Here is a 257,434-nt window from a genome sequence, read left to right as displayed (position 1 = left end):
TTCGAACCACGATCTACCCAAAATGAAAGGCTACCAGATAAAGCCAAGAGGAAGTAACAGAACGTGACTCAAAAGACCCTTTTCGAACCACGACCTGCTACCGAAAGGTCACCAACGCTTGAAGAGATAATTGCCACAGAAAGAAGCGGCAGTTGCAGCGAAACAATCTCTTGTGCCAGACATGGAGTGGGCAAGCCTATCCCAGTACCAGAGGCACTGGAAATAAAGACGGCTAAAGTGGGAAGGATAAAAGAGTGAAAGGTTACGAGTTTTGAAACGAATAGTTGAAGAGGAACAGATGTTTACAAGCGAAATCCGCGACAAGGCACTCGAACAATTGAAAGGTCACCGAACAGAAAAGAACCAGAGGTCATTGAAATATCCTCTGAGGATAAGCGTGACTCCAATCGAATGTGAGGAAGATACCACAGTACAGGAACAGGTTAAGCCTGAAGCGGAGTCAAGGACATTAACTCAGAAGAACGAGCCGGAGTTGTCACCACGGTTACTTTGAGGATCCGTGCAGAGTGCAACCACAATGGGAATGCGCGGAATGTTGTGAAAATGCCTCTCAAGATGACCCTTCAGAATGAAGATGCCGCATTAGCAGACCTTAAAGGTCATGCCCAAAAGAAAGCGAAAAGCATCATGCGGACAAACGAAATGTGGAAACCACACATCGAACGGTATCATTGGAATAGATATCGAACGTGGTTGTCATGTGTAAGTTTTATAATTGGAAGAGGCAGATGGCTAAACCATTGGTTGCAACGTGTCGAGAAAGGAATCCAGATCCTCTCGATCCGGTAGCAACGAAAGAGATTTGAACGAGAGATAGAAGAATGACCGAGGAAGGAGAAATGTGGGAAGAAGCGAGTTGACCTTTTCTGGGACTTCCGTGAACCACATGTATAAAGGTGAAGGAGAACGATCATCTTCCCAGCAGGACTCGGTACCTGTCTACGAATCACTTGAAGTGTACTACAACGCGTTAAAGAGGAAACGAAAAAGCATTCGAGAAATACTGGAAGAAATTCGAGAGAAATCCCAAATTTGACGTAAAGAAATGCGAGAACTACAGGTAACCCGAAGAAGGTTACCGGGATGTGCAAAAGAAAAGGTGACCTTTGCACCAGATCCAGATGGAGTGGACTACCCAGAACGAGGTGGCGATACATGGTGCATGTATGAAACGATTCGAATGATGAATGGGTCACCGAAGAACTGATGGCAAACTGCATTTTCGTTGGTCCTAAACGACCTAAAGGTTACGAAACAGTTCAGCAGGGTGAAACCAGTAAAGGGAGGTCAAAGCGAGAAAGAGAACCAGTTAAAGAGATAGCCGAAGGACAATCGAATGAAACAGAAGAAAGTTCAAAGTCGGCTTTCGATATTGCAAATGTTAACGGACAGAGGTGAAATGTGGAAAAGGTTCAAAGAGAGTTGAAAGGATATCGAACGAACAACAAAACCCAGTAACTGAGGCAAAAACGGGGAAAGGTCACTCGATAACGGTGAGGAATGTCCGCCGGTCGAGTTGACCGAAAGCAAATAAGACCGCGAAGAAATAAATGAACTGGAAAAGTCAAAATCGGACGAAGAAAGGTCAAACTCCGACCAATCAGAAAGGTCACCAACGAGAATTCAGGTAGCAAGGGAGTCACCCAAGTCGCCGCACGAAACGGGCGAAAGGCAAAAGAAGGGGACAAACCTCTGCTCAAAAATTCGAAAGCGAAAAACTTAGCGATTCGCGGGAAAATGAAAGTGACCTTTCATCGGAAGACGAAGGAGTTGATGAGCGCCCTTGAAAAGGCTGACAAAGGTCAAGCCACTGCACAGAATATGAGCAGTAATTCGGATTCAGAGTGGACGAGTTCAAGTGATAACTCAACAACTTCGGAAGATTCAGGTGTCAAGCGACCTTTCGAACCAAGAGGATTTAATGGACTTGGATGAGGATGACGAAGTGGATGAAGAAAAAGAAAAGGATATTAAAGTCAGAAGATTGAAAGTGGAAAAAGCCAGAATGTCCAAAGACGTGATCAAAGTCTACAGTGACCAACGAATCAAGTTGAAACCGTCAAATTGCACACGCGTAAAGGTCAAGATGGGAAAATATGCACCGGCTCAAAACAAGCTGATGTTTACACCGGTCCCACAAGTGGAAACTGAAGTGCAACCGCTGGCAGGAGTGACGGACCACAGGGGAAAATACTTCGAAATCGTCATCGCAAATCATAGTAGCAAATACCGAATCGTGAAGAAAAATCAGCTTCTCGGCTACGTTGAGCCGTATGAACATATGGAGAATGTAAAGGTCAACGCAGGGACAGTAAAGAACGTACTCGAAGACCCTGAGGTGGATGGACACAGCTGAACTTAAAGATAATCGAAAACCTGAAATTGGGACCTGACCTTACCCAGAGCAGAAAAACGACGTGTACAACGCGTTTGGGAATTCTGGAAAGTCTTACCCACATCAAAGAAACCGTATGGAGATGTGAAAGGGGTCACCACGTAATTGATACGGGAGATGCGAAACCAGTAAAATGTAACCCGGCCAGAACGAGTTGGACAGGCCGCGAGTTTATAACAAAGCATATCGAAGAGATGTTGGCACAAGATGTAATTGAACCGTCAGACGCCGAGTGGAGTTTCCCAGTCGTATTGGCAGTAAAGAAAAACGGCGACGGAACAATGGGAACAAGATTTTGCGTCAATTACATCATGCTTAACAAGTTAACGAGAAAGAATAATTACCCGTTACCAAATCCGGATGAGTTGCTCGACGCATGCGCAGGCAACAAATATTACGGAAAAATGGATTTACAAAGTGGATTCTGGCAGATACCAATGGACCCAGCGTCAATCAATAAGACGACCTTTGTAACACAAGATGGAATGTATCGGTTTAAAAGAATGCCATTTGGAGTTTGCAACGGACCAGCAACATTTCAATTGTGTATGGATAAAGTTCTCTCGAAAGCGAAAAGAAAGGGTTGCGTTTTCGGGTATATCGACGACGTGATCTTCGCCGGAAAAACTTGGGAAATTTTCATGCAGAATCTGCGAAATGTTTTAATGAGTCTGGTGGAAGCGGGATTCACGATTAAGCCAACGAAATGCGAATTTGGAATGAGACAAATGGGATTTCTGGGTCATATACTCAGCGAGGACGGAATTCGTATGGACCCGGAAAAGGTCACCGCGGTCTCAGAGTTCAAACGGCCTCAAACAGAAAGGCAGTTAAGGTCATTCCTTGGACTGGCGAATTATTATCGCAAGTTCATAATGGGATACGCACAGAAGACTTGCCACTTGTATGAGTTGCTGAGACAAGATAAACACGTGAAAAGGACTGGACTGCAGTACATGAAGAAGAGTTCAATAGTTTGAAGAAGTTGTTGTGTGAAGGTCCAGTACTGGCAAAGTTTGACCCCGCGAAACCGACCGTTATTGAATGCGACGCGAGCAAGAGGAATCGGAGCCGTACTGTCACAAGATGGACATCCGATCGCGTACGCCAGTCGTGTCTACATGGAGCGGAGAAAATTACGGTGTAACAGAATGGGAATGTCTGGCAGTCGTGTTTGCTGTCAGAAAATTCAAGCCGTACATTGATTATGCTGAATTCACCGTAAGGACGGATCATCAGGCGCTCACCAATTTGTAAGGTCAGAGACGAATAAAGTCGGAATGAACCCGCGCCTGACAAGATGGGCAATGGCATTACAAGGTCACCAATTTAAAATCGAATACAAACCGGGAAAATATTGTGACAACGCGGACGCGTTATCAAAACATAATTGAAGGTCCGACGTGTCACGAAGAAGAATTTGACGAGATTCCGAATTTCGAGGATTACAAGAAGGAGTTTGATGCGAAGGAGCCGGCAATTGAAGTTGGACAGCTGTTCCTGCAGATGGTGGAACAGAGGAGAAACGATTAAAGGTCACTTCAGCTACGGCGAACGAGTCGGCTGAAAACGAAGCAAAGTGAACCGAGTGAGAAGCTGGTTGCCGCCGTTAGTGACTTAAAGGTCACCGGACTTGCGAGGAATCTCAAATGCAGAATGGAAAGGTCACGGGACTTGATGATAGAGCGGAGAATAGAGATGACCTTTGGGAAACGGACAAAGTGGCACAAGCGTTGAACGAATGCCCAATCAAACTGTTGAGATTCCCAAAACAGGCGAAAAGCGGTATAAACCGTTACCACGATGCAAGGTCATCAAGTTGGAATGAACTCAGTACAGCGACAGTTCGCATTGTCAACCTGCAAGGTGACGAAGAAGAGGTTGATGACTCAAACTTGCAATTGCGGAATAAACAGTTGAAAGATCCCCATCTGGCAATGATCATAGACGAATTGGAACACCTACCAGACGCGGAAACAAGATCGAAATTTGAAGTGCATTACCAGTTATGGAATGGTATATTATACCGAGTAAAGGATAAAAATGGAAAACTTGAAAGGTCATATGTTGTACCGTTGTCAATGCGAAGAGCAATAATCCACGCATTGCACGACGAGAAAGCAGGACATCTGGGATTTGAGAAAACATTGTCAGCAATAAGACTCCGATATTACTGGGACAGGATGAGTACAGACGTGAAGAATTACATACTCGCCTGTCAAGGATGTCAGTTCCGTAAAACACCGAGGAAATGTCCACCTGGAAAATTGCAAGAGATTAAAGTGGGACATCCGTTCTTCCGAGTATATGCTGACTTGAAAGGACCTTTGTTACCGACGAAGAAACGTGGATACAAGTACATAGCGGTATTTATCGACCAACTGACGAAATACGTGATCGCGGTACCGATGAAAACAGCAACGGCTAAAGAATTCGCTAAAGTGTTCGTGAAGCACGTGATATTGGTACACGGAGCACCGCACATCCTGCATACGGATCGCGGACGACACTTTACAGCTGAAGTATTGGCAAAGGTCACCAATGTGTTTAAAATTAAACACACATTTGGAACGGCGTATCACCCAGAAGGTCAAGGCCAAGTGGAGAGACAGATGCAGACGATTGCTGATGGCTTGGCGCAATACCTAAAAGCGGGAAATGAGCGAAAGTTTAACAAGTATCTCCCATATGTTATTTCGGCGATGAACAGAGTCGTGCACGCCACAACGGGATATTCAGCATACTATATGCTACACGGCAGAGAAATGACAATGCCGGAAGATGTGGTTACAAAAACGAATATACCCGATGATTACGGAACTCCAGACGAATGGGTGGAGACCATGAAAAGAACTTGACCTTTGCCGAAGAAGTGGCGAGATGTAACATCAAAGACGCATATGAGAAAAATGCGGAAATTTATAATAAGAAGAAATCGGAGCCGAATTTCAAGGTGGGCGATTTGGTACTTATACGACTTCCAAAAGATACTAAACAAGGAAAAAAAGAAAATCAGTCGGATTTCAAGTCGAAGTACGATAAAGTGTGGAAAATTCTTAGCTTCCCGCGAACAAACGAAGCGGAGGTCATCGAGCAGAATCCGAAGAAGGAAGCGGATCTAAAAGTGGTTTCCATTGATCGGTTAAAGCCGTGGCATCCGCCATTACCCGACGAGAAAGATTCGCAACGAACGTTGAACGAAAAAGAAACGGAAGAAGCCGAGCTTGCTTCGAAAAATGGTACCAATCAATTTTCAGACCACCTCTGCTACCTGAAAGGGAAAAAAGTGGATAAGGGCGCAGAGCATACTCCTCAAAAGAACCTTTTTTCGAACCACCTCCGCTACCTGAAATGGAAAAGAAAACAAATCTACAAAGAAAAGAGGAAGAAAGAAGAAAGAGGATAAGGATTTCGAAACAGCAGTCACAATCAAGTTGAACGCGGAGGCTGGTAATTTGGCAGAAAGGTCACTGGAACAAGACAACGAACCGACCTCTAAAGTACCAGAGCGTACCTCAAAAGGACCTGCAACAATCCTTTTTCGAACCACGCACTGCTACCGAAGATAAGGATGACCTTTCGAAACAGCGTACGGACGCTGAGATGTCAGAGCGTGACCCGAATTTTTCGAACCACGCACTGTTACCGGTAATGAGAATGACCTCATAAAAGAGAAGAGAGATAGAAGCGGTCAAATCAAAAGCTGAACAATTGGGCCGTGATATAGCGAAAGCAATTAACGAGCGGAAAGCCAAACAGAAGAAAAAGAAACCGACCCTACGGACTTATTGACCCAAAAGGCGAACCTGAGGATGCAGCCGAGAAAGAACTTCTTGATCGGATAACTAAAGGACGAGAGAACAAATAACCACATAGACATAAATAAGGGTCACACTTAATTAAAATAGGAGTTGGAAGGCAAAGAAAAGGTCACCACTGTGCAAAAATCTAACCTTTATTGTTTCGTTTTATAGAAGGTAAGCACAGTTAATGGACAGATTGGAACGACAAAACTCGGATAATTCAGACTCTGAAAGTATCGGGAACCCACTAAAAGCATCAACACCTATAAGAATGGAAGGTGAATACGGTTATGACACCTCATATGGTGAAGGATCGACGTCGTCAGTGGGAACGGCTCAGAATGAACCTGGAACAAGTCAAGGAGATTACTATGGCGGCCAGGGATATTACGTGTATCACGATCCAGGACAGCAGACGAGTTATCAGGACACGGTTAACTGGGTGCACCACGGCTCACCTGCCGGAACCCAGTATTCGGGACAAGCAACGGGCGCCCCTTATCAACCGTATCCAGGATCGTATACCCCACCGGCGGGACCATCGCAGGTGATAATGACACCGGCAAGAATGCTGATGCCGCCACCACAACAGACTCCACCGAATCGATTTACGGGACATGGGGGATTCGGCGGAATGATGGTAACTCCAGCGCGTTCACAAAGGTCATCTCCGATATTACCGCCTTTTCCGGAGACGGGAGGCTTGTCACTGTCGGATATCGGAGCGCCTCGCATGAGAACACCGCAGCAACTGGGAGCGCAGCGTCCCCATCGTAATTCGCCACACAGAGGAGGAAGGCGACCGAGAGGCATTCTACCGTCACTGGGTCCAAACTTGGACGAGACTGGACCAGATGGTTCACGGCTTACGCCTCCAGGTGAACCTTCAATACACGCATACGCACCGAAGCTTCCTTTGGATTTGAGAGAAGACGACGCAAGCTTAAATATGATTCCGAATAAGGAGGACAAACTGACGGAAAACGGTTGGAAGCTATCCGAGAATTTAATCGAAAATGCCGCGAACTTTATAGAATTCACATGCGAGTTGAAGACGAGCACGCATGGTACGGAAAGTTGATCAGCCTGGAAGCCGTTATTAAACCATGTCATATCGCCCTGAAGGAAAAGACAAAACTGATTGAAAAGAGCGCAGGAATACGCGATAAAAGTTGCGTCGATGTGGCAATACCACCGTCGTTAAATGGTAGGCCATGGCCTTCGATCGTCGAAAAGATCCTTGGTATCTTAAAGTGTTCCCGGAAACAAGACAGATGCATCCTACCAGCGTCGCGGGACCATCTAAATCCAGAGCTGAAAAGATGCCCCGGTTGATGAAATGACGGACGAGGACCTTTTGGCCACAAAGCAGAAGATTGATGCCGTATTAACGGAACGAGCAGAAAGGTCACGGGCCAGCTCGGTTGCAGGATCAGGACGTGGACGTACTAGTTCGGTCACAGAACCATCCAGTGGCACCACGAAGAGTGGAAAAGAGTGAGATCACCGACGACAAGCCCAAAAGAAACTGATAAGAAAGGGCAGCGAACAAAGCCCACAGAAAGCAAAGCAACACCAGCTGAGCCGGCAAAGCCACAGGCCCCGATTCAGTGGGTAGAAAGAGTGTACCACCCACGCCGAAAGGAACAGAAGGTCAGATTCGATTCCCGAAGTGTAGAAGTTTCACGGCCAAGTACACGGGGAAGATCATAAAGAACGAAAGGTCACTGCACGAATAGTCGATAAGAAAACGAACAAAGAGATTGACTCGTATAATCCCTCATGAAGGTCAGTCAAGGATGCCATTGGGAAAGAGTCAAAAACGATAGTCAATGAGGCGCTACAGTTTATTCCTCCAGAAGAACGTCATAACCCAAGAGTTATCGTTCAGATGATGAAGCATGGTATCTAAAGTTGCAACCGAAGAAGATGCATGGATCCGTATCAAAGTGGGCACAGATGATGACCACTTGGCATACACATACACAACGGACGGCAAACTGTTGATCAAAGAGAACTCGCTCAAAACCGACGGCGGATCCAGATCCGAAGAAACGATCGTCAGATGATTATGAGTCGGTCCCGAGGTATACAGAGGCGACAAGCAGAAAGGTCACCCTCAGACTTTTCGCTGACAATGGAGAAGCTACGGAAACCATAACTGCGGTGATAGTTGACCCAATAACAGGAGACCCGGTCCCATATGCCCCATGGGATGTATCAGAAGAGAGCGCCCGAAACGCGAATCAGGCAGCTATTGACCAGCTATGGGATCTGATACCTGAAAGCGACCGAAAAGATGCCGTGGTTCAAGCGAGCACACTCATCAGCATGATGCGGCATCGAGCGGAGATCGATGGAGCACATTTCCGACTGACAAGACGAATGGAAGACGGGTCGTACAAAACGGTATTTTACGACGCTAAGAAGAACCCTTTGTGGGAGGTCGCCTCACAGGGATCTCCGAAAGAGACAAGACACTTGGAAATTCATCCCCCGGCACAAGAAGGCGGAGCCGGAGAGACGGAAGAGGTGCAGGGCACGTCGGCAAACGTAACTGAAACAGGAGGGCCAGACGTCGCTACAAGAGTACTCAGATTGCCCAGGAAGTCACGAGCACCTTCAGTGTGATGAACCAAACTGTGCTTATTGTAATCCACCTGGTGACGACGAACCAGAGACGGAAGACGATAACCCACCTGAGGAAGAAGGATCAGACAGAAGAAAATAAAAAAAGCCCTCAAAGCGAAGCCCTCAAAGTCAAATCGAGAAAGCGCCTAGATTGGAAGAGGCCATGAACCGTGACAAGGTTAAGAAAGGCGATTTTCTCAAGAAACGACGGAGGAAGAAGATAAGAAGAAACGACAGGAGGAAGAAGATAAGAAGAAGAAGAGCGGTGACGAAAGCGATAGCACAAGCACCGGGAAGAAGAAAAGAGATGAACCAGCGTCGATGTTGAGATATTGGACGAGTCAGTCGGCGAAGTTGAGAAAGGTCATCGACACCTACGACTTCAAAGAAAGTTATTAATTCGGCTACGTCAGAACCGTTAAAGCCCAAAGGAAAGGTCATAGCGGTGAAACAAGTTGTCCCCATTGTCATTTCCGCATCCACGCCAAAGAGCGCAAGGACAAACAGATTCGAAACGGGAGACGTCGCGTGAATCGGAGGCATCGGAAGTGAGCCTTCCAAGCACTTCGACGGTTAGTGCGAGGTCACACACGGACTCGAAAACGACACGATCAAGAACCACTGAACCAAGAAGCTTAGCGGAAGCTCTGGATAAAGGGAAAAAGCAAAGAGCGAACCCGTTAAAACCAAAGGAAAGGGCAAGACAGTCACGAAAATCGACGCATTAGCGACGGTTAATTACACTGAACCAGATGGGAGAGTGAACTGGACTTCACCTCAGACGAAGAATTTGATGGTCGATGATGATAATTTGAACACGGTCGATGAAGTAATCAGAGCGTATAACGGAGCTGAAAAGAATTTCACACGAATAAGAACGGCATCGGTGACATCCAAATTTAAAGCAGGCCTGAAGACGTATTTGAAGAAACAACATCGTAGCTTCACTAAACAAAAGTTCGACGTCGTATTGGAATTCGCGCGGAACGCAGGAAAACTTATACAGAAGCACCCGAGTTTCTCGTATGAGGCCTAGTTGTTCAGACCAGCCAGTTCGGATAAAGCGCTGACAACTCCGAATGAAGCGGTCCCAATGCGAGTAGAAAGGGCAATCGCGGGAATGACAAGCCCATTAGGGTCAACGAGTCACCGGATTAGCCAATACATCAACGCAGTTTGGAACGACGGAAATGGAATGCTAAAGGAGATCGACACGGCAACCGAGCGCGTATTGCCAAAGTTGATTAAACAGAACGTCCTTGCCACGACAAACGCACATAAAGGACACCCGATCCGATACACGAGAGTTGGTCTAATACCACCGGAAAGACAGATCCACTGTAATATGTCAAACAGTCAGGATATGGAAAAGGTCACAGTTTCATCGAAGACAAAAGGCCCAATGGATTCTGAATCGGAAAGCGACGACGACGCTACTATAACGGCTCCTTCTGGACTTACGACAGAAAAAGATGAACAGTCGAAAGGTCCGAAGACATCTGAAACTACCGCAGAAGTTCAACCGAAAGGTCATGAGGCTTCAGACAAACGGGAGAAAGAAAAGGTCATGCTCCCGATGGATAAGGCAGCGGCAGAAGCTGAAGCGGATTCGGCGCGACAGGTGTTTCACAAATCACTGTTCATACCATTAAAGGAGGTCTTTGAGAAGGAACGATCGAAATCGGTCGGCGATCTAAAGGTCAAGAGACTTTGCCGCAAGAGGAGAAGAAGACAGCCGAACCAAAATCGGCGGGGTCATCATCAGGATCATTGGCAAAGCTGAGGATCGACGAAACAGTGACAGCCGACCCAACGGACTCGACATCCTCCCAGAAAGTAGCGGCACACCGGCAAGGAGGCTACAGATTACGTTAGGGCCGGCATTGGACGTGAATAATCGCACATGGAACGAAGTCCAAGCTGCACTCCAGATTATTCGGGAAAAGAAATGCTTGGGACAGACCTGAAAGACAAGTGGCAATAAATACGAACGGAAGGTCGTCACTTAACATGACTGAACGAGCTCTCAAACGAGCATATAAGGAAGGAAAGTTGGGATGTAAATACAACAAGACAACAAAGTCGTCTACTACCTTCCGAAACAGGGCACGGAACGAACGCCCAGACTGAAAATGGAACTGGAGGCCTGGAAGATAGCCATCACAGATGTGGCTCTGGACGCCATTGGTGGTACCAATGGCGTGTCATGGAATGACCTTTCGAACTTCATGGCCGTCAATTATGAATTGGGAGAATTGAATATTGAAAGCGATAAGGAGTGGATTAAGAATGCCGTTGAAGCCTTGATCTCGGACGAAGTGCTTCATATTAAGCCAGATGGCCGAATCGATTTTAAGCCGTATAAACCATCGACGAAAGAATCCGAGTGAACTAATATAGTGTGATATGCAGCGAGTAATGAACCCTGCATATTACAGAAAAAGCATAAAACAGTTTAAAACGAAAGCGAAAAGTGTTACGAAAGGTCAACTGAAAGCAGTACCAGGACTAATAGAAAAGGTCACAGTAGTCAGAAAGTGCTGATAACGTAAGAAAGGTCACCACGTTACAGTGATAGAAAAGGCAGCAGGAGCTAGGAAAGTCTCAGCTCAGTAACGGAATAGGCGTAAAAATGATAGAAAGCCTTAACATGGAAAGGATTAACGTCGAAAAGGTTACTATGATGGATTGTTTTATAATTGCAGATTGAAGAAAGATGGCACAAAAGGTCAAGCCCCTTCTAAACGTTCGGGAATGGCGGCAGACATCGATCAGTTTACGGGCTATAATCCAAAGTGTCCGGACTGCTTAAGGAACAACAAAAGGTTGACAAGAAATTCCCTGCTACACTTGTATTCACAAGCTGGAAGACCCACATACCGTCACGCTTGTTGGGATCATGGAAGCCAAACGTGGGAACTTGGACGTTTTTCGAAATCTCATAAGCGCAAGAAATTACGGCAGCATCCCAGTAGAAGAGCGAATGCTATTCGAAGATCGTTACCGAGAAGCGATCCGAAACAACGAACCTGGCTGGGATGACACCTTGGAGCCGTTGAAGTGTCCACAGACAGACGCGTATCGGAAGAAATTTGAAGAAGACCAAGCGAAGATGCGAGTTCAGCGGATGGAAGACGAAATCCGCGCGAAAATTAATGCGGAAAATAAGAGAGCAAGTGAACAGGCTGCACGAGAGGGGCTGCCCAGCACATCGAGTTTAGTTGCACCTACGGGCATGGCCAGCCTTAACGAAGACGAAATGCAACTTGTACGACAATCACTTATCATACAAATTGAAACGATAACGAAAGATCCAGCTGCCATGTCAGACGAGGTATTCAAAATGCTGTTGCGGGAGAAGAAACGACTTCAAGACGGGTTCGCGCCGGCACCCTACATAAAGAAGGAAGTCGAAAGACGTATGGATGACTTACGTAAATCTCGCCGAACCGAAAGTGATGTGCTGCAAGCATTCAGGAATTTTAAACGGGACGAAGGCTTTATACGACCACGTTCGCCCCCGCATAGAGAAAGGTCACGCGGACATTCACGAGAATATGAGCGAACTTCTGAACGACAGAGAGAAAGGTCACGCGAACACTCTCGTGAAAGGACACGTGACTACCGCAACGAAAGGTCACGCGAACGTTCTCATGATAGAGATTACCGTGGCGGAAGAGGATGGGTGCGCCATGGAGACGAAGTTACGGAAATGAGTATTCAAAAACGGCGTGCGGAGACATTCCGTACAGAGCCTGAAAAGCAAGGGCATCAGGTGCCGATGGGAGTCGCATTCCGGAATCGTAACGTCAGGATGTCAACACCCGAAAGGTCATGGGATAAAAGACGTGAACATACGCGAAATCGAACGCCTGACCCACAGGATAAAAGATGGCAACAGAGAGCCGCATTTTACGCGACCTTTGACTCGGGCGCAAGCAAAAGGTCATCAAGCACTGAACGGGAAGATTCACCTCCAAAGTATCAGCGGGTAGAGTCAATGGTTCACGTCGTGGATCCAATTGCGAGTGTCGTACAAGAAGACGATGCGATGGAAGGAACCAGCTCGATTGCGGAAACGTCTCAAGAGAACGTGACCCATCGACGAAATGTAATTCTGGATAGTGACCTCCAACCGGAACAACCGGCGAGTAACGAACCGTTGCAGCCTGAGTCAGGAGAACAACGTGAACTGGAAGGTCAACGAGAACCGGATAATCATCGCCAGGCTGATCAGCGACAGAACTCCAGATTTGACAACCGACGTCCTGAAAGTATCGACATGGAATACAAGACGACTGATATTGATGAGCAAACGGTCGAAATTTGTCGATACTTTGGACTTGAGCCGGATTCGGTTGAAGCTAACAAGATCCTCACAATTTTGAGACAGTTGAGCCAATTCCTACTTGACTCAGGTTACGCGAGAGAGATTAAACAGGGAGTGGAACAAGGAACTTTTCGTCGATTATTCATCCACCGCGATTCAGTACGGGACTGTTATCTCCCTATCCGACGGAATGGGCTACACAGTTTGGTGGATTTAAGTTTATTGGATGTACCGCTGGATACAACTGACCCAATCGGGATGACACAGTTCTATTACAGAGACTATCCCGAACGACAAGAATACGTGGCTCAGTTTGTTTTACGACATGTGAATCCAGCTTTTAAGTTGCTTGCAGCAAGGGCATCGATAGGATTACAGGTGGATCCTAAGGACTATGCCGCAAAAAGGATGGGGCAAAAGGTCTTTGCTGCGAGACTGGCACATTACAAGACACAAAATCAACTGGTGTCTAATACCATGAAGGACGACATTCCACCGTTCTTCCGAGCTCATGTCGCTAAATTGGGACAACCAATGGAACATATCAGCATAGCGCATACAGCTCGCAAGGCGCTGAAAAAGTGTAAGACACGAATGGAAAAGGGCAACTTGACACAGCGCCACGCATCCCAAGTTGAAGAAAGGATTAATAAGATCAAAGATTCTCTGGGAAGCGACTACGTCGAACCGGTGGACGGAATCGAAACTTACATTGATGAATTCTTAGTGAAGAAAAGTGACCGTCGTCCAGACCGTGCGCCTAACCAGATGGGACGACGCGGCATCCGAAACCAACAGCTGCGGGATAATCTCGCCGACGTGCAGCGTCGATTGGCGGAAGACCCTGATAACCGCAGACTGCGACTCGAAGAGAATGACGCACGCCATCGACTTGAGGCGGTTAAGCGAAGTCGCCAAGGTAAAGGTCGTGGCCAGCGCGAAGTTGACCCGACAAAGGTCATGGAAGTTGACTCGACGGAACCAGTTGACCGAACTTCCGATCGAAACCAACCGGAAAGCGCTAAGAAACGCCCGCCGAGAGATGGCGAGGGCGATTCAAATGAAATGGAATAGTGCTGATCGTTAGGATCACACTATTAAAAGGACGTCTACGGCATTTGTCGGTACGTCACAAAGATTAAAATGGTGTTGTATAAAGGGCGCGACACGTGACATGTTAACATTAACTGTATTTGTGTATTTGCTGTTTGCAGCGTTTATAGCACAGAATTGCCTAAAAGAAATCATGTGGAATATCTATTGGGGTTGAAATTGATTCGGTCTATAAAGCCGGCCCCAAGGGAGTTGCTACGGCAGTTAGCCGGCCCTCCTCTAAAAGCGACTCAGTGTTATAAATGCACAAGAGAAAACTACGGTAATCAAGCCGGATCTCTTGAATACGAAACGGGGCCACAAGCGGCGAAAAAGAGAAAGACAACAGGTGGAATATTGATGAGGTTAACTTAATGCGGCAATTAGCCGGCCTCATTAGAGTTGTTACGGTAAACTATGCCGGCACTCTTTTCAAGCGATTCAGTGTTAAAATTAAAACGAGAAAAACTACGGTAATCAAGCCGGATTTCTCGTACTAACGTAAGCCACAAGCGGCGAACAAGAGTCAAAGATTTAAGGTGGAAATTTCATGGGGTAAACTCAATCCGGTAATTAGCCGGCCCCATCAGAGATGCTACGGTAAACTTGCCGGCACTCTGGCCGCTCGAGGCATATTGAAGTTGGATGTGCGACGGAAAGGTCAAACTGTAAATTTTACCAGGGAGGCAAGCAAGGAAGTGCTTGAAGCCGCAGAAAATCGGCTAAGTTCCTCCATGACCTTTAACAGAAGTTTTGACGAGTGGGATGACCTTTGGGATCATCAATTGCCCAACAGAGTCACCGTATCGGAATTCAAGTCGCATGACCTTTGGGACTATTAACCCAAAACGAGTCGCACATCTCAACGGATCATCTCAACAAAGGATGACCTTTATTAGGGAGGAAGCGAACTACGCTTGTCTTCATTGACGTCCCTCCATGACCTTTATTGGATCTCATTTTGAAGTCGTACGAATGATACGCACCATATTCCAAAGAGTGAAGCAGTATTCCTAAGTCGTACTTGATACGCACCTGATTCTCAAGCGGATTGTGATGAAAGTCGCATTACGGATGCGCGAAATTGCTCAACGGGCGGAATGGGCCAATGTGCGGAAAACGGTGGACAGGACCTGTGACCTTTACGAGTCAGAAATGGAGGATCCTAGTCTACATTTGGTTCATACTTTTGTTGATCTGTTTAACTGTTGATCTGTTTTATGATAGTATTTTTATAATTGGATCTCTTTATTCACATCGTATTAAATGAAATTGTGCCTTTATGTAATTGATGTGATAAAATGGATTATGAGAATTTGATGTTTTTGAGCACACACAGACACCGGCGACCGTCGTCTTCTCGTGGATTCGGGAGTGTGTCCAGCCTCACAGGAGCTCGGCATCCCCCCAGAGGCATGTGAGACCGGGATCACTAGCGTTCTCGTGAGTGGCGCTACGCCTGTGGCGCTACGCCTTAGGATTACGTGTCTGTGTTGTGTCTCTTCTGATTGGCTTGAGTTGTGTTAGTGGGCGCGGCATAGCGCGTGCTGCACAGTGTTACACACTGTTGAATGGGCTCCACGCTTTACGATCGAGCTGCGCCGATCATTATTGATTTTCTGTTGTCGGAATTTTCAATATTATTAAAAGTCAGCTATTAGCGGTGCGACGTTTCGCGATTCCGCGTAGTTCGCTATACTTATCGCATAGCTCACTCCACGGGATCTATTCCGTTTAGGTCTCCGTATCTGGATCACTGCTGGATCTAGCATTAGAGGACGTTGAATCCAGGCAAACTACCTGAGGCAAACTACAATTTTTTGTACCTGAGTAGATTGGCGAACGCGTCGGGAATGAAATCGGGAATCTCGATGGGAGCATGGCGAATTTCGGGCAGACTGCCATAGAACATGGTGCGGAACACGGAGTTGCGGATACTCAGGAAATGGCTACAAATGCACCAATAACAGAATTAAAATCTTGAAAACTCTTCCGACAATGGACGGCCGGGTGGAGCGTTACTTGTGGGCTCTGAAGATCTTCACAGGGCCAAAGTTGCCCCCAACGGCAAACTGCACATCACTGAAATCGCCGCTTGTTAATGCCTGCTGCATGCAGCTGACGACGGTGGACTTCATTCCGTCCGGTTGGGGAATGGCCGATGAAGTAGTATTTGTGGAGGCCATTCCGATGCCAACGGTGAATGCAACAGTTTGAGCCTCGAGACTTGAGAGTCCCCGATTAGCCGACGGCGCTGGAGTCGGAATATGGACAACACAAAAGATACACAGTTTTAAAAGATAAGTGTAAATGGAAATTGAGGAATAGTTTAAAACGCACAAACAGGAAAGCAAATTAAACATGTAGAATGTGACTTGTGCAAGTCTTATTAATTTTTATACAAAGCAAAAAAAGCGGTTCTGAACGCCACAGCAGCGTTAGTAGTTATTACTGTGTCTGCCTATCTGGCTGACTCTGGCACCATCGCTGATTGGCCTGAGTTGATATTCATTCATTCATGTATCAGGAGCAGACAACCCGTTTAACAGGACTTCAATATCTGGTCGGTAAAAAATGCAGCAAAAAATTACAGAAGAGGTTATTTAGACAGATCAACAGTTTTCAGAGCAAACTTGAGAAAGTATTACAGCGTGTACATACTCCCAGGCTTTCAGAAATTATTCCTGCTTTCGAATACAATTGTGATGGTTCTATTATGCCTAATTAGTAATTAACTATAAATTTTCATTTCTTTTCCTGTCTTTCCTGCTACTATCCGAGTGAGAAGCTACCGATGAAACGGTCCAGCCATGTCCACCTGTGACGGTGACGCCCGACTGCGGGTCCACCAATACAGCTCCTTCGAACGGTCCAAAGAAGCAAGAGCTGGGCAGCTGCCGCAGCGCCGTGGATTCTCGTGGCGCTAACCGGCTTCAAATTCTGGACGCCTCGTTATACGTCATACAGTTTCCGCTCCAATTACACTTAGCTAGGTATTCATCGAGCTGTATGAAAAAGGGCTTCGCGGACCGCGGTGGACAGTTATCAACACATCTCAGAAACAAAACAGTGCATTATACAGCGCCCCGTACGCTCACGGTCGTTTTAGCAAGTGGTAGTCGACAACTTTGGTCATTTGGCGATACCAAATAAATGGAGCAGTCGAAAAAGCAGCAGTAACCAGCAGAAACCGAAGTTATCGAACCGCACGGGAAGAGTGTAAAGTGCATTCTGTAATGCGCATGTTGCAGCTCAAACTGCCCAATCAGGCAAGCGTTTTGACAGTAGCGTGCAGTCGTGCAATGGAACAGAGTCATTCAGTCGACTCCACCGTCCTGATTCAGTCGACTCAATGACTACTCGTAGGACACGTACGTGCTCTCAACTCGAGTTAAGTGACCCCATTTAGGGTCGACCTACTCTACCTTTGGCCTGCCGCGGTACCGCCCTTTCGCTTTGCCTTTATGATTCGCGGCATTCGCCCTTTTCAGAGTTACGTACAGGACACAGCACGGTCATTCGACAATATTCATTTTTCGTGTATAAAATTTAAGCATTACGGTGTATCGTTATAAAATGATGTAATTTTGCTTGCTCTGAATCCTCTCGAATCCTTCTTGCAAACTGATGAAGATAATTTGTCTTCAGGATAACCCACCATGTCCACGAATTCAACTTCACCGAAAACTGCTCCTGGGAAGCAGCTGGGCAGCGGCCGAATCACTGACTACATGGAACGAACACTGGCGCAGGGAGAATTCACTGATGTGTGTTTCACAGTGGGACGTGATTTTGGCGAAGTGCAGAACTTTTCCGCGCACAAGTAAGTTTCGAGGGCTTATCCGAGTTCTTCTGGGAACAGCTGTTCTCATTTCACTTTGTATGTAAATACATAAATGGTCGGCTGTACCGAGATGATGTTCACTGTGTACAGACTCGTCTTGAGCCGCAGTGCAGTGTTTCGAGCGATGTTCTATGGAAGCTTGCCTGAAAAGTGTGATGCAGCTATCGGCATTCCCGATGTCCATCCGGAAGCATTTGCCAATATGCTCAGGTACCCTGAACGATTCTAATTTTCTTTTTGAAAATTTTTTCAAAGCTGCATGAAAACCTACTATGCCTCGTTTTTTTGGTATTACAGTTTCTTGTACACGGATTCATTTGATCAGCTCAGTGCTGACAATGTCTTCGCGACGATGAGCTGCGCCGACAAGTACATGCCGCAGCTGGTGCAAATTTGCTCTAACTTCATCGAACGCCGGTTGAATGCTGACAATTTTTTATCCACGTGGAAAGAGGCACGGATTTCTTCTTTAATCACTACGTACGAATCCTAGTCTATTACAAAATTAATATTCAAAAACGACTTGCCTGTCTGCAGGCTGTTTCTTCGCAAGCCGACAGCATCGTGGAGAAATGCATGGCTTTCCTGGATGCTAACACTGCGAAGATTGTGGAATCGGGAGAGTTCCCTGATATCTCATTGGATACACTGCACAGTACCTGCAGCGCGACACGCTGTCGGCAGAAGAGCACGATGTATACTTGACTGTTGAACGGTAAGCGAAGCACAGACCGAATGTTAAACTTGGAAGTAAGCACATCTCCAACAGCATCCGTCTGTCATGTCATTAGTGGCTCAACGAAAGAACCCATGCTTCAATAGTAACAAATAAATAAATATGACCTGATTAATGGCAAAAATCTGCACATTCCATGACAGCTGTCATGGTAGGTGGGCAACGGCTGCCTGCGCTCGTCACGCTATGGACGCTTCCGGCGCTAACCGGCGTCAGATGTTGGGCACGGCGCTATTTCTCGTCCGATTTCCGCTGCTGACCAACACCGAACTCGCTGATGGTCCCGGAAAGGTAACTGGAACGCCATGTTGCTGAATTTATTGGATTGTTGTTTCATGTTGTATTGTTTTAGAGCGGTCTGCTGATGGAGTCGGAGTTATACTCCTTGTTCATGTACCAGAATTCTAACACGAAGCTAGAGGGACGGTTTCCCACGCAGCCACGCACGGGACAGCGGAGAATCGTGTTTCCGGGTGCGGACATATTCGTGCTTCGGTCCTATTACCTTCAGCCAGCTAGAATAACCGGAGTGCATCAGCAACACGTTGTCTTCACTTGGTACAGCAACGACGCATTTCGCAAGGAGGGCACTACTCCGACGAAACTCGTGTTTCGTCCTCAGCAAGTCTTGAAAAGAGGTCGGAGCGTGCGCATCCTTTCATCGGGAGAAAATGCCGAATACGAAAGGGCCCTAATGGGTGGACTGCACCGGATAAAGGTGCGCGGGGAATACAAGACTGTCGGATTCACTGATTTGAAGGTGCTTTACAGAGAGGGTAGAACAAGGAATACCTTGGATTGAGTCGATGGCCAAACTTTTCTTGAACGGATAATATGTGCATCTGGTTGATAAACTGCCCGATGTTTTGGTTATTGCAACGGGGACGTCATTTGTATTCTTTTTATGGACATTCGTAATTTCTCAGCTTCGTTTCCATTTTTCATGTTACGTTACGAGGTTTCAGTAACATGATTCCAGCTCGAATGCAACATCAGGTCAAGAGCCAGCAAGATTTACGCAACCGTTGCATCCATATTGTTTTTCTTTAGAACTTGTTTTTACTTTTGTCCTCCGCCATCTGATGTCCGTCCTGCACTGTATTTGTAACCCTGTCACAATAAGAAACCGAGGCAAAAGCGTTTTTTTTATGTTTATTAAAAACTTTTGTCAAGGGGATGAAACTCGAAAGCAAACCTTCTCTGATAGAAAGAATTACGTAGGTCGCGTAATTACGTAAATCCTAGAAGGTGCTTGCAGGGTTGGAGATATGTCAGATGCGATCGCGGTTGAAACGTTTACTTCATGCAAACGCCGCCGTCAATCGAAGTTGCCTGCCGTTAGAGCTAGTCCACTCCGCCACTACATCAATGCGCACCTTTCCGCGATTGCTTGATACTATCGCCTCTTGGTGGCTGCATATCACGAACTCCATGCATGCATTACAATACCTTCAGAAGTTTTTGAGTTATTACGGTTTCCAGTGGCTACGATTTCTACTTACTTATCAGCTGCAGTCCAACTATGCACAAAAACTTCCTTTTTCAATATTCAGTAATAAAGGGACTTTATGAACAAACTTCAGAAATACCGTATGTAAATACAAGTTGTACCAAACATACAATCTACAAAAAAAGCAGCAGTAAACATCTAATCTGATCCTTTTTAAATTAGGCCTCCTCAAGGCTGAGTCAGATATCAAGCCCAAACAACGATGTTTTGACTAATAATCGTCATTATAATGCTGCCGGACAAGCACTGCATTGCCAGGTTTATATTTTTTGTAATCTTTTATTGAGTCAGTACTGATCGAAACATCCTCGACGCGGATGACATCCTGTGACGCTGCGCTGCCTTCCTGGCCATCCTTCCGCCGAATAAATACCAATTCTGACTGGCGCATGCCGGTAATCAGGGCTGGTTGCCACATACACACCGTGGGTGTCTTTTTGCCGGAAGCAGTACGCCGGAAAGCTGCGGACTTGACGAACACTTCATCTCCCACTTGGAACCCGGTTGGCATGAGCCCATTTTGCCGACATTCCGGTGGAAATAGCAAAGGTGGTTTCACTGCGGCATTGCGGTAGAGGAAGATGTTCACCAGCTCGGATTCCGTCAGCAAACCACTCTGCACCGAGAAAAACACAACGAGTGTGTACACGCTTTACGCTGTGATCCAGTACAGAGACAAGGTATCCGAAGAAATCAAAAATATCTCACAAACATTGGTAATCAGACAGATGAAAAACACCAAATCTCACCTTGGCGGGGCCCTCAGCAAGCTGCGCGTAACTCAGCAACGAAAAGCGGACCAGGTACAAGGCGTCTCCCAGCATTTGACGACGATGGACAGCGGACGGCTCCAGGTCGTGGCGACAGCAGGCTTCAGTAGCCCATCTGCAATCGACAATGCTAAAATAATGATAAAGCTGCGACTTGCGCACTTGATACTGTAAACTTTCAAGCATCGCCACAACAAAAACCACAACATCGTATGCGATCAAACTTCGAAAACCAAAACTTTCTGCAGCCAAATGAGTTAGTAGTTATATTGTAATCGAAAGGCGTAGTCCATACACTTACCGTTCCACAGCCAAGTAAATGTCATGTTCCACAACAGCCAGCGCATTACGCTGCAGAATAATCAGCAGGGTACTCTGGCTGATCGCCAAGAACTCCTCCGACTTCAGAACGGCGCTGCTCTGCTCATCCACCAAACGGAAGCACTTCTCCGCGATACCATCAGCATGCCAATACAGGGCCTGTAATTCGTTCGTTGTCCTTTTGATCAGTCGATCCATCGGTTCATCATTTTGAAGTTCGCATTAAATTTTTAGGCACAGTACGCACCTGCTCCAAAGCGGACAGACAATTCCCGGGGGTCAGATTACTGTGAATCATCTCCAAGCAGACGCGGACTAGCGGCGCAAAATCATACTTGTCAGCGCAGTTCATCGTGTGGAAGACGTTGTCCGCATTTAGATTCTCCACTTTGTCAGTGTACATGAAACTGGACAACGCGAACGTGCAACAGTAATGCAATATTAAATATTTCTCTGCTTGAATATCTGTAGCAGAACGATGAAGCCATGTATCTTTTTAAGGAAAGATATGTCACCTGAGCAGGTTGGCAAACGCGTCGGAAAAAAATCCGGAATCTCAATGGGAGCTTGACAGGTTTCGGGCAGGTTTCCATAGAACATGGTGCGGAACACGGAGCTGCGCATACTCAGAAAATGCCTACAATGGCTACAAACGCATCAGAAACAGGATGAAAATCTCGAACGCTTCATCAATCGATGCCATTGAGGGGACTGTTACTTGTGAGCTTTAAAGATCTTCACTGGGCCAAAGTTACCCCCAACGGCAAACTGGACATCGCTGAAATCGCCGCTTGCCAATGCCTGTTGCAGGCAGCTGGCGACGCTGGGTTCAGGCTCGCCTTGGGATACTGTCGACGAAGAAGGATTTGTGGATGCCATCCCGATGCCGACGGTGAACAACAATTGAGGACCCGGTAGTCTCCGTTAGACGCCCTCGCAGCAGTCGGAAAATGGCTATCCTACACAGTTCGCAACTGAAAACGCGCACCCCGTAGTAGTCCGTACTGTGTCGGCAGACACCAAGTTTTAACGGAATTTAGGAAAAGTTCAAAAACCAAAAACGTGCCGGCGCATTAATCGAGAAATGGTAAAAAAATAATAGTAAAATATGACTTGTAAAATCTGGAAATAACAGAAAATTAAGTGGCAAAACGTCACATGCGCTGGAAATGACTACTGTATGCTGCATATTACCGTCGTTGCCAGATAAACTTCTACAAGTGATACCGTGGTGTCATGGGGCTACCGTGGTGCGGCTTGTACGTACAGTTCTCATACATGTACTTAAACGCCCGGGCTTTCGGACGTGCTGATTCCTGCTTTCGACTTTCGAGAATCATATTGAATTAGTTGGTTTATTCTGCTTAACGGGCTTTTGACTGTAACTGCAAATTTTGTTTCCACGTGTTTTTCCTGCCGCAGTTGGAGTGAGCATTGAGCAGCCAAGGACGAAATAGCCAACCATGTCCACGAGTTCAGTTTCTTCAAAGGGTCTTAAGAGGCAGAAACTGGACAATGGCGGAATTGCTGGCATGATGAAACGGACCCTTGCAAGTGGAAATCTCAGCGATGTACGCTTCGCAGTAGGACGTGACTTTGGCAACCCGAGGAACTTTCCCGCGCACAAGTAAGATGACCGCTTTGCTTCGAAAGATCTTCGGAGTTCTCTAACTGTTTATCCCGTTGTTGTTTTGATTACGATACAACCTGATTACGATACGATAACCGAATGCCATGCGACTAAAATGTGAATGCCTTGTTTGTAGACTCGTTTTAAGCGGTCGCAGCGACGTCTTCCAGACAATGTTCTACGGAAGCCTGCCTGAAAAGTGCGATGATGCCATCGACATTCCCGATATTCATCCAGATGCATTTGCCAACATGCTCAGGTGCGTTGTGGAGGGCATTGTTTACCGCATTGTAATTTGTTCTGAAGTACACTGCGTGACTGCAGTAATATTTCCGGCGAAGTACGGCTGAGCTAATTTATACGCAACAACACTTTAAAATTATTAGTTGAGTTGTTTTGTTTCTGCACTGGTTGACTCAATCCTTTTCGATTTGCAGTTATATGTACACGGACGCGGTTGACGATCTGAATGCTGACAACGCATTCGCGACCATCAACTGCGCGGACAAATACGATTTGCCGCAGCTGGTGCAGATTTGCTGTAACTTCTTCGGGAGCCATTTGAATGCCGAGAATTGTCTGGCCACTTGGAAACAGGCACGGTTGTCTTCTTTCGCAGTGACTATGTAATATGTAATGCCTCAGTTACAGATGTGAAAGATGGGTTTCTTTGCCAGCAGGCTGTGGGTTGGCATGCCGACAGCGTCGTGGAGTTGTGCGTGACTTTTCTGGATGCGAACACTGCTGCAGTTCTTCTGTCCGCTGGATTTACTGACATTTCCCAGGAAACGCTGCAAGCCATTCTGCAGCGCGATACGCTGTCAGCGGAGGAACACGTAATCTACATGGCTGTTGAACGGTGCGTCATGCGTACTCCAGTCTCTAGGGTGCAGATAGAACTCTAAACCAGGCTTTTGGTATAACATAGTAGATATCCTATACTATTATAAAGAATCAATTGCTGAGTCTACTTAGCGCTTGAACAAAGAGGACAACAGTGTCGCCAGTTCGAGTTTGTCACTACTACCTAAGGTATCTGTTATAGGTGGGCAGCGGCGGCCTGCACACGGAACGCCCTGGATGCTACGGGCGCCAACAAGCGGAAGATGTTGGGCGGCGTGTTATTGCTCGTACGGTTTCCTCTCCTGGCTAGTACCCAATTGGCTGACGGCCCCGGCAAGGCAAGTGAACCTCGGGCACAGTGAAATCGCAGTGTTCGCGTTTTTGGCTAACTGTGTTTTTTGTCTCCTAATGACAGAGCGGCCTGCTGACGGAATGTGAGTTATGTCGCTTGTTCTTGTACCAGAACGCCACAACAAAGCCGGAGGGAACCCAATTCGGCACGGAGCCTCGAACGGGACAATGAGGAGAACTGATTACGGGAGCTGACGTGTTTGTGCTAGAAGGCAGTTGGTGGGAGCCAGCCAGATTGACTGCGGCGCACCAGCGGCACGTGGTGTTCACTTGGTACAGGAGCGGCCTGGAAGCTGTTGCTGCTGCTTCGGAAAACAAAGTAGTTGGTGCGCAGCACGTCCTGAAAAAGGGACAGGAAGTGTATGTCAACTCTTGGGGCCCCTATTGGCAGTACGAGGGCGCCGAGAAGGGCGGCCGGCATCGGGTGAGTATTAACGGAAGCAATCGGACTGTTAAGTTCGCTGATTTGAGTATCGAAGACGAGTGTATGCCATCCTTAAAATGAAAAGATGGAAAATGAACTGATTAACAGATCAAATATTTCTTCGCTTGTATGAGACACGTTCTAGGGAACGGACTGGACTGTTAGTTTTTCGGTTTGCACTATAAGCATCCTTATCACGCTGATGAACTTAAATGTGATCTTTTTACGACTTTTTATCGAATGGTTAATCTGGATTCTTTGTATGCTTCGGTTAGTGCGTTGTTTGACATCACATGTCCTCATTCGTTTATCCTGTCGTTATAGGATCGACGAAAGAACGCATGCTTCAACAGTAGTCTACAGTCTACAGCCAAAGTATGCGAATGCGTAGTCTACAGTCAAAGAACGCATGCTTCAACAGTAGTCTACAGTCTACAGCCAAAGTATGCGAATGCGTAGTATGTTAAAAAAATGCTCTTCTTACACTATTACGTTGAAAAACGTTCCAAAATCGAAACCATTGGGAGCCTCGCGTTAAATATGACCTGATTAACGGCAGAAATCTACAGGCTGTCGAATTATTTGCACATTCCAAGAAAGTTGTCATAGTAGACGGACAGCGGCTGCCTGCGCTCGTCACGCTATGGACACTTCCGGCGCTAACCGGCTTCAAATATTGAGCAATGCGCTATTTCTCGTGCAATTTCCGCTGCTGGTCAACGCCGAACTTGCTGATGGTCGCGGCAAGGTAATTGGGACGCCATATTGCTGTATTTAATGGATTGTTGCTTTGTAATGCTTTTTCATAAAGCGGTCTGCAGACGGAGTCGGAGTAATACACCTTGTTTATGTACCAGAATTCCACTGCGAAGCCAGAGTGTCTGTTTCCCACGCAGCCACGAACGGGACAGCGGAGGGTCTTGTTTCCGGGAGCGGACGTATTCGTGCTTCGGTCCGATTACTTTCGACCAGCCAGAACAACCGGGTTGCATCAGTAACACGTGGTCTTCACTTGGTACAACAACGAGGCATTCCGCTAGGAGGACACTACTCCGAAAGAGTACGTGTGCGGTTCTCAGGAAGTCCTGACAAAGGATCGAAGCGTGCGTATTATATCCCCGGGCGAGTATGCGGAATACGATAGAGCTGAAATGGGCGGACTGGATCGGATAATTGTGAACGGGAATATAAGACTGCCGGATTCGCTGATCTGAAAGTGCATACATCACGATATATAGGGTAATGGAAGGGAAACCTTGGAACCGAGTCGATGGCCAAGCTTTTCTCTTGTTGATGAAGTCTGATGCCTTTGTTTGATGCACTACGCTTTGTTTGATGATGCACCGATGCCTTTGTTTGATGCACTGCCCGAATTGTTTTCGTTTTACATGTCGAGGTTTCAATAAATAATTCCAGCGAGTATGCGAAATCAAGTCAAGAGCCTGCTATGATAACACAACCGTTGCATCCGTATTGACTTTCTTTTGACCTTTTTTTAACTGTCATCCTCCGCCATCCGATGTGCGTGCTGCACTGTATGTGCTAGCTTGTCATATTAACAAATCGTGCAAAATACGTTCTTTTCTGTTTATTAGAAGCTTGTGTCACGGAAATGGAACTCGGAACAAAGTTTCGGGGGAAAAATCTCCTTTGACTAGTAAAGAATTACGTAAAGTAAAGTCGCGAATCACAGGAAGCCAGAAAGCGCTTCCTGTGCCGAAGATACATCAGCTGCGATCGCGGTCGAAACGTTTTCTTCAGGCAAACGCCGCGAGAGCTGCTCCACTTCGCGACACTACCAATGCGCCACGCTCGGCCTTTATATACCAAACACCGTCGTGTGCGAACATCACAATACCATCCGGAAATTTCTGTGTTATGGCGATTTTCAGCGGCTATGGTTGGCATTGGTTGCTGCTCACTTAACAGTTGCAATCCACATATCAACAAACTCTCTTTCAATAATAAAGGCACTTCAAACTTTATAAGAAAATTTCAGGAATACCGTATTAGTACAATAATTGTCGTTTCAAAAAAAACAGTAAACATCACACCTGCTTCTGCAAATTACGCCCGATAAGTCAGACATCAAGCCCAGAAAATACAGTGTTGACTAATCATTATCTTCATTATAGACGTAGAAATACATCCCTTTGCCAGGTTTGTATCCTTTGAACCGTTTGTTTTCTTGCAAAGACTCATCGCTGATCGTAACATCCTCGACGCGGATGACATCTTTTGGCGCTGCGATGCCTTCCCGGCCACTTTTGCGCCACGTAAATGCCAATTTCGATTGACGCATGCCAGTAATGACGGCTGACTTCCAGCCGTACGCCGTGGACAGAATTTCACCGTTACCATAACAGGTTCGGGAAATTACGCGCTTAACGAACACTTCATCGCCCACTTGAAAATCGGTTGATACCAGGCCATTTTGATTTTCACGACATTCCGTGGGAAATGGCAGTGAGGGTTTCACCGCGGCATTCTGGTACAGGAAGATGTTCAGAAGCTCGGACTCGGTCAGCAGGCCGCTCTGCCAGGAGAAGAACACAAGTATGCACAAGCTTTGCGCTGCACGTAGATTACTGTACAAGACGTCGGGAGAAATTAAATATAATTGAACCTAACCTTGGCCGGACCGTCAGCCAGCTCCGCACCACTCAGCAACGGAAACCGAACCAGGTACAAGGCATCTCCCAGCATTTGGCGACGATGGACAGCGGACGGCTCCAAGTCGTTGCGACGGCAGGCTTCGGTAGCCCATCTGCAACCATGCTTAATGATAAAAACTCAGACCAAGCACACCTCCCACTAAACTCCTTCAGGTATCGGCACAAGTTCCCCAGCCGCACAACAAAACCAGCAAATTGGCACGCTATCAAAGTTGGAAGTTTCAAGGGCAAGAGATATCCATGTACATACTTAGTACAGTATGTATATACTTACCGTTCAACAGCCAAGTAAATGGCATGTTCCACAACAGACAGCGTATTACGCTGCAGAATAACCTGCAGCGTACCCTGACTGATCGCCGTGAACTCTTTCGACTTCAGGACCGCGCTGCTTTCCTTATCCAACAAACTAAAGCACTTCTCCGCGACAGCGCCCGCATGCCAATGGAGTGCCTGCAACTTCCTGGTTGTCATGCAAGACGCTCATCTTTTCTCTATCTACTGTTGTGTTACAGGAACTTACAAGTACGCACCTGTTCCAGGACGGGCAAACAGTTGGCGGCGCTCAGCTGGCTGTGGATCATCTCCAGACAAACCCGGACCAACGGCGCAAAATCATACTTGTCAGCGCAGTTCATCGTGAGGATGACGTTGTCGGTGTTCAGGTTCTCCACTTTATCCGTGTACATAAAGCTGAAAAGCGCGCACGTACAATACAACAGCAATACAACACCGAATAGTCCGAAATAAATGCTAGCTACTAAGTACCTGAGCAAGTTAGCGAACGCTTCGGGAATAAAATCCGGAATCTCGATGGGAGCTTGGCGAGTTTCGGGCATGCTTCCATAGAACATGGTGCGAAACACAGGGCTGCGCATACTAAAAAAATTCCTACAAATACAACAGAAACAGAATCAACAGAAACAGAATCAAAATCTTGAAAAATACTCAAGCAAGCGATGGATGAGTGGAGCATTACTTGTGAGCATTGAAGATCTTCGCTGGGCCAAAGTTGCCCCCCACGGCAAACTGCACATCGCTGAAATCGCCGCTGGTCAATGCTTGCTGCATGCAGGTGGCGACGCTGCCGCCCGTCCGTCCGTCTTGTTGGGAAGCGGTCGATGATGTTACATTTGTGGAGGCCATTGCGGTGCAGGCGGGAAAGACAACAGTGGGTGGGCTTGATAGTCTCCGTCCGACGGTCCGAGTAGGCGACGGCGTTGCAGTCTGGATAAGGTTAGCCTTCGGAAATCGCAGCTGAAAAAACACACCGAGTGCTGTTTCAGGACTCGGAAGACAACAACTTTAAACGGAAATTTTGGAAAAGTTCGAAAATCAAAAAGGGGACGGTGTATTAATAGTAAAATTTACCATGTGTAAAATCTGGAACTTTTAGATACTGCTCGCAAAACTCCAAACTTTGGCGCTCAAAGCGTCACAGCTGCTTTGGAAATCACTACTGTATAGCACCGTCTCTGATTGGCTGATAGCGTGTAAGTCGATACCGCTTGTACAGTTGTACGTACAGTATTTGAACGTCCCGGCTTTCAGACATGCAGATTCTGTTATTCTCTGCACCACATTTTTTGCAGATTCTTTCTTTCAAAATCTTTCAAGAATCCAGTGGGCTTTTTTTCCGGTAGCTTCCATTGCGGGAAGGCCAGCTCTTCCCACAAACAAATACAACCGGCCGTGATACGCAACGGTTGCACTGCCATGCAGTTGAGTCGGCATCTTGGCTTTCGCGATTAAATGGCGATGTTCTTCGCCGAAAGCATACACCTCCCGGTCGGCTTCCAGTACGAAGATACGATCGTCAATTCCGGCCATTCTGGCTTCTCGGGCAGGAAATTTACCCACATTCGTCCACTGATCCACGCCGGCATTTTACCTGTACAGACGGCAGGGGTCCTCTTGAGTCTTGACCAACCGCATCCGCCAACACCTAGACTCGCAGTTGACCGTCTTTCACCATATACAGGATAGGACCACCCCAAATGTGGCGGAACGGCGCCCGGCACGCTATAAATGCTGGATGTCAGCGGATCGAAACAGTACAAGTCGGCCACATTCATGTTCTCCGCTGTTTTTGTCGGCGTGTTGTAGCCCCACATAAAAATGATCACAGATTCTGCAGTTCACAGCAAAATAATACATTTAACTCTTCATGCAACACTGTAACAAGGGATTTCAAGCTTTCCCAATTAATAATAGTTAAGAGACGTTTAACAGCACATCGTTTTCTTATCGGACCAACTGAAAACGCCAATGGAATCGCTGTAAAAATGCAGTGTTTGCATTGCTCTTGACCGGAACAGGCGGTCGCTTACGTCTGCATAGGACCGTTCAAGGAAACGTAAGAAAAATGTAATACCTGTGAAACCGACCTTCAAATTTATTTCTGCAGGTCTGACGTTTTGACTTCTACCGCGTACCAACGGCTTTTGTCCAGACTACCCGAGACTCCGCAGTCGGCAGAGTCCTGAATGTATCCCAGCCACTGAATCTACACGTAGTTATGGCATGCACCCAGCACCGTTACTAACGGTAAGAGTTGCGGAGTTGTCGTGTGGAATCGGCTACAGAAAAGACCGCTCGCTGAAGGGGTTGACCAGCGGGAGTGTCGGGCGGGGAGGCAAGGGAGCCGACCGTCAACAAGGGCAACCAATCGATACAAGGGCAACCAATTTTTAGTTGGTGACACCAACTAAAAATGTCAATGGAGTCTTAAATTTTTAGAAAACGAGTGTAGTAACCAGCTAACAGCGAAACAATTTTAAATCTTCAAATCTGTTCCTACATATGTGGCCTCCGGATGGGTGGCTCATCAGCCGTACCTTCCACCCACGGGTGGTGCTTCTTGAACAATTGGATCTACGTCGTTCAACGAGAATACAAGTTACACGAACTATTCAAACGTTTCTCACTTCGACCGTCACTCGATGGTCTTTTGGTTTTCCTATAATTTGCTTTGTAGAACCGTAGCTTTGTATTTTACTCTGTATTCTCCACAATTTCCCACGTTTGAGTGATCCGTAACCTGCTGATTATAATACGCAGCCATGTCCCTGAAAGCAACATCATCGACGGTTCCTGGAAACGGAGTGCCAGATCCGAACACTGGCCAAATTGCGGATTTCGTGAAGCAGGCATTTCTCACTGGAAAACTCAGTGATGTTAGCTTCGCAGTGGGACGTGACTTTGGCACAGTGAAGATCTTTCCCGCACACAAGTAAGTGGAAAGCAGATTCGAATCACTTGGGCAATGTTTTGAACCTTCGAACGATTTTTGCTTATTTGCCATCTTCCTGCATTTCACCATTTCGTCAGGACTTTTTGAGCGTGAAGGCTGATTGTAGGTTCGTCTTGTGCATTCGCAGCGCTGTGTTCCATACGATGTTCTATGGGAGTCTGCCAGAAAAATGTGAAGGTGCCATCAACATTGCGGACATTCATCCAGATGCATTTGCCAATATGCTCAGGTACTTATATGGTAGAAATCCTTTAGTTTTCAGTGGGGCCAGGTTGTTTGATGAGAATGCAAATTGAAAGAAACGGGAAAACTAAACATTTTGCCATGTTTGTAGAAGAGTTCTTCCTCTTATCGCAGAGATGGTGCACGAAAATAGTTTATCATTACTGATTGCTTTCTATATATTTAGTGTCTGAAGTTTTCCATTTAATGCCGTTCCGTTGATCAAATTTTGAAAAAAACTTTTTCATAACTGATTTGATTAACTAAATAATCATTCTATTCGTAGAAGGTTTCGTATAATTGCAAACCTATCTCAGGAACTGTCATGGAGGCTTTCCATTGGGGCCTTTTCGAGTTACCTTTGTTTGCTGTGTAACTGCTCGGTTAAGCCAAATTTAAATCTGTGCCTTGCAGTTTCCTGTATACCGATGCCGTGGACAGTCTCAGTACCGACAACGTCATCGAAACCATGGTGTGCGCTGACAAATACGACGTTCCGCAGCTGGTGCAGATCTGTTCGGATTTCCTTGATCGCCAGCTGAATTCCGGGAATTGTTTGACTTGTGAGCGGGGGTTCACTAGCGTTCACGTCCGCAACGCTACGCCACTGGATTACGTGTCTGTGTTGTGTCTCTTCTGATTGGCTTGAGTTGTGTTAGTGGGCGCGGCATAGCACGTGCTGCACAGTGTTACACACTGTTGAATGGGCTCCACGCTTTACGATCGAGCTGCGCCGATCATTATTGATTTTCTGTTGTCGGAATTTTCAATTAATTAAAAGTCAGCTATTAGCGGTGCGACGTTTCGTGATTACGCGTAGTTCGCTATACTAATCGCATAGCTCACTCCACGGGATCTATTCCGTTTAGGTCTCCGTATCTGGATCACAGTTGGATCTAGCATTAGATGGTAGCAGAGCCGACAGCGGTTCTCTGATTTGATTTGATTTGTGTCAGGCAAAGTTGGCCTGTTATTTGATGCGATTTCCGACCAGTAAAGCACAGGTCCTTCGAAAAGCAAAGCGCACACCACAAGCGGTGAACGGCCTCATCTGACGTGGATTTTCCAGCTTTGGTTTTCGGTACAGTGTCTTCAGCGAAGACCTGTGCTGTTCCACTGCTGTGCAAGAGTGCAAGAGTTCAGTCGTCAGTGTTCCTCGGTGTAGAGTCTTCAGCGAAGACCTACACTGGTGTCATGATACTCGGCAAGGATTCAGCGAATCCTAAGCCGTGGGCCACAAGCGGCGAAGCGCTAAAAGGGGCGCACGGGAAAAGACAGATCAGACTCCTCCAAACTGGAGTAGAGCACCACTACTGTTGCTACGGCAGTCAGCCGGCACAGTAGCATTTGAAAAGCGGGCGGCACAACCGCTACGGAAAAACCGGCGGCAGCGCGGGAACGGACAGTGGAAAAAGAATCTGGATCATCTGGATCACTTTCTCGTGGAAACGGACGGTTTAACGAGTAGAAAACCGTTATTAATTACGGGATTGGTTAGATGGTAAAATTGTCAATTTCATTGGTCCGTACTGAGCTGAGCGTAGATGTAGGCGGAGTTTTGCACGCGGCGCGCATGTCTGGCCGTTGACCGTGACGTCAGGCTCAGATAAAATTTTTAAATGGTGAAACGGGATTGGTCAGTTATCTGAGCTGTGATTGGCCGAAATTTGAACTGAATATTTTGAGCTAGCGGACCAATCAGAACGAAGTAAACAACCCGAATGGGGATTTTCCGCTGAACTCTGAGTCGTAATGGGAAATTTGATCTGAGATAAGATAACTGAGCGGAAAGTGACCTTTAGACTTGAATTGAGTTGAGAAGTGACCTTTTGAGTTGAGACAAAGGAAAAGTGACCTTTGATCGAATTGAGCTTAAAAGTGACCTTTAACTTGAATTGAGCGAGAAAGCGACCTTTTAACAGAAATTGAGTCAGAAAGCAACCTTTTGAGTTGAACTGAGTCGGAAAGTGACCTTTGAGACCAGAACAGGACTTTTGACCTGAAAAGTGACCTTTACTAAAAAGTTGGAATTGTCCTAATTGACTTATTTAAGTGACCTTTGTGATCTGAAACTGACGAAAGGTGACCTTTATCGAAGTGAAATTGAAGTGAATAGTGATACAGCGATATCAGCAGCTGTAGGATTTCATTCGCTAACGTATTTCGAACTGTAAAAGCGGTTTCGAAGTTTTGTCCGAAAGTGACCTTTTAGGGCAAACCTCTCGAACTTTTTACCGAAAAAGTGACCTTTAAACGGGACTTGGTCGAAATTTTTCAGTCGAAAAGTGACCTTTAATAAGGACTTAGAAAAATTTCGGAGGTACAAAGTGACCTTTAGGACAATTGAATAAACCATACAATAACGTGTGTGTGAGAACAATTGACAGGAGCGTCCAAGTTATCCGATCAACATGGACAAAGAACAAGAGGAACCGACATCTAACAGCAGTCAGGGAAGCAAAAGCTCCCGCAGCTCACAGCAAAGCGCACCAAATCCATACAAAAGGATCTGTACCCGTACTCACGTCCAGTTGGACATGAGCGGAACACTCGAGCGCCCAAGGCATTCGAGAAGAAGGATTCACGAGGCTCTGATAGCACTTATCAGAAGGCGCTCGAGGCGGTCGCCAATCAGGAAAGTTCAAGCGACGACCAGAAGCACACTCCCGCGTCTACGGCGGGAAGCGATCCGATGAACCAGACAAAGGTCACCGGGGAGGATAAACCCACAGCAAGAGGAGCGGAATCAGTTGGAGCATCACAGTCGGATGCTACCACCAGTGGAACGAATGAGCAGGATAAAAATGTGAACCTGGCTCAAGTGGATGAGAGAAACACAAAGGTCACCGAAGAGGAACTGACTGAACTGGGATTGGATGACCTTTCACTGAATGATAAGACCGCAGGCGATGACCTTTGGTCAACTCCAATGGTCTCAGATGAATCGAACGAGTCCTACTTCACGGATGATGAAGCGACGATGAACATGTCCTTCCAGACTGCGATGAAAGAAGCTGACCGTGCTGAAGGTATGACACCGATTCAAGGACATACCCGAGCACCTCATTGAACGGACACAAACTGGAAAGGTCATCAATGTACAGACCGCCGTCACCGAACAGCCCCACGTCAACTCTTGAGGAGACGCGTCAGCGAATTGGAAAACGAACTGGAAGTTAACGAACGACAGGCGGACAAGCGGAAACAGGAATACCGAGAAAGACTGACCACACTTGAAACCCGCCTGTTTGATCTGGAACAACAACAGGGTGACCTTCAAAGTGCCGCAGACGGTTGGAAAGTGAAATACGAAAGACAAAAGGAATTGGCCGACGAATATTTGAAAATGGCAGATGACAGAGAAATGGAAGGTCATCTTGCAGTCAGTGACCTTAACGAGAGTATGTCCGAAGAAACAGCGGAAAGGTCACGACACTTAGCCGAATTGAAGGATGAATGTGACTTACTTAAACTAAAGGTCACCGAAGCGGAAACGAAACGAGATGAATACGCAACCAAACTCGTCGACGCGACCCAACGATTGTTGACAAACACCAACGAAGTGTTTAAGCTGAGAAATGAATTGAAGTTACGGGACGAGAACATTGGAACCCTTCAGAAAGAATCACAAGATCATCAGAAGAGAGCCGATGACGCTGTCAAAGTGGCTAAGGACCTGAGGGAGCTCACAGCCACTGAAGGTGTGCGGTTGAAGAACGAAATTAAGCAGGTGATGGAAGAGAACAAGTCGTTGAAAGAAGATGTTCGAAAGGTCACCGAAGAGAATACCGAGTTGAGAAATACCGCTAAGACAATTGCCGAGCAAGGCATGAGGTGGGAACACGAGGCACACCTCCTGGATGAAAAGGTCACGGTACTTGAATTGAAAGATAAAGAGTGGCAACAAACGGTCCATCAGAAGACACAGGAGATTATCAGACTGAATACGGAGCTGATTGATATGACACAAACGGCGATGACAAGAGAAGATGAGGTCACCGTGACGAAAAATCAGCTGAAAGCAGCAGCCGAAGAATACATGACGCTGGAAAGGGATGTGACCCAGTTGGCGGAACACATCAGGAAAGTGGAAAATGATACTGAAAAGGTCATTCAAGACAAAACGCTTCAACTGCATCAGCAGATGTCGAAGGTCAACCAAGAGAATCAGAACCTGAAGAATGAGAAAGAACAATTCGATTTAAGGATTAAGCGCCTTGAAGATGAGAATAAAGCTCTTCAAATGTCCAACAAACACAAAGATGAACAGCTCCTACAACACGGAGTTAGAACATCAACGGTGGAATCGCCCCCGCCCAGTTACAGCAAGGCGCATGAAACGGGCACGGGTAAAAGCTTCCACTTCGATATGCCGCTACGAACTGGTACCGGTAAGGGAAGTGTCAAAAACGAAAGGACGGGGAAAAGGCAAAGATGACAAAGAGCCACCATCGGAAAGTTACCCGCATATGAGTCGAGGTGACCCTTCACAATTTCCCCGCACACTTTGGAAACAAATGTGTTCATCGATGAAGGGCGACGGGACAGACCCTCCAGCCGGCAGGAGCGTCCTAAGGAAATCCCGGTATGGAAAGGCGAAACGAAATCAAAGTGATGATGGAAGTAGCGAAGAAGACGATGACCAGAGGGCAGAAAATACAGCGGTGCAATTGACAAAAGCACTCAACTCGATGGCCAGGAAAACACCACTCATGACCTTTGACGGCAGTCGTGACACAGTGAGTGGGTGGACACGACTAGTAAAAGAAACCCAAAGAACCTACCAGCTAACGGACGACCAAATTATGATTGAGATAGCAAGTGCGGTGAAAGGTCCTGCAAAACTTGGTTCGAAGGGGAGAAAAGGACATCGCAGCCGAAGATGGAATTGAATACTCAATAACAGAGTGGATGGACAAATTCAAAGATGAATATGGTGATCGAGATGAAGAAGTCTTAGGCTTACGTGAAGCCTATGCAAGAAAATTCGAACTCGGAAAGGAATCGCTGGACCAGTATTATCAGGCGATGATGCGATTCAAAGCAAAAAGAATCATCACGGAGAAACAAGCAGTCGGATTCTTAATTGAAGGATGTAGAGGAGACAATGAACTCTACAAGGCATTGCGGATACAAAAGTGCAAGACGCCAACGGATGTGAAGGACTTCTTCCGACATTGGGCAACGGGCGAAGAAAAATACAAGGCACCAAAAGGTCAACGTAATCAGGAATACGTGACCATCCGCCAAGGCCAAGTCGAAAATGTGCCGCAACAGAGAATGGCAGCTGCACCAGCAGCCGGTTGAGTACCGTGTGGAGACTCCGGTCAGAGAGGTCACCGAAAAGGTGACCTTTATCGACAGTCAGACGGGACAACCGATAACATATGCAATGGTGGCGGCGATACAGGCAGCAGCTCAAGTGAGACCAGTAGCCCAGAATGTGGCTCCCCAAAATGTGGCCCCACCTGCACCACAGAATATGGTCCCTATGAATGTCGGGTTACCACAACAAGGAGGGGGTAACGGTAACTTTGGCGGAAATGGATACGGAAATGGAAATTGGAATGGAGGTCAGGGGAACTTCCAGAACCAGGGACAAGGTCAAGGTCAAGGGAACTTCAGAGGGAATCAACAGCAAAACCAAGGGTCACGAACTGAGTTTAAGTTCCAGATGATTGACGGATGGGTGGCGAACAATGTGCAGATGTGCCAGTACTGTATGTATGGCAACCACCAGACCCAGGGATGCAAATTCGCCAACACACCACCGGAACAGAACCCAAACCTGTTTGCCTTCAACGAGTGGCAACGACTGCGCGGGCTCGGTGGTTGGCGCCAAGCGGTCGCAAATGGATATGACCTGATCACGCAATGGTACCAGGCGAAAGCGAACTTTCAGAATCAGCAAGGTAACGGGAACTATGGAAATGGAAATGGGGGCGGCCAAGGCGGCGGCTATCGCGGCGGTGGCTTCGGCCGCGGCGGCTTCAGAGGAAGAAACAGAGGCTTCGGCCGCGGAAACTTCAGAGGAGGCCAAAACAATGGCGGCGGCCAAGGGAACTACCAACAGGGTGGCGGCCAATATAATAACGGTGGCGGACAGAATCCTAACCCGGCAAATGATATCGGACAACAACAAGCAAATGTGCAAGGCGTACAACAAGGTGGAGCGCCGGTTCAGGGAAACGGGCAAGATCAGTAGGCACCGGTGAGCCTACTGATCGACCCGACCCTAAACCACCGGATAAAAGGGAAAGGTCACCACTGCAGAATGGTACTGCAGTGAATATGACCACTGCAACGGCTATATGGATGCCGTTAGCGAAAAAGCAAAATGGACCGGCTATATGGATGCCGCAACCACAAGAAACGGCTAGATGGATGCCGCCACAGCAAAGAGAGACGGCTATATGGATGCCGTCATCACAAAAAGGAAATGGAACGGTTATGGGGATACCGTCACAGAATCAAAAGTCACCGCAGAATGGTACTGCGAGTGGAAACGTGCAACGGGACCAAAGGTCACCGCAGAATGGTACTGCGAGTGGGAATTGTCGTGACGGTAGCGCGACACTGCAAAAAGTGCAGCAAAATGAAAGGTCACCGTATTGCAGCGAGAAAGTGTTAGCTGAACGTCGTGCATTACGTAATGCCAAGATTCGACAAGCGCTGTTAAACCAAAAGAAACCGCAAACTGATACCGCAGAAGAAGTGGAAATGCACCACGAATGGTTCCGGAAACAGATAAATGGCAAGTCGAACGACCAAAAATCACCACCGCAGAACGATACTGCGCAAGAGGAAAATGAGCAACACGCGAAATTCCGGAAATTTTTGGCAGAAAACGACAAGGCGAATGAGCCAAGGTGCGATTGTTACGGGGAACCAAAGCCAAAGTTTTGGAATTGTTCAGAAGACGAAGAAGAGAAGCGAATAAGGCAAGAATGGATTAAGCAGAATATCACCGTCATTAGTAAAGATGAAAGGTCACCTTCTGTTGGAAAAGTCCAAGTTAAAGGTCAAGGAGCGAGTGCGAATGCAAAAGGTCACGGCGACAGCGTCGTGTTAAAAGGTCAAGAAACAGACTTGACACTGCGAACAGCGCAGCAAAAGAATGGCGAATTGGCACAACAGAACTCCGATGACTCACTTGTAGATGCAATAACGCTGCAACAGAAGGAAAAGTGGCAAAAAGTGGCCTACAGACCGAATGGCAATCACGGGATGTGGATACCCGTAACGCCGAAGGCAAAGCAGAAAGCGAAAATGTCACAAGAGGACTACTGGGACATGCAACAGTTGCGAACGCAATGTGAAAGAAAGCGACTAGAAGAGTTGGTTACCGGGAAACCAGCGCAAGGGTCACCGAACCCAATCCCAGTATTCAATCCAGAGGAATATAAGAAGACATTCGCTGACTGGAATCATTCACGCAATGCTCCACCACAGGATAAACCGCCGAATTATGGAGAAAAAGTCCCCATACAAAAGCTGACAGGTGGCGGATTTGTCATGAAGCGCAACGAAAGGTCACAGGACTTAGCCCAAAGGTCACAGGACAAATGAGATAGCGCAAACGCAACAGAGTAGCGCAGTTGAAAGGTCACGGGACTTATCACAAGCACTGCAAAAGGATGCCAATGACAAGTCACCAGCCCGAACAGACGGGATGTCTTCGCAAATTGACCCAACGAAAACGAACAATGAAGTATCTGCAAAAGTGATGCAATGGATGACCGAAAAGGGATATGACATGGTTACATATGAAAGGTCACCAGATGAGAAGAAAGATAGCGAAGAAGACGAACTGAAGCGAGCGGACCAAATAACAAGTGAAGTCATTGAGAAGTTGAGAGATAAACGAAATGAAAATCGCAAAGAGGAACTGATCCATCAAACGATAAATGAAGTGACTAAAGGTCACATGGATAGCACAAAAGCAAATGAGCAAGTGCAGAACGTGGAAAAGGTCACCGGTGATAAAATGGCTACAGAGAAGCGAACAAATAAAGAAAAGCCGCGAAAATATTACGATGTTCGGACTAACGTTCCACATAGGATTGATAAGCTGAGCGAGATACTGAAAGGTCACAGCACTCCAGCAAAAGGACAAGTGCTTCCCGATATGGATCCGGGACCAGTATCGCTTATCCCTGTGAAATGTAAGATTCACACCTTGAAGATTCAAAACGGAAAATTGCCCAAGAGAATTGAAGCATACACACATGAAGTGAAAGTGGGAGATATAAAGGTCAACGCAATGCTGGACACCGGCGCTGAGACGTCGCTGATCAGCAAACCGTTTTGCGAGAAGAATGGACTTCATATGCTCCCATTGCCACCAGATAGACTGGTGAAAATAAACGGAATTAGCGGAACGTCAGGATTCCTGGTGACGCATTACTGCGTAGCACCAGTGACCTTACGAAAGAAGACAAGCGAACATTCCTTCTACGTCCGACCGAAGTGCGACGACGTACAAGTGCTACTGGGATTCGACTTCTTAGAGAAGAAGTTCGTACTGATGGATAATGAAGGCGAAGAAGAGAAAGAAGATGACCCCAAACCAGTCGCCAAAGTTCAAGTCGGAAAGGTCACCGAACTTGTAAAACAGACGGGAAATTCTCAAACGGTTAATAAAACGCTAATCCCAGTACCAGAGGCACCGGGAAACGAAAAGAAAAAGATGACGCGAAAAGATTTGTCACCATTTGAGCAGTTGCAAATGATTCAGCAGGAGATCGAAAACACATTAAATCGGACAATGCCGACACAAAAGGGAAGAGAAAAGGTCATCCCAGTACCAGAGGCACCGGGAATGACGAGAGTGCAGCCGAACGAGATTAGCCAACGGATAATCCCGGTACCAGAGGCACCGGAGAAGAAAAGTGAAAGTGGAAAGGTCAAAGAAGTTAACGAAAAGAAAAAGGAACCGCTTGCGCCAGATACCGATGAGGCGATCATATTTCTCCCGGACGGGAGAAGTATGATCGCAGATGAATGTAAGCAAGGAGACACAGAAAAAGGTGTTGAAAAAGCTATCCCAGTACCAGAGGCACTGGAAATAAAGACGGCTAAAGTGGGGAAGGATAAAAAGAGCGAAAGGTTACGAGTTTTGAAACGAATAGTTGAAGAGGAACAGATGTTTACAAGCGAAATCCGCGACAAGGCACTCGAACAATTGAAAGGTCACCGAACAGAAAAAGAACCAGAGGTCATTGAAATATCCTCTGAGGATAAAAGCGTGACTCCAATCGAATGTGAGGAAGATACCACAGTACAGGAACAGGTTAAACCTGAAGCGAGTCAAAGGACATTAACTCCAGAAGAACGAGCCGGGAGCTGTCACCACGGTTACTTTGAGGATCCGTGCAGAGTGCAACCACAATGGGAATGCGCGGAATGTTGTGAAAATGCCTCTCAAGATGACCCTTCAGAATGGCTAAGATGTAATGCCGCATTAGCAGACCTTAAAGGTCATGCCCAAAAGAAAGCGAAAAGCATCATGCGGACAAACGAAATGTGGAAACCACACATCGAACGGTATCACTGGAATAGATATCGAACGTGGTTGTCATGTGTAGAAAGTTTTATAATTGGAAGAGGCAGATGGCTAAACCATTGGTTGCAACGTGTCGAGAAAGGAATCCAAGATCCTCTCGATCCGGTAGCAACGGAAAAGAGATTTGAACGAGAGATAGAAGAAATGACCGAGGAAGGAGAAATGTGGGAAGAAGCGAGAGTTGATCTTTTCTGGGACTTCCGTGTGAACCACATGTATAAAGGTGAAGGGAGAACGATCATCTTCCCGGCAGGACTTGGTACACCTGTCTACGAATCACTTGAAGTGTACTACAACGCGTTAAAAGAGGGAAACGAAAAAGCATTCGAGAAATACTGGAAGAAATTCGAGGAAGAGATCCCCAAATTTGACGTAAAAGAAATGCGAGAACTACAGGTAACTCGGAAAAGAAGGTTACCGGGTTTGATGCAAAAGAAAAAGGTGACCTTTGCACCAGATCCAGATGGAGTGGACTACCCAGAACGAGGTGGTGATACGTGGTGCATGTACGAAACGATTCCGAATGATGAATGGGTCACTGAAGAGCTGATGGCAAACTGCATCTTTGTTGGTCCTAAACGACCTAAAGGTTACGAAACAGTTCAACAGGATGAAGCCGATAAAGGGACTCCCAAAGAAGCAGAGAAAGAGGAACCAATTAAAGAGATAGCCGAAGGACAATCGAATGAAACAGAAGAAAGTTCAAAGTCAGCTTTCGATATTGCGCAGATGTTAACGGATAGAGGTGAAATGTGGAAAAGGTTCAAAGAGGAAGTTGAAAGGATATCGAACGAGCAGCAAAACCCAGCAACTGAGGCAAAAAACGCAGAAAGGTCACTCGATAACGGTGAGGAATGCCCGCCGGTCGAGTTGACCGAAAAGCCATTAACGAGTCGCGAAGAAATAAATGAACTGGAAAAGTCAAAATCGGACGAAGAAAGGTCAAACTCCGACCAATTAGAAAGGTCACCAACTAGAATTCGAGTAGCAAGGAGTCACCCGAGAGTCGCTGCACGAACTGGGCGAAAGGCAAAAGAAGGGGACAAACCCCTGCTCAAAAATTCGAAAGCGAAAAAACTTAGCGAGTCGCGAGAAAACGAAAGTGACCTTTCATCAGAAGATGAAGGAGTTGATGAGCGTCCACTCGAAAAGGCAAACAAAGGTCAAGCCACTGCACAAGAATATGAGAGCAGTAACTCCGACTCCGAGTGGACGAGTTCAAGCGATAACTCAACAACTTCGGAAGATTCAGGTGTAAGTGACCTTTCGGAGCAAGAGGATTTAATGGACTTGGATGAAGATGACGAAGTAGATGAGGAAAAAGAAAAGGATATTAAAGTCAGAAGATTGAAAGTGGAAAAAGCTAGAATGTCGAAGGACGTGATCAAAGTTTACAGCGATCAGCGAATCAAATTGAAACCGTCAAACTGCACACGTGTAAAGGTCAAGATGGGAAAATATGCACCGGCTCAAAACAAGCTGATGTTTACACCGGTCCCACAAGTGGAAACTGAAGTGCAACCGTTGGCAGGAGTGACGGACCACAGGGAAAATACTTCGAAATCGTTATCGCAAATCACAGTAGCAAATACCGAATCGTGAAGAAAAATCAGCTTCTCGGCTACGTTGAGCCGTATGAACATATGGAGAATGTAAAGGTCAACGCAGGGACAGTAAAGAACGTACTCGAAGACCCTGAGGTGGATGAGACAACGAAAGCTGAACTTAAAAAGATAATCGAAAACCTGAAATTGGGACCTGACCTTACCCAAGAGCAGAAAAACGACGTGTACAACGCGTTTTGGGAATTCTGGAAAGTCTTACCCACATCAAGGAAACCGTATGGAGATGTGAAAGGGGTCACCCACGTAATTGATACGGGAGATGCGAAACCAGTAAAATGTAACCCGGCCAGAACGAGTTGGACAGGCCGCGAGTTTATAACAAAGCATATCGAAGAGATGTTGGCACAAGATGTAATTGAACCGTCAGACGCCGAGTGGAGTTTCCCAGTCGTATTGGCAGTAAAGAAAAATGGCGACGGAACAATGGGAACAAGATTTTGCGTCAATTACATCATGCTTAACAAGCTAACGAGAAAGAATAATTACCCGTTACCAAATCCGGATGAGTTGCTCGACGCGTGCGCAGGCAACAAATATTACGGAAAAATGGACTTACAAAGTGGATTCTGGCAGATCCCAATGGATCCAGCGTCAATCAACAAGACGACCTTTGTAACACAAGATGGAATGTACCGATTTAAAAGAATGCCATTTGGCGTATGCAACGGACCAGCAACGTTTCAATTGTGTATGGATAAAGTACTTTCGAAAGCGAAAAGAAAGGGTTGCGTTTTCGGGTATATCGACGACGTGATCTTCGCCGGAAAAACTTGGGAAATTTTCATGCAGAATCTGCGAAATGTTTTAATGAGTCTGGTGGAAGCGGGATTCACGATTAAGCCAACGAAATGCGAATTTGGAATGAGACAAATGGGATTTCTGGGTCATATACTCAGCGAGGACGGAATTCGTATGGACCCGGAAAAGGTCACCGCGGTCTCAGAGTTCAAACGGCCTCAAACAGAAAGGCAGTTAAGGTCATTCCTTGGACTGGCGAATTATTACCGCAAGTTCATAATGGGATACGCACAGAAGACTTCCCACTTATATGAACTGCTGCGACAAGATAAACATGTCAAAAAAGACTGGACAGCAGTACATGAAGAAGAGTTCAATAGTTTGAAACAGTTGTTGTGTGAAGGTCCAGTATTGGCAAAGTTTGACCCCGCAAAACCGACCGTTATTGAATGCGACGCGAGCAAAGAAGGAATCGGAGCCGTGCTGTCACAAGATGGACACCCGATCGCGTACGCCAGTCGTGTCCTACATGGAGCGGAGAAAAATTACGGCGTAACAGAATGGGAATGCCTGGCAGTCGTGTTTGCTGTCAGAAAATTTAAGCCGTACATCGATTATGCATGAATTCACCGTAAGGACGGATCATCAGGCGCTCACCAACTCTGTTAAGGTCAGAGACGAATAAAGTCGGAATGAACCCGCCTGACAAGATGGGCAATGGCATTACAAGGTCACCAATTTAAAATCGAATACAAACCGGGAAAATATTGTGACAACGCGGACGCGTTATCAAGAGCGCCAATTGAAGGTCCGACGTGTCACGAAGAGGAATTTGACGAGATTCCGAACTTCGAGGATTACAAGAAGGAGTTTGATACGAAGGAACCGGCAATTGAAGTTGGACAGCTGTTCCTGCAGATGGTGGAACAGAGGGAGAAACGATTAAAGGTCACTTCAGCTACGGCGAACGAGTCGGCTGAAACGAAGCAAATGAATCGGGTAAAAGTTGGTTGCCCGCCGTTAGTGACTTAAAGGTCACCGGACTTGAAGTGGAGGCCGAAGTTCATAATGGAAAGGTCACGGGACTTGATAAAGCAGCGGAGAATAGGAGATGACCTTTGGGAAACGGACAAAGTTAAGCACAAGCGTTGAACGAGTGTCCAATCAAGTTGCTGAGATTCCCAAAACAGGCGAAAAAGATACAAACCGTTACCACGATGCAAGGTCATCAGGATTGGAATGAACTCAGTACAGCGACAGTTCGCATCGTTAACCTGCAAGGTGACGAAGAAGAGGAGGATGACTCAAACTTGCAATTGCGGAATAAACAGTTGAAAGATCCCCATCTGGCAATGATCATAGACGAACTGGAACACCTACCAGACGCGGAAACAAGATCGAAATTTGAAGTGCATTACCAGTTATGGAATGGTATATTATACCGAGTAAAGGATAAAAATGGAAAACTTGAAAGGTCATATGTTGTACCGTTGTCAATGCGAAGAGCAATAATCCACGCATTGCACGACGAGAAAGCAGCGGGACATTTGGGATTCGAGAAAACATTGTCAGCAATAAGACTCCGATATTACTGGGACAGGATGAGTACAGACGTGAAGAATTACATACTCGCCTGTCAAGGATGTCAGTTCCGTAAAACACCGAGGAAATGTCCACCTGGAAAATTGCAAGAGATTAAAGTGGGACATCCGTTCTTCCGAGTATATGCTGACTTGAAAGGACCTTTGTTACCGACCAAGAAACGGGGATATAAGTACATAGCGGTGTTTATTGATCAACTGACGAAATATGTGATTGCGGTACCAATGAAAACGGCAACGGCCAAAGAATTCGCTAAAGTGTTCGTGAAGCACGTGATATTGGTACACGGAGCACCGCACATCCTGCATACGGATCGCGGACGACACTTTACAGCTGAAGTATTGGCAAAGGTCACCAATGTGTTTAAAATTAAACACACATTTGGAACGGCGTATCACCCAGAAGGTCAAGGCCAAGTGGAGAGACAGATGCAGACGATTGCTGATGGCTTGGCGCAATACCTAAAAGCGGGAAATGAGCGAAAGTTTAACAAGTATCTCCCATATGTTATTTCGGCGATGAACAGAGTCGTACACGCCACAACGGGATATTCAGCATACTATATGCTACACGGCAGAGAAATGACAATGCCGGAAGATGTGGTTACAAAAACGAATATACCCGATGATTACGGAACTCCAGACGAATGGGTGGAGACCATGAAAAAGAACTTGACCTTTGCCGAAGAAGTGGCGAGATGTAACATCAAAGACGCATATGAGAAAAATGCGGAAATTTATAATAAGAAGAAATCGGAGCCGAATTTCAAAGTGGGAGATTTCGTATTGATACGATTACCAAAGATACGAAACAAGGGAAAAAGAAAACCAATCGGACTTTAAGTCGAAATACGATAAAGTGTGGAAAATTCTCAGCTTCCCGCGAACAAACGAAGCCGGAGGTCATCGAGCAGAACCCGAAGAAGGAAGCAGACTTGAAGGTGGTTTCGATCGACCGGTTGAAACCATGGCACCCTCCATTACCAGATGAGGAAAAGGCATCAGAGCGTACTCAAAAAGATTCGGAAAAACCTTTTTTCGAACCACCTCTGCTACCCGAAACGGATAGAGCTAACGGAAAAGAAGACGAATCGGAGCGGAGTCCGAAAAATGACTCAGTCACACAACAGAAGCCATTTTTCGAACCACCTCTGCTACCCGAAATGGGAGAAGGTCAAACGAATGGGTTAAACGGAGATAAACCGAAACAGAAGCGAGGAAGGAAAAGGAAAGAGGACAGAGACTTTGAAACTGCAGTCACAATTAAGTTGAACGCGGAGGCTGGTAATTTGGCAGAAAGGTCACTGGAACAAGACAACGAACCGACCTCCAAAGTACCAGAGCGTACCTCCAAAAAGGACTTGCAACAATCCTTTTTCGAACCACGCACTGCTACCGAAGATAAGGATGACCTTTCGAAACAGCGTACGGACGCTGAGATGTCAGAGCGTGACCCGAATTTTTCGAACCACGCACTGTTACCGGTTATGAGAATGACCTCATAAAAAAGAGAGAAGAGGAGATAGAAGCGGTCAAATCAAAAGCCGAACAACTGGGCCGTGATATAGCGAAAGCAATTAACGATCGGAAAGTCAAACAGAAGAAAAAGAAACCAACCCCTACGGACTTATTGACCCGAAAAGGCGAACCTGAGGATGCAGCCGAGAAAGAACTCCTTGATCGGATAACTAAAGGACGAGAGAACAAATAACCACATAGACATAAATAAGGGGTCACATTAAATTAAAGATAGGAGTTGGGAAGGCAAAAGAAAGGTCACCACTGTGCAAAAGTTAACCTTTCTTGTTTCGTTTCTATAGAAGGTAAGCACAGTTAATGGACAGATTGGAACGACAAAACTCGGATAATTCAGACTCGGAAAGTATTGGAAACCCACTAAAAGCATCAACACCTATAAGAATGGAAGGTGAATACGGCTATGACACGTCATATGGTGAAGGATCGACGTCGTCAGTGGGAACGGCTCAGAACGAACCTGGAACAACCCAAGGAGGTTACTACGGAGGACAGGGATATTACGTGTACCACGATCCAGGACAGCAGACGAATTATCAGGACACGGTTAACTGGGTGCACCACGGCTCACCTGCCGGAACCCAGTATTCGGGACAAGCAACGAGCGCCCCTTATCAACCGTATCCAGGATCGTATACCCCACCGGCGGGACCATCGCAGATGATAATGGGACCGGCAAGAATGTTGATGCCGCCACCACAACAGACTCCACCGAATCGATTTACGGGACATGGAGGATTCAGCGGAATGTTAGTGACCCCAGTACAGTCACAAAGGTCATCTCCGATATTACCGCCTTTTCCGGAGACGGGAGGCTTGTCACTGTCGGACATCGGAGCGCCTCGCATGAGAACACCGCAGCAACTTGGAGCGCAGCGCCCTCATCGTAATTCGCCACACAGAGGAGGAAGGCGACCGAGAGGCATTCTACCGTCATTGGGTCCAAACTTGGACGAGACTGGACCAGATGGTTTACGGCTTACGCCTCCAGGTGAACCTTCAATACACGCATACGCACCGAAGCTTCCTTTGGATTTGAGAGAAGACGACGCAAGCTTAAATATGATTCCGAATAAGGAGGACAAACTGACGGAAAACGATTTGGAAGCTATCCGAGAATTTAATCGAAAATGCCGCGAACTTTATAGAATTCACATGCGAGTTGAAGACGAGCACGCATGGTACGGAAAGTTGATCAGCCTGGAAGCCGTTATTAAACCATGTCATATCGCCCTGAAGGAAAAGACAAAACTGATTGAAAAAGAGCGCAGGGAATACGCGATAAAAGTTGCGTCGATGTGGCAATACCACCCGTCGCTAAATGGTAGGCCATGGCCTTCGATCGTCGAAAAGATCCTTAGGTATCTTAAAGTGTTCCCGGAAACAAGACAGATGCATCCTACCAGCGTCGCGGGACCATCTAAACCCAGAGCTGAAAAAGATGCCCCGGTTGATGAAATGACGGACGAGGACCTTTTGGCCACAAAGCAGAAGATTGATGCCGTATTAACGGAACGAGCAGAAAGGTCACGGGCCAGCTCGGTTGCAGGATCAGGACGTGGACGTACTAGTTCGGTCACAGAACCATCCAGTGGCACCACGAAGAGTGGAAAAGAGTGAGATCACCGACGACAAGCCCAAAAGAAACTGATAAGAAAGGGCAGCGAACAAAGAAGCCCACAGAAAGCAAAGCAACACCAGCTGAGCCGGCAAAGCCACAGGCCCCGATTCCAGTGGGTAGAAAGAGTGTACCACCCACGCCGAAAGGAACAGAAGGTCAGATTCGATTCCCGAAGTGTAGAAGTTTCACGGCCAAATACACTGGGGAAGATCATAAAGAACGAAAGGTCACTGCACGAATAGTCGATAAGAAAACGAACAAAGAGATCGACTCGTATAATCCCCTCGCGGATAGGTCAGTCAAGGATGCCATTGGGAAAGAGTCAAAAACGATAGTCAATGAGGCGCTACAGTTTATTCCTCCAGAAGAACGTCATAACCCAAGAGTTATCGTTCAGATGATGAAGCACGTGGTATCTAAAGTTGCAACCGAAGAAGATGCATGGATCCGTATCAAAGTGGGCACAGATGATGACCACTTGGCATATACATACACAACGGACGGCAAACTGTTGATCAAAGAGAGAACTCGCTCAAAACCGACGGCGGATCCAGATCCGAAGAAACGATCGTCAGATGATTATGAGTCGGTCCCGAGGTATACAGAGGCGACAAGCAGAAAGGTCACCCTCAGACTTTTCGCTGACAATGGAGAAGCTACGGAAACCATAACTGCGGTGATAGTTGACCCAATAACAGGAGACCCGGTCCCATATGCCCCATGGGATGTATCAGAAGAGAGCGCCCGAAATGCGAATCAGGCAGCTATTGACCAGCTATGGGATCTGATACCTGAAAGCGACCGAAAAGATGCCGTGGTTCAAGCGAGCACACTCATCAGCATGATGCGGCATCGAGCGGAGATCGATGGAGCACATTTCCGACTCACAAGACGAATGGAAGATGGAACGTACAAAACGGTATTTTACGACGCTAAGAAGAACCCTTTGTGGGAGGTCGCCTCACAGGGATCTCCGAAAGAGACAAGACACTTGGAAATTCATCCCCCGGCACAAGAAGGCGGAGCCGGAGAGACGGAAGAGGCGCAGGGCACGTCGGCAAATGTAACTGAAACAGGAGGGGCCAGACGCTCGCTACAAAGAGTACTTGAGATTGCCCAAGGAAGTCATGAGCACCTTCAGTGTGATGAACCAAACTGTGCCCATTGTAATCCACCTGGTGACGACGAACCAGAGTCGGAAGACGAGGACCCACCTGAGGAAGAAGGCTCAGACGAAGAAACGGCCGACAAGCATAAAAAGCCCTTAAAGGTCAAGCCCTCAAAAGTCAAACCGAGAAAAGCGCCCAGATTGGAAGAGGCCATGAACCGTGACAAGGTTAAGAAAGGCGATTTTCTCAAGAAACGACGGGAGGAAGAAGATAAGAAGAAACGACAGGAGGAAGAAGATAAGAAGAAGAAGAGCGGTGACGAAAGCGATAGCACAAGCACCGGGAAGAAGAAAAGAGATGAACCAGCGTCGCATGACGTCGAGATATTGGACGAGTCAGTCGGCGAAGTTGAGGAAAGGTCATCAACACCTACGACTTCAAAGAAAGTTATTAATTCGGCTACGTCAGAACCGTTAAAGCCCAAAGGAAAGGTCATAGCGGTGAAACAAGCTGTCCCCATTGTCATTTCCGCATCCACGCCAAAGGAGCGCAAGGACAAACAGATTCGCGAAAAAGCGAAACGGGAGACGTCGCGTGAATCGGAGGCATCGGAAGTGAGCCTTCCAAGCACTTCGACGGTTAGTGCGAGGTCACACACGGACTCGAAAACGACACGATCAAGAACCACTGAACCAAGAAGCTTAGCGGAAGCTCTGGATAAAGGGAAAAAAGCAAAGAGCGAACCCGTTAAAACCAAAGGAAAGGGCAAGACAGTCACGAAAATCGACGCATTAGCGACGGTTAATTACACTGAACCAGATGGGGAGAGTGAACTGGACTTCACCTCAGACGAAGAATTTGATGGTCCCGATGATGATAATTTGAACACGGTCGATGAAGTAATCAGAGCGTATAACGGAGCTGAAAAGAATTTCACACGAATAAGAACGGCATCGGTGACATCCAAATTTAAAGCAGGCCTGAAGACGTATTTGAAGAAACAACATCGTAGCTTCACTAAACAAAAGTTCGACGTCGTATTGGAATTCGCGCGGAACGCAGGAAAACTTATACAGAAGCACCCGAGTTTCTCGTATGAGGCCAAGTTGTTCAGACCAGCCAGTTCGGATAAAGCGCTGACAACTCCGAATGAAGCGGTCCCAATGCGAGTAGAAAGGGCAATCGCGGGAATGACAAGCCCATTAGGGTCAACGAGTCACCGGATTAGCCAATACATCAACGCAGTTTGGAACGACGGAAATGGAATGATAAAGGAGATCGACACGGCAACCGAGCGCGTATTGCCAAAGTTGATTAAACAGAACGTCCTTGCCACGACAAACGCACATAAAGGACACCCGATCCGATACACGAGAGTTGGTCTAATACCACCGGAAAGACAGATCCACTGTAATATGTCCGACAGTCAGGATATGGAAAAGGTCACAGTTTCATCGAAGACAAAAGGCCCAATGGATTCTGAATCGGAAAGCGACGACGACGCTACTATAACGGCTCCTTCTGGACTTACGACAGAAAAAGATGAACAGTCGAAAGGTCCGAAGACATCTGAAACTACCGCAGAAGTTCAACCGAAAGGTCATGAGGCTTCAGACAAACGGGAGAAAGAAAAGGTCATGCTCCCGATGGATAAGGCAGCGGCAGAAGCTGAAGCGGATTCGGCGCGACAGGTGTTTCACAAATCACTGTTCATACCATTAAAGGAGGTCTTTGAGAAGGAACGATCGAAATCGGTCGGCGATCTAAAAGGTCAAGAGACTTTGCCGCAAGAGGAGAAGAAGACAGCCGAACCAAAATCGGCGGGGTCATCATCAGGATCATTGGCAAAGCTGAGGATCGACGAAACAGTGACAGCCGACCCAACGGACTCGACATCCTCCCAGAAAAGTAGCGGCACACCGGCAAAGGAGGCTACAGATTACACGTTAGGGCCGGCATTGGACGTGAATAATCGCACATGGAACGAAGTCCAAGCTGCACTCCAGATTATTCGGGAAAAAGAAATGCTTGGGACAGACCTGAAAAGACAAGTGGCAATAAATACGAACGGAAGGTCGTCACTTAACATGACTGAACGAGCTCTCAAACGAGCATATAAGGAAGGAAAGTTGGGATGTAAATACAACAAAGACAACAAAGTCGTCTACTACCTTCCGAAACAGGGCACGGAACGAACGCCCAGACTGAAAATGGAACTGGAGGCCTGGAAGATAGCCATCACAGATGTGGCTCTGGACGCCATTGGTGGTACCAATGGCGTGTCATGGAATGACCTTTCGAACTTCATGGCCGTCAATTATGAATTGGGAGAATTGAATATTGAAAGCGATAAGGAGTGGATTAAGAATGCCGTTGAAGCCTTGATCTCGGACGAAGTGCTTCATATTAAGCCAGATGGCCGAATCGATTTTAAGCCGTATAAACCATCGACGAAAGAATCCGAGTGAACTAATATAGTGTGATATGCAGCGAGTAATGAACCCTGCATATTACAGAAAAAGCATAAAACAGTTTAAAACGAAAGCGAAAAGTGTTACGAAAGGTCAACTGAAAGCAGTACTAGGACTAATAGAAAAGGTCACAGTAGTCAGAAAGTGCTGATAACGTGAGAAAGGTCACCACGTTACAGTGATAGAAAAGGCAGCAGGAGCTAGGAAAGTCTCAGCTCAGTAACGGAATAGGCGTAAAAATGATAGAAAGCCTTAACATGGAAAGGATTAACGTCGAAAAGGTTACTATGATGGATTGTTTTATAATTGCAGATTGAAGAGAAAGATGGCACAAAAAGGTCAAGCCCCTTCTAAACGTTCGGGAATGGCGGCAGACATCGATCAGTTTACGGGCTATAATCCAAAGTGTCCGGACTGCTTAAGGAACAACAAAAAGGTTGACAAGAAATTCCCTTGCTACACTTGTATTCACAAGCTGGAAGACCCACATACCGTCACGCTTGTTGGGATCATGGAAGCCAAACGTGGGAACTTGGACGTTTTTCGAAATCTCATAAGCGCAAGAAATTACGGCAGCATCCCAGTAGAAGAGCGAATGCTATTCGAAGATCGTTACCGAGAAGCGATCCGAAACAACGAACCTGGCTGGGATGACACCTTGGAGCCGTTGAAGTGTCCACAGACAGACGCGTATCGGAAGAAATTTGAAGAAGACCAAGCGAAGATGCGAGCTCAGCAGATGGAAGACGAAATCCGCGCGAAAATTAATGCGGAAAATAAGAGAGCAAGTGAACAGGCTGCACGAGAGGGGCTGCCCAGCACATCGAGTTTAGTTGCACCTACGGGCATGGCCAGCCTTAACGAAGACGAAATGCAACTTGTACGACAATCACTTATCATACAAATTGAAACGATAACGAAAGATCCAGCTGCCATGTCAGACGAGGTATTCAAATGCTGTTGCGGGAGAAGAAACGACTTCAAGACGGGTTCGCGCCGGCACCCTACATAAAGAAGGAAGTCGAAAGACGTATGGATGACCTACGTAAATCTCGCCGAACCGAAAGCGATGTGCTGCAGGCATTAAGAAATGTTAAACGGGACGAAGGCTTTATACGACCACGTTCGCCCCCGCATAGAGAAAGGTCACGCGGACATTCACGAGAATATGAGCGAACTTCTGAACGACAGAGAGAAAGGTCACGCGAACACTCTCGTGAAAGGACACGTGACTACCGCAACGAAAGGTCACGCGAACGTTCTCATGATAGAGATTACCGTGGCGGAAGAGGATGGGTGCGCCATGGAGACGAAGTTACGGAAATGAGTATTCAAAAACGGCGTGCGGAGACGTTCCGTGCAGAGCCTGAAAAACAAGGGCATCAGGTGCCGATGGGAGTTGCATTCCGGAACCGCAATGTCAGGATGTCAACACCCGAAAGGTCATGGGATAAAAGACGTGAACATACGCGAAATCGAACGCCTGACCCACAGGATAAGAGATGGCAACAGAGAGCCGCATTTTATGCGACCTTTGACTCGGGCGCAAGTAAAAGGTCATCAAGCACTGAACGAGAAGATTCACCCCCAAAGTATCAGCGGGTGGAGTCAGTGGTTCACGTTGTGGAAATGGAAGGGACCAGCTCGATTGCGGAAACGTCTCAAGAGAACGTGACCCATCGACGAAATGTAATTCTGGATAGTGACCTCCAACCGGAACAACCGGCGAGTAACGAACCGTCGCAGCCTGAGTCGGGAGAGCGACGGGAACCAGAAGGTCAACGAGAACCGGATAATCATCGCCGGGCTGATCAGCGACAGAACTCCAGATTTGACAACCGACGTCCTGAAAGTATCGACATGGAATACAAGACGACTGATATTGATGAGCAAACGGTCGAAATTTGTCGATACTTTGGACTTGAGCCGGATTCGGTTGAAGCCAACAAAATTGGCACAATTCTGAGACAGTTGAGCCAATTCTTACTTGATTCGGGATACGCGAGAGAGATTAAACAAGGAGTCGAACAAGGACTTTTCCGTCGTTTATTCATCCACCGCGATTCAGTACGGGACTGTTATCTCCCTATCAGACGGAATGGGCTACACAGTTTGGTGGATTTAAGTTTATTGGATGTACCGCTGGACACAACTGACCCAATCGGGATGACACAGTTCTACTACAGAGACTATCCCGAACGCCAAGAATACGTGGCTCAGTTTGTTCTACGACATGTGAATCCAGCTTTCAAGTTGCTTGCAGCAAGGGCATCGATAGGACTACAGGTGGATCCTAAGGACTATGCCGCAAAAAGGATGGGGCAAAAGGTCTTTGCTGCGAGACTGGCACATTACAAGACACAAAATCAATTGGTGTCTAATACCATGAAAGATGACATTCCACCGTTCTTCCGAGCTCATGTCGCTAAATTGGGACAACCGATGGAACATATCAGCATAGCGCATACGGCTCGCAAGGCGCTGAAAAAGTGCAAGACACGAATGGAAAAGGGCAACTTGACACAGCGCCACGCATCCCAAGTTGAAGAAAGGATTAATAAGATCAAAGATTCTCTGGGAAGTGAATACGTCGAACCGGTGGACGGAATCGAAACTTACATTGATGAATTCTTGGTGAAGAAAAGTGACCGTCGCCCAGACCGTGCGCCTAACCAGATGGGACGACGCGGCATACGAAACCAACAGCTGCGGGATAATCTCGCCGACGTGCAGCGTCGATTGGCAGATGACCCTGATAATCGAAGGCTGCGACTGGAAGAAAATGATGCGCGCCATCGACTAGAGGCGGTTAAGCGCAGTCGCCAAGGGAAGGGTCGTGGCCAGCGCGAAGTTGATCCGACAAAGGTCATGGAAGTTGACTCGACGGAACCAGTTGACCGAACTTCCGATCGAAACCAACCGGAAAGCGCTAAGAAACGCCCGCCGAGAGATGGCGAGGGCGATTCAAATGAAATGGAATAGTGTTGACCTTTAGGATCACACTATTGAAAGGACGTCTACGGCATTTGTCGGTACGTCACAAAGATGAAAATGGTGTTGTATAAAGGCCGTGACATATGACATATTAACATTAATTGCATTCGTGTATTTGTTGTTTGCAGCGTTTATAGCACAGAATTGCCTAAAAGAAATCATGTGGAATATCTATTGGGGTTGAAATTGATTCGGTCTATAAAGCCGGCCCCAAGGGAGTTGCTACGGCAGTTAGCCGGCCCTCCTCTCTAAGCGACTCAGTGTTATAAATGCACAAGAGAAACTACGGTAATCAAGCCGGATCTCTTGAATACGAAACGGGGCCACAAGCGGCGAAAAAGAGAAAGACAACAGGTGGAATATTGATGAGGTTAACTTAATGCGGCAATTAGCCGGCCTCATTAGAGTTGTTACGGTAAACTATGCCGGCACTCTTTTCAAGCGATTCAGTGTTATAATTAAAACGAGAAAAACTACGGTAATCAAGCCGGATTTCTCGTACTAACGTAAGCCACAAGCGGCGAACAAGAGTAAAAGATTTAAGATGGAAATTTCATGGGGTAAACTTAATGCGGTAACTAGCCGGCCCCATCAGAGATGCTACGGTAAACTTGCCGGCACTCTGGCCGCTCGAGGCATATTGAAGTTGGATGTGCGACGGAAAGGTCAAACTGCAAATTTTACCAGGAAGGCAAGCAAAGAAGTGCTTGAAGCCGCAGAAAATCGGCTAAGTCCCTCCATGACCTTTAACAGAAGTTTTGACGAGTGGGATGACCTTTGGGATCATCAATTGCCCAATAGAGTCACCGTATCGGAATTCAAGTCGCATGACCTTTGGGACCATTAACCCAAAACGAGTCGCACATCTCAACGGATCATCTCAACAAAGGATGACCTTTACCAGGGAGGAAGCGAACTACGCTTGTCTTCATTGACGTCCCTCCATGACCTTTATTGGATCTCATTTTGAAGTCGTACGAATGATACGCACCATATTCCAAAGATTGAAGCAGTACTCCTAAGTCGTACTTGATACGCACCTGATTCTCAAGCGGATTGTGATGAAAAGTCGCACTACGGATGCGCGGACTTGCTCAACAGAGCGGAATGGGCCAAAGTGCAGAAAACGGTGGACAGGACCTGTGACCTTTGCGAGTCAGAAATGGAGGATCCTAGTCTACAATTTGATTAATACTTTTGTTGATCTGTTATTGTTGATCTGTTCCTAATGATTTGATAGTATTTTTATAATTGGATCTCTTTATTTCACATTGTATTAAACAGAATTGTGCCTTTACGGAATTGATGTGATAACATGGACTAAGAGAATTTGATGTTCTTGAGCACGCACAGACACCGGCGACCGTCGTTTTCGTGGATTTGGGAGTGTGTCCAGCCTCACAGGAGCTCGGCATCCCCCCAGAGGCATGTGAGCGGGGTTCACTAGCGTTCACGTCCGCAACGCTACGCCACTGGATTACGTGTCTGTGTTGTGTCTCTTCTGATTGGCTTGAGTTGTGTTAGTGGGCGCGGCATAGCACGTGCTGCACAGTGTTACACACTGTTGAATGGGCTCCACGCTTTACGATCGAGCTGCGCCGATCATTATTGATTTTCTGTTGTCGGAATTTTCAATTAATTAAAAGTCAGCTATTAGCGGTGCGACGTTTCGTGATTACGCGTAGTTCGCTATACTAATCGCATAGCTCACTCCACGGGATCTATTCCGTTTAGGTCTCCGTATCTGGATCACAGTTGGATCTAGCATTAGAGACTGTTTTGAAAGAGGTGCGTGCTTCTCTAGCAGGGACTGCGTAATACAATTAATGACCACAATTTCACAAATAGCTTCTTCACAGGCAAAATACTGGCATGTTGACAGCATTGTGGAGAAGTGCCTGGTTCTGGTGGACCTGAATAGTGCTGCGATTCTGCAGTCGACAGAATTCACCGACATCTCACAGGATACACTGCAGAAAATTCTGAAGCGTGATACGCTATCGGCCGAGGAAAACGAGATCTATTTGGCTGCGGAAAGGTATCGGGCGGTTTAGACACATAAATTGCGTCCGTAAACTGCCGTGAATCTCGTGACCGGTATTATATAAAGTATTCCAGCCATGACAAGAAACAGACGCCTACAAAATACGGTAAATCTGTTATTCGGCAGCATGAAGGTTGTTGTTGCAGGTGGGCAGAGGCGGCCTGCGCTCGCAACGCCTTGGATGCATCTGGCGCTAATCGGCGCCAGATGTTGGGTGACGCTTTGTGCCTTGTGCGCTTTCCGCTCTTGACTGGCACGCAACTGGCTGATGGTCCCGGCAAGGTACGGACGAACCTGAATCTGCGATTTCTTGGCCTGTTTGACAGTTTTTCGTGCATCCTGAATCCTGGTTATAGAGCGGTCTGCTGAGCGAAGGGGAGCTGCTTAGCGTGCTTTTGTACCAGAACGCTACAGTGAAGCCACAAAATCTGGCTTTTCCCACAGCGTGCCGGACGGGAGTGTGCATAGGGTTCACCAAGGGAGATGAAGTATTTGTGGAATCTTCAGGCTATGCAGGATCTTGGTGGGAGCCAGCGACCATATGCGCGGTCGAGCGGGAACGTGTTTCGTTTACGTGGTGTCGAACCGGAATGAAAGGAGCTGCCACGCCAGACAAGATGATCCCCATAAAAGACATCCTGAAAAAAGACCAAGCGGTTTATGCGTTTTCGAACGGGTACGTACAGTACCAGCACGCATCGCTGGATGGGCAGCATCACATTTCTGGACAGAATGGATGGCGAATTGTCAAACTAGCGGATTTAATGCTGCCCGGAGCTGATGTGGCGTTATGGAAGGCGCGCAATGGAAAATAAACTGAGAAGTTGCGAGTAAGCTTCCTTGGTATTGTCCTATCTTCAAGGCACGTTTTTTTATTTCTCTCGTTTATTTATTTCGCTTGGGACAGCTTCTAGTTCTTTTATTTGGCGCGAGCATGTCTGTTTTTTCAGCCTTGCTTGGAATGTTATTGTTTTCCGTATTGAAATAATGGCTTTGTGGTTCAACTGTCCATTAGTTTCGTACTTGATAATGGAATAAAGTTCAGTGCAATCACGGTGTAATGTTATCACTAAAAGTAACCATGGTAGTCGCGTAAGTTCGCAGCAGTAGTTCATATTGTATGCGCCATTCAAATTGTGCTATTATTATTACTTTATGCATATGGGTAGCTTTTGGTCAGTTTTGAGCAAAATGGGATATTATTCGGCAAGGCTCGCGAGTTGCCTCGCGGCGTTATCGTTATATTTATCGACCAGTGTGCAACGGAGGTGTTCCAACTTATTCTAGCCTAAACGCAAACCACGGACTATAGGATCGTCAAAAAGAATGATAAGAGCAAAAGAATCACGATACGGCGATCTGGTAGACGATGATTATCCTCGGGCGCCGGCAATGGACAGTTTCATGTTCTTCCAGGCGATGTGCCGCTGCACCACAGCACAGCACCGAAACTGCGGCGAAAACGGTTCCTACCGTGACCAGCGACTCGATTCCTTGTTCTGAGCACTGGCGCAAGATGACTGCTCAAACAGCCACAGCGTACACTGATTTTTATCTTCCAGCTGTACTCGCTGTCACAGTGTCACTGGCAGGTCTGTTCGTTATAAGCACATCCTAGATGTCCAATTACTACGTAATTCCAGTAATGAATTATCAAGGAACAGCTGCCTAATTGGAGTGTTAACGAATGGCGTTAGGTTTTAAGTGTTGTTAGTTCACCTAATGTTAAGAGTTTCAGCACTCAAAAGCAATCGACTAGTTCTTGATATAAGTTCGTCTGTGCTTATGAGAACTGGCTTGTGTTGTAAATAGTTTATGTACCAATAGACAGTTCTGTTGTGGTTCCCGTAGGGTCCGTTGTTAAGTCGACAATGTGAGCAGTCTTGAAAGTTGTAAAGTTGTGTAATAGATAGATTGACCGGAAGCGGTCAGTCTATCTGTTACGATTACAAGATTTTTCCTTTTAGTCTTAGGCGACCATAAAGGCATAAACCATCAACAACTTTACGCTTGCTGACATCGCCGATGTACGATATCTGCAAAGCGTCTGATGCAAATCACGTTTTCAAAAACAAATGGGCTTACAGTTAAAACAACACAGATAAATTGCCACCGTCGCTCCGAATGCCATTTTTATGTCCGGATTTTCTATACCTCAGCATGGCCTGAAAGAGAAACAGTTGAAAAGTAAACAGAGCAGTCCAGCTTATGCTACCGTCGCTCGCTCGATAATTCCGCCGCCTATGGGTGCTGCCTAAACATAGGAAGTCGCCTCCATTGTGATGACACACGTTACCAGTCTGGCAGCCGCTGTCTACTGCGGATTATGCACAAAAAACAAATGGCGTTTAAACGATACGACTGTGCGTATAGTTGACAGCCGGATCGTGACCTAACAATGTCAGTATTCCGGACACAGGTCACATAGAAGCAGGTTCTGGGTCAAATAGGTGTATTGTAGGTTTTAGGTCAGACTGCCCAGCGTCCGCTTGAGTTCTGTCCGTTGTGTATGGTGAGTAGCACCACTGCCCATGGGATGAATGAACTATTTCCCCACGATTTGATCGGTTTGTAGTTTGGTTACGTTAGGAGCAGGAAACACATTGGCAATAATTGCGAGTATGCATTGAACGTTTCAGTAAGGATCTCATTTTTCTTAATCCTTGTGTGAATTCCAACACAGTAAATGACTTTTTTCTCATATCTGTATGTAAGACGTACGTCCATCTAATTTTTGATTTTCGAATCTTTTTCTTCACTTTTCATTAATAAGCCGGTCGTTGAAATACCCAGCCATGTCTACGAAACCAGCTACACCAGAGAGCCAACAGTGTGTCCCTGATCGAACATGTGGCTTCATGAAACTGTGGAAGCAAACTTTCGCCAGTGGAGAACTGAGCGATGTGCGCTTCGCAGTGGGACATGACTTTGGGAATACGGAAAGTTTCCCCGCCCACAAGTAAGACACCCCACTAGCAGATAAGCTCAGACGTAGTCGGTCGTTCGCAGTTGCTAATTATGGGTCGTCATGATTACTGATGTTGTACAATTTTTAGACTAGTCTTGAGCCTGCGCAGCACCGTGTTCCGCGCGATGTTCTACGGAAGGCTGCCAAAAAAATGTAGAGATGCCATCATCGAAATTCCCGATATTCATCCAGACGCCTTTGCCAATATGCTCAGGTGCGTTGGTCTCCATCGTTTTTTTTACCTACTCGTATTATACCGGGCGCTACCTTTTGACCTACTTCTTGGCGTTCTATACGTAACTTTTGTTCCTGAATCCGAAAAACTTTAACATTATATCATCTGTTTTACTGTGACCTATTTTCACCATCTTGCAGGTTCATATACACGGACGCGGTTGATCAACTCACCACTGACAACGCTTTTGCGACCATGGGGTGTGCCATCAAATACGATCTGTCGCAGATGGCAGTTATTTGCTCTACCTTCATCACGAGCCATTTAAACGCTGACAACTGTGTGGCCACTTTAAAACAGGCACGACTGTCGTTTTATAAAGCATCCCTGTGGGCACTGTGCAGAATAGCGAAAATGGGTTCTGTTGGTAGGCTTGTGGTTGGCATGCTGCCAGCATCGTGGAGCAATGTATGGCTATCGTGGATGCGAAAACTACTTTCATCCTGCAGTCGAATGAATTCCCGGAGATCTCTCTGGATGCGCTGACAAAGATTTTGCAGCGCGATACGCTGTCGGCGGAGGAGCACGTTATTTATTTGGCTGTTGAAAGGTAACCTAAGCGTTGACAGAATGTGAGACCTTCTAGGCGCCTAGGCGGCTGAATCTTCGCCTTTTTGTATAATTAGTTCTTGTTGTCAAGCGTTTATTATTGTAATATTGCGTCTACGAAATGGTATCGGTTACATAAAACAGCCTGGCTGAATTCTAAATTTCGGAAAGCGTCAGAGATTTCGGAAACTAAACCTCGGAAATACAGGTTCGTAACATGCAAAATATTAAAGCGATGCTCTTAAAGCATCTCAACTGGAATTGCTTATACAGCGCTTCCAAAGAGCAAACGACTGTTCAGGTTGGAAAAGGATGCGAGGTCACGACGCAGCTATGATTACGATCAGCAGAATCGAGAAACACCAGTTAACTCTGCGGCTAGATCGCAGGCCGCACGGGCAGGGGATAAAAGGTGGCAGTGGCACCTGCCACTGGCAAATGCCACCGGCAGTGGCATTTGCCACTATGCGTTCTGGCAAGCGATAGAACATGGCAACTGCCAATAATTCAGAATCAGCTAGAGACGATTCTGCCATCCAAGGATAAGGTCTATAGGGAGAATCTTTGCATTTTCCTAGATCGACGCTATAGAACTTATCCATGAACACTTCACCCGGAGTCGTGTGTCCCTTGTACGCCAATGCGGCCACCGTCACAAGTGCCCCATTCACCAGTTAACAAAGGCGCTTCGGTTTGCAACGCGTCCACTGCGGCAGTGGCTCTGATTGTGCCTTCGAATGATTTTCAGAATTTATTCACTACGAAGTATTTATAGAGATTTGCACACTCGACTACAGCGTTCGTGTTGAACGGATATTAGGTATTTTTATATAATTGTATGTACCAGCAGCTTTAAGCGCTCGTATCAGTTTAAGTACAGCAGCGAACCAAAATTTTGAACGATACACAACGACTTTGTTAACTTTTCGTTTGGTTTTTTATGACACATCACCGTCGTAAAACATGCTTGTTTTAAACCGCGTTTATCTACAGGCGATAGAACAGTCAGTTTATTCAATAGACGTTCAGGATGTGTCATGTGTTATCCAAGGTTTGCCGGAACTGGCTGATCTTATGTGAAAGGACGCTTTTAGAATACCGTCGCAGTGTCGCACCGACCGTGTTTCGGTCTTGAGCGGAACTGATTCTGGGTGTTATGACTGTATTCTGTGATAGCTGCGCTTGCTGCATTGGAAGGCGCGGGCACACGACTCCGGTTGAGGGGTCCATGGATAAATTCTATAGAGTCGATCTGGGAGAATACAAGATTCTCCCTATACATGGAACTTATCGTTGTTTGACAGAATCGTCTTTCGCTGATTTTGAATTTTCAATTTTTGGCAGTTGCCACGTTTTATCGCTTGCCAGAATGCGTAGTGGCAAATGCCACTGCCGGTGGCAGTTGCCAGTGGCAGCTGTCACTGCCACCTTTTATCCCCTGCCGGCCGCACGACGTCCCGTAAGAACGGAAGAAAAAACAAAACTAAAATGAGGTTTAGAAATAGAATGAGCAGCTTCCGATAATGTGTCTAGTCAAGCTACGCGCATGGTCAGCTGGTCAGAACTGGTAGCCACACATGGTGAACCGCTTAGACAACATTCATCGCTTTAGTATTGTTGTAGGTGGGCAACGGCCGCTTGCATTCGTAACGGCCTGAATGACTCCGGCGCTAACCGTCGCCAGATGTTGGGCGCCGCGTTATTCCTTGTACGATTTCCGCTGCTGACAAATACCGAACTGGCTGAAGGTCCCAGTAAGGTACATGGGCGTTAACGCGGTAGAAGTGTAATTTTGTCTGTCATGTGATGGCTCATTTTGTAGAGCGGCCTGCTGACTGTACCGGAGTTGTTGAACTTGTTCGTTTACCACAGTGCCAAAGTAAAGCCGGTGCTTCCGTTCCCCGCGCAGCGTCGAAAAGGACAGCATGGGTTACGTGCGGGAGCCCAGGTGTTTGTGCTGGTGCCTGGCTCCGGGTTTTGGAAGCCAGCCCGAATAACCAAGGCCCACGAACAGGAAGCGGTTTTTAGTTGGTGTAAAGGCGGCTCGGAAGCTGTCGCTCCGATAGACACAGTGATTCTGGCGGAGCATATCTTGCAGAAGGACCAGCTGGTGTTAATCACCTCGTTGGGAAACTTTGGATATTACGACACTGCTTTGGAGGGTGGACTGCATCGGATTAGCTTGAACGGAGGTCGGAATGTTGAATTTGCTGATCTCAAACTTCATGATTTACATCTGGAGGCATGGAAAACAAAGCATGCAAAGTGTAAAGGCTTAGAATGATCTCGCGTGTATTTCTAAAGGTCACATAGTTGTTGTTTACGTTTTGGTTATGGCGGTTATGCCTATGATTGTGGCTTACCTGGGAACTGGTCACTGCATTGACCATGGCAAAGTATCAGTCGCGTGTTTGGCGAGCTTCAGAATCTTATTAAATTCTATTAATACGACTACTGCGTGATGTAACAATAGTGCACAAGCACTACCGCTACTCAGGTGAACTGAGTCGCTGGCCAAATCTTGCTTGTTGTGCCATGATACATACGGCCTTCATGCAACTGACTATCAAATAGTTTTGTTTATTAAATAAAATTAAATAAATTACATAAATTCATACACCGAAGGTATGTCAACAATACGACTTCACACATTGCCATTTTAGGGCTATAAAAGACAATCAAAATCTTTCGTCGGTAACAAGTTTGCTCTTTCCTGACAAAGTGCCCAAAACGGTTGCGGCATTTCACTTCATACTAGATTATCAGATTGCATTGATTTGTAATCAGTGTACATAATGCAATCGTTCACCGGGAAACACGAAGAGAGGCTAAACCACTTATGGCACAAACTTAGAATCGAACCAAAGAGTTAGGATCCGAAGCGCATTCTGGAATTTGAGTTATTCACGTAGCTGCCACTGGCGGAACCATGGTGGCAGTTTCGGCTGGTAAATAACAACCGCTCAAGGGCCGTTTCATGAAATAAAAACTTGCAGACCCACTGTGCCCAGTTTGACTCTGATTTTTATTCAGGTATTTCATAGTGATGTTTGTCATCTGAAAAACTGGAATTTGCGCTGAGCAAGTTGGTTATTATCTGGGAAGGTGGGAACTGCGCTCATTTTTTTATAGAGCTCTGTGCTGGGAATTTTGTTGGACATATTGACTGGCTGGATTAATTACATAGGTAAGTCACACATCAGATATGGCATCATATTTGCGGTAGACATGACAGCTCGTTGCAGGTCGTTCAACCAAATTAATCAGTTTTTTCTAAACAAACAACCTTAAAAACCGAGTGCTCCATAAGGCTGCATCGGGAATATGGCGGGAATCGCGCCATGTACTTCAGGATCTACCCGCAAACGGCTGCGATTGTCCGACAATTCGACTCTGCCGAAACTCGACGGAACCGAGTTTTTGCTGGGACTGCAAGATGCGCGTCACGATTTTTGTGATGTAGCGGTTCGAGGTGCGGTGGATCCAGAGAAGCCGGCAGAGGCGATTCCTTGTCACCGCAACGTGCTGATGGCACGCAGCGGCTGGTTCCGACGCATGCTGCGCTCCCAGTCGAAGGAGTCCCAACAGAACACTATCCAGCTGCATAATGTTCCCCACGACATCCTGCAACAGTGAGTGGAGATGCTGGCATTTCAATAGCCATATACCGCACTGAATGGTGCGTTGCAGGTTGATTGACTATATGTATTCCTGCGAGGTCTCCGTTAGCAGCAGCAGTAACGCGCTCCTGCTTCTGCAGGCAGCGGATCTGCTGGAGATGCGGCAGATCGCGGACATCTGCCAGCTCTTTCTCCGGAAGAATTTAAACCTAGCCAACTGGTTAAGCCTCTACCGTGAAGCGCAGCAGATGTCAAGTACGACCTTGAAGGAAGCGTGTCAGGCCTTCGCCCTAGAGCATTTCGTCAGCATCGCCCAGTCGCAGGATTTTCTGGAGCTGGATGTCGCTGAGGTGTGTTCTGTGGTTTTACCGTACATGGGATCAAGCTGCAAGTATTGCTTCCTGTTCGTTAACATTACAGTTGAAGCAGCTGATTGCTTCTGAGGAGCTCAATGCGGAGAAGGAGCAGCAAGTGGCAGACGCTGTTGTCCGCTGGCTGGGCCATTCCCTGCCACAACGGGCGCGCTGTGCCGTGGATTTGGTCCGGCGTATCCGTACGCCCTTGTTGGCTGCTGAATACCTGGCTTCGCTGTCCGACACTCCTGCCGGTCAACATGTTCAACAAGCGGTCTTTTCTGTGGCTGACGCCCCAAGCCGAGTGCGCAGCTCTTATCGTAAGTAACAGTGCGTGGAGTAACAACGTTTCATGTACTGGGATACATTCAGTATATAGCGAATGCAGAGAGTTAAGATAATTCGAACTAAAAACGCTCGGTTTCTGAATTTTTAAAACTGCTAACAGGTGGGGATGGGGGGTACTTTACAGGAGAGGAGGCTTGTACAATATAATTGCCCTATCGTATAGCTTCCTCGTTACTAGAATCTTCTGGGCTTCTAATAGGTACGAGTAATAGTGGCCCTACTTTAATAGCCCTAAATCAGCGGACAGCAAGCATGGACAGTTTTATACATCATTCATTCAGCAACGCTTCATTAATTTAAAATGGTCGCTGTGCAGCATAAAGTGCCATAAGCGTCTCCATCTACCGCTGCGGAAGATGCCCTCAAAACGCAGTTTACTTGATTCATGTACCCTACTCGATGTACGAGTACTATTCTGCGACTAACAGAAAATTCTTTGGTCTCACGCTCGTTACGTCAATGACCACGTTTGGTTTTAACTGATTCCCAAGTTGTTCCATAAAAGAAGAGAGGTCATGTATGTTTACAGGTTTTTTACTGTGTTGCGAAGAAGAACGAAACTTAATCTGTACTTCGCTTTTTTCATATTCCGGTCACTTTAACTATACAGTTCCGTATTCCGGTCACCAGGTAGCAAAATATCCTAACAAAACAAAATTCACAGAAATGGTTAGCTTTCATAAAAACGACCTCTCTCATTAAATCTGAAGCGTAAATATGGCAAAATAAAAAACAAGTTGTGGGATCAGCAGCTATTCATGTAGTGCGAAACATGTGCGGTCGTACCAGTGACCGGTGATTGGAAGATGAAACCATTCACTCAAAGTGACCGGAATATAAAAAATAGCGAAGTACGCGTTGTGAATTGCAGAGCCTGTGATCGTTTTTCTGAGGGGCTACGACACGCAAAAAAAATTCGCGGAGCACAAGAACGCTGCCGAGTTGTACTGTCTTGATCCGCTGACGCCCAGCATTTGGAGCGTGCCATGCGCAGTTCCACCAGGCAGTTGGGGCGGTCCTATGCTGTATATGGTGAAAGACGGTCGGTTGCGAATCTACGTGTTGGTCGATGCGATTGGTCAAGAGGACCCTTGCCGTCTGTACATGTACGATGCCAGCGTGGATCAGTGGACGAACGTGGGTAAATTTTCTGTCCGAGATGCCTGTCTAGCCGCAATCCACGATCGTATCTACGTAATGGGAGGCGACCGGGCGATGTATGCTTTCGACGAAGAACACCGCCAGTTGATCGCGAAAGCCAAGATGCCGACATTGCTGCATGGCAGTGCCACGGTAGCATATGACGGCCGGTTGTATGTGGTTGGAGGGATGTACTGGCCTTCGCGCAACGCAAGTCACCGTGCAGCCACGGCGGCGTATTGCTACGACCCAGCTCGCAACGTCTGGGAGGAGCTGGCGCCGATGCCGACGGGGCGCTTTGGTTGTCGGGCATGTGTTGGCCCGGACGGGCTCATCTATGTTGTTGGTGAGTTGACCTTGGAATCTTGCATCATAGCAGAAGGGAGGTACCGTAATTATGGTTATTGTTTCTTAGGGGGTTGTAACATTAGCCATGACAATGTCAGCTGTGTGGAGGCATACAACGTCCAGACAAATCAATGGCATTCCAAGCGTAAGTGAATGTGCTGTGTTCACTATTACTTCTTCGAAAACGCACTTTTAAATCAGGGTCCATGCGCGCTGTGATTTGTTGAAGCTAAATTTGCTGTAATTATTAATTTACTAGTACTTCTTCCCTAGAGATAAGCCTTTGAATACTATTACTTATTCAGAAACGCAATTTTCATCAGGGTCTATGCATGTTCGAAGATGGAGCACTGGGCTTGTGCGACTGGAAGACAAGTTGTACGCTGTGGCTGGGTGGAGTGGAATTTCGGATGGCCCTAAGAGAACCGAGTGCTACGACACCGAAACGGATAGCTGGTCGCGATGTGAGCCGTCATTTCCTTGGCAGTGTAGCATGGATTGTGCTGTGATACAGCGGCACATCGCCTGGAAGAACATGCAACGACCCAGTGCCGACGTCAATGGCTTGTGACCTCTCATCGTTTCTTAACCCATTGCATATAGGCATTCCACTTTTGTTTCGCCATCATATTATGAAGTTTCTGGTTTTCTATGGTGCACGAGATGAGACTTGCTGCTATAGAGTTCATTTACAGTTCATTTGGTTATATTGATTGCCACATGGTGTACTAAAGTGGTTGATGCAGTACGCATTAGTATCGTTACTCGTGTTGAAGTATGATTCGCTTGTTCATGTAACTGGCCGCGCGAAAGAGATGAGGCATTTTTTGATAAACTATAAGGACAACTCCATTGTCGGTCCTGCAGTTCCTTTAAAATACCCCAAGTATTACCGATGCTGTGTTACCTATACCGGCTATACGTATATGGATTCAGTGCTGCCATGTACGTACGTCATTGAACTTATTCGAGTAGGCACACTACAAATACAAAGCCGTTAAACTTTTTACCTGCTCTAGGTAGATGACAGTCCAAATATTATATTTGGGAATGCGAATATACTCGGGCCCTTCAAACGGACTATGAACTTTCCAGTAAACTTTCCGCGGAAACAATACGGTTTATAACTTGTTTGTGATTGTGAAGTGCACCAGTATTCTTGATTCAAGAACTAAGCCACTCAATGACTGACTAAATAAGCAATAAACGATTCAGTCAATAAACGACTCAAGCGTAGCAATAAAGGAGAGATGCAATAAACGACCCAAGCGTGCCCAAACGCTCGTAACAAGGTTTACTGTTGCGACACAAAAACCGAATATAGATATAGCGATGCGAGTATCCACATTGCGATTAAGCCATTCAACCAGTGCGCTAATGCTGCATTACAACCTTAAAAATAATATAACTTTTTGTTCCAACGCAGATTCCAATAAGTCAATTGGCAGCAAAATATGCTTGTGGTTGCTTGTCGACGGCCAACGCCTTGGCACTGAACGTGACCTTCATGTTTTTCGGTTAAACTTAAACGCAACCCCATTCATGAATTTATGAGAATGCTTCAGTTCACTGGCGCCTGTTGTATAATCTATCTACACTGTGGTTTTACTGTCAGCAGCAATGATGAATTCTGGGTGCCCGATAAAACTACTATTCAGATCAGGAAAGCCGTGTCGGCAACAAGCTCTACTAAACTATCAGCTGAGGACATGAACCCGCTCGACAAAACAGACACGGACCCAATTGGATTTAGAAAAGCAACCGGATCGCGTCACAAACGGTTTGCAGTCAACGTTGGTGGCGCCAGACAACTGAGCTTTAACACGTCCGAATTCTATCCTAGAGATTGGACGGAATCCATCGTGGATTATAATACTCACGGCAATACTGGGCGACATTCGGGAAGGGAGAGATCTGAAAAAGTTGAAGCACTCATTGATCCCACTGTCAAGTTAGACTACATCTGGTCTACCTTGTTCAATGGAACGTGGGAATTTTACATTGAGAAGCTACCCAAACTACCAGAATTTCCTGCTGCCTTACTGAATGCTGCCAACAATTCTTCCTGGGTCTCTGTAGACATCTTATGTCACGCGGTTATGGGATTGTCGTTCATCGGATCCGATCCGCGAATTCCTCTTGAACATTTGGTGCAAATGGAGAAAGACAATGGCACCTGCACGGAGTTTCTGCGATTGCCTGCAATGATCACGAAGAAGATATCAGTGAGTGATATTGCGATGCATTCCTCCAGTTCTTTTGAATCAGTGGTGCCGAATGGGGAGGCGACTTGGCTATGCCGACCAAATTTTATTTTTCTGTCTGCGAACTTGTCCTCGTCTTATACGAATATTTCGAGAAGGATAAAGTTTAGCGACAGCAACATAGTACTACCAGTGGAATTAGGATCACTGCCGGCAATAAAAAACTATAACTTCAAAATGGATTCGGTTACATTTTATGAGTTAACGAAATCAATCATCTTTCTGCGATCGATCGTCTTCGCCGATCTTACCGCCCAGATAGGTGTGTACTTCTGTGTTTAAATTCAAAATTCGAATGCAAATTAAGTGAATGTTTTCAGTTAAATTTTGCGTAGACAAAGCGCAGTGCGAACATTGCAATGAAACCGCCTACCCCGTAGCAGATGCCTATTTCCGGATAACTGCTGAACGCCCCACCGCCTTGTACAAGGCCGTGGCTGAGAACATTGTCCTAAAAGGAAGTTTTGATCAGCTCGAGATCGTGTCGCCAGTTATCACCGTAGACCTCGTCAGGGTTAAGCTAACCATAAACAACAGCGCAATTCCATACCGCTTTACAGAACCGGGAATTGAGATGGCCGTGTACCGAATACCAGTTGACCCAGCAGGGGTCAACTTAACCAACACGACCTCTCAGTACATGTGCGGTCACTACGGTGAAACCGATGACAGCGGGGGTTCGAAGTGGACCTTTGAAAAGGGCTGTCAGCGATCTCCGTCCAACCCGCTTACATTTATCAACTGGGATATGGAGAGGGTAAGTGTGTTTGCGTGTCAGTGCTACTATTTCGGCCAGTTTGCCGTGTTTCGGGGAATTCCAAACCGGTCCGCAACGAACGTATCCGATAATGATCACACTTCGTCGACTTCGAAGCCCACAGCACACAGCAGTAATAACAGTATCCCAGCCGAAGAAACCGTTATGGTAGCGCTTTTGAACTCCACGCTCGCCCATCTGGAGCATCTGTATAAATCGGATGCATCATCCAATTCACTTCGAAGCTGACTACGCTGGAAACGGCTTTCGTCCAACTGGAGAACATAACAATCGCTAGTCATTCATCTGCGCTGCAACTGATACTTGAACTATTCCAGTTGATCAACATTGTTCCGCAAACTGATATCGCAGAAGAACAAACAAAAAGCGGCATCGTTAACCGCCTAATGCGCGTGCGTGACCGAATTGCACGGTATAGCAGATTTATTACCAACCACAGCGACGCAGTAATTTCCGCTTCGACAGACGACTATTCCATCATAGTGTCGCGCGTGTCAAATGCAACGTGGATAATTGGTACTGAGTCCACAGAAACTGCACAGATCAATCTAATCACGACTACACGCAGCTCTTACAGAAACATTTCATTCGCAACTAATATAAGGCTACCGGAAGTGCTGGTCAATCAGATGAAAAATCTTTCCGGTGAATTGCCAACTTTACTACTACAGTATGTGTATAGCTAAAAAGTTGTATAGTGAGTGTTATATTACAGAAACCGAGGATGTACGAGTTTGGTACGAAATATCCCCAAGCATCTACGAAGCGTCAACCATCTCCGTCGACGATTCTTTCGGTGCAGTCAACGGCACACGAAGAAGGTTGGCGTTATCATCCTGGGTCACAGGTGCCAGTTTATCCATCCACAGCTCGCAGTTAAGATGGACCGAGCCGGTTATAGTGCGATTTAGAATAATTAACTTTGTAAGTTCCCGACTGTTCTGCTAGTACGAGTATAGTATGGGTTTTTGGGCGCAGGTCGAACCCTTCTATATTTTTAGCAACCATCCCTAAAATACTTCTGTGCATTTTGGAATGCTGACATCAATAATGGTTTTGGAGCGTGGAGCACCAAAGGCTGCATAACTAGGATCGAACACAACGGTTTCGCAGCATGTTATTGCGACCACTTGACCAGCTTCGGCATTTTAGTTGACGTCAGCGGACTCCTGAATGTTGCTGAATCTACGCATAAAATTTTAACACTATTCTCCCATTTTGCGTTAGGACTCTCCATAACTGCTCTGGCTATCGTTATCATCGTTACAACAATTATAAGGTGAGATTTTCACTTGTTGTTTTTCCGTGAAACGGATACTTCTTTAGCATTACGGTAGAATAATTGGTAAATTGCAGAATGTTTAAACGCGAGCGAAGGCTTCCCTTCAAAAATGAGTCGACGGACAAAGACTTTGTGCTGGTCAATCTTTCATTAGCACTCATACTAACCTACTTAACTTTCTTATGTGGAATTGATCGCATGGAAATGCGACAGCTCTGCCTGGTCACCGGTGTTTTCCTGCACTGGTTCTTCTTGGTCTCCTTTGCCTGGTTAGCTGCAGAGGGGTATCTTCTAGCCAGAGCCTTCGTAGCTAACCGACCACCGGTGCCTGTAAAACATTTCCAACTTTTCTCCGGAATCATGTGCTGGATTGTACCGTTCACCATTGTTGGCATAAACTTAATAATCGACCGCTTTGGTTACGGTTATGGCTTGGTGAAATCGTAAGTGTAGAAGTGTAAAGATATACGAACAAACAGTTATGTACTACCAAAACGATTGCTGTCGCAGGTGTTGGTTGGATTCGGTTTATTCTCCACAACGGTTTTACCTAACCGTTGTGGTGCCGATTTGTGCTGTTTTGGCTGGGAATTTTATTGTGTTCGCCCTTGTTGCAATGCGTAAGACAGCGGCACTTAATTGTGGTAGAGCAGTGTGAATTATTGCACCTACGTTTCAGGAATTGCTTGGACGAAGTCGCCAGTCGTCTCTGGTAAGCCTGACGGCGCTTTTCTTACGACATCGCTGCGCCGTTGCGCCGTACTGTGTGCTTTACTGGGACTTCCTTGGCTGCTTTTACTGATCAACATCTCGGACCATAACTCATCCACGTCCATTACCATGAATGCCCTGATCGCAGCGTTTTGTGGCACACAAGGGTTGGGAATTTTTCTGACCCAAATGTGTGGAATGAAGGCGACACTGCAGCGGATATACCGGTCTTTATAGCCACCGAATAGTCCGGTCGTAGGCAAGCGAACCGTTACGCATTCCAGTTAACGGTGCCCGTTTGCACCAACAACGTCCATGCCTCAGGATCCACTAATGCAGTTTATCCGACATAATTCTTCTACTCCGTCACACGCTGCTCCCGCATTAACCACATTTACACCGAATCAAAACAATTCGGTTTCGTTTAGCGGGTCCGCCGTTACCGATCGCTTTACATGGCATGTGGAAGTCTGTAATCTCGTGTTCACTGATTTCGCTCACTTATTACACAATTAATAGAAGGTTGTATTACATAACTAAAAAGCTGGCAGGTGGCTTTTGTAGAACCGCCCAACGTACGGTGGCGACCGTGACGGACCGTCATAAGTTAGACAACAAACCTAGGTTTTTGATCTCGCAGTATGAATGTCCCTTGAAGAAAAGAGCGTTTTCAATCCGCCAGAGCAAGTGCCGTACAAAAATTCGGACTCAACTTGTGGACTGCTATGCGCTTGTCCAGCCGTTGCTACGGCTTTCAAGAGGACATTTTTCTTAATAAAATACCGAAATATGTAAGTCTCTAGACTTAACGTGTGTGCTGTGTTGGGGCTTAAAGGACACCGTTATCCGACAGCTGTAAGTTGTAGCGTTACATTGGCAAAATGCCTTCGTCACTGGAGAATAGCCTGCCGTGGGAACAGTCCCACCCTGCCATAGTACTAAAGCCCCGTGTTAAGCACTAACTCGGCGGCACCGCCTTTTGATGGCGGCAATCCACCTAACGGCTTACGGACAAAACACTAACGACTGCAGTGCGCAAGCTACGTGCACATTTTCATCTGTTGCATACGTACTCGTAAAGAACGATAGACATTTTCTTATGGCAGTTGACTAACACAAACCAGTCAAAATAGGAAAAGAAGTGTGGTGAAAAGAAAACGCTTTAGGATTTACTGTAGGAATTACACTGAGATTGAGGGTACTTAGTATACGAAACTGAAAAAGCGCCTGAACTCTGAATACGCGGCGAATGTGAACGCTAAGTGAGCGCGCTAAGATAACGCACGCATGCACGTCACGTGACGTTATATGAGAGAATGTGCCGTTTCCCGCGATTCGCGGCCAGAAAAGCTACTCCGGAGTAGCTTTTTTGTAAAATGATGCATTTTGTAACAGAACGAAGTATTGCTATTCATTTTAAAAGCATAACCACGTAACACGTTCCACACTGCCACAGAGAAACCTACGAAATGACGCCAACCCTTGGAGGATGGCTTACTACCGGAAATTACAATCGTGGCGCGGCGTCTACATGAACTCTTGGAAGAGCAAATTTATCGATGCTTCTGATCTTCACGTTTCCGGTGGGAGTCAGCCATCATAACCGCGGTCGAGCCGGAACGGGTTGCGTTCACTTGGTGTCGAAAAGGCACGGAAGGGTTCGAAACGCCAGACAAGGTGATTCTCGCGAAGGCTATCCTGAAAAAAGGCCAGTCGGTGTATGTGCAATCAGAGAACGGATATGCAGAGTACGAGAACTGGGAGAAAAATGGGCATCGAGTCTCTGTAAACGGAAGGAAGGTTGTTAGCCTCGCGGATTTGGTGCTAAATGTACATGATGTGACGTCTTGGAAGGAGAAGAATGGGAACTGAACTAAGAAATTGAGCGTAGAATTTTTCCTATGGTGCTTATCATAGTAGAGTGACTGTTTGATTTTTTTAGTTTTCGTGTTCTAGAGCTCATTTCTTTTTAACTTTAAACAAACAAGTCTCTGTTTTTTCTTAAATCGTTCGGTCTGGGTCCCTATATAAACTACTGCTCTATGATCAAACTGCTCGCGCATATTTATTTACCTATACCTTTTGACAGTGTGGGTGTTTTTCCTGATACTGTAACTGGCGGTTTCTGGCCCACCATGCCACATCCCTCAAAGTGTGTGTGTTTCGGCGGCTGTTGTTGTATAGCAAGGTCGCCACTGACCGTCTCACGTAATGATATCGTGGTTTGGTTTAGTTAGTTAGATACAGTATGTACATTTTGTAACTTTGAAAGTACAGGTACAGCATTATTAGCAGTACTGCCGTGTCGTGTAATAGATAAAAAGTAGACGTTGCACAATGCTTGTCTTTATCCTCACTGCCGACCACGACACAATCGGATAGAGCAACTCTTATTTCAAACTGTTGGGAAGAATGTAGTGGGATGGTAGAAGTACTGTATCCGCTCGCACATCTTGAACCACAGAGTCCGTGTACGGGAAAAACACGCATTCAATATACACACTCTAACCGGGCAAAATGCACGACTACGAAATATTCCTCATTTGGTTTCAAGATGAACAGTTCTTCTTGTGAATTTTTGTTTATTAAATCAAGTCTTTTCATTTAAATGGCAATTCACTCTGGAAAAAAAAGGTTCTGTAGCTGAAAGCTCGCATTGTTCGGTGGTTCATCGCCATCAAGAATGTTGACGCGGAACGTACCCCCTCCTCCAGGGGCACCCCAAAAACCACAACAAAATCCGTTTGTAACTCGTGCTTACGCCAAAGCTGTATGTTAATGGCTGCTTTCGAGCCTAAACATGATAAAAATTGTTAGAGCTCTAATTTTTTTCATTATTCAAGAAGTTCTCCAGTCCAGATGTTGTAAGACATCAGAAATTTATCAAATCGCGAATCGCGCGTTTGGCCCGGTTAGAGTGTGTATATTGAATGCGCGTTTTTCCCGTACACACACTCTGTGGTCCAAGATGTGCGAGCGAATACAGTAGAAGTCGAAGATCAGGAACAAGTCAGGAACTGCTGGAACTCAGGAATCCCTGCTGCAAACACAATACACAAAAGATACGAGTATACTTACCTGACCTCACGCTAGATGGTAGCCGAAGCGTATGAGAAACTATCCATCAACTCGGTATTACGAGGCATAAAGATCGAAGAACAAGAAGAGACCAAAGGTCACGGGATGCAAGTGGGAGCTAGTGGGTAACCTATTACGCCACGAGACTATCTGAAAATGATAATGCACGTCGACGAAGTAAAGGAAAAACCCCTGACATAAGTGAAAGGTCACTAAGAGGTGAGTTAGCAAGAATCCTCACTTGGAAAAGAGATCCCAGGGCAAGAAGTCTGAAGTTAATCAGGTCGTGAACAAGCACTACTGCTTGTTGAAAGAAACTCTTGACATTTGTGTGGGCGACGAGCGCCTTATATAGTCTTGGGCACGCGCAGGTGCGACTCTTCGTACGCGCAGGTACGGTTCTGAGAACAATAGGGATTTAGAAACTAGCCAATACTCTACGATCACATACACGTGGACTAATCAAAGACAGCATTAACTAATCAGAGAAAAGGGTCAGCTCGTACACTAGAACAATAGGTAAAGCTACGTCACTGACACGCGGTCACGTCGAAATGGCAAGTCGCGGTCAAAGTTCTCTGCTGGACATTTCTCAGAAGGCTCGACTCGAACTCCTGGTCATGACTCAAGTAGACGTTGTAGTAAGGACTAAGCCTAAGCCTTGGGTAGAAGTAGTAAAGATGTGTACTAAGGGACGCCAGTACACGTCAGCCGCATCATATCAGAGGCTTGAAGTGATGTACTGTGTAAGTATTATACGTAACCGTCAACCCGGTATACCAAACAGGATTGCACGAGTTGTACGGTTGACAAAGAAATTCAGCGCACGAAGTGCGAAGATTGCCCACCTTATCACCGCATTAAATGCCAGGGAGGGCCATTTCAACATTTTGTCTGGATTCCTCATAAAGAAACCAGTAATCGAAGACGTGTTTCACTGCCTGCAGGCTGTGGAATGACATGTAAACATTGTGGAAAGTGTTTTCTTGTGCTGGATGCCACTCATGCCACCATTATTTTGGTTATGCAGTCAGGCCAGAAGTCACCGACATCTCGCAGAAAACTTTGAATGCCATTTACGCAGCGCGACACACTGACTGCGGAAGAGCACGCTTTTTACTTGGCTGATGAACAGTGCCTCATTAGAATGATTAACAGATGTATGAGTACAGTGCAGATACCGTTGCAATTTTATGGTAGTCAGAAAATCAGTGCCCATCACATGAATTACATTCCAAGTCCTGGTATTCCGTAGCGTTTCAAAATATCTAAAATTCATAGAACGCGCGCGACTGCGGGATAAAATATGCGATGACTACTGCAGGAGCGATTTCTGGCGGCTGTCCGCCAGATCGAACAGGCTTTGGGCACTGTAATAACCGGTAACATTCGGCGTATAAATATACTTTTCAAAACTTCGCTTCCGGGGATCAATCCGGTATGGTCCACAGGTCAAACGGTCCCTGTAGCCGTAGCAGCAAGTAACCACACGTCCCGGAGGTACGTAGCGGCGCGGCTGTTTCTTCAGCCATTTCCACAATGGACGCAGCGATGGGCAGTCACAGTCTGCATCACTTTGGCAGAACGGATTGTATTCAATCTCCAGGAAGGGTCGCGCGTTTTCGCTGGACACGCTGGCCAGGAGACGCTCGTCAAGCCAAATCAGCTTGTTTGCGGCCAGGCGCACCGCCCCCACCTTCTGCATGGCGAAATCATGGCTCAAGTACACCTCCTCAATCTCGTTCTGCTCCAGAAAAATGGCCTGTCAAAACAGTAAGAATAAATAATAAAATGCTCTACTTGTTTTCAGCCTGAAGTTCAAAACCTTTTTTCACGGTTTTTGTCCATAAAAGGTGCGGATGCGCGAACCAAAGGGCAAGCTTAAAACAATTTCGGTGCACCCGGTAGGTGATAAGAAACTCCTTAAAAATTTTTTGTAAAAGGCACGTTGGTGCAAAGCCGGTTCGGAACCACAACCAAGCTTACATCATTTTCCTTTCAAGCCTCAACAGTTTTCAAAAATCTTAAATTCACTTTGGATTTTGGAAAGGAGTTGTGCCCCTGGCTTGTAGTATGAAACTCTGAATCATCTTCACCTCAAGAGGATGGGATAATAACCTGACTTTCGGTGCATAAAATCGCGCCAGCCCTTTGCTGTGGCTTGTTGACCGACAGTCAGAATATGCATGGATAAATAAATTGCAGTCTTTATTTCAATAGCGCGATAGCAATATCAGGTTTATTTACGGTTAAATAAATTACTGTACCGTCTGTACGCAATATACTTTTGCCACGCCGCGACACTGATTGTACTGGCTTTAAGATATTATCCAACGCATACCTCTAAGCTCTGCGCTAGCGGCTCCCAGACGGACCAATCCAGTCGCGTTATGGTGTTCTCGCTGATCCACACCGTCTTCAGAGTCGGCGGGGCACGGGCCGGTGTCAGCTGGAAAACGCGTCAACGGCAACAGCCGACATGCGATTCCGAGAGAGTTCCAATCTGTCCAATGCCGCGAAGCCGGCAAAGGTACTCCCTGTAATGGTGGGTAGATATATGAATTTTAAACTCAGTTCTGTTAGTGTCAACTGCACACTGCGGAGAAAACGACCAACGGGAAACGGCCGATCAGCGGGCGCCACCCAAATGTTACTTAACACGATGGTGCGGAGATTGGGCAGGCGCGGCAGCGGGATGAATTCGGTGTGCAGACAGCTGGGAGGGCACATCCGGTTAGAAGAGTATGAATTCGGATAGTGTACCTCGCCGATCCGGAGAAAATCGAGAGAGCGGGAAATGAGGCTGACATTGTAGGCGGTGGTGTGGTTACAGGCGCACACCGGCCACGCGGCACTGCAAGTCGGCAAAACGTAGCTGACACAGGTGTCGTCAAACGCGTGGTACGAGTCAATGGGGTGAGGCAGGCGACGGTCGCGAAAGCCCTTGTTATACTCGGAAGAACTGGCAGGAAGAGCCGGTGCTGTCAGTGTGCCAGCAGCAACCGATTCTACGAGGAGTAATGCCGTTAAATCACAGAAGAATCGCAATTTCCACGTGGACATTTTGATATCGGTAAGCATACTCCGCATGATGACGTGCAATGCAACTTGACTTTTACTCTGTAGACGGTCCCGTGCGCGACATCTCTTTATACGGGGATCGACAGTAAAAAACACCAAGAGTGTACTAAGGATGTATATATGCACGCTGCAAAGCAGCCAAAACAAGATTTCGCGAAGATTGATGCTTCACTCCGCCGGAACGAATGCGAACGTGTCGCCACCAAGTGCCGCGTGGAAACGTGTCATCATTATACTCATTCTCCTCACGTGCTAACCTGTTGATTATTCACGATTCCGTTTAATACTGTAGGAGAAGATCGTCATATCAATACAACGTTCAGTGATTAGGACTGTCAACACGTTTTGTTTCACCGCCTGCAACCGAGCGTTCACCTTGCATGATTTCTGAAATGGCAAGATACGCATAATTATCGAACGTTTTATGAGTACTGTGGCATGAGTCATTTCTGGCAAGCGTTTGCAAGCGCTAACATAACAAATGACGTTGCACGGAAATAGTTAACTATTGCAACAGTATGCGATGGTGACGTACCTTGTGCATAATTACTGCGATTCGCACGTACATCATTACGGCATGTGGACTCGGCTGGTTAATTCGCTTTCGTGACTATATAATCCCTGAACTGGCGCAGTGTCTTCAGGCAACGGCAGCAATCCCGTCATGGTGAATGACAATGATTAAGCAGAATATCGGTCGATATGTTTCATAAGTCAGTTAAAGATGTCACAGAAAAATCAGCGGTAGCCATACAGCAAGGTCAGCCACCAAAGAGACACGAAACGTTTTCCAGAAAATACGACGATTCACGAATCATCGCTGGATCCAGCTACCCAACTGCGGGTGGAAAACTTCGTTACTGGACAACCAGGTCTAAATGTCGAATATCGGAAATCTGGAACCGATCGTTACTGAGAGTTGACAGCGTGTCGTTTTCGATTGATATTGTGCAAAGGTCATGCGCTGTTGCACTGGACGATAGTGCGATGAAAACTCGAGTGCGATTGCAGCAAATTTGATGAAATTAACACAGCCCAAATTAGATGAACATCGCGCAGCCGTGTAAGTATCAAAAACAGCGACAGGCGAGTAGCGGAATCTGATAACTTACGCTGATGAGTATATTTATCGACTGGGATACGTTCAGGACATTCAATGGAAAAGCGGTTTATCGAAAGTTAGCCATTCGGGTAAACAAGGCCACGTTTAACAAGACAAGTTACAGATATAGCGAGGTGTTGTTGCTCTCCGTTGACCGCGCTGTGGATTCGAAAGTGTTCCAGCCCCGCAATACTCCGTGCAAACACCGGCATAACTGGATCGACCTCCTGTTCGCCGGCGGCAAAGAGTAGATTGCTGCTCTACAGTTGTGGCTAGCTGACCGCCCCATCGGGAGGTGGCTACGTTATGCATCGCAGTATGCACGACCTAGCAACTCGATCATTTTTTGATTTTCGGAATTCAGTCCTTGCCAGAATATTGTTGAAAAAATTGCAGTGCGTTGTCATACATCACCCGTGAAGTTTTCAAGTTTACAGAGAATTTTTCGCACCTCGTAATAATTTTTACTATTCACCAGGTTCACGGTGCATCAATATGGACGGAACCACCAACTGCAGCCCTGAAGACTTTATATCTGTAGATGCCTATTCAGGTTCCATTCACCGCCGGAGACCGAATCGAGAGCTCGTCAACTGCATCAGCCGTTCGCTGACTAGCGGAGATTTAAGCGACGTGCAGTTCACAGTTGGAGGGCAGTATGGACCAGGGAAAACTTTCAGTGCTCACAAGTAAGGATTGAGGAGCACGAACCGCTGGGTTGAAACTAGGGCTTTACAATATTTTGCAGATATGTTTTGTGCCTGCGTAGCTCAGTGTTTGCTGGCATCTTCCACAAAAATTTGTCAGAGAAAATCGAACAGCCTATTGACATACCGGATGTTATGCCCGCAGCGTTTGCCAACATGCTCAGGTTAGGTCGTTGTCTCCTTGATGGTTCTTGCGGTACGCGGAGGTCGCCAAGTTTTCCAGATCATTGCAGATTCCTATACACCGATACAGTGTATGAGTTGTACGTGGACAACGTCTGCCAGACACTGGCGTGCGCGGAGAAGTACAATGTGCAGCCTCTGGTGAAAACATGCGTCACATTCATCAGGGCCCGGCTGCGGGCGGACAACTGCCTGACCATTTTGGAGAATATTGTGCGTTAAACTTTAGTGTTCGCCATTCGACCGTGAATTTATCTTAAATGTTCGTTACAGGGTGCCTACAGCCACGCCGAGAAGATTGTTAAGCGTTGCTGGGAACTGATCGACCGATGCGCTACCCGCGTACTCGAATCGCAGCACTTCACGAGCATTAAACAGGAGACACTGGTCACGATCCTGCAGCGTGATACGCTTTGCGTAGGCGAGAATGATGTTTACTTGGCGGTTGAGAGGTAAATACTGTTCATAATGTTCCTGTGCGACGATCACTAGGATGGCGGTTCTTTTGGCAGATGGGCGTTGACGGCTTGCGGTACCCATAATCTTGGTCCATCGACGGCCAACCGGCGACAGATGCTGGGTGACGCGTTGTTTAATGTTCGGTTTCCCTTATTGACCAATGCGCAGTTAGCCAAAGGGCCCGTAAAGGTAGGCACTCCACTACATAATTTAGACGGCCGTACTTTGCGCTTGATTTATTCGGTTAGTTGCTTCAAAAATGGCTCGATGCACTTACGTATCCCGCACAATATATAAATATTATATGTTTTCCTTATCGTTAGCCGGCACGGTACATACTTTAACTGTCCCTGATAGTGCTTGGCTAAACATATTGCATAGGCCACTCTTAACAATTTTTTTCCTGGAATAATATATGGATGTTTCTTATCTTGGTTTTTCCGTTTTTATGTATTTCTATCACCCTGTGCGTGAATCTCCTTTTGCGAAGCCATCGGATTATTTCGAGACACTCTTTGTCTTCGTTTTATTGTGGATTTAGACAGTAAAAGACCAAGTAGAACTATCAGTTACTATCTACAGATATGTTGGAATAACATTTAACGGATTACAGAGTAGATTACTGCTACCAGCCGAAGCAGAGGCCCTGTACAAGTATAAATCTGCCAAAAAGAAACCACCGCTGCCCTTCCTCGCGCAACCCCGCATCTCCTCTTTCCACCGCATTGCGAATACGGTGTATCAGCATCGCGAAAAAGTGTTTGTCAAGATCAGCAAAGGCCGGCCGGTGTGGGGTCCAGCGGAAATCATCGGGACTCGTCCGCGGCAGTTTCTGTTCGAGTGGCGGAGTTCCATGCGGGACGGGAATGATGCCGCCGCCGGCACCAAGATCATGCGCGCTTCCGATGTCTTAAAGCCGGGCCAGCCGCTGTTTGCGGTTATGTGGCCGGGTTATTTCCGGCCGTCGCGATACCGCCGGGCACGCAAAAACCAGCATGTGGTTTATTGTGAAGACCAGGAACACACTCTTGGCTTGAAATGGTTGATGTTGCAAGACGATCAAATGCGGGCATTACGTGCCCGGATTGCGTTGCAAGGCAAAAAGGCCAAAACGTCTGCTTAACTGAGACCACAACTCAGAAGCGGAAAGGAAGGATGATTAGTCTGCAAAAAAATTCTAGCGGAAGTTGCAGCATGTTGGTGCTTGTCGCCCACGATGTCATTCTGTAATGTGGTTGGGCTTAAAATTTACAGTACTCCTCGTTTCAAGTTTGTATAGTTAGCTGTTCCGTAATTTTTGTTCTGTAAGTGACCGGGCTTTGTTGATTCTTCACATTTATTCTTGTACATTTTCACATTGCGTATTAAAGCGGATGAATATTGTCTAAGCGGTTCACCATCTCTGTCACATGATTGCGCAGTGGTTACTTATAGGAAGCCGTCCATTCTATTTTAAAACCTGATTTTACTATATTTTTCTTTATTTTATTGTACGGCACGCTCTAATAGGTTAGAGTGTTAGACTGCGATCTGGTCGCGCAGGGATCTGGTGCTTCTGCTAATCGTACCCATGGGTCCATGGCTAATTTCGTGACCTTGCATCTTTTCCAACCTGAACAGTCGATGGCTCCCACGAAGCGCGCTGAATAAACTACTTGACTATACCGCACAGAATCGCGGTGGAGCGGACCAAACGGAATTGCGCCACTTCACAAAAGGAAGAGTGCCGGTTGTCAGCCAAGCGCCATGGGGTGGTAGTCACTTGGCCAGCAGCTTAGTTTCCCGGATGCGACGAGCCAGGGTATTTAGTTTCACGAAATACATTGATAACAATCATCTTCCAAGATTTTTAACGCTTTTATCTTTTTGCTAAGTTGTCCTCACTACTTTTTAATTGCGGTTTACCATTTTTGACGAATTGATTAGCCTGTCACGTCGTGGTGTTACCTGCGACACGATAACGTGTTTTTTTCTCTGCACTCTGTAGCTTGTTACCTATAGCAGTACAGCCAGTACTTAACGTGCTACCAGCAGTCCAGCACCATGGTATCCCGGAATTCCACCTCGTCCACAGCCGATGTGGGACTTGTCAGCTGCATCCAGCAGACCCTGACCAGTGGAGCCATGAGTGATGTGCGCTTCTCTGTCGGGCGTCAATTTGGCGCTGTGAAGCTCTTCGCAACGCACAAGTATTCGCAGACTCACCGTCGTCCTAAAGAAGTCCCATGTCAGCGCTTTTCATCCGGCATGTGGCTTTTTTCAGGTATATCATGGGTCTGCGCAGCAGTGTGTTTTATGCCATGTTCTACGGAAGTATGCCCGAAAATTGTGAAAATCCTATCGACATTCCGGATTGCATTCCCGATGCGTTCGCCAACATGCTTAGGTACTTAATGGCGAAATTGCAGACTTATACTGCAGAACACGTTTGGCTTCGCAGGGAAAACTGCATCACCATCATTACAGCCTAATCCTATGCCTAAAGTATAGCAAAGCTTGATTAAATTCATTCGATAATTATAATTTTTGCAGCTGGATGTACACGGATAAGGTTGGGGATCTCAGTGCGGACAATGTTTTCCCCACTTTGAGCTGTGCAGAGAAGTACGATTTACCGTTCCTGGCTAAAATTTGCTCGGACTAAGTACCTTCTGAATCATCTTGATGTCTGCAACTGCCTGAGCACTTTGGAACAGGTCGGTTACTCCCAGCTGATGATGGCGCGCTAGTGACTCTTTGTCGCAGATGCTGTAACTATCCCTTTAGCTACCACTATCGACGAGGTCTTGTTGCAGGCAATCCATTGGCGTGCTGATAATATCGCGGAGAAGTGCTTGAAATTGATGGATGATTATACCGATGAAGTTCTGCGATCGGACCAGTTCGTTGGCGTTGGTCAGGATGTGTTGCAGGCCATATTGCAGCGCAACACGCTGACGGCTACGGAGCACGACATCTACTTGGCTGTGGAAAAGTAAGTAGGAATACTTTTTTTTTAAGATGAGCCTTTGGGTCTTCATTCGTGCTCAGTACTCGTATAATCGTATTGCGTACGAATATTCGCATGTATTCTGTATTGTACAGTATATTAGTACAGTCAAGTGTCAACTAATCACTGAATGGAAAGGCAATCAAACTCAAAAGGCTCATAATTGCGGCTCTTGCTTTGACGGTGTCGATGGCGTGACACTCATGCTTGATAGGAGACTGCAAATTTCTATCGCAGTGTGTTTGTAGATGGGTCACGGAAGCCTGTAAGCGAAACAACAGACCGGAGTCAGCTGACCACCGGCGTCAGGTGTTGGGCGCTGCGCTCTTTCTGATTCGCTTTCTGCTCCTGACTAGCGCTCAGCTGGCAGACGGTCCGGCGAAGGTTAGTTGCACTCTGGTGTCATTTTGACGACATTAAAATATTGCGATCACAGAATGTTCATTAAAAGATTTAAGAATTGTATACTCCATTTGCTTTTCGTATTGCAGAGTGGACTGTTATGCGACGCGGAACTACTGAGCATCTTTCTACACCAGCATGCTGCTGTGAAGCCGCCGCTCCCCTTCCCCACGGAGTTCCGCTGCGATGTGCTGGCCCGTGCCGGTTTCAAGCGCGGAGATGCTGTGTACGCGGAGCGCACGGGGGGACGGTGCTGGACGGCAGCCCACATTACAGGCTGGCGTGATTCCCAAGTGGTTATCAAGTGGAGCAGTGATGGTCAAGAGGGCAGCGCCATGCCCGACAAGATCGTTCACGCTGGACAGGTCTACGATAGCCATACAGGCCGGTTCAAGGATTCTCTGACTCAGAACGGCCAGCGCTACACGAAGGAACGTGATCTCCCACTGGACCATGAACGTTTCGTTACATACAAAGCGGCCCTGATCATTCGCATGCTTTTGTGAGGATTTCTGGCAGCATTTCATGTGGTCTTGTTTTGATCGCGGTTAGCACAAGTAGATTCGTTTCATACAGTGGGGATGTCGAGGAATTCATGTCTAGAATAATAATGTCACCGTTGTCACGAAAGGGTTTAATGGGGTTTTCGGCGAGACAATGGCGTAATCTCTATGTTGTCCATTTTGTGCACTTGTCTTTTATCCATAAGGCTATAATATTCTACTTTCTTCAAATGCGATAAGCGGCGCCTTTTTTTTGGGCAGCGTCCTTAATTCATTGGGAAGATCAACTTATATACGATTAATTTTGCGAAATCACTTGATGGATTGCTAGTGGCAAGTACGACTGGCAAGAAACTGGTGCAGGACCGCACTATTTTTCAGGCAAAACTCAAACAACAGAAATATTTTCATATAACATGTTTTCGCATGTAATGCAATTCAAACATTAACAAACAACGCAACTAGTTAGTAGGAGTATTTCTTCGAGAACCATCAACCTTTCGGATGCGGGTATGTTAGTATCCGGTCAGTAATTCTTGAATTTTTTATAAATAAAACTGCTCGCTGTGTTCCTTTGCAATTTTTACCACACCACAGCCAAACCCCCATTTTTCTACCGGCATTTGGCTTTCTTCGATGGTCGTCCACGTGTCCGAAAAGACGTCATAAACTTCTATCGTCTTTTGACAGGTTTCGTTTGTGCCACCCAAAACATAGATTTTATCTCCGACGCAGCAACTTCCGACGGAAAATAAATGACGACTCATGTCACCTACGAGTAGTTCAAGAAGCTTGGATTCACAATGTGACGATAGATAGCAACGCAAACAATGTTTGTATGCACTGAATAGTAGTTTGATATGCTGTGTCAGTATTCTGTAGTGAACTCGCCAATAAACTAGTAATTCACGACACATAAGTTTCTCAGAGTGGCGAATCAATAATTTTCCGGAAAATGAGAGCCGGTACTTACTTTTATTGGTCCACTGCTTGGTCCTGGGATTATAAGCCTCGACGCAGCTTAAATAGCTCTTCCTCACTCCACCTGCCAAAAAGTCGTGATTAAATTTACAGCGCATTTGGAAATTCTTACTTCTCATTCTCTGTAAGGCTGCTTATAAGCCACACCCTTTATTTTCACCTCTAAGTTAAGATTTGCAAATTACATGTATGTTGACTATCGTTTTGAAACAGCAAGCAAAATAAAGCAATCGAAACGTATGGCTGTATCTTGAAAACTAATGCGCGACATTCGCCTACCGATGACGTAAATCAACCCGTCGGATCCGGCACACGCCGAAGCGCGGTACCGTGCCGTCGGCATCCGGGGCAGTTCACTCCATAGATTCGATTTCGGATCGTAGCAGAACGCCGAATCCGTGGCAACATAATTACAAAACCCGGTGTTGCCGATCGTATGCCGGTTCGACGTACATCCGCCAAACACGAATACTTTTCCTTCGAAACCAACGATCGCTAACTTCTCCAAAGGCGTTGGTAAGGACGCCTTGTATGCCCATTGATCAGCGGCCCCATCATAACGCTCAACACTGGCTAATACCTGTTTCTCGCTATCATGACCACCAACGGCGTAAATATACCCGTCTATCGCTGCAATCCCAAGATCGCCTCTCCCGGTGTTCATTGGTGCGACATCATCCCAGCGAGCTAGAGAGCTGGAATAACGGATGGCCCGCGGCGTCACATCCTTGCTACTCTGGCCGAAAATTCCGCCGCACACGAACAAGTCCTCATTAATGGCGATAAGACCACTTCTAGCTATAGCGTACGGTAAATGAACCAGGTTTTTCCACTTGGAAGTGCGCGGATTGAAGCACTCCACGCTGTCTGATAGAGACGTCCGGAAGTGGCTGCGATGACCACCCGCACAGATAACGAGGCTCTCAATAGCTAGAAATAATCCGTTTACTATAGTTAGACTAACTGTGAAAAAGGGATAACATAAAATGGCTGCAATATACCGTAGGATTTTCTTGGGATGCGTCGTAATGAGGATGCCTGGCTGTCGTAACCCGGCAAGGCCTTGAGGTGGTCTGACGGACGCACTGCTTCACCCCCAGCCGAATAATCTTTAATCGAATTAAAACAGGCCAACAGGTAATCATCACTACCCTGTGCGCTGAGATGTAATGGACGGATAAACTGCAATATCTCCCAAAACTGACAACGACGTTGCGGGAAATCATGGTGATGCCAGCGGACAACGGCCGAAAATACATCATCTTCGCGTTGGACATGCAGATCGTCGGATCGAATCAATTCGATAACCTGTCAAGTACCAGAAAATCTGTCAAACCCTTACCATTAGGAATGAAGAAAACTTTTAGGCAACTGTTTTGTGGTCGCACCACTTGCAGTTTTCTTTATTGAGCTGGATACTGCTTATGAAAACTTGAACAATCAATCTTATATATACCATCTCTTTCGGTATTTCCAGGAATTTTGCTCCTTGAGTAATGCCAACAAAATGCTTGAGGACCAGAGCCTTGGCCTTGATTGCTAATGCAGGATTGTTATGAGCTTCGGAATTTGCAAACGAATACAGCTGCAGGCAATTATTAACGTCCATATGATCTTCCAGAAACTGCCAGCAGGCTGCCACGACAGGGACAATGTCCAGGAACAACGCGGCAATCAGCAACGGCTGTACGTTGCCTTCGGTGATGAATACCTCCGTCATGTAGCAATAATCAATCAGCCTGCAAAGGAATTTTCAAACATTAGACCATTCATGGGAAAATTCGAGGAAAACAGTATAGCAAAGAACATACGAATCTGCATATAAGAATATTTAAGGCTCACCAGAGCTAAAAACTTTTACTGACCATTTACCACTATAGGAAACTTACTGTGATAAAACATTGCTTGAAATGTTTTGCAGGTAAACGACTTCTTGCTTGGATTCCTCGGATCCCGATAAGAACATGTTAGAGGCACGACAGCCTGCGTGGTAGATACGCCACTTTGCGTATGCGTACCAACGCACACATGCTGATTCGCCCTCTCTTGTACGTACGTGAGTGGCTGCACTGCACTCTCCGCCTAGCGGATCCACCGCGGGCGCACTCACTGAGCATACTTGCTCTCTCGTTCCTCTCTCGCTGTATGACTCAGCGCTTATACGCTCGCGTTGGATACGAGTCCAGTCTGCGCATCACATTCGACATGTCTGGACAGCACGACGTTGCCGCCAGCACACTTCTCTCTCTACATTTGATTACGCTCTAGAACTTGCTCTCAGCAACTTGACGTGCTGATTTTGCATAGCCAGACATTGGCTCTTGGTTCTTCCTCTCCCGCAATCACGCGGTATTTGCTCCCTTTATCTGTCAATAAAGCTCACTGTGAGTCCCCTGCGCTTGCCTGTCACATGGTAAGCAGATCGTTTGGCTTTTCGATCCACCGGACCCTTTGAGGAGACGGTAAAGGCATTTTTCGGAGAACCTGAGGAACCTACGGTAAAAGTCAGATAGACTGCAAACGCAGCCTCTGCTTCGACCGCTGATCAGACAGATCTTGCCGTCTTACGATTGTGGAAGCACAGGTTGACCGCAAAAGCGATCCCTGACGCAATCGGTGAGCATCAGTTCCTTAACTCTTCCACATAAGAAGAGCGGACAGTTTTTCCCCGACCTTACGGGACGCTGACGGACCAGGCTCGCTACGATAGCCTGCAGCGCGATAGGATTACTCCATTAATACGGGGACCTTCGCCTTGAACGGCGACCCGCAACTTTAACGGCGGATTTCGACCGAGAAACGGCGGATCACCGACCTCCCAACAGCGGATAACCGACCTCCACGGACCCGTAACAAACCGGTAAAGTCGTGGTTACAGGTCGAAACAGGTCGAAACTAGGTCGAATTCCTAGTTTTTGACTGTTAACTTTAATTTCTAACGGTTAAAAACAACTTTTTAACGGATAAAAATAAATTTTCGTCGGAGAAACCGACCTAAAAACTTACTTTCACTGACCTCTTTTTTTGACTAACCGACCACTTCTGGCTAACCGACCAGAGGTTGGTCATTTTCTTGATTTTCATTTTCGACGGATTTCCCACCGTCAGAAAAATTCCTAAATTTTTAGAATTAATTTCTAACGGCTAAAAACTTAAAATTTCGACCAGATAACAACTCTGGCCGACCAAAAATAACTTGTTTTTCCGCTTAAAATTAGCGCGAAAATTTCTGATTTTCTGTGTGACGTCAGAAGGACTTACTTTCAGTACTTTAGAGCCGACCAATCAGAGCTCTGGGAAAGTCCCCATACTTATAACATAGTGACCGTCGTAGTGAGTCATACTTGTTTACGCCTTTTGTGCGCACGGCACTAACGTCGTGACGTAGGCAGATAACAGCAAGACCATTTCGTGTGACGTCACACCGGTCATTGGCAGTAGTACAGGACGCACGTAGAACCGTATCACCTTAATGTACTGTAGTATACTACTGTACTGTAACATAGCACTGTACTGTAATATAGTACTGTGTTGTAACCCATACTGAGTCACACACAGGATTACGCCATCAACAACGTTGGCCCACATCTACCGGACACACGGAAGTTCCTGAACCGAAAAAAGTTCCTGCTCTCATCGGAAATCCCCACATAAGGGATTGTCCGATTGATTGGCTGAAGCGAGAACGCTCAAGCCTTTCACACTTTGACGGTGCTGTACATCATCGGATCCAAACGGACATCCCCACTTGGGACATAGTCCAACCGACCAGTGCAGACCGCCGGCTTCCCTAACAAAAGGGACCTGGTGTCTACGGGCATCCCCACAAAGGGATTAACGTCCGTTCGTCTCGGCCGAGGTAAACAAATACCCGGGCCATCACCAGCTGACTGTGAAAATGGCCGCGTTGGTCAACAACACCTACGCTCACCAACCTGGGCCACTCAAGGCGGGTGGATACAGCTTCCAACATGCCAGCCCAGTCGGTCGTCAGGTGCCATCCGCGAGCCCACTTAGGCGAACGGAGGTACCGGGAGCGCGCGACCAGCGCATCCCACCGACCGGATTCGCCGCATTTGACAGCGGCCTCCAGGACACCTACGAGAACGGCTTGGTCCCGGTCGTCAACGAAGGCGGTTACCCGGCACCAACCCGGCCCAACTATGACATGGTGCATCTGACGCGGTCGACAGCACCACTGACAGTGGTCGACCGGCAAATCGCATGCAGAACCCCGGAACGGCGGATGGAGAATCCATCAGCGGCCACCGTACAGTCTTACAGCGGCCTAGAGGACGGCAACATGAAGCCGGACCCCAGGTACGGAAGTGGACCGGACAGCCAACCCTACCAGGCGGAGGAGCGCGAACAAAACGCGCCACTCTACCAACAGATTGCTGGCCTCCTGCTCCAACTACAAAGGAGTCAGGACGAAACCCTGCAAGCCGTCGACACACTGCAGAAGAACCACACCGTAACTCTGCAGGCTGTCGACGCGCTAAACCGTCGGATCTCCGATCTGGAGCAGCATCAGTCGGAACCACCTTGGACGGATGCGAACCGGCCAACTGGACTGCCGCTGCAGGTACCTACCGGACCGGTAGTTCAGTGTCCAAAGAACCACGGACCGGCAACGGTGGCGCCACATAAGCAGCCACAGCCGACCAAATATGTGACCTTCGACGGAACATCACCCGAAGGAAGGGTCATCACGCCGACTAACACGTCGGTGCCGTGGTCAACAGCACCACAGCCGCATTATCCGGCCTCTTACCCGTCCGCGCTCCATAACGCAGCCGCCGGAGAAACCAGTCCACACATGGAACGAACAAGTTCCCCCCTTGACATAGACGATCCGAAATGTCTGAACCAACCGGAGTTCAACCTTCAGAGAGCACGCACTCGGTCATACAACACGGCCGACTCGCAACTAGGCGGGTATGGTGGCCAACCTGATCCGGCCGGCTACCCGGAACAACACAGCCGGGTGCAGCTATATCGACCCACAGAAGGTCGACAGACTCCACTTGGGTTGCAACCTGGCCTATACGGAAGAGTCCCCAACCTACCTGAGGGATTCTATCCGGAGCCACCACAATCAGCTCAAGTATCACCTCCGCAAGCGAACGGACACGATGGTCAACTAGAACCGGCTCGTTATCTGGCAGGTTATCCGGACCAACAAGGTCGGATACCAAACGCCAACCCACCACCCGCCCTGGATGTACAACAGAATGCATCAGTGGCACCTCAACACCCTCAGCATCCGGAGGCTGGACACGCGTTTAATCAGGAGGAGAGGGACGGCCCAGCGATCAGCTCACACGAACGATGATACGAGCATGTGCCCGCGGACGTAGACAACCCTTACCGGACTTCGACGGCGACCACACCAAACTTGATGGTTGGATGAAACAGATCCGTCGCCTACACGCCGAGGCCCAGGAATGGTTTGAGTCGGATATCCGCTTTATGACCGACCTTGCTGCCCAACTCAAAGGACAGGCTGAAGAATGGCACAGACTGGCTGCAGCCGACGAACCACTTGGCGGATGGCCAGTAAATCTGTGGCTTGCGAAATTCGAGGAGCGGTTCGCGGACAAAAATAAGGAGATTAACGCTTTAGCAACGATGGCTAAGCGGAAATACCGTTTCGGACAAGAGACGCCGGAACAGTACTACGATGCCATGATGAGTATCAAATCTCGAGTCCCATCCATCACCGACGTAATGGCGGTCCACTACCTAAAGGAGAACATCCTCGAACCCAAACTACGGGAAGCTCTGGATATCTGGATGCCGGCGACTACGGCAGAGTTCCTAAAGTACATCCGACAATACACCACTGGAAAGGCAAAATACGATGTACCGTATGGAGAAACCATCGGACAGAACCACTCGCTGGCCCACGACAGACCGCAGGTGGTGTATTATGTGACCCCACATGGGTCATCCCCCGTGCAACCCGGAGCCCCACTGCTCTACTTCGGCAGTAACGGAGGCTCGGGTCAGTATACGGCTCAGCCACTCGCTGGCCAGAACGGGAACTCCGGCGGAAGACGTAACAACGGAAACGGCCGGACAAATCGCGACCAAGCAGGAGGCGCCGGACAGAGCGGTCAAAGCCTCGCTGGACCCAACCAGAGTCAGCGGAACCAGGACGCATATATAAACAGACAGGAAGGTCTGTTTCGGCAGTGGACTTTCCAGAACGGAATAACCTGCGGCCACTGCATGTGGGGAAACCACCACAGCAATGCCTGCGCATACGCCAACGTTGACCCGGCCTGTAACCCAAACCGGAACTGGTACATGGACTGGCGTCAGAGATACGACGCCCGCGGCCCACTTGGCGCGGCAAATCCGAACCGCGCGGCCTTGGTCCCACCGCGCCCACATGGCGCTGGTCGACCCAGTGGCAGAGCCAACCGGAACTGGCAGCCTGGCACCGGAAACGGAGCCAACGGTGGAAACCTACCGGATGGCGGCGGACACAACTATGGATCGGATGAACAACAGAATTTCACCGGTCAGATGCAGCAGCCCACCGCTCTGCAGCCCTCATATTATGGACCGACTGTCTTTCCTTCCAATAACGGCGGCGGAATGACCTTGGTCTATCCGACGGAAAACGACTATGGTCAGTGAGCACCGGTGGCTCAACTGACCTCCTACCACCCACCAAAGCACCGGACAAAGACAACCCTGTGTATCGCAACAAAAGCGTCACAGGGAGAGCGAGAGAAACCGCTACGAAATCCACAAAAGGCGCAAACAGAAGCGCCGGTAAATCATCATCCCACAGAAGGACGTCAATTGGACCACGCGGTTCCCACAAAGGAACCGTGTTAACCGTCAATGCCGCAAAGCCAACCGCAGCTGGATTCACTAGAAGCGCCAACAGACGTGCCGGTGAATCATCATACGGCCAGACGACCATGGTCGAATCACACGGAGCCCACAAAGGAACCGTGCAATCTGTAACAACAGAAGCCGCCCGCATGCTTGACGACAATAACGCCGTCATATCGCCCCGGATATGGTCTGTGACTACCCGGGAAAAGTTTGGCCTACCTTCGACGACGGAGTTTCCAGGTAACCTAGTAACGGTGATGCCTCAACCCACTTCGGAAGCCGACAATGGCTTCAATGCATCTCTGTCCAATAAGAGGCCACCGATTGGACGGCACGGTGCCCACGAAGGAACTGAGCCGACTGGTAGCAAGAACGCTGCCGGGTTGTCTGGTGCCAATAACGGCGCTGGATCGGTCAGCGCCAATAACGGCGCTGTGCCTTGCGGATTATCTGGCGCCAATAACGTCGCCAGACCGGCCGGCGCCAGTAACGACGCCCTGCCATCCGCATCGCCTGACGGCAATAACGTCGTCAGACCGGCACGTGCCAATAACGACACCGTGCCTCCCGTACTGCAAGGCGCCAACAATGTCGCCCCGGCAACCGGACCTCGTGGTACAGCCGAATGTTGCCCCACGACTCATCAGGACACAATAACGCCTCCTGGACTCCCCACCGTTAGTGCAGCGAAGGGAGTTTCCGCCAAGAGTACGGAATGGTCCCCCGGTAAAACTCCGGTCAAATTGTCTGCCATAATTGCGAACATGGTTACCTCCCATGGGCTTGAGGAAGGTAACCGCATTACGGCAACAACAACCGCTGACTACAGGAGAGCTGATGTTCGTACGCACTACGATGGGATCGCGACCTGTCCAACTGCGCACAGCAGAAGCCAACCCGCTCCACCGGTCACCAGCATAACGGAGTATCCGCACGAAACGGAACAACCTGCTGGTCGGACTTTGAAACCGTCTACATCGGTGGCAAGTCTATCCCGATACCAGAGGCATCGGGCAGTGTCGATACACGGGTAAGCCGGAATGTGCACACCGGAGACACCCGTCTCACCTGCCAGGATCGCACCGGTGAAGGGCAGAATGCCGCCAGAGCATCAAAAGTCCACCACGTTGGAACGCACGGATCAGCACTAGAGACGATGAAGTCTTTCCCGATACCAATGGTGGGAAGACCAACAAAAAAGCAACAGGCCGGCATGATATCAGTGGAAGAGTACTGGATGGACGAATAGCCAATGACCGACCCATATCCCTTGCCTGGCAATTATCAACCAGTCCCCACTTGGGACTGAAAGCCGAGAAACGGCCCAGCTGAGAAGCAGCAACGTCGAGAAACGACATGGATACCCGGAACTTACCCCAAGACTAACCTTTTCTTGCCCGCACGGACAGTTGACCAGCAATTAGTCGGATTCTTCGGCTGGATTCGGCTCGAGGTCAGACCCGGAGCAACTCCGGCACCTTCACCGTAACGTCACATCCCCGAGGAATCCTCCGGAAAGAACCGTGCAAACAGCCAAGTTCCCGGCAAAGCGAAATAGGTCAGGAGCACCTACTTGGCGCTCCGACATTCTCTGACCTAACTGAAGGAACTCAGCTGAGCTCACACAAAGCTCAGGAGTCGGTAAAGACTACGACAGTCACCGACATCGGACGCAAATCCCCAACCAGATGGATGAAGCGCAGAGGTCGACCTCACCCCACTCGGGTAAGGCGACTTCACCGACCTAGAAGGACGGTCAACAGCAACCGACTTTGAAGGTCGGACAAAAACAACCGATAACGGACGTCGGTCAAGTCCAACCGACCACAGAAGTCGGTAGGGCTTCACCAACCTCGAAGGTCGGTCAACAACAACCGACCTCGGAGGTCGGTCATCCTCAACCAGACAGGAAGGAAGACCAATCGTCACCAACTAAGGACGTTGGCCAACAGTCACGGATAAAGGAAGTTGGTAAAATTCAACAGACCACAGAAGTCAGTTGGATTTCACCGACCAACCAAGTCGGAAAACTTTCACCGACCAAGGTCGGGCAACAGCAACCGACCTTGAAGGTCGGTCAGCATCAACAGAAGATGGAGGTCGGACAACAATCCCCGACCAAGGAAATCGGTAAAGTCCAACCGACAACAGAAGTCGGAAGGATTACACCGACCAAGAAGGATGGATGTCCATCGACCGAACAGGTCGAACCTCACCCGACAACAAAAGTCGGAATTGAGATCGGGCAACTCCAACCGACCTTGAAGGTCTGACAACAGTCACCAACCAAGGAGGTCGGTCAAGTACAATTAGCCTTCTTGGAACAAAAGCCGGCGGATAGTAGGTCGGATACGGAAGTCCAGCCGGCAAAGCGAAAAAGGCTGGAGCCAACAGATGCTCGGCCGCCTCAAGCGCAACAGACTGCACCGTAATGCCGTTTCGCTACCATAGTCGACCACAAAAGTCGACCACATTGATGGGTAGGACCTCACGCAGAGGTCGGCCTGAGCCGGCCGAATCAAAGAAGAAACCGGAGCAAACAGACGCCCGGCCACCCAAGACTACGACCGAAGAAGTCGAAAGGAGCAGACCGCTGCCCAGACGCGACCATAATCCTGATTCGCTTTCTTAGTCGACCTCAAAAGTCGACCCGTTAATTGGTCAACTACGACTATGTTACATGTCCCCACTTGGGATTTAGCGTCGTCCGTACTAGGACACAGCTCTGAAAGAACGAAGGAAGTTAGCCGGATTCTTCGGTCGGACCCGGAAACGCGTGGTCAGACCTGGATACTTCGGTTCTTTCACCGTACCGGTACGTCCTCCGAGGAATCCCTGGACCGAACTGGGCAACCGACCTCACTTCCCCAGCATGGCATGGGCACATCAACAACCACATCTGCTTCGACCGGAGACAACAGACGCCCCGGCTTGCTAACGTAGCATATCGTGAACCACGTTCTGCTACCGAAGAAAATAACTCCGGCCAACCGACTCCGGAGCATAGACTGAGAGGATTACGCTAACACTGTACGGAACCCCGGACTCCGAGCGTTCCCTACAGTGTTTGCCTGGCACCCGTGGCCGACTTTGGGACCGGGTAACCGACCAGTGGCTTTCGTCACCGAACACGGTGGTATCCTCATCGGTTCGGAATGTCACATGGTTCGGAATTGACCACAGAAGTCAAAACCGAACTGTTACGACATGATAGAAGCGGCACACTCAAGGCAGGAGCCAACAAACGGATTACGCCCAGAGGTTTTACCCGCAGACCGCGGCCTTTAACCATGATCAACTACCTCAGTCGACCACAGAGGTCGACCATTCCCGAGGTGGAAACTTGGACCTCCGCATTACGACTCGGGTAACTTAACCGACCACAGAAGTCGGTGAAGTTTCAACTTACATCCGAAGAAAGTCGTATCAATTACTTCGGCAACCGGACTCCGGAAGTAAGAACCAAGAATCACTTGGACCGCAACAGAGCGGATCGGGTCAACTACGACCTGCTACCCAAAATCGACCACAGAAGTCGTTTACCAATGGTAGCCAACCTAAGAAAACGTCAACACTCGACCAACCGACCTCGACCTGATGGAAGCATACGGAAGTCACAAATCGGATCGCCTCATCGAACAGGCCACCTTTATCGACGACAGAAGTCGATAACGACATCCGCAGACCGCGGGAACCACGACCTTAGTCTGGCCGGACCTTAGTCTGGCCGGGGCTCCCGACGGTTTAGTTGGCTACCGGTGTACCAACGACTCCGCCGACCCACTTCCCAGGACATACCAAGGGAACATCCTAGGCAAAGCGCTAGTGGTCGCGAACTGCACCCCCAAGCAGACCCCACCACGGACGGGTAACGTCTTTTCCCAACGGAAGTGGCAAGGCGTCACCGGTTGTGGAACGCAACAAAAGACTCCAACCAGGAAGTGAAGGTCTGATTCTACCTCAAAACCTTGCATGTGCCTGAGGATGGAAACGGGCAGTCTGACATAAGTCGGGGCCCGAAGCACAACGCTGCCAAGGCGCGAGAACTGCACGCTGGTTTCAACCAAGGGATTACCTGGTTAAAAGGGACCACATAAGTCCCTTGACGCCAAAAGCGACCAGGATTGCATGCTGGCCAACAGACGCCACGGTAACTGACGAAATCGACGGAACTTGGACCCGTCCAGAGGCAAAAATCTGATGTCACATGGCTCAACGGGACAACCGACCAACAGCGACTAAGAACCGACCCAGAGCATGTTAGAGGTACGAACCGGACCATCGCTCCAGACAACTTTGCGGGGCTTGGGCGAATGCTCAGAGGCCTGAAACGACCTCTTAATGTATGGAGTCGATCATGATGAACAATCACCGACCTCGGGTTGGACAACATTATACTCGACCTCAGGTTGGATAAAGCGAAGCGACCGACAACAGAGCTCGGACGAATGCCAGGAGTGCATGCCGAATGGCCAACAGACGCCATGGAACCGCCAAACTTGACGGAACACGGACCCGACCCAGAGCATGTTAGAGGTACAAACTCAACCATCGCTCCTAACAACTTTGCGGAGCCCGGATGGACGCCCAGAGGCTTAAACCGACCTCTTGACGGACGAAACCGACCTCGATGAAGAATCACCGACCTCGGGTTGGGTAACATTATACCCGACCCCAGGTCGGATAAAGTGAAGTCACCGACAATAGGTCGGTTATGAGGAGGATTCAACCAAAGCGGACTTGTATGGCTCCACTTGAGCCTGCACACCGCAAAACACCTCGGTTAAACATGGAATCACCGACCTCAGGTCGGATAATATTGTAACCGACCTCAGGTCGGCCATGGGGAATAACCGACAACAGGTCGGTGGATGGACTCACCATGGAAGATTTTCACGGAAAACGATTTCCGGACGGATAGATTCGACCTAAACGACCTTGTGTGGTCCCACTTGGACCTGCAATTATGGAATCATCGACCTCAGGTCGGATAATATTGTAACCGACCTTAGGTCGGACATGTGCGGATAACCGACAACAGGTCGGTGGACGGAAGATTCTAACGGAAAACGACTTCCAAACGGATGAATTCGACCAGAACGAACTTGTATGGTCCCACTTGGACCTACAAAAGTATAACTCGCCTTGGTCGACCTGGAACACAGGATAACCGACCTCGGGTCGGATAACATTGTAACCGACCTCAGGTCGGATACGTGAAGTAACCGACAACAGGTCGGTGGATGGAGACACCATTGAAGATGTCCACGGAAAACCACTTCTGGACAGACGAAATCGACCTCGGTCGACCTGGGAAACAGGATAACCGACCTCCGGTCAGATAACATCGTACCCGACCTCAGGTCGGACAAGCCAAGTAACCGACAACAGGTCGGTAGATGGATATCCTTTGGAAGATCTCCTCGGAAAACGACATCCGGAAGGATGCATTCGACCTTGCTCGACTTGGGACACGGAATAACCGACCTCAGGTCGGATAACATTATCACCGACCTCAGGTCGGATAACCGGTTTAACCGACCACGGAAGTCGGCTAAGAACACCGGATCGTTAAGAACCGCTTGGAACACCAGCGGATTACCCGGATTACAACCTTCTAACGGATCAGTACTAACGTCACGTGGTAATCGACCTCAGGTCGTATAACATTACCACCGACCTCGGGTTGGATAACATTATACCCGACCTCAGGTCGGACATCAGAAGTCACCGATAACAGGTCGGTGAAGGATAACCAAACTGAAGATTGGAATTGGAAACGACCTCGAAATGGTTTCATTCGACTTAACGGGACTTGTTTGGCCCCACATGGGTCTAAATAACACGGTCACCGAGGTCGACCATGGAGGTACGTTATCACCGACCTCAGGTCGGATAACATTAAGACCGACCTCAAGTTGGATATCCATCCTAACGGACAACAGGTCAGATGCCAACAGTAAATCATCAGTGGATGGAAGGAACAAGAAATTCCGACCGGACCTTCGAGCCAGTTCGCATCGGATGAAGTCATAACCAGGCTCGTGGTAGCAGATTGAACGGTTTCGACCGTCCACATTTTATCGGCATTACCACTTGGCGACCACGGAAGTCGCATGACACAAGTACGGTTTTGTCCGACCTGAACTCTGGAATTCGGAACTTAGCCGGATTCCCCTGCCGCTGGTCAACCTACCAGTAGGCCGACCGTGGTCAACCGACCTCAGTCTAATTCCCTTATTCAGAGAGGATACTTCGGCATTCGCCGCAACGACAGTGCCTCTCTCTCCGAACGGACGGAAACGAGTCGGTTGTAAGTGTCAGCCGTGCTTACCCGACCTTGCACAAGTTACCGGTTACGTTGGGTAATCTGGGAACCGACGCCCCGGACCTGACGTACAGGACTGCATTTGGAAAGAAGACCCCGTGAAAACTCAAGACCCCGTGGACGTCATCCTAGTCGGAATAATCTCTAACCAAACCTGTTTTGTGTTACCTTTGTGCTCACTGGAATTGTGATTAAACTTTATTACATTTTTTCTTTCGCGCTGTTTAACCGTCATTACACTTTTCTTTTACGTTCTCCGAAGCCAACAGAAGCAAGATGCCTGCCGACAGAAGCATTACCGGCCCAACGAAACGCCCGAGCGGCTTCCAGATTTGCGGCCGTGAGTTGCTTGCCTCTCATGGGTCTGGAAGTGAAGGATGGGACGGTCAACAGGACACCGGACTCCCACTGGAAGAGGACGCGTACCGGCGACCCCACATGGGTCGACCGGAGAGGTGCGACGCTGGCGCGGTACTGAGTCGGAGCATCCTCGCAGGAGCTCGGATTCCCGCCCAGAGGCATGTTAGAGGCACGACAGCCTGCGTGGTAGATACGCCACTTTGCGTATGCGTACCAACGCACACATGCTGATTCGCCCTCTCTTGTACGTACGTGAGTGGCTGCACTGCACTCTCCGCCTAGCGGATCCACCGCGGGCGCACTCACTGAGCATACTTGCTCTCTCGTTCCTCTCTCGCTGTATGACTCAGCGCTTATACGCTCGCGTTGGATACGAGTCCAGTCTGCGCATCACATTCGACATGTCTGGACAGCACGACGTTGCCGCCAGCACACTTCTCTCTACATTTGATTACGCTCTAGAACTTGCTCTCAGCAACTTGACGTGCTGATTTTGCATAGCCAGACATTGGCTCTTGGTTCTTCCTCTCCCGCAATCACGCGGTATTTGCTCCCTTTATCTGTCAATAAAGCTCACTGTGAGTCCCCTGCGCTTGCCTGTCACAAACATTTTGCGAAAATAAGTACTGTGAACTGTGAGAATGCTACGGTGACACGAAATCCCTAAAGAGTCTTCGTCGGCACCTTTCAGCACCACGTCACACAGTATCCCTGCGGTTCGCAGAATCCGCAGATCACGATGAAAATCCAAGGTTCTCGCCGTAATGCACATAGTTTTCGCGTTGTTCCCATAAAGATGGCCATTTTGATAGTCGTCACCAGATCCGTTGGGTGCCATCTTTAATTCATGCAACATGCAAGCACTTCAAGATAGTCACAAATCAATTCAACACAGTCATACAAAATATAATTCGAGTATCTCCAGCTGCTTATCTAACGTTTTCAGTTTTTCTGTAGTCGACTATTCGGTGTATCTGCATGATTATTTTGTAATGATAAACAAATTCGTTAAATCCTTCGGTTTTGGCATGACGACGATGATGTAAAAACTAAAATTGTAAATAGTACAGTAACAGTCGGATAACGTAACCGGCAACCGCCTGTAGGTCGCGAGGAACCGGATCAAACAAAAGCTCAGGCCTTCCGGTCTTACGGAAATGGTTCTAATCGCAATCTGCTGTCATTGCTTCTTTCAGAAGCAGTTTTCTTTCATAAAAACAAGATTAAAATTTATTTTAACACGCTTTTCATCGTTCGACATTAATATTCGACGAATGGGACCGTTTAAAGTCAATTCTAACGAGTAAAACAATGTTTGTCGCAAAGCTAACCATCCGGAAAACAAGTAAGACGGAAGTGGCACTTTACCACCAGTGAAGGCGGTTACGTGAATGTTGAATGAATCTGTTCGAGTATGAGAACTCGTGTAAACTGAAGCTCTTTGGGGACGAAGCTGTCAACAAAAATTAGCAGTCTTCCTTAACCGAAATGATTTGGGAATTGGGCCGCAGTTTTCGGGTACTACATATTTTGGAAATCTTTACTGTTTACGGTTTACTCTGTTATCACGGTAAAACTCTGTTGGTTCAAGCAGTCGACCAGTATGATCTCCACATCATCGTCTAGACTCTATACCGTAAACTTATATGCGCCTCGTTCCAGTCGCACTGGAATCTTAGAATCATTTGAAATTTAATCATTTCACACCTTCCCCGCAGAATTTCTGACCATGACCACGAATCCCCCTTCGATAAAGGCCCCTTAAAGAGCAGATCCTCTGCGTTCGCAGATGACTGACTGTCTACGGCAAATGCTGAGCAGCGCAGACTTGAGTGATGTGCAGTTCACCGTGGGTCGCCAGTTCGGCCTCCTCAACAACTTCCCCGCGCACAAGTAGGACCGCCTTAATCGTTCATCACAAGAGCGAGGCAGCCTACGTAATTACGGAATGATCACGGATGTGGGTTCTTGCAGGCTTCTCTTGGCGGCTCGCAGCTCCGTCTTCCGAGCCATGTTCTTCGGGGGCTTGCCAGAGAAATGCCACACAGCACTCGACATCCCCGATATCCATCCCGAAGCCTTTGCCAATCTGCTCAGGTATGTGATCGGGACGAAATATTCAATCTTCCCTAACTGACTCTGCACTGTAGTTTCATCTACACGGATTCAGTTAGAAATCTTAACGCGGACAATGTCTTCGCGACGTTGAGCTGCGCTGATAAGTACGATGTGCCGCAGCTGGTGCAGATCTGTTCCGACATGGTCACCAACCAGCTGAATTTGGAGAACTGCTTGGCCGTTTTGGAAGAGGTAGGCGTCATTGCCAGTTCTCCAATGCACCCACGTACGGCAACGACAAACCCGGGCGTTATGGTGGTTGTTGTGATTTTTGTGCAGGCAATTCCTTGGCATGCCGAGGAGATAGTGCACAAGTGTCTGGATTTCGTGGATGCCAAGAGTTTCCGGATCCTGCAGTCGGAGCAGTTCACGACCATCAGTCATCATGTGCTGCAAATGATTCTGCAGCGCAGCACGCTGACGGTGGAGGAGAATTTTGTGTACATGGCTGCTGAAAGGTACGGCAGGATTTCGATTTTATTCACATTACAAACGCTCTATCGATGGAACTACTACTGGTAGTTGTATATAAGACTAGCATTTATACTGCATATGGTATTTTAACTATTATAGTATTTTATTTTATTTGCTTATACTAGCATTTATTTATAGTAACAGATTACCCCCTTACGCGCTGTTATTTGAACAACGCAAATAGTAGCAAGTGAGCCGTTGCATGCCTGATGTATTTTTACATTGAAGTTTTTCAACCACTATTTTATTGTATTTTCTGATTTGCTGAGTGGCAGACTGTCTAAACAGTTACAAATCATTCTAACGTTGTGCAGCTACAGTAGGTTGTAGAGTTTACTGTGTAAACCAGTGCGTAAAATTTTTGTGGCCTCTTTTCGAAGTCATGCTGTCATAGCAGAAGCGTGTCTAATGCGAAAAATGCAAGGAAGTGCGCCTGTATTGTTAGCTACATCTTGCCGCTAGCGGATTGCGTATCCCGTTTGACAAATGCGCGAAATGCCACGATTACCGCATCTACCTGCATTTTATTGCTTCAGATGGGCAACAGCGGCCTGTGCTCGCAACAACATGGAACCATCCGGCGCCAATCAGCGGCACATGCTGGGCGATGCTGTCTTCTTGATACGATTCCCATTGCTGACCCCTTCGCAGCTGGCTGATGGCCCCGGCAAGGTGAGCAGGCGTCCGTGGCACCCAGACGTTAAGAATTAGGTACTGATTATTGATGATACGATGTATTTGACAGAGTGATCTACTGAATGAAGCGGAAATCTCTAGCATCGTCATGTACCAGCATGCCACCGTCAAACCGCCGCTTCCGTTCCCCGTGGAACGCCGTACGGGACCCCCGCCACTGGATCCGCTAACGCTGCGCTATGGAGAGGACGTCTTTGTGAAAACCGGGAACTGGGACCGCTGGGAGCCCGCCCGGGTGACCGGATTTACTCCGCTGCAGGTCTTTGTCGTCTGCTGCAGCGGTTCTCACTGCTTTCCTGTCGCACCGGAGCAAGTGGTGCGGGGTGCGGATATCCTACACCAAGGCCAAGCTCTGCAAGTGCGCATTCGCAGCGGTCGTCGCTACCGCTCCATCAGTGCGACATACGACAGCCTGGTGGGCTGTCGTCATCAGGTCAGCGCCGACGGACAGAACACCGTGGCGTGGTTCCACGATTTGCAGCTGCTGGACAGTCAGGTCGCCTCATGGAAGGCCATCAATGGAAAAATGTAGAAAATGTTGCTGTGCAGTCTGTGCAGTTACTTTCTACGCATTTGTGCATATTTGGCAGTAGTCATCTTAATGTCATTGCTGCAAGTTTACCAAAATTGTCGTGGCTTCGGTTTTTGTAATCGTGAACGGTGAATACTGCGAGAAACCGTGATGTGTTAGCAATAAATTTTCGAGACCAACTCAAAAACGCGTGAGAGTCTGAGATGTATTCGATGAGGACCAGCTTTCACCGAATACATCTCAGACTCACGCGTTCTTACATAGCGACACAACCGAAAGTCTGTCTGTCGCACGGTAATTCCTGTTCAATAAATAATTTCGCAAGTTATTCATTTTCCCGCACGAAAGCTGACTGATTCTCTCTCTAAGGTTAACAAAACCGATCAAGTAATTAAAATTGTAGTTCAAAGCAAGTCCAACTTAAACTGGAAGCCCAGCGTGTGTGTGTGTATACATGTATTACTTAATTAAATTGTTTAGTATGCTTAACAACAGGCAACGCCTTGTGTTCACAGCATCTAAATGAAAAGTTCATTCCAGTTAACATGAGACGGACAAGCTCCCAAAACCCTTTGAGCCTTACAATGTTGAATCTCGAGAGTGTCGTTAGTTTGCTTGGCAGACATTTTATGAAGCTGATTAAACAAACAACAAAGGCTTGTCAGTTCAAGCCACCATAAACAACAGTAATATGCGCATCACAGATGCAACAGGTGATTGACTAACTGGGAAAATTGCACTTTAACACAATGGTCTCTTGAATGAAGCAGAAATCTCCAGCATCCACAAGTACCACGAGACGGCCGCGAAGCCGACGCCTCCATTTCCGACGGAACGCCGCACGGGACAGCAGGCGCTGGACCTGATGACGCTACGCCCCGGCGACGACGCCTTCGTCCAGGCCCGGGCTGGAGGCTACTGGAAGCCAGCTCGCACTACCGAAGCCTCCCCCAGGATAGAGTCGTTCCAATGGTATAATGATGAAGTCGACCGCGCTGGCCCTCCAAAGATAGTACTACGGGGTGCGGATATTTTGCAGCCTGGCCAGCCTCTGCTAGTACGCCATCCCAAAGTCCCTGGTTACCGGATGGAAGACGCAGTGTATGACAACCGGAGGGGGGATCGGCACCGGGTCAGCTGTAATGGAGAGAGCTTTGTGGTGTCGTTCTCCAGTTTGACGCTACCGGATAGTGAGGTCGTGTCATGGAAGACGATCAATGGGAAAATTTGATTACCGGGCAGTTTGTTTGCAGACAGTTGAACCTTCTCCGCACTTTTCTACAAATAAAGGTCACTCTGTTTGATGTCACGCCGGATTGTTTATCAATGTTATGGTGTCATTTGTATGATGTCATCATTCGTATGATGTTTATCAATGTTATGGTGTCATTTGTATATTTTGCTATCTTTTTTTAAGTCTCTTGATTTTTTGGCATCTGCCGCCAATATAAGCGGGAATGCATCGCGACTTTTGAGAGCTGCGGTTTGGTAAGAGCTGCTGTTTCGTTGAGAGTTTCGAGTCACGGTTTCACCAATAAAGTCCATCGCTGTACACGCTGCAGGAATCGCTTTCCACTCGTAATATCAGAGCTGTCACTGCTTTTTTGGCTTGTACAAATATTGTGAAGAAGCGATTTGGCGAGGCTTTTTCGTTTTTATACCGCTGACATGACCAGTAAGCTATGATAAAACGAAACTGAAAATCGTAAGAAAGAAATTAGCCAAGCCGTGAAGGCGAGCGTTATATGTGGTGACTTGCGCTAGCGACGGTCACAAATTAAAGTTATTAAACCGCAAAGTGTGGTACAGAAAAACAGCGTTACAACACACGGGAAGTGTTTCTATGCCCATGAATTTGCACACAAGGACTGCACGCACTGCCAGTGTTACCGATTCTGTATAAATACAGCAAAGCTTACCGTGATACACAAAGAAAGTTCCGGAGGGCCAAAATGTTTAACAAAGCACTATATACACAGGGCACATCCATACTCGGTTGCGGCCGATGTACCGTCGCTTACAAATGTGTTCAAAGACATCTTTTTTTAAATCCTACCGTGATAACCTTCTATTTCTAAATCCAATCAGCACGATATGCTAGCTGAAAGCAGGCTTTACTGAACAGGCACCGTTTCACCATTGAGATTCTGCTAAATGCTATTAGCCAGGTGTCGGAAGAGAAAATTATCCGATCTCGCAATGATATGAACAGAGCTCTTCAAAGTTTAAGAACTTCACAGATTGTTGTCATAAAAGACGTCGTCCAATAAGCTGCTGAATTTCTATGATAGCTAGAGAGCTTGTTTGTCCGTTCCTTAAAGGGTGGCAATAAAACTGCAGGAACATGTCCAAGCATCCAAGTGAAACTGGGTCGACGATTCCTGAAAGTCGTGATCCAGGATCGGGCATAATCCTGTGTATAAAGGAGATGTTGTCCAGCGGAGACCTGAGTGACGTGAGCTTCACCGTGGGACGCCTGCTCGGCGAAGCGCGGAATTTTTCGGCTCACAAGTAAGATATTCCCAGTGGCTTTCGCTCTGCGAACTGCAGTCTCCTCATTCCCTGACTGCGCGCAACAGCGAGTACAACTGTATTGCTGTCACACAGGGTCATCCTGGCGGCCCGCAGTCCCGTATTCCGCGCGATGCTTTATGGCAGCCTGCCGGAGAACTGCGACGCTCCCATCGACATCTCCGATATCCTGCCAGAAGCATTCGCCAATCTCCTCAGGTAAACGGCCGTGAGCTCAGATTTCTTGTGCCTTCTAAATTTTCGAAGGTCATTTCCAACTTCTGATCCGTACAATTTGCAGCTTCTTGTACACTGATGCAATGGATGCTCTGAGCATGGACAACGTCCTTCCGACGATGGGTTGCGCTGACAAGTACGATGTGCCCCGCCTGGTTGCGATCTGCTCGGACTTCGTTATCAGCCAGCTGAATCCCGAAAACTGCCTGGCCATGTTGGAAGAGGTATACCTGCTTTCGCATCGGGCGAATATGTAGTAACATTGTAGCTAATCACATTTATTCGGTGGTTCGTTTTGCCAGGCATTTTACTGGAATTTCGGCGGTGTGGTGGAGAAATGCCTGGATTTCACGGATAGTTGGAGTGAGGCGATTCTGCAATCGGGACACTTTACGAACATCAGCCAGGAGACACTGGAGATGATTCTGCAGCGCAACACATTGTCCGTTGAGGAGAACGAGATATACGTGGCTGTTGAAAGGTAAACAAATCATTTTCAACATTTATATCTAAGTCGCCAGAGCGTTTTATAAGAATAGAATTATAAATACCGTAAAATTAAGCGAGAATTCATGTATATTGATATCAATGTTGTGTGTTATGCAGCTGGGCAAGGGCGGCATGTTCTCGTAATGGCCTGGATCCATCCGCCGCCGCTAACCGCCGCCAGATGCTTGGTTCCGCTTTGTTTCTGGTGCGATTTCCACTGATGACCAACGCTCAGTTGGCTGACGGTCCCGGCACGGTGAGTTATCGTTATAGGTGACCTACATTAATCGTCCGTTCTAAATCGTGCTCTTTGGCAGAGTGGTCTCTTGAGTGAAGCGGAAATCACCAGCATCTTCCTGTTTCTGAATGCGAGAGTGAAGCCGCCGCTGCCGTTTTCCTCGCAGCGCCGCATCGGAAGTATGAAGGTGGATCGGAATTTTAGCCGGGATTCTTCTACGTTTCCGCCTGGAGAAGATATGGTTGACTGGTTAATTTGCGCTTCGTCAAGTCAGCCTAGCATTCCTCGACCCATTTCTTCAAAATTCGGTGTAGGCCGCGGGTTTTCTTTCCGCTAGATGTTCTGTAAGGTGTTTTGCGTTTTTTGATTCTTGGCGTGCGTTCGTGATGAAATAGCGGTGTTCTGAAAATGCGAGCCAGAATACCGTCTCACCTGGATACCGCTGTACGTCATATAATTTCGTTACCGAGTTAGAGTTTTGCTAACGTTAGCCAGTAAACGAAATCGTTCTGCTAATTTTTGGCTGTTGGTGTGACAAAGAATAAACTTCTCGCCAACTACCCGTAACAAGCCACACGGCCGATCCTTTCTGTGCAATGCCGGCAGTGAATATTACCGACTAACACAATAGATGGCGATTTCCGCGGCTATGCTCTTTTCCACAAAAAAAACAGTGCGGATTTGTCTTGTTGCCGACGTTGTCAATGATAATGTAGCTAGTGCGCTCATTAAACTAGTACTTAACTTCCGTACTCGATTGCGCCGCCGGCCGATATACATCACGTATGTACTCTGTATGTGCTAAAACAGATTTAAGAGATTTGTATCCTAAATCGGATTGGCATACATGCTGGACGCAGGCTTTACTGGCCAGTCACTGATTTATTATTGACTTTTTGCTAAATGCTTCTAGCAATCCGTCGGAAAAAGAAATTTATTTCGAAATGATATGAGCCGAGCCTTTTAGCAGTTTAATTATAAGGACTTCGCAGTTTGTGGTCATAAGCAACCATTTCGTCTCATATCGGTCCAATTTCTATGGTAGTAACGGCCATAATTAAAATTATTATTTGCCCATTTCTTATTTGCTAGTAATAAGATAACGGAATCATGTCTAAGCAGCCGTGTAAAACTGGGACGGTGACTCCCTATGGTCCAGATCCAGAAGCGTGCATAATCCTGTGCATGAAGGAGATGTTATCCAGCGGAGACCTGAGTGATGTGCGCTTCACCGTGGGACGCCAGCTCGGTCAAGCGCGGATTTTCTCGGCTCACAAGTAAGATATTCCCAGCGGATAAGCTCTAGGAATTGCACCTATCCGGACCGTTCGAAATACAGCGAGTATTGCTACCACACAGGGTCATCCTGGCGGCTCGCAGTTCCGTATTCCGCACGATGCTCTATGGTAGCCTACCAGAGAAATGCGACGCTCTCATCGACATCCCCGATATCCAGCCAGACGCATTCGCCAATCTGTTTAGGTGCGCGATCGGGATCTTAAATTTATTGTGTTTCTACTGCAACTACTGCCCTATCAGTTTTTGACCTTTGCCACAGCTTCGTGTACACCGATGCAGTGGATTCTCTAAGTTTGGAAAACGTTTTTGCGACAATGGGTTGCGCTGACAAGTACGATGTGCCACGGTTGGCTGAGATCTGCGCGGACTTCGTTGTCAGCCAGTTGAATCCCAACAATTGCCTGGTCATTCTGGAACAGGTGCGTCTTCCTTCAACATCAGGCGACTACGAAGTTGATCACATAGATTGGGCGGTTTGTTTTGCAGGCACTTTATTTTGACGATACGGTGCAGAAATGCCTGGATATCATGGATAGTTGGAGTGAGGCGATAATGCGATCAGAGCACTTCATGGGCATCGGCCAGGAGACGCTGCAGATGATTCTGCAGCGTGACACATTGTCGGTTGAAGAGAACGAGATCTACGTGGGTGTTGAAAGGTAAACAAATCACTTTCAACATTCTACATCTAAGTCGTCAGAGCATTTTATAAGAACAGAACCATAAAAATCATAAAATCTGGCGAGAATACATGAACTGTTACAGTGATATGAATTTTATGCAGCTGGGCAACGGCGGCCTGTTCTCGTAATGGTATGGACCCATCGGCCGCCAACCGGCGCCAGATGCTCGGCTCCGCTTTATTTCTGGTGCGATTTCCACTGATGACCTGTTCCCAGTTGGCTGACGGTCCTGGCACGGTAAGCTGCCGTTAGAAGTGTCTTTACATTTTACTAACTTTTAAAGGGTAGTGTGTCGCAGAGTGGTCTCTTGAGTGATGCGGAGCTCTGCAGCCTCTTCATGTATGGGAATGGCAAAGAGAAGCCGCCCTTGCCGTTTTCTACGCAGCGTCGAACCGGAAGCAGTAAGGTGGATAGCAATGCTGGTTCGGGTCCTTCAACCTTTCAGTTTGGAAAATACGAAAACGCGGATGATTAAGTACCTTTCGCCGCTTTTGTAGCCAGTGCCGGGCAGGTCTGGCATAACCGGCGTCATGACTTCACCTCCGCTTCGTCTGCACAGTCGGTTTCGCTTTTCTTCCAGCAACTGTGCGGGTCGCCGGTCTTTTTTGTATGTATTAGAATGTGAAGCACATTTTTCTGCATCCTTTGGTTCTAATCTTTGTAGTGTATACTCTCCTTTGGTTCTCGTATACAATTTAAGTAATTTTGTCGTGCACCCGTCTCCCTTGGTTACTGTCCAGTTGTGTAGCTCCCAATCAGATCGTTGTACGGTTGTAGTGATAATTATGAGAAGAATGGGCCCGTTATTGCTAAATAAACAGCCAGCAGTGCTACAAGTATCAGTTTCTTCGCAATGCGGACCGCCAGGAACTACGTAGGAAGGCAACGAAAAAAATATTTCTTTACTACAGTTTGGTTGACGGGCGGCACTTGCTGCCGCCCCACCGGCGATTCCGTCAACCGTGCAGGATTTATGAATGCATTGTGCAGCTTTGAGAAATTTCTTCAACTCTTCAGTTTCTCATAGCAGTTCAGTGCGAGTGCAGGTTATTTCTGATCAAGTTTTCGGATTTTCTTGACTTGTTCTCACTGCTGGAGAATTCTTTTATGCACTCGATCATTCCCGTGTGAATTTTCATCCATCCATGACAACTCATCGAAACTCACCGTAAATGTCGTTTAATCCGTCTTCATCGATGGTTCGTGAAGGGCCAAATTCTGAGCTGACGTTAGCGGACTGCATACAGCAAATGTTGCGCAGCGGAGACCTGATTGATGTGCACTTCACCGTGGATGCCAATTCACCCCAGCCAAAAGCTATTTTGCGCACAAGTAGGAGCACGTTGCTACTCAACGTTGAAAGGCAACTTTCTTCTGTTTCTGCTGCAAAACGGTTTGAGTTCCTGCAGGTTCGTCCTTGCTGCTCGCAGTACCGTCTTCCGCACGATGTTTTATGGGAGCATGTCTGAGAAAGGCCAAACTATTTGTGATATACCCGATATCCATCCTGACGCATTCGCTCAGGTATGTTACCGTTAAAATTATGGCTTGCAGAGTTAACCTTGCGGTTTTTGTATTGAAGCTAACCAGTATTTCCAGTTTCGCGTACGCCGATGCGGTTCAGAATGTCACTGCGAAGAACGTCTTCGCGACATTGAGCTGCGCTATCAAGTACGATGTGCCTGGGCTGGTGAAGATCTGCTCCTCCTTCATCGTTAACCGACCCCGTGCCGATAACTGTCTGACTACTCTGGAACAGGTACGTACTACGTTGTATGGTGTGCCGCATTATACAGGAAACGATGTGGCACTCACTGGTGGTTGGTTTCTGTAGTTAGTTCACCGCAATGCTGACAGCATCGTCCAGAAATGTCTGGAATTGTTGGACGCAGAGAGCGATGCGATACTGCGATCGAAGCAGTTCACGGCCAATGGCCATCAGTCCGGCGACACTGCGGATGGTTTTAAATCGTAACACACTATCGGCTGACGAGAACGCAGTATATCTGGCTGTTGAACGGTAGGTAGAGAAACGAATCATGAGTCTAGAAGCACGCTCGCCTGATTTTGAAATTCATGGTTTTGATGTTCGCATATTTCGATGTAAATTACTTTGTAGATGGGCAGCGGCGGCCTGCGCTCGTAACGGCAAGAGCTCCTCCGCCGTTAATCGGCGTCAGTTATTGGGCGACGCGGTCTTCTTGGTGCGGTTTCCACTTCTAACTCCGCTGCAGCTGGCAGACGGTCCTGGCAAGGTGTTTTGACTTCACGACTTCGTTTACCCGCTTTTTTAAAGTTGCGGATTAAGTTATCCGTGTCATTTAACAGAGTGGGCTCCTGACGGAAGCGGAAATCTTCAGCATCTTCATGTATCACAATGCCAGCGCTAAACCGGCACTGGCTTTTCGCACCGAGCGTCGTACTGGATCGCAGAAATCTGTTTCACTACCATTTCGTCCTGATGAGAATGTCTTTGTGCAAACGGCGGAAGGAAACTGGTGGTTGCCAGCAAGGATTGTCGCGCTGAACGGGGTGCAGGTGGTGTTTATGTGGTGTCGGTGTCGCATCGGTGAACAAGACGCAACCACGGCGGACAAGGTGGTGCGTGCGACGGACATTCTACAACGCAACCAGTTCTTGCAAGTTGATGGATTTGGCGGTTATCAGCCTGCACGCTATTTGAACGCCGAGGCGGATGGTTTGCATTCGGTTTTCCGGGGTGAACAGCGCCGGAGCGTGTACTTTAGCAACTTGGCGCTGTTACGTGATCAAGTGGCGTTGAGGAAAGCAACCAGTAGGAAATTAAATAGATTTGTTTGTCAAACATACAGTGATCCTCTGAATCCTTTGAAGCTTGTTTGTACGATTGGTAACCCCAGAAATCGCAACTTGGTGTGTTTGCTGGCCTTCGTTTTATTTTGTCAGTTAAAAGCCGACGAAAGTGTATTCAGCCATCTTGATGTAGTTTATTGGTAACATAGCGTATTGACTGCAACTCTAACAGTTTCTAATGAGTTTACTAGTTTCACTAGTTCAATCTGTTTATAAAGGATATGTGTTGGATTGTGATGAAGAATAAAAAAGGGTCACAATTTTGGTCACAAAGCCAACCGCACGGAAAGAAGGCAGAGCTCCAGCAATGCCATGTACCAGAACCTCCGTGGAACCATCCCTCGCTTTTGCCGCGCAACGCCGTACGGGACAGAGGTCGTTGAACCTACGCTGCCGGTACACTCATTAGAAAATACGCTCGGAAAGCCGTTTGGAATATCATTTATTTCAACTGGTCATCGTATTGACTGGTACAAAAAAATGCGCAGCACCAAAACCTGTCAGCTGCGACAGATCTCATTACAGTTTTCCATTAGTCTTCTTCCATGAAACCACCTGACTATTCAACAACTTCAAACAGTCGAACCAGACAATGACGTTCCGTCCACTGCAGCTAACCCGGTGCTGACTACCCTCCATGCCGTCATACGTTGCATCCTGGTGACTCACACTGGATACAGTCTGTACTTGCAGCGGCTGGCCCTGTTCCAGAATATCCGCCGCCCGCACCACCTTGTCCGGCGTGACCGTTCCGCTGTGACTGCTTCCGCAATAAACAAACCCTACCTCGGACGGATTGAATGCGGTAGCGCGCGCCGGCTCCCAGTAGTCTCCTCGCACGGTGGGTATGAAGACGTCCTCTCCATAGCGCAGCGTCAGCGGATGGAGCGGCTGCTGTCCTGTACGGCGTTCCGTGGGAAAGACAAGGGACTGTTTCGCTTTGGTTTTCTGGTACGTGATGATGCTGGAGATTTCCGCTTTGTTCAGGAGACCGCTCTGTAACCAGACAATTTCTAAATCAGAGCAAACTCAGAACGAGCGATTACAGAACTGGTTAGCACAATCATCATCAGCTCATCTTCGAGCAGATCCTGACTACCGTTTGTACCTTCACAGGACCCTTAGCCAACTGGGAGCGTGTCATCAACGGGAATCGTATAAGAGAGAAGACATCCCCCAGGATCTCTCGTAGATTCGCGCCGGATGGATTCGTGTTGCTACGAGCACAGGCTGCCGCAGCCCACCTGCAAGGATTAACATTTAGCGGCATCTAAGAAACGCCTTTGCGAACGACACATCTGCCGAATGAAATGGTTCCCATTACAGTAAAACCATTTTAGTTATTACCATCAAACTTGTATACGAGCTCGTAGCTCTCAGATTTGCATCACTTACGTGGGGGAACTTTGCAAAAAATACTAGGCACCCGGAACAAAGCCGCACATTACCGATTTATTTGCAAGCAAACAAATAATATTATTCGAAACGACTTTTCGCGCCTTCAGGCAGCTAAGGATCCGAAGATTGTCAGGTAATTTCGTACCTTTCAACAGCGAGCCAGACAACGTTTTCCTCCACGGTCAGTGTGTTGCGCGACAGCATCATCCGCAGTGCCGCCGGACTAACGGCCGTGAACGACTCCAAATGCAGAATTCGGTAACTCCTGGCATCCACCAGTTCCAGACACTTCTGCACTATCCCGTCGGCGTGCGATTGTATTGCCTGGAAAAACAACACGCACCACTGAAAATCTGAGAAACCTAAGAAATCTACGAGTCTAGAAAATTATAAGAAGCACTGCGAAATCTAATGAAACCAAGATGGTTTAGTAAAACGAGACATCCAGATTGTTCGACATGGTGGCGGTCGATGAAATGACAGATGATCACGCTACCCACCTCCTCCAAAATGTCCAGGCAGTTCTCCGGTTTCAGCTGGCTGATGACCAAGGCAGAAGAGATTTCTACCAGCTGTGGCAAATCATATTTGTCAGCGCAGCTCATCGTGGCGAAGACATTGTCCAAGGTGAGATTTTCCACCGTATCAGCGTACATGAAACTACGAAGTGCACGTTTATTAGACTAATGTTTTCATCACGACTCACGAGTGCAGTCAAATACCTGAGAAGATTGGCAAAAGCTTCCGGGTGAATATCGGGAATGTCGAGGACAATTTGACAGTTCTCAGGCAGACTCCCGTAAAACATGGCATGCACGACGGAGCTGCGAGCGGCCAGGATGAGCCTGCAAGAATTCACAAACCCCGAAAATTCCGGATCAGCAAAGAATATTGTGCCTGCACTGTCGGCTGTTCGACTGTCAAAATGGTCGTACTTGTGCGCGAAGAAGTCCTTGGTTTGGCCGAACTGGCATCCCACTGAGAAGTGCACATCACTCAGATGTCCGCTGCGCAACAGCCGTTGCAGGCAGTTCGCCACCTGGGACCCAGGACCTGCTCGATCAGGATTTGCCGAAGATGACGGATTCATGGAGATGATGGTTGGTTGCTCAGCTTGCTCTATGGGAAACTCGACCGATGATAAAACTGGGACATGAAGATGATCATAGAATTTGCTTGGACAAATTATGGTTGTCAGCTGACGAACTGTTTTTTAGCAGCTCAATGATCAGCTGTTCAGAAAAAGTGAACTACTGTACTCCGGCCTCTCAATGCTGGCATCAACAACTGTCTTTCACGTAAATGCCCTACCAGGCCGGGAGAATTTCCAGTTCTGCAGCGCGCTCTAAAAGTTCCGCTGTAGAATCTTCAATTTCTGGGCGACTGGCATAGCGGCCCGCAGTGATTGCGCCTATTAAAAATTGCGTGATGTACATAAAAGCATATTATGGGTCATACAGATACTCATAACTCATACAGAACCAGAAGTGCATTTTGCATTCCTACAGATACTGGCAGATCGGGACTCGCTAGTGACGTTTTCCTGTTGATATCAGGATGCTAATATAGTTTTTCTAAACAGCTTGAAGAATTGTTCTTTTTGTTCTAAATCGGTTTATCAAGTTCAAGTGTAAATGGCTTTTAGCTTGTACAATTTGTCAATAAAATCATTGATTGAATATAGTCTATTAGGGGGGATCCATAAATTACGTACGCAGCGAACCAGGGAGGGAGGGGTCCAAAAAGCGTGACAAGCTGTGACGGCCTCGACGAACCCAGGGGGGAGGGGGTGGTCAGCTCTATATATTGCGATTGAACGAACCAGGGGGGAGGGGTCAAGCAAATGTGACGGACCGCTACGAAGGGGGAGGGAGGGGTGAAAAAATCGTGGTTTTCTGCGTACGTAATTTATGGATGCCCCCTTAAGTTGCATACGAAGGGATGACGGTAGCGCATTTCACCAATCCCTGTACTTGAGCCGGCTGGAGTATGTCGTTGCGGCAATACATACGAGGAGGGGGTAAATGAGCTCGATGCACCCTAGCAAGGGGTAACAGAGTTGTTTGTGCCGACTGCAACAGCAGCCACCAAGATTACAGGCAGCGTCATTGAACACGCAGTGTTTTGTTTCCATAGATAGCAACTGAATCACTTCTGTTTTGCAGATTTGGGAACGAAACCAAGCAAATAACATTCCAAAAGAATCAGAAAAAATTCACGAGATTTTTGATACTAAACAAGTTATGACTCATGGTGCAGGACACAAGTTATGGACATTTATGTTTCTCGTAGACACAGCATAGAGTTTGTGCGTGGAACCCAACCGTTGATTCGAATTCTATGCTATGTCTACGAGAAACGCAAATGGCTATAACTTGTGTCCTGCACCATGAATCATAACTTGTTTAGTATCAAAAATCTCGTGATTTTTTCTGATTCTTTTGGAATGTTATTTGCTTGGTTTCGTTCACAAATGTGCAAAACAGAAGTGATTCAGTTTAGCATACAAGTCTATGGAGACAAAAAACTATCGGGCTCAATAACTGCTTCAGGTGTTCTGCGTGATAGCACGGGCTGCCGTCTCTTGGTGGCTGACCGTGTTGCACAGTCACGGGCACAGATAACGAGCTCTGTTACCCCTTGCTCGGGTGCATCGAGCTCATTTACCCCCTCCTCGTATTGGTATGTGAGACGAGGCTTCACTAGCGTTCACGCCCGTGGCGCTAGGCGCTACGCCTTTGGATTATGGTCTGTGTTGTGTCTCGCTTCTTTGGATTGCTGCTTTATAGTGGGCGCGGCATAGCACGTGCTGCACAGTGATGCACACTGTTGAATGAGCTCTACGCTCTACGATCGAGCTGCGCCGATCAGTGTTGATTTTCTGTTAGGCAGACTTGTCAATATTATTAAAAGTTAGCGATTACGGTGCGACGTTTTGTGTTTCCGCATAGCTCGCGATCCAGATCGTATCGCTCACTCCACAGGATAGATCCCGTTTCTGTCTCTGTCTCTGGATCCATTCTGGATCTAGCATTAGATGGTAGCAGAGCCGACAGCGGTTCTCTGACTTGATTTGTGTCAGGCAAAGTTGGCCTGTTATTTGATGCGAAACCCGACCAGTAAGGCACAGGTCTGTTCAACAGCAAGGCGCACACCACAAGCGGTGCAATTTCCTCAACGGAACGCGGATTCCACCAGCTTTGGTTTTCGGTACAGTGTCTTCAGCGAAGACCTGTGCTGTTTCCTCAGCTGTGAAAGAGTGCTAGATTTCAGTCGTCAGTGTTCCTCGGTGTAGAGTCTTCAGCGAAGACCTACACTGGTGTCACTGATACTCGGCAAGGATTCAGCGAATCCTAAGCCGTGGGCCACAAGCGGCGAAGCGCTAAAAGGGGCGCACGGATTTGCCAGATCAGACTCCTCCAAACTGGAGTAGAGCATTACTGTTGCTACGGCACAGCCGGCACAGTAGCCTACTAATAGTGCGAGGCACGCTACGGAACAGCGGCGACGCGGGAACGGAGTTGGAAGAAGAATTGGATCATCTGGATCACTCTCCCCGTGGAACGGACGGACGTGGAACGGACAGACGGTGAACAGGTAGAAAAACCGTTATTAATTACGAGATTGGCTAGTTGATAAATTTGGCAATTCCTATTGGTCCGTTCTGAGCTGAGCGTAGATGTAGGCGGAGTTTTGCACGCAGCACGCATGTCTGGCCGTTGACCGTGACGTCAGGCTAATATAAAATTTAAATGGTGAAACGTGATTGGTCAGTTATCTGAACTGTGATTGGCTGAAATTTGAACTGAACATTTTGAGCTAGCAGACCAATCAGAACGAGGTAAACAACCCGAATGGGGATTTTCCGTTGAACTTGAGCGATAATGGGAAATTTGATTTGAGATGAGATAAGTGAGTCGGAAAGTAACCTTTTGAGTTGAATTGAGTCGGAAAGTGACCTTTGAGACCAGAACAGGACTTTTTGACCTGAAAAGTGACCTTTACTGAAAAGGTGGAATTGACTTAATCGATCTATCTAAGTGACCTTTAAGATCTGGAAGTGACAAACGGTGACCTTTAACGAAGTTGGAATTGAGTTGATTAATAGTACAGCGATATCAGTAGCTGTAAGATTTCATTCGCTAACGTACTCTAAGCTGTAAAAGCGGTTTCGAAGTTTTGTCCGAAAGTGACCTTTTAGGGCAAATCTCTCGAACTTTTTACCAAAAAAGTGACCTTTAAACGGGACTTAGTCGAAATTTTTCAACCAAAAAGTGACCTTTAACAAAGACTTTGAAAAATTTCAAAGTACGAAGTGACCTTTAGGATACTTGAATAAACCATACAATAACGTGTGTGTGAGAACAATTGGCAGGAGCGTCCAAGTTATCCGATCAACATGGACAAAGACCAAGAGGAACCGACATCCAACAGCAGTCAGGGAAGCAAAAGCTCCCGAAGCTCACAGCAAGGTGCACCAAATCCGTACAAAAAAGATTTGTACCCGTACTCACGTCCAGTTGGACATGAGCGGAACACTCGAGCGCCCAAGGCATTCGAGAAGAAGGATTCACGAGGCTCTGATAGTACTTATCAGAAGGCGCTCGAGTCAGTCGCTAACCAGGAAAGCTCCAGCGACGACCAGAAGCACACTCCCGCGTCTACGGCGGGAGGCAATCCGATGAACCAGAAAAAGGTCACCGGGGAGGAAATACCCACAGGAAAAAGTGTGGAACTAGTCGGAGCATCACAGTTGGATGCTACCACTATCGGAACTACTGAACAGGATAAAAATGTGAACCTGGTTCAGTCGGAAGCTGACAGGACAAAGGTCACAGAAATGGAATTGGCTGAACTGGGATTGGATGACCTTTCACTGCACGATAAGACTGTCGGTGATGACCTTTGGGCAACTCCGATGGTCTCAGACGAATCGAACGAATCATACTTCACAGATGACGAAGCGACGATGAATATGTCCTTCCAGACCGCGATGAAAGAAGCCGACCGTGCTGAAGGGATGACACCGTTTAAGGACATACCCGAGCACCTTATTGAAAGGACACAAACGGGAAAGGTCATCAATGTTAGACCGCCATCACCGAACAGTCCCACGTCAACTCTGAAGAGACGCGTGAAGGAGTTGGAAGAGGAACTCGAAGCCAAGGAAGGCCTAGTGACGAAGAGGAGACAGGAATATCAAAACCGGATAGGATCTCTGGATGCTCGTATCTATGAACTGGAGCAACAACAGGCCGATTTGGAAAGCGCAGCAGATGAATGGAAGATTAAATACGAGCGTCAAAAAGAACTCGCCGAGGAGTACCTGAAAATGGTTGATGACAGAGAAATGGAAGGTCATCTTGCGGTTAGCGAGCTGAACGAGAGTATGTCAGAAGAATCAGCCGAAAGGTCACGGCACTTAGCCGAATTGAAGGATGAATGCGACGTATTGAAACAAAAGGTCACGGAAGCTGAAGCTAAGAGTCACGAATACGCAACCAAACTCGCTGAGGCTACGCAACGGCTGCTGACAAATACAAACGAAGTGCTTAGGCTCAGAAACGAACTGAAACAGCGAGACGAGAGTATTGGCACCCTCCAGAAGGAATCACAGGACCATCAGAGAAGAGCCGACGACGCCGTCAAAGTGGCTAAGGACCTGCGTGATCTTACAGCCACCGAAGGCGCACGGTTGAGCAATGAAATAAGACAGGTCATGGAAGAGAACAAGGTGTTGAAAGAAAATATCGGAAAGGTTACCGAAGAGAATACCGAGTTGAAAGGAGCCGCTAAGACAATTGCCGAACAAGGCATGAGGTGGGAGCACGAGGCACACCTCTTGGACGTAAAGGTGACGGCGCTCGAACTGAAAGATAAGGAGTGGCAACAATCAGTCCACCAGAAGACGCAGGAGATTATCAAGCTCAACACGGAGCTGATTGATATGACCCAAACGGTGATGACAAGAGAAGATGAGGTCACCCAGACGAAAAACCAACTGAAAGCAGCAGTCGAGGAATACACGAAGTTGGAAAGGGATGTGACCCAGTTGGCGGAACACATTAAAAGGGTGGAGAATGACACTGAAAAGGTCATTCAGGAGAAGACTTTCCAACTCCACCAACATATGTTAAAGGTCAAGGAGGAGAATCAGAACTTGAAAACGGAGAAAGAGGAAGTCCAGTTGAAAGTCCGTCGCCTTGAGGATGAGAATAAGGCGCTTGTTATGTCCAATAAGCACAAAGATGAACAGCTTCTGCAATATGGAGTCAGGACTTCAACAGTGGAGTCGCCCCCGCCCAGTTATAGCAAGGCGCACGAAACGGGCACGGGCAAAAGTTTCCACTTCGAAATGCCACTACGAACCGGTACTGGCAAAGGAAGTGTCAAAAACGAAAGAAATGGCGAAAAGGTCATCGACGATAAAGAGCCGCCGTCGGAAAGTTACCCGCATATGGGTCGAGGTGACCCTTCACAGTTTCCCCCGCACATGGAAACAAATGTGTTCATTGATGAAGGACGATGGGACAGACCCCCCAGCCGGCAGGAGCGTCCAAGGAAATCCCGTTATGGAAAAGCGAAACGAAATCAAAGCGATGATGGAAGTAGTGAAGAAGACGATGACCAGAGAGCAGAAAATACAGCGGTGCAACTGACAAAAGCACTCAACTCGATGGCCAGGAAAACACCACTCATGACCTTTGACGGCAGTCGTGACACAGTGAGTGGGTGGACACGATTGGTGAAAGAAACCCAAAGGACTTATCAGTTGACAGACGACCAAGTCATGATTGAGATAGCCAGTGCAGTGAAAGGTCCTGCAAAAACATGGTTTGAAGGAGAAAAGGACATCGCAGCAGAAGATGGAACCGAATATTCAATAACTGAATGGATGGAGAAATTCAAAGATGAATATGGCGATAGAGACGAAGAAGTCTTAGGCTTACGTGAGGCCTACGCGAGGAAATTTGAACTCGGAAAGGAATCGCTTGACCAGTATTATCAGGCGATAATGCGCTTCAAAGCGAAGAGAATTATCACCGAAAAGCAAGCAGTCGGCTTCCTAATTGAAGGATGTAGAGGGGATAACGAACTCTACAAGGCATTGCGTATACAGAAGTGCAAGACGCCAACGGACGTGAAGGACTTCTTCCGACATTGGGCAACGGGAGAGGAAAGGTATAAGGCGCCGAAAGGTCAACGTAATCAGGAATACGTGACCATCCGCCAAGGCCAAGTTGAAAACGTGCCGCAACAGAGAATGGCAGCTGCGCCAGTCCAGCAGCCGGTGGAATACCGCAGGGAGGCTCCGGTGCAAGAGGTCACCAAAGAAGTGACCTTTATCGACAGTCAGACGGGACAGCCACTCACGTACGCAATGGTAGCTGCGATACAGGCGGCGGCTCAAGTGAGACCGATACCTCAGAATGTGGCCCCACCGGCACCACAGAATGTGGCCCCTTTGAACACTGGGTTACCACAACAAGGAATGGGTAACGGAAACTTTGGCGGAAACGGATACGGAAATGGAAATTGGAATGGAGGTCAGGGGAACTTCCAGAATCAAGGTCAAGGTCAAGGGAACTTCAGAGGGAATCAACAGCAAAACCAAGGGTCACGAACTGAGTTTAAGTTCCAGATGATTGATGGATGGGTGGCGAACAATGTGCAGATGTGCCAGTACTGTATGTATGGCAACCACCAGACTCAGGGATGTAAATTCGCCAACACACCACCGGAACAGAACCCAAACCTGTTTGCCTTCAACGAGTGGCAACGACTGCGCGGGCTCGGTGGTTGGCGCCAAGCGGTCGCAAATGGATATGACCTGATCACGCAATGGTACCAGGCGAAAGCGAACTTTCAGAATCAGCAAGGTAACGGGAACTATGGAAATGGAAATGGGGGCGGCCAAGGCGGCGGCTATCGCGGCGGTGGCTTCGGCCGCGGCGGCTTCAGAGGAAGGAACAGAGGCTATGGCCGCGGAAATTACAGAGGCGGTGGAAATGGAGGCGGAAACTACCAACAGGGTGGTGGCCAGCCAAACGGAGGTGGCCCAGTGAACGAGCAAGCACAAGGACATGTGCAGGGCGCGCAACAAGGTGGAGCGCCGGTTCAGGGAAACGGGCAAGATCAGTAGGCACCGGTGAGCCTACTGATCGACCCGACCCTAAACCACCGGATAAAAGGGAAATGTCACCACTGCAGAATGGTACTGCAGTGAATGTGACCACTGCGACGGCTATATGGATGCCGTCAGCGAAAAAGCAAAGTGGACCGGCTATATGGATGCCGCAACCACAAGAAACGGCTAGATGGATGCCGTCACAGCAAAGAGAAACGGCTATATGGATGCCGTCATCGCAAAAAGGAAATGGAACGGTTATAAGGATACCGTCACAGAATCAAAGGTCACCGCAGAATGGTACTGCGAGTGGAAACGTTCAAGTGGATAAAAGGTCACCGCAGAATGGTACTGCGAGTGGAAACGCGCAACGGGACCAAAGGTCACCGCAGAATGGTACTGCGAGTGGAAATTGTCGTGACGGTAGCGCGACACTGCAAGAAGTGCAGCAAAATGAAAGGTCACCGTATTGCAGCGAAAAAGTGTTAGCTGAACGCCGTGCATTACGTAATGCCAAGATTCAACAAGCTCTGTTAAACCAAAAGAAACCACAAACTGATACCGCAGAAGAAGTGGAAATGCACCACGAATGGTTTCGGAAACAGATAAATGACAAATCGAAAGACCAAAATTCACCACCGCAGAACGATACTGCGCAAGAGGAAAATGAGCAACACGCGAAATCCCGAAAATTTTTGGCAGCAAATGATAAGGCGAAGGAGCCAAGTTGCGATTGTTACGGGGAGCCAAAGCCAAAGTTTTGGAATTGTTCAGAAGACGAAGAAGAGAAGCGAATAAGGCAAGAATGGATTAAGCAGAATATCAACGTTATTAGTAAAGATGAAAGGTCACCTTCTGTTGGAAAAGTCCAAGTTAAAGGTCAAGGAGCGAGTGCGAATGCGAAAGGTCACGACGACAGCGTCGTGTTAAAAGGTCAAGAAACAGACTTGACACTGCGAACAGCGCAGCAAAAGAATGGCGAATTGGCACAACAGAACTCCGATGACTCACTTGTAGATGCAATAACGCTGCAACGGAAGGAAACCTGGCAAAAAGTGGCCTACAGACCGAATGGGAATCACGGGATGTGGATACCCGTAACGCCGAAGGCAAAGCAGAAAGCGCGAATGTCACAAGAGGATTACTGGGATATGCAACAGTTGCGAACGCAATGTGAAAGAAAGCGACTGGAAGAGTTGGTTACCGGGAAACCAGCGCAGGGGTCACCGAACCCAGTCCCAGCATTCAACGCAGAGGAATATAAGAAGACATGCGCTGACTGGAATCATTCACGTAATGCTCCGCCACAGGATAAACCGCCGAATTACGGAGAAAAAGTCCCCATACAAAAGCTGACAGGTGGCGGATTTGTCATGAAGCGCAACGAAAGGTCACAGGACTTAGCGAAAAATGAACAGAAAGGAAGGTCAAATGAAATGGCGCAAATGCAACAGAGTAGCACAGTTGAAAGGTCACGGGACTTATCGGAGGCGCTGAAAAAGGATGCCAATGACAAGTCACCAGCCTGAACAGACGGAATGTCTTCACAAATTGATCAGACGAAAACGAACAATGAAGTCTCCGCGAAGGTGATCGAATGGATGACCGAAAAGGGATATGACATGGTTACATATGAAAGGTCACCAGATGAGACGAAAGATAGCGAAGAAGACGAATTGAAACGAGCGGACCAAATAACAAGTGAAGTCATTGAGAAGCTGAGAGATAAACGAAATGAAAACCGTAAAGAGGAACTGATCCATCAAACGATAAATGAAGTGACTAAAGGTCACATGGATAGCACAAAAGCAAATGAGCAAGTGCAGAATGTGGAAAAGGTCACCGGTGATAAAATGGCTACAGAGAAGCGAACAAATAAAGAAAAGCCGCGAAAATATTACGATGTTCGGACTAACGTTCCACATAGGATTGATAAGCTGAGCGAGATACTGAAAGGTCATAGCACTCCAGCAAAAGGACAAGTGCTTTCCGATATGGATCCAGGACCAGTATCGCTTATCCCTGTGAAATGTAAGATTCACACCCTGAAGATTCAAAATGGAAAGTTACCAAAGAGAATTGAAGCATATACACACGAAGTGAAAGTGGGAGACATAAAGGTCAACGCAATGCTGGACACCGGCGCCGAGACGTCGCTGATCAGCAAACCGTTTTGCGAAAAGAATGGACTCCACATGCTTCCACTGCCACCAGACAGATTGGTGAAGATAAATGGAATTAGTGGAACGTCAGGATTCCTGGTGACGCATTACTGTGTAGCACCAGTGACCTTACGAAAGAAGACAAGCGAACATTCTTTCTACGTCCGACCGAAGTGTGACGACGTACAAGTCTTACTGGGATTTGACTTCTTGGAAAAGAAATTTGTACTAATGGATAACGAAGGTGAAGAAGAGAAAGAAGATGACCCAAAACCAGTCGCCAAAGTTCAAGTCGGAAAGGTCACCGAACTCGTAAAACAGGCGGGAAATGCTCAAACAGTTAACAAAACGCTAATCCCAGTACCAGAGGCACCGGGAAACGAAAAGAAAAAGGTGACGCGAAAAGAATTGTCACCATTTGAGCAGTTGCAAGTAATCCAGCAGGAGATCGAAAAGACATTAAATCGGACCTTGCTGACACAGAAGGGAAGAGAAAAGGTCATCCCAGTACCAGAGGCACCGGGAATGACAAAGGTGCAGCAGGAAGAAATTATCCCAGTACCAGAGGCACTGGAAACGAAAAAGGAAAATGGAAATGTCGAAAAAGTTATCCCAGTACCAGAGGCACTGGGAAAGGAAGACAAAAGGTCACCAGCAACTGAGAACTTGGAACGAGAGCGTAATTCGAACCTTTTCGAACCACGATCTGCTACCCAAAATGAAAGGCTACCAGATAAAGCCAAAGAGGAAGTAACAGAACGTGACTCTCAAAAGGAACCCTTTTTCGAACCACGACCTGCTACCGAAAGGTCACCAACGCTTGAAGAGATAATTGCCACACAGAAAGAAGCGGCAGTTGCAGCGAAACAATCGCTTGTGCCAGACATGGAGTGGGCAAAGCCTATCCCAGTACCAGAGGCACTGGGAATAAAGACGGCCAAAGTGGGGAAGGATAAAAAGAGTGAAAGGTTACGAGTTTTGAAACGAATAGTTGAAGAGCAACAGATGTTTACGAGCGAAATCCGCGACAAGGCACTCGAACAATTGAAAGGTCACCGAACAGAAAAAGAACCAGAGGTCATTGAAATATCCTCTGAGGATAAAAGCGTGACCCCAATCGAATGTGAGGAAGATACCACAGTACAGGAACAGGGTAAACCTGAAGCGAGTCAAAGGACATTAACTCCAGAAGAACGAACCGGGAGTTGTCACCACGGTTACTTTGAGGATCCGTGCAGAGTGCAACCACAATGGGAATGCGCGGAATGTTGTGAAAATGCCTCTCAAGATGACCCTTCAGAATGGCCAAGATGTAATGCCGCATTAGCAGACCTTAAAGGTCACGCCCAAAAGAAAGCGAAAAGCATCATGCGGACAAACGAAATGTGGAAACCACACATCGAACGGTATCATTGGAATAGATATCGAACGTGGTTGTCATGTGTGGAAAGTTTTATAATTGGAAGAGGCAGATGGCTAAACCATTGGTTGCAACGTGTCGAGAAAGGAATCCAAGATCCTCTCGATCCGGTAGCAACAGAAAGGAGATTTGAACGAGAGATAGAAGAAATGACCGAGGAAGGAGAAATGTGGGAAGAAGCGAGAGTTGATCTTTTCTGGGACTTCCGTGTGAACCACATGTATAAAGGTGAAGGGAGAACGATCATCTTCCCGGCAGGACTTGGTACACCTGTCTACGAATCACTTGAAGTGTACTACAACGCGTTAAAAGAGGGAAACGAAAAAGCATTCGAGAAATACTGGAAGAAATTCGAGGAAGAGATCCCCAAATTTGACGTAAAAGAAATGCGAGAACTACAGGTAACTCGGAAAAGAAGGTTACCGGGTTTGATGCAAAAGAAAAAGGTGACCTTTGCACCAGATCCAGATGGAGTGGACTACCCCGAACGAGGCGGTGATACATGGTGCATGTATGAAACGATTCCAAATGATGAATGGGTCACCGAAGAACTGATGGCAAACTGCATTTTCGTTGGTCCTAAACGACCTAAAGGTTACGAAACAGTTCAACAGGATGAAGCCGATAAAGGGACTCCCAAAGAAGCAGAGAAAGAGGAACCAATTAAAGAGATAGCCGAAGGACAATCGAATGAAACAGAAGAAAGTTCAAAGTCAGCTTTCGATATTGCGCAGATGTTAACGGATAGAGGTGAAATGTGGAAAAGGTTCAAAGAGGAAGTTGAAAGGATATCGAACGAGCAGCAAAACCCAGCAACTAAGGCAAAAAACGGGGAAAGGTCACTCGATAACGGTGAGGAATGCCCGCCGGTCGAGTTGACCGAAAAGCCATTAACGAGCCGCGAAGAAATAAATGAACTGGAAAAGTCAAAATCGGACGAAGAAAGGTCAAACTCCGACCAATCAGAAAGGTCACCAACGAGAATTCGAGTAGCAAGGAGTCACCCGAGAGTCGCTGCACGAACTGGGCGAAAGGCAAAAGAAGGGGACAAACCCCTGCTCAAAAATTCGAAAGCGAAAAAACTTAGCGATTCGCGAGAAAACGGAAGTGACCTTTCATCAGAAGATGAAGGAGTTGATGAGCGTCCACTCGAAAAGGCAAACAAAGGTCAAGCCACTGCACAAGAATATGAGAGCAGTAACTCCGACTCCGAGTGGACGAGTTCAAGTGATAATTCAACAACTTCGGAAGATTCAGGTGTAAGTGACCTTTCGGAGCAAGAGGATTTAATGGACTTGGATGAGGATGACGAAGTGGATGAAGAAAAAGAAAAGGATATTAAAGTCAGAAGACTGAAAGTGGAAAAAGCCAGAATGTCTAAAGACGTGATTAAAGTCTACAGCGACCAGAGAATCAAGTTGAAACCGTCAAACTGCACACGTGTAAAGGTCAAGATGGGAAAATATGCACCGGCTCAAAACAAGTTGATGTTTACACCGGTCCCACAAGTGGAAACTGAAGTGCAACCGTTGGCAGGAGTGACGGACCACAGGGGAAAATACTTCGAAATCGTCATCGCGAATCATAGTAGCAAATACCGAATCGTGAAGAAAAATCAGCTTCTCGGCTATGTTGAGCCGTATGAACATATGGAGAATGTAAAGGTCAACGCAGGGACAGTAAAGAACGTACTCGAAGACCCTGAGGTGGACGATACAACGAAAGCTGAACTTACAAAGATAATCGAAAACTTGAAATTGGGACCTGACCTTACCCAAGAGCAGAAAAACGACGTGTACAACGCATTCTGGGAATTCTGGAAGGTCTTACCCACATCAAAGAAACCGTATGGAGATGTGAAAGGGGTCACCCACGTAATCGATACGGGAGATGCGAAACCAGTAAAATGTAACCCGGCCAGAACGAGTTGGACAGGCCGTGAGTTTATAACGAAGCATATCGAAGAAATGTTGGCACAAGATGTAATTGAGCCGTCAGACGCTGAGTGGAGTTTCCCAGTCGTGCTGGCAGTAAAGAAAAACGGTGATGGAACAATGGGAACAAGATTTTGCGTCAATTACATCATGCTTAACAAGCTAACGAGAAAGAATAATTACCCGTTACCAAATCCGGATGAGTTGCTCGATGCATGCGCAGGCAACAAATATTACGGAAAAATGGATTTACAAAGTGGATTCTGGCAGATACCAATGGACCCAGCGTCAATCAATAAGACGACCTTTGTAACACAAGATGGAATGTATCGGTTTAAAAGAATGCCATTTGGAGTTTGCAACGGACCAGCAACATTTCAATTGTGTATGGATAAAGTTCTCTCGAAAGCGAAAAGAAAGGGTTGCGTTTTCGGGTACATTGACGACGTAATCTTCGCCGGAAAGACTTGGGCGATCTTCATGCAGAATCTGCGAAATGTCTTAATGAGTCTGGTTGAAGCGGGATTCACGATTAAACCAACCAAGTGTGAATTTGGAATGAGACAAATGGGATTCCTGGGTCACATACTCAGCGAAGATGGAATCAGAATGGATCCGGAAAAGGTCACCGCGGTCTCAGAATTCAAACGACCTCAAACGGAAAGGCAGTTAAGGTCATTCCTTGGACTGGCAAATTATTATCGCAAGTTCATAATGGGATACGCACAGAAGACCTGCCACCTATATGAGTTGCTGAGGCAAGATAAGCATGTGAAAAAGGACTGGACGAAGGTACATGAAGATGAATTCAACAGTTTGAAACAATTGTTATGTGAAGGTCCAGTACTAGCAAAGTTTGACCCCGCGAAACCGACCGTCATTGAATGCGACGCGAGTAAAGAAGGAATCGGAGCGGTGCTGTCACAAGATGGACATCCGATCGCGTACGCCAGTCGCGTTTTACATGGAGCCGAGAAAAATTACGGTGTAACGGAATGGGAGTGTCTGGCAGTTGTGTTCGCTGTCAGGAAATTCAAGCCGTACATTGATTACGCAGAATTCACCGTAAGGACGGATCATCAGGCGCTGACCAATCTGCTAAGGTCAGAGACGAACAAAGTTGGAATGAACCCGCGCTTGACAAGATGGGCAATGGCACTACAAGGCCACCAGTTTAAAATTGAATATAAACCGGGGAAATATTGCGACAATGCGGACGCGTTATCAAGAGCGCCAATTGAAGGCCCGACGTGTCACGAAGAGGAATTTGATGAGATTCCAAACTTCGAGGATTACAAGAAGGAATTTGACACGAAGGAACCAGCAATTGAAATTGGCCAGCTGTTCCTTACAGATGGTGGAACAGAGAGATAAACGCTTAAAGGTCATTTCAGCTACGGCGAATGAGTCGGCTGAAACTGAAGCTAATGTGAACCGTGTAAAAGTTGGTTACCCACCGTTAGCGACTTAAAGGTCACCGGACTTGACGCGGAATCCAAGATGCAGAATGGAAAGGTCATGGAACTTGATGAAGCAGCGGAGAATAAAGATGACCTTTGGGAAACGGACAAAGTTACACAAGCATTGAATGAGTGTCCGATTGCTGCTGAGATTCCCAAAACAGACGAAAAAGAGGTATAAGCCGTTACCACGCTGTAAGGTCATCAGAGACTGGAACGAACTCAGTACAGCGACAGTCCGCATCGTTAACCTGCAAGGTGATGAAGAAGAAGTGGATGACTCGAACTTACAACTGCGAAACAAACAGTTGAAAGATCCTCATCTGGCAATGATTATAGATGAATTGGAACATCTACCAGATGCGGAAACAAGATCGAAATTCGAAGTTCATTATCAGTTATGGAACGGCATATTATACCGAGTCAAGGATAAAAATGGAAAACTTGAAAGGTCATATGTCGTACCGTTGTCAATGCGAAGAGCGATAATCCACGCATTGCATGATGAGAAAGCAGCGGGTCATTTGGGATTTGAAAAGACATTGTCAGCAATAAGATTACGGTATTATTGGGATCGAATGAGTACCGATGTGAAGAATTACATACTCGCGTGCCAAGGTTGCCAGTTCCGCAAGACACCAAGAAAATGCCCACCTGGAAAATTACAAGAAATTAAAGTTGGACATCCGTTCTTCCGAGTGTACGCTGATCTGAAAGGACCGTTGTTACCGACGAAGAAACGTGGATACAAGTATATAGCGGTATTCATCGACCAACTGACGAAATATGTGATTGCGGTACCAATGAAAACGGCGACGGCTAAAGAATTCGCTAAAGTGTTCGTGAAGCACGTGATACTGGTACACGGTGCACCGCACATCCTTCATACGGATCGCGGACGACACTTTACAGCTGAAGTATTGGCAAAGGTCACCAATGTGTTTAAAATTAAACACACATTTGGAACGGCGTATCACCCAGAAGGTCAAGGCCAAGTGGAGAGACAGATGCAGACGATTGCTGATGGCTTGGCGCAATACCTAAAAGCGGAAATGAAGAAAGTTTAACAAGTATCTCCCATATGTTATTTCGGCGATGAACAGAGTCGTACACGCCACAACGGGATATTCAGCATACTATATGCTACACGGCAGAGAAATGACAATGCCGGAAGATGTGGTTACAAAAACGAATATACCCGATGATTACGGAACTCCAGACGAATGGGTGGAGACCATGAAAAGAACTTGACCTTGCCGAAGAAGTGGCACGGATGTAATATCAAAGACGCTTATGAGAAGAACGCGAGATTTACAAGAAGTCGAACCGAACTTTAAAGTGGGAGATTTCGTATTGATACGGATACCAAAAGACACGAAACAAGGGAAAAGAAAACCAATCGGACTTTAAGTCGAAATACGATAAAGTGTGGAAGATTCTCAGTTTCCCGCGACCAAACGAAGCCGAAGTCATTGAGCAGAACCCGAAGAAGGAAGCAGACTTGAAGGTGGTTTCGATCGACCGGTTGAAACCATGGCACCTCCATTACCAGATGAGGAAAGGCAATAGAGCGTACTCAAAAGACTTGGAAAATCTTTTTCGAACCACCTCTGCTATCCGAAACTGAAAGCTAACGGAAAGATGACGACTCAGGCGGGTCCGAAAATGACTCAGTTACACAACAGAAGTCATTTTCGAACCACCTCCGCTACCTGAAATGGGAGAAGGTCAAACGAATGGGTTAAACGGAGATAAACCGAAGCAGAAGAAAGGAAGGAAAAGGAAAGAGGACAAAGACTTTGAAACTGCAGTCACAATTGTTGAACGCAGAAGCTGGTAATTTGGCAGAAAGGTCACTGGAAAGATAACGAACCGAGCTCAAAGTACCAGAGCGTTCCTCCAAAAGGACTTGCAACAATCCTTTTCGAACCACGCACTGCTACCGCAGATAAAGATGACCTTTGAAACAGCGAACGGACGCTGAGATATCAGAGCGTAACCCGAATTTTTTCGAACCACGCACTGCTACCGGCGATGAGAATGACCTCATACAAAAGAGAAGAGGAGATAGAAGCGGTCAAATCAAAAGCTGAACAATTGGGCCGTGATATAGCGAAAGCAATTAACGAGCGGAAAGTCAAACAGAAGAAGAAACCAACTCCTACGGACTATTGACCCAAAAAGGCGAACCTGAGGATGCAGCCGAGAAAGAACTCTTGATCGGATAACTAAAGGACGAGAGAACAAATAACCACATAGACATAAATAAGGGGTCACACTTAATTAAAAATAGGAGTTGGAAGGCAAAAGAAAGGTCACCACTGTGCAAAAGCTAACCTTTATTGTTTCGTTTTATAGAAGGTAAGCACAGTTAATGGACAGATTGGAACGACAAAACTCGGATAATTCAGACTCGGAAAGTATCGGAAACCCACTAAAAGCATCACACCTATAAGAATGGAAGGTGAATACGGTTATGACACTTCATATGGTGAAGGATCGACGTCGTCAGTGGGAACGGCTCAGAAATGAACTCGAACAAGTCAAGGAGGTTACTATGGCGGCCAGGGATATTACGTATCACGATCCAGGACAGCAGACGAGTTATCAGGACACGGTTAACTGGGTGCACCACGGCTCACCTGCCGGAACCCAGTATTCGGGACAAGCAACGGCGCCCCTTATCAACCGTATCCAGGATCGTATACCCCACCGATGGGACCACCACAAGTAATGATGGGACCGGCAAGAATGTTGATGCCGCCACCGCAAAAATAAAAGTATAGTGTTCCAATATCTTTGTGATTTGTGGAAAATATTCAACGCAGTAATGGAGTGGCTGATTAAGCAATAAATTGTAAATTTATAAATAGGTTTATTCCTCTCTTTTAACTTTTTCTTGTGGTTTGCAAAACTACTTATAAATTTATTTAAAAGTTTATTTTTTATTGGAGATTTTGAAAATCTCTAGTTTTTTTAACTTAAAACTTTACCAGATTATAATAGCCGGGATAATCATTAATAAAAAAATTATATATCATTTTTTTTCTTCTTCTTTTTTTTTTTTTCACTTGTTTTTTATATTTTTTGATTCTTATTCATATGGTTAATACGCGGATATAATTAAAAATTTCTAGTACTGAAATAAACACAAATCTTAGTAAAATAATAAAAAATCTTATTGATACACAGAAGTAAAATATTACTACTTTAATTAAAAATCTTGGTGAAGGAGGAATTCTTCTTGCAATTATTAATATCATAAAAATAATTATTTTTTTATTTATTATTAAGGTTTTGTTTTCTCAAGTTATAAAATTAATGAACAGACTCATCAATAACATATAGTATAAAAAAAAAAATTGAGATATAAAAGGTAGAAAAAGTGTCAATAAGATTCATCCATTATTGGATACTCTTGAAAAAATTAAAATTTGTTTTACGTTATGTTGAATTATATTGTGAATGTTTCCAATAAATAACGTTATAACTATAAAAAAAAAAAAAATATTCTTTTATTTATTTTAGTAAGTAATAAAATAATTAATATATTAAATTTTTTTTTAAATTATATTAATATATCTTCATTGTGTTTTAAATTAATTAATAAAAAACTGTAAAAAAATAAAAAGTTAAAAGATTTTTTTCCTTGGAGAGAAGGACTAAAAGCATCAACACCTATAAGAATGGAAGGTGAATACGGTTATGACACTTCATATGGTGAAGGATCAACGTCGTCAGTGGGAACGGCTCAGAATGAACCTGGAACAAGTCAAGGAGGTTACTATGGCGGCCAGGGATATTACGTGTATCACGATCCAGGACAGCAGACGAGTTATCAGGACACGGTTAACTGGGTGCACCACGGCTCACCTGCCGGAACCCAGTATTCGGGACAAGCAACGGGCGCCCCTTATCAACCGTATCCAGGATCGTATACCCCACCGATGGGACCACCACAAGTAATGATGGGACCGGCAAGAATGTTGATGCCGCCACCGCAACAGACCACACCGAGTCGATTTATGGGACATGGTGGATTCAGCGGAACTCCACCGCGATCACAAAGGTCATCTCCGATACTACCGCCTTTTCCGGAGACGGGAGGCTTGGCACTATCGGACATAGGAGCGCCTCGCATGAGGACACCGCAGCAACTGGGTGTGCAGCGTCTCCATCGCAATTCGCCAAACAGAGGAAATAGGCGACCGAGAGGAATTTTACCGTCACTGGGGCCTAACTTGGACGAGACTGGACCAGACGGATTACGACTTACGCCCCCAGGTGAACCTTCAATACATGCATACGCACCGAAACTCCCTTTGGATTTGAGCGAAAACGATGCACGCTTAAATATGATTCCGGATAAGGACGACAAACTGACAGAAAAGGATTTAGAAGCTATCCGGGAATTAAACCGAAAGTGTCGTGAACTTTACCGAATTCATATGCGAGTTGAAGATGAACACGCATGGTATGGAAAGCTGATTAGCCTGGAAGCTGTCATCAAACCATGTCATATCGCACTGAAGGAAAAGACGAAACTGATCGAAAAAGAGCGCAGGGAATACGCGATAAAAGTTGCGTCGATGTGGCAATACCATCCGTCGCTAAACGGTAGACCATGGCCTTCGACTATCGAAAAGATCCTTCGATATCTCAAGGTGTTCCCAGAAACAAGACAGACACCGACTACCAGCGTCGCGGGACCATCTAAACCCAGAGCTGAAAAAGATGCCCCGGTTGATGAAATGACGGACGAGGACCTTTTGGCCACAAAGCAGAGGATTGATGCCGTATTAACGGAACGAGCAGAAAGGTCACGGGCCAGCTCGGTTGCAGGATCAGGACGTGGACGTACTAGCTCGGTCACAGAACCATCCAGTGGCACCACGAAGAGTGGAAAAAGAGTGAGATCACCGACGACAAGCCCAAAAGAAACTGATAAGAAAGGGCAGCGAACAAAGAGGCCCACAGAAAGCAAAGCAACACCAGCAGAGCCGGCAAAGCCACAAGGCGCAGTTCCAGTGGGTAGAAAGAGCGCGCCACCCACACCAGCTGGAACAGAAGGTCAGATTCGATTCCCGAAGTGTAGAAGTTTCACGGCCAAGTACACTGGGGAAGATCATAAAGAACGAAAGGTCACTGCACGAATAGTCGATAAGAAAACGAACAAAGAGATCGACTCGTATAATCCCCTCGCGGATAGGTCAGTCAAGGATGCCATTGGGAAAGAGTCAAAAACGATAGTCAATGAGGCGCTACAGTTTATTCCTCCAGAAGAACGTCATAACCCAAGAGTTATCGTTCAGATGATGAAGCACGTGGTATCCAAAGTTGCAACCGAAGAAGATGCATGGATCCGCATCAAAGTGGGCACAGATGATGACCACTTGGCATATACATACACAACGGACGGCAAACTGTTGATCAAAAAGAGAACTCGCTCAAAACCGACGGCGGACCTAGATCCGAAGAAACGATCGTCAGATGATTATGAGTCGGTCCCGAGGTATACAGAGGCGACAAGCAGAAAGGTCACCCTCAGACTTTTCGCTGACAATGGAGAAGCTACGGAAACCATAACTGCGGTGATAGTTGACCCAATAACAGGAGACCCGGTCCCATATGCCCCATGGGATGTATCAGAAGAGAGCGCCCGAAATGCGAATCAGGCAGCTATCGACCAGCTATGGGATCTGATACCTGAAAGCGACCGAAAAGATGCCGTGGTTCAAGCAAGCACACTCATCAGCATGATGCGGCATCGAGCGGAGATCGATGGAGCACATTTCCGACTCACAAGACGAATGGAAGATGGAACGTACAAAACGGTATTTTACGACGCTAAGAAGAACCCTTTGTGGGAGGTCGCCTCACAGGGATCTCCGAAAGAGACCAGACACTTGGAAATTCATCCCCCGGCACAAGAAGGCGGAGCCGGAGAGACGGAAGAGGCGCAGGGCACGTCGGCAAATATAACCGAAACAGGAGGGGCCAGACGTTCGCTACAAAGAGTACTTGAGATTGCCCAAGGAAGTCACGAGCACCTTCAGTGTGATGAACCAAACTGTGCCTATTGTAATCCACCTGGTGACGACGAACCAGAGTCGGAAGACGAGGACCCACCTGAGGAAGAAGGCTCAGACGAAGAAATGGCCGACAAACATAAAAAGCCCTCGAAAGTGAAGCCCTCAAAAGTCAAACCGAGAAAAGCGCCTAGATTGGAAGAGGCCATGAACCGTGACAAGGTCAAGAAAGGCGATTTTCTCAAGAAACGACGGGAGGAAGAAGATAAGAAGAAACGACAGGAGGAAGAAGATAAGAAGAAGAAGAGCGGTGACGAAAGCGATAGCACAAGCACCGGGAAGAAGAAAAGAGATGAACCAGCGTCGCATGATGTTGAGATATTGGACGAGTCAGTTGGTGAAGTTGAAGAAAGGTCATCGACACCTACGAAGTCAAAGAAAGTTATTCAATCGGCTACAGCAGAGCCATCAAAACTCAAAGGAAAGGTCATAGCGGTGAAACAAGCTGTCCCCATTGTCATTTCCGCATCCACGCCAAAAGAGCGCAAGGACAAACAGATTCGCGAAAAAGCGAAACGGGAGACGTCGCGTGAATCGGAGGCATCGGAAGTGAGCCTTCCAAGCACTTCGACGGTCAGTGCAAGGTCACACACAGATTCGAAAACGACACGATCAAGGACTACTGAGCCAAGAAGCTTAGCGGAAGCTCTGGATAAAGGGAAAAAAGCAAAGAGCGAACCCGTTAAGACCAAAGGAAAGGGCAAGACAGCCATAAAAGTCGACGCAATGGCAATGATCAATTACACTGAACCAGACGGGGAGAGTGAACTGGACTTCACCTCGGATGAAGAATTTGATGGCCCAGATGATGATAATTTGAACACGGTCGATGAAATAATCAAAGCGTATAACGGAGCGGAGAAGAATTTCACACGAATAAGAACAGCATCGGTAACATCGAAATTCAAAGCGGGCCTGAAGACATATCTGAAGAAACAACATCGTAGCTTCACTAAACAAAAGTTCGATGTCGTGTTGGAATTCGCGCGGAACGCAGGAAAACTCATACAGAAGCACCCGAGTTTTTCGTATGAGGCCAAGTTGTTCAGACCAGCCAGTTCGGATAAGGCGCTGACAACTCCGAATGAAGCGGTCCCAATGCGAGTAGAAAGGGCAATCGCGGGAATGACAAGCCCATTAGGGTCAACGAGTCACCGGATTAGCCAATACATCAACGCAGTTTGGAACGACGGAAATGGAATGATAAAGGAGATCGACACGGCAACCGAGCGCGTATTGCCAAAGTTGATTAAACAGAACGTCCTTGCCACGACAAACGCACATAAAGGACACCCGATCCGATACACGAGAGTTGGTCTAATACCACCGGAAAGACAGATCCACTGTAATATGTCCGACAGTCAGGACATGGAAAAGGTCACAGTTTCATCGAAGACAAAAGGCCCAATGGATTCGGAATCGGAAAGCGACGATGACGCTACTATAACGGCTCCTTCTGGACTTACGACAGAAAAAGATGAACAGTCAAAAGGTCCGAAGACATCTGAAACTACCGCAGAAGTTCAACCGAAAGGTCATGAGGCTTCAGACAAACGGGAGAAAGAAAAGGTCATGCTCCCGATGGATAAGGCAGCGGCAGAAGCTGAAGCGGATTCGGCACGACAGGTGTTTCATAAATCACTGTTCATACCATTAAAGGAGGTCTTTGAGAAGGAACGATCGAAATCGGTCGGCGATCTAAAAGGTCAAGAGACTTTGCCGCAAGAGGAGAAGAAGACAGCCGAACCAAAATCGGCGGGGTCATCATCAGGATCATTGGCAAAGCTGAGGATCGACGAGACAGCGACGGCTGACCCAACGGACTCGACATCCTCCCAGAAAAGTAGCGGTACACCGGCAAAGGAGGCTACAGATTACATGTTAGGGCCGGCATTGGACGTGAATAATCGTACATGGAACGAAGTCCAGAACGCGCTCCAGATCATCCGAGAAAAAGAGATGCTTGGTACAGATCTGAAGAGACAAGTGGCAATAAATTCAAACGGAAGGTCGTCACTTAACATGACTGAACGAGTCTTGAAACGAGCTTATAAGGAAGGAAAGTTGGGATGTAAATATAACAAGGACAACAAAGTCGTCTACTACCTTCCGAAACAGGGCACGGAACGAACGCCCAGACTGAAAATGGAACTGGAGGCCTGGAAGATAGCCATCACAGATGTGGCTCTGGACGCCATTGGCGGTACCAATGGCGCGTCATGGAATGACCTTTCGAACTTCATGGCCGTCAATTACGAATTGGGAGATTTGAATATTGAAAGCGATAAAGAGTGGATTAAGAATGCCGTTGAAGCCTTGATCGCGGACGAAGTGCTTCATATTAAGCTAGATGGCCGAATCGATTTCAAGCCGTATAAACCATCGACGAAAGAATCCGAGTGAACTAATCGAGTGTAATATGCAGCGAGTAATGAACCCTGCATATTACAGAAAAAGCATAAAACAGTTTAAAACGAAAGAGAAAAGCGTTACGAAAGGTCAACTGAAAGCAGTACTAGGACTAATAGAAAAGGTCACAGTAGTCAGAGAGTACTGATAACGTGAGAAAGGTCACCACGTTACAGTGATAGAAAAGGCAGCAGGAGCTAGGAAAGTCTCAGCTCAGTAACGGAATAGGCGTAAAAATGATAGAAAAGCCTTGATATGGATAGGAAATGGAAAGGATTAACGTGGAGAAGTTAATATGACGGATTGTTTTATAATTACAGATTGAAGCGGAAAAATGGCACAGAAAGGTCAAGCCACTCCTAAACGTACGGGAACGGCGGCAGACATCGATCAGTTTACGGGCTATAATCCGAAATGTCCGGACTGCTTAAGGAACAACAAAAAGGTTGATAAGAAATTCCCTTGCTACACTTGTATTCACAAGCTGGAAGACCCACATGCCGTCACGCTTGTTGGGATCATGGAAGCGAAACGAGGGAACTTGGACGTTTTTCGAAATCTCATTACGGCAGCATCCCAGTGGAAGAGCGAATGCTACTCGAGGATCGCTACCGGGAAGCGATCCGGAACAACGAACCTGGTTGGGATGACACCTTGGAACCGTTGAAGTGTCCACAGACAGACGCGTATCGGAGGAAATTCGAAGAGGACCAGGAGAAGATGCGAGTTCAGCAAATGGAAGACGAACTCCGCGCGAAAATTAATGCGGAAAATAAGAGGGCAAGCGAACAGGCCGCACGAGAGGCGTTGCCCAGTACGTCAGGTTTAGCTGCACCCACGGGCATGGCCAGCCTTAATGAAGACGAAATGCAACTCGTACGACAGTCGCTTATCATTCAAATTGAAACGTTAACGAAAGATCCAGCTGCTATGTCAGACGAGGTATTCAAAATGCTGTTGCGGGAGAAGAAACGACTTCAAGACGGGTTCGCGCCGGCACCCTACATAAAGAAGGAAGTCGAAAGACGTATGGATGACCTACGTAAATCTCGCCGAACTGAAAGCGATGTGCTGCAAGCACTCAGAAGTTTTAAACGGGACGAAGGTTTCATTCGACCTCGATCGCCTCCGCATAGAGAAAGGTCACGCGGACATTCACGTGAACATGAACGGGTTTCTGAAAGACGAAGCGAAAGGTCACGTGAACACTCTCGTGAAAGGACACGTGACTACCACAGTGAAAGGTCACGCGAACGCTCTCGCGACAGGGATTACCGTGGCGGAAGAGGATGGGTACGCCACGGCGATGAAGTAACAGAGATGAGCATTCAGAGGAAGATCGATACAACGAAGTTATTGGCAGCGACCAGAGAACGTGAAGAAAAACGGCGTGCGGAGACATTCCGTACAGAACCTGAAAAGGAAGGACATCAGGTGCCGACGGAAGTTGCTTTCCGTAATCGTAACGTCAGGATGTCAACACCCGAAAGGTCATGGGATAAAAGACGCGAACATACGCGAAATCGAACGCCTGACCCACGCGATAAAAGATGGCAACAGAGGGCTGCATTCTACGCGACCTTTGACTCGGGCGCAAGTAAAAGGTCATCGAGTGCGGAGAGGGAAGATACACCCCCAAAATATCAGCGAATGGAGTCAACAGTTCACGTAGTGGATCCCATCGTGAGTACCGTACAAGAAGATGACGCGATGGAAGGCACTGGCTCAGTTGTCGAAACCACGTCTCAAGAGAATGTGACTCACCGACGAAATGTAATCTTGGATAGTGACCTTCAACCGGCTTCATCGACGAGTAATGAACCGTCGCAGCCAGCATCAGCAGACCGACGCGAACTGGAAGGTCAAGGCGAACCGGATAATCGTCGCCAAGGTGATCAGCGATTAAACTCCAGATTTAATAACCGACAACCAGAAAGTATTGACATGGAATACAAGACGACTGATATCGATGAGCAAACGGTCGAAATTTGTCGATACTTTGGACTTGAGCCGGATTCGGTTGAAGCCAACAAAATTGGCACAATTCTGCGACAGCTGAGTCATTTCTTACTCGACTCGGGTTACGCGAAAGAAATTAAAGAGGGAGTGGAACAAGGACTTTTTCGCCGGTTATTCATCCACCGCGACTCGGTACGGGACTGTTATCTCCCTATCAGACAGAATGGGCTACACAGCTTAGTGGATTTGAACTTATTGGATGTACCATTGGATACAACTGACCCAATCGGAATGACACAGTTTTATTATCGCGATTATCCTGAACGGCAGGAATATGTGGCTCAGTTTGTTCTACGCTACGTGAATCCGGCTTTCAAGTTGCTCGCAGCCAGAGCATCAGTAGGACTTCAGGTGGATCCGAAAGACTATGCCGCAAAAAGGATGGGGCAAAAGGTCTTTGCTGCACGACTGGCACATTACAAGACACAGAACCAGCTGGTATCGAATACGATGAGAGACGATATCCCACCGTTTTTCCGACCTCACGTCGCTAAATTGGGACAACCGTTGGAACACATCAGCATAGCCCATAATGCTCGGAAGGCGCTGAAGAAATGTAAGACACGGATGGAAAAGGGCAACTTGACACAGCGCCATGCCTCCCAAGTTGAAGAGAGGATCAATAAGATCAAAGATTCTCTAGGAAGTGACTAAGTGGAACCGGTAGACGGAGTCGAGACTTACATTGATGAATTCTTGGTGAAGAAAAGTGACCGTCGTCCGGAACGTGCTCCTAACCAGATGGGACGACGTGGTATACGGAACCAGCAACTCCGAGATAATCTCGCTGACGTACAACGGCGACTGGCAGCTGACCCTAATAACCGAAGACTGCGGTTAGAGGAGAACGACGCACGGCACCAACTTGAGAGAGTTAAGCGAAGCCGCCAAGGAAAGGTCGTGGCCAGCGCCATGTTGACCCGGTAAAGGTCATGGAAGTTGACTCGACGGAACCAGTTGACCGAACTTCCGATCGAAACCAACCGGAAAGCGCTAAGAAACGCCCGCCGAGAGATGGTGAGGGCGATTCAAATGAAATGGAATAGTGTTGACCTTTAGGATCACACTATTGAAAGGACGTCTACGGCATTTTGTCGGTACGTCACAAAAATGAAAAACGGTGTTGTATAAAGGGCGTGATATGTGACATGTTAACATTAATTGTATTTGTGTATTTGTCGTTTGCAGCATTTATAGCACAGAATTGCCTAAAGAAATCATGTGGAATACTATTGGGGTTGAAATTGATTCGGTCTATAAAGCCGGCCCCAAGGGAGCAGTTACGGCAGTTAGCCGGCTCTCCTCCTTACGCGATTCAGTGTTATAAATTGACAAGAGAAACTACGGTAATCAAGCCGGATCTCTTGAATACGAAACGGGGCCATAAGCGGCGAAAAATAGAAAGACAACAGGTGGAATATTGATGAGGTTAACTTAATGCGGCAATCAGCCGGCCTCATTAGAGTCGTTACGGTAAACTGCGCCGGCACTCTTTTTAAGCGATTCAGTGTCAAAATTAAAACGAGAAAAACTACGGTAATCAAGCCGGATCTCTCGTAATAACGTAAGCCACAAGCGGCGAACAAGAGTAAAAGATTAAATGTGGAAATTTCATGGGGTAAACTCAATGCGGTAACTAGCCGGCCCCATCAGAAATGTTACGGTAAACTTTGCCGGCACTCTGGCCGCTCGAGGCTCGTTGAAGTTGGATGTGCGACGGAAAGGTCAAACTGCAAGTTTCACCAGGGAGGCAAGCGAAGAAGTGCTTGAAGGCCGCAGAAAATTGGCTAAGTTCCTCCATGACCTTTAATGGAAGTTTTGAAGAGAAGCTGGATGACCTTTGGGATCATCAATTGCCCAACAGAGTCACCGGTAACGGATTTCAAGTCGCATGACCTTTGGGACCATTAACCCAAAACGAGTCGCACATCTCAACAAAGGATGACCTTTACTAGGGAGGAAGCGAACTACGCTTGTCTTCATTGACGTCCCTCCATGACCTTTATTGGATCTCATTTTGAAGTCGTACGAATGATACGCACCAGATTCCAAAGATTGAAGCAGTATTCCTAAGTCGCACCTGATTCTCAAGCGGATTGTGATGGAAAGTCGCATTATGGATGCGCAGGATTGCTCAACAGAGCGGAATGGGCCAATGTGCGGCAAACGGTGGACAGGACCTGTGACCTTTGCGAGTCAGAAATGGAGGATCCTAGTCTACAATTTGATTAATACTTTTGTTGATCTGTTACTGTTGATCTGTTCCTAATGATTTGATAGTATTCTTATAATTGGATTTCTTTATTTCACATTGTATTAAATGGAATTGTGCCTTTACGTAATTGATGTGATAAAATGGATTAAGAGAATTTGATGTTTTTGAGCACGCACAGACACTGGCGACCTTCGTCTTTTCGTGGATTCGGGAGTGTGTCCAGCCTCACAGGAGCTCGGCATCCCCCCAGAGGCATGTGAGACGAGGCTTCACTAGCGTTCACGCCCGTGGCGCTAGGCGCTACGCCTTTGGATTATGGTCTGTGTTGTGTCTCGCTTCTGATTGGCTTGTGCTTTATTAGTGGGCGCGGCATAGCACGTGCTGCACAGTGATGCACACTGTTGAATGAGCTCTACGCTCTACGATCGAGCTGCGCCGATCAGTGTTGATTTTCTGTTAGGCAGACTTGTCAATATTATTAAAAGTTAGCGATTACGGTGCGACGTTTTGTGTTTCCGCATAGCTCGCGATCCAGATCGTATCGCTCACTCCACAGGATAGATCCCGTTTCTGTCTCTGTCTCTGGATCCATTCTGGATCTAGCATTAGAGGTAGATGGTAAATCTGGCGCAGTACATAAGCACCTACTAGCACAGCGTCATAATCCAGCCGGTTGAGGGCAAAAAAGTCCGGGATCTGGATGCGCATTCAAACAACTTGAGGTGAGCTGTTGTATCAGTGCTCGATTGCTGATTCGCTGCTGTAAAAGTGGATTTGCTTTGCGCTGCGAAGTAGCTTCGCACTACAGTGGAATCTCTAAGTCTGATTACCTCTGAGCGATGAACACAATTTTTCGCACCGGCGTGATGAATAATATTGGCAGTAACGTCTGAGCCGTGGGCACCTCTGAACCATGAACAAAATGGTACGTACCGAGGGTGTTTAAGATCGGGAGATTCCACTGCACACTAGTATACCATCGTATTGTCAGAAGAGAAGCAACGAGAAAAAGGAAGCTGGGATCTAGCGCCTTTATTGTGAAGCAATAAAGCAACAACCAACCAACAGAAAAACCACACGCTCTATGCGGAAAAAGCTGATGGAGAAAGTCGCTGCCAGCGAGCTCGGTGAAAATCGTGACAATGAGACGGCGTGCTGCAGCTGCATTTCAGCTGAGGCCGCAAAGCATGAAATCGCTCGTATTAGCGCTGGGCATCGCCCAGCGTACTGCCACGAGTGCAGCAGTACGCTGATTGGTCAACGTAGACAAAGTAATAACGCGGCACGAGTGGCGTGGCCACCTGCGTGCGGGCGACAGAGCAAGCCACAAGAGGTGTCTACCACCTCGTGTGTGCGGTCTCTGACAGTATGGATACTGCAATATAATTATAATTCTTCTACACTTGTAGCAGGCATTTTTAATTTTTGATAGTCGTATGTCTTGTTACTTATTTAAATACTTATTTTATCAGCCATATTTATCGTATCTGACGATGATGGACTATGAGTGGTGGTCAAAAGTATAACTAAAAGTACCATTGCATACGTTTTGTTAAGCGCCGATATTTATTTTGAAAGTGATACTTTCTGTGCTGCAGTAGGACATATTCCGGATCCCAGGTACCTGGACGCGCTTTAGTTCCTCGCGATTAAATGTCAATGGTTGCCTCGATTTGTTTTAAATTTGGAAGGAAGCTGTGTTATTACATTGGTAAGCGACTAAGGGTGAGATCGAAAGTGGTCACCGAAAAGGGAATTAGTCCAGGATTTTATTAATAACACTGCTGGAACCCGGATGGGTGCGTAGTGCATAGACCTCGTTGGGCAATCGGATGCACTGCAGACAGCCGTCTCAATTTTGCTATGAGGTGGTTCGGTGAACTTTCGCGGAATCCCTTGTTCTACGGATAGCGGCCGTTTGACAAAGAATTTAAAGCCTCCTCCAAAACTGTAGCCACCACTACGATATGACTTTCTACATACATAATTCGAAATATATGGTATTATTATCATAATGATGAGTTTTATTTGGCTATTGAAATGAACATTGTATCAACACGAATTACGTGTCACATAATTTCAGCACATAATAGACTTAATCCAATCTCTTACCAAATCCAAAATAGCGCAACGTATGTTTGTAACGACCCGCGTTATGGCCAGCCGAATATATCAGACGAACGGTGTGGACGTTGTGGGTGATGATGACCTACTACGCTACGGTCGTGTAGTGGATGTAGCTGATAACGGACTATTCATCGACTTCCTCTGCCCCGATCGCCATCGCGAATTCACACCTTTCCATCGAGTCTTCACGGTGACTGCCATCAGTGAGATCCAGGCTAAGGAGCGCGGAGACGAAGCGACCATTTACATGCGATCACACTGGAGTAAGGAAGAACTTCATGCGCTCGTGCGACCGACTCCGTCTGATCCGCTGACGTGGTTGCCGGGGGAGAATGTCCATAAAGCGTGTGGTTTTGGACAAAGCTGGGACGGCGTGGCTGTTGTTCAGTGGGCCAATGGGCAAAATGCGGATGTCGTTCATGCCGATCGTTTTCGTTATAGAATCAGCAATATTACTACGATGCCGCGCCTTCCTACCATGAGCTGGTTCCTCTTGGCGAAGCCGTTTGCTATTGCCGAATGTGTGGAGGAAAAAACATTTGTGAAGCACAGTTTCCCGCTGCCGAAAGAGTACTGCGATGAGCCTGCGGCCCAACTGCTTAAGCAGCTCAATAGTGCGACATTTGCCGACAAAAATCATCGCGCAATTTTCTTTACGGAGGTTATAGATGGACAGTTATCGTACATTGAGCGTCGGTTGCCAGAACACGATGATGAGGGAGATAAAATATATGAGGTTAGTTAAGCAAACGTAATGGTCTGATAGCCTGCATTTGTGTGCAACCGTCAATTTTTGTAGTGCTTGATGATTGTTGTGGTGTCTCGTGAATTCGGTTGTCATAATTCTGCACAGTATTTAATAAATACGCCCTAGCAAGTTCATATTGTTTTATTTTCTTCATATTGTAACCGTCCCTAATTTAGTCGTTCTGCTGGCTGTAGAGATTATACTATTATTTATTATTAAAGCTTTACGTATTTACGTGTTCATACGTATACAATAATTGTGTTGTTTTTGTAAATTCTCGTGTGTTCTTCTACTTTCTACTAAAGTGACGGTTGTGTTGTTGGGCATTTCTGGTCGTATTTCGTGCCACCTGGCTACACTGACAACATGAACTTGCATTATTGAAGTAGTTCTTATTATTTTAAATATGGCAACATATACGACAACTACCCAATGTTCTCTCATGCCGTAGAAAAAGGATAACACTACCCACCAGACGTTGAACGAGTACTTTGCACAAATTGCGGTTGCTTCACGCGGACTGGTTGCAGCGGACGATACAGTTGAGCCACTTCCTGACCTGCAGCAGGATTTGTGGTTGGCAGTGTTCTCCCATCTGGACACGTGGACGCAGACGAAGCTGCGAAAAGTCTGCGCATTGTGGAACGACCTTTTGCAGTCGCCGCTATTGTCAGTCGTTGTTACTGTTACGGTGCTCGCCAACAACCGACTGAAGAGCCCCGAGTACTTCCTATACCCGCTGCTGGCTCCTATCTTCAAATGTCTGCGCCCTTGCACCAAGTACATTGTGGTGACCAATTCGCAGCTGACCATGGCGGAGAGCGATCTGTCCGAAGTCTGGGACATGATTGCGTATGTTACGCAGGTGAACCCCCGCGTTCATCTGACAAACATCGTTTTCTGTGCCTTTGAGTTGCCGCTGGACAGTGAACCACATTGTGGTATGGTTCACTGTAACTACCTGTTGTTCACCAATGCTCACCTCTATACTCCCAGTTTAAATAAAATTCTCAAGGCCAGTCAGGATGTGGCCTGCGATGCCATTCAGTTCATCCGATGTACGGTCACGCTGGCATGCCGCACTGTAGATACGGATGGCCACCTACGGATACTGGAGCAAGATGCCCGTATTCCACGGGGCCGGCTAGCACTGTGTGGCGACGTCGAGGGTTCGCTGTGGGATCTGATGGAGGCGGGGATGCCCGCGCTGCATGACGAGGAGCGGCAGACCGTATATCACTGGTTGGCTGCGTTGGAAAATCGGACATCCAGATATCCAGATTACACGCTTGCATGCAAGGTGGGCGATGGCAAAACATTCCCTTTCTGTGCCTTATCTCTGCATTGGTTTCAGTAGTTTGTCTTTGCAGGCGTTCTGTGCCATGCAGCTAGCCGATCCGCGAGCTACGTTCTGTTATCGTGGGAAAAAGTGGTGTGTCGAGGGCCTCAAAGATTTGCAACCAGAGAAACTATCGCACATCACACTACGCTTCGTAGTCACCATGGTCGAAGAAGAGCGTGCTGCCATTGCTTATTGCAAAAAGCTTGGCCTACACTAGACAGTTACTTAGACATATAGCTCAAATTTCTCGCAGGAGATTTGCATACTCGCTGCAGTTTGTTGTGGTCCGCGTGTGTAGCCGGCAAGAATGTTAACGGTTAACCCGGTAACAGGTTTGCCGGGCGAAAATGCTAACTTTTGAAATACACATGCTGTGTATACTTTTGTTTTAACAGTTGTTACTTGTAAGGCTGTCCCTAGATTAGTTACTTTCTTTCTTCCTTAAGGGGATCACTATGAGATGACTTTCATATAAATGGGTTATCGATATTAACATCAGCTTGTAGGAAATTTTTCGGGCTTTCAAATAGTATGTCTCGATGGGATATATTGTATTGTGATCATAAGTTATTAGTCAAGCGAGCGAGCGAAGCGTTTTTAATTTAAAATGTGTGACGTGACGAACCGGAGAGCCGGGTTCCCGGGGTCCAGGGGCGAAGCCCCTGGCCGGGGTTTGGGGCGGAGCCCCAATAAGCAGGGGGTGCGGGGGGCTGCGCCCCCCGCTGAAACAATTGAGAAGGTAGTTTAAAATTCAAAACCTAACCCGGTCCTTTTTGACGAACCCGCCATAGTAATGTACGGGGGGTCCGGAAATTTAGACCCGGTGCGGATTTTTTTAGCGAACCCCGGGTGGAGCGTTTTTGGGGAACTGTGACGTAAATTATAACCCGGTCATTATTGACGAACCCGCCGTAGTAATGTATGGGGGGTCCGGAAATTTAGACCCGGGCGGATTTTTTTCGCGACCCCCGGGTGGAGCGGTTTTGGGGAACCGTGACGTAAATTATAACCCGGTCATTATTGACGAACCCGCCGTAGTAATGTACGGGGGGACCGGAAGTTTAGACCCGGGGCGGATTTTTTTCGCGACCCCCGGGTGGAGCGGTTTTGGGAAACCGTGACGTAAATTATAACCCGGTCAATATTGACGAACCCGCCGTAGTAATGTAGGGGGGTCCGGAAATTTAAACCCGGGGCGGATTTTTTTAGCGACCCCCGGGTGGAGCGGTTTTGGGGAACCGTGACGTAAATTATAACCCGGACATTATTGACGAACCCGCCGTAGTAATGTACGGGAGGACCGGAAGTTTAGACCCGGGGCGGATTTTTTTCGCGACCCCGGGTGGAGCGGTTTTGGGAAACCGTGACGTAAATTATAACCCGGTCAATATTGACGAACCCGCCGTAGTAATGTAAGGGGGGTCCGGAAATTTAAACCCGGGGCGGATTTTTTTAGCGACCCCCGGGTGGAGCGGTTTTGGGGAACCGTGACGTAAATTATAACCCGGTCATTATTGACGAACCCGCCGTAGTAATATACGGGGGGTCCGGAAATTTGGACCCGGGGCGGATTTTTTTGACGACCCCCGGGTGGAGCGGTTTTGGGGAACTGTGACGTTATCTATAACCCTTTCATTATTGACGATCCCGCCGTAGTAATGTACCGGGGGTACGAAAATTTGGACCCAGGGCTGATTTTTTCAGCGACTTCTGGGTGGAGAAGTACTGGGGAACGGTAACGTAAAATATAACCTGGTCATTATTGACGAACTCGCAGTGATATACGGGTGGTCGTAAAATTTGGACCCGGGAATTTTGCCCGCTGTAGGTTGTGGAGTGTTTTATGGTTACGGGTCCCGTAACAGGTAACTTTTACCGTGAAGAGCGCTTGCAAACATTTCTGTTTACTATCAGTAAAATTACCATAACCGCAGTACGTTACCCTAGACGAGGATTACTGTTACTATAACAGATTACTTTTTATGCAACGGGTTGTCATTACCGAATTTCTATAATAATTAATCCTTAGGGTAACGGGTTACCGTTACCGCAACCTGTTTTGTAATGGATTACTATGGCGGGATACTGTCATTGAAACCGTTACCGTAATGGAGTACCGTGCATGTTATTGTCACCGTTGTGGGTTTCCGCAACCGTTGCTGCTACCCTTTACATGCTACCCTGCTACCCGAACAATCATTTAATTGTTGCTTAAATAAACTTAATGTAAAAATCCTGAAAAAAGCTAACCTGAAATGGAATTAGAATGACTAACGCTGACTGACGCCGTTATTCATCGAAGATGAACTACAGAAATTCGCGCTCACGAGGCTTGCAAGTTACAAATTTATTTAAAGGAGTACGCTTAGAAAGCGCACATTCGAGAATATTAAACAAAAAAGGATTCTAAGGCTTCTGAGTAATTTTTTGAAATAGTTTTGAAACGTTGCCATAGCAAAACATCTATTTAAGAAACCCAGCGAAGTCAGGAGTCATTACTACCATTACTAACATTAACACTGCATGTGTTACCTGCATTGCCGCTGTTGTTATTCATATTCTGATAGTTCATCGTTGCGCGTTACCGCTACCGGCGTTACCACTCAAACTAAGCGTTATCAGTAATAACTGTTACGTTTGCCAGACTGTAACAATGTACAGTAACTGAGTCTGTTTTTGATAGTGTATCATGTCTCGTTACTGTTGAAACTAAAGGCGTAGCCGAAGGCGACGCCAAAACGTGGCGCTAGCGAGCGCAGCAAAACAAGCGGAGCTGGAAGTAAAACAGAAGAGTTCTATGGTTCTGTTAATCTGAAGGTATGTGACTTTATTGGTCAAATCAAACTTAAGGCAAAATAAAAAAAGAAACAAGAATTACAACAAGAAAATTTCTTTCAGCTTATCAAGGCCTTCCATCGTGCCCAGTGCCCAGCACAGACGCCGCATTACCCCGTTGAACATCTATCGACAAACGCTGACGTTAAAACTCATGCGAGCGTGCTTCGCCGGTTTGCTGCTGAAATCTTTACCTCTGTTCTTTGGCAAATGCGATTGCTGACGGCCCCCACGGGCCCAGGGTTTCAAAGGCGATCGAAGCGAACAGGTAGCGGCCAACCAGGTACAAATTCAATCTGGATTTTTTATCCTCTGCTTGCACGGCGGCCGTTCCCGCTGTGATCGAGTTGGCTTTGACATGTATGGCGCAACCGTGTCTACACATGTCACGTCCCATGCTAGGCACAATCCACGTTTCCAGGCAAATGCCGTGCAGCCGTCCGGACGGCGCTCCGTGGTGTGAGAAGTACCACGAGGCTCCAGTTTTGCAGGCACGCCGGCAGATATACATGCTCGACAAATGATGCTATTTAATCCGCCGTGACGCGGGTGTCTTCCGGCGGAGAAGACACATGACAGCCCATGATGCCCGTAACCATCTACGCGTTTGAGACATTTGACGCAATCATGAGGTTTGCAAATCGTGGCGCTAAGGCAAAGACCAACACTGATCATGAGTTCGTCGTCTCCCGGCAGGTTGCCGATGTGGGCGGAAAGTTGTGCGTTTAAACAGATGCCGGCTTCTGGCCTAGACTGGGCAAGCAGGCGTGCTGTGTTGACTTCATCGCCCTCGAACACCTGCAACAAAGTAGAAAGGGAAACGTTACATAAAGGCATGTCTCACGGCTTTTGAGACTTCCGGAACGCGGGTTCGGGAATTTCGACCTGACGGGCTTTCAGTTTCCAGGACTCCACTGCGCCGGCGACGTCGGTAATATCGTGGGTATGGAGCAGCGCGGACAGCAAACCGGAAACAGAATTGAATCGAAGTCAGGAAGGCTGGTAGGGATAATTCTTCTGACCGGCGGATGCCAATTCCATCTCTGCTAACTGGGAGTGTTACTTGACCCCAAGGCGGGAGTCGTTGTGGTTGGTCCGTACGTTCGAGATTTTTCTTGCAGTTTCACTTAAGCTTTTTGTTACTGTAACGATACGGTCGCATAAACCGAAGGCAGAGCCAAAGGCGACGCCGAGCTGCGGCGCGAGCAAGCGCAGCGCAGCGAGCGGAGCAGCAAGTAAAACGAGCGGATTCTATTGTACTGCTGTTCTGAAGAGATTCTCCTTACAGTTCAGGTTAAACTTTTGTTACCGTGATGATACGGAAGTGGAAACCGAAGGCGGAGCCGAAGGCTACGCCGAGCTGCGGCGCGAGCAAGCGCAGCGCAGCGAGCGGAGCAGCAAGTAAAACAAGAAGATTCTATTGTCCTACTATTCCGAAGAGATTCTTCTTACAGTTCAGCTTAACCCTTTTGTTACATGATTATACGGTAGCAAACTACCGTTTCCACCGAAACCGAAGGCAAAGCCAAAGGCGATGCCGAGCTGCGGCGCGAGGGAGCGCAGCATAATGAGCGGAGGAGCAAATAAAACGAAAGGATTCTATTGCTCTTTTATTTAAAAGAGATTCTTCTTATAGTTCCGCTTGAACTTTTTGTTACCGTGTTGATACAGAAGTCGAAACCGAAGGCGGAGAAAAAAGCTACGCCGAGCTGCGGCGAAAGCATGCGCAGCGCAGCGAGCAGCAACTAAAACAAAAGCATTCCGTTGTTCTTTTCATTAAAAAAATTGTTTTTACGGACGAAATTTCCGTTGTCATTCTGAAATTTGCTAGCAAACTATTGTTTCGAGGAAAACCGAAGGCAAATCCGAGCGGCGCCGCAATTGAAGCATCAAATAGAACAATAGATTTATTTTTTCTATTTCAAAATTTTGTTGCAATCTGCATAGAAATTTAGATATCAATTTTGCAAATGAAAACGAATTATTTGATTGCTTGATCGAAGTTTCTCGCTTTGTGCAACAACACCCTATTTCAAACTTCAAAACAGTCTCATCCATAAAGGTTTGTATAAATCTAAATACATAAGTACAAATAAAATAAACCTCAGTGATTGAGAGTTTTGATTCTTTTGTGGAGAAAAAGAAAGGAGATCAGCGTTAAAGGTCATTACTTTTAAATACACCGGTGTTCACAGAAATTTAATGACGTGGCCTTGCCCTCACCAGAATTGCGTATAATAGGTAACTTTCAACACGGTAAGCAGGATGGTGAAATTCCCCGTTTTTGAAACGACTCTTACCAAAATTCACAAATGTTTAAGACTTTCATAAATTAATGTCGACATATTTTTTTGAAAATTACGCGATTCATGAACTTTATTGTAGACCAAAGATTCTGGCAAGCTTAGTCAAATCAACATCCAAGCACTAAAACACTTTTGCACCAGGTGGAGTTGAGTTAGTACGTCAAGACCAAAAACGACATTGGATTGCTAACCATTGTTTTATGCCTGAAACGGTCACTAGGTTTTCAACACCATGGTAAGTAAATATGAGTTACTCGACCGTTATGTTCCAGAATAAAATCGACCGAATTAAACTGAAAGACATAAAAATAACATGGCACCCTTTACCCAAGAAAGTGATCCAGTTGGGAATCGTTACTGCGTTATTGTTACCTACGTTGCTACTGCCCCCGGACATCGAATAAGCTGTTGAAACGATAAATCGTTTGCGTAATAAATCCAGCCAAACCAAGCTTTACGAAAAACATTTTCGTCTCTAAAACAGAAATCTGCGCCGGCGCTTCTCAGATCCTGTGTGGTTACATCGGCATACGCGGTTTGTGTAAATAAGTGTGCCAATTTATTCGCAGCTAAGACAATCTTTCCGTAAATTTGAAAATACTGAAATTTAAATGGCTTCCATGCGCCTAACAACTTGAAAGCAATGACCGGCATCCTAAAGTAAAGAATTTGGTGCGAAATTGACGGCAATGTGCGGTATGGTATTTATATTAGTAGTGCCGCGTCGCAGTTGCTTGCTTGGTCACATCTGATCATATAGCAGTCCATTTGTATCACCAGCGGGGTCGTTATTATCATTTATATCAGTATTATCATCATTGTCACGGAATGAGATGTCTCGAGGTGGCGGCATGCTCGTATCGCGTTGCGCCGCGTGCGGGAGTATGGAGAGACTACCGCTATCCACCAGTCTGCTAAACTCATGCCAGTCAATCACGCCGACTTTCCACTCAGCATTAAACTATTATAAGTAACCGCTTAAGCTGCTTATCGGCCAAAAAATCGGCTCTACAATGTCGAGCGTAACCGCAAACAATATTTTGGCCAATACACAGATCAGTAATTCCTTAGGCTTAGTTAGCTCATGGTTAGCCATCGTTTATTTTTTTCACGCAATTTTCAGCCAACAATAAACCATTTCATCTTACAAAATTCTGAATATAGTTTCTTGGAGCGCATGCACCAGCACGAAGCTCAAATAATATTATACTTTTTTTAACGGAGTCAAAAATAGAAAACATTCAAAAATATATTGTATCGGCATAATTCCGAAAAACGGCATAAAACTAATGATATCATATCGGCATCGTAGCGGTGGCAAAACTGATTTGAGCAGCTCTGCTCATAAGCCTTCCACAGCATATGAAACAGCTACAAAAAGCGTTTAGACTCTCAACTACTACTGTTGCAGTCTTACCCAACCGCGTCTTTACAAGAAAAAAGTTTACACGCTCGCTCGCTTGCACTAAGGGCGGTTACGACCTTTATACTAGTAAAAAAACAAGACCGGGTCAGCATAGGCGAAGTAAGTGCAATGATCTTATCGGCTAGCCATGGCCAGCCGCATGGCAGATAGACCTGGACAGCAGAACAGAACGCCTCATGCTGTCCTGTGGCCGGAGCCAAGCTCATTCTTCTCTCTCAGGCTATGCTCTGTCTAATCTCTATCCTGCAAAACGCGGGCTTGGGTAGCCGGCTCTGGCACACATTGCTGCCGGTCAGTCAGCAAGCCTTTCATTCAGCTGCCGTTTTCCAAAAACTTGTGAAATGGCTTTAAAAATCGATAACTCCATTGTAAAACTTGCTACACTTTCCAAATGGGCATCAGATAATGAGTTATTTTCTAGAAAGCTTATATACCGAGACACTGCCATAGTCCAATAAGGCATGTTTGAATAACTCAAAAAAACACTTTTCAATAAGTGTTTTTCTCGATTTTTTTGTAAACTAACAACATTTTTTATTAGCATGTTGGAGAATATAAGCTTTCTAGGCTAAAACACATCCAGTGATGTGTATCACATCTAATTTGAAAAAACTTTCTCATTCGACTTTTGAATTCAAAGTTTTTCCTTTGTTTCTTGAATAGCTCTGTCCAGAGAGAGCGTAGACAAGATCGCAATACACCATTGTGTAGCCAAACCCTTTGCGCATGCAGTCAGAACAATGGAGACAATGATCTTCCAGTTGTTTTTAACCTATTCATGTTTTCCCAGACCCACTTTCATCTCATAGTGATCCTCTTAATAATTAATGTTGTTATTCTGGCGATTTCTTTTATGCAAGAGCCTTTCTTAAACGAATTTTCTTTGGAGAAAGGAGGCGACGCCGCGTCATATAAACTAATTATTGAGGTACAACGGAATGTGCGATTCATGACCCTCTGAAACACTTAACGGGCAAAATACTTAAGTTTTTTCGCATCCCGACGCTTGCACAGTAATGGCGGTTCGCAAGGTCATCGCAAGACTTAATTAGCAAGAACACGTAGCAAGATTCAGCGAGCACAGCAAGTTGATGAGCAGGAACTCATAAGCGTGGGACAAGAAGCGCGGAAGGCGCGAAGCAAGAAGTGCATAAACACAGGGGCAAGAGCGGAGCAAGCTGCAGCAAGACTTATTTCAAGATACGTATTGTCTGACCTTTGAATGCGGTCGTTATGCAACTGGTATGATGCCAAAAGGAGTAGTCGGTGTCCATGTGAGTCGTGACTGTATATTGACGTGACCGTTCTGGGATGGTGGTTACCTAAGCAATCTTGCCACGGCTCGCAGCTGACTGATAAGTTGTCGTTTTAAATCTGCGTGGTTCTCGGATTTTTTCTCCTTATCTTTTATTTTATCATATTTTCCGTGCTGTTGATGTTGTTATTAGAAATTAGAGTTTGAAATTTACTTGAGCGCACTCATTTCAAGGTTTCCAGCTTCTGATGGCTTGGTTTTTCCGTCACTAATTGTTTTTGTGAACAATCTACATCATGCCAAAACCTCAGACTTCGACAACGGTTACTCAGGGTTCTGGATCCGACCTTTGACTAGCTGACTGCATGAAGCAGACACTGGCCAGAGGAGAGCTGAGCGATGTGCGGTTCACAGTCGGACGTCAATTCGGGCACGAAAAGACGATCCCGGCACACAAGTAAGGACTATCTCGTACCTTTCATACGAGAGTTTGGAGTATGCTTGGCAGTTATACAGAGAAGTTATCATCTCACAGGTTCGTCTTGAGTATCCGCAGTACAGTGTTCCGCACGATGTTTTACGGCAGTCTGCCGGAGCAGTGTCATGATGTTATCGACATTCCCGATATCCATCCAGACGCGTTTACCAATATGCTCAGGTTCCCCTTATTAGGGACACATTCACATTATATTCATTTTCACGTATCTGCGCTATTATTTCCGGTGGTTCTTTGTCGCTTTCCAGTAAAAACCTATCTTAATGTTTAGTTACATGTACACCGATGCTGTGCAGCGTCTCAACGTGGATAACGCGTTCCACACGATGGTCTGCGCTGACAAGTACGATCTGCCGCGGCTAATTAAAGTCTGCTCCGAAATTGTGAAGAGAACTGCTTGGTCTTTTTGGAGCAGGTGTGCTTATACAGACATTTACATAGTTGCGGTGCTTGCAGTGTGGTTATCCTTATTCTGGAATTGTCCCTTCTTCTGTAGGCGCTTCAGGTAGTCGACTGCGGTGGCGAGGATATTGTTAAAGAGTGTCTGGAATGGGTGGATACGCACAGCGATGTCCTACTGCAATCGGAACAGTTCACGGCCATCTCACGAGAAACACTGCAGGCCGTACTGCGCCGCAACACCCTTACGGCTGAGGAGCATGACATTTACCTGGCTGTTGAACGGTAATTCTGCGCAACAAAGCACAGCCGATTTTCATAAGGGCTCACGGTCACCACGGACGTGCAGTTCTTGTATTGTTTGAATGTAGCTGTCAGGAAAATGTCTGTATGTCGCGCATAAAAACACTAAACTTTCTTTCCTCGAATAAAATGACTTTGCTATGCATGTACATACAGCGGAAAACGCAATACTATATTCAGTTGACCCCGCCGACGTCTGCGGTAGACAGCTTCATCTTCATGAAGAAATTTGTATGCTTACTGCAGGTGGGCAGTGGCGGCCTGCGCCGTTAGCGGAATGGATTCTGCATACGCTAATCGGCGTCAGGTCCTGGATACCGCATTGTACCTCGTCCGGTTTCCCTTGCTGACCAACGCTCAACTGGCTAACGGTCCTGGCAAGGTAAGTCGTCGATGTCAGAGATGACATTCACCGCATGCAGCACTGCACTGCAGCATTATGTTCCATTATCCAGAGCGGCTTGCTGAGCCGAGTCGAAATCTTCAGCATCTTCATGTACCGCAATGCTACCGCCAAGCCGTCGCTGCAGTTTCCCACGGAACCACGAACCGGCACGTTCAAGGAGAGAGAACAAATTTTTGTGCATCATCACATAGCACGCCGCTGGGACCCAGCGACAGTTACGGAGATTCATCCACAGTACCTGGTGGTGCGGTGGTGCAGCGGCCAAAAGGCTTGTCGCGTGACACCCGGCAAGGTGATTCGCTCCAAGGACACTATGAAATGTGGCCAGGATGTCATGGCTCTCCGGTTGAACAAATACGAGGCCGCAACGTATGTGAAGCCTCAGGAAAGAGGTCACATTATCAGAATCGCGCAAGGATCAAGCGCGGCTGAGCGAGTATTTCCGTTTGCCAATTTCATGCTTACAGAACAGATGGTTTTGTCATGGAAGACGAGCCACGCGAAATGAGCTCGAGTCGCACGTGTTAGAAAAAGAAAATCTTTTCACTTGTGCACGTCGCACATCTTGTACACGTTGGGGTCCTGGTTTGACTAATTGGTAAACAATCCAGGTGTCCTCTCTTTTCATAATTATCTTGGTCTCCTGTGTGGGCGGCTATTCCGTGGTTATTCTGGTACAGCGTTATACTTGTGCTTTTAACCGTAGTGTGCGGAATACAGCCAACGTTTAATGCCTTTTTTAATCAGTTGATTGTATCCCTACAACGGCAGCGCCAGAAAATAACATCGCATAATAAAAAATCCTTTCCAGTTAATATAGCAAGGAACAATACGAGCATTGCCACGTTGAATCTCGAGGAATAAACGCAGAAATAGAAAACAGGTGGAGCGGCTTTCTCCCGTTCGGGTATGCAGCGACTTTCTCCCAAAAGTCTCAAAAGCTGGCTGGACAAAATAACAACGACAACAAGTAAAATGCACTTCAAATTCTTATCCAAGTACATAAGCCTGCCTGTTACTGGAACGCACGACACCCTTTGTGAAGTTTACTCCATGATAGCGTTACCAGCGTACACCTATAAGAAGACGTTAACGCAGTCCTTGTGAGCTCTGACACAATAAATTTCCCGCAGATGTCAATCTAACCACCGCTTCCTTTGCATTCTACGTACTGTACATTTGTGTATAGGCTGATGCCGAATAAAACTTTATCGATCGGAGCGCAGCGAAGGTCCTCTAATTCAGGCGAAATGAAAACGTGTCTGTCTGTCTGTTTGTTACGGAAGTAACGATGACGTTATACGCGGAAATAAAAAATGACGTAATAGTTTTGCTCGATGATGTCCCTGGCGAATACGGATTAAGAGTGGATGTACGCTGTTTATGTATATACACTGTTGTATTGAGAAGCATCGAACTACGCCATAGGTCATGGATACGACGAAAACGAATACGTAAAAACAAAGCTTTTTTAAACCCAAAAGCGGACATGTCTGCTGTGATGATCGAGTGGCTACTGGCAATCCATCACAGCATATTTTAGCTACTGCAACCACAGATCCGTCCCCAATGTTTTCTAAAACTACCAAAGACTGCCGCCAGCCTGCCAAGGCCTTCGTAACACCAGTACCTGATTTTTGCATACAGTCGAAATTCTGCAATTTTTCTCCAAAATGCGGTCGGCTGAAAAAGTGAACAACCGCACAACGGCCTCTGCGCCTCGCTGCAAGCATTTGCCTCGCGGCATGCCCGTGTGTATGCATGTGACCGGCAAAAATCGCACTCCCATTCCCTGTCTCGGAAAAATGTTTTGCTGCTGTATACCCCATGCCAACAACACCAAAGTGGCACTGGCAACCCTTGGCCCTAATGGTGATACCCAGATCCGGCACATTTCAGATAGTAAGCTGATTTTTCAGGTTAATCTGCGGCTTTCTAAATGCCGTCAGTGTATTACGGTGTTACCGAGGCGGTAACAAGCTAAATTTACAAGAACATAATATGAAAAAGTTTGGCCGATTTAGCTTAAGCTTTGATATGAGGGAATTTATTACCGGGATGTGCCATTTAGCGTACGGAATTTATGAAAAAGTTATATGAAAAAGTTTGGCCGATTTAGCTTAAGCTTTGATATGAGGGAATTTATTACCGGGATGTGCCATTTAGCGTACGGAATGGGGAATAGCATTCTTTAGTGGTCAGTTGTCTGGCACTGCTGTGGAAGGGTATCCGAGCCAAATAATTGTCGAAGTGTAATGGTAACTACCTATCCGACAATGGTGACCTAACTGCATTAGTAAACTGAACGGCAGCCTGTATAGAAAACATATGTACAGTACGTCGATAGATTGGGGTGCACAACCGCCCTCATACCGGACGCCTATTCTAACACTCGAGATCACGCCTCCCTTATCAGCCAAAAATTTCAACGCTCCCACTCTAAATATCTCTTTCTGCCTTTGAGCTGAATTTCAGGTGCAACGCTAGCCACACGCTTGCTGTGGTTTTTAAAAGTTCCAGAAATTGGATGGGTGGATTGCCCAGAAATCATGCTTTCCATGCTCTAACCTGGTAGGTATTTTGGCTAACGGGTTCCAGCATTGTGTGACATTCAGGGGCACGGAGCAAAAATTCTATACCCCTCTGCCAGTTACGGACCACTTTTGGGTGACGTGCTTTTGGCCACATACGTTTTTGTCGGTTTACCGACTAAACGTCCACCGGATGTCTTTGACGTCCGAAAGTTTTGGTCGGTAACACATGCACATTCGGACATGCTACCACACTAAATCTGCTATGTTATTTTCTGTTCTGCACATTCAAAAACAAACTTTTCCAAAATTAGCCGTTACAGACACTTTCAGTCTTTAACCCTAATAAGAGCTGCGCTCCGGTCTACCAATGCACAGTTCGGTGCATTTTCCTAGTACTAAGTATAAAGTTACTCATTTTAAAATATTAGTGTAAACCAGCGGAAGCATACCGATATGTGCATTGGCTGTTGCCCATTAAAGAAAAAAGTATAAAGTTTGAAGTACTCTGTACATTACAACTGGCCTGCTGCTTTCTCATCGAAACAGAACGACAACATAATAGACACGCGGTTTACCACGGACTGCCTCCCCAAGGCGTACGCGTTAGGTAAAATTTTTATCTCCGAAGTGACCAATGCCTGACCATCGGCACAGACAAGGATTTCACCAGCCCACCGGGTGGCGCTTCACTTTAAGTGTTGACCCATCCGCCCCACAATTGACGGCTACGTTGAAAATGCACTCTCCAGCTGCACGCCAGCTTCCTCTGTCGATTGGGGATCGATTATTTCATTCAGTAAATGCTGTAGAAGTACGGAATTCAAATTTTTTTATTGAGCACTTGTTTTCTCCAGTTTAAATCCTTATCCTTCTGCATTTCACGATCCGCGTTGACGGCGTTGTTCCTGTAATTTTAGCTCCGCTGCTGATGCCATCTGAAACAGCTGGAGTGCTGAGTCTGATCTGCGCTGATACGGCATCTTTTCCTTGCGGAGCGTTTTCTTCAGCTTCGTGCAGCTGTGCGGATAGTTCGTGCACCTCCATGGCGTCCACAGACTCCCCACAATTCCCTTCATCGAGCGTTTCTCGACCAGCTTCGGGAATTATCAACTGTATTAAGCAGACGTTACTTAGCGGAAAATTCAGTGATGTGCAGTTTTCTGTGGGGCGCCACTTCGGACCTGTAAAAATTTTTGCAGCCCACAAGTAATCATCAACCATTCATTACTGCACTTAACAATATATATTGTAATTAATTTCGTCAACACCAGGCTATGTTCATTCACACCGAATTTTGCATAAATACAGCCTTATACAGGTATATCTTGAGTATCCGCAGCACCGTCTTCCACACCATGTTTCACGGCAGCATGCCTGAAAAATGTGACGAGTACATCGATATTCCTGACTTCCTTCCCGACGCCTTTGCTAATATGCTTAGGTACGAGATGTACGATCGACCGTGTGAGCACTGAGCAGCGAAGCAAAATGATTGTAATTTATGTTTTTATGGCTTAAGCTTGTTTTTGTAATAATTATAGCAAATTTTTATGATTATTACACAAATTTTTATGATTATTACAACAAACGTATTAGCGTATCAAATATACAGTACCTAATAATCCAACAAATAATAATCAAATATATTCAAATAACAATCAAATATATAGCGCGCAGGCATTTTGTTATGTGTAGTGGGTCATTGCCAATAAAAAATTGTTAAATATAATAATATTATATTATATGTATTATGTACTTAAATATACAGTATATGCACATAGATATACAGTAGTAACTGTATTCTAGGATGTATTAATAGTTCTACTATAATCTGTATGTTTTTATTATCGAATACATAATATCTTGTTAAATAGAAATAATAAACTAACATGTAATTAGAACTTATAATAATTTTTTGTTTCCCTTCTAGTTATATGTATACCGATACAGTGGATCATCTCACGCAGGATAACGTCTTCCCGACCATCAGCTGCGCTGATAAATACGATCTTCCCCAGCTGACAGCCATTTGCAGTGAATTTGTTATTCTCCACCTCAAGCTCACAAATTGTCTGAACACTCTGTGTCAGGTTCGTTACCGTATATTCTAGTGCAACACGTGTCGGAGAATTCGTTCAGTACGGTCCATTGTCAGTGTATAGTTAAACAGTAACGTTGGTATTTTAGGCAGTACAGTGCGGTGCGGATGGTGTCGTGGAAAACTGTCTGCGCATGGTGGATGTGCATAGTGAAGTGATTCTGCGATCCGACGAGTTTACTTCCCTCAGTCCGGATGTACTGCACACCATACTGAAGCGTAATGCGTTGTCGGCTGGGGAGTACGACATCTACTTGGCCGTTGAAAGGTTCGGATAAAGCTCGTAAAAGAAAACTCGGCATAATCAAACACCAAGTAATAACAACAAAATGTGCTGCTCTAGCAGTTTGTTCTCATACTTCTGTGCATTTGGACGAGCAGCCCTCACACTAAAATACATATAAATGATGAATTATACATATAAATTATGAACCTCCACCGTTGGCATGGCCGCATGGGAAGGCACCGTATAACACTCTAATGATGACATTGTTGCGCATAATCTCCAAACGTTAACGTTGAAACTAGCTTTGGAGAGGCTACAGTAAAAATATTTCCTTTAAAAATACAAATCAAAAGATAAATAAATAAAATTATTGAAGAAAATATCATTACTTAGATTAAATCAAACAAATATTTCAGCTATTATCGATTGATTTAGCGCGTCTTTACTCGTAAATTTAACAGAATCGGATTAAAATTTTGGAAAAAAAAATTAGAAAAACTGAAAGCGATTCGAAAAATGGATATGCGAATTTGCAATAATAATAAAGTGTAGCAGTTCGCTTTATGCAGGTGGGCAGCGGCGGCGTGCGCCCGGGACGGCATAGATCCAACCGCCGCTAATCGTCGTCAGGTGCTGGGGGAAGCCCTGTTCCTGGTGCGGTTCCCTCTGTTAACGAATCATGAACTAGCCGATGGACCTGGCAAGGTAACTTGAAACGTGCTGCTAATAATACTGGGTGATAAGCGCGTTCACGTGCTGCTAATAATACTGGGTGATAAGCGCGTTCTATTGCGTTCCTTAAACAGCGGTTAATAAAAAGTTTAATTTGGCAGTTATTAAGGGAAATGCTACGGCCGTATTGAGTATATGAACCCTGTTACTTGTGTTGCGGCAGAGTGGTTTGCTGAGTGAAGCGCAAATCTTGGGAATTTTCATGCACCAGTTTGCCACCGTGAAGCCGCCACTGCCGTTCCCCATGGAGCGTCGCACGGGCTTCAAAATAACCGTGACGATGGACGAGCCCGTTTTCGCGCAGTTTTCGCGACAATTTTGGTGTCCGGCGGAAGTGAGCGGCTTCATGGCCGGGGAAATGGTGGTGGTGACGTGGTGCAGCAGCGGCGTGGAAGACACTGTCAAGGACGAGAAGGTGGTGCGGGCGGCGGACATCCTGACGAACGGTCAGTGGGTGGAGGCGCTCATACAGGGAAACCACCGTTCTGCCGTGTATAAGAGTGCCGAAGCCGACGCGCGCCATCTCGTCACCTATGACGGCGCGGACTGGTTGGTGGGCTTTGCGGATTTGCGGATGCGCGATGCCCAGGCCGTTGAGTGGATAAAGAGCAGTCGGCGATGATCATGGTCGCCGAAGCTGAGGGCATCCGTTTCTGTTGTAGGTTTCCCTTTGAATCGCATGTTTCTTGGCGTATCGTATTCGGGGCAGGATAACGGCCTCGTGTTTCTACTTATTCTTAGGGATCGTCTCATATCTATAGCGTATCGCGCTACGATACAGTACCGTAGCTAGTTTCGTTATGGTACAGAAATGGGACAGTCTTTGGTGCGCGTCAGCAAGGTACAGTACAGGCTACGCGCATCGAAACTGTGCTCGCTATCGGTTTCCTGTATCGAATCTGTAGCTTTGTTGCCGTATCGCTGTACTTGCGTCTCACCGCTTCGATCGCATCTTGCCGCGCATAACGTTTTCTGTACAAGAACCTATCAGTCCGTACGTTCTCGCTTTTTAACGTCGAAGTTCGGGCAAAATCTTTCAAAGTTATGTTTTTTGGTTGAAAGTGGCCTGATTATCGCGCTGTAGCTAACGTATGTGGTACCTGCCTATCGGTTTTTCTTCGCAGACCGCAGTTATCTGTGGACGGCAGCTGAAGTTCTTCGTCAAATTTCCCCAGCTTTCAAAGCCTTCGTGAGCAAAAGTAAAAGTGCCACTGGTCATGATAAGCAGTATTGTAACATCGTAAAATCGTTCAGTAATTACGGTTAACGGCACTTACATGTCACAGCAATACAGTATTTGGAATCATACTCCATTTTGAAAAATTTTCCATAAACACGAAAGAAAATGAAATCTCATTCCAGTGGTTACACGAAAAAGTTCTTATAAAATTTTTATAACAGAGATACCAGGGAAAGCCACCTCTGGAGGTGGCTTCGCGTACCGTATCGTTTTTCTTTGTTTTCGACGGTATGCGAAAAAAAGGCGCTCACCATTTCCGCTTGATATGAGACGCAGGGTTAGTACAGGTTACGAGATACGTTGCGCGAAGCATCGTATCTACCCGTTGCGAATACGGGACGCTCTGGGATACGCTGCGTACCTCCGTCCCGAATCTTTTCATGGGTAACCAGATGCGCGAATCGAAAACCGGCATACCGTATCCCGTATCTGCTGTTTTGGGACGGTGGGGTACTGTACGGAAGCTAGTTTCGCTATAGATATGAGACGATCCCTTATAGTATTAATAGGTGTGTACGCAGTATTCGTGTTGGGTTATCTTAAATTTGCCCTACAAACTCTTGATCTGTCTTGAATTAAGCGGTTGTCTCGCTGTGTACTGACCAATCATCCAACTCCCGTTAATCGGGTTATCTGTTTCTCATGGGAAAACTGCTTGAGTACCTGTGCTTCGTGTGTGACAATAACAGGTTGATGAATAATGCACACAACTTGATCATTAATGAAATAACAGCGGCGCCATAATATTCTCCGTTGCGTCTTCCACACTTCAGAATAATATGTATCAATTCTTTAGTAGTAATCGATACAAAATTAATCAACATTTCCCCTAACGAGAATACATTTTCATTTAGAATGGTCATAGCTCGCGACCCCTGCGTCTTTGGCTGAATAAAAACATTGTCAGAAAACGATGTGCGCGTTTTGCTTAAACCTCAGATACGATAAATCCCATAGGTCAAACACTCAAAGCATTCGGATACAAACCATTTCAAACAACGAGTACGAAGTATGAACAGCTATATCGCAATACACACTCCCTAATTTAATAGCGAGTTTATTGCTTGTTTCTTCGAAGCATTGCCATTGTTTGTGGTAATGCAGCGACAGTGTACAGTAATTTGGGCACTGTGACCCGTGATAAACCGCTTCGTAATACGCAGGACGGTATTGGATGTTTTGGCTTGCTTCCTTGGCCGCGGCTGGCTACGCAGATTATAATACGTATTACGATGCTGCTGATTTTGAGCAGATTTCACTACAGACCCCTGTTCTCAGTCGGTGAAATTGTAATGCACATCTTAGATGCGCATTACAATTTCACCGACTGAGACTGATTTCGCAGTTTTGTCAAATCCGAACAACGTCAGGAGAACGGCAATGAATGGAAAAATTATTCCTTTGTTCCTGTTTAAGAACGCCAGTGAGAAGCCCGCACTGGCGTTCACCACAGAGCACCGCACGGTTCGCCGAAATATTAATGATTTGCAGTATTTCGTATTTCGAGAACGTATTTGCCTTCCATCCAGCCGCGAACTGGTGATTGCCGGGAGTCATCAACGGACTGGACCAAACGGAAGTGATGGTCACGTGGTGCCGGGGAAACAATGCAGGTGATAACAACGGACCGGGTGCTGCGTGCCGCGTACATCCTACACTCTGGCCAGATACTGTATTCCAAGAGCTTGAAGGATTACGTAGTGTATGTATGTCAGTGCAATAGGGAACGACCGGCACAGGGTGGATGCGAAGGGGAGGAACGTTGCTGCACTGGTCGGGCATGAAACTGGCCGCCGCCGATCATACAGTATGCCTTCCTGGAATAGTCGGTGCGTTTGACCGATGAGGCAGCGCATGATACGGCTGTCGGCAACTGCTTTTTGCTGGTTGTGCAGACTTTGTGAACAAAACAGTTTGACCATGTAACATATCTGCAAGTAATTTAACATCGAATACCGACATCGCGGGCGACATGGTACTGTATCTATAAAATGTAAAAGCCAAAGGTGCATATTTTAGTGGCTGATTTCGGCGGGGAGTATTGTTAAAGTATGTGACTGGGACGGAGTGGGACTGTGAGTCCGTCTGACTGGGACCATCTGTGACTGTGACCGTCTGTGACTGTGTCAGACTGGCCTGGAAGCGATTGGGATTGTGACCATAAATTTTGGGACTGGGACTAATGTTTGTTACATTCCGCCAAATTGACTGAAACTGCACTTCCGGTCAGTTTTTTACTTAAGTTATTCTTATTAACAAGTTGAGGCTTATGCACTGTGACGGAATATAGCTGTACTAGTACGTACATTACGGCTTTGCTCGTACTTGCTCCTTGCAGTTTCTAGAATGTTCTCTTTCATTTTGGGTTATGTTTGGTTTTTACACAGATGCGCTTCGCGCTTATTTAAGTCCGTGAGTGTCAGTACTTTGGTTTGGATCAGCTGTTCTGTTATTCAGGGTTTGGCCCTTTCGCAGTGATTATTCAATTTATCGTCGGAGATGCAGGTTTTCGCTTCGCGTAGATTCTTAGAATCAGCTATGCCACATTGAGATATTAGTTCGATCGTAAAAAGGATGATTTCTCTAAAATATTAATGCAGCAAGCGTTTGGTTCAGTGCAGCTTTGAATTAGTATAATCTTTGTAGAAAGTCTGTAATATCTTACCCTGGGTAATTGCAGATAAGTCGTAATGTCCAACGTCGTTCAGTTCAACTGTACTTCCGCTTACTGGATATGAGAACCAAAAGAAAAGTATCGACGAAATTCTTTGCCAAGCTACTGCAGCGCCATCTTGTGTCAGTACTGCATGCCATCAAAAGTTGCCGTACGTTAGTTAAAAGTTAAAACCAAAATCGATTACGCTGCTACAGGCAAATTACATATTTCACTGTGACAAAATATTGAAAGCGGGTTGATTTTTGTTTTCGAAAAAAACCAGTGGAATAATGCAATTGCAAGTTAAGGCCGTGCTTCTAATAGAAGCACGGCATTATAGGTATTGGCTACCATCTGCGATCCCGAAGCTGCAAACGAGAAGCTACAGGAGATGACAGCTAGCTGCTATACTTATATTAGATAATAATTAACAATAACAACTTAATAATTAACAACCGTTAACTAAGTTAGATCTTGCCATTGAAAAGCTCGAAGACGTCTGTTGCAGCAGCACGGCTTCTCAGGGCTCCAAAGGTACAGGTCACCAAAGCTGCGCTGACGAGGAGCCTCCTCGTCAGCGCAGCTTTGGTGGGCTGTGACTCCCTTTGCGACCCATATGCCTGCTGCTCCTCCACTAACTGCTCCAATGACCAGGGCTCGTTCTTGGACTGTACTTGTTGTAGTTAGTTTACTTCGATTTGTTACCAATCGAAGTACACCAACTCCAACAAGGGCAGTCCAAGAATCCGTGTACGATCCGTGTACATGTACGAATCCGATCCCAGTACCGATTATTTCGCTGGTACAAGATGCCATCGACACGCCGTGACGTCAAACGCAAAGGAAGCCTTCTGCCATCTGTGCGAATTCGCTGACGCAATATAATTACTGCAAAATAGGTTATCGTTAACCAGCAAGTAAAGAAAACTGGTAGCAGCGGCCTTGCCTTACATACGAGAACAATACATAATAATATTGTATGCTAACTTTTCAGGAGTGCTGCAGTTCAAGCTTATCCGGCTATTAAACGCTAGGCCAAATTTGTACGTGAAGCTTTTACACTAATTTACTGTTACACTTTACACTTTACTTTTGACTTACGATGTCAGGGTTTTGTGGGAGTACAGTAACTCATGAAGTGAACGAAATGAATGTAGGAAGTATATGCTTAATATACTCAATATCGCTACATACTGTAAGTTAAAATTCGCATGTTTCCAGAAGAAGACTGTGTTATATACTTATATTTGCTCTCAAAATTTATAACTTAAGATACTTCTATTACCCTTTTAACGCGAAGTGGCTAGCAACTCGGTCCTTCTGCGGAAACGGGCATACCGTCGACGCGTTACACTTTTAGGCAAAACCGTAGCATATGACACATACAGAAATGATTTTTGTACTTTAAAATGGGTTCAGTAATAGTACCGCATTTGTTGTTACTGAGAAATCAGCTTTTAAAGTGAAAAATTTGAAGTCGATTTTTACAGAGTAGAGATGTGAAAAAAAATATTCTGAAACGGCAGTTTTGTAGAGTGAAGTATTAGAAGCTTATTATACGGACAGAATTCTGATTGATAAAAAACAGAAAAAGAAAAAAAATCGGGGGTGCCAAATAAGTGCTTGGGGCACCCTACCCGTGGATATTTCTGACCATATCTGCCGAACAGAACCCTAAACAGAGATTCTGTCCGTATAATAAGCTCAGGCTGCGGTACTTTATTTATTGCGATTTTATTCGTAATTTTTCGTTTTGCGCTATTGACGTATGGGAGTAGGATCATACGCCGGATGTACGTACGGATGCTGACTGTCCGCCTTCCATCTGCAACGTAAAGGAATATCTAGTCAATCTCTTCTGTGATTTGCTGTTCTCTTTTACTAGCGATGTATATGATGTCATAACGCGAAGTCTATATAAGTTCCTGTTACTTCTAATATCGGTATCAGTAGTCTGAGATTTACTTCTGAGACTGCTTCTAATTACAATTTCCTAGTGTTGTGAACTGTGATGTGAATTGGATAAAGAGACAGCAATACTTGTTCCTTCTGGTGTACATGATCGCTCCTGATTATTGCATAGAATACAGGTTTGCTCGTGACACAATCGTCCTAGCTCTTGCCGATCCTCACAGGACTTACGACCGGAAGTTGTAGTTAGCTCGTTCCTGAGGGATTCCTGATCTTCTCGTGTTCCTGAATCGTTCGTCCTATTTCCACCATAGTTCTTCTGTTACAGTTTGAGAGTATGAGTGCCTACCGATTGAGCATTACAGGCGTGGAAGAGTAAAGATTGTTCATGGAGCCTTAATCGGCGTGAACGCTTATACACGACATGGCGCCCACCGGTGTCTTTTAATTTTCCCGATGTAACAAAAAATTATTGGTGGAAAGTTTGATGGTAGTTTAATTGGTAAAAGTGGTCCGTTTTTGAAAGGCGTCGAACCGCAAAGGTACGCCGAAGGAGGTCAGCGTTCCAGATCTGGCCTAGTTAATTTATTTTCAGCGAGCTTCCTCGCAATTGTGAGCTTCCTCACTGGTGAGCTTCCTCGCCAATTAAATTAATTGCTTAATTTAAATTGGACCGTAGGAAAAACAGTCGAAACCTCAAAGGTCGGCTGTGTTAAGTAAAACTAGTACTGTGTGGGTAATTTCCGGGTTGTCTGCGCAAAGCAGTAACCGCGGGGAATAAAGCGTAATCAGCAGTGTCAGTGCACCTGGCCTGCAGATAAATCAGATAGTGAGCACCGAGCCATTGTCAGTGGCCAGGTGAGATAACGATCTCCAGCTAGACTGATAAAGGCAAGCCGCAAGCGGTAGCCAAAATCAGCAGCTAGAGAGAGTTGACCGTGAAAAGGTAAACACCGGCAAACGGTGATTGACCTGTGAATCTTAAAATTACGGCAGCACGCAAAGTGCAGCTGTGTAATTTTCGAATTTGTTACAGTCGAAACCGCAAAGGTCGACTGTGTTTAAAACTCACTTAACAATTCAAACCTAAAAGGAGGATTGGGAAGTGACGTAGTAGTAATTGCACAATTGCAATTTCGGAAGCAGTAGCACAATCGCTACTGTAAGTAATATTTTAATTAGCCGCAAAGGTTAATTTTAAAATAAAAGCAAAATGTCGGGTGGTTCGATTCCTAGAAATCGCCCACCACCGCGTAAAATCCCAGACAACAAAGTGATTATTGGGGCGTACGATGGGTCGAGAGCCCAGACAAGGTTCAAATTTAACGCAAAAGAAATTCCGTTAAATTTGATGTACTTTGCTCTTAATGTTGAACCACCAGAAGCACAAGATGCATTCTGTGGAAAATCATGGATTGATTACCAGGAAATCAGGCGGTACTTAAATTCCAAAACGAGATTGCCAGCACATTTTAAACCTTGGATTGAGTACGAGGGATGTATCCCTGAAGCTTACCTGGACATCACTGATGAGCAGTTTAAAGCAGCTGTGCAGGACGCAAACAGGTGGCTGCCAGAATATACGGAAGATTTGAATAGACGAAGAGAGGCGGCCCAAGCTGCACTTACAGCGTCTAAAGCGACGGGAAAAACTCCCAAAAAACAGGCAGCAAATGAGCGCGTCACGCGCGGTGCCAAGGAGAGAATTCCAGCCCAGGCATCCGGTGCGATATTGGATGAACCCATATCGGAAACTCCAAGTGTGGCTGAGAGCCAGACAGAACCCCAGTCGTCCCAGTCGGACAATAACTTGATAGCATTGTCGGCTGCGGATAAAGCGGATATTTCCGAGGGATCTGAAACAAGAGCAAGTAAAAGCATTCGAGGTGGAACAATGACATTCCACCCGGCACAACTAAAATTACACAGTTTTGTGTCGGAAAAAGATTTTGAGCAACCAGATGAGGACTTTCTTACTCAAGCTAGGGAAGTCGATGAGCAGTTAGCTGCGGCAGAAACTGACCAGGACGTGGGCCTGATAGTCCGGCAAACTATGCCCGTATTGATCCAAAGTCTCCGCACGCTCATCGCATTTACAAAAACAAAAGTAGATGAAATGGGCAATGCAATGTCTTTAGACGCTCGTGTAGATGCGGAGCGAAACGAAAAATTGAAATTTCAAAACGATTTCAATGAAATGCGTATTAAATTTGAAAATGAACAAATAGAAAATGACAGATTGGCTAACGAAATACGCATTGCGAATGATAATTTGCACACCTTAAGACAAGCTAACAGAAACGCGGAAACCGCGTTTAACGCAATGAAAGATGAGCGCGATACTTTAACAGACACGAATCGTAATTTTGAGAAACAGTTGGAAGATGCTCAGAGAGATCTTTCAAACGCGAAAGCTACGATTGATGGCCTCAGTGCGCAACCAGCACCGGATGTAACGAAACAAATAACTGATTTGAACCAAAAGCTGTCGAAAGCTCAGAAAGATTGTAATTCTGAGAAAGATGCGCATAAATTAACTAATAAAAATTTGACGGATGCGCAGAACCTGGTCACAAAACTCACCAAAGATTTGGAAGATGAAAAGAAACGGGCTAAAGATGCGGAAGACTCTCTACAGCGTGAACTCACACAAGCGAGAGTGCAGCTGAATAACAAGTCTTCGGTCGGCCCGATGCATATTCCCAAGGAAAAGGATGATTCGTCCCAAAAGGAAATTGAGAGGTTGCAGGGTCTGTTGACCACAGAGCGAGAGAATGTTCAAAAGGCCCAAAAGGAATTAAAAGATTCGAAAAAGGATAAAAGATGTGATAATTGTGAGAACGCGATTCAAGCGAAAAATACAGCACAGGCTGATGCATATGAAAAGTCTGAAAGGTGTAATCGACTGTATGAAGAAAATGCGCAATGCCGAAAGGAATGGCATGAAAAACAAGACCAACTTACCAAGATGGAAGTGGACCTAAAGCAAGCGTATGACGAACTTCGTCGGCTTCGAAATACAGATGCTGCTCTTGGCGGCGGCGAAGGATATTTTCAAAGGGAAGCGCCGGTAGCAACCGGAGACGTATTACGTCCTTCCGCTTTTACACCATTTAATCCCCAAAATTTCTCGTCATACGTGGATCAGCCTATAGCTACTGGCAGTAATCCCCCTGGCATCTTACGCAGGCCTAGACAGGAATCACGAGTCGAATTCTCGGAGGCTCAGACCATGCTGCGTTCATCGTCAGAAAGTCAAATTCCAAGGGAAACGGCATCTGCGAAACAGAGGAAAAATGGCTCAACAGACTTACGCCAACAAATCCTGAAAAGAACAGCTGACGAATCTAGTCGCCAGATGCGAGGAACAGAAAATAGGGACAGTTCCGATACAGAAAATGAACTGATGGATGATGCCCTGATGGAGGATGAACACCGTCGCCCCAGTAGCACGGCCAGCAATGAGTCTATGTCCAGAAATCCTCAGCTGGAGGAATGGTTGAACAAACAGACCCAAATTTCGGATAGAACGACGCTGACACAAGAAAGCGTTGTTGAACTTCTAGCAAAATTTGTGGAGAAAGACAGCGATAAAACAGTAGGAGGCATGAAGTTACTTGCCTTTGATGATGCTCACCCGGAAAAAATCCAAAGATGGCTCATGAATGTTGAACAATGCAGAGCCACGAATAACTGGAACGACGAAACAACATGTCGTCGAGTAATTGGTGCATTCACTGGGCCGTCTTTTCAATGGTTCGAAAAATTTTGGAAAGATAATAAAGGCAAATCGTGGCCTGATTTCTTTAAGCCAGCTATTGTTGAGCACTTTAACGGCTCTCTCTCTAAAGCCGACATTCGTAGGAAAATGAATAATCGCAAATTAGAATTCTATGAACCAGTTCGTGCTTACCTGGATAGTTTCCTCCCATGGTTTGAGGAACTAAAAACATCTGACGAAGAGCAGGTGGAAGCACTCCTTGATGGCGTACAGGAACATCGACCGGCATGGTTCCGAGAAATTTATAATGCAGCGCCTAAAAACTACTCGGAATTTGAAAAGAAACTACAGGAGTGCGAGAAGTTATGGAAGCGTATGAATAAAGATAAGAAGGCACCTGAATCAACTCAGAGAAATGCCCCTTCAGAACCAAGAAGCGCCGGCAATAACAATAATAATAATTCGAATTATGAAAATCGAGGCGGCCGTGGTGGCTCGTCTCAGAGAGGAAATTATTATTCGAACCGGGGAGGCCGCGGAAATTACGGCAATAATCGCGGTGGATATTCCCGCTCGTACACGGAGACAGTGATTCCGCAGCCGCAGAATTCGGTGGCTCCAATCCAACCCGTCCTGAATGTTCCCCAGCCGCAATTTCTGCCAGTTCCGGTGTATTCACAGCCACCATTTGTTGAACAACACCCGGTACAATTTGCGCAGACTTTCCCTCAACCAATTCCCATGCAGGCTCCTATGCCTGTCCCAGTTCAAATGATGAATCCAATGATGCCGGTTATACAGCCGCAATTCCAACAACCGGTGCAGAATTTCGATCAGCAGTACCAACAGAATGGCCCTGCGAATAACAACAATTATGATGGCGGTAATAATCGTGGAAATTACCGAAATAATAATAATAATTATCGCGGACGAGGTGGTTACAACAACAATAATAATCGACAGCAAAATAACCAGAATTACCGGCAAAATCAGCAGGCTGGAAATCAACCTCCGTTTGATGAACGAAATATCCTGAAGGATAAATGGCGAACAAATCGCGGAGTCGAGATTTGTTTCCGCTGTCATGGTCTTCATCCCGCTGCAGGTTGTACGAATCAGTTTGTACTTCCCCGACAGTATGAACCGTCTGCAGAATTGTTGGCAAGGTACAACAACCCGCAGCAGCAAATTAATATGATGGAGTTGGACTTACCGGCCTGTTTGTCCACGCCGCCGCCACAGTGCAATAAAATGGAAGTACAGGATTTTTCGCAATATCCGTTGGCGGATCACGTGTGTTTATTGCCGACGCTTGATGCTCAGGCTTGGTACTCTGTAATAGATATAAATTATCAGAAAGTGAAGACTATGCTGGACACCGGTTCTAGCATTTCCGTTATGTCCCTCAAAATGGCGAAGGATTTAAAGTTAAATATTCATCGCTGTCCTGATCACATTAAAGGCAGGGTGGTACATACAGCGTACCAGGGAAGACAGTTGATCGAGCCGTTGTCAGTAGTGGTTACAATCCACGAATTTGGGATGGCTTTTGAGCACGCAATGCTTGTGAGTTCCACTTTCGATAGGGACCACGTTGTTTTAGGTTTAGACTTTTTAGCTACAAAACCTTTTATTTTGGACATGAATACGATGACGTGGCGTCTCTCCCGTAGACAGCCTAATGCACCGGCATTTTTACGTCGTGAAACTCACTTGATGTCGGATGTTATCCGCTCTCACGATTTTGATCCATTAATTCCTGCGGGAGTTAAGCCATCTCCTGCAATCCCTGCGTTGATGTTGACAGAGCGCATTGGCGTCGCTAAAGAAGCAAAATTTGTGCCATATGAGTCTGCACATTTGATTCTGGCGAAAGCTGACCCAGAAATCTGCATTTTGCACCTACAAAAGGCGAAGCAGGAGTGGCCGCGCCCGGTCGCGCCACCACCAGTGACTAAAGTGGCTGATGCCCCGGTGAAAACGGAAGGTAAACAAATTGTGCCTGTGCAGTCGGTGCCGACCAAAAAGGGATCCGACCAGCGTGATGAAGAGTTTGTGCGCAGTGTAGTACAGGAGATGATTCGTCAATATCTCCCGAGAGCAGCTACCGTCGCGGATGAACCTGTTCGCCCTACAATTAAACAAGAAATTAAAGTGGAGAAAAACCCAGAACCAAGTCAAGTTCGTGGGGGAGGCGGTGAATTAATTGTAAATAGTATGCAGTCAAGTTCGCGGGGGAGAGAACAGGCGTCTTCCCAGCCGCCAATTAAAAAGGAAAAAGTTGCGCAGCCGTCGCCGGCAAGCAGCCCGAGTACCTCGTCTTTCACATCGGTCAGTCCCGTGCCTAACTCTGGCTCCAGTCAAGTTCGTGGGGGTGACGACTCCCTGCAACTTCCGATTCTGATCTCGTCGGTGGACGCAGTATTAAAGCAGCATCCTGCAGCAAAATATCTCTACATGGGTGTCATGGAAAAGTCCGCAAAGGTTGTCGAATGTCTTAGCATGGACAATAAACTGCTAAATGTTATACCTGTTGAGCGTGACCGCAGAGACGTTGACGAAGTCCATGATTATCCCTCTTACATGGCACGCAACCCAGAGTTGAAGAAGTGGATGACGCCGATGGACAGGCCACAGGATAAACTGCTGTTTCCATCGGAACAACGTTTCAGAGATCCGCAGTTCTGGCGCGAAACTCAACAGCAGTGTGTTGATAGCCGGATGTGGTACAAAATGTACAAGAAACCGTCGCACGCTAATACGAATTTTACCAAATACGAAATCAACAGATTTGTTATTTGTGAAGGGATACTGTGCAGAGTGCCTGATCATTCTGGTGCATGTCCGAGAATTTACGTGCCGCACCAATGGCGACAGAAATTAATTGCCTGTTTCCACGAAATTCTTATTCATCGGCAAGCGTACGGCCGGCATGAAAAATTATATCCGTATTTAGTGAAATTGTTTTATTGGCCTGATTGTATAATTGAAATCGAACGCTATGAAAAGAACTGCGATGTGTGCAGAAATTCTGTCAATGATCGCCGGCACTTTGAAACACTAAAGCGTACCGAACAATTACATGCACAGAAAGCTATAGGAAAACGTAAGGTTACCTTTTCCGTGGACAATCCAGCTCCCGCAGGTGAATTTGAGAATGGTAGCTTCGTCCCTGCAGATGGCAGGAAGCCTATCAATATCGGCCCGTGTCCGCCCTCCTATGAAGATAAACAGGCGGAGAAGCAAAGGGAAATAAATTCTCAAATGATTAGTAACTCACCGCTGCCGAAGCCGTCTGAGTTCGTTTCAGAGGATGTCAGAGCGACCTACGATGTCTCGACAAATGTTAATATGAACGAACAGTGGGAAATCTGGAATGAGATTCAGAAACAAAAAGCGTTGAGCGAATCTGCGGCTGTTAATCCAGCACAGGCCACAGTGGGAAATTATGAACCGTCATCGGAAGGTCCAGGAAGAAGCTCGCCCAGGCGTAAAAAGTCTAGCTACAGTCGTAGAATTAGGCGCGAATACGCAGAGCGCGAAGCTGCAAGTCAAATGTCGGCCGAAACCGTGCCACCAGCCCCCGCTCAGCAGTTGCCCGTGGTTAAAAACTTGCCCAAACGGTCTCAGGACGTCCGGGAATCCACTGATATCCCGGCATGCGTGTATTCGAAGGATGTCATCGAGTTGGCATACAGGGACGCCCATCTGAAACAGGCACAAGCGCAGGTTGAAGTTAACTCGGTTGAACAGGACATTTATCGGTTTGAGCCTGAACCTGGTCCCATCGACTGCTTTAAAATGGAGTTATTTCCAGCTTCGCCGGTCATAATTCAACCCCACTCGCAGGGAATTATCCGCGCAACGACGTCTATGTCTGATGAGCAATTCATGGAATTCCAGGATGAGTATCTGTATACGCTGCCCTTTCTCTACGAAGGAAAAATTCCCGAATCAAACAAGAATGCGGTATTGTTAGACGGTGTCTTAACGCTAAATGAGTACGGTAATTGTCGGGTTTGCGTTGTCAATGTTTCGGACAAACCGCTGGTTTTAAATGAAGAAACTAACCTCGGGGAAGTGGTACTTGTTGACGCTGTGTACCAGATGGACTCTCCAGAGTTCCAAGAGAGTTGTCAAGCAGCAATTAGTGATATTCCCAGTGATGAGCAAGGTGTCTCGACACCGGAGGAAATAAATGAATGTGTGGCTATGCAGTTGCCGCCACCCGCCGTTAGTGTCGTTGATCCTGAAACCGAAGAAACTTTCGCAAAAATTAAAGTGGGAGATATTTGCCCTACCAAGGAACAACTAAAGGCTATATTCTATCAGGCAAAATCAGTCCTACCGACTAAAGCGCGTCCTGTGGGATGCTGTACTATTTATGAGCACTCCGTGGATACAGGCACAAGTTTGCCGGTCAGAACTCCTCCGTACCGTACGTCGTTTGAGGATCGAAAATGGCTCCAAGCTAAAACACAGGAAATGATTAAAGACGGTATCATTGAGCCAACAAATTCGGCATGGGGCAGTCCCATATGTATCGTGAAAAAGAAGGATAAATCTCGGCGATTAACCGTGGATTTTCGTAAATTAAACGAACGGTTAATGGGCAGCAGTTACCCGCTTCCGAGTGGATTTTGGCAAATAAAAATCAAACCAGAAGACCGGTGCAAAACGACAATGGTTGGTGAAGAGTTCACGTTTCAATACAAAGTCTTACCTTTTGGGATGAAGGACGCGCCTTCTGCTTTCCAGCGCGCCATGGATTTGACGCTTGCGAACATGAAGTGGAGGAATGTGTTGGTTTTTATTGATGACATTATTGTCTTCAGTAAAAACCTGGCTGATCATATGCGTGATTTACAGGAGCTCTTTTTGCGGCTCCAGGAATGCGGCTGGACCATTAATCCTGAAAAGACAGAATTATTTGTAAATTCAATAACGTTCCTGGGTCATACGGTCGATCAATTTGGTATAAGTACGGATCCAGAGTAGATCCAGGCGGTTAAGGAATTTGGTCCTATAAAAGATAAGAAAGATATTCTCAGATTTTTAGGTATGGTAGGATATTATCGTCAATTTATTAAGAACTTCCAAGAAATCGCTGAGCCGCTTCAAAAACTAATTCCTAAAAAAGTTACCTTTGAATGGGGAACGGATCAGTGCAGGTCTGTGGAACAGTTGAAGGAGGCCTTGGTGACGGCGCCGGTCTTGGCCCGTTACGACCCGGAGGCTTTGTCGCGTGTTATCGTCGATGCAAGTACTATTGCTGTGGGTGCAGTTCTTATGCAATGCCCCAAGGATAAACCGACTGAAGTGCCGACGAACTGGCGTCCCATTGCGTACCTAATCCGCAAGTTGACTGAAACACAGAAAAGGCTCTATTTCCCTACTGAGCTTGAGGCCTATGCTGTTATTTGCGCTCTCAAGAAATGGAAACACTATCTTTCTGACTATCAGTTCGAAGTCCAGACCGATCATCAGGCTTTGGTTTTCCTAAATAATATGCGCGACGCCGCTGGCCGCCTTGGGCGCTGGGCGTTGTATATCCAGCAATTTAACACTAAACCAGTTCACATACCTGGCAAAGAGAATGTAATTGCTGACGCGTTGAGCAGAAATCCAGGAGAGCAACCGGAACCTAATTCTGATGACTCGGATATTGAGTTCGATTATCGGCAAACCTACCCTTTGCCGGTGATGTGACCATGATTGAGTGCTGTTTCGCGATCCTGGAGAGAGATTATGTGGATATCCGCTTTGAGATGATGTCGGCCGAAGTTAAAGCCATTCCAGAGGAAGACATGAAAGCCTTTGATGAGGATAAGGTGCAGAAGTTGATTACAGATGACAAAGCTACCTATTGGGCTGAAGAGCAGTCTCGCGATGCGCGAATTGTCCGATGGCGGCTGCTCCTAGAGAATAAAAAGGAAAAGATGTCAGACCACGAGAAATTACATCTAAACAAATTTGTGGTGAAACAGGGCGTAGTTTACTACAAATTTGAATTAAACCGCAAGATCTATTACTGCATGTATGTACCTGTTCACTGGCGGCTTCAGTTCCTTCAGGATAACCATGATTCCCCGTTAGCAGCACACTTGGGCGTCCTGGCCACCTATAAAAGGATGTACAAGTATTTTTATTGGCCCCGTATGTTCGAGTCTGTTAAAAGTTATTGTGCTTCTTGCCCGGCGTGCCTTGCACAAAATCCTCTTGCTACGGCACCGGCCGGCGCTCTCCAGTCAAACCCGACTGTTCCACCTCGGTTAGTTTGGGCAATCGACGTTGCTCCGGCCCTCCCAACGACCGAATCTGGAAATAAAAACATTATTATTGCAGTTGATTACGGAAGCAAATACATAGTTGCGGAGGCAGTTGAGAGAAATGATGCCGCCACTTTGGCGTTGTTCTTCTATCGCCGGATACTGACAGTCTTTGGCATGCCTGTACACATCACCTCAGACCGCGGCAGTAATTTCATGTCAGAAATGTTTCGGGAGCTTCTCGCCCTCGCTGGTGTTGCTCACGCACCGACGGCGTCAGGCCACCAACAGGGTAACGGTCTTGTCGAAAAACGCGTAGGGGAAATCAAGAAGGCGCTTGCGAAGTATGTTAATGAACAGCAAAGTGACTGGGATATATTCCTCCCAGCACTTTGTGCTGCATTTAACAGTAAAGTAGTAGAGCGAACGGGCCGTTCACCGTTCTTCATGATGCATGGCACTGAGATGCGCTTACCGATAAATAACTTCCTGCCGTTGGAAGAGGATTTTGTGATTCCCGCCCATGTGTATGTACAGCAGATGCAACGCGGCCTTGGTGAGGCCCTGGACTTGGTGAATGCTGAAGAGTTTCGCCATAAGCTTAAAGACAAAATTAGATATGATGCTAATATATCGCATACTTCGTATAAATCCGGGGATCAGGTCTTAGTTTACGTATTACATCGGAAAGTGGGGAAAAATCCATCCCTTATGCCCCGTTGGACTGCTGGATGGGAAATCGTGCGTCAGTCAGGGCCAGTGCACTATGTAGTAAAGAGTAATCGGCGTGGAAATGTCAAAACTGACACTGTACATGTCAGCCGTTTAAAGCCGTATAATTTCCGCGACGTTGATACTATACTGCAAGACGAGCACTTACCGAAGTTGCTCGATTGTGTGGAGAAGGAGTGCCCCGATGAATTAGTTGAGGCGCCCGCGCCGCCGCCGGTGATTCCATCTGTGGATTCAGCATCGTCGCGCCTTGATGCTGAGTATGCTGAATATCTGGATAACCAGATGGAAGCGGTTCCATTGCTTAAAACCCGCTCCGGGCGTGTGGTGAAACCTGTGGAAAGACTTGTGAACCAGATGAACGACAAAAAGCGTAAAAGAGACCCGTCGGCTGACGCCAAAAAGCGCATGGCCACAAATGATAGAGAACCGGCTATTCTGAATGTATCCCAGCCGGGAGGGCCAATCTGAACTAGTTGCCCCGGTGGCCAGTGATACTTCGTCAATTACCTGTAACGCAATGGAGATTGGGCCGGCGCAGCCAGCAAAACTACTTTACAAGCTGTAGAAGACAGAATTCTCCCAGTCCCGGCTTGGGCACGTCCAATTGAGCAGTTCTGGCCACAAGGCGTAATATCTGATGACGCCCTTGATAAGCAGGAATTCTGGAGGTATCGCCAGATGGAGTGCAGTGACATGATGTTGTGGGACGCCGTTGTTGATGGAGATTGCACTCTTGAGGAATCTGCATACGCGGCCTGGCATCTTCCTTTAGTTCTAAAAGTAAAAGGCATTATCTGCCATTACGGCGAAAGAGAGGATATCCAGAAAAGAATCCCTAAAATTCTGATACCGTTTCAATGGCGTAAAATATTAGCTGAATCAGTACACCGTCGGTTGCTTCATAAGTATGGTAGTGCCATTTCGCCATATGATTACTTATATAAACACCTTCGGTTTTTCTGGCCTGAAATGAAGTCTGATTTAGCGAAATTTTGCCGGATCTGTACCTTATGTAATCTGGATTAAAAGGCCGAGCGGCCGTGTAAATTTGTACATTTATTCTATTTTATTTTATTTTTGAATTTTAAGAATTGGAATTTTTACTCTCTACTGCATTAAATTGTTTGGAAAGTTCCCATTAAATCTGTGTGTACGTACGGATTGAGTAGCCGCATTCGCCATTGGACAGTCCGCAGTGACGTAGTAGCGTTCGTTGCTCTTTCGGCATATCACTTGCGTGGAAAAGCTGCTTTTAGCTGGCCGCAAATGCGATTTTTACCTGCAAAGATCAGTGTCATTCATTAATTCGCTCTTGGTCTTGTGCGAAGTTGCTCCTTTTCTACACTGATTTTACGCCTAACAATTTCTGATAATGTATCGCCCGAAAGTGCCAGCACATCCTTCCTTCATGCATGAGGATACCACGAGTTCCTCGGAAGATTCGGTACAGGTTGTAGCAGATGTCTTGGCCGACGTTCAGCCGCCACAGTATCCTGATCCTCACACCGGATGGCCTGAACCAACATTTGAATGGTCCCATCGCATGGTGGATTGTGGCCTTCGTCCGTCTCCGCATGACTATGCTCGTGGAGGAAAGAGTTATATTCCCCCGTCTGGTTTGATTCATTGTCCCTACAATCCGGACAGAGATTATGTGGAGCTGCATCCTGAAACTCGATTGCAATGCCCCAAGGATAAACCGACTGAAGTGCCGACGAACTGGCGTCCCATTGCGTACCTAAGCCGCAAGTTGACTGAAACACAGAAAAGGCTCTATTTCCCTACTGAGCTTGAGGCCTATGCTGTTATTTGCGCTCTCAAGAAATGGAAACACTATCTTTCTGACTATCAGTTCGAAGTCCAGACCGATCATCAGGCTTTGGTTTTCCTAAATAATATGCGCGACGCCGCTGGCCGCCTTGGGCGCTGGGCGTTGTATATCCAGCAATTTAACACTAAACCAGTTCACATACCTGGCAAAGAGAATGTAATTGCTGACGCGTTGAGCAGAAATCCAGGAGAGCAACCGGAACCTAATTCTGATGACTCGGATATTGAGTTCGATTATCGGCAAACCTACCCTTTTGCCGGTGATGTGACCATGATTGAGTGCTGTTTCGCGATCCTGGAGAGAGATTATGTGGATATCCGCTTTGAGATGATGTCGGCCGAAGTTAAAGCCATTCCAGAGGAAGACATGAAAGCCTTTGATGAGGATAAGGTGCAGAAGTTGATTACAGATGACAAAGCTACCTATTGGGCTGAAGAGCAGTCTCGCGATGCGCGAATTGTCCGATGGCGGCTGCTCCTAGAGAATAAAAAGGAAAAGATGTCAGACCACGAGAAATTACATCTAAACAAATTTGTGGTGAAACAGGGCGTAGTTTACTACAAGTTTGAATTAAACCGGAAGATCTATTACTGCATGTATGTACCTGTTCACTGGCGGCTTCAGTTCCTTCAGGATAACCATGATTCCCCGCTAGCAGCACACTTGGGCGTCCTGGCCACCTATAAGAGGATGTATAAATATTTTTTATTGGCCCCGTATGTTCGAGTCTGTTAAAAGTTATTGTGCCTCTTGCCCGGCGTGCCTTGCACAAAATCCTCTTGCTACGGCACCGGCCGGTGCTCTCCAGTCAAATCCGACGGTTCCTCCTCGGTTAGTTTGGGCAATCGACGTTGCTCCGGCCCTCCCAACGACCGAATCTGGAAATAAAAACATTATTATTGCAGTTGATTACGGAAGCAAATACATAGTTGCGGAGGCAGTTGAGAGAAATGATGCCGCCACTTTGGCGTTGTTCTTCTATCGCCGGATACTGACAGTCTTTGGCATGCCTGTACACATCACCTCAGACCGCGGCAGTAATTTCATGTCAGAAATGTTTCGGGAGCTTCTCGCCCTCGCTGGTGTTGCTCACGCACCGACGGCGTCAGGCCACCAACAGGGTAACGGTCTTGTCGAAAAACGCGTAGGGGAAATCAAGAAGGCGCTTGCGAAGTATGTTAATGAACAGCAAAGTGACTGGGATATATTCCTCCCAGCACTTTGTGCTGCATTTAACAGTAAAGTAGTAGAGCGAACGGGCCGTTCACCGTTCTTCATGATGCATGGCACTGAGATGCGCTTACCGATAAATAACTTCCTGCCGTTGGAAGAGGATTTTGTGATTCCCGCCCATGTGTATGTACAGCAGATGCAACGCGGCCTTGGTGAGGCCCTGGACTTGGTGAATGCTGAAGAGTTTCGCCATAAGCTTAAAGACAAAATTAGATATGATGCTAATATATCGCATACTTCGTATAAATCCGGGGATCAGGTCTTAGTTTACGTATTACATCGGAAAGTGGGGAAAAATCCATCCCTTATGCCCCGTTGGACTGCTGGATGGGAAATCGTGCGTCAGTCAGGGCCAGTGCACTATGTAGTAAAGAGTAATCGGCGTGGAAATGTCAAAACTGACACTGTACATGTCAGCCGTTTAAAAGCCGTATAATTTCCGCGACGTTGATACTATACTGCAAGACGAGCACTTACCGAAGTTGCTCGATTGTGTGGAGAAGGAGTGCCCCGATGAATTAGTTGAGGCGCCCGCGCCGCCGCCGGTGATTCCATCTGTGGATTCAGCATCGTCGCGCCTTGATGCTGAGTATGCTGAATATCTGGATAACCAGATGGAAGCGGTTCCATTGCTTAAAACCCGCTCCGGGCGTGTGGTGAAACCTGTGGAAAGACTTGTGAACCAGATGAACGACAAAAGCGTAAAGAGACCCGTCGGCTGACGCCAAAAAGCGCATGGCCACAAATGATAGAGAACCGGCTATTCTGAATGTATCCCAGCCGGGAGGGGGCCAATCTGAACTAGTTGCCCCGGTGGCCAGTGATACTTCGTCAATTACCTGTAACGCAATGGAGATTGGGCCGGCGCAGCCAGCAAAAACTACTTTACAAGCTGTAGAAGACAGAATTCTCCCAGTCCCGGCTTGGGCACGTCCAATTGAGCAGTTCTGGCCACAAGGCGTAATATCTGATGACGCCCTTGATAAGCAGGAATTCTGGAGGTATCGCCAGATGGAGTGCAGTGACATGATGTTGTGGGACGCCGTTGTTGATGGAGATTGCACTCTTGAGGAATCTGCATACGCGGCCTGGCATCTTCCTTTAGTTCTAAAAGTAAAAGGCATTATCTGCCATTACGGCGAAAGAGAGGATATCCAGAAAAGAATCCCTAAAATTCTGATACCGTTTCAATGGCGTAAAATATTAGCTGAATCAGTACACCGTCGGTTGCTTCATAAGTATGGTAGTGCCATTTCGCCATATGATTACTTATATAAACACCTTCGGTTTTTCTGGCCTGAAATGAAGTCTGATTTAGCGAAATTTTGCCGGATCTGTACCTTATGTAATCTGGATTAAAAGGCCGAGCGGCCGTGTAAATTTGTACATTTATTCTATTTTATTTTATTTTTGAATTTTAAGAATTGGAATTTTTACTCTCTACTGCATTAAATTGTTTGGAAAGTTCCCATTAAATCTGTGTGTACGTACGGATTGAGTAGCCGCATTCGCCATTGGACAGTCCGCAGTGACGTAGTAGCGTTCGTTGCTCTTTCGGCATATCACTTGCGTGGAAAAGCTGCTTTTAGCTGGCCGCAAATGCGATTTTACCTGCAAAGATCAGTGTCATTCATTAATTCGCTCTTGGTCTTGTGCGAAGTTGCTCCTTTTCTACACTGATTTTACGCCTAACAATTTCTGATAATGTATCGCCCGAAAGTGCCAGCACATCCTTCCTTCATGCATGAGGATACCACGAGTTCCTCGGAAGATTCGGTACAGGTTGTAGCAGATGTCTTGGCCGACGTTCAGCCGCCACAGTATCCTGATCCTCACACCGGATGGCCTGAACCAACATTTGAATGGTCCCATCGCATGGTGGATTGTGGCCTTCGTCCGTCTCCGCATGACTATGCTCGTGGAGGAAAGAGTTATATTCCCCCGTCTGGTTTGATTCATTGTCCCTACAATCCGGACAGAGATTATGTGGAGCTGCATCCTGAAACTCGATTGCAATGCCCCAAGGATAAACCGACTGAAGTGCCGACGAACTGGCGTCCCATTGCGTACCTAAGCCGCAAGTTGACTGAAACACAGAAAAGGCTCTATTTCCCTACTGAGCTTGAGGCCTATGCTGTTATTTGCGCTCTCAAGAAATGGAAACACTATCTTTCTGACTATCAGTTCGAAGTCCAGACCGATCATCAGGCTTTGGTTTTCCTAAATAATATGCGCGACGCCGCTGGCCGCCTTGGGCGCTGGGCGTTGTATATCCAGCAATTTAACACTAAACCAGTTCACATACCTGGCAAAGAGAATGTAATTGCTGACGCGTTGAGCAGAAATCCAGGAGAGCAACCGGAACCTAATTCTGATGACTCGGATATTGAGTTCGATTATCGGCAAACCTACCCTTTTGCCGGTGATGTGACCATGATTGAGTGCTGTTTCGCGATCCTGGAGAGAGATTATGTGGATATCCGCTTTGAGATGATGTCGGCCGAAGTTAAAGCCATTCCAGAGGAAGACATGAAAGCCTTTGATGAGGATAAGGTGCAGAAGTTGATTACAGATGACAAAGCTACCTATTGGGCTGAAGAGCAGTCTCGCGATGCGCGAATTGTCCGATGGCGGCTGCTCCTAGAGAATAAAAAGGAAAAGATGTCAGACCACGAGAAATTACATCTAAACAAATTTGTGGTGAAACAGGGCGTAGTTTACTACAAGTTTGAATTAAACCGGAAGATCTATTACTGCATGTATGTACCTGTTCACTGGCGGCTTCAGTTCCTTCAGGATAACCATGATTCCCCGCTAGCAGCACACTTGGGCGTCCTGGCCACCTATAAGAGGATGTATAAATATTTTTATTGGCCCCGTATGTTCGAGTCTGTTAAAAGTTATTGTGCCTCTTGCCCGGCGTGCCTTGCACAAAATCCTCTTGCTACGGCACCGGCCGGTGCTCTCCAGTCAAATCCGACGGTTCCTCCTCGGTTAGTTTGGGCAATCGACGTTGCTCCGGCCCTCCCAACGACCGAATCTGGAAATAAAAACATTATTATTGCAGTTGATTACGGAAGCAAATACATAGTTGCGGAGGCAGTTGAGAGAAATGATGCCGCCACTTTGGCGTTGTTCTTCTATCGCCGGATACTGACAGTCTTTGGCATGCCTGTACACATCACCTCAGACCGCGGCAGTAATTTCATGTCAGAAATGTTTCGGGAGCTTCTCGCCCTCGCTGGTGTTGCTCACGCACCGACGGCGTCAGGCCACCAACAGGGTAACGGTCTTGTCGAAAAACGCGTAGGGGAAATCAAGAAGGCGCTTGCGAAGTATGTTAATGAACAGCAAAGTGACTGGGATATATTCCTCCCAGCACTTTGTGCTGCATTTAACAGTAAAGTAGTAGAGCGAACGGGCCGTTCACCGTTCTTCATGATGCATGGCACTGAGATGCGCTTACCGATAAATAACTTCCTGCCGTTGGAAGAGGATTTTGTGATTCCCGCCCATGTGTATGTACAGCAGATGCAACGCGGCCTTGGTGAGGCCCTGGACTTGGTGAATGCTGAAGAGTTTCGCCATAAGCTTAAAGACAAAATTAGATATGATGCTAATATATCGCATACTTCGTATAAATCCGGAGATCAGGTCTTGGTTTACGTATTACATCGGAAAGTCGGGAAAAATCCATCCCATATGCCCCGTTGGACTGCTGGATGGGAAATTGTGCGTCAGTCAGGGCCGGTGCACTATGTAGTAAAGAGTAATCGGCGTGGAAATGTCAAAACTGACACTGTACATGTCAGCCGTTTAAAGCCGTATAATTTCCGCGACGTTGATACTATACTGCAAGACGAGCACTTACCGAAGTTGCTCGATTGTGTGGAGAAGGAATGCCCCGATGAATTAGTTGAGGCGCCCGCGCCGCCGCCGGTGATTCCATCTGTGGATTCAGCATCGTCGCGCCTTGATGCTGAGTATGCTGAATATCTGGATAACCAGATGGAAGCGGTTCCATTGCTTAAAACCCGCTCCGGGCGTGTGGTGAAACCTGTGGAAAGACTTGTGAACCAGATGAACGGCAAAAAGCGTAAAAGAGACCCGTCGGCTGACGCCAAAAAGCGCATGGCCACAAATGATAGAGAACCGGCTATTCTGAATGTATCCCAGCCGGGAGGGGGCCAATCTGAACTAGTTGCCCCGGTGGCCAGTGATACTTCGTCAATTACCTGTAACGCAATGGAGATTGGGCCGGCGCAGCCAGCAAAAACTACTTTACAAGCTGTAGAAGACAGAATTCTCCCAGTCCCGGCTTGGGCACGTCCAATTGAGCAGTTCTGGCCACAAGGCGTAATATCTGATGACGCCCTTGATAAGCAGGAATTCTGGAGGTATCGCCAGATGGAGTGCAGTGACATGATGTTGTGGGACGCCGTTGTTGATGGAGATTGCACTCTTGAGGAATCTGCATACGCGGCCTGGCATCTTCCTTTAGTTCTAAAAGTAAAAGGCATTATCTGCCATTACGGCGAAAGAGAGGATATCCAGAAAGAATCCCTAAAATTCTGATACCGTTTCAATGGCGTAAAATATTAGCTGAATCAGTACACCGTCGGTTGCTTCATAAGTATGGTAGTGCCATTTCGCCATATGATTACTTATATAAACACCTTCGGTTTTTCTGGCCTGAAATGAAGTCTGATTTAGCGAAATTTTGCCGGATCTGTACCTTATGTAATCTGGATTAAAAGGCCGAGCGGCCGTGTAAATTTGTACATTTATTCTATTTTATTTTATTTTTGAATTTTAAGAATTGGAATTTTTACTCTCTACTGCATTAAATTGTTTGGAAAGTTCCCATTAAATCTGTGTGTACGTACGGATTGAGTAGCCGCATTCGCCATTGGACAGTCCGCAGTGACGTAGTAGCGTTCGTTGCTCTTTCGGCATATCACTTGCGTGGAAAAGCTGCTTTTAGCTGGCCGCAAATGCGATTTTACCTGCAAAGATCAGTGTCATTCATTAATTCGCTCTTGGTCTTGTGCGAAGTTGCTCCTTTTCTACACTGATTTTACGCCTAACAATTTCTGATAATGTATCGCCCGAAAGTGCCAGCACATCCTTCCTTCATGCATGAGGATACCACGAGTTCCTCGGAAGATTCGGTACAGGTTGTAGCAGATGTCTTGGCCGACGTTCAGCCGCCACAGTATCCTGATCCTCACACCGGATGGCCTGAACCAACATTTGAATGGTCCCATCGCATGGTGGATTGTGGCCTTCGTCCGTCTCCGCATGACTATGCTCGTGGAGGAAAGAGTTATATTCCCCCGTCTGGTTTGATTCATTGTCCCTACAATCCGGACAGAGATTATGTGGAGCTGCATCCTGAAACTCGATTGCGTTTTCGAGGCAAGATTTATCACAATGGCTCAGAGATGACGGTGGACAAATATAACCGCTTTGTCCACACTCTGGATCTGTCAAAGGATGCACACTATGCTTTACTTCGTTACCTGCGTGTGGACTTCCGCCAGGGATGGCTCATCGGGCAAATCGTCTGCGAACTCCGTCGGAACTACGGCATCAACGTAGTGCGCAATCCTGTCGAGTTCCTCACTGCGTTGGATTATGTTCCGGGAGAAACGGGAGACCATGGTGCCGTTGTTACGCTCGTGGACGCGTATAATCAGCATATCGAGGAATTGGTTTCCAATATTGACGAGGATCACCGCTTGGAAGCAGAGCAGCGCTACTTCGATCGTCTGAATGCAGCGGATCCGCGCTCGTCATCCCAACAGCAGCAGCAATTGCAACAAACGCGTTGGCTGTTACATGAAGGACAGGAGAAGCGTGGCCCGGGCAAACTGGATGCTTCAATCGCCAAACGTCACCGTCCACGCCGCGATGATGATGATGATATGGGCGCTGCTGTTTAGCCTTTTCCCTGCAACACAGCATTTAATAAGCTTTTCACGTTATTATGCCCTCTACTTCGCCACTATCTAGTGTTTTTCACGGTTTGAAATGAATACCCTTCTCTTTCTTTGAGTTTACAAATTCGGTACAGTCTTTTATCTGTCAGTTCTACAATTAGCATCTAGCGTCCCTTTTTAGTGCACAACCTCTCTATGTATTGGCTTACCGTTGTTGGCCTTGCACGATATTAAATTGGCAGTTTGGCAATAAATGGTGTAATAGTATTTAAATCCGACTGTTTAAAATTACAATTCCCGGGAAATCCAAGCAAAACAGTACAGCTAAACATAAAAGGTGTAAATCTCATTGCGTTCTGAAAAAAATGCAAAGTCTTCACGTTTGAACATGTAAACAATTATGTCACTGTACCGACCGCCCGTATGTCGTTAAATGTTAGGGCAGTGGCAGTCACATAGTGCACAGCTGTTTCCGGTCTGCACAGCTGCAGTGTGTCAGCGGTTTTCCTGTTTAGTTTTGCTTTTTACATTTTTAGCTGCAGCTTTTAAATTCTTCAACCCTTGGCCGTCATTTGTTCTGGTTTAAATCTCTGCTCTTTCACACAATGGAGATGGAATTTTACAAATCAGAGCGCGGGCGTATGATCTGTGCGGAGCAGGACGAGCAGAAGCGCCGTAAGTTCGTAAGATTTTCTGACTCTGTTGCTTACGTTCTGGCGAACCAGGAACACATTTTTGAGTTTGTGCACTTTTGGCGTTCGCTTGATGCTCCGTACATTCCTATCAGAGAACTGTGCAGGCTCTCTAATTCGGAAATTATGGCCTTAACTTTTGTAGAACCCGAGCCATTGGATTTTGAGGCTCAGGTGGCTCTGGAGATTGAGAACATCCGCAAGTCGGAGTCGCAAATGTACTACTTGAAGATCGGGTTTATTCTGTATCCCGACACTCCAGTTCGACGCGAAGCATCTGAACGGCTTCGAAAGGAATATGGTCTGCCATCCCTATTTAACCCGCCGGAAACTCCGCGTGAGCGTCATCAGCGCATGGCAGAACACAACAAGCGTGTGATGGAGGAGGAACTCTGTTGTGTTGACTGTGAGAATAATGGCCCAGGTTCATGCGGCCGTATGTTGTATACTTTGGACGACGAGCCTGTTCCAAATATCTGGGGATCTGGCAGTCTCGAGGACTGGAAAGAGCCAGACTTAGACGTGGATGACTGGTGGGCAGAGCACAAGCTGGATTTTAAGGATCCGGTTGAATTTTTGCCCGTGGACATGCTGTGGGTGGATGATGACTTCGGCACTGTCCAGAAACCGAAGAAGAAGCGCAAGCACACCGTAGTGCAGCGCCATGTTCTCCGTGGCATTCCCCACAGCTATTGGAAGTGAGGACTTTTGCCAATCGGCCGTTCGTGTGCTTAAATTGCGGTTTGTGGTTTAACTCTGTATGAACCCTTTTGTTAAATCCTTTTGTTAACTGTTCTGTGCCTTTTAATCATGTCTCAGCGTGGCATGCTCAATCGTGTATAATCTCATAGCTGCTGCGTTTTGAGCGCTTAAACTGTACGCTGCCTTGCTCTTCCTCTAGTTGTGATCGAGCCTATTGTTCTGGCTCTGTTTGTGAATTTTGTATAGATAACATAATGCTGTGGATGTTGCGGTAATTTTGTGGAAGTTTAAAGCATTAAAACAGGTTTTAAAATGTTCGGAAAATCCTGCATTTTATGAATTAAAAGTTGTAATTTGCCGTGCGTATATTCGTTTCATATACACACTCTAGCGAAGTTGTTGACGGTGCTCAGAAGTGTTGTTGCAATATACACGCTCTGCCGTAGGCTGTGTGTTAGTGGACTTCGTTGGTTACGAAGTACGCGGTCGCCAGCGTGGGCGGCTGTCAAACTCCTATCCTGAATGTATCCCATTATGAGTTCTTATTTAAATTTAATTATTTATTATTGCCGTGATATTATTCCGCCGATTCCGCCGCCTTAAGTTTATTTGTGGGATCTGTGATACTGTGGTTATCTGTCGGATCACGATGACTCCTCCAGCTTCGGAGAAGAAGAAAGCGGCCAAGCAGGCGCTGGAGAACCGTGTGACAGCGTGGACGGAGACAGTCGCTCAGAAGATGGCCGAACGCACTGAAGCCCAGCAGCGTTTCGAGCGTGGGAGAATTGCTGTCAAGGAAGCCGTGTCTAAGCTCCCTTCCAAGATTCCTTAATATGCTATCATTGGTGGACTTTGGCAGGCGGATCTTGCCCACTATCTTGTCTGGTATTTTGTGTGAAATGCTGGAAACCGTGCTTCACTCGTATGATCTCCTTTACCTTCATCCTTTTATTTCTACGATCATGTCGATTCTGAGATCTCATACTGTAGATCTAATGTATCGTTTTATCTTTTATTTTTATTGTTTTGCGGTTAGTTTCCTCCTCTATTCGGGTTGTGCTTTGCTACACGGGTTGTACACTCCTTAGTGGGTACATTATGGTTTTGCGTTTCGTCCCGTAAGACATTTTTGTTGTTTTGTTACTATGCGAGTTGCGAGTTTAATAAAGTCTAAGTAGTCACCGTTCGTGCTGTCTGTCGGTAATTTTTGGACAATGTAACGCATAACCGCTCGAGACTACACTTTCGTTAGGACGTTGTATTGGTTTTCATGTAGCCGGTCCCTTGGGTGGGTAGGCCACTGGCACATTCACTATTGCCTAGTGTTTGTGTACGTTTTCGGTGCTGACGTTTTTCCAATATTTTACGTAGAGCGACCCCGCTAGTATAGTAGAGGCTTCCGTTGCTTCGTCATTGGAGGTCGGAGGTTCCAGTCCACATAAAAACGCGATTTTGTAAATATCCTCATTTTTGGTTTTTATTTCATGAATCGTCATATTCTTATTCGTGGGATTTAATATGGGGAATATTGGGTGAATCGCTGTTGAGAGGTGTCAAAATGAATACTGCCAGCTGTGTTATCAGTATTATTTTTGTCGATGACTCTTGTAGTCGAGTGGTCCAGTAAAGAGGACAATACCAGGCGAATCCGTTTACCTGTTGCTGGTCCTGGGTTCCAATCCCCAAAAATCAAAAGCATTTTCTTAAAACCTTCTTTTTTGTGCTTGAATTTTTGCATTTGTTTGTACTTACACATTCGGTGTGATACCGTTAATTCCTTATTAGTTTTCAACGAGCGGCACATAATTGTACAGCCCTTCTCGTTTGGATTTTGTGTTTATAGCGTGAGACTTCGTAGTGTAGTGGTTGTCCGCCTTATCTCCGCGACTACTCGGTGAATTTAGGGCCTTGGGTTCGAAACCCTTACAAGTAATGCACATTTTCGTACACCTTCTTTTTTGCTTTTTATATTGTAAAAGTAGCATCAGATACGCATTGCCGTTGACCGTTGTAATTTTACGATCATTTCCGATGAGCGAATTCAAAAATTACTGTCGTAGAACAGCGTAGTATAGTGCTTTGCACCGTTGAACTACAGCAACGGGGAAATGAAACGGTTGCGGGTTCAAGTCCCTTACAGCAAATTTGCGATTTTGAGAAACTTACTTTTTTTCGTTTTATATTTTTGTTTTCGTCTTTGGAAAGTATTGACAATAGTTCCCAGAATATTAGAATTAAACTCAAAGAGCTGGGCGTAAAATTGTATACACACTCAATGGTTAACATTGCACTTGGCCGTCTGTCTGTCTGTATTCGAATGACTTTGTAGTTCAGTGGCTATGAATGATGGCCATTCGCCTCATGTACTACCTCCTAAACGGCTAGTCTTAATCTCAGGGTTGCATGCTGCATGCTTAAAAAACTACATTTTTCTGCCCTATATTTTTGGTACCTTTGTGGGACGAAGTGTTAATGGTTTGCTGCCTTATTGCAGTCAGGTTAAATATACACGACATGGCGCTTCCGGTGTTCAACCTAACTCGGCTAAAGCGTAGAGTACCTTGTGGCGTAGTGGCTAGACTGACAATCCATACCGACCCGCTTCTTACAAAGTCTAGAGTTCGAAATCCTAAAAGTTAATCCGTTTAATTTAAAAACCCTCTTTTTCGGTTGTATATTTTTAAGTCTATATGCAGCATTAAGTTGATTTCGAGATTGGTAATTCTATGATCATTTCCGAGGAGCGGATTAAAAGTTTAGCTTCGTAGATCGTAGTGGCGTAGTGCACTGAACTGTTGAACCACGACAACAGGTGCAATGAAGGTTGCGGGTTCCAAACCCCTTGAATCTAAAATTGCATTTTCTAAAATCTTACTTTTTTTGTGTTTATATTTTTATTTGCACTCTTGTGGAAATATTCCCGTTATCGGCATGAATTTTACGATCATGATCGTGCTGAAATCTTAAAACTTATCAGCTGCTTCACCTGTGCATTTTTATTATATGGTGAATTTTCGTAGTACAGCGCCTCCGGTGATTGCCAAATTAAAAGTAAAATGTGGTATAGCCATGCTAGCGTATGGGCAAGAGCAGGATTTAGTTGTCCACCTAGATGCAAGGTTCAATCCTGCGTGAATACAAATTTTGCAAGTTTTAAAAGTTCCTTTCCATTCTTTTTACTTTTCTTTGGTGGTTTTTGTAACCTTGTCCCCCGGATAGAATATTAAAATTGCTTTTAGCGTTTGATTCACGCTTACGGCTGCAATATTTGATTTTACTTTGTTAATTGGCCGTTCTATATCGGAATTGTCTGCAGCTGTGACTGCGTATACTTTTACACCGATTTTATTGCGGTTATTGAAATGCTACATAAATCCAAAATTAATCTCAAATTAAGATCTGTCCGACCAGCAAAATTAGTGACTATACGAGAATCTGTATGAGTGAGAATTATTAGACCAACAGGAGTGAGATTAAACGGAAGAATTAACAGTCGGCCGAATTTTAGAACAAATTATCAGACAGCCGCAGGAAATTATCAGATATGTTACAACTGCTGTTTAATCCAGATCCAAATTCTCCTTCGCAGTTTTCAAGTTGGCAAGACGCTGTTCCAAAGCCTCACGGATATACGCGATATGTTTAGCATCCATGGTCGCTCGAGCCTTCAGCGTGTTTACCAGCGCTTTGCAGTTCTCCATAATGTCTTTTTCGCGCTCAACCTGCTGCAGTAATTTATCGATGGCATCCGGTTCAGCAGCGCTCACTTCAGCGCCAGGTCGTTCAGCCTTCTCCTTCATCTTCTGGCTTTTCTGTTTGGTATCCGTATTTTTCGATCGGGGAACGTATTTAGGACGGCCGCCCGTAGCTTTTAGCTGAGTGAGCGTGATAATTGGTTCTCGCTCGATGCGTCCGTCTTTGCTAGCCCGGATTACCAAATTCACGTTGGCGGTATTATTCTTTGCCGGCTCGATTGCGTCCAGCCGCTCCATGACGCCATCGACAACCAAATCCCCGTCTTGTCCCACGTAACCGAAGCTACAATCGGCAAAGTGTTGTTCTGTGTCTCTTCCGTTGACTGTCACCTTCATTGTGCCCATCTTGATATCTGCACAATAAATCATTCTATTAAATTACGCAAGGCAAGATGATCTGCAGTATACAGCGTTGTTAAGGCTATTTTAAAACGTAAATATCGAAAATGCCGTTTTGAAAAACACAAACACTTACTGATGGTCTGGGCTAGAGTGGTGCAGAGACAGCAGCCGCGAATGCTTCGTAGCCACAGGTCGATGCAGCTGTCCACGAAAAGATTTCCGTAGACGACGACGATATCTTTCTTTTTAACCAGTTGGCGCAGCCCGCGCTCCAGCCAGTAGTCTACGTCCTGCAGCTGTACGTCGAACGTACAGATCCAGTGCTGGATTTCGGTGCGTGACATGGCGTATCGGCCGTGGTAAAGGATCACGCGAATCATCCGACGAAACTTGCTAGTTGTGTCGATTACCTTCGTCTCGGGATCGCGGTTATTCTTGACTTCTTCGGCGACTTCTAGGACGAAGCGCCCGTCGCGGCTCATCTTCTTGAGCAAGATTCCAGCATTAATAGCGTCGCCGAGGAAGAAATCCACTCGTTCTTCCGTGAAGTCGTCGTGCATTTCCACAATGAATTTCTTGATTGATGACATGTCCACATAATATCCCGTAATGTCAGCCTCAAGGATGCACGCGTGGGCTGCCGTATGCATCACCAATTGTCGACGGTTTCGGATGGTTTCCTTTGGCTGCAGAGGCTCCGCCATGGCAAACTGAACTGATTCGCGAGTCCGTCCCTTCCAGTATTCGTAGTGGGCAATCGCATCCGTTTCGGGCGATGGCAGAGGCTCTCCAGATGGTCCTACAGGCTGCGCTGACATAATGCTCGGAAGATTCGAAATGACTAAAATAAAATTCGATGAAAAGAAACAAGCTAGTAATAAATGAAACAGAAAACCCGTCACCGCGAGAGGATAAATATTGTTGGGTTCTTCGCTTTTTATGAATGAACAGCTGATATTTTCGATGCTTGCGATGCGGCATTTTGTCACGCGTCAGCCGCCCGGATATGGCAATGCTATCGGAAACTGCGCCAGTCTCTGGTCTGTGTTTTGAATATTTCCCAGCCGCGTGTTTTCATTCGGGCTTTCCTCTTTCGTATACCTTTAATCGTCATGATTCGTTTGTTGTATTAAAATTCGGTTTTTGTGGTGGAAATTTACAAATCCTCGGCGAATTAATTGGTCTCCTGTGTGTTCTACGCCAAATGATCATAGTGGCTTCAAAATTCGCAAAATTCAGTCTGTCGCCTGTCAACCGCCTGGTGGTATACTCCATGAATTCTGCATTTCCAGTGTCGGTGCCAGTGTAGATTGTCTGTGGTGCTTTTTCTCTGCACTCCAGTCCTTCCATTTTTCTGCAACAGCTGGTATTCGCTTGTTTTGTTCTCCTATCTTTTCACGATTAATTTGTCACTTTTACATTTGGAGTATGTCGCCCCCAGCAAAGAAAGCGACTGCGCGGAAGACTGCATCGCGTACACCGCGCCCGAGTCGAGCAACAGCGGGTTTGAGTTTTGGTTATTCTCCGGACAGCGATGAAGCCCGTTCTTCATTGCGTGTCACTCGATCCCGAGTCTCTCGCCGTACTTCCGCGCAACCAGTGTTTTCTGCGCAATCTTCTGGGTCATCGGGATCGGTGAGTGCAGCAGAGGCTCAGCAACCTTCAACGAGTTGGGCAGATGCAGTAGTCAATGCTTTACAGCGCCGCTATGACAAGCAACGGCGACGAACGGTTTTGCGACGCAATGCTGCTGTGGTTCGCCGCCGTGCCCGCCGAGGATCATTTCCTACCAGCCCTGACGTTGAGATTCGTCAGCCATCTCCGAAGAAACTGCAGACGCAGGCGGAAAGACAGTTGGGTACTCCAGACCTGACCGAAGAAGAGCCATCGTCTTCCGAGACTCCGTCTGTTAAAGCAAAGCGAGGTATTGCCGTGTTTGCCGTTGTTTTACTGTAATGTTGTGGTTTTTCACAAGTCTGAATTCTACCTGTGGTGTTTTTCGTTTCTTGTGCAGTCGTTCCGCGTTACTACCCTCATAAGATACCACAATCGTTATCATGTCGCTTCATTTCTGATTTTATTGCTTCTTCTGCCAGTTTTGCAGTTGATCATGGTTAAGCTTTGCTTGCGCTCATCGTTGTTTCAACTGTGTTTAGACGAGGAACATCTGCGTAAAGGCGGAATTTTATATGCGCCCTATAACCCGGATGCACCGCGGCCGGTCTTTAAAACCAAGCAGACGGCTCGCAAACGAGCGCATTCCGGAGTGTTTCCAAGAATGGCTATTGCGGATAAGCAGGGTGAGCTGGCTGTGTCTGAAGCCTATTTTTCTGGACTAAACCGCTTTCATTCTTTTTATCCACGTCTATATTTGTCGCGCTTTTTATTCCGTGACGGAACTTTGATTAACCGTTTTGACTTATGTACATTCACTCGGATGCTTCCTACGGCTATCGCTCTTGAATTACGAGGCCAATATCTCTATCTCAATCCTGTTTTTATTGGTCTATTTAAAGAAATCGCCAATCGTCAGCAGCGTGATGCGGTGGCTCGTCAAGCGATAGTCGATGCCGGTGCTATGACGAATGCGGAACCGCAGCCATCCACTTCTGCTGGACCATATAATTTTCGCACTCGTGGGGAAAAGCGCAAGTACAAGGAGGTTTCACCGTCCTCGTCTTCGGCGCCAAGCAAAGTATCTGTCTCGGATGATGGTGAAGATCGTGAGGATCCTTCGGCTGTGTTATCCCCTGAGCAGAATGCTGATGCCGAAGCTGACGAGAATGCAGATATGGTGGTCGATTGTGACGATGATGATGGATCTGATTTTGAGAAAATGGATGTTGATCCGCTGCCGTCTCTGCAGCCAGTTGTCCCAGCTGTGCCACCTGTTGCCGTAGTTGCCCGCGAGGATTCACCTGAATTTGCGGAACCAGTAGTCTATGGTAACCAGCAGCCGCACTCGGATGAATTCTGAATTTGCTGTTGCTAGTTTTCCTTATCCATGTCGTATATTTCACCTGGAATCATCTGTCCTTTCGTTTTGATCTTAATTCGAATTTAGCTGCCCATATCTTGCGATTTGTTTTTATTTGGTAGCCCTTACTGTGCAACCTGAGGAATTTTGCGTTTATCTTGCACAATTTTTATTTTTCTAGTTTTACGCGCTTTGAGTCAATGAACTGGTCTTCGTATGCTGTATATGCACTGTAGCTATCTGTGCCGAATCTTTAATTATACCTGGATAGATCTGATCTCCGATTACGTTGAATTAAAAGGATATAGCGCGACGCGCTGATTGGTTGCTTCTCTCACTTGTATGGAATCTGCCGCAGTCTAAAATTTCGCTTCTGCAGACAGGTATAAAATCACTTGCGCGTAGTGTGCAGAAATCGGCATTGTGGATTTTCGTTTCGGCCTTCTGGCATGCTGGATTTTCACTGTGTGTAGACTGTGATTTTGTCGCTTTTTCTCCTTACACTTTTCGCGTTAAAAGGTCATTAGTTTTTCGTTAGTAGGGCATGCCGCCTATTGATCCTAACCGTGCTTTTGACAAGCTGGTTGACGCCATTTTTCATTCGTCTTCTAACCAGCAGCAACAGCAGTATAATGCCGGTTATAATCACCGAGGAAGGGGTGGAGCCCGTGGTGCTTACCGTGGCAACTTTCGTCCGTACGGCCGAGGAAATCATAGGAATTTTGGAGACAATAACTTGCGTCGTGGAAACGATCATTGGCGTCGTAATGGCCGACCTCTGGGCGCACCGGAAGTTATTGAAGTACCTGATGGAGACGCTCACCCAGTTGCTCCAGTGGAAGCTGCCGCCGCAAACATGGAGGTTGACGACCCGGGCAACCAAGCAGCGAATGCACCGAATCCGGTCCAAGGCAACGGAAATGTGGCTGCAGGTGAGCCCAATGGTGTCAACCCTGCTGTCAATCTACATGGCCCACCAGCCTTGAATGCCGTTGTCGTTCCTCCGGTTGTCATTCCACCTGTGCAGGCCCCGGCTAACGCTGAATTTCCCGGTTTGCCACCAAATGTGCTACCACTTGCTGAAGTGCCGATTGTCCGCGATGCCCGCGACCGTTCTCCGGCTGATCGCCCACGTGCGCCGTCTGCACCTTCCGGTCCTGTTGGGTCTGCTGAGCATAATTTTGTGCCCGGTTATTTGGCTCAGCAGCAGCAGCGTGAATTGGATGCTGATCGCCGACGACAGATGGCTGCTGATGTTTCTCGCCGTTTGGATGCCGCTGCAGCGTCTGGCTCTGGTATTACTGGATTGTTCTCATTGGCTCCCAGTGCTGGCAAGTAACCTTGACTCACCTTTGTCCTTGATCTTTTGCTTTCTTTGATCTCGCCTTTTTACTGGCCTTGTGTTGTCTAATGATTTTGCTTTACCAAAGCCGTGTTGATCTTATTGCTAGTGATATTCTTTTGCTGGTTTAAATTTGCTCTCATCTACCAGTAATTTGTACTCTTGATTTTTGGTGCGGATATCTTTGCTTGTTTGTTGTTGTTGACCGTTGTTACTGGATGATGTAGTACTCGAGAATTCGTAAGAATACTACTGCTTAGTTGATTTGGTGCTTTTGCTCGTTTAATCCATAGTTCTACAGAATCGCACATAATTACATTTTAAGATTTTAATTTCACAGTCAATAAAGCTTGATGCCGTATGTTGTACATACTAAAACACCATCTAAACTCAAGCGGCACAATGTCAGTAGTTCATAGTTCGCCTTCCTGGATCCTTGGACCTCCGCCCTGCCAAACCCGTGGACTTCCGGATGCCTCTTCGCCAAAGGATTCCACACACTAACTCTCTGGAATCGCGGCGTACAGTCACATTGGGCATCGGATGGACACGTGGATTGTGCGGTGGATCGGGATCAGGATGGATGCAAGTGCACAATCGCACTGGGATGTTGCGGGATGGATTGTTTATTTTGGCACGGCCAAGCATCGTTCGTGGGGGTGACGTATGGGAGTAGGATCATACGCCGGATGTACGTACGGATGCTGACTGTCCGCCTTCCATCTGCAACGTAAAGGAATATCTAGTCAATCTCTTCTGTGATTTGCTGTTCTCTTTTACTAGCGATGTATATGATGTCATAACGCGAAGTCTATATAAGTTCCTGTTACTTCTAATATCGGTATCAGTAGTCTGAGATTTACTTCTGAGACTGCTTCTAATTACAATTTCCTAGTGTTGTGAACTGTGATGTGAATTGGATAAAGAGACAGCAATACTTGTTCCTTCTGGTGTACATGATCGCTCCCGGATTATTGCATAGAATACAGGTTTGCTCGTGACACAATCGTCCTAGCTCTTGCCGATCCTCACAGGACTTACGACCGGAAGTTGTAGTTAGCTCGTTCCTGAGGGATTCCTGATCTTCTCGTGTTCCTGAATCGTTCGTCCTATTTCCACCATAGTTCTTCTGTTACAGTTTGAGAGTATGAGTGCCTACCGATTGAGCATTACAGGCGTGGAAGAGTAAAGATTGTTCATGGAGCCTTAATCGGCGTGAACGCTTATACACGACACTATCAGCGATTTTATTCGTTTTGCGCTATCAGCGACAGCAAGTAAATAGTGCTCACAATGTAGTAGACCTTGTTCTCATCCGAATCAAACTCGCACGCTACCACGCTAGCGTTTTCAGCTAGGCCATTTTGCCGCGTTTTGCAGTTTCCAGTCTTCTGACGTACGAGATAAAGCGCTTGCCGCCCCTCTTTTCGGTAGTATGGATCTATTATTCTATTGATTCTATTATTATGCTGTGAAAAAGCGATAAAACGTGCAGTATGTACAACTAAATATGTTTACGATGTTATAATTTAAAACGAATATACAAAATTTCGGAAATGGTAAAGTGTTTGACGGCAGTCTGTCATGCAATGGCTAAAGCTTTACTTTTACTGCAGTAAAACCATTGCGATTGTCAAATTAGTTATTTCAAACGATAGCAGCACCATTCTCGTGAAACTTGCCGGAAAATTTGAAGAGGTGTCCCAATTAAAGATATCGTGTTAGAGTGCATGTTGGAAGTGATAATAGAATGAACGGTACCAGGAATCCATCCATGAAAAGCTAGAAGAGTTCTTAAAAAAAACTGCACTGTTAGACACTGGCCAATTTTATTGGCTGACCTAAACAGAAACTTAATGCACAAAGCTTTCTAACGGCTAGAAAGTTCTGCCAAGGAAAGCTGAAGCAGCGTTATAACATCTACGATAGCCATGCAGACAGCATCACGAAGGTAGTACAGAAATGCAACGTTTCCGGTTGCCGGTTCCGATTCAGTTCAGTTCACTGTACAGAAAGACCCCAACCGACCGGTGTAGCACTTAATTTTCCATTTGCCAGCTAAACTACCTGTTGCGCTGCAAAGTGGTTGTGGCTGCTGATTGCTGAATATTCGATCAAGCGCTGCAATTTGAAACTGCCACATGAACAGAAATTGCGGCGCGCTTATTAATTAAAAAACTTAAATTTAATACGCTCCCACCGTTAAGTTCGCACATATTTCGTTGTGAAAGCGTATCTAAGGCGAGCTGGATTTCGTTTTCGAAACAACACGGCAAATTAAGTAAACTGCGGCTGTTTTTATTCTGACGAACCTACGGTGATCTTAAGGTTCGTAAGTAGGAGCTGCATGTGAAGACGGGTAAACTTGAGTAGAAGATCTGTTACCAGGCATTTGTGGTACGAGGCAAGCGGCAACTCTTTCCCATCGCTTTAGTAAATTTTATCACTTTCCCCGCTGCATCTTACCCGTGCGCAGGCGCTCACGTGATATCGTATCTATTCACCATTGTAATCAGCGCTTACTTAGCCGGCGATAAAATCTCACCTGCCGTCCTCTTCGCTATATTCTTTATCAGTCTGCGTAATCAACTATAGCTGCAAAGCGGTTTATTAGACGTGAAACGGCTGAAATCAAGTATCACGTGAGCGCCTGCACACGGAAAGATGCAGCGGGGAAAGTGATAAAATTTACTAAAGCGATGGGAAAGAGTTGCCGCTTGCCTCGTACCCAGATTCCATCTTGATTCCACCCTCACACTGATACATCCACACAAACGCATTACCCACGTCGGACACCGGGACTGCGTTGGGAAACGGTAGGCAATCAACTGGCGAGAGCTGGACTACTTACATGTACTAAGTATTTATATTAAGCGCTCTTATTGTTCTTAAGTAACACGAATAAGAAGGTTGAGTAATGAGCTTTTAGTAATAAGCTTCCAACAGTCATGGCTCCTGGTCAGTCCTTTCGATATATGTAATAACTTTCTGACCGCTGTAAGTGGATAATTCGATGAACTGACTGGCTCAGGGGTTTCACTGGTTTGAGCCCAAGCATTCATTCATTCCGAGGAGCAACTTCGGTTTCAGATGCTTTGGTAGTAACTTCAAATGCTTACTTCATGTTAGTGACAAATTCCTAAGAATTGATTCAGATTCACGTGACCATCGATGCTGTTGACGAACAAAGTTTTTCGTTTATATGTCCATATGACGGCATTCCTTGTATGTATTCGAACTTGTCAAGCTTCTACGTATTCGAATTTAGCAAATTAACTAATGTTTCCAATTAACGTAATTGATGCTTAAACTTTTGTTTCCAGATGAGCGAAGTGGAGTCGAATATTTAATCAGACGAATCACCATCTGGATTCTGGACTACCAATGACCAGATCACCGATAAAGGTCTCCAGTTAATAAGGGTCGCAGTGCTACCAGCATCCACATCGCATCTACTGATCAACGTCCCAAAGTCCACCCCGCCCACCGAACATCATTATCCATCCCCCGACCAACAGGACGGTGGCATCATCTTCCAATTCCGCATTACCCCGCTCACGACGCCATGATGGATTCCTGAAGAACGGGCAAGTACAGATAAGTGCACGTGGTAAGATCGCATTCTGCGGTTGAGATCCCACTACGGCCTGATTAACACCGGTGTACGTTGGACTGACAAGACTGGTGTTTGGCCGCCATTTCCCAAAAGGCCTTGATGCTACTCCGGGGCTTCACCGTGCTGGCCACGGTGAAAAGTATTAATTACCGCGGATGATGCTCTCTTGAATGAATGTCACAACGTCTGTGCTGAAAAACGCTTGATGGAATAGTACAAATCCTCAATAGGCGGAGTCTCATGAAAGTGACAGCGACCGAACCGGCAGCGATCTTAAAGGCTAACATGGAGGATCTGTTTCGGACGAAAGTCAACTTTCACGGAAGCTCTACAGAGCAGATATTTGCGGACCTGCCAGCGGTAGACAAACCACGTCATCGCTCCATTCCTGTCAGTGATCCACCTAGGCAAACCCTCCTTTACAGCAACCGGACACACCGTAAATCCATAAAGTCAAATGACGACCACAACGCCGTCACCCGATTTCCCCAGAAATCCGCACCGAATGCCTTTTGCAGAAGCGGTGATCGCATTTGTGGTGCAAAGCCGCGATAACTGCCCACCATATTGCCCGGAACTGGATGGAAGTATCAAGTACCTATGTACACCAGTAAACTTTATCCAGCCTCGACGACAATTTCGTTTCAACTTACAAACCGGAAATCTGTTTTTTAGTTGGGTCAGGTTGAAAAGTGTGATACAACCTTTCAACCTCACGCAAATAAGAATCAGATTTTAAATTTGAAAGCGAGCCATACAAAGAGCTCTAGCCCTTTGCTTGGATGTTCTCAGAAACATGGGTAAGCGGATTAATCAACTGTGGAATCATCAATCGCTCCAGTGGGAGCAACTGGAGCAGTCCGTTTTTTATTTCGTTTTAATCGTTGCAAATTGCAGTGATTGATCAGGGTAAATTATTTAGATACATTTTACTTTCGAACGGGTAGGTACCGCCGTACCGGTAGTTATACAGTGTATAGTCTAGAGCGCGCAAAATAGGTGGTCTCAATATTTGCAACAATTAACCGGTGTTTTTTGTCATGTGCTCTCTAAACGCATGTCCGGACGAGCGGTATAGCATTGGCGTAGATGCAGTTCGTTTTCATGTACACTTAACAAAGTTGTTAGAACACTGAATGCTTGACAATAACTTTATAACTGTCACCGTCCATCGGACAAGGCGACAACCTCTAAGCCCGCCTCAGGGACAAATGAATCCTGGAAGCGATGAAGTTGAATGTAATGCATGGCTACGTACAGTATTGTGCTTTAGTGAGTGACATTCATACCACCCTTAAATGAGCTGTGCATGAGCCATGAACCAAAGCCACCGTTGCCCTGTTGCCCTGCAAATCGCTGCTGCCGACAACATTTCCTCATCACAATAACTGTCAAGTGTAGAAAAGATGGTGAATCCCCGTGAATGTGCCGGTAAAGTTCATGCGTTTTCATTTTTTTATTGGTGGATATTCATCCATCAAAAGCCAATTCGCCGGTGACTAAGCGTGTCATGCAAAACTGATCATGCAGCCAGCGTTTGCTCAGTTTACGGGAAGGGTTATGGTTCCCAGCAGCATCATGACGACATGGATTCAACTATACGCCCAAAGGAGGGACATGCCGGGTGTACTTGGGCATTTCGTTCGATTTCCTCTCCTGATTATCCAAAAACCGGCTGATCGTCCTGGCGACTGATCGTTTGCAAAAGAATGTACTAGTATGTACACAGAAAGCCAGCTAAGGGGATTCAAAAAATTTTAAATTATTTCTGCACCGGCCCTTGTGCTAATTACGTGTTTCCGGCATCTCTTCGTAGCTGAATAAAAAGCACTTAAACTTTCCTAGCCGTTAAGCACAACTTCTGACATTGTAATCCAGGCTGTGTATTATTTTATTAATTGTACCGTCTTTGTACAAATAAATTTCTTACGTAAGTACAGCACCGGCATGCTATCTGAGCGAAATTGCAGCCTAACCAGCAAAAGTACAACAGTACATGACTGGTTCTTATTAATTTATACATAATAACCAAACTACGACAGTGACAAGCAAGTTCACAGTTTAACATTGTAAGGGACGTCATCAGTCATCGAGAGTTTCATCACGAGATTACAACACATAAAAGCCTGAAGCTGGTCCCATTCTGACTTAGCAGTTGTCCCGGCTCAAATTCCAACAAAAAATCCGCATGTACACGTTTACTTCCCTCTAGATCTTCAGATACAGTACGTTCATCGGCCGTTGGAAACGAATACTTCTGTACTTCCAGCGACTCGTTAAGTCAGCACACGTGCGCACATATCCGGTCGGTTTCTGTGTTGCCATGGCCGGCGCCGCCCAGTCGGCGTGTTCGACCAACAGCCGCACCCCCAAGAAGCTGTTGTAGGCAGGACCGTGGTAAGCCAAGAACGGACTAAAGAACCTGCAGGCGCATGGGTCACCAAAGAGCGAGGTCCATTAAAGTATACTAACCAAGGAGTTGTGCTCGCGTTTGTACTTTATTGTATTTTGATGGCTACTGCGTAATTTTAAAAAGAGTTATTACTATAATAATGCTAGTCGAATGCCGTGAATTAGCGGACAGTTATCCAGATGGCTTACCATGATTCAAAGTCGTAGCCGACAACCAGCCAGGTGCTTCTGCCAAAAGAGAACTGCCATAACACGGTTTTTCCAGCCAGGCGTTCAAACAGTTTCCGAGAAACTGTAGTGTCACAATGATTACAGTCATCCCTCCATCCTCATAATTGTTACACTTGAGTTCGCACACATTCCATGTGACAGCATATCAAGAGTGAGTTGAACTTTCTTCGGTTTTCGCATCTGAATAAACAAAACAGGCCGAAGATATTAAAGCCAGATATGACCTTGTTCCATAATGTGCCCTCAGGAGTCGGACTCGTGAACGGCATGGAAAAAGGAGTTTTCAATGCCTTTAATTCTGTGAACGATTATACCAAAAACGTTGAACACTCCAGTTTCCATGCCGACTACGTTGCCGGTTTAGGAAACAATCCAGAGAATACAGCGAAAGACGCGAATACTGCAAATTTCTTCGATAAAAATGATTCATATTTATACTTCCGGTGCTTCTTAATGTGCAGCCATACTTCGGCAGGGCTCCTAAATCCTGTCATGGCAACCTCCGCTCGCCGACAGCCATGACTGCCGCAGGAGTGTCTCCTCCTACAACGCTGAAGAAGAGACGCTTCCCCGTCGGTTTTTACCATCTCCAGAGCACGTTCAGCGTCCAGACCAACCAGGCCGCCGATCGGGTGCTCTTTCGGGCACCGGTTAGTCAGAATGCTGATCTTCATTCCACTTGGCTGGAAAAGGATTTGCCGGCAGGAACGGTGCTTGACTGATTCCACCTAGTGACAAATGCGCCGTCAGAAAACTCTACTGCAGGTTCCCCGACGGAAGTTGTAGCTGAGCGTAAATCATCATGCTACTGTACTCTGTAGTTTTAACAACAATAATAATAACTAGTAGACCCCGCGCAAACTACGTGGAATATGTAAGTAAATCACCGATGTATTAACGTTAAATGCAAAAAATATCACCGTTATTTTACTTATAGAATACAGTGGATGACAAAAATAATTAAACATGTGCCAGTCGATCTGCGGTAGCGTCTCATCTACGGATCCACCAACTTTTGTCGCCCTTCTGCCTGGCTATCATATTAAACATACTGCGCTCGAAATCAGCGATTCTGCAATCGACCCTAGACCACAAGAAACGCCGCGGCGAAACTGTTTCGTGTACCACATAACTTAAAGCAGTATAGCACTTTGCATGCCGCCATATTGCTGTCATGGTTGGAGATAAAGTGTGTACCATTACTATGTAGTTAAAAAACTAACAAATTTGATGTAATCTGATCTACTCACTTCCGTGTCGAGACATACCTTCGTTCAAGTGTAGGCAGACCGCCACTGACACGATCAGCCTCGTTGAAGCTGAATGTCCACTCTTAGACGACCACAAAACGCTCGCACGGCGTTTTGTTTTTGCAAAATCTGCAAAACAATCAGTAGAAGATTTTCCGTAATTGGTATCACAACTTCCGCTATTCAAAAGGTTTAAGTCTTCGTGTCTGAATTTGGCGGAAGGCTCGTGCTGCCTTAAGGTGGCTACCTGTTTTTTGAATGCGGTGCCGCATTCAAAAAACATTTACACTAGTTATTTAACCGTTATCTAAAAGTAAGTATTAAGTGCTAGTACTGCATAAGTCTTGCCAGTTGGAATTCGCACGAAGTTAACTTCGCATTACGCAGAACTAACAAACAGCAACAACTAAGTTTGAATATAGCGCTGCTTTTACTACAGTAAAGCAAAGCAACTGTCAAACGATAGGAGCACCATTCCCGTGAAACTTGCCGGAACATTTGAAGAGGTATCCCAACTAAGGATATCGCGATCGTGTGCCTGTTGGAGATGATAATAGGATGAAGAACCAGAAATCCATTCATGAAAAGCAAATTGCGAAGCTTTTAAATAAAGCTGCGTTGTTAGAGTTAGACACTGGCCAATTTACAGGCTGGCCTCATTAGAAAAATGGACAAAACAGAGTAAATTTTGATAACTCTTAGCGTTTTTTTCGAAAAAATTATTAAAGGTTCAAATTTCCGAGTGATCGAAATTTGCAGTTTTTTCTGAGCTTTCTAACGGCTCGAAAGTTCTGCCAACGAAAACTGAAGCAGCGTTATAGCATCTACGATAGCCATGCGGACAGCATCACGAAGGTAATACAGAAATGCAACGTTTCGGGTTGAAGGTTCGGATTCAGTTCAGTTCACTGTATAGAAAGATCTCAACCGACCGATGTGGCACTTATTCCACCTGCCAGCTAAACTACCTGTTGCACTGCAAAGTGGTTTTGGCCGCGAAATATTCGATCAAGCGCTGCAGTGCGCAACTGCCACGTGAACAGAAATTGCGGCCCGCATATTGATAAAAAATTTATTTAATGCGCTCCCACCGTTAAGTTATGTATTTCAGTGTGACAGCGTAACTAAGGCGAGATGAATTTCGTTTTTCGAAACAGCAAGCCAAATTATGAAGCTAACTGCCGCTGTTCTCAAGCTGACGAACCAACGGTGATCTGAAGGTTCGTAAGTAGGAGCTGCATGTAAAGACGGATAAACTGAGTAGAAGATCTATGACTATTACCAGGCATTTGGGATTGGATCTTTATTCCACCCCCACACCGATGCATCCACACAAACACTTTACCCACGTCGGACACCGGGACTGCGTTGGGAAACGGTAGGCAATCAACTGGCGAGAGCTGGACTACTTACCATACATTTGCTTTGTATTTATATTAAGTGCACTTATTGTTCTTAAGTAACACGAATAACACACACACCATTTCGACAAGCTATCGTATCCTGTTTTCATCACTGAATCGCCAATTTGGACGACAGTTGATGCCGCGCCGTTAACGGTAGCAGCAGCTACCGTTTCCCGGCGGTGGGACAATTGCCGGAACGGCTCTGGCAAAGGCTTGCTGCAAAAATAATCAAATTTCATTGCCATACAAATACCAAATAAACTTTTCTACAAACCTGAAGGTCGTCTGATATCTGTATTGTTTTCTTCGTTAGCCATCAATGGCATACAGCCATCAATGATATTTGTGTGCCATTGATGGCTAACGAAGAAAACAATCATCGAAAAAAGCCCTCGCCGTTACTGGCCGTGCAGAGGGTCTTCCTCGCCGGGGATGTGGCCAATAAGAACATTCTGGCCATCGTAACGAAGAACATGGATTGTGAACGGATCAGGTGGGCAATTGCTGGTTGTAGCCAAGATATCGCGGGTGACGGATACACCTGACTCTCGGTGGCGGACCAGTGGGCCCTGGTGGGCGCTAATATCGGAGAACGCGTTGGAAAATTTTGATTTGCCAGGTTCTGCATCGGCCATCAGCGCCAGATAGACAGCATATGCGTTTCAGGTTTGCAACGAAATGTATTTGCTATTTGTATGGCGTTCAAATATGAAGATGCAACAGAAAGTCGGCGTGAAAAGTTTACCGATTATTGGACGGTGCATGCTTATCAGATACGACGAAGAAACAGGTTTGATGTCATTATTTTAATCACTTTTTATTTTTTGTGAATACATTTTCAAGACAGCTTGATGTACAAATGTATAATTATCGTAATAAAATTATAACCTAAACTACCTTATGCAGTTCAAAATATCTGACTACGGCAGTACAAGTATGTAATTGTTTTATCGTACAGTGAAATTCTGCAGCAGATTTATCCCTAAAATTAATAGGGAAATGTTTTATGCGAAATGGAGAATTAGGTTATTCTGGCCATTTCGCACTCTGGAAATTCTCGGCGCGCGCGCACTCCGACTGTTTTTAACATAAAACTTATAGACTTAAATTGCAATACTGCAACTATATTTCCTTAATTCGTAAAACTGAATTTCTGATACTGTTTTTTTTAGAAATTTTTGCAAGATGTTTTGCGCGGTCCAATCAGCTGTTTTTATAGGCTGCAATATTTAATCTTCACATGTTTATGTTTATTGGCTTCTCGCATGCATTTTAAACGGGGACTGTCTAATATGTCTATACCACACCGCAACGGAAAGAAACGGAAACGACAAAACCGAGTGCGCAAAACCCGAGCGCTCCTGTTTGATGTAATACGTTATGCAGAACGAACACATGCCGCAACACATGCGTAGACGCATTGCTTTCCTGGTAGGCTGTTGTCTGTTCTACGCCTGAACCTTCACCAGGTGAAATATACGGGCTTAATAATGTTTTCTCTAGGTATGCTGTCGTTGCGACAGGATACGGGTTTGAAAGTATGCTAGTTTCTTTTCGACGCGGATTCGGCTCCGTCTCGAAAAAAAACGCAGCATCACCGTAGACGGCTCCGTTGTGGTACGACGGGTCACGGTAAATGGTCAATGGCCTGGGATATTTCGCGGCTGGCATCGCATATGTTTGACATGGACATGGTCGACCTACGTATTTCCGTTGACAAATCGGTGAATGCAACACTGGTTAAAGATTCTGTTGGGTTATCGCACAAAGGACAGGAAAGACACTCACTGTGTCACATCTGTCTTATTTTCGGTAATCTGGTCTAATACACGATATTCCTGAGTCATGGTCCAGGAGAAACGTGTATTAAGTTAGATTCCCAAAATTCCCTCGACGGAGAGAATTCCCGGGACAGCCATTCCTGCCTAAGTTATAAATATGAGGATGATAATGATCGTAGTGCATGAGAGAAATGGACGTTATGATTAACCATATGCAGATAGCAGATCGGTACTGTACTTAGAAATTTCTTTTATAGCGTTGTTATAGCGCATCGTTTTGTTAGTTTTTTAGTTGTCACGTTTTTTTAACTAGAAAGGTCAAACCGACAAACACCGGACAGACAAACGGCCCATGCTCAAACTCGGACCTGGACTCGGACTTGGACTACTAAAACTAGGATTTGGACTTCACTTGGACTCTAAAACTTGGACTTCACTTGGGCTCTAAACTCGGACTTGGACTCGGACTTGGACTACTAAAACTAGGACTTGGACTTCACTTGGACTCTAAAACTTGGACTTCACTTGGGCTCTAAACTCGGACTTGGACTCGGACTTGGACTAAAACTAGGACTTGGACTTCACTTGGACTCTGAAACTTGGGCTTCACTTGGGCTCTAAACTCGGACTTCACTTGGACTCTAGAACTTGGACTTTATGACTTGGACTTGGAATTAGGCGTTTCTTATATGTTTCTTATGTCTTCTTACGTTTCTTCATGTTTTCTTAGGTCTCTTAGGTTTCTTAGGTTTCTCAGAATACCAAAGAATACCTAGATAACCTAAGAAATGTTAGTAATCTCAGAAACCTAAGAACACCCAACAAACCTAAGAAAACCAAAGAAGCCTCAGAAACCTAAGAAACCTGAGAATCCTAAGAAACCTGAGAAAACATGAAGAAACGTAAGAAGAATTGAGAAACGCCTAAATCCAAGTCTAAGTCATAAAGTCCAAGTTTTAGAGTCCAAGTAAGGTCCGAGTTTTAGAGTCCAAGTGAAGTCCGAGTTTTAGAGTCCAAGTGAAGTCCAAGTCCAGGTTTCAGTGGTCCAAGTCCGAGTCCAAGTCCGAGCTTGAGCGCGGGCCCAGACAGACAAACCGACGGACAACATAACACTGCCTTGACCTTTGCTTTGCATTGACCATTAATCGCCCATTCGTACTTATAATCATGTATTACAAAGTTTTCTTCCTTTATATATATTTATCTATTTGCGCTCATATCCAGTCTGTATTTAGATACTGAAGCGGAAGAAATATTAGTTTTGTATGTATATATACGCCAATTAATATACGAGATGCATCTCAAGTAGCTGTACGTGCATGTACAATGCCATGCGAGCAGTTTTATAAGGCTGTACCGACTTCTCTACGCTGATGTCTATATATATATATTTTCGATTATTCGATGCTCTTTTGCACGTGTAATTGTTATCGTAGTATCACGTATCTACGGAGATGAACTTTCACTCAATGTTTGGTATCTTATTTGGGTAGTTCGCTAGGCCAGATTACAAATAAAAACTGTCCACACTTGGCGCGAACGACCTGTATTACAAATGCATTGAAGTTATTAAGATTTTTGGGCCACAAAATTTTTTAGGTCACAGTTTCTCACAGGAACGCAAATTCTGGACCATATTCGGTTTAAACAAGCTACCCTTGTCCGAGGCACTGCGGCGGCAGATGCCGGATACAGATAATCATGAAAGTAGAAAATACGATTACAGCGCCGTTCTCTCAAGTGTTTTTCGTAGTGCGCTGAAACATGTTATTATTAGTCTCTGTTCTTCAGTTTTCCTTGCACCAGCCTGTTCTGTAAACTTTTTACCGTGTGTGAATCTGCAATTCTTCCCCTGTTAGCCAGGTTTGTATTCCCGTGCTAGATCACTACCCTAGCTTTTATGGGCTACCTCTCTGCCTTAACAGTGAATAAGGAACAGCGAACACTTCCGCCTCGGCCACCGATAAAGCCGCGATAACTACAAAGTAGGTGTCGAGGTAACTACAAAGTACCTGTCGAGGCTTCATCGGTGGCCGAGGACCACGAACAGCTTGTATGAAACCATAATAAATACATTGTTGCATGTATTGGTCGCGCTAGCGCCAGTTGTGCTTTAAGTATGAAGAAAATTTAAAATGTTTAAAATAGGATTTATACATATTCTCAAACATGCAAATACACGGCGGCGTTAATAAGCGGCGGCGGTGGCGTTCGATGTTTATTTTTAGGCGCATGGGTCCTTCAACGTGATTTGGGGCCGTGGGGCCCCACCCGTTCACCCGGCTTAGGCGAGCGGATCTACAATATTGACGTATGGGAGTAGGATCATACGCCGGATGTACGTACTGGATGCTGACTGTCCGCCTTCCACCTGCAACGTAAAGGATAATCTAGTCAATCTCTTCTGTGATTTGCTGTTCTCTTTTACTAGCGATGTATATGATGTCATAACGCGAAGTCTATATAAGTTCTGGTGATGCCTAATATCGGGATCAGTAGTCTGAGATTTACTTCTGAGACTGCTTCTAATTACGATTTCCTAGCGTTGTGAACTGTGATGTGAATTGGATAAAGAGACAGCAATACTTGTTCCTACTGAAGTGCATAGTTGTTCCCGGATTATCGCTTAGTATACAGGTTTGCTCGTGACACAATCGTCCCAGCTCTTGCCGATCCTCACAGGACTTACGACCGGAAGTTGTGGTTAGCTCGTTCCTGAGGGATTCCTGATCTTCTATGTTCCTGACTCGTTCGTCCTATTTCCACCTTAGTTCTTCTGTTACAGTTTGAGAGTACGAGTGCCTACCGATTGAGCATTACAGGCGTGGAAGAGTAAAGATTGTTCATGGAGCCTTAACCGGCGTGAACGCTTATACACGACATGGCGCCCACCGGTGTCTTTTAATTTTCCCGATGTAACAGAAAATTATTGGTGGAAAGTTTGATGGTAATTTATTGGTAAAAAGTGGTCCGTTTCTGAAAGGCGTCGAACCGCAAAGGTACGCCGAAGGAGGTCAGCGTTCCTGATCTGGCCTAGTTAATTTATTTTCAGCGAGCTTCCTCGCAATTGTGAGCTTCCTCACTGGTGAGCTTCCTCGCCAATTAAATTAAATTTTAATTTAAATTGGACCGTAGGATTAAGCAGTCGAAACCTTAAAGGTCGGCTGTGTAATTATTCGGTGTCTGTGTGGGTAATTTCCGGGTTGTCTGCGCAAAGCAGTAACCGCGGCGAATAAAGCGTAATCTGCAGTGTCAGTGTACCTGGCCTGCAGATAGAGCAGATAGTAAACACCGAGCCATTGTCGGTGGCCAGGTGAGATAACGATCTCCAGCAGACTGATACAGGCAAGCCGCAAGCGGTAGCCAAAATCAGCAGCTAGAGAGAGTTGACCGTGAAAAAGGTAAACACCGGCAAACGGTGATTGACCTGTGAATTTTAAATTACAGCAGCACGCAAAGTGCAGCAGTGTAATTTTAAGAATTTGTTACAGTCGAAACCGCAAAGGTTGGCTGTGTCTAAACTCACTGAACAATTCAAACCTAAAAGGAGGATTGGGAAGTGAGGAGACAGTAATTGCACAATTGCAATTTTTGAAACCAGTAGCACAATCGCTGCTGTACCTTTTATTTTAAATAGCCGCAAAGGTTATTTAAAATAAAAAGCAGAAATGTCGGGCGGTTCGATTCCTAGAAATCGCCCACCACCGCGTAAAATCCCAGATAATAAAGTGATTATTGGGGCATACGATGGGTCGAGAGCTCAGACAAGGTTTAAATTTAATGCAAAAGAAATCCCGTTGAATTTAATGTACATCGCTCTTAATGTCGAACCACCAGAAGCACAAGATGCATTCTGTGGAAAGTCATGGATTGATTACCAGGAAATCAGGCGGTACTTAAATTCCAAAACGAGATTACCAGCACATTTTAAACCTTGGATTGAGTACGAGGGATGTATCCCTGAAGCTTACCTGGACATTACTGATGAGCAGTTTAAAGCTGCCTTGCAGGATGCAAACAGGTGGCTGCCAGAATATACGGAAGATTTGAATAGACGCAGAGAGGCGGCCCAAGCTGCGCTTACAGCGTCAAAAGCAACCGGAAAAACTCCCAAAAAACAAGCAGCAAATGAGCGCGTCACGCGCGGTGCCAAGGAGAAAATGCCAGTTCAGGCATCCGGCGCGATACTGGATGAACCCATATCGGAAACCCCAAGTATGGCTGAGAGCCAAACAGAACCTCAGTCGTCCCAGTCGGACAATAATTTAATAGCGTTGGCGGCCGCGGATAAAGCAGACATATCCGAGGGATCAGAAACAAGAGCAAGCAAAAGTATTCGTGGTGGAACAATGACATTCCACCCAGCACAGCTAAAATTACATAGCTTTGTGTCCGAAAAGGATTTCGAACAACCAGATGAGGACTTCCTTACCCAAGCTAGGGAAGTCGATGAGCAGTTAGCTGCGGCAGAAACTGACCAAGACGTGGGCTTGATAGTCCGGCAAACTATGCCCGTATTGATCCAAAGTCTCCGCACGCTCATCGCATCTACAAAAACAAAAGTAGATGAAATGGGTAATACAATGTCTCTAGACGCCCGCGTAGATGCGGAACGAAACGAAAAATTGAAATTTCAAAAAGATTTCAATGAAATGCGTATCAAATTCGAAAATGAACAAATAGAAAATGACAGATTGGCTAATGAAATACGCATTGCGAATGATAATTTGCACAGTATAAGACAAGCCAACAGAAATGCGGAGGCCGCATTTAATGCAATGCAAGATGAGCGCGATACTTTAAAAGACACGAATCGTAATTTTGAAAAACAGTTGGAAGATGCCCAGAGAGATCTTTCAAACGCGAAAGCTACGATTGATGGCCTCAGTGCGCAACCAGCACCGGATTTAACGAAACAAATAACTGATTTGAACCAAAAGCTCTCGAAAGCTCAGAAAGATTGTAATTCTGAGAAAGATGCGCATAAATTAACTAATAAAAATTTGACGGATGCGCAGAACCTGGTCACAAAACTTACCAAAGATTTGGAAGATGAAAAGAAACGGGCTAAAGATGTGGAAGACTCTCTACAGCGTGAACTCACACAAGCGAGGGTGCAGCTGAATAATAAGTCTTCAGTCGGCCCGATGCATATTCCCAAGGAAAAGGATGATGCGTCCCAAAAGGAAATCGAGAGGTTGCAGGGTCTGTTGACTACGGAGCGAGAGAATGTCCAAAAGGCCCAAAAGGAATTAAAAGATTCGAAAAAGGATAAAAGATGTGATAATTGCGAGAACGCGATTCAAGCGAAAAATACAGCACAGGCTGACGCATATGAAAAGTCTGAAAGGTGTAATCGACTGTATGAAGAAAATGCGCAATGCCGAAGGGAATGGCATGAAAAACAAGATCAACTTACCAAGATGGAAGTGGATCTAAAGCAAGCGTTTGATGAACTTCGTCGGCTTCGAAATACAGATACCGTTCTTGGCGGCGGTGAAGGATACTTTCAAAGGGAAGCGCTGGTAGCAACAGGAGACGTATTACGTCCTCCCGCTTTTACACCATTTAATCCCCAAAATTTTTCGTCATATGTGGATCAGCCTTTAGCTACTGGTAGTAATCCAGCTGGCATTTTGCGCAGGCCTAGACAGGAATCACGAGTCGAATTCTCGGAGGCTCAGGCCATGCCGCGTTCATCCTCAGAAAGTCAAATTCCAAGGGAAACGGCATCTGCGAAACAGAGGAAAAATGGCTCAACAGACTTACGCCAACAAATCCTGAAAAGAACAGCTGACGAATCTAGTCGCCAGATGCGAGGAACAGAAAATAGAGACAGTTCGGATACAGAAAATGAACTGATGGATGATGCCCTAATGGAGGATGAACACCGTCGCCCCAGTAGCACGGCAAGTAATGAATCTATGTCCAGAAATCCTCAGCTGGAGGAATGGCTGAATAAACAGACCCAAATCTCGGATAGAACGACGCTTACTCAAGAAAGCGTTGTTGAGCTTTTAGCAAAAATTGTGGAAAAAGACAGCGATAAAACAGTAGGAGGCATGAAGCTACTTGCCTTTGATGATGCTCACCCGGAAAAAATCCAAAGGTGGCTTATGAATGTTGAACAATGTAGAGCCACGAATAACTGGAATGATGAAACGACGTGTCGCAGAGTAATCGGTGCATTCACCGGTCCGTCATTTCAATGGTTTGAAAAATTCTGGAAGGACAATAAAGGCAAATCGTGGCCTGATTTCTTTAAGCCGGCTATCGTTGAGCACTTTAACGGCTCGCTGTCTAAAGCCGATATTCGCCGAAAAATGAATAATCGTAAATTGGAATTTTATGAACCAGTCCGTGCTTACCTGGATAGTTTCCTCCCATGGTTTGAGGAACTAAAAACATCGGATGAAGAGCAGGTGGAGGCACTCCTTGATGGCGTACAGGAACATCGGCCGGCATGGTTCCGTGAAATTTATAATGCGGCACCTAAAAATTATGCGGAATTTGAGAAGAAGTTACAGGAATGCGAAAAACTATGGAAGCGCATGAATAAAGATAAGAAGACACCTGAATCAACTCAGAGAAATGCTCCTGCGGAGCCCAGAAGTGCCGGCAATAATAATAATAATAATTCGAATTATGAAAATCGAGGCGGCCGCGGTGGCTCGTCGCAGAGAGGAAATTATTATTCGAACCGGGGAGGCCGCGGAAACTATGGCAACAACCGAGGCGGATATTCACGTTCGTACACGGAAACGGTGATTCCCCAGCCGCAGAATTCGGTGGCTTCTGTGCAGCCTGTCCTGAATGTGCCCCAGCCGCAGTTCGTCCCCGTCCCGGTGTTTCAACAGCCGCAATACGTTGAGCAACAACACCCGGTGCAATTTGCGCAGACCTTCCCGCAGCCTATTTCCATGCAGGCTGCGATGCCCGTTCCTATGCAGATGATGAATCCAATGGTGCCGGTTATGCAGCCTCAGTTCCAGCAACCGGTACAGAATTTCGACCCGCAGTACCAACAGGATGGCCCTGCGAATAATAACAATTATAATAGCGGTAATAATCGTGGAAATTACCGAAATAATAATAATAATTACCGCGGACGAGGTGGCTATAACAACAACAATAATCGTCAGCAAAATAACCAGAATTACCGGCAAAATCAGCAGGCCGGTAGTCAACCTCCGTTTGATGAACGAAATATCCTGAAGGATAAATGGCGAACAAATCGCGGAGTCGAGATTTGTTTCCGCTGTCATGGTCTTCATCCAGCTGCAGGTTGTACGAATCAGTTTGTACTTCCCCGACAGTATGAACCGTCTGCAGAATTGTTGGCACGCTACAATAACCCGCAGCAGCAGATTAACATGATGGAGTTGGACTTACCGGCTGGTTTGTCCACACCGCCGCCACAGTGCAATAAAATGGAAGTTCAGGATTTTTCGCAATATCCGTTGGCAGATCACGTTTGTTTGTTGCCGACGCTGGATGCCCAGGCTTGGTATTCTGTAATCGATATAAATTATCAGAAAGTGAAGACTATGCTGGATACGGGCTCTAGTATTTCTGTTATGTCATTGAAGATGGCTAAAGATTTAAAATTAAATATTCACCGCTGTCCGGATCACATTAAAGGCAGGGTTGTACATACAGCGTATCAAGGAAGACAGTTGATCGAGCCATTGTCGGTAGTGGTCACCATCCATGAATTTGGGATGGCTTTCGAGCACGCAGTGCTTGTGAGTTCCACTTTTGATAGGGACCACGTGGTTTTAGGTTTAGACTTTTTAGCTACAAAGCCTTTTATTCTGGATATGAATACTATGACGTGGCGTCTCTCGCGTAGACAGCCTAATGCTCCGGCATTTTTCCGTCGTGAGACTCACCTCATGTCCGATGTCATTAGGTCACATGATTTTGACCCGTTAATTCCTGCAGGAGTTAAGCCATCTCCTGCAATCCCTGCGTTGATGTTGACAGAGCGTATCGGTGTCGCTAAGGAGGCAAAATTTGTGCCATATGAGTCTGCACATTTAATTTTGGCAAAAGCTGACCCAGAAATTTGTATCTTACACTTACAAAAAGCGAAGCAGGAGTGGCCGCGTCCAGCCGCGCCGCTACCAGTTATTAAAACAGCTGATGCTCCGGTGAAAACGGAAATTAAAGAAACTACATCAGTTCAGGTAGCTCCGATTAAAAAGGGATCTGACCAGCGCGATGAAGAGTTTGTTCGAAGCGTAGTACAGGAGATGATTCGTCAATATCTCCCGAGAGCGGCTTCCGTAGCCGATGAACCAGTCAAGCCTGCAATTAAAAAGGAAATTAAAGTGGAGAAAAACCCAGAACCAAGTCAAGTTCGTGGGGGAGGCGGGGAAACAATTGTAAATAGTATGCAGTCAAGTCCGCGGGGGAGAGAACAGGCGTCCTCCCAGCCGCCAGTTAAAAAGGAAAAAGTTGTACAGCCGTCGCCGGCAAGCAGTCCGAGTACCTCGTCTCCGGTATCGATTAGTCCTGTGCCTAACACTGGCTCCAGTCAAGTTCGTGGGGGTGACGACTTCCTGCAACTTCCGATTCAAATCTCGTCGGTGGACGCAGTATTGAAGCAGCATCCTGCAGCAAAATATCTATACATGGGTGTTTTAGGGAAATCAGCGAAGGTGGTCGAATGTCTTAGCATGGATAACAAATTGCTTAATGTTATACCTGTTGAGCGCGACCGCAGGGACGTCGATGAAGTCCACGATTATCCGTCTTACATGGCGCGCAATCCAGAGTTGAAGAAATGGATGACGCCGATGGACAGGCCACAGGATAAACAGCTCTTCCCTTCAGAAAAAAGATTCCGTGACCCACAGTTTTGGCGTGAAACTCAGCAGCAGTGCGTTGATAGCCGGATGTGGTACAAAATGTACAAAAAACCGTCACACGCTAATACAAATTTTACCAAATACGAGATTAACAGATTTGTCATATGTGAAGGAATATTATGTAGAGTGCCTGATCACTCTGGCGCTTGCCCACGAGTTTATGTACCGCACCAATGGCGACAAAAGTTGATAGCCTGCTTTCATGAAATTCTAATTCATAAGCAAGCATATGGCCCCTATGAAAAATTATATCCGTACTTGGTGAAATTATTTTACTGGCCGGACTGTATAATTGAAATTGAACGGTACGAGAAGAACTGCGACGTGTGCCGAAACTCGATTAATGATCGCCGGCATTTTGAAACCTTGAAACGCACGGAGCAATTAAACGCACAGAAAGCTACAGGAAAACGTAAAGTTACCTTTTCTGTGGATAACCCGGCACCAGCAGGTGAATTTGAAAATGGTAACTTTATCCCCGTGGAAAGCATGAAGCCCATTAATATTGGCCCGTGTCCGGTCTCCTATGAAGATAAACAGGCGGAGAAGCAAAGAGAAATAAATTCTCAAATGATTAGTAACTCACCGCCGCCGAAGCCGTCTGAGTTCGTTTCGGAGGATGTCAGAGCGACCTACGATGTTGCGACAAAAATTAATATTAATGAACAGTGGGAAATCTGGAATGACATTCAGAGACAAAAAGCATTGAGCGAATCTGCAGCTATTAATCCAGTACAACCCACCGTGGGAAACTACGAACCATCACCGGAATGTTCGGGGAGGAATTCTCCTAGGCGTAAAAAGTCCAGTTACAGCCGCAGAATTCGGCGGGAATACGCCGAGAGAGAGGCGGCAAGTCTGATGTCTGCTGAGATAGTGCCGCCGGCACCGGTGTTGCAACAACCGACGGCTAAAAATTTGCCCAAACGATCTCAGGACGTTCGTGAGTCCACTGACATCCCGGCATGTGTCTATTCGAAGGATGTCATCGAGCTCGCGTACAGGGACGCCCATCTGAAACAGGCACAAGCACAGGTTGAAGTTAATTCGGTAGAACACGATGTTTACCGCTTCGAGCCAGAACCCGGTCCAATTGACTGTTTTAAAATGGAGCTGTTTCCAGCTTCGCCGGTTATAATTCAGCCCCATTCACAGGGAATTATTCGCGCAACGACGTCGATGTCTGACGAACAGTTCATGGAATTTCAAGACGAATACCTGTACACCCAGCCGTTTCTCTACGAAGGAAAAATACCAGAGTCAAATAAAAACGCCGTATTACTCGATGGCGTCTTAACGCTAAATGAGTATGGTAATTGCCGAGTCTGCGTTGTTAACGTTTCTGACAAACCGCTCGTTTTGAATGAAGAAACCAACCTTGGCGAAGTCGCGCTGGTGGACGCAGTGTACCAAATGGACTCTCCGGAGTTTCAGGAGAGTTGTCAAGAAGCGATTAGTGGTGTTCCCAGTGATGACAAGGGTGTTCCAGTCCCGGAGAAAATTACCGAATGTGTAGCGATGCAATCACAGCCGTCCGCCCCTGTCGCCGTTGATCCTGAAACAGAGGAAACCTTCGCAAAAATTAAAGTTGGTGATATCTGCCCCAGCAAGGAGGAATTAAAGGCCATATTTTATCAGGCGAAATCAGTTTTACCGACTAAAGCGCGTCCTGTGGGTTGTTGTACCATATATGAGCACTCTGTGGATACAGGCACGAGTTTGCCGGTCAGAACTCCTCCGTATCGCACATCGTTTGAAGACCGCAAATGGCTCCAAGCTAAAACACAGGAAATGATTAAAGACGGTATAATTGAGCCAACAAATTCGGCATGGGGCAGTCCCATCTGTATAGTGAAGAAGAAGGATAAATCCCGGCGTTTAACCGTAGATTTCCGTAAGCTTAACGAAAGATTAATGGGCAGCAGTTACCCGCTTCCCAGAGTTGACGACATATTAAATGCCCTCGATAAAGCTACGGTTTTTAGCAAGATTGACTTAAAGAGTGGATTTTGGCAAATTAAAATAAAACCGGAAGACCGATGTAAAACGACAATGGTTGGTGAAGAGTTCACGTTCCAATACAGAGTCTTACCTTTTGGGATGAAGGACGCGCCTTCGGCTTTCCAGCGCGCCATGGATCTGACGCTTGCGAACATGAAGTGGAGGAACGTATTAGTTTTTATTGATGACATTATTGTCTTCAGTAAAAACCTGGCTGATCATATGCGAGACTTACAGGAGCTCTTTTTGCGGCTCCAGGAATGCGGCTGGACCATTAATCCTGAAAAAACAGAATTATTTGTAAATTCAATAACGTTCCTGGGTCACACGGTTGACCAGTTCGGTATCAGTACTGATCCAGAGAAGATCCAGGCGGTTAAGGAATTTGGCCCTATAAAAGACAAAAAAGATATACTGCGTTTCCTAGGTATGGTAGGATATTACCGCCAATTTATTAAGAATTTTCAAGAGATCGCTGAGCCGCTTCAAAAGTTGATTCCTAAAAAAGTTACCTTTGAATGGGGAACGGATCAGTGTAGGTCTGTGGAACAATTGAAGGAGGCCTTGGTGACGGCGCCGGTCTTGGCCCGTTATGACCCGGAGGCTTTGTCGCGAGTTATTGTCGATGCCAGTACTATTGCTGTGGGTGCAGTTCTTATGCAATGTCCCAAGGGTAAACCGACGGATGTGCCGACAAATTGGCGTCCTATCGCGTATCTAAGCCGCAAGTTGACTGAAACACAGAAAAGGCTCTACTTCCCTACTGAGCTTGAGGCCTATGCAGTTATTTGTGCTCTGAAAAAATGGAAGCATTATTTGTCGGACTACCAGTTTGAAGTCCAGACCGATCACCAGGCGCTGGTCTTCCTTAATAATATGCGTGATGCCGCTGGCCGCCTTGGGCGCTGGGCGTTGTATATCCAGCAATTTAATACTAAGCCTGCTCACATACCTGGCAAAGAGAACGTTATTGCTGACGCCTTGAGTAGAAATCCAGGAGAGCAACCGGAACCCGACTCTGACGACTCAGACATCGAGTTTGACTATCGGCAAACTTACCCTTTCGCCGGTGATGCCACGATGATCGAGTGTTGTTTCGCTGTTCTGGAGAGAGATTATGTGGATATCCGCTTTGAGATGATGTCGGCCGAGGTTAAAGCCATTCCAGAGGAAGACATGAAAGCCTTTGATGAGGATAAGGTGCAGAAGTTGATTACAGACGATAAGGCTTCATATTGGGCTGAAGAGCAGTCTCGCGATGCGCGAATTGTCCGATGGCGGCTGCTCCTAGAGAATAAAAAGGAAAAGATGTCAGACCACGAGAAATTACACCTAAACAAATTTGTAGTGAAACAGGGCGTTGTATACTACAAATTTGAATTAAACCGCAAGATCTATTACTGCATGTATGTACCTGTTCACTGGCGGCTTCAGTTCCTTCAGGATAACCATGATTCCCCGTTAGCAGCACACTTGGGCGTCCTGGCCACCTATAAAAGGATGTACAAGTATTTTTATTGGCCCCGTATGTTCGAGTCTGTTAAAAGTTATTGTGCTTCTTGCCCGGCGTGCCTTGCACAAAATCCTCTTGCTACGGCACCGGCCGGCGCTCTCCAGTCAAACCCGACTGTTCCACCTCGGTTAGTTTGGGCAATCGACGTTGCTCCGGCCCTCCCAACGACGGAATCTGGAAACAAAAACATAATAATCGCTGTTGATTACGGGAGCAAATACATTGTGGCTGAGGCGGTCGAGAGAAATGACGCTGCCACACTGGCGTTGTTCTTTTATCGTCGTATCCTCACGGTCTTCGGTATGCCTGTGCACATCACCTCAGACCGCGGTAGTAATTTCATGTCTGAGATGTTCCGAGAGCTCTTAGCTCTCGCTGGTGTTGCTCACGCACCGACGGCGTCAGGCCATCAGCAGGGTAATGGACTTGTTGAAAAACGTGTAGGGGAAATCAAAAAGGCGCTAGCTAAATATGTGAATGAGCAGCAAAGTGACTGGGACATTTTTCTCCCAGCACTTTGTGCGGCATTTAACAGTAAGATTGTGGAGCGAACGTGCCGCTCACCATTCTTCATGATGCATGGCACTGAGATGCGCTTACCAATAAATAACTTCCTGCCGTTTGAAGAGGATTTTGTGATTCCCGCCCATGTATACGTACAGCAGATGCAGCGCGGCCTTGGTGAGGCCTTGGACTTGGTGAATGCAGAAGAGTTTCGCCATAAACTTAAGGACAAAATTCGTTACGATGCAAATATTTCACATGTATTGTATAAACCGGGAGATCAAGTTTTGGTATACGTACTTCATCGGAAAGTGGGGAAAAATCCATCCCTTATGCCCCGTTGGACCGCTGGATGGGAAATTGTGCGTCAGTCAGGACCAGTGCATTACGTAGTTAAGAGTAATAGGCGTGGGAACGTCAAAACTGACACGGTACATGTCAGCCGCCTAAAGCCGTATAATTTCCGCGACGTTGATACTATACTACAAGACGAGCACTTACCGAAGTTGCTCGATTGTGTGGAGAAGGAATGCCCTGATGAGTTAGTTGAGGTGCCCGCGCCGCCGCCGGTGATTCCATCCGTTGACTCAGCATCGTCGCGCCTTGATGCTGAGTACGCCGAATATCTGGATAACCAGATGGAAGCGGTTCCATTGCTCAAAACCCGATCCGGTCGTGTAGTGAAACCTGTAGAGAGACTTATTAATCAAAACAATGACAAAAAGCGTAAAAGAGACCCGTCGGCTGATGTTAAAAAGCGTATGGTCACAAATAATAGAGAACCGGCTATTCTGAATGTATCCCAGCCGGGAGAGAGATTATCTGATTCAGTCGAGCCATTGGCGAGCGATACTTCGCCAATTACTTGTAACGCAATGGAGATTGGGCCGGCGCGGCCAACAAAAACTTCTGCTGCAGTTATAGAAGACAGAACTTTCCCAGTTCCGGCCTGGGCACGCCCAATTGAGCAGTTTTGGCCTCAGGGCGTGATTACTGATGACGCCCTCGATAAACAGGAGTTCTGGAAGTACCGACAATTGGAGTGTAGTGACCTGATGTTGTGGGACGCCGTTGTCAACGGAGACTGTACCTTAGAGGAATCCCCGTACGCGGCCTGGCATCTTCCTTTAGTGCTGAAAGTAAACGGCATTGTCTGTCATTACGGAGAAAAGGCTGATATATTAAAGCGGGTCCCTAAAATATTAATACCTTTTCAATGGCGTAAAATTCTAGTCGAATCTGTCCATCGTCGGCTGCTACACAAATACTGCAGTGCTATTTGCCCGTACGATTATTTATATTCGAAGCTTAGATTTTTCTGGCCCGAAATGAAGCGCGATTGCGACAAATTTAATAAGATTTGTACGTTATGTAATAACGATTAAAAGGCCGAGCGGCCGTGTAAATTTGTACATTTATCTTATTTCATTTTATTTTTGAACTCTAAGGATTGAAATTTTTACTCTCTACTGCATTAAATTGCCTGGAAAATTCCCAAACTGTTTGTACGTACAGATTGTCGGTGTGTATTCGCCATTGGACAGTCCGCAGTGACGTAGTAGCGTTCGTTGCTCTTTCGGCATATCATCTGAGTGGAAAAGCTGCTTTTAGCTGGCCGCAAATGCGATTTTTACCTGTAAAGATCAGTGGCATTCATTAATTCACTCTCAATCCTGCGTGAAATTGTTCCTTTTCTACACTGATTTTACGCCTAACAATTTCTGATAATGTATCGCCCGAAAGTGCCAGCACACCACTCCTTCATGCATGAGGATACCACGAGCTCCTCGGAAGATTCGGTGCAGGTTTTGGCAGATGTCTCGGCCGAAGTCCAGCCGCCAATGTATCCCGATCCTCATGTTGGATGGCCTGAACCAACATTTGAATGGTCCCATCGCATGGTGGATTGTGGCCTTCGTCCGTCCCCGCACGACTATGCTCGTGGAGGAAAGAGTTATATTCCCCCGTCTGGTTTGATCATCAATCGTCCCTACAATCCGGACAGAGATTATGTGGAGTTGCATCCAGAGACTCGATTGCGTTTTCGCGGCAAGATTTACCATAATGGATCGGAGATGACGGTGGACAAATATAACCGTTTTGTCCACACTCTGGATCTGTCAAAGGACGCACACTATGCATTGTTGCGTTACCTGCGTGTGGATTTCCGTCAAGGATGGCTTATCGGACAGATTGTCTACGAACTCCGTCGGAACCACGGCATCAACGTAGTGCGTAACCCCATTGAGTTCCTCACTGCATTGGATTATGTTCCAGGAGAAACGGGAGATCATGGTGCCGTTGTCACGCTCGTGGACGCGTATAACCAGCATATCGAGGAACTGGTTTCCAATATTGACGAGGATCACCGCTTGGAAGCGGAGCAGCGCTACTTCGAGCGCTTGAATGCAGCGGATCCGCGCTCCTCATCCCAACAACAGCAGCAATTGCAACAAAGTCGTTGGCTGTTACATGAAGGACAGGAGAAACGCGGCCCGGGCAAGCTGGATGCTTCGATCGCCAAACGCCATCGTCCACGCCGTGATGACGACGACGATAACATGGGCGCTGCTGTTTAGCCGTTTCCCTGCAACACAGCATTTAATAAGCTTTTTACGTTATTGTGCCCTCTACTTCGCCATTATTTAGTGTTTTTCATGGTTTGAAATGAGTACCCTCCTCTTTCTTTGAGTTCACAAATTCGGTACAGCCTTTTATCTGTCAGTTCTACAATTAGCTTTTAGCGTTGCTTTTTAGTGCACAACTTTTTTATGTATTGGCTTACCGTTGTCGGCCTTGCACGATATTAAATTGGCAGTTTGGCAAGAAATGGTGGAATAGTATTTAAATCCGATTGTTTAAAATCACAATTCCCGGGAAATTCAAACGAAACAGTATAGCTAAACATAAAAGGTGTAAATCCCCTTGCGTTCTGAAAAAAAATGCAAAGTCTTCACGTTTGAGCATGTAAACAATTATGTCTCTGTAGTAACCGCCCGTGTGTCGCTAAATGTTAGGGCAGTGGCAGTTTGACTGCATACAGCTGTTCCCGGTCTATACGCAGTACGTCAGCACTTTTGCTTGTTCAGTCTTGCCAGTTACTTTTCGCCCGCGTCTTTTGCGAATCTCTGAATTTAGACTTTCTCGTAATAATCCAAACTTTATATCCCTTCGGCTTTACGATGGATCCTCTTAAAGGGCCTTTTAGTTACAAAAATGGCTTCGGTCGTATCATCTCCGATGAGTTTGCGGAGAAACTCCGTTGTAAGTGTTTGGTGGTCGAGTGCGTATTTTCTATTTGCCAGCACTGTGTTGTTGTTGGTATTTGATGTGATTCTTTTGCACGGAAGTATGCTTTTCTGGAATGATGAATTTCCGTGTGTGTATTTCAGTGGAAGAACCTGAGAACTATGAAAGGATGATTCAATTTGAGGAACATCAAATTCGTGCGGACCAGACGGAGTTGTACTACGTTGAGTGCGGAATCTGGCCAGGACCTGATACTCTTGTCTGCCGTGCTGCTGCAGATCGCATTCGTGCGAGTTTGGGTTTTTCTCCGCTGCCACCGAGACCAGAATCCCCGCGCACTCGCCGTCTTCGCCGACAAGCTGAAGAGGCCGAAGAGAAAAAGCGAATGGAAGAAGAACTCTGCTGCGTCGACTGCGAGAATTTTGGTCCTGGTACCTGTGGCCGCATTCGTTGGTCTGAGCCTGAAGTTCAAAAGACGGCTGAACCAGCGGCTGAAATTGATGAACCTGTCCCGAACATTTGGGGATCTGGCGATTTGGAGGATTGGAAGGAGCCTGCCTCCGATCTTGCTGACTGGTGGGCTGAGAACAAACTGGACATTCCGGATCCAGTCAAGGTCTTGCATATGGATATGCTGTGGGTGGACGAAGATTTCGGCCCTGACCCTACGCCCAAGAAGAAGCGTAAGCACATCGTGCTGCAGCGCCATGTTCTCCGTGGCATTCCCCACAGCTATTGGAAGTGAGGACTTTTGCCAATCGGCCGTTCGTGTGTTTAAATTGCGGTTTCAGATTTAACTCTGTATGAGCCCTTTTGTTGAATCTCTGCTGTTTTGTGCCTTTTTTCGCGTCTTTAACCGTGTCTCAGCGTGGCACGCTCAATCGCGTATAATTTTATAGCTGCTGCCTTTTAGCATTTAAAACGGCTGTTCTTTTGCTCTCATCCCAGTTGTGATCGAGCCTACAGTTATGGTTCTGTTTTCCCTGAATTTTGTACTGATGGAACGATTTGTAATTTTACGAGCCTCAAACGTTGCGAGAAAAACAATTTAAATCTTTCGGAAGTTGCTTTTGGTGTATTAAAAGTTGTAATTTGCTTGGTGTATATTGAATCGATATACACACTCTAGTGAAGTGGCTGATTGCGTCAAAAAGTGTTGCTGCTATACACACGCTCTCCCGTAGGCCGTGTGTTAACGGACTTCGCTGGTTACGAAGTATGCGGTCGCCAGTATGGGCGGCTGTCAAACTCCTATCCTGAATGTATCCTATTATGAATTTTTACTTTAATTTAATCATTTACAATTACCGTGATTTTATTCCGCTGATTCCGCTGCCTTAAGTTTATTTGTGCAATCCGTGATATTGTGGTTATTTGTCAAATCACGATGACTCCTCCAGCTCCGGAGAAGAAGAAAGCGGCCAAGCAGGCTCTGGAGAACCGTGTCTCCACATGGACGGAGACAGTCGCTCAGAAGATGGCCGAGCGTACAGAAGCCCAGCAACGTTTTGAGCGTGGCAGAATTGCCGTCAAGGAGGCTGTATCCAAGCTCCCTCCTAAGATACCTTGATGTGGCATGGCATTATCTTGCCGATCCTCACAGGACTTACGACCGGAAGTTGTGGTTAGCTCGTTCCTGAGGGATTCCTGATCTTCTATGTTCCTGACTCGTTCGTCCTATTTCCACCTTAGTTCTTCTGTTACAGTTTGAGAGTACGAGTGCCTACCGATTGAGCATTACAGGCGTGGAAGAGTAAAGATTGTTCATGGAGCCTTAACCGGCGTGAACGCTTATACACGACAATATAACATAACTACAGTAAATCAGTCATTTTAATTAGCGTCCAACGAGCAGGCATTTCGTTATGTTGGTGGATGTTGCCAAGTAAAAATAAAGATAACTGAATTATGTGGTAGATACAGCGTATGCGTATCTACACACAGTGTAGTTATGTAAGACCCTGCGTGGTCATGTCATGTCATCAGCATTATGTAAGTATATTGCACCAGGGAGTAGCGCTGCCGGCTACTTCCTGGTGTGTTTGCCAGAGGTGTTTGTTTCGTACCGCGTTGGTCGTATATAATCAACGCGGCTGCTGTATTGTAGGAAGGCGATCTGGTGGTGTGAATACAGGTACCTCCTTAGTTCGGTCTGGTCTGGCTATGTGGTGTAGTATGCTACTGTACGTATATTTGGAGCAGGTCGCCCATAATTAAGAAGACTAACAAAACACAAACAAACGCCTGACTGCCGTCCCGTTAAAAGAGGAGGCCAGCTCCCGCTAGCATTCTCGTTTAACGTTGCGGTGGTTGGGTTTTCTGCAGTCGCAGTTGTTGTCAATCTATGGCCATAGCTCCGCCGCTTCATCATACCCAGTATGACCAGCTCTTGAAGGACTGGTGCTGACCTTTGTTTGGGCCTGTCGATCGCCGGCGAACGGCATGCCCAGACCAATGCCAGCACAAGTGGGAGAGTGATGAGCACTCCTGCCACTGCTCCAGTTGTGAAGTAGATGAGGCTCCATGGCTTGTTTGTAAAAAAAATTAATTATGAAACGCTACAGGATAACTGTAGGTAGTGTGTGGTAATGCGGGTTTGGCAACTGTTTGCGGAACGTTGATATATGTTAACGTTTCCGGAAACGGTTTCCGCAGACTGCAAAGTACTGTATATAGAAGTATACTTTGCAGCGTAGCCGTAAGCATATTTACGGCTACGCTGCCCGACAAGGTAAGACGGAAGTGGATCATCAACACCGGCACTTGTTCGGTGCCGTTTATACCACACCAAGCTAACCTGGCGTAGTGTAAATGTAAGCCACTATGAAATCATTATTTATCATTTCCAGTTCCCTGAAAACATTTCATTACTGAAGCAACAAAAGAATTGCTCAGCTGCGTTCTCTCAATAATACTGAGCAATTTCTCGTTACCCCTCAGGCCGTAAATCGGATTCGTTGTAGTACAACAACATCTGCTGTATGAACATTCACCGCTTTTCGGCAACGAGAGCCGGAAGGAAGGCGGCAAAGATATTCATAGAAACAAGGAAGATCTGAGAAAGAAACCAGCACCGATTTGCTTGCAGAAATACTGCATAAATTACGTATCTGTACAGCATACGTACCGGCGGTATGTTTTTCATTCTCTGTAGATCGTTATATCCCGCTGTATTGTTTTATTAGCCGATTCGATGCAGAATTACAAATGTCTTACTCGTAGTCATTTTATTACGTTTCAGGGCATCACAGAAAGTATTGGCATTATACTGTTCTGGTATTATTGATTACAGAATGTACGGAGTATAACAGATCTTGAAATTTAGTTTTCCACGCTGTACGCACCACGCAGGATGGGACGACCGCTATACAACAGTATAATTGTTTTTTGGCAGTGATCTGTATCGGGCTGCATGTGAACTGTATAAGTGTTATCTACGGAAGAAGGCAGCACAATAAAACCAATCTCCAGAGTTCCTTCCCTTCTGATTACGAATTCAGGTTGCGTAGGGTTGTCAGGACTAGGAGCGAAGGTCATTTCACACAGCTATGGCAGACAAAATCCTTCGGTATGCATGAACCACCTTCAAGGTTATACATTTAATTCAAATAAAACACCAAGAGAACAGGAATGTACAGAATCAAAGCGTTCAAAACCAGCGGTTAAAACGTATTTGCAGAACCTATAAGCTGTATAGTACATATATACATAAAATATTCGTACCTGATCTATCTGACTAGCGGTTGCGGCTAACAAAAGTATTATCTACAAACAACAGTTTCTGTATAAAATTTTAAAAAAGCACAATTATATTCTATGTATTTTGGACGCACATTATTTATTTATTTAATGAGTAGACATTGAGCTTAGATTAATGTTGTGCTTGTGGTTGATCGTACTTCCTTCTCTGTTCTGATCAGCGTAGTTTTCGCAACTCCTCAGAGCCGGCGATGCAATTGTCAGCCAGTTCCAGTTGCGCTGGCGCTTCCCCGATGCGGCCGCTAAGCAACCGCACCCGACATACTTTGGGACGTCTCCTACAAGAAAGATGCAGGCATTAGTCCTCCCGGATCGCTCTGCTATTTTACTACCAATGCTTCGAATCAATTATTATGTTTTCTCGAAAGTGACAGAGGAACTAGCTGCCAAAAATCGGTGGAAACTATCTATATAATGGTGTACGTACACCCAGCAAAACCGTACAGCGATAATATTTCGGATAAAAAATTGGAAGGGAAAACGTTTCGCACTTGCGCTTCGCTCTTGGTCACCGGATTGACGTCAATGCTGGTTAATGGAGCGCACAACTTCCCGTGTCACTTCTCAGTGTTGTGCGGTCGGTGAGCGGACCAATTTTCTCACGGCTGAAACCCGTGAGAAGCAGATATTAGTCGAACACCAGCAGCCCGTTGGTTATATACTATCTGTAAACAATTTCGGCCACAACTCGTGCTAACCCTAAATATCGCCTAAATCACAGCAAGAGTACAAAACCTAAAAAAAAATTTATGGAATCAGGGTTTATTGTGAGAACTGCTCCGATTGTTCAAGGCGCTATAATGGGACAGTTATTTCAAAATTCATCTGTACGTATGCAGTATCTACGTATATACCGTAGATACCTAAGCAGCTGCATAACACTGTACTCTTTGTAAGTACGCTGCTGTTCGCACTACTATTCGATGCTTTTCTGCAAGAATCTTATCATACAGTATCATTTTTATCTGCATACATAATGTACAATGTACGGAATAAAAGCGTTAAAAAAACCCGGCTAAAAACACTGTAAATGCGAATCGCTACGGGGACTCACCGGATTAGTATAAAAACCCCTCCGTCTGGATAATCATTCTGACAATCTGACATGATCCATTGTTATGGACCGGTGGTCCAGGATCCTTGTCCAGATTCTCGTGAAATCATGCACTTGCGCTTTCCAGGCAGGTCACAAAAACCTACGTCACTGCACATTTAATAAAAGCACTGAACAAAAATGCTCTTTTGTGTGGTTGCTGGGGGGATAAATAGAGCAAAAATGCTCTTTTGTGTGGTTGCTGGGGGGATTTCGATTAATTTTATGAGCAATGATTACGGAAATTTCCAGCATACAAGCAAAACTAAATGATAAAAATTACCACCAGACCAGTCGTACTGCCAAACAACATCTTGATCGTCGCTAAAATTCTAAAAAATAACGCTTTTCTAACCGCGGGTTGTCTTACCGACACAATCAAAATCGACTTTTCATAACGCTTTCGTAGAAAAATTCCGCTCTGCCGAAAACACGCAAAGCTCTAACAGCAGCAGTTCAAAGCGGCACGACCCGCACAAAACGCAGTAGGCTGTGTCCGGGATGCAGCGGTATCCGGCTGTTCAACCAAAATACGATGCATCCGTATCCCGCTGTAGCTGAACGAGAAACTGCCGACTAATACGCGACAGGTGTGCCAGCCGTAAGTCCTCCAGCCCGTCCACGCACCACTTTTTCCCGCGGTAATGCGCCGATGAACGCGGATCAGCCGACTGCAGCGCGCACAACACCTGTGAACGAGCAAAACCAACCAAACAGAAGTCACGGAAACGAGGGCATCGATAACCGTGAGTATAGAAACATCAGTACAATCACGCTTACCAAGGCGATGACTTTCTTCAGATCGAACGAGTTCTCGAGTTCAGCCCGGAACAACAGCTTTCGTATTTCCTGCTCATTCGCCACCGGCAGCGCGGCGTCCAGTGCATCCCACAACGCGCAGCGCAAGTTCCGACCAGTCGGCAGCCGCACCGAAGGAATGCTGATCCCCACACGAACCATTCGGTTTTTGCGCTCACCGTACTCGCGGTAAAACCAGCCGCACAGCACACGCAGAACGCAGCTGGTCATGTGAACCGCATCGCATGGCAAGCGGCCGCACGCGGCGATAAATTCCTCCAACTGATAGCGAAAAGTGGTACGTTCTTCGGTCGCTGCCGGAACAGACGGATGCAGGACACACTCACCGCTGTCCGGCAAATTGCCGGTTCCGTCCATCTGCAGCTCCACAGTGAAGCGATTCCAGTGCACACGCCGCAAGCGGATGCCGGAGCGGTGCCGTGCCACATAGCGGATCATATCGCAGAGCATCAGCAGGTCCGAAGTATTCAGCGCCGAAGGGCCACGCCGATAGCACGAGTGCACCACAACGTCCTGCGTGCCCGGCTGTAAGCGCTTGAAAACGCTGGCCATACGCAAGAAATTCCCGCCGTCAACGTTGGAGTCAACGAAGTCTCCGATCCGCAGACGGCCGCGCAGTGCGGGCGTGTCCATCAGCCGGTTCCACGCTTTGCACACCGCCCGCAGCTGCGTCTGCGTCACCGTTCCCACTTGCGAAAATACCTCCTGCCACACTTTCATCGGCAGCGCCGTCTCCTCGTTAACTTCCTCCGACAACGTCGACATCCGCAGCAGTTCCGCTTGGAAATTGGCGAAGGACGCCTGCGGACCGCACAAAGGACATATCTACAAGCACAGCTGATTCAACGCCGGAAAGAATCTTTTACCAGGGCTCGCCCGTAACGGGGATCCGACATTCCAACTATTTCCCGGGTCTCCAGCGGGTAGATGTACCCCAAACGGCCATTCACAAGCTCCACGACATCGACTGTACAGGGACAGGAAACGTTACGCAGAGCAGGATCATTCAATCGTCGGATGAGGTCCTCGGCTTCGTCACTGGACACCACGGGAAATGCGTTGCCCAGCGGCACCGTACCCTTGAAGAAGGTCCCCGGCTGAATGTGACGGTCCAGTTCGAGTGCTCTCCGCAGTGGCCAACGGATGCGTTGGCAGGGGACGATGTCGGTGCATCGCAGCCCGTCGTCCTTGCGTCGCCAATGGATTATGGCGCCTGCGAACGCGTCCACCGACTCACAGCGTCCTAAACTGACCGCTTCGGCCGGCAGCCAAACCAACGGGCCCACCGGCGTTTCCGGCACGAGAACTTCCACGGGAAATTTAGAAAATTCCGGGTGAGTATTGGGAAGCGCCTGAGCTCGGCTAGCCACGATGGGCAAGAAGAGCCGGTCGAAGGGAACGTGTTCACGCCGTCGGTTGGGATAGAGCAGATCAACGAAGAGGCCGTCGTCCGCCACGTCCACGACGCGGCCATACCGCTTCAGACCATCGTCGCCCAGAACGTCCACGGCATTGGCATAGTGCATCAGACGGAGCATGGTTGAGCAGTAAATGTCTAGAGCGACCCTCAGAGTGCACAGCGAAGAACTCCGGTCACGAAAAGGTCCTTGTTCGAACAACTGCAATGCAGACAGAAAAATCTAAGTGAAGGGCAGAATTCGTTATCCAATAAAGTAAATAATAAAATAATATAAAGTTACCCTGTATGTGAAGAAGAACAGTGCAAGCCGGCCTGTGTATTACGGCCGCTTTAAATCAAGGAGAATATTATTCAAAATCAGAAGATTGTCTGCATCATTCCACTGCACTCAGATTCTCATAGTTAACCAAGATGGCTTCAACACATTAAATTTAACATTTACTAAGCCGTACTAATTCCATTGGCTGATGGCTATATCTGAGTGGATCGGTCCATCGGATAAGGCACTCGATCGGCATTGGAGGATGTGCGTACAAGCCCATCCCGAATTAAAGTAACGGTTATACCGATCTGCATTCACTAGTACCGAACAAACACCGCAGGGCAGTGGCTTCGGTAAATTATTGTCAGGATTTTTATAATTAAATAAAAATACTTGGCCGTTGGTCAAACTGCTAAACTGAACTAATTACGAAACCAGAACTACCTAAACTAGCGCCCATCACCCACATCTTCGAAATTGCATGGCAGTCCGCTGCCGGAAAAATTCTTTCGCGCGTGGTTGCCCGGTAGCGGCCGCTATGAGGTGTCCGATTTTACCGACCAACTTCGTAGCTCCGTCGGCCAAGGGTCCGGATATTCCAAAGGCCGCGGGCATAAAATTGTATCTTGGCTGGAGCCACGCATGTTTTGCAAGCTTTTTTGTTTCAGCCAGCTCCGCTGCGGCACCCACGTTGACGGATGTACGGTCAATAATATATGAGGTTGCCTGAGTGTCCTCACACGTCACGTCTATTGCGAGTGCCTTACCACGCTCCCAAGGAGTAAACGTAGCAACTATTGTCTGTTATGGCCATCCCTTCGCTTCCATTCTGGCAGGGAAGTCGCTCGTCGTTAGCGCCCGAGCGAACTTTTTACTGATACCATCATGTCTAGGTAGACGCCCGGCGTTTGCACCGCATTCCCAGCCTCCTGAACTGGTCAACTAAATCGCCACATTCACATTCGTTAGGAGTGACGATGGGAGCGCCTAATCGCCTGGTTCGGAAATCAATGTTTTCCAGCAAATTACCTGTAAAGGAAGCAGCTGGCAATGCATGGATCCAGTAGCCAGGTTCTGGTGTCGACACTGCCTTCAGGTTTGCAATTTCTGCAGCAGAGACACGGAGTGCTGAAAGACCAGAGAAAGCACGCAAGGTTGGGGGAGGATCCCAGGCTTTTTGGATGCTGCGGAGGGGTCAGGCGGCACATCATTCAAGCCGGTAAGCAACTTCCAAGCCAGTGTTGCGGGAGATGTGTCGGTCGGTGGTAGCGCAGGCCCTAGTTCAGAGATAAGCGGGCGCTATGAGGAAGCCGATGCCAAATAGACGGAGGGAGCTAAGTCCTCGGTGCGTTCACTGCGTTGTATCCCTAAACCCAATCGAACAGGTAGGGATGCCTGCAACCACGCTGGACGATCCATTCTGACATTGGTGATACTCATCACAGCGGCGCGGAAAGTTTGATCTAGTGCGTATAATTCTTCCGAAAACTGCCACGCAAGGGAGGTGCGACATAGGTGCACGATATTTAGTACGCCAAGTCTCCGCCAGTGCAATTTTTTATCAAAAACAATGCTTGGTGTTTCGCAATTAGCGCAAGCCGGTCGCATCTTCACTTCTTCCAGAAGTAATTAACATTTCCAGAAGTAATATTTATACAGAAGTAATACTTATGTACAACATTGTGTTACTGCACATGTATTGTATTCGTCGTACTGTTTCCATACTGCTCCAGTCTGGATTTAACCGTACTTTTAGTGTTCGACCAGACTTGAAGTCCCCTTGGGGTTGTCTGCTCTTGTGCCGTAATAATAATAATATTTTCATCGTAACAAATCTTCGTTGCGCGTAAACGTCACCATCAGTTTATCAATTCAAGCACAAGTCAAGAAGCAGGCGCAACATGCGAATGTACAGAATAAAAGCGTTAAAAAAACCGGCTACAAACACTAATTAAAAACACACTTGAACGTAAGATATATATATAAAATACTAACATGAACAATTATCTGCAATTTTGCAAACAACAAATTTTCTGTAAAAAAGTAAAAAAAAGCACGTTTGTATTTTTTCATCAGAAGAGAGAGAGAGAACGTACGGAGCAAAAGTGATATACAAAAAACAACAAGACACATTCACGGGTTTTGGCAGAAGAGAAGACACCACCACATGTTGCACACACGGCGCACGCGTTGCGTTGGGCGAGCGCAGCGGAAGAACGACGCTAATACTCGCGATGCGCACACGCGCGTAATGTTAAAAGCAGAACAATTTCTATTTCCGTCCGCACAGTCCCGCGGCAGGAGACCCATTCGTCGAGATTAATTGCCTGAATAACGGCTCCGGTCGCGCGAGATTGTAGCAGACTGGCACACCAAAAAATCATCCAGAAACATCCCATCAAAAAAATTCCAGGAAAAATATTTTCCGGAAATCATATTTTTTCCATATAATCTCCACATGCGGCGTTAATCGGCGCTTCTATTCACCAGTTCGTCATCGTATGCTTATTCAGCGTCTGCGCAAAACAGCGAATAAAATAAACCATCAACACGATTTAAAAAATTTATTTCACAAACACAATCAAATTAGAAATAAAAATTACAATTAAATTATCACAATTAAATGGAAAATAAAATTACAGAGGAAATACCGAACATCACCAATATAAAATAATACAAAAAATTATCAAAGAAATATCGAAAATCGTGAAAAAATGAATTCGGAACGAACCGCTTAAAATGTACGAATAAACTATCGAAATTATTGATAACAGATGTGTAACAATTAGCAAGAAACAAAAACGAAAACACGGATACGAAATAGTATAAAAATTGCTAAGACAAGATTGAAAATCATAACAACACCTTTGAAAGGAAAACTGCGATAAATTATCAATAAATGGTTAAAAAAACATCCAGAAAATAACAGAAACATAAATAAAAATGGCTGAAAAATTAGAACAAAATACGGAAAAATCGTACGAAAAATCATACGCAAAACTATTGACAATATTCAAAAAGCAAAGTATCAGATTAAAATATCAGCCAGATGAAAAATGGTGATTTTTATGGCAGGAAAAATATTCAAAAAACTAATTAATTGACGACATACCATAAAGTAGATTTGGCAAGCGGAGCCGCCGGTTTTGGCGGAGGAGAAGAAGACCTTATCGTTGCGCTCGCAGAGGAACTTGAGCTTCTGCGCTTTCTACAAGTAGCAACAGACATAAAATAACTGCAGCATCGGTTGTTTTCGATGGCATGATTGGTATCCATTGCGTACTTTGTGCATGAAGACGCCGTCCAAGTGTCCCGACTCCACGTTGCGGATCTCGATGGCCTTGTTGCCCCAGCCCATGATCTGCGCGTGCGTACTGCCGCTCCCGCCGGCACTGCTCCCGCCATTGGCACCACTCTGCCCCGCGATAAACGCCACACCTACACAGGGAAATTATTTACCGGCTGCCTACCACAAATATTCAATCGGCTAGACAAAATCACAAAACAACCGAGAACATTTTCCATGTATAATAAAATTCCAGACACATGTAAAAAAACACTGGTAATACCAAAAATGTTTTAAATGTTTGTAATTTTTTTCAGATGTTTTAATTTTTTAATGTTTAAATGTTTAAACGTTAATTAATGTTAATTACTGTTAATGAATGCTAATTAATTTTCAAATGTTAATTAATGTTGGAATTTTTTTAAATGTTTTATTTTTTTAAATCTTTTTAAATGCCAATTATTTTAAAATATTAACAAAAGTTCCAAAGCAAACAACAATTCGCAAGAAACGACCGGAAATCGTGCAATACCTTTACGCATATTTCTGTAATAATGAACGGTCTGGTTAAATTTTCGTGTGCGATCGACCAGCATCTTTATGTAAAAAATCGGAACCAAAGCTAACTGTATGCCCAAAAATACAAAGAAAAAAAACATAATCAAAAGCAAACCATGGTAGAAAGAATCAAACGTACTGGTCGGCATTTCTCCCCATTGCAGCTTGACATTCTTGAGCATCTTCCCGTATGTATTGACGTAGACACCCTCATCTACACACCGACACCATTAGCTACTCGTTCCCGTAATAAACAGCGTGTACAAGAAACTCACTGTCGTAGCAAAGCAGTAAATGCATGCCCTGACTGTTGGGCAGCGTGACGATGGCGTGCGGCGTGATGGGCGTCTGCAAATAAATAAATAATAAATAAATACCACTATTTATTATTAATATATTGATGAATGTGCTGTCAGCGTGCCTGCTCGGGCGGCGGCGTGTGGACGTTGTAGACGGTGCCGGCGTCCACGTCGACGGCGTGGAAGCCCTCGCTGGACCCGTACACCACCTTCAGCCGGCTGCCCTCCTCCACCGTCAAATCCACCAGCAGCGGCTTATGCTGCAACTCACTGAAAGACTGCAAAGCACAAAAATAACACGCTACTACCCGGCGTATACAATAAACTCCACTGCTTTATTATTTTTATTATTCTGGCATTATCAAACAGTCCAAAATACTCAAACAGGAATTTTCTAATTGGGTGAGACTATAGGCACCCCTTTCACCCCCGTTTGCTATAGGCACCCCCATTTGCACCCTGTTTTACTATAGGCACCCCTTTTCCATTAGATAATTCTCACACCCCGTTTTTTTCCGCGGACTATAGGCACCCATTTTTATTTTTTTCGCAGAAGACTGATAACAATGTTCTAACAGTCTTTTTGTTTCACAACATTTTTTGACGATCTGACATTCTGACATGATTAGGTCACCCATTCAACATTAAAAGGTGTGTTAGGCACTCCATCCGACAATTGGCCGGTTTGGCTGATCGGCCAGCATAGATCGAATGCGCACGGCATCTTCCACGCGCACGACAATATCGCCCTTTTGGATGGTTTGCTCGTTTGCTGGTTTCCGTCCAACGCGTTTAGGGCATCTTAGCAAGATTTCAGTTTCTAAAACCTCTGCTAGCCATGCACGGTGGGTGGCAGCTTTGTGAAAATTGCGTTCTCTGGCCTGTGCCCTTGAACAACTTCACACTGCCAAGCGCAGACCATTGGCCCGCATTGATTCGTGCCAGGCAACTGGCGCTGCACAACCGGAAGCCTAATGTTCACATCACGCGTTTCGCGTCCGTAGAGCATGGATAACTGAAGGAGGATATGCTCCGAAAGTGCGGCGTCCAGGCTGTTGTATACGGTGACGAATGGATCCCCTTGTCGCTTATGTGACAAAACAAAATGATGCCCGCCATACAACACCTGCGCGCATGCCATTCCGGCGTCAACTTCGTCCTGAATTCGGGTGACGTCAGGCGAAGAAGGATTGCAGATCGCGATGTCGCCGGGATCAACGAGGCCGGTGTACTGCTTCCGGTACTTCCGCTGGCATATGTAACTGAAGGCACCTACTACGCGATCGTACAACATTCTTCCGACGGTCTTAACGTCAACCAAATCTGTGTTGTACAAAGCGGATTGGAATTCCAGCACCGTCTTGGCCAGGTTTCACCTCTTTCACAATTACCTGCTGATTTGGCTGAGCGGCAGTTACCAGCACTGGGAGAGATGTCCGTGTTCGTTTGCCGAACTCTCCAGGCGCCGTTGGCATGTCGGATTTGCGCTTTCCGGTCACTTTCGTTTGAGCATCAGTGGTTTTGTTGAACTTTTTGGCTCGCATTCCAGATGGCTCTCGTGGTCGCCCTTTAGTGGCCGCCGTCTGGGTCAGTTGAGAGCTACGCGGCAAAAGCTGAACACTGTCGTCTCTTGGTAGCGCAGGAGGAGCGTCGCTTTCCTTGCCATTGCTGTCACTTTTGGAACTCGTTTCATCGTCGCTGCTCCCGCTAGGAACATCGTTTGTTTCCAGTGATTCGATAAAGTCCACCAAAATTTCGCTGAGACGGGCAGCCGCCGTTACGAATCGCTTAGGCGGAAGTTCTGCAAGTCTCGACATAACCGGCTTGCACACCTTTCTGGCTTCGTCCCATCTCTGCCGGGCGTTCAGCGGTTTAGACAACGGTGGATCGTCGTCCTCAAACTGTTCGGCGTTCGAAAGGGTTCCCTTGTATAGTGCGCCCGTCGTCTTCATAGCTCGCGCATAGCGCGCGATACATTCTTGAGGATTCACCACTGGCTCTTTGCGTGCTGAATGTACCGCCATAATGTGGCGGCAAGTTAAACCATATGAACAGGCGAAGTCGCAGTCACACTCCAGTGTGTCTTGACCGGTCACCGCGAACCGTTTTTCGTTGTTTGGATTGGTAACAACATATGTCCCATCCATTACCGTTTCCACCTCGTAACTGACACGCTTCAACACAGCAAGTTGTTTGAACAGAAGACGATTGGCAAAATCATTCAGCAGGTGACCAAGTTCTTCGAAAAGTCGTTGGTGTTCAGGTGCATGTATCTTTAGTGATGTGGTGTCATGCAGATATTCAAGGTATTCTGATGACTGGATAGACTCGCATGCAAATTCATGGACAACTCGAATACATTCAGCCAAGTGTGGTCTTGTTCGGCGGGTCATGCGAATGGCTGCCTTGACGGCTCTGAAAAATGACTCCACAAAGTTGTTTGTGTTGTTGCCAACAAGACGAAATCCCAGTCTGAATGCGAGGCTCCACATTCTCCGGCAGTCGTACCAATTCTTTTGTAAGTATTCCACCATGTCTCCCGGCAGAACTTCTTCCAGGGCGTGCCACTGTTCCTCAAACTCTGCTTCCGACTTCGCATATAGAGCGTTGTAGAAATGGTTGTACGCCTGGGCTTTGGTGTTGCCGCAGTGTTTCACCATGTATTTCCGGATATAGGACAGAACATGCCAGACGCACAGGAGAATCCTGGCGTTGGGAAAATGCCGTTGGAGCGCTCCGATCTCGTTGTAGTCCTTATCAACAAAAAAAGTCTCCAACAACCTGCAACGGTGAACAGTTTATAGTCGATGTTTGAAATCGTTAAAATTCGTACGCTTACCCCTAAGTCTTGTGACATGCTTTAAAAGCGTTGAAAAAGGCATCGACGTGCGCGGCCTTCTCCGAGGACATAAAACCCAATGCCACTGGCCGGCCGTGTCCATGTCGGTCTTGAACAACCACGGCATACAGGCAGTAATTCTCTACATTCAACTTGTACGTGCCGTCCAGAAACGCTAGCGAGTAGTTCTCATTGAAATTCTTTTGCATTTCTGAAGTTATGATGGTAATATTTGTGACCTTTTGGGCATCCGACACCACGATGTCAATAAATACGCCGGCGTCTTTCCTACGGATTTCGTTTAAGATATGATTGACCATCTCCTCTTCTGTTCTTCCACCTCGTTCCACTTTATCGTGCTTGGTCCGGATGTTGATAATGTCCTTGCTGGTAACCGCTTTGCCGGTTTGTTTTGCCATTTCGCGTTGGATTGCTTTCGTCGGCACGAACGATTTTTGCATTGACACGACTTTGTCGGCTTCGGTTGTGCTTAACCGCCTGTTCTCCGGCAAGCCTTTCCATCTTTCTTCGGTCAGAGGATGGTTATGCCCAACTTCCTTCTTGGTAATGCGCACCGTGGCTTCGCGGATGCTTGCAGCAACCTTAACGATAGCAGGGCATTTCTGTTTCCGGCTGTGTGTAAAAATCCTCTCCCCCTGACCTTTTTTCTCGTAGTCCTTGTGATGGACACATTCGTATTCGATCTTTTTGTACTTCAGGGTATCCGCTTTGGGATGCGTTTTTCCCAGGCTTTCAGATCGCCTGACTACGAATGTTTGGAACGTATCTCTTTGATACTGCTTGAAAGCAGCTTCGAATTCGGAAAACGCCGGGTAACTGTCCTTCAGGTCGTTTTCTTCGGTATTGGTTGGGTAAACCAGGTCATTGTCAGATCGTGGATTATTTTCGGATGGGCTACTTATTACAGAACTGTCAGACATTGTTATTACAGAGCTGTTTCTCCTGCAGCAACTCACATGTATATTACAAAAGGAACAGGCAAAAGATCCGGAGCCGGTGCTAAAATGACTTTCTCGAAAATTCTCTAAGGTCAACAAAATTCGACCTTAAAACATAGCAACGGACAATAGGGGGTGCCTGTAGCTTTCGCACACGACGGGGTGCAGAGATTAATTAATCGAAAAGGGGTGCCTATAGTCTAAGTGGGTGCGAAAGGGGGTGCCTATAGATAACGGGGGTGAAAGGGGGTGCCTATAGCCATTTCCTTTCTAATTTTCCCTTTCATTACCGGTTGAATTACTTGCGAGCCATAAGTTAAACCAGATGCGGCAATGGGATACTACAGGCGCGCATAGTGCAAACTTATTAACCAATAATTGTTTCATTAATTTTTAACCGTCATGCAAATTTCTTTGTTATTCAATGTTCCTGATCGAACGATCTGTACAAAGCATGCTTCGTACACATTTCTTCACAACGATCATGTCCATAAAATCAGAGAATATGTCAACGCAATAACCAACAATTTTTTCGGATAACACTGTTTAATCAATAATACAATAAACAATAATATACAATTAATCAATTAGTAAAATACAATAATTTTCGCACCATAAATTTTTTTGGTGGGAATAACGTTGTAAGAATAAGCACGCATCGTTACGTACCCTTCACTGCAGAAATTTTGGGTAGGGTTACTGACTTATTTTAAGTTTATTCAGTTATTTATTCGTTGTTATTTGAATTAATTATATCAGTTTAAGTTTAATGGAAATTAATGTCAGCTGACGCACCTTATACTGCATGAATTTGTGGTAGGGTTTGGGCGCCCAGGCATGAATCTCCACGGCGTCCTTCAGCGCGATGACGAGGAATTTAATCCGCTCGTACTTGACGATGCGGAAGTGGACGGCGCCCTGGATGTCGGACTGGTTCATCCAGCCGGCGCGCTTCCCCTCCACGGCGGGCCCGGCCGTCTCCGTGCGCAGGATCTTGTTGCGCAGCCAGGAGAGATAATAGACGCGCAGGCGGTTCTTCTTGCCGCTGATGGTCACCAGGATGTTCTGGTTCTCCAGCACCTCCATCTGCTGGAAGCGCCGCCGGTGGATCAGCTGGTACACCTTGCCCTGCCCGCTGCGGTCCAGCAGCATCAGCCCCGAGTCCGTGCCGATCAGCAGGTTCACCCCCCACAACGCGGCACACAACACTTCCGAACTATATAAATATACCAAATTTATGAAGGGATTATCGGCAATTAAATTATGAATTTAACCGGAAAAAATGCGACGGCATTTATTCGTTTTTAATGTTTAATTTAGTTTATACTTCCATAGAAATTTATTTTGAAAATTTCTGCGCATCCTATTTATGTACAAACCAACGAAAGGATTATCGTCAATTAAATTACGAATTTTATCGGGCAAAAAAACATTCAACAGAATTTATGTTTCAATTTAATTCTGGTTAATGTGTTAAAAAATTTAAAATCATCCCAAAAACAACCCTTCTGAACTACACCAAAATTTAACGAAGGTATACCGGCAATTAAATTATGAATTTTATCGGGGAAAAATTCCATTTCCATAGCATTCATTCGTTCCAATTTAAATGCCAATTCACAATTCAGCAAAAATTTATTTAGGAAATTCATTCTGGACTCCACGGGCTACGCGGACGTAATAAAATAATTAAGCCATCAGCGCTACAGTTTCGCAAAGAATTATACCGTAAATAACTAGTATTTGAAGAAGAAAATTTATTTTTTTGTAGATTATTTACATCGTAATTGTTTGGCATAATACCTGAATTTCTTCTTGTATTTGCGGATCTCCGGGGTATCCCCCAGACCGCCGGCGATGCTGGACTGCGCGACGGACACGGCGACAGAGGCGCTGGTGACGGGGGCCGGCTGGTTGGGGCGCAGGGCCTGGAAGTTGCTGGCCGACTCGCTGGGCATGACGTTGACGTTGACCGCCAGCGATTCGCGTTTGTTGATGACACCGCCCGCGGGGATGGCCTGCTGCAGCGCGAAGGGATACACCGGCTTCTTCTGCGCTTGTTGCTGCTGCTGTTGTTGCTGCTGCAGCTGGGTGAGGTTGCCGCTGCTGCCGTTGGTCAGGGGCATGCCGTTGAGGCCCGATTTCGACACCGCCATGCGATACTGTCCACATAAAACTCCGATTATATTTAATCAGATTTAACTAAATTACATAAAGCATTAACTGAATAAAATATATGCATACACTACGGTTATTTTTTCAGGCACACTGCGACAGGCATAACGGTGTTTAAATAAGGAATTAAAGTAAAGCTAAGGCAAAAATTTTTAAAAAAAAAATGAATAGACTTTCATCCCTCTGATTTCTGAATCGCAAGCGAAAAACCTTCGGGTTCAGATTAAACGTGCCCAACATCAGCCACAACGGCTATCTGTCATTATGTCACAGCAACAGACGTTGGACGGATATGTTTTTCATTATACCTGAATTTTCATATACCTGAATGTTGTACAGTCATAATTCGATAAAGAACAATGGCAATCCTGATAACCAACTGTCCATTTCTGTAACTGAATCTAAATTAATACAGCAACTAATATTAAAACGCTAAATTAATTTAAAATATTTAATTAATCAAATTAATACACAACTGTTGATAAAAAATTCGAAAAAAGTGCTACAACTGAATTCCCGCAGTTGTTTAAATTTTATTTTTTATTTAGTTTTCTTAAAAAAAACCAGTTGCAGATTTCAGAACATATTACTGTGCCCCTGTGCCGTTAGAATTATCTTTATTTTATTTTTATTAGTCGATTCCATTAGGCAAACACCATGATATCATAATCAAACCACGGACTTCCGGTTCATTTGATTAACCCGTCTAACCTGCCCTGATAAGGCTATAATAATTTAATAAACCCTGACATTTTTACCATGATTTACAGCCGGTCTACATTACGCATTAGGCCACACACGCCGAATAATCACACCACCGAAGCACCAAGAATTCAGAGCGCCACACACAGCCAACAGCCAGTCGTGACAGCAAAGCAGCAGCCAAGCGATTCACACAACTGCTTCACACACCGCGCGACCTACTTCCTGGTAGTTCTCAGCGGACTGCTGCTGCAGTAGCTGCAGCGGCCCGGGGTGGTGGCCATGGTGGTAGTGGTGGTGCGTGTGACGCCGGCCGCCCGTGGCGGCGGCCATGAAGCCGGCCAGCGGGGACAGACAGTGCGTGCAACTTACTTGCAGAGAACGCCGTAGCTGCTCGTTTCGACAGCGAGTAGCAACCCCATCACCAAGCGAAACAGGGAAGGAAGGAAGAAAGACAGAGAAGCCCGCGTTAGGTAAAGAGAGCGAAAGAAGCGGAAGGAGCGAGTGAGACTTACCTCCTCGGACGTGCGTTTGTCTTGAGGGAGTTGCGGGGAATGGCTGCCGCCGGTGCTGACCCCCACGGGCACCAGGTCCGGCATCACGGCGCCGTTGCGGTCGCGGGCGTACTGCGGCCCGTTGGCGCCGTTGCTGGTCGACGGGGGACTGGCGTTCGCCTGTCAAACAGCCAATTCATACACATCCAAACTTCAATATTCGCCGAATTTTTTCAAAATTAAAAACTTAATTTAAAAGCTTTAATTCAAAATTTTAAAAACTTTGGAAAATTTTCTTATAAGCAAAACTAAAATTGAACAATTTTTTCAATGGATATTTTATTAATTTCGGACAATTTTCTTACAAGCGAAAAGCGCGTCTTGTACCAAAATTAAAGCGGTCATTCGGCAGAACATAAAAATATAAATGGCGTAATAAAGTTATTCTTTTAAATTTCTTGTGCCGGATTGTGTACCAACGTTCAAATTCAAATGGCGCGTAGTGTTATTGTTCTACAATTTTGCTTGCCCGAATTTCGTACAAAACTCAAGCAGGCATTTCAAAGAAAACGTTACTACGTAGAACATGCTTCTCTTGTGGTTAAAATGTTTTTCAAATAATTTTTCCTGACAATTTATTTCGCAAGACAGCTGAAAATTCAAGGGGAAATTAATGATTAATTAATTGCAATATTATTTTCTACTGATTTTCTTACGGTCTAATTTTCCGTTTTTGTTACTGTACAGAAGATCAACCCATAACAGACCTGTACGGGCGCATTAACCGGCGGAAACTGGTAGGACGAGCGCGATTTGGCCATGGCTTCCTTGTCGCGGGCCGCTCCCGCCGGCGGCTGCCCGCTGAAGGGAGTGGACGTGGCCGCCGAGGCCTGCCGGATCTTGGCGAAGGATTCGCGCTGCATGGGCGCCCGCGACGACGCTCCACTAGCCGCAACCGCCGCCGTCGGCGGCTGGACTTGTTGCGATATCGGGCGCTCGCGTTCGCGTTCCCTCTCGCGGAACGACGAACTCGATCCCTGAGAAAACATCACATTAAAATGCCTAATAGAAATTTTATATTAAATAAAAATATATCATTTGACAGTAAATATAAAATATATCCAAATTAATATCAATGACCAGGCCCGTCGCGAGACCCCTGTGCAATTTTCAAAAAAAAACTCCTCCTAGAGTTTTCATCGGAAAATTTTTCTGAATACACCATTGGATTCGTCGTGAAATTCTGAACAAAACGGTTGAGGCCGATTTTCGAAATTCGCATTTCACCCCAGACCGTTACTGCGGGCGGTCGCCAATGCGACAGCCCAGTTCTTGGGGCATTCCCCCCTGACCCCCAAGGGGAGTCAAAGACACCTTCATGAGCCATTTTCAGTGATACAAATAGTATTTCACGCGCAAATGGTTTCTCTATTTCCGAGGGGTCAGAGGGGAAAGCCCCAAAACTTAGGTTGTGACATGGGCGTCCGCCCGGGTGGACGTGCTTGGGGAGGAGCGAATTTTGAAATTTGGCCTCAACCATTTTGTTCAAAATTTTACGGCGAGTTCAGTAGAGTTTTCAGAAAAAATATGGGATAAAAACTGTAGGAGAGGTATATTTTTGAAAGTGCACGGGGGAATTCCCCAGAAGTCAAGCTGTCGAATTGGGGACCGCCCGTAGTAAGGGTCTAGGGGGAAAGGCGAATTTCGAAAATCGGCCTCAACCGTTTTGTTCAGAATTTCACGACGAATCCAATGGTGTATTCAGAAAAATTTTCCGATGAAAACTCTAGGAGTTTTTTTTTGAAAATTGCACAGGGGTCTCGCGACGGGCCTGTCTATGACCAATAATTATTTAAATTTTTAAATATATCCATGTGAAACATATTCACAATAAACCGAATATAAATATATTTCCATATTTAAATGTCTAATGAATATTACAATAATAAATATTAAATACATATGCATATTAAATTAAATATAAAATAAACTTCCATAGTAAAATGCCCAATAAATAGTAAATTAATTAATATCAAATATGTCCCTATCAGATTAAATATATAAAATATATCTGCCTATGAAAACACCCAATAAATGGATAAAAACGGCAGCATTTACTTGGCTGGTGAGATGCGCATCCGGCCGCGTTGCCGAGCGCTCGGAAGAGGCGCGTTTGGGTTTGCGTATCGTTCCATCGCCGTCGTTATCACTGTCGCCTTTGGCCGCCGCCGTCGCGGGATCATTGATGACCGACACCGTGGAGGCACGGCTCTTGGCGCCTTGGGAAGACTGCGGGGAGGCTTCCGGGGGCAGCGGGGGGAGGGGCCGGTTCTGGATGGAGGACTGTGGAGGCAGGGGCGGCGGTTTGGATTGCGGGGGGCCCGCCGGCAGCAACTGACTGTTCACACTGCAAATAGCCAAATAAATTACATTTTCAAAAATAAAATCGTAATAAAACTGGAAAAAATATAATATTACGAGAATACGCACAACGTATTACGCGAATACTGCACAACCGGCAAAACATAAAATAACGACCGTACATAAAATAACGAAAAATTGTAAACATAAAACCACAATAAAATAAAAATTATATCAACCAGTAAAATTATAAAACTGTCAGTCAAACAAAATAAAATTGTGCAAAAATTGCCATTGCAAGAAAACTGTTACTAAATTGTAGCGATATAAATCCAAACTGCAAATAAAATGGTAAAAAAAATTCGCACCGAAAGGCATAATCGGCAAACAGCCAAGTGATAATTGTGCAAAGAAAGTCAATCCCTAATTCAATCCCTAATTACCTATAAAGGATTTCAATGACAAGCTAACAACGAATACAGCTATAAAATAGTTAGTAAAAATTTAAAGCAATTATTTCTATTCATTTAAAATTGGCTAACGATTAGAAAACAAAATCACAGAAAAATAAAATTAAACAAAGAAGTGGAAGAATTATTTGGAAAAATAGATCAGCGACAATTCTGACCTACAAATGAGAAAACAGGAAAAAAATACGACGAAAATCAAAAGCAAATAAAGAAAATCGCGATTTCAAAAGCAAACAACAGTAATTCAACAACAATTATTTTCGTAATAAAATCGGAAGCGTACGAATTCTCCATTTCGGCGTTGGCGCGGTTCTGGCGCGTGACAATCTCCTCCAACACATTATCGTCGTCCTCCGAGGTCTCCTCACTATCCGACGCCCCGCTCTCGTCACTGCTGGACTCCGAACTGGAAGCCAGCCGGCGACTGCTGCGACCGGCCGGCGGGGCGCCCGCCCCCGGTGGCGCCTCGTCCGGGCTGAGGTCGTCGTTGTCCTCGTCGCTGGAGACGCTGATGACGCGGCGCATCTGTTTGGTCTGCTTGGGCGGCGGCGGTGTCTCGTTGTCGCTGTCGCGACGACTCCCAGCCAGGCTGCTCTCGCTTGTGGACGCCGCGCCCAGCCGCGCCAGCTGCGCCGCCACGGCGTCCAGGTCCTCTACTTTCTGCACTTGCTGTTGTTGCGCTGCAAAATGCCACATAAAAACGATATAAAATTACCGTAATCTGCTGATGGGAGCGGAAAAAATCAGACAAAAAATCAAATTCCAAAATTAGTAATTTAAAACACACATTTAATAAAAGCAAAATCAAATAATAAATTATCCAACTCGAAAAATCAAAAATAAATAAGACAAAAAGGGTAAAAAATATGGAAGTGAACATTAACGGACAACAAATTAAAAACCTGAAAAATAACTGGAAAAAATCTAATCAAACAATCAAAATCGGTAAGGCTTCAGAAACGATTTATTCATAATAAATATCGAAACAAAAATCAGAACGATAACCGTAAAGCGGGATAATTATAATAGAAAGACGAAAAAAATCTAAATTCAAAACAAAGCAATGAATTATATAAATAAAAATAACGTCAACAGATATTATAACAAAGAAAGTAAATTTTGAACGAACTGTATAGCTAAAATTGACAAGAAAACTGACTTATAACATCATTACCATGATGTAATCAACTAATAAAAAACTGATTAAAAAATAATGTAGTAAAAATTTCATAAAATACCTCTAGCCGGAAGTGCCGGGATGGCCGCCGGCTGCCCCACCAACCGCATGGGGGGCTTGGTCTTCTCCGGCAGTAGCGGCGGCTCCCGCTCCCCGCCAAACTGCCCACTCTCCCGCTGCGGCCGATGCACCACCGGCTCCCGAATCTCCCGCATAATCGGCGCCTTATGCTCCCCACCCGCGCCATTACTCCGCTCCCCTCCTCCGCCCCACCCCCCTGGGGCACCAGATGCTTCTGCTGCAACTGCAGGAAGTTCTTCCGCAGCGTCGACTCACTGGGCGCCACCAACCGCGGCGCGGGAACATTGCGGGGCGCCGCCCGTTCAGGGGGCGGGGCCTCCACCGCCGGGGTGTTGTTCTCCGCCTCCTCATCACTGCCGCTGAACTGGTGGAACTCGCCCTGCAGTTCCCAGGGGGCGTCGATGACTTTGCCGCGCAGACGCTTGCACTTGTCGATGTGGTCTTTCAGCTGGATGCGGGTCTGGCGTTCGGCGGCCGCTTCGCAGCGGACGAAGGGGTGTTTTAAGAGGGTGTCGGTGGGGGGGCGTTTGTGGTAGTCCTTGACCAGGACCTGCTCGATGAAGCTGACGAATTTCTTGGACCATTTCTTCGATTTTAGACGCGGGGAGGGATTGCGCGGGATCAGGAAGAGGGCGCGCATCGGGTGCAGATCACATAATGCTGGTGGAAAAAATTGCAGCTGAACCCCACGTTTTCAGCAGAATAAAATTAATAAAATCGAAAAAAAACAAATAAATTTTTATTAACAGAAAATACACTAATTTAAATAAGTTTTAATTTTATTTAAATCGTCACACTTCAACTCTCATCATTAGCAGAATAATAACGAATAAAAAAGAAAATTATCAACAAAAAATCAATAAATAAAATATAGTACTTTGAAATACGTAATATATTTCTCATATTTATTTACAAAACAAATCGTCGCACTTTAACCCACATCTTCAGCGGAATAACAAACAAATAATAAACAGAAGTAAATAATAACAGAAACACTGTGATCACCAAAATAAATTACATTTAATTTAAAAATCAACTTCATTAATACTTATTTCTTTTATTACCAAAGAGATGCTATTTTGCAAAAGTAGCCTTTACTTACGGGGAGAAGATTCGGCCATTTCGATGGACGTGATACCCAGTGACCACAGATCGCTCTACACCAGACAAACACAAAACAAATGCGGCGTCAGTTGACGTAATCGTGAAACATTTAACCACTGCCGTGTCAGCAACGCAGTATGTGTGGAATTACGTATGGAATTACGGTAAGATTACACCATACCCGGGTGGTGGTGGACATTTCCGTATAAACACACCGTGCATAACTCGCACATAACACGTCGCAATACCGACAACAAATTACAACGATCACTCTTTCCAAATTCTAATACCATAACAAAATCAAAACATCGCAAAAATAAAAATTATCAGTATTTCTGCATGACAGCATAATTAATTATATTATACAGGGAAAAATATACCAATTTTAAATACACAACTGAAAAATCTCGACGGTACCCGTATGTCGTCAAAGGACAAATCAATAAATCACTCGCAATACGAAAAGGGATTTCAAATAACAATTTCAGACAAATAATAATCAGACGTCAATTCAAGATCAATAAATCAATAAAAAGTAGCTGTTTGAAGCGGAATTACAGGAAAAATGTATGTCAAATCAAAGACAGGTGAGCAGCAAATTTATTTAAATGCGTAAATAAATATGAATTTTAAAGAATTAATATGGACAAAAACTTGTACCTGTTAAATAAGAAAAAAATCAGTAAGAAAACCTATTTAAGAAATTATAGAAAATTATACACGCAATCGACGATACATCAACAGGGATTACAAATTACCAAAACTAAAATATGCGGTGAATTTGTGTACCAGGTTATCAAGACACATACTCGTACCAATAAAAAAAAGCCTACTGAAAAATTAATGGAAAATTATATACGAAATCGACGATAAATGAAAAAAGTAATTACAAATTTTCCAAAAACAAAATGCCAAAAACTCTGTACCCGGTTATCATAGGTTGCTCCAGGATTATCATCACAGGCAATGACTTCCGGGGCCATCCAGTAGGGCGTCTGTGTTAAATAGCCTGTATTACACCCCCGGGAATCGCAGCACCAACTGAGACCCCCCTTACCCCGATGAAGGTGTTGCGCCGTCCAATGGTGCGGTCCAGATGCGCACTGACGCCGAAGTCGACCAGCTTAACGTCGGCGTTGTCGGTCAGGAGGACGTTCTGGCCCTTGATGTCGCGGTGGATGACCTTGCTGTTGTGCAGATGACTCAGGCCGCGCAGGATCTCCCGGCAGATGTAGGCGATCCACTCCTCCTTCAGACTGCCGCCGCGGGTGGCCTTCACCAGGTCCGTCACCGAGCCGGCGCCGCAGTACTCCATTACCAGCTGCAAAACATGGATGTGGAAGGTCTGGACAATTTCTGGAAATTTTTACGATTTTTCTTTCTATCTCTGTGCTCGCCATGTTATGCATCAGCCGTTTATTTTGAATCAAATGAACATCTAACCGCTCGGAAAAAAATGCTACTGAATTAAATTAAAAACTAATTAAATAAATCTGACCAAATAAAAACAAAATTAAAGACTTAGTGTTTTGACGTTATTAAAATGCTATGAAAAATGTTTAAAATTAATATTCCTAACTGAATAAATCACGTTTTTACACCCTGAGAAAATTCTACTTAATTTAAATAAAAATTTTAGCGGAAAAATCGATGTAACGCTTTAATGTTCTCACAATGTTATTCAAAACCGTGTAACTATTTTTTAAAAAATAAATCGCAATTTAGAGCGCAGGAAGACAGCAAGAAAAATCCGATTTAATAAGAAAAAAATATAAATAATTTAAAAACCTAATTAAATTACGCAGAATAATTCATAGGTACCGGTTATAAAACGCTATCAAAAATCGCTGAAAAATTTTAATAATTAATTTAAATAAATTACTAAAACAAAGGACCACTGTAGCACAGGAAACGATGGCAATCAACACAACCGGAAGTTGCAAAACTTTTACGGTCTGTCCACTATCACGCGACATCAGAATTTAATCCGGTAGTATTTGACTATTTACACTAACGGCAGTTAAAGCGTTTCTCCTGTTCTCTACTATTGACCATCTTATTCAACCGCTCGTAAAATACGCTGCGCCATGCACACAACGCTGACATAACACCCCGGCTGCAATTAAGCAAAACACGGCGTATACTATGTATACACAGTGTTTGGCGTTAAACACGACTCCTATCATCCATCCCGTAACGGAAAAACGCCGGGGAACATCACACTGTTTGACCGGTCAACACACTAACGCTGACGGTAAACAGGAGACACACAGTGTGCTGCAAAGGGAAGACACTCGCGCTTCCCCGCAATGTGTTGCCAAGTGTGCGAAGATATATGCGGGAGCTATTAAAAGTAATCAATAATTGATGGACGCTCTGCTGGGGTGAATCTGTGTATGAGGATTGGTGAAGGGATGAGCGTGAGTGGTTTGTGCGATGCCTGGCCAGCGATAAGCACCGGGGCAGTTATGCTAATCCCGGCTGTGGCTGTGCGGGGCGCTAATGATCGTTACTGTAACGCCGATTTTCTGTGTGGAGAGATTACTGTGCTGCTTAGGGTGGAAATTCCCAGTTTTAGCGCTGTTTTCGAAATGATTCGGAATCAACGGACTCTTAATAAAACTGGAAATTAATTAACGAATTTTTAAAATGTATTGTCCGAATATTTCACGATTTTTTATCGGTTATAAACGAAGAAATAAATTTAACATTATTATTTATTGGTATATTTATCGGTATTTTCATATGTTATTCCGGAGTATTTTAATAAATCGGCATCTGTTGTTCAATTTTTCAAGAAATTCGTAAGAGACCACAAATCCATTTTAAAACTGAATTTTTACAATTATTGTCCGGATATTTTAAGATTTTTATCATTTACAAATGCAGAAATTGAATTCTAACATTATTACCTACCGATATAATTTTCGGTGTTTCTAACAGTTTTCCCGGTGTATCCGAATTTTTCAAATTTATTTTCTTAATACTTTTTCTGTAATAATCGATGAAATTAAGTACTGTAAATTTAATTTTATTCTTCACCGATAGAGCATTACTTATTTCCATGAATTATCCCATCGCGTTTGTAATTTTATTAATTATGTATCTAATTTATTCTAATTTGTTCAAATGTTTAAAATTATGTAATTCGAACTCAAACTTCCGTTTCAAACCATTGCTTACCCATAGTTGGTCGTCTTTGCCGGGCAGACTCTTCCGGATGAAGGCGCCGTAATAGGTGGCGATGTTGCGATGATGGGAATACTACGGAATAAGCAGTCGCAGTCAGTGAGCGCTATCCAAACCATCCAGAAGCGGACGCCGTGTTACATGTTCACAGAGTAAACAACGCCGCTATTTTAACGACTCATAAAACCCTATCGCTAAATATCCAAACGCCGCACGCAACCTTCTAAACTTCGAAATTCGGTATTGTTTACATTACGGTACTTCCGATCTCTGAGCACAATTTCAAAATTATACATAAATTGATGCACAAATATTTAGTTGCGAGAATTTTATTTTCGTTTGCAGAACGCTCTATTACGTCAGTCCTTCATAACCTATCAACATACACATTCCGCTTGTATAGATAAAATTTCACGAGTAATGCCGCAAAAACGTTCTGTTCATTTCTAAAGAATTCCAACAGTATTCACCGAATCGGAATTAATCAAAAATAATAATCGAGATTATTTTCATCATGTTCAGTTAGAGAACAATTAAAACCGAGTGATTTTATAATAATTTATAAAAAACATACGCCTCGTAGTGATACGTACAGCATTCTCCAATTTTCGAACAAAATTAACGAAGTTTTTTCAAAAAACCAAATTTTAAAAACATTTTTAAAATTGGCAAAAACTTTTAATTAGAAAGAAAAACCTTCCTAAAATTTATGAAGAACTTTTAAATCAAGAACCTTTACCCTTCCACTTTGAAAAGATCTTTAAAAAAACTCATTAAAAGGAAACGAACTTTAAAATTAAATAAACGATTTCAATTTAAGCAGCAAAGAACAAGAGCTATCGTTAAATTTAACTGAAGGTAAGGTAGCGTACCTTGCGGAGGAGATTGATCTCCAGCTTGATCTCCTCAATATCCTCCTCCGACAGCTCCATGATCTTGACGGCGGCCAGCTGTCCCGTCCGCATATGTCGTCCCTGCAACACACCCTTCAGCCAAACCTTTCCCCGCAGCCAACACACAGCCCTGACCCACTTTGTACACCTGCCCGTACGTCCCATTCCCCACCACCTCGATCAGCTCCAGCACCCCACTCGGATCCTGTCAACACAGTCAGTCAGTGTATTTAGATGGAGTATAGACACAGGCATACTTTGAGCGCATTGAGATCGATGTCGTCGAGGGACGTGGGGCCGCGCGTCCCTCCCACGGGCACCAGGGGGCCCCCTACCGCCATCGCCCCCGATGAATGGGCCATCCACAACACGGATCACCAGGAACAAGGTAAAATAGAGATTATGATGTATGCATTTGGGAAATACACAAGGGATTGATTTGTGAGCAATGCAGATTTGGGGGGTCCTTGGAATGAGGAGAGATAAACAATCACAGTTCTCCACTCGAGCTGTATTAATCGCTTTTTGGCCTGCGCTGCGTAGTGCGTACTGCAGTGTGTTATAACACTCGCGTACAGAAGCAGCAGCGAGTTCAGCACAGAGACAGAGAGACAGCGCTGAAGTCTGAACCAGGATATCCAAACAAAGTCGACAGAGCCGATGATACACACAGTCACACACAGGCCAGCAGCGTGCCACGGTCTGACTCATGCTGGCTGATTAGGTAGGTCGTGGCGGGCGGTTCGGTGCAGACTATGAATTATGGCAATTCATTCACATCACTTCCGATCAGCTGGCCTTTCTCCTCAGTCCGCACTACCATGTCTGCATTTTGTATTTTTTAGGAAATAAGCAATCTTGGTTTTTTCAGTTTCGCTCATTTTTTACAGTTGATTGGTTTGAGAAATTTCAGAATTTTTAGAGCTTCAGTTCAGCAACCCCACTTCATTATACTGCATTTTCTGTTGCTTTTATTTGTTCCCCGTTTGCGAATTGGCCGCACAGTGTAGTCTCTGCAGCTGCTACGCAGAACAGTAGCCTGCAGTTATGGCGCAGATTTCATCTTCATCTGCCAGTTCTGAGCGTCGTGGTTCTCTCCAGCTACTGTCCAGTCGTTGGAAGAGTCTTCTATCCAACAGAGAGCTGACGGATGTGGAATTCGCCGTGGGACGCCAGTGTGGCGCAGTGAAGACGTTCCGCGCACACAAGTCAGTAGACTCCGCACCTTAATCGACAGCGTCCCACAGGCCACACTATACTGCTTCTCTCACAGGAAAAATAAAACAAGGTGGTTTGTACGGCAGGTTAGTGCTGAGCGTCAGCAGCGACGTCTTCCAGGCCATGTTCGACGGGAGCTGGGCCGAGCGCTGTGCCAGTGTCATCCAGATCCCCGAGATCCCTCCAGACGCGTTCGCCAACATGCTCAGGTACGTCTGGTGCACGACGACATGTTTAAACGTGTTTGGCCAGCATCTCACACATATGGGACTTTGTTTACTGCAGCAAATACGTCTAATATCCCAGCACGTTTTTCTGAATTGCATCCGTTGGAATGCATTGTAGGGTGATTTTTGCGTTTGCAGTTACATGTACACGGATACGATGGAGCATCTCGCAGCGGAGAACGCGGTGCAGACACTGTACTGCGCTGACAAGTACGATTTGCCCTGGCTGGCCGAGCTGTGCACGAATTTTATCCTGGATCATCTGACGGCGTACAACTGTTTGATTTACTTGGAACATGTACTGTGAAGTATTGTATAAGTAATACTTTAATAGGTAATCAATACTACATAATTAATGAAGTGAACAGGAACTGCGCAGCAGGTCGAATGACAGGAATATAACAGGAAGACGTATGAAGTAAAACAGTAGTTGCTAGGACAGCAACGTACACGACAACTCGTCCCCACGTATCGAAAGTGATACGAATTAAGTATCGGAATTGTAATTGTACGGGATGTAGAAACGAACTTGCATAGAATTTAGCAGTTAGGTAAGCACTTGTAATTAAGTAGCGTATTAGCGAAACCGTATAAGCAAGTATAAGAATTAATCCGTATAAATTAAAGTATTGCACTGCATTGTAAAGTGCATGTAGGAGTACGATCCCGGATCCAGGCAACCGAACTGGAACGGCAACTGGCATGTGAGTTGAAATTCATCGCATCATCCAAGTGCAGGAAATACGGTGTAAACTATACGAACCGCAGTAGCAAGGTTATCCAGATTCAAAGTGTAAGGCGCCATACGAAGGATTTAACCATTGCGTAGTCGGCTCGAATAACGGTGTAACATTGTACGATACTGTGTATTGTACTCCAGGACAGGACGTACTGTACATTCGTACATAACGCGTTCAGGTTGCTCTGTGGATTTAACGGAAGGAGGTAAACAAGGATACGTACTGTACGGAATAACAGGACTGCAGAGTAAACGCTGCATAGAACAATGGTGAACGCAGGCCATGACAACAACCAACAGCAACTGAATGGAATGACGCGTAGGGCGAAATAGCGCTCTGCAAGGTCATCAGGGCGTTACGAAGAATTTGCTCCATCCAGATCATCCAGAAGGACGATTGGCATTACGTTGAGCAGTTTGGCGATGCACGTTCAGGCAGCTACACGGAACGAAGATCCGTTGGTAGCGCTATGGTACTGGCAGGGCGGTACCAGCAGTAAATAATATCCACCAGCATCGTGGGGAAAAGGGTGGCAGAGCATCCGCTGCCGAACAGGTGTGGGGCGGTGGCAGACTGCCAGGCGAGTGCATGCGGAATCGGCATCGGATCCCTCCCATGGCAGATTATGACCGTAGAGTGTAGTCGTAGGAGAAATTAGTAAGCATGAATTCGAATTCTTCACGCCAATGTGAAGTATTGTATAAGTAATACTTTAATAGGTAATCAATACTACATAATTAATGAAGTGAACAGGAACTGCGCAGCAGGTCGAATGACAGGAATATAACAGGAAGACGTATGAAGTAAAACAGTAGTTGCTAGGACAGCAACGTACACGACATGTACGTATAAAACGAGGTATTTAGGATAAATTATATAGTATATAATTTATTAAGCTGGAAAAAGATTAAATTCTGGGACTTTGCTCTTCCCAGTCTGCGGCGCAACGGCTCATGTACTGTACTTGTTCCTGACAGGCGCTCCGCTGGACTCCGCCGTGTGATGCCGTGCTGGAGAAATGCTGGGACATTGTGGATGCATCCAGCGCTATTGTCTTGCAGTCGGAGCATCTCCCCGCCCTGGACCGGAGCACGCTGGAGATGATTCTGCGGCGCAACACTCTGTCGGCGGACGAGAACACCATTTGCACGGCGGTCGACAAGTGAGTGCCGTCGTGTTTGCGTATGACAATCATTTTAACGGGTATACGCAGAGGTCTATTTTAAGAGATAACTTGCGTGCGACCAACCGTAGGATAAAGAAACCGAAGACACTAGTTAGAAGAGACGTATGCATTAGATTTTATACTGCGCGACCCATTATTCGGTTTAAAATTGAAAGAATTAACATTAATTACTAGTACCGTACTACGAGTAAATGCTCTATGCTTTCTGATTGCTTGTTGTGAAACCGTCATGATGATGGGTTGTGGACATGTAGGTGGGCGACGGCGGCGTGTGCGCGCAACAATCTGGACGCGTCGGCCGCGAACCGGCGTCAGATGCTGGGCGATGCCCTGCTCCTCCTCCGCTTTCCCCTGCTGACCGACGCCGCACTGGCGGATGGTCCCGTTCAGGTAGGACATACTTCGCCGCGGCCGTAATTTGAAGTACATGCGCGCCACACGGTGTGGCTTCGTTATGCGTATACTTTATGCTTTGTATGCGAGTGTGGTTCTGAACGCAAAAATATCGTCTGTTTTTGGAGAAAGTAGCTACAAGCAGTCTCCTGTTTCTTGGGAATGGGCGAATTGAGTTTTATTTATTTTTTTATGAATTTTCCCGAACCTTTTAAACATTTGGTCGGATTTTTGTGAATTTTTTATTCAATTTTTCAGTAATTCAGATTTGAAATTGCGCGATTGTGTAAAATTTAGATCCGTTTTCGTTTATATAAATTATAACTTTGTTAATTAGCAGATTAATTAATTTGGGATTAAGTAATTAAAATAATTATTCAATAATTTCTGTACGTAGTTCTCATTGATCATTAAATAATTTCTTCCATTTATTGCTTTTATGTATCTTCCGTCTCCGGGCGGAGCCGTAAAAACACAGGATTTTTGACAAAAAGGCGCCACCGATGAAACGGCGTTAAAGCTGGGTTTCTTAGCGCAGTAATTAAATTTTAAAAAATAATTTTATCGGAAACTGATAGAAATTTGCAGCAATGTTGCACTGATTAACTTCTCATGATAGAGCGAACTGTTGACCCCGGCGGAACGGGATGACATCCACCGTTACAATCACGCCTCCCCCCACCGGAAGCCGCCGCTACCCTTCCGCAGCGATCCCCGCCGGTATGCCGCGCAGATCACCAGCCAGTCCGTCTTCAAGCTGTACGAGAAGGTCTTCGTCAAAGGCGCCGCGGGCGGCTGGTATCCGGCGCAGGTGCTCGGTGACCGGCAGCTGAACGGCACGTCCCGCGTGCCCCTCGAGTGGTACTCGCGGATGATGCAGGAAAAGACGGCGGAAGTGTCGGACGTTATCCAGGCGGCGGACATCCTCCGACGAGGGCGGCGCGTGGACGTCTTCGACGGGGAGGTGTTTGTGGAGGGGATGTATGTGGTGCGACGGGCCGGCTGGCACATCGTCATCCTGGATGGAAAGGAGCGCAGCGTGGAGTTAGCCGATTTGATTATCTCGGATAAGGAGGTCGGTGTGGAAAGCAGAGAAGGCGGCTGCTTAATAACGGATTGCATACCGCTGCTGCGTGATATTCCGTTCTTATTGCTTTTATTGCCATTTGTAAATTGTATTTCTATACTTGAAGTATGCTGTGAGATTTTTTTATGGAGCTGCTGTATTTGTTTTTTTCCTATGACATTTTATTCTGTGTGTTACCGTGTACGTGAAAAGCTGCCGCTTATTATCGGTCGGTTTTTTGGCTTTATTTTTTTATTTTTTTATATTGGAGCTGCAGTAGATTTTTTTATGCTCTGCTGAATATACCTACTTGTAAACAGTGATTAAAGTTCAGTGATGCACACGATAGCTTTATGTTGGTCAAAAGGCTAACTGCTTGCTGCTTATACAGCCTATATTGTCGGGAAGACGGGAATAGGAATGAATATTCTGTTTAACATTCCATTTTCACTGCCGAAAAGAAATAGAGAGTCGTTTCGAGATCCACCGCTCGTAATACACACGGCCGATATCTTTCAGACTGGACTGTATTCCCGCGGAAATTTGTTTCCTCTTTAATATAAATTACATTTCACTGAGAAACTTCAAACAAGAACGTAAAACAAAGGAAAACCAGGGACTTCCGGCGTTTGACACGATTACGCCCGCCCAGAGTGGCAGCGTAATGCAGTTTGCCTTGCAAACTTAAAAAATTTCCTATCCAGTTCCAGGCTATCCTATTCCTTTTTGATAAGTGGCATTACCTAAAATTTTTCTATTGCAAAGATGAAGAATAAACAACATGAAAACGATTGGATGTTGCAAATGTATTATTTAGGAGCAAATTGAAGGAAAAAGGCAGAAAGCATGGATCTGTTCATTCTGTTGTGAACTTGTGATACCGCACAGAAATATCCAACGTAAATCACCCGAACAAGGTAACTGTTAGGGCAACCGCCTGGTAGCCTGTTACGTGCACATTTGTGCACATCCGGTTGGCAAGCTGCAGGAAATGGAGACCCTTGTCACTTTCTATAAATTACGATATTTCTACATTTTACTGAGGAATTCACTCTTCTAGAATCTAGCCTTTTTGAACGGTTATGCATTCTTGGCTGGTTACTGTTTTCCTGATTCCCATCTAGAACTGTAAATTTAGCAATAATCTACCGAATCAGTTCCGTCCGAGTCGAATTTTGTAGTGTCTGTGGACTGCGCAGTTTCACGCTGAACCATGTCTCAATTATCGTACACCAGTGCAGAACGTCGAGGCACGGTTCCCCACATCGCCAGTCGGATGAAGGCTGTTCTGGCCAACGGGGAACTGAGCGACATTGAGTTTGCTGTGGGGCGCGATCATGGCGAAGCAAAGATCTTCCCAGCCCACAAGTGCGTGGTGTTTGTTTCCATCGCCAGCGCAGCAAAGCGATGCGTGCAGTATCCTTACATGTTTGGATCAAATTTGCAGGTTCGCTCTGAGCATCAGCAGCGATGTGTTCTACACCATGTTCCACGGGAGTTTGGCCAGACACAATCAGGATATCATCCAAGTCCCTGAGATCCTTCCAGAAGCCTTCGCCAACATGCTCAGGTACATCACCGCGAAGCAGAGTATCAGGGTACTGCTGTGCTTCCTTGGAACTTTAGCTGCTGAGAATGAAATCCATTCGCAACGTTAAAGGTGTTTCGCTCACTTTGCAGCTACATCTACACTGATGCGGTGGAGGATCTGAAGCCCGAGAACGTTCTGCAGACTCTTTATTGTGCTGACAAGTATGATTTGCCTTGGTTGGCCGACCGCTGCACCAGCTTCGTCCTCGAGCAGATGAAGCCTGATACCTGCCTGATGTTCTTGGAAAATGTAAATCTGCCGTCTGGGGACACAGTACTTTTTATAAAAAAGCAACCTTAAAGATCCCTAACCGACGAAATAAGATTTTAAAATTGTTTCAGTTTTTCAGCAGAACTCGGCTCAGTTTTAGACATACATACATCGGTGGCATTTTTCTCTCTTTCCCGTTGTTTTTTTATGTCGATGTTCTCGCTCATATTAGGATCTTATCCGCGTTTTCATCAATAATTTTTCTGCAGATGTGAACTCGATAAGTACTTATGTTTTTTAACTGTTTTTGAGCAGTAACGATTGAAAAGTAATTTTTAGAAATTCATGTTTTCATGCTAGTAGCTGATAATTATCGCGTCTGTAGGCGCTCCACTGGACACCCAATTGTGACGCGATTGTTGAGAAATGCTTGGATATTGTCGATGAATGCACTGTGGCCGTGCTCCAGTCGAAACAGTTTCCGGAGATCGGATTGAAGACGTTGGAGATGGTTCTGCGACGGGATACATTGTCCGCTGAGGAGAGTGTCATCTGCACCGCCGTAGACAAGTCAGTGAGCGTTACAGTACTTTTTTTGCCTTTTTTTGCCTTTTTTTGCCTTTTTTTTGCGTTACAGCCCAGTGTAAACGCTAAGCGGGTACGTAAAGAAAGAGTAGTGAGTGTTTCTGTACCCCTAATTGTGTTGCCACAGATGGACGACGGCTGCCTGCAGTCGCCAGAAACTGTATCCATCTGTTGGTTATCGCCGGAAAATGCTGGACAGTGCTCTGTTCTTGATTCGCTTTCCCCTGCTGACCGATGAACAACTGGCTGAGGGACACATCAAGGTTAGCGATTGCAATACTTCGGTGTTTTTCGCACTCAGGACGCTTTCACAATTTGGGTTCGCGTACCGGACATCAAAGGGCAAAGAGGCTCTTCTCTGTGTTGTTCCACATTAGAAAACTTGATAATCTTTATTAGTTTCGTGTAGAAGCTTGTATAAAAACACTAATTATCACGTAATTATCACCAGTTTTTGCAGTTTTTGTTCTGTGGAAAAACGTGGAGAATACATTCGATACATTCGTTCAAGGGTCTGGTGTCCCGTATCCGAAATTGCGAATGCGTAATGTGAAAGGGTCCGGAGTGCGAAAAACGTTGAATTGCCCGTAGTTATCCATAGATTACTAATCCTCAACTGTTGTTGTGTTTATCTAGAGTGCGATGTTACATCCCGAAGAAGTGTGTAAAATTTTTCTGTACAAGCATGCTGCAGCCAAAGAAGGTCTGAAGTTTTCTACTGAGCCCCGCAAGTACGTGAAGTATCGCGTTCAATGTAGCCACATGTGTGAGTCATACAAGCCCAAAGAAAAGGTCTTCATTCTATACACGAACGGCTGCTGGCATCCTGCTAGCGTCACCGCAGAGAATGTGCTGGATCCCCACCCGCCGCTGGGCATGAAGGTGGAAAAACCAGCGGGGAAATTCTCGCCAACCGAGATCGTTCGTGCTGCTGATATCTTGAAGCGTGGCCAGCCAGTGTACGCTTATGTGGAGGATGCTTTTAAAGAGGGGACCTATGGTCAACAGCGCGCTGGATTGCATACGGTTAACGTCGCCGGTCGCGAGCATTCTGTCGACTTTATGCAGCTCAAGTTCGCCGGCAAACAGGTGGACGAATGGAAGGCGGCCAAAAAGTAGTGGGGACCGTGCGTTGGAATCACATCAGTCGGTGTTGAATTACTTCAGTTTGTCGAAAAATGGGAAAAATCCGGAATGATGCTTTAGCACTTTTATGAATGATATATGATGAGATGATTATAGGACTGATTATTCCTCTTGTCAGTGCTTTTATGTTTTATCCTCTGTGCTTTTATTTTGCATTCGCATCTGTACTTTTTAGTTTGCATATATACATGGATTCAATTGATGTTTTATTCTTTTGTATAGTTATCGATGTAGTGTGTTTTGCTGTTGCGATTCACAGCCGATAATCAAAATTTGGGTATTATTTTTCTGGTAAATGGTACCATAAGAACGCGATAGACTGGTGTCGATACATCGTCTCCCATGTAATCCAACAGATTCTTAAGTTGGCGTTTTGTGCCACATACTTGGCACTACACGGGCATTTTTATTAGCGATTCATACTGGAAAATGTAATAGAAGTACAGTACAAGAGCATCAGTTAACCAAAAAAATCATAGCACCATTTCCATTCATCTAAATGAAAGGCAAAGTACACATCTTCCTTCTCTACCATGTCGCTAAATGTACCGAGAAAAGAAGCCGCATTTCCTCGCTTATAATCTCAATACCAA

The 257,434-nt window shown here is 46.2% G+C and overlaps 23 protein-coding genes and 2 long non-coding RNA genes across 32 annotated transcripts; 17 read left to right on the top strand and 8 right to left on the bottom strand.

Moving 5' to 3' along the window:
- The first annotated feature begins 11,749 nt into the window (after positions 1–11,749).
- LOC129595279 (uncharacterized) lies at positions 11,750–15,313 on the top strand. Its single transcript, XM_055492230.1, has 2 exons — positions 11,750–14,304; positions 14,395–15,313. The coding sequence occupies exon 1, from the start codon at positions 11,750–11,752 to the stop codon at positions 14,252–14,254; it is 2,505 nt and encodes an 834-aa protein (XP_055348205.1). The 3' UTR covers positions 14,255–14,304; positions 14,395–15,313.
- Positions 15,314–15,905: 592 nt separating this feature from the next.
- Positions 15,906–19,975, top strand: LOC129595286 (uncharacterized). Its single transcript, XR_008691299.1, has 7 exons — positions 15,906–17,265; positions 17,921–18,095; positions 18,207–18,326; positions 18,414–18,596; positions 18,654–18,831; positions 18,996–19,143; positions 19,205–19,975. It is a non-coding gene; the product is annotated as an uncharacterized LOC129595286 (long non-coding RNA).
- A 6,839-nt stretch (positions 19,976–26,814) lies between these two features.
- LOC129595306 (BTB/POZ domain-containing protein 6-A-like) lies at positions 26,815–28,065 on the bottom strand. The gene is made up of 4 exons (XM_055492263.1): positions 27,910–28,065; positions 27,651–27,829; positions 27,333–27,468; positions 26,815–27,237 (listed from the first exon to the last, which is right to left on the bottom strand). The coding sequence occupies exons 1-4, from the start codon at positions 28,063–28,065 to the stop codon at positions 26,815–26,817; spliced, it is 894 nt and encodes a 297-aa protein (XP_055348238.1).
- A 2,243-nt stretch (positions 28,066–30,308) lies between these two features.
- Positions 30,309–31,554, top strand: LOC129595310 (BTB/POZ domain-containing protein 3-like). Its single transcript, XM_055492268.1, has 3 exons — positions 30,309–30,608; positions 30,736–30,858; positions 31,266–31,554. The coding sequence occupies exons 1-3, from the start codon at positions 30,439–30,441 to the stop codon at positions 31,489–31,491; spliced, it is 519 nt and encodes a 172-aa protein (XP_055348243.1). The 5' UTR covers positions 30,309–30,438; the 3' UTR covers positions 31,492–31,554.
- A 2,226-nt stretch (positions 31,555–33,780) lies between these two features.
- LOC129595305 (rho-associated protein kinase 2-like) lies at positions 33,781–35,078 on the top strand. The gene is made up of 3 exons (XM_055492262.1): positions 33,781–33,880; positions 34,235–34,916; positions 35,075–35,078. Exons 1-3 carry the CDS (start codon positions 33,781–33,783, stop codon positions 35,076–35,078), a joined length of 786 nt encoding a protein of 261 aa, XP_055348237.1.
- Positions 35,079–46,970: 11,892 nt separating this feature from the next.
- On the top strand, positions 46,971–137,780 carry LOC129595281 (serine/threonine-protein kinase fray2-like). 2 transcript variants are annotated; one of them, XM_055492233.1, is made up of 2 exons: positions 46,971–47,097; positions 135,209–137,780. In XM_055492233.1, the coding sequence occupies exon 2, from the start codon at positions 135,480–135,482 to the stop codon at positions 137,559–137,561; it is 2,082 nt and encodes a 693-aa protein (XP_055348208.1). In that variant the 5' UTR covers positions 46,971–47,097; positions 135,209–135,479; the 3' UTR covers positions 137,562–137,780. The 2 variants fall into 2 exon arrangements, with proteins under 2 accessions (XP_055348208.1, XP_055348207.1); XM_055492232.1 differs by lacking the exon at positions 46,971–47,097 and adding an exon at positions 114,169–114,883.
- On the top strand, positions 51,095–55,773 carry LOC129595282 (uncharacterized). Of its 2 annotated transcripts, none has more exons than XM_055492234.1 (2): positions 51,095–51,125; positions 51,430–55,773. In XM_055492234.1, the coding sequence occupies exon 2, from the start codon at positions 52,072–52,074 to the stop codon at positions 54,097–54,099; it is 2,028 nt and encodes a 675-aa protein (XP_055348209.1). In that variant the 5' UTR covers positions 51,095–51,125; positions 51,430–52,071; the 3' UTR covers positions 54,100–55,773. The 2 variants fall into 2 exon arrangements, 1 of the variants encoding a protein (XP_055348209.1); XR_008691298.1 differs by lacking the exon at positions 51,095–51,125 and having other exon boundaries at positions 51,139–54,149; positions 54,240–55,773.
- Positions 55,938–57,154, top strand: LOC129595304 (BTB/POZ domain-containing protein 2-like). The gene is made up of 3 exons (XM_055492261.1): positions 55,938–56,149; positions 56,302–56,437; positions 56,512–57,154. The coding sequence occupies exons 1-3, from the start codon at positions 55,938–55,940 to the stop codon at positions 56,968–56,970; spliced, it is 807 nt and encodes a 268-aa protein (XP_055348236.1). The 3' UTR covers positions 56,971–57,154.
- On the top strand, positions 63,232–71,486 carry LOC129595303 (kelch-like protein 21). Its single transcript, XM_055492260.1, has 11 exons — positions 63,232–63,539; positions 63,598–63,877; positions 63,948–64,200; positions 65,100–65,714; positions 68,316–68,636; positions 68,681–68,737; positions 69,474–69,682; positions 69,760–70,037; positions 70,115–70,483; positions 70,551–70,660; positions 70,720–71,486. Exons 1-11 carry the CDS (start codon positions 63,232–63,234, stop codon positions 70,986–70,988), a joined length of 3,069 nt encoding a protein of 1,022 aa, XP_055348235.1. The 3' UTR covers positions 70,989–71,486.
- LOC129595285 (uncharacterized) lies at positions 74,980–77,016 on the bottom strand. 2 transcript variants are annotated; one of them, XM_055492239.1, is made up of 4 exons: positions 76,913–77,016; positions 76,446–76,837; positions 76,171–76,366; positions 74,980–75,591 (listed from the first exon to the last, which is right to left on the bottom strand). In XM_055492239.1, the coding sequence occupies exons 1-4, from the start codon at positions 76,917–76,919 to the stop codon at positions 75,563–75,565; spliced, it is 624 nt and encodes a 207-aa protein (XP_055348214.1). In that variant the 5' UTR covers positions 76,920–77,016; the 3' UTR covers positions 74,980–75,562. The 2 variants fall into 2 exon arrangements, with proteins under 2 accessions (XP_055348214.1, XP_055348213.1); XM_055492238.1 differs by having other exon boundaries at positions 76,446–76,998.
- On the top strand, positions 77,732–80,484 carry LOC129595302 (BTB/POZ domain-containing protein 6-B-like). Its single transcript, XM_055492259.1, has 7 exons — positions 77,732–77,973; positions 78,491–78,701; positions 78,761–78,883; positions 78,953–79,115; positions 79,176–79,354; positions 79,415–79,550; positions 79,975–80,484. Exons 1-7 carry the CDS (start codon positions 77,955–77,957, stop codon positions 80,482–80,484), a joined length of 1,341 nt encoding a protein of 446 aa, XP_055348234.1. The 5' UTR covers positions 77,732–77,954.
- Positions 81,405–83,258, top strand: LOC129595301 (BTB/POZ domain-containing protein 6-like). The gene is made up of 6 exons (XM_055492258.1): positions 81,405–81,550; positions 81,625–81,747; positions 81,894–81,955; positions 82,107–82,335; positions 82,599–82,734; positions 82,842–83,258. Exons 1-6 carry the CDS (start codon positions 81,405–81,407, stop codon positions 83,256–83,258), a joined length of 1,113 nt encoding a protein of 370 aa, XP_055348233.1.
- On the bottom strand, positions 84,124–86,202 carry LOC129595300 (kelch-like protein diablo). The gene is made up of 6 exons (XM_055492257.1): positions 86,126–86,202; positions 85,693–85,975; positions 85,238–85,544; positions 84,516–85,166; positions 84,229–84,300; positions 84,124–84,131 (listed from the first exon to the last, which is right to left on the bottom strand). The coding sequence occupies exons 1-6, from the start codon at positions 86,200–86,202 to the stop codon at positions 84,124–84,126; spliced, it is 1,398 nt and encodes a 465-aa protein (XP_055348232.1).
- On the top strand, positions 99,226–101,765 carry LOC129595284 (BTB/POZ domain-containing protein 6-B-like). Its single transcript, XM_055492237.1, has 7 exons — positions 99,226–99,297; positions 99,498–99,672; positions 99,754–99,876; positions 99,930–100,089; positions 100,177–100,355; positions 100,908–101,043; positions 101,117–101,765. Exons 2-7 carry the CDS (start codon positions 99,569–99,571, stop codon positions 101,597–101,599), a joined length of 1,185 nt encoding a protein of 394 aa, XP_055348212.1. The 5' UTR covers positions 99,226–99,297; positions 99,498–99,568; the 3' UTR covers positions 101,600–101,765.
- On the top strand, positions 103,841–105,411 carry LOC129595299 (BTB/POZ domain-containing protein 6-like). The gene is made up of 6 exons (XM_055492255.1): positions 103,841–104,110; positions 104,207–104,329; positions 104,412–104,571; positions 104,650–104,828; positions 104,954–105,092; positions 105,154–105,411. The coding sequence occupies exons 1-6, from the start codon at positions 103,944–103,946 to the stop codon at positions 105,409–105,411; spliced, it is 1,026 nt and encodes a 341-aa protein (XP_055348230.1). The 5' UTR covers positions 103,841–103,943.
- Positions 106,185–107,531, top strand: LOC129595298 (BTB/POZ domain-containing protein 6-like). Its single transcript, XM_055492254.1, has 6 exons — positions 106,185–106,351; positions 106,434–106,556; positions 106,633–106,792; positions 106,860–107,032; positions 107,158–107,293; positions 107,355–107,531. The coding sequence occupies exons 1-6, from the start codon at positions 106,185–106,187 to the stop codon at positions 107,529–107,531; spliced, it is 936 nt and encodes a 311-aa protein (XP_055348229.1).
- On the bottom strand, positions 110,369–112,502 carry LOC129595283 (BTB/POZ domain-containing protein 6-B-like). The gene is made up of 6 exons (XM_055492236.1): positions 112,222–112,502; positions 112,009–112,131; positions 111,787–111,946; positions 111,432–111,610; positions 110,997–111,132; positions 110,369–110,884 (listed from the first exon to the last, which is right to left on the bottom strand). Exons 1-6 carry the CDS (start codon positions 112,374–112,376, stop codon positions 110,408–110,410), a joined length of 1,230 nt encoding a protein of 409 aa, XP_055348211.1. The 5' UTR covers positions 112,377–112,502; the 3' UTR covers positions 110,369–110,407.
- A 13,746-nt stretch (positions 137,781–151,526) lies between the features above and the next one.
- On the top strand, positions 151,527–153,293 carry LOC129595297 (BTB/POZ domain-containing protein 6-like). The gene is made up of 7 exons (XM_055492253.1): positions 151,527–151,618; positions 151,697–151,819; positions 151,929–152,040; positions 152,154–152,341; positions 152,606–152,741; positions 152,815–153,134; positions 153,233–153,293. The coding sequence occupies exons 1-7, from the start codon at positions 151,527–151,529 to the stop codon at positions 153,291–153,293; spliced, it is 1,032 nt and encodes a 343-aa protein (XP_055348228.1).
- Positions 153,294–156,118: 2,825 nt separating this feature from the next.
- On the top strand, positions 156,119–160,326 carry LOC129595273 (BTB/POZ domain-containing protein 6-like). 2 transcript variants are annotated; one of them, XM_055492222.1, is made up of 7 exons: positions 156,119–156,505; positions 156,618–156,740; positions 157,230–157,389; positions 157,487–157,665; positions 158,193–158,328; positions 158,519–159,013; positions 160,105–160,326. In XM_055492222.1, the coding sequence occupies exons 1-6, from the start codon at positions 156,228–156,230 to the stop codon at positions 158,975–158,977; spliced, it is 1,335 nt and encodes a 444-aa protein (XP_055348197.1). In that variant the 5' UTR covers positions 156,119–156,227; the 3' UTR covers positions 158,978–159,013; positions 160,105–160,326. The 2 variants fall into 2 exon arrangements, with proteins under 2 accessions (XP_055348197.1, XP_055348196.1); XM_055492221.1 differs by having other exon boundaries at positions 158,519–160,326.
- A 38,909-nt stretch (positions 160,327–199,235) lies between these two features.
- Positions 199,236–201,680, bottom strand: LOC129595278 (uncharacterized). 4 transcript variants are annotated; one of them, XR_008691296.1, is made up of 4 exons: positions 201,231–201,680; positions 200,430–200,690; positions 199,921–200,362; positions 199,236–199,741 (listed from the first exon to the last, which is right to left on the bottom strand). It is a non-coding gene; the product is annotated as an uncharacterized LOC129595278 (long non-coding RNA). The 4 variants fall into 4 exon arrangements; XR_008691295.1 differs by having other exon boundaries at positions 199,921–200,142; XR_008691297.1 differs by having other exon boundaries at positions 199,236–199,837; positions 199,921–200,690.
- A 24,232-nt stretch (positions 201,681–225,912) lies between these two features.
- LOC129595296 (uncharacterized) lies at positions 225,913–228,001 on the bottom strand. Its single transcript, XM_055492252.1, has 4 exons — positions 227,911–228,001; positions 227,077–227,829; positions 226,172–227,011; positions 225,913–226,080 (listed from the first exon to the last, which is right to left on the bottom strand). The coding sequence occupies exons 2-4, from the start codon at positions 227,746–227,748 to the stop codon at positions 225,913–225,915; spliced, it is 1,680 nt and encodes a 559-aa protein (XP_055348227.1). The 5' UTR covers positions 227,749–227,829; positions 227,911–228,001.
- Positions 228,002–229,745: 1,744 nt separating this feature from the next.
- LOC129595275 (serine/threonine-protein kinase mig-15-like) lies at positions 229,746–251,443 on the bottom strand. The gene is given in 22 exon segments (XM_055492226.1): positions 229,746–230,408; positions 231,005–231,100; positions 231,176–231,330; positions 231,876–231,950; positions 232,012–232,084; positions 232,158–232,313; positions 236,629–237,049; positions 237,637–237,995; positions 239,083–239,100; positions 239,226–239,384; positions 239,972–240,241; positions 241,323–241,611; positions 242,319–242,715; positions 243,274–243,471; positions 243,474–243,953; positions 244,396–244,450; positions 245,324–245,392; positions 245,455–245,718; positions 247,581–247,661; positions 248,459–248,560; positions 248,619–248,684; positions 248,737–251,443. Coding segments are annotated over 22 exon segments (3,921 nt in total). The 5' UTR covers positions 248,842–251,443; the 3' UTR covers positions 229,746–230,375.
- On the bottom strand, positions 232,328–236,615 carry LOC129595277 (uncharacterized). Its single transcript, XM_055492228.1, has 2 exons — positions 234,875–236,615; positions 232,328–234,816 (listed from the first exon to the last, which is right to left on the bottom strand). The coding sequence occupies exon 1, from the start codon at positions 235,813–235,815 to the stop codon at positions 234,877–234,879; it is 939 nt and encodes a 312-aa protein (XP_055348203.1). The 5' UTR covers positions 235,816–236,615; the 3' UTR covers positions 232,328–234,816; positions 234,875–234,876.
- On the top strand, positions 249,282–253,643 carry LOC129595276 (BTB/POZ domain-containing protein 6-B-like). Its single transcript, XM_055492227.1, has 6 exons — positions 249,282–249,687; positions 249,784–249,906; positions 250,063–250,222; positions 251,642–251,826; positions 252,105–252,240; positions 252,863–253,643. The coding sequence occupies exons 1-6, from the start codon at positions 249,527–249,529 to the stop codon at positions 253,607–253,609; spliced, it is 1,512 nt and encodes a 503-aa protein (XP_055348202.1). The 5' UTR covers positions 249,282–249,526; the 3' UTR covers positions 253,610–253,643.
- Positions 253,644–254,327: 684 nt separating this feature from the next.
- LOC129595268 (BTB/POZ domain-containing protein 3-like) lies at positions 254,328–257,135 on the top strand. Its single transcript, XM_055492218.1, has 6 exons — positions 254,328–254,677; positions 254,757–254,879; positions 254,990–255,149; positions 255,496–255,680; positions 255,823–255,958; positions 256,332–257,135. Exons 1-6 carry the CDS (start codon positions 254,523–254,525, stop codon positions 256,812–256,814), a joined length of 1,242 nt encoding a protein of 413 aa, XP_055348193.1. The 5' UTR covers positions 254,328–254,522; the 3' UTR covers positions 256,815–257,135.
- Positions 257,136–257,434: the final 299 nt, after the last annotated feature.

The sequence above is a fragment of the Paramacrobiotus metropolitanus genome, unplaced genomic scaffold (assembly GCF_019649055.1).
Source record: "Paramacrobiotus metropolitanus isolate TYO unplaced genomic scaffold, Prichtersi_v1.0 Parri_scaffold0000076, whole genome shotgun sequence".
Classification (NCBI taxonomy): domain Eukaryota; kingdom Metazoa; phylum Tardigrada; class Eutardigrada; order Parachela; family Macrobiotidae; genus Paramacrobiotus; species Paramacrobiotus metropolitanus.
The sequence above is the reverse complement of the archived record's forward strand: the minus strand, read 5'-3'. Positions and strand labels throughout refer to the sequence as shown.

What these genes read in the sequence shown, in the direction of transcription:
- LOC129595301 (XM_055492258.1), top strand. Translation starts at nt 81,405, where the DNA reads ATGGTATCCCGGAATTCCACCTCGTCCACAGCCGATGTGGGACTTGTC. An exon ending in ATCTACTTGGCTGTGGAAAA is followed by an intron (nt 82,336 to 82,598) that starts GTAAGTAGGAAT and finishes GTGTGTTTGTAG; the next exon opens with ATGGGTCACGGAAGCCTGTA. An exon ending in TGGCAGACGGTCCGGCGAAG is followed by an intron (nt 82,735 to 82,841) that starts GTTAGTTGCACT and finishes TTCGTATTGCAG; the next exon opens with AGTGGACTGTTATGCGACGC.
- LOC129595285 (XM_055492238.1), bottom strand. Translation starts at nt 76,919, where the DNA reads ATGCGGAGTATGCTTACCGATATCAAAATGTCCACGTGGAAATTGCGA. An exon ending in CCGCTGATCGGCCGTTTCCC is followed by an intron (nt 76,367 to 76,445) that starts GTTGGTCGTTTT and finishes CCACCATTACAG; the next exon opens with GGAGTACCTTTGCCGGCTTC. An exon ending in CGCTAGCGCAGAGCTTAGAG is followed by an intron (nt 75,592 to 76,170) that starts GTATGCGTTGGA and finishes CTGTTTTGACAG; the next exon opens with GCCATTTTTCTGGAGCAGAA.
- LOC129595283 (XM_055492236.1), bottom strand. Translation starts at nt 112,376, where the DNA reads ATGAATCCGTCATCTTCGGCAAATCCTGATCGAGCAGGTCCTGGGTCC. An exon ending in AAGGACTTCTTCGCGCACAA is followed by an intron (nt 112,132 to 112,221) that starts GTACGACCATTT and finishes GAATTCTTGCAG; the next exon opens with GCTCATCCTGGCCGCTCGCA. An exon ending in GCTTTTGCCAATCTTCTCAG is followed by an intron (nt 111,947 to 112,008) that starts GTATTTGACTGC and finishes TGCACTTCGTAG; the next exon opens with TTTCATGTACGCTGATACGG.
- LOC129595310 (XM_055492268.1), top strand. Translation starts at nt 30,439, where the DNA reads ATGTCCCTGAAAGCAACATCATCGACGGTTCCTGGAAACGGAGTGCCA. An exon ending in AAGATCTTTCCCGCACACAA is followed by an intron (nt 30,609 to 30,735) that starts GTAAGTGGAAAG and finishes GGCTGATTGTAG; the next exon opens with GTTCGTCTTGTGCATTCGCA. An exon ending in GCATTTGCCAATATGCTCAG is followed by an intron (nt 30,859 to 31,265) that starts GTACTTATATGG and finishes TGTGCCTTGCAG; the next exon opens with TTTCCTGTATACCGATGCCG.
- LOC129595303 (XM_055492260.1), top strand. Translation starts at nt 63,232, where the DNA reads ATGGCGGGAATCGCGCCATGTACTTCAGGATCTACCCGCAAACGGCTG. An exon ending in CCGAGTGCGCAGCTCTTATC is followed by an intron (nt 64,201 to 65,099) that starts GTAAGTAACAGT and finishes TGTGAATTGCAG; the next exon opens with AGCCTGTGATCGTTTTTCTG. An exon ending in ATCGTTACAACAATTATAAG is followed by an intron (nt 70,038 to 70,114) that starts GTGAGATTTTCA and finishes GGTAAATTGCAG; the next exon opens with AATGTTTAAACGCGAGCGAA.
- LOC129595277 (XM_055492228.1), bottom strand. Translation starts at nt 235,815, where the DNA reads ATGTCTGACAGTTCTGTAATAAGTAGCCCATCCGAAAATAATCCACGA.
- LOC129595282 (XM_055492234.1), top strand. Translation starts at nt 52,072, where the DNA reads ATGCTGTTGCGGGAGAAGAAACGACTTCAAGACGGGTTCGCGCCGGCA.
- LOC129595297 (XM_055492253.1), top strand. Translation starts at nt 151,527, where the DNA reads ATGAAGCAGACACTGGCCAGAGGAGAGCTGAGCGATGTGCGGTTCACA. An exon ending in AAGACGATCCCGGCACACAA is followed by an intron (nt 151,619 to 151,696) that starts GTAAGGACTATC and finishes ATCATCTCACAG; the next exon opens with GTTCGTCTTGAGTATCCGCA. An exon ending in TGGCTAACGGTCCTGGCAAG is followed by an intron (nt 152,742 to 152,814) that starts GTAAGTCGTCGA and finishes TCCATTATCCAG; the next exon opens with AGCGGCTTGCTGAGCCGAGT.
- LOC129595273 (XM_055492222.1), top strand. Translation starts at nt 156,228, where the DNA reads ATGCCATCTGAAACAGCTGGAGTGCTGAGTCTGATCTGCGCTGATACG. An exon ending in GCCTTTGCTAATATGCTTAG is followed by an intron (nt 156,741 to 157,229) that starts GTACGAGATGTA and finishes TTTCCCTTCTAG; the next exon opens with TTATATGTATACCGATACAG. An exon ending in TAGCCGATGGACCTGGCAAG is followed by an intron (nt 158,329 to 158,518) that starts GTAACTTGAAAC and finishes GTGTTGCGGCAG; the next exon opens with AGTGGTTTGCTGAGTGAAGC.
- LOC129595299 (XM_055492255.1), top strand. Translation starts at nt 103,944, where the DNA reads ATGTCCAAGCATCCAAGTGAAACTGGGTCGACGATTCCTGAAAGTCGT. An exon ending in GCATTCGCCAATCTCCTCAG is followed by an intron (nt 104,330 to 104,411) that starts GTAAACGGCCGT and finishes TACAATTTGCAG; the next exon opens with CTTCTTGTACACTGATGCAA. An exon ending in GCCTGGCCATGTTGGAAGAG is followed by an intron (nt 104,572 to 104,649) that starts GTATACCTGCTT and finishes TCGTTTTGCCAG; the next exon opens with GCATTTTACTGGAATTTCGG.
- LOC129595298 (XM_055492254.1), top strand. Translation starts at nt 106,185, where the DNA reads ATGTCTAAGCAGCCGTGTAAAACTGGGACGGTGACTCCCTATGGTCCA. An exon ending in GCATTCGCCAATCTGTTTAG is followed by an intron (nt 106,557 to 106,632) that starts GTGCGCGATCGG and finishes CCTTTGCCACAG; the next exon opens with CTTCGTGTACACCGATGCAG. An exon ending in TGGCTGACGGTCCTGGCACG is followed by an intron (nt 107,294 to 107,354) that starts GTAAGCTGCCGT and finishes AGTGTGTCGCAG; the next exon opens with AGTGGTCTCTTGAGTGATGC.
- LOC129595279 (XM_055492230.1), top strand. Translation starts at nt 11,750, where the DNA reads ATGGAAGCCAAACGTGGGAACTTGGACGTTTTTCGAAATCTCATAAGC.
- LOC129595300 (XM_055492257.1), bottom strand. Translation starts at nt 86,202, where the DNA reads ATGTTCTTATCGGGATCCGAGGAATCCAAGCAAGAAGTCGTTTACCTG. An exon ending in TCAAGCAATGTTTTATCACA is followed by an intron (nt 85,976 to 86,125) that starts GTAAGTTTCCTA and finishes ATTCCTTTGCAG; the next exon opens with GCTGATTGATTATTGCTACA. An exon ending in CGGGTTGATTTACGTCATCG is followed by an intron (nt 84,301 to 84,515) that starts GTAGGCGAATGT and finishes ACTTTTTGGCAG; the next exon opens with GTGGAGTGAGGAAGAGCTAT.
- LOC129595304 (XM_055492261.1), top strand. Translation starts at nt 55,938, where the DNA reads ATGACCACAATTTCACAAATAGCTTCTTCACAGGCAAAATACTGGCAT. An exon ending in ATCTATTTGGCTGCGGAAAG is followed by an intron (nt 56,150 to 56,301) that starts GTATCGGGCGGT and finishes TTGTTGTTGCAG; the next exon opens with GTGGGCAGAGGCGGCCTGCG. An exon ending in TGGCTGATGGTCCCGGCAAG is followed by an intron (nt 56,438 to 56,511) that starts GTACGGACGAAC and finishes TCCTGGTTATAG; the next exon opens with AGCGGTCTGCTGAGCGAAGG.
- LOC129595284 (XM_055492237.1), top strand. Translation starts at nt 99,569, where the DNA reads ATGACTGACTGTCTACGGCAAATGCTGAGCAGCGCAGACTTGAGTGAT. An exon ending in GCCTTTGCCAATCTGCTCAG is followed by an intron (nt 99,877 to 99,929) that starts GTATGTGATCGG and finishes TCTGCACTGTAG; the next exon opens with TTTCATCTACACGGATTCAG. An exon ending in GCTTGGCCGTTTTGGAAGAG is followed by an intron (nt 100,090 to 100,176) that starts GTAGGCGTCATT and finishes ATTTTTGTGCAG; the next exon opens with GCAATTCCTTGGCATGCCGA.
- LOC129595296 (XM_055492252.1), bottom strand. Translation starts at nt 227,748, where the DNA reads ATGCTCCGTCTGATGCACTATGCCAATGCCGTGGACGTTCTGGGCGAC. An exon ending in CCCGTTACGGGCGAGCCCTG is followed by an intron (nt 227,012 to 227,076) that starts GTAAAAGATTCT and finishes TGCGGTCCGCAG; the next exon opens with GCGTCCTTCGCCAATTTCCA. An exon ending in TGAAGAAAGTCATCGCCTTG is followed by an intron (nt 226,081 to 226,171) that starts GTAAGCGTGATT and finishes GCTCGTTCACAG; the next exon opens with GTGTTGTGCGCGCTGCAGTC.
- LOC129595302 (XM_055492259.1), top strand. An exon ending in AAAACTTTCAGTGCTCACAA is followed by an intron (nt 78,702 to 78,760) that starts GTAAGGATTGAG and finishes AATATTTTGCAG; the next exon opens with ATATGTTTTGTGCCTGCGTA. An exon ending in GCGTTTGCCAACATGCTCAG is followed by an intron (nt 78,884 to 78,952) that starts GTTAGGTCGTTG and finishes AGATCATTGCAG; the next exon opens with ATTCCTATACACCGATACAG.
- LOC129595276 (XM_055492227.1), top strand. Translation starts at nt 249,527, where the DNA reads ATGGCGCAGATTTCATCTTCATCTGCCAGTTCTGAGCGTCGTGGTTCT. An exon ending in GTTTGATTTACTTGGAACAT is followed by an intron (nt 250,223 to 251,641) that starts GTACTGTGAAGT and finishes TGTTCCTGACAG; the next exon opens with GCGCTCCGCTGGACTCCGCC. An exon ending in TGGCGGATGGTCCCGTTCAG is followed by an intron (nt 252,241 to 252,862) that starts GTAGGACATACT and finishes TTCTCATGATAG; the next exon opens with AGCGAACTGTTGACCCCGGC.
- LOC129595281 (XM_055492233.1), top strand. Translation starts at nt 135,480, where the DNA reads ATGCTACTCGAGGATCGCTACCGGGAAGCGATCCGGAACAACGAACCT.
- LOC129595305 (XM_055492262.1), top strand. Translation starts at nt 33,781, where the DNA reads ATGGTCTCAGATGAATCGAACGAGTCCTACTTCACGGATGATGAAGCG. An exon ending in AGAAGCTGACCGTGCTGAAG is followed by an intron (nt 33,881 to 34,234) that starts GTATGACACCGA and finishes GTCATCTTGCAG; the next exon opens with TCAGTGACCTTAACGAGAGT.
- LOC129595306 (XM_055492263.1), bottom strand. Translation starts at nt 28,065, where the DNA reads ATGTACACGGATAAAGTGGAGAACCTGAACACCGACAACGTCATCCTC. An exon ending in GTTTGCCCGTCCTGGAACAG is followed by an intron (nt 27,830 to 27,909) that starts GTGCGTACTTGT and finishes AGGAAGTTGCAG; the next exon opens with GCACTCCATTGGCATGCGGG. An exon ending in TGGCTGACGGTCCGGCCAAG is followed by an intron (nt 27,238 to 27,332) that starts GTTAGGTTCAAT and finishes TTCTCCTGGCAG; the next exon opens with AGCGGCCTGCTGACCGAGTC.
- LOC129595268 (XM_055492218.1), top strand. Translation starts at nt 254,523, where the DNA reads ATGTCTCAATTATCGTACACCAGTGCAGAACGTCGAGGCACGGTTCCC. An exon ending in AAGATCTTCCCAGCCCACAA is followed by an intron (nt 254,678 to 254,756) that starts GTGCGTGGTGTT and finishes TCAAATTTGCAG; the next exon opens with GTTCGCTCTGAGCATCAGCA. An exon ending in GCCTTCGCCAACATGCTCAG is followed by an intron (nt 254,880 to 254,989) that starts GTACATCACCGC and finishes CTCACTTTGCAG; the next exon opens with CTACATCTACACTGATGCGG.